The sequence below is a fragment of the Gopherus flavomarginatus genome, chromosome 6 (assembly GCF_025201925.1).
Source record: "Gopherus flavomarginatus isolate rGopFla2 chromosome 6, rGopFla2.mat.asm, whole genome shotgun sequence".
Classification (NCBI taxonomy): Eukaryota; Metazoa; Chordata; order Testudines; family Testudinidae; genus Gopherus; species Gopherus flavomarginatus.
Genome location: NC_066622.1, coordinates 65,310,207 through 65,596,908, shown reverse-complemented (window position 1 = coordinate 65,596,908; position 286,702 = coordinate 65,310,207). Strand labels below are relative to the sequence as shown.

Genomic DNA, 286,702 nt, shown 5'->3' with positions numbered 1-286,702 from the left:
GTCACAATCTCAATCCGCCTTTGTCAAGAAGCAGGGAGGTGGAATTGCTTTCTGCTGCTGCTGTAGTGTCAAATCCTGTTCATATGGAAGTCAATGGCAAGACTCCTGAATTCATTGCAGCAAGCCTTGGGCCTTGTCAACTGAATGACAACTTGTCTTTCAGAGGTGTTTCTCCTCCCCCCCACCCAAAAAGACAAAAGTTTTGCTATGACAAGTGCCAGTGTGAATAGCGCGTTGTTGTCAGGAGCACTCTCCTGCTGACAACGCAAACGCCGGTCTTTGAGGATGGAAGTTTTATGTCAGCAGGAGAGCTGACAAACAGCGGCTACACTGCACGACTTTTAGCAGCACCGCTGTAGCGACAAAAGCTGGGTAGTGTAGACATAGCCTTAATCCCTCATCTTTGTGGGCTCAGCACAGAGAATGTCATTTGTTTAAAGATCAGGAAGTGCCACTGACTTCATATCCTTGAGGAGAGGCAATCTTTTACTTCCTCAGTAATGTAACGGTCACACACCCTAACACAGAAGCTGTACACCCCAGCTCCCCAAGCTCCTCATCTATGTGCTTGTAACTAATCAAGCCAGTTAATCCAGATCAGCTTTGCTGCCTGAACCATAACTGTAGTGCAGTGGATTTCCCTGTGACTGTTGTTTGGGTGGGTGGATGGCAGGGAGAGAAGGGAATGTTTAGTGGCTGAAAAGTCAAGTTACTCTCTTCCTTCTAAGACTCTAGTGACATGAATGTGCTGTGGGGATGTCAAGGGATATCCTCCCCCCCAAGAGAGAGGTTGGAGAGCGAAGGTATTAAAATAAATTTGAATTATCACACCTATTACTTAGCAAAGCCACACTATAGCAATACAGACCTTGATGGCACTGTGCCCAGAGGTCAGTGAGCCTACAAAGTTACAGGCATTACTTTAGGCCATTCGTGGTTTCTTTTTGTTTTTTAATATTACTCACACCCATCAAAGGTAGAACAGGTGCAAGAAGAAAGTTACCCCATTCCTTCATGTCTGTGTACTCCTCAGGGATTCTGAATGATTTCCTGCCTCCTATGAGATCACTGTTTGTGTCCAGGGAAGTAAAGAAATAATATTGCCTCCTCCATACACCTTATATGATAAAATGATGAGAGAGTGTCATAAACAGATAGTTAAGGGTTAATGCCTCTTTTACCTGTAAAGGGTTAAGAAGCTCAGTAAACCTGGCTGAAACCTGACCAGAGGACCAATAAGGGGACAAGATACTTTCAAATCTTGGTGGAGGGAAGTCTTTTGTGCGCTTTGTTTTGGGGGTTGTTCGCGCTTGGGACTAAGAGGGACCAGACGTCAATCCAGGCTCTCCAAATCTTTCTGAATCAGTCTCTCATTTTCAAACTTGTAAGTAACAGCCAGGCAAGGCAAGTTAGTCTTATTTTTGTTTTCTCAACTTGTAAATGTTCCTTTTGCTGTGAGGATTTTACCTCTGTTTGATGTAACTTTGAACCTAAGGCTAGAGGGGGTTCCCTCTGGGCTATATGAATCTGATTACCCTGTAAAGTATTTTCCATCCTGATTTTACAGAGATGATTTTTACCTTTCTTTCTTTAATTAAAAGCTTTCTTTTTAAGAACCGGATTGATTTTTCCTTGTTTTAAGATCCAAGCAGATTAGATCTGGACTCATCAGGAATTGGTGGGGGAAAGGAGGGGGGGATGGTTAAATTCTCCTTGTGTTAAGATCCAAGGGGTTGGATCGGTGTTCACCAGGAACTTGGTGAAAAAGCCTCTCAAGGCTGCCCAGGGAGGGGAAGGTTTTGGGGGGACAGGAAGTGATCCAGACACTGAAATTTCTGGATGGTGGCAGTGTTACCAGATCTAAGCTAGTAATTAAGCTTAGAAGTGTCCATGCAGGTCCCCACATCTGTACCCTAAAGTTCAGAGTGGGGGAGGAACCTTGACAGAGGGATTTAAGAGCGCAATCATGCCCAGAGCTGGTGATAGCCAGGCTGTAAGGTGAGTGGAAGAAACAGGGAGAATAAGATCAAGGAATTCCAACAGGTTTGCTTAAATCCTATAAATCTTACGTAGAGAGGGAAAAACAGATAAGTAAACTTTCATTTAATTAACATTTCCCTACTACGAAGGTGAGGCATTCTTGAGAAAGATTCTGCTGCTCCATGTATCACCACAGGTTAACAGGTACATCCAACTTCCATGATCCAGCAATATCACCATGTACATCATCCAGCAATGCTCCTACAGAACTCATTAAGAGGCAATAATCATCCTCCGCACAGTCGCACACAGTAAGCCTCCCAGGGACTTTTTCTGTTAGTGAGCAAGTAAATGTCTCAACACCCCAGGCAATCTGCTTAATTACAAGTGTAATAGTCAAAGGGTGATCATAGCAACCATAACTGCCTAGGACCCAGTCAGCATCAACACTTAATGATCACAGCATGAAATCGAGAACCAAGTGAACTGTCAAAAGTATTTTTTAAAACAAATATTGTAATGCCTAAGTGCATTAATGGAAAAGAGAAAAAACAGAGCACATTCTGTACTTTAGCAACTGTAAGACCCACATGTGGCATGCTATGGTAAAGATACAGCAGAGATTGAAATGATCAGAGAAGGCGACTATGTCACTGAGAAGCACTGCATATTTACTAATGCAATTGTAAAATCAGGGATTAATTAACATGGAACATAAAGTTAAAGTGACTTGAATGAATTATTTGAGATGAAGGGTGAAGGGAAAAAAAACCTGAGTTCCCTCTTTTTCACCCTATCTTGTAACACTGCTCTACAGCCAAAATGCTTCTGAAATAAATGTAGTCCAACTTTACTAATTCTGGGTCACTGAGAACGAAAATGATGCTTAAAGTTGTTGATTGGCTCTAGTTTTTAAGATATGCTATTGGGTCAGTATATATGACCCTTGACTTGGGAATGGTGGAGGATAAGTGAGTTATAAAGGGAGGGGATCTCAATTTAAACCAGAAATGACTAGAATACATCTTTGACTGGATCTATGAATAAATCTATGACTGGGTTTGGACAGTACTTGCTTTTTAGGCAAAACAATGAATGATGCAATCTGAAGCTGGTATTGTGTCATACATGATATGAATTGCATCATGTTATTCCTAGAAGTCATGGATGATGCAATCATGACGAAGCTTACATCACTCTGCTGAAAAAAAAAATTGCCCTATATCAGCTCTAGAAATCATACAGTGTCGTGCTCTCTTATTTGTCAGTGTTTGATTTTGCAAAGGGACACATTTCTGTTTAGCCAAAGTGAGCAGAGATGCCTCGTACTTGTGTGAACAGTGCAGATAACTTCTGCTATGTTTGTGGTGAAGTGACTTTTGCATCACAAAAGCGCAGTATAACCACTGTGATTAAGAAAGTCTATCACTTTTATTTTGGCTGCAAAATTGGAGATCAGGACAAGAGGTGGGCCCCACACATAGGCTGCAACACTTGTGCAACAAATCTTCGCCAGTGGTTGAACAGGAAAAGGAAATCTATGCCTTTTGCAGTGCCAATGATTTGGAGAGAGCCAACAGATCATACCAGCAATTGTTACTTCTGCATGGTGCCTCCAGTTGGGAAAGGTGTGTCAAAGAAGAAAAAGTGGACTGTGCATTATCCAAACATTCCATCAGTATACGCCCAGTACCCCACGGAGAAGGACTGCCAGTTCCTGATGCACCAGAATCATTCTCACTTGAGTCAGACGAGGAAGAGGAAGAGGATGAAACTTCTGGTCCTGAACCATCAATGTCACAGGACCCACATTTTCTGCCATCCTCCTCCTCTGAACCACACCTCATAACACAAGGTGAACTGAATGACCTTGTCAGGGATTTGGAACTACCCAAGAGTAAGGCAGAGCTGTTGGGCTCCAGACTACAGCAGTGGAATCTCCTGGCAGGCTATCAGGGCAAATGGAGCCCAGCAATGCTTGCAGACTATTGCTGGACAGTGACAAGAGATGCTCCATTTAATGAATACAAGAGACAAACCAAGAAGCGCCGAGTAGACACTGAATAGGACTAAATTATGTACATAATAGTTTTTTGCCTTTTGTTTCTTGCCTTTTGTTTCATAATAAATTTTATTTATATAACCCTTTTGCTGATTTTTAAAGTGTTACATAAACAGGACAGGTGAAATGTTATCATGTATAGCAACCATAAACACATGAAAAGACCTAGGTTTACAATTTATGATTAAAATTCTACTATCTACACAATACACATAGGCATAAAATGTAAAAACTTAAATATCTTAGAAACAGTAGCCAATCAGTTGTTTTAATTGTCATATTTGAATTCAGCACATCAAAATACGTAATAAATATCACATTTTATCTCTGAAGCAGACGACTTCTCAAAAATTGTAGACCAGTGTAATAAGAGGCTATTCATTGTCGTTCATATCAGATCATTTAGAACAAAATACTTGTCTCTCCACCTGAGGCCTGGTCTACACTACGATTTTAGGTGGAATTTAGCAGTGTTACCTCGATTTAACCCTGCACCCATCCCCACGAAAATGCCCTTTTTTCCCTGACTTAAAGGGCTCTTAAAATTGATTTCTTTACTCCACCTCCGACAAGGGGATTAGCGCTGAAATTGGCCTTGCCAGGTCAAATTTGGGGTAGTGTGGACGCAATTTGATAGTATTAGCCTCCGGGAGCTATCCCAGAGTGCTCCATTGTGACCGCTCTGGACAGTGCTCTCAACTCAGATGCACTGGCCAGGTAGACAGGAAATGTCCCGCAAACTTTTGAATTTCATTTCCTGTTTGGCCAGTGTTGCGAGCTGATCAGCACAGGTGACCATGCAGAGCTCATCAGCAGAGGTGACCATGGAGTCCCAGAATCGCAAAAGAGCTCCAACATGGACCGAACGGGAGGTACGGGATCTGATCGCTGTATGGGGAGATGAATCTGTGCCAGCTGAACTCCGTTCCAGTAAATGAAATGCCAAAACATTTGAAAGTCTCCAAGGGCATGAAGGACAGAGGCTATAACAAGGACTTGTGGCAATGCTGCATGAAAATTAAGCTCAGGCAAGCCTATCAAAAAACCAGAGAAGCAAATGGCTGCTCCAGGTCACAGCCCCAAACATGCAGCTTCTATGATGAGCTGCACGCCATTCTGGGGAGTGCAGCCACCAGTACCCCAACCCTGTGCTTTGACTCCGTCAATGGAGTAGGATGCAACATGGAAGTGGGTTCTGGGGACGAGGAAGATAGCTCACAGCAAGGAAGCAGAGAAACCGGTTTCCCCAAACAGCCAGGATCTGTTTCTCACCCTGGACGTGGAGCCAGTACCCCTCAAACCCACCCAAAGCGGGCTCCCGGACCCTGAAGGCGGAGAAGGGACCTCTGGTGAGTTTACCTTTGTAAGTATTATACATAGTTTAAAAGCGTGTTTAATGATTGATTTGCCTTGGCATTCGCGGCCAGTACAGCTACTGGAAAAGTCTGTTAACATGTCTCTGGAGGATTTGCGCTCCATCCCCATACATCTCCATAAAGCTCTCCTGGATGTACTCCCAAAGCCTTTGCAAAAGGCTTCTGGGAGGACAGTCTTATTCCATTCTCCATGGTAGAACACTTTACCACGCCAGGCCAGTAGCACATATGTGGGAATCATTGCAGAACAAAGCATTGCAGCATATGGTCCTGGTGTTTGCTGGCATTCAAACATCCGTTCTTTATCTCTCTGTGTTATCCACAGGAGAGTGGTATCATTCATGGTCACCTGGTTAAAATAGGGCGGTTTTATTAAGCGGACATTCAGAGGTGCCCGTTCCTGCTGGGCTGTTTGCCTGTGGCTGAACAGAAATGTTCCCTGCTGTTAGCCATGTGGTGGGGGAAGGGGTGAAGCCATCAAAATGCGACCTTGTAACAAAAGCACATATGTTATGTAATGTTAACAACAAGGTTTACGGTGAAAGAGTGTACCCATTGTTCTATAAAATGTCTTCTTAACTACCACTCTCCCTTTTTTCCCCTCCACCAGCTGCATATGTTTCTCCTTCCCAGAGGCTAGTGAAGATTAGAAGGTGAAAAAAATGCACTCAGGATGAAATGTTCTCTGAGCTCATGCAGTCCTTCCACACTGACAAAGCACAGCAGAATGTGTGGAGGCAGACAATGTCAGAGTGCAGGATAACACAATATGAACATGAGAGGTGGCGGGCTAAAGAGATTAAGCGGTAGGCTGAAGATGACAGGTGGCATCAGCTTGCTGACAGAAGGCAGCAGTCAATCTCAGGCTGCTGGAGCATCGAACTCATATGCTCCAGCGTATGGTTGAGCTGCAGGAAAGGCAGGAACACAAACCACCATTACAGCCTCTGTGTACCCAACCACCATCCTCCCCAAGTTCCATAGCCTCCTCACCCAGATGCCCAAGAATGTGTTGGGGGGGGGGGTCTCCGGCCACCCAGCCACTCCACCCCAGAGGATTGCCCAACCAACAGAAGGCTGGCATTCAATAAGTTTTAAAGTACAGTATGGCCTTGCCCTTCCCTCCTCCCCCACCCCTCCTGGGCTACCTTGGCAGTTATCCCCCTACTTGTGTGATGAATAAATAAAGAATACATGAATGTGAAGCAACAATGACTATTGCCTCTGCAAGAGGTGATTGAAGGGGGGAGGGGAGGAGGGTGAGCTTACAGGGAAGTAGAGTGAACCAAGTGGGGTTGGGGGTTCATCAAGGAGAAACAAACAGAACTTTCACACTGTAGGCTGGCCAGTCATGAAACTGGTTTTCAAAACTCCTCAGCTGCACACCATGCCTTCCTATACTCTTCTAACTGCCGTGGTGTCTGGCTGCATGTAATCAGTGGCCAGGTGATTTGCCTCAACTCCCACCCCACCATAACCGTCTCCCACTTATGCTCACAGATATTGTGGAGCACACAGCAAGCAGTAATAACAATGGGAATATTGGTTTCGCTGAGGTCTGTCTACATAAGAACGGCCGTACCAGGTCAGACCAAAGGTCCATCAAGCCCAGTATCTGTCTACCAACAGTGGCTAATGCCAGGTGCCCCAGAGGGAATGAAGCTAACAGGCAATAATCAAGTGATCTCTCTCCTGCCATCCATCTCCATCCTCTGATGAACAGAGGCTAGGGACACCATTCTTTACCCTTTCTTGCTAATAGCCATTTATGGACTTAGCCACCATGAATTTATCCAGTTCCCTTTTAAATATTGTTATAGTCCCAGCCTTCACAACCTCCTCAGGTAAGAAGTTCCACAAGTTGACTATGCTCTGTGTGAAGAACTTTCTTTTATTTGTTTTAAACCTGCTACCTAATAATTTCATTTGGTGACGCCTAGTTCTTGTATTATGGGAATAAGTAAATAACTTTTCCTTATCCACTTTCTCCACATCACTCATGATTTTATATACTTCTATCATATCCCCCCTTAGTCTCCTCTTTTCCAAGCTGAAGAGGCCTAGCCTCTAATCTTTCCTCACATGGGACCCTCTCCAAACCCCTAATCATTTTGCCCTTTTCTGAACCTTTTCTAGTGCTAGAATATCTTTTTTGAGGTGAGACCACATATGTACACAGTATTTGAGATGTGGGCGTACCATGGATTTATATAAGGGCAATAATATATTCTCAGTCTTATTCTCTATCCCCTTTTTAATGATTTCTAACATCCTGTTTGCTTTTTTGACTGCCTCTGCGCACTGTGTGGACATCTTCAGAGAACTATCCACGATGACGCCTGTTGATCTCTGATTACTCTCGCCCCTCGCTCCACCGAAATGGTCACAAGGTGCCTGTTATCTACCAGGTAATGAGCGCTGGGATAGGGCGGAGGCTCGATCACTAGATGTCCTCGGGAGGGGTGACAAGTGCCCCGAAGGTAGCAATGGGGATTACGCAAACAATGAGTCGTGGGGTTAAAATTGAGGGTTTATTGAATGGGTCACAGGTGCGGATAAGGAGCAACTTAATACTAGTTACAACTTGGGCCTACAATACAATACTAGAACAAATAATAAAAATACTGCAATTACAAACAGAAGCTGACCCTGGTACCGCTCTAGGTCCCAGTAGTTATTTAGGTCCTTCCAAGGGTTAGTAAAGGTGCTATTGGTGCTATTATTAAGCATAAATGCAATTACTTGTCTAAGTAAAAAAAATGCAGTAAGACAGTTAAAGATTGCCGTGAGACTCCGGCCAATCCCCCTTGCATTCAAGGTTTCCTGGTTAGTGGGTTTCCCCTCGCAGGAGCCTTGGGGCGGCTAGAATCGGCTTTCGTCTCCGGCTTACAACAGACGATTACAGGCTCAGTTAGTTAGCAGAATTAGCAGCTAGGCATACTTGCACACACAAACCACAAAAGTTTCATCACCACCGGCAAACGGGTAGGCTTCTGAGAACACGAAGCCGAGGGAGACCTCGAGTTGATCAGGCTCGGTTACGGGTACAGGTTTCTGCATTTCTCCCTGCCCACCGCTTGCACAGTGGGCAATTTATAAGGGTAATGACGTGTTCAGCTTTTTGGCCAGGTTTCTCCTAATTAGGAGATTTACAGATGTCTCGTTACCACCCTCATGGGGGGAGGGGGCAGGGGCTGTCAGGAACTGGCTGACCACAAAATTTGCCTAGCCCCAACGGTTACTTTCGGGGAAATGCTTCTTGTTTGAGAGTACGTGTATGCTCGTTTCCTGAACATGGAGGCCAGGGCAAACACTGCCTAGGGTTGTGACACTAACATGGGCACTAACATGCCCCCGTGCCCTGGGCTCCATGTGAACGTTATGCCTATACCTTAGATTCATCGTCCGACTCGCCATCCCCTTCTACAAGAGGGCGTGTCGGGGGAAGAGGCAATTTAGGCTGACCTGATAACACGATGGATGCAGGCTTTCAAGCAGGCACAGCCAAGGCAGAGCAGGATACACCCGACCAGGAGGGAGATAAGGAGAGATTGGAAATAAGCCTTGTAGGCTCCGAGACCCAACCAATCGAGCCAGGACCAAAATCGGAAGGTCTCCCTGGACTCACGCATGGCGGTTCCTAAAGCCCTGAGGTTGTTAATTACTTCCGTTAAATTTCCAGATACAGAAGAAACAGAGACACAACACTTATCCTTAAACTGTGGGTACATGGATATGAGGGTCTCACAAAAGTCCCGTGATTGCAGCAAAAATTGTATTGTTAATCGGTTCTGAAAAGAATAATCTGATAATTCCGTAAGCTGCTGATTGACTAAATTAAAACCTTTTGCGGTGGTATTTGCCAGCGTTTCAATAGCCAGTGATTGAAATAATACTTGCTCACGTAATAACATATATCCAACAGGGTTAAACGAGACCACTGAAGATACTACAGAGGACAGCGCACCCTTTGCCTTCTCCCACCAACCCCAGGAACGTTGAACCCGTCCGGCTGAGTTGGGATGCCAGGTCTCAACATAAATACCACCCCCTTTTAACAGGATAGAGCCAATGGTACATACGCCTCTAGGGCTAGGGGGGAGCGCCGTATAGGCTGCCTCGCCACACAGCCAGAAGTGAGCGGGTCTGGGGGACCAGGGGGAAAAGGCAGAGTCCTGGCATGCCGAGCCTCCCTTAAAAACTAACTTCTTAATGTGGCTGTGGGATAAATATGTGTGTTTGAGGGGCTGATAGAATCTTTTGCCGCTATAAGTGATGTCGCCGGACCTAATTTTCCGGCCGTGACTACCGCATAAAACGGGAGGTGGGGACGTACGATTGAAAATAGGGCTGCTGGCCGTCTCATTTCCGTCTACAAGCTGCCACTGGGAACAATTGGGGTAGGACCCAACCCAAATGGTTTCTGTTCGATTATTTCCCAAAAAGGCCCAACAATGGGATGCCATGGGCCTTTCTCCAGGTGACAAGGAGAGTGGGCCCATACGACGTACCCTAGTTTCATTAAAAATAGAAAAAACAAGGGGGGAAATGGGGTCGAAAAGATCGTTTGTGCAACCTGTCCATTGTACGGTGGGGAGCCACTGAGCAAAGGGGGAGGAGCAATTAAGGGGACCATTAATGCTACTAAAATTAAACACTAACGGCAATAAATCAAACAAAGGCCTATTTACAGACAGCTTATTGGAACATGCAAGGCAGTTATCAGGGGTCAGTGAGGATAAGTCGACGTTTCCTCCCAGAACTTCCTGGATCCAATAGGCTGCAAACATAAGCTGATGGGTATTTTCGCCCACGGGATACGGATGTCTCAGGTTCAGCAGATCTGGGCCCTTCTGGTTGTCGTCCCGGCTTCCCGCCGCTATGGCGAGCTGCAAGACAAAGCAGAAGGCGGCCTTATTGGCCCCCGTTAGTTCGCTCCTGATTCGGAACGTTTGCTTATCCAGTTATGGTGGACCAAGGTGTGATTGCCTTGGACATCTGCAACTGTATAGGTATTGGGATATTTGCCCGCAGTTACAATTCGTGTGGCATAGAGTTCTCGATGACCCGAGGCCTGTGGCTCGGCCACCCAGACAAGTTGGTCAGAGTGATATACGGGAGTCCAGGGGCCTCTAGGCCTGGGGCTGATTTCAGGCCAACGAGAATAGTTTGCGTTGAGGGAGATAAGGACCTGTGGTAATAGCGTACTCCAACCCTTATAGTCAACGTTGGGATTGACTGAACGTATCATGGTTTTCAGAACTCCGATTTTCCGCTCTACAACGCCATTACTTTCGGGGTGATATTTTAAGTGAATATGGAGGGAGGCCCCCCATCCCAACACCAATGCTTCGAAACGCTTGCTGGTAAAAGGGGGTCCCCCATCTGCTTGAACTTCGGAGGACACTCCCCATGTAACAGGAACCCAAAAAGCGCCCTTTCGGCCTTGGTACGTTCAGGGTGCTTAGGTTGACCCTTATTAACAGGGTTCTCAGCTGGAAGGGCTGAGATGGGGCTCTTGGGAGCTTGTGGCATCCGAAGATGGGACATGGCCTCATATAAAGTAATAGGAGGTTGCCCAACCCAACCCTGTAGCAACAGGGTTCCCCCTGTGTCAATCGGTGGGGCACCATCTATGGCTAAGTCCACTGCATCCCTGTTGACCGGGATCTGGGTGGGGTCCCCAACATAAATGAGCGGCGTGTTGGATTGGGCTTGCTGCGGATTCAAGTTCAAGGGCACCGTCTGTGGTCCCACATTACGATGGATGCCCCGACAATAGCCCATATGATCTCATGGGGCGTGTTTATGCTGCCGGGAGGTATATACATGCCCTTAAAACTGCCCTTCATGGCTAAAGAGGCTGCGGCTTGTGTAGTAAGTGGCCAGACCCCGTTTCTTAAGAGGTTATGGCCTGAAAATCCTCCCAACCAGGTGGACGTTTTGGCCAAGAGACTAGCCTCCTCCCTGTCCACTATCTCTGCCTCGTGATCCAGGGCCAGACGGCCCAGCCAAACAAGGGCGGCCTCGCTCTCCCCACGCCTAGTGTTCACCATAAACTCCTTCAATTCTGCTTTAGTGCGGGTACGCTATCGGTGGTAGTAGTAATTTGGCCTGTATTAGAGTCCACCTTGCTTTTTGTGATAGCGACAGGCATTCCTCTATCCGCATCTCCTTCTCAGGCGCAGGTGGGGCTGAGGGGAGAGCGGGATAGATCGAAGAGGGGACCGGGGCTTCGTAGGGGGGTGGGTTTCCGACAGCCTGACTCCCGTCCTCCTCCTCCTTGTCACCCATATCGCTTTCTGCGCTATCGGTGCCGTTCGCGGTGGCCTGTTTAGCGGCAAACATAGTGCTTCCATGAAGGACCGCACAGAGGTCCAGCGCTTTGTTTAGTGCGCTGAACAAGACCGTGGACACGTCTTCCAACTTATACTCGTCCGGTCTAAGTTTCTTCGACAGCTTGGTCTAATTCCTCCATTAATTGGGTTAGCAACCCGTGTGCTGGGTCACCCGGCTGTACCCGGGGCGGGGGTATGAGTTTAGAAACAGTGGCCCCGGATTTTTTAACGATACGGCTACACTCCTTCCAAATGCCGGACGGTGTCTCAGTCCGACTAGTATCCGCGACCCCCGTGCACTGGGGCTGCAGGGAACTATCGGCCGGGTGACATTTAAACGTGGGATGGCAATGGAGGAGACACCCTACGGCAGTCAAGGTTAACGAGGTCGTATAGCTTTTTGACCCTGACCCTTACTCTATAACGCAAACCCAATCTAGGGTGGGCCTCTCAGATTGTCTGCTGGCCACTTGGTGAAATTGTAGGTGTTGAAATTGCTCGAGCTCAGACTGTTCACGGTCCCCACTACGCCACGGGCACTGGCCCTCTCAAAGGCATCCTGTTCGTGATGCCATGTTGATCTCTAATTACTCTCGCCCCTTGCTCCACCGAAATGGTCACAAGGTGCCTGTTATCTACCAGGTAATGAGCGCTGGGATAGGGCGGAGGCTCGATCACTGGATGTCCTCAGGAGGGGTGACAAGTGCCCCGAAGGTAGCAATGGGGATAACGCAAACAATGAGTCGTGGGGTTAAAATTGAGGGTTTATTGAATGGGTCACAGGTGTGGATAAGGAGCAACTTGATACTAGTTACAACTTGGGCCTACAATACAATACTAGAACAAATAATAAAAATACTGCAATTACAAACAGAAGCTGACCCTGGTACCGCTCTAGGTCCCAGTAGTTATTTAGGTCCTTCCAAGGGTTAGTAAAGGTGCTATTGGTGCTATTATTAAGCATAAATGCAATTACTCGTCTAAGTAAAAAAAATGCAGTAAGACAGTTAAAGATTGCCGTGAGACTCCGGCCAATCCCCCTTGCGTTCAAGGTTTCCTGGTTAGTGGGTTTCCCCTCGCAGGAGCCTTGGGGCGGCTAGAATCGGCTTTCGTCTCCGGCTTACAAGAGATGATTACAGGCTCAGTTAGCAGAATTAGCAGCTAGGCATACTTACACACACAAACCACAAAAGTTTCATCATCACTGGCAAACGGGCAGGCTTCTGAGAACACGGAGCCGAGGGAGACCTCGAGTTGATCAGGCTCGGTTACGGGTACAGGTTTCTGCGTTTCTCCCTGCCCACCGCTTGCACGGTGGGCAATTTATAAGGGTAATGACATGTTCAGCTTTTTGGCCAGGTTTCTCCTAATTAGGAGATTTACAGATGTCTCGTTACCACCCTCATGGGGGGGGGTGGCTGTCAGGAAATGGCTGACCACAAAATTTGCCTAGCCCCAACGGTTACTTTCGGGGAAATGATTCTTGTTTGAGAGTACGTGTATGCTCGTTTCCTGAACATGGAGGCCAGGGCAAACACTGCCTAGGGCTGTGACACTAACATGGGCACTAACAACGCCAAGATCTTTTTCCTGACTTGTTGTAGCTAAATTAGCCCCCATCATATTGTATGTATAGTTGGGGTTATTTTTTCCAATGTGCATTACTTTACATTTATGCACATTAAATTTCATTTGCCATTTTGTTGCCCAATCATTTAGCTTTGTGAGATCTTTTTGAAGTTCTTCACAATCTGCTTTGGTCTTAACTATCTTGAGTAGTTTAGTATCATCTGCAAACTTTGCCACCTCACTGTTTACCCCTTTCTCCAGATCATTTATGAGTCAGTAAACTGCACCAGCGTGCTTTTAAATGTCCAAATGCACATTCTACCACCATTCTGCACTTGCTCAGCCTATAGTTGAACAGCTTCTGACTACTGTCCAGGCTGCATGTGTATGGCTTCATGAGCCATGGCATTAAAGGGTAGGCTGGGTCCCCAAGGATAACTATAGGCATTTCAACATCCCCAACAGTTATTTTCTGGTATGGGAAGAAAGTCCCTTCCTGCAGCTTTTGAAACAGACCAGAGTTCCTTAAGATGCAAGCGTTATGTACCTTTCCCAGCCATCCCACACTGATGTTGGTGAAACGTCTCATGTGATCCACCAGTGCTTGCAGCACTATTGAAAAGTACTCCTTTCAGTTTATGTACTCACTGGCTTGGTGCACCGATGCCAAGATAGGGATATGGTTTCCATCTATCACCCCACCACAGTTAGGGAATCCCATTACAGCAAAGCCATCCACTATGGCCTGTACATTTCCCAGAGTCACTACCCTTGATATCAGCAGCTCTTTGATTGCATTGGCTACTTGGATTACAGCAGCCCCCACGGTAGATTTTCCCACTCCAAACTGATGCCCAACTGACTGGCAGCTGTCTGGCGTTGCAAGCTTCCACAGGGCTATCACCACTCGCTTCTCAACTGTGAGGACTGCTCTCATCTTGGTATTCTGGTGCTTCAGGGCAGGGGAAAGCATGTCACAAAGTTCCATGAAAATGCCTTTACGCATGTGAAAGTTTCGCAGCCACTGGGAATCGTCCCAGACCCGCAACACTATGCGGTCCCACCACTCTGTGCTTGTTTCCCGGGCCCAGAATCAGCGTTCCAGGGTATGAGCCTGCCCCATTAACACCAGGATGTGCACATTGCTGGAGCCTGTACTTTATGAGAAGGCTATGTCCTCATCACTCTCGTCACCATGCTGCTGTTGCCTCCTTGCCTGGTTTCGCTTCTGCAGGTTCTGGTTCTGCATATACTGCAGGATAATGCACATGGTGTTTACAGTGCTCATAATTGCTGCAGTGATTTGAGCGGGCTCCCATGTTCCTGGTGCTCTGGCATCTGCGCTGAAAAAAGGCACGAAACGATTGTCTGCCGTTGCTCTGACGGAAGGAGGGGAGACTGACGACATGGCTTACAGGGAATTAAAATCAACAAAGGGGGTGGCTTTGCATCAAGGAGAAACACAAACAACTGTCACACAGAATGGCCCCCTGAAGGATTGAACTCAAAACCCTGGGTTTAGCAGGCCACTGATTTCACGGAGGGAGGGTGGAGCAAATGAATACAAAACGAATCTGGTCTATTTCTTGTTTTGATCCACTCCATCTATCTGATACATCTTAGGCTGGCAGCAGATGGTGCAGTACAACTGCTAGCCATAGTCATCTCCTGGCTGCTTGCCAGAAGACAGTGCAGTACGACTAGGGAATGACCTGGCTGAGTCACTCCCATGTCTGCCCAGGTGCCTCTGGCCGACCTCACCGAGGTCGGCTAAAAGAGCACCCAAGAGTACGACGACGATGCACTGTCTGCTGCCAAAAGGCAATGAGCTGCTGCTGTGTAGCAATGCAGTCCCCCATCGGCCAGCACCCAGAAGACATACGGTGACGGTGAGCTGAGTGGGCTCCATGCTTGCTGTGGTATGGCATCTGCATAGGTGACCCAGGAAAAAAGGCACGAAACGATTGTCTGCTGTTGATTTCATGGAGGGAGGGAGAGGGGGGCCTGATGACATGTACCCAGAACCACCCGCAACATTATTTTTGCCCCATCAGGCACTGGGATCTCAACCAGAATTCCAATGGGCAGCTACTCACAGTGCAACACTCTGGAAGTCGCTGCTAGCCTCGGTACTGTGGACGCAGTCTGCCGAGTTAATGCACTTAGAGCATTTTGTATGGGGACACACACAATCGACTGTATAAAAAAGATTTCTAAAAAACCAACGTCTATAAATTCGACCTAATTTCGTAGCGTAGACATACCCTGAGTAAGGGGCATGAGGCTACGCTTAATACTAAAGGTTTTAGAGTACAGAGGGAACAGCAGTCGGGGGAGAGGTGATCTGAGAATTCACAGCCTCCTTGCTCCCAGCTTAGTGCACATTCTATTTAACCAAAGGGTATTTGGCAAGTCTCTCATCCACAGAACATCATCCAGCTTGGCAGTTTTGTGGGCCAAGGAGACCAACCCTGAAATGCAGAATGCACCACAAAATCCAGGCCATGTGAGAGGTGTGCCCTTACACACACAACTTCCTCCCTGGATCAGCAGGTAGGGACATCATCCTCTTCCTCTTTCAGATTACTCTTCAAGACCCATGATGCCAACAAGAAATGTCTGCCATCTTATACTGGCTAGGCTGTGGGACAATTCAATGCAACCAATGCTCATGAATTTATAGTTAAAGAAAGCCACAATTTGGAACTATCAGACTGAACAAAAATTCTCCCGTGGGAAGGGCACCAGACTGGGAATTGGGGACCTTGTTTCAATTCCTCAACCTACCCTGCTGTGTCATCTCCGATAAGTCACTTTGCCATTCTGTTCCTGATTCCTCTCTCACCACTTGTTTTGTCCTGTCCACGTGGAGTGTAAGCTGATTGGGGCAGGGTCTGTCTGTAAGTAAACTGTATAGCACAACAGGGACCTGATCTTGGTTGGGGCCTCTAGGCACTACTGTAATACAAGTAACAGCAAAAATGAATTTAGGTAATGTTATCTTATTACTGTTACACCTGTGCTATGCCCCCTCCCTCTTTCTATTGTCCACTAAGGCCATGCCTATACATACAGCGCTGCAGCAACCCAGTTGTACCGATACAACTGTGTGACTGCAGCGCGTCTGGTGAAGACTCTTTATGTTGAGGGGAGAACACTCTCTCATTGGCATAAAAAACCCCATCTCTGTGAGTGGCAGCAGCTATGTCGGTGGGAGAAGCTCTCCTGTCGCCATAGCGCTGTGCACGAGCACTTATGTCGGTGTAACTTATGTCACTCAGGGGAGTGGTTTATTCAAACCACCAAGTGACATAAGTTATGTCAACTACAAATAGCTATCTAGGCCGGGTAGTGGGTCTTCTTGTTTGATGTTACCATAGTACGCTAAGAACAGAGCATGGCAAACCCTTTGGTTTTCCCCCATGAAAAGCAGGTGGTTTAAACTAGAAGTACCTCGGTGGAAGTCACATTTGATTTCTCCCCCACCAATGTATTCTGTGGTTAAAAAGTGGGAAGGGATAGCTCAGTGGTTTGAGCATTGGCCTGCTAAACCCAGGATTGTGAGCTCAATCCTTGAGGGGGGCCATTTAGGGATCTGGGGCAAAAATCTGTCTGGGGAGTGGTCCTGCTTTGAGCAGGGGGTTGGACTAGATGACCTCCTGAAGTCCCTTCAAACCCTGATATTCTATGAAAAAGGATGCTACTCTGGGAGTTGGTCCTGGATTTCTGTCATTCTTCATAGATTAATTAATGGAAGGTCCAGAAATGTCAAGGACTAAGAGAAGAAAGATTAATAGACATCTGGTAAAGCACACCAGCAACTCAAGTCAGGCAGGAGGCTTGCTGTAGAGTCTGCAAGTGCTAACACACACAAGCACTGTTCACATCCTAGTTGTGAAAACAATTCATTAATTTCATTCCTTAGAAGGCTTTATTTCACAATGAAGCAAGATTCAAGACCACATTATGGCTGAGTAACCCTTAGCAAACATCCATCCTGTCATCACAAGACCCTTTGACCCCATAGAACAATCTCAACTAATGGAGAAAGTGACCCCACCCCAAAGAAATGTTCAAGTCAAGAACCCCTAAGGAATGCTGACAGCCACTATAAGCCCCAAATGCTCGATGATCACTACTTTTAACTCCTTCTGCAAGGATGATACCAGCTTTAGCTACTGGTCTCCAGTTACTTGGGAAAGCAAGTCTTCCTTTAAAAATTATCTGTGATATTAGGGAACCTTCTCAGCAGTTTGTTCACTGTCTTTGGAGAGAAGTTTCCCATCTGGCCCAGGGACTCCTGTTTAAGTCTTTCCTTGCGCTCCACCTGAAACACAAAGAATTAACCTCCTTTATTTGCTGAAGTGATTCAGACACATACCCCAACAATACTTGAGGTAATAGCTTTTATTGCACCAATTTCTGTTAGTGAGAGAGACAAACTTTCAAGCCACACAGAACTCTTCTTCAGATGTGAGAAAAGTACTCTGAGCATCACAGCTAAATGCAAAATGGAACAGACTATTTAGTGTACGTAGCTAGCATATAATGTAAGGGATCATTCAAGGTTGATTCAATGTTCAACACCCCCCACAATGCATCTTTTAAGATCCATGGATCCTGCACATGCCAATCACAACATGTGGTGTACCTCATCCAGTGTACTAAATGCTCCAGATAAGAACAATGTGGGTGAAACCAGACAATCACTACGCTCTCTAATGAAGTCACACAGGAAAATGATTAAAAAAAAAAAAAGCACCCCACCACCTGTGAGTGAACACCTTCCACAAAGCAATCACTCTATAGGTGACCTATCAGCCCTCACCCTCAAAGGAAGCACAACACTTTCAAAAGATAGCCTGGGAGCTTAAATTCATAATTGCTAGACACTAAAAATCAGCCTTAAGAGAGACACTGGATTTATGGTTTACAATAGTGGTTCTCAAACTTTAGCAACCTGAGGACCTCCGTTTTGATTTAAAAATTTTCAGGTACCCCCAAGTCCCCAGCTCAGCCCCAGACCCCGACCCTACTCCACTCCTTCCCCCAAGACCCCACCCCTGCCCCACCTCTTTCTATGCCCTCCCCATTCCCTTCCAGCATCTCCCGCATGCCAGGGAACAGTGTGCAGGAGGCACTGGGAGGGAGGAGAAAGTTGAGGGAGGGAGCGGGAAAAGTTAAACAGCAGGGGGCCTGCAGCCCCCCTGGAGTAGCCTCTCAGACCCCCATTTGAGAAACGCTGTTTTACAACAATCTGTAACCCACTAACCCCCCTTTTAATCCTACAACTGCAGAGGAGTTAATGGATCATTCTACCTTGAATGGTTCCTCAGAATATGTGCTAATTACTCATGCTAAACAATCTGTTCCATCTTGCCTTTAGCTGTGCTGCTGAGTACCTTTTCCACACCTGAAGAAGAGCTCTGTGTGGCTTGAAAGCTTCTCTCTCTCCCCAACACAAGCTGGTCAAATAAAAGATTACCTTACCCACCTTGTCTCTCATTTGAAATTATGAAGTTAAAGAGCATTGTCAACTTAAAAATACCCCAAACATCTTTCAATTTTTTAGTTTACTATTCTTATAAGTAACTTCCAGGTTTACTGAAACAGTACCAGTGTGGAGTTAAAGATATTGTTCTCTATTTTTCAATTTGTTTACTTTGTAATTTGACAGTGCTTTATATGTAGTCAGTTTCCTGTTTATGCGTGTCTTTCACACAGCAGAAAGACTTAAAGGCAAGAGTAGTACATGAAACTATTTTTAGGAGGGTTTTTTTTAATACTGACTAGTTTTCAAATGTAATGTGTTCCTTTAGTAAGAACAGCCTTACTGTGTCTGTGCTTTACTTTACTGCTTTTGGATCCTCCCCTTTCTCCAAATTTCTCAGTTTTCGCCTCCATGGGGTGCTCATCACCCTGTGAAGTACTTTTTGGCTTGTTCCCCATAACCACAAGGATGGCTCTACAAGACTTCTTAATTTTCATTACCATTTTCAATACCAGAAGGTTTGGATTTCCATTGCTCTCCAGTGACAGATTAAGACCACCTATCCTACCACTACACATATAAGTGAACGTTTCTGAAACCCAGGGTCAGATTGAGCAGGTACTGTCTGGTACACTGTACTAACACCAGTTGTCTATCAGCTCCGGTATTTCTGAAGTATCTGAACCTCTTTTTTAAAATAAATTTTCTAATCTTTATAGTTGAAAAAAGCCCCAAAACAACGTAACAAACCTTATAACCTTCCATCATAGTTTAACTGTGTCTGAAGACAGTTTGGGCGTAATGGTTTTAATAGACATAACTGCCTTATGCATCCCAGTAAGTTGTTTACTATGAAGACAGTCAAGCAGAAAAATCCAGCTATTCTGGCATTTGTGCGCAGAGCTTGGAGTCCAGTTCCACTGCATTCTCAATCTGCCCCTGTGTTGCACAGACATTCACCCATCTTTAGGAACCAACATTAACTCGCAAGTTTAAAAAGCAGATTGATCAGTCTGCAGCTCACTCTATTAGGGCTAATGGCAGGCCCAGAACTAATAGCACAGATTACTGTACATCACTTGCACCAAGAGTTTTACACCCCTCATTCAAAACTATCCCTTGGTGCAGAGGGGGAAAATGTTTTCTACATTTCCACTACTGCAGAGTCCATCGTTATCAGACTATAACTGTCATCAAAACCCCATTTTATATTTTACTTAATATCTGTTTAGTTTGAAAGTGCACCTGCTGTACTCATCAAAGGTTGGTAAACACGTAACTACTCACATCCAGATGCTCTCCGACACACAAGAAGCAATGCATATCTGATCTAATGTGGATCATCTCCCTCCCCCAGATCAGTACACTACAAATTAAATTGCATAGTGAGTGTCCTTGGCATTACTAAAAGAATAATTGAGGGCTTCCTCCCTCCCTGCCACTAATTTAAGACAACCAAAGAGACTTTAATTACATCTGTCTTTGCCACACAGTCATAGAATGTCTGGATTTCCTTGGCACAAGCTGCATCATTGAACTCATTCTGCTTCCAGCAAGCCATCAGTAATGACATCTCTGTAGTACACGTTGCCTCTGGAAGGAAGAGATACCTCAGTAAGAAAATCTCAGTTACTCAGGAACATTTCACATTAACAGCCTGTGTGTTGCATAACTCCCAGGAGACAGGGATAAAACAAGTAGGTGGAGAGAGGGGCAGAGGAAAAAAAAAAAAACACAGGAGAGAAGAAATCTCAGCATCACTTTGCTCACAGCAAGATGCTATGCACCCCTTTCAGTCCAAGGATCTGAGCCATTGCAGTTATCTGATATCCAATCAGTCTTAGTGATGTCTAGCATTTACACAGTGTTTTGTGCATAACATACTTTAGAGACACACATCAGGTTTCTGGATACCCCAGAAGCTGCCTGAAATTAGGGCCATGATTTGAGGAAGTAATAGTTTGGCCTTCAGCCTTTTGCTATCCATCCAAAGGGGGTTCTTACCAAGTTTCAAAGACACTTTTCTTATGCATATTTTATAAACACTGAGTGAGCACCCTATGGGTATTTAATGATCCAAGTGTGGAATTTGCTCCCTCTGACTGTTTGCACTGTGACCTGGCCTAGGACTAAGTGTTTCAATCAATCATTTGTTTTATGTAGGTCTCTCCATACGGCAGACTGGATGATGGGTGTGGGATGGGATGGCTATTATCATTTTTCCTTGCAGACCAGAAAGGCTGATGATACAGGCAACAAAAATGATTAGGGGGCTGGAGCAAACGACTTATGAGGAGAGGCTGAGGGAACTGGGATTGTTCAGTCTGCAGAAGAGACAAATGAGGGTGGATTTGATAGCTGCTTTCAACTATCTGAAAGGGGGTTCCAAAGAGGATGGATCTAGACTGTTCTCAATGGTACCAGGTAACAGGACAAGGAGTAATGGTTTCAAGTTGCAGTGGGGGAGGTTTAGGTTGGATATTAGGAAAAACTTTTTCACTAGGAGGGTGGTGAAGCACTGGAATGGGTTACCTAGGGAGGTGGTGGAATCTCCTTCCTTAGAGGTTTTTAAGGTCAGGCTTGACAAAGCCCTGGCTGGGATGATTTAGTTGGGAATTGGTCCTGCTTTGAGCAGGGGGTTGGACTAGATGACCTCCTGAGGTCCCTTCTAACCCTGATATTCTATTATTCTGTACGTAATGCACACAGCAGCTGGCACATAAGTAAATCCATTTGCTCATGACTGAATACCAGTGATATCGTAGAAGAAGTGGCAGATAAATTAAATTACTTATATTATGCTTCTCTTTACATAAGAGCATTTAAGAACATAAGATACTAGATCATTCTTATGGGCCCCTACATAAATCCTTCATATTAAGAATTCTCTCCCCAGAGACAGCTACACTGCACCAGCAGCAACCTCTTCAGTCCAAAGGGGGTTTCAGAAAGATTAAAAGTGATCAGCCACTGGAAGAAGGAGCATCACCACCCAAACTGCTGTTTCTCCACATTCTCATGCTGCCGACGCCTTCTTCAAAGCCAAACATTTTCAGTCACCTTACATTAAAAAATGCGGTTGTAGTAAATGTATCAACAACGCGCCTCTCTCTCTTGTGTGTGTGCAGGCACACATGCTTGGAGCAGCTCACAGACAACACTCCGTGCCCCCCCCATCCACAGATCTCAGGGCAGGAGGGAGCCCTGTGAGCACCTAATCCAGCCTGGCCCCAGGCTGTGAGACACAGGCCGGAGAAACGCCCCACAGGAGTTCCCGGGGCAGACGCCGGGTCTCCAGCTAACGGCTGCCAGGAGGGAGGTTTGCTTTGCCGGACACCTGGGCCCCGCCGGGCGGGCCGGCCCCGCACTCACCTCCCAGGCGCAGGCGGCGGTTCGCCACCTGGTTGGCCAGCACCAGCGGGCGGGTGGGGCGCACAGCGGGAGCCCGCCGCTTCCGCCCGGCTGCCAAGCGCCGGAACCAAGCCGGGTACACGGGCGCCGCCATGGCCCTCGCGACGGGCCGTAAAGTGACAGAGGCCCGGTCCCACGTGACCCCCGTTCCGACTCGCGAGAAGTGACAGACCCGGTTCCACGCCCATCCCAGCCACAGGGCAGCCGGGCCTCGCTCCGCCCCTCCTCAGCGCTCTGCAGCGCCCCCTGCCTGCGGCCGTGCCGCGTTCGCAGCGTGCGTCGCTGACCCCGCCACCCTCCGCAGCCCTGGTGTGTCCCCCACCTGCATCCCGCCTCTGTACCACCCCCTGCCTGCAGCCCTGCTGTGCCCTGCCACCTGCATCCCGCCTCTGTACCACCCCCCTGCAGCCCTGCCGTGCCCTGCCACCTGCATCCCGCCTCTGTACCCCCGCCCTGCCGTGCCCCCCACCTGCATCCCGCCTCTGTACCCCCGCCCTGCCGTGCCCCCCACCTGCATCCCGCCTCTGTACCACCCCCCTGCAGCCCTGCCGTGCCCTGCCACCTGCATCCCGCCTCTGTACCACCCCCCTGCAGCCCTGCCGTGCCCTGCCACCTGCATCCCGCCTCTGTACCCCCGCCCTGCCGTGCCCCGCCACCTGCATCCCGCCTCTGTACCCCCGCCCTGCAGCCCTGCCGTGCCCTGCCACCTGCATCCCGCCTCTGTACCCCCCGCCTGCAGCCCTGCCGTGCCCTGCCACCTGCATCCCGCCTCTGTACCCCCGCCCTGCCGTGCCCTGCCACCTGCATCCCGCCTCTGTACCCCCGCCCTGCCGTGCCCCGCCACCTGCATCCCGCCTCTGTACCACCCCCCTGCAGCCCTGCCGTGCCCTGCCACCTGCATCCCGCCTCTGTACCCCCCGCCTGCAGCCCTGCCGTGCCCTGCCACATGCATCCCGCCTCTGTACCACCCCTCTGCAGCCCTGCCGTGCCCCGCCACCTGCATCCCGCCTCTGTACCCCCGCCCTGCCGTGCCCCGCCACCTGCATCCCGCCTCTGTACCACCCCCCTGCAGCCCTGCCGTGCCCTGCCACCTGCATCCCGCCTCTGTACCCCCCGCCTGCAGCCCTGCCGTGCCCTGCCACATGCATCCCGCCTCTGTACCCCCCGCCTGCAGCCCTGCCGTGCCCTGCCACCTGCATCCCGCCTCTGTACCCCCGCCCTGCCGTGCCCTGCCACCTGCATCCCGCCTCTGTACCCCCGCCCTGCCGTGCCCCGCCACCTGCATCCCGCCTCTGTACCACCCCCCTGCAGCCCTGCCGTGCCCTGCCACCTGCATCCCGCCTCTGTACCCCCCGCCTGCAGCCCTGCCGTGCCCTGCCACATGCATCCCGCCTCTGTACCACCCCTCTGCAGCCCTGCCGTGCCCCGCCACCTGCATCCCGCCTCTGTACTCCCCGCCTGCAGCCCTGCCGTGCCCCCCCACCTGCATCCCGCCTCTGTACCACCCCCCTGCAGCCCAGCCGTGCCCCCCACCTGCATCCCGCCTCTGTACCCCCCGCCTGCAGCCCTGCTGTGTCCCGCCACCTGCATCCCGCCTCTGTACCAACCCCCTGCAGCCCTGCCGTGCCCCGCCACCGGCATCCCGCCTCTGTACCCCCTGCCTGCAGCCCTGCTGTGCCCCGCCACCTGCATCCCGCCTCTGTACCGCCCCCCTGCATCCCGCCTCTGTACCACCCCCCTGCATCCCGCCTCTGTACTCCCCGCCTGCAGCCCAGCCGTGCCCCCCACCTGCATATCCCACCCCCGAAGCACTGCCACCTGCATCCCGCCTCTGGACCGGCCCCCGGCAGCCCTGCCGTGCCCCGCCACCTGCATCCCGCGTCTGTACCAACCCCCGGCAGCCCTGCCGTGCCCCGCCACCTGCATCCCGCCTCTGTACTCCCCACCTGCATCCCGCCTCTGTACCCCCCGCCTGCAGCCCTGCTGTGCCCCCCACCTGCATATCCCACCCCCGAAGCACTGCCACCTGCATCCTGCTTCTGAACCCCCCCCCGGCAGCCCTGCCACCTGCATCCCGCTTCTGAACCCCCCCCGGCAGCCCTGCCGTGTCCCGCCACCTGCATCCCGCCTCTTTACCCCCCGCCTGCAGCCCTGCCATGCCCCGCCATGTGCATCCCACCTCTGTACCCCCTGCCGTGCCCCCCCCGCCTGCAGCCCTGCCGTATCCCACCACCTGCAACCCCGCCGTGCCCCGCCACGTGCATCCCGCCTCTGTACCCCCTGCCTGCAGCCCTGCCGTGCATCCCGCCTCTGTACCCCCCGCCTGCAGCCCTGCCGTGTCCCGCCACCTGCATCCCCGCCGTGCCCCGGCTCTGTACCCCCCGCCTGCAGCCCCGCCGTGCCTCGCCACGTGCATCCCGCCTCTGTACCCCCTGCCTGCAGCCCTGCCGTGTCCCGCCACGTGCATCCCGCCTCTGTACTCTCCGCCTGCAGCCCTGCCATGCCTCGCCACCTGCATCCCGCCTCTGTACTCCCTGCCTGCAGCCCTGCCGTGCCCCGCCACGTGCATCCTGCCTCTGTACCCCCGCCTGCAGCCCTGCCATGCCCCGCCACGTGCATCCCGCTTCTGTACCCACCCCGCAGCCCTGCCATGCCCCACCACCTGCATCCCGCCTCTGTACCCCCCGCCTGCAGCCCTGCTGTGTCCCGCCACCTGCATCCTGCCTCTGTACCCCCCTTCCTGAAGCCCTGCCGTGCCTCACCACCTGCATCCTGCCTCTGTACTCCCCGCCTGCAGCCCTGCTGTGTCCCGCCACCTGCATCCTGCCTCTGTACCCCCCGCCTGCAGCCCTGCTGTGTCCCGCCACCTGCATCCTGCCTCTATGCACCCCGCCTGCATATCCCACCCCCGCAGCACTGCCATGTGCATCCCTCCTTCGTGCCCCCTGCCTGCATCCTCCCACCCCCCCAGCTCTGTTGTGCCCTGCCTGCTACATGCATCCTGCCTCTGTGCCCCCACCTGCCCCCATGCCCGCAGCCCTGCCACGTGCATCCTGCCTCTGTGCCCCGCACCTCCATCCCCCATCCTGCCACAGTCCTGCCATGACCCGCCACATGTATCCTATCTCCGTGCCCCCTGCCCGCACTGACTACCCCTACTGTGCCCTGCCTCATGCATCCCTCCTCTGTACTTCCCGCCTGCCTCCCCCACAGCCCTGCCATGTCCAACCATGTGCATCCTGCATCCATGCCCCTCTCCTGCATAGACTCATAGACTTTAAGGTCAGAAGGGACCATTATGATCATCTAGTCTGATCTCCTGCACAAAGCAGGCCACAGAATCCTACTCATCCAGTTCTATAACAAAAGCCCCTAACCTATGTCTGAGTTATTGAAGTCTTCAAATTGTGGTTTGAAGACCTCCAGCTGCAGAAAATCCACCAGCAAGTGACCCATGCCCCACGCTGCAGAGGAAGGCGAAAAACCTCTAGGGCCCCTGCCAATCTGCCCCAGAGGAAAATTCCCTCCCGACCCCAAATATGGCGATCAGCTAAACTCTGAGCATGTGGGCAAGACTCAGCAGCCAGCACCCAGGAAAGAATTCTCTGCAGTAACTCAGATCCCATCCCATATAACATCCCATCACAGACCACTTGGCATACTTATCTGCTGATAATCAAAGATCAATTGCCAAAATTAATTACCAAAATTAGGCTATCCCATCACACCATCCCTTCCATAAACTTATCAAGCTTAGTCTTAAAGCCAGATATGTCTTTTGCCCCCACTACTCCCCTTGGAAGGTGTTATATCCTTGGGGGAAGCCAGTTTAGGAAGAAATCACTTGAGGCAGAGAGCAGATAGCTAACAAAACTAGAATTTATTTACAAACACAGAGCTCGCCTAACTGGCCGAAGCTGGGTGGGCTATCCCCTAATAATCCAACTCAGTTGCCATAGGAACAAAAACCATGACAGCCAAATACACAACATATTCCTCTCCCCCTAATAAGAACATCCCCTGAATAAAACACACACTAGACTAGAGAAGGAGGGTAGACTGCCTCCATTCCCGGCTAAACCCCTAGGGATTATTTTGCCCCATAACCGTGGGTTCGCCCTAGCTAAAGATCCAGCCAATGAGGAGGCCTTCTGTCTCTAGGTGGATTACAGCGAACTTCTGGTGTTGTTGCACCCGAAAGTACCATGGGCTCAGGGTCCGCAGCATGAACAGGTGAGGAGGTGGTATCAGCTCGTGCTGGGCAAAAGGGTATCTCAGCCATCAGCAGTAATGGAGGAGAACAGTCAGGAACAGGTGATTCACGATTCAGTGTCTCACCAGAAGAGGTGAAGTCAGACCACTCAACTGCAGATGTGTCCTGAGGACTGGCATGACCTGGCAACAGCTGATCTACATGTCGCCCCCAGGTAAGATTCTCTGCAGTCCGGACTGTGTAGGAAACAGGTCCTGTTTGAGTGATGATCGTGGCAGGGACCCATTTAGCTCTGGAAGTATAATTCCGAGCCAAAACTGGCTGTCCCAGGCTAAAGGTTCGGTCTTTTGCTCTGGGTGCCCGTCTGATGACTCGATATTGCTGCTGATGTTGCACAATTTGTCGGGGTTCAGAAGGTTTCAGCAGATGAAAGCAAGTGCGCGGCTGTCGTCCCATCATTAGAAAGGCCGGGGATGCCTGGGTCGTAGCATGGAGGTGTGTTTCTGTAGGAAAGTAAGAAGGTATCCAGACGCTTTTGAATGGAGTGTTGTCCCCTTGCTGATTTCAAAGCGTGTTTCATTGTCTGCACAAATCTTTCAGCTAATCCGTTGGTGGATGGATGATATGGTGCTGACGTGATGTGGTGTATCCCATTTGCCTTCATAAAATTTTGAAACTCCTGAGAGACGAACTGCGGTCCATTGTCGCTCACAAGTTGTTCTGGCAGACCGAAACGACTAAAGAGTCCCCGTAGTTTTTGGATAGTAATCTCTGCAGTAGTGGACTGCATTATAGAGACTTCTGGCCATTTAGTATGGGCATCTACTGCCACCAAGAACATGCTTCCTTCAAGGGGGCCAGCGAAGTCAATGTTAATATGTTGCCATGGGTTTTCAGGCCAGTCCCATGGGTGTCAGGGTGCCCACTGGGTGCATTCCTCACACCCTGACATGACATACAAGCTTTTGCCTTCTCTTCAATAGCACTGTCCAATCCAGGCCACCAAAAATAGCTTCATGCAATTTCCTTCATGCGCACTATTCCACAGTGACCGGAATGTAGCTGTTCTAACATCTGTGATCTCAGTGGCGGTGGAATAATGACACTTCTCCCCTACAACAAACAACCAGATTGGACCGATAACTCCGTCCTCCTGGACATGTAGGTAACAAGGTCGGGTGAGATCGGAGAGGTTTGTTGAGATTTTCCATGCATCACCAGATCCATAACTTGGGACAATACTAGGTCAACGCGAGTTGCCTTCTTTATCTGAGTAGCAGTGATGGGTGTATTCTCTACCTGTTCAAAGTAGAAGATTTCCTTTTGGGCATTTTCTTGATGTTTGACCAGCAAAGGCAACCTTGAGAGGCCATCTGCATTGCCGTGCAGAGTGGATTTCCGATATTTGATTTCATATGTGTGTGCTGAAAGTAACAATACCCAGCATTGCATACGACTAGCAGCTAATGGGGGAATGCCTGTGTAGGGTCCAAAAATTGACGTCAGAGGTCGATGGTCTGTGAGAAGAGTAAACTTTCGCCCAAACAGGTAGTGATGAAACTTCCGAATTCCAAAAACAATTCCTAATGCCTCACGTTCGATTTGGGCGTAGTTAGTTTCTGCTTTGCTTAGAGTGCGTGAAGCAAAAGCAATAGGTCTCTCTTCTCCCGAAAGCATAATGTGTGATATGACTGCTCCCACTCCATAAGGGCAGGCATTGCAGGCCAATTGTAGGGGTAAGGATGGCTCAAAGTGCGTTAGAACTTTAGAATTTAGCAATGCATCCTTAGCTTTGTTAAATGCAACATCACAGGCTTCAGTCCACTTCCAGGCCTTGTTCTGCCCCAGGAGCTCATGAAGTGGTTTTAGCAGTGTGGCTAACTGTGAGATGAACTTTCCATAATAGTTCTGTAGTCCTAGAAACGAGGGCAGCTGGCTTACATTTCGAGGTGGGGGAGCCTCCACAATAGCTTTAACTTTTGCAGGGGCCTTATGAAGACCTGCAGAATCAATGATGTGTCCCAAATATTCAACAGAGGGCTCGAAGAATTCACACTTGTCTTTGTGAACTCGTAGGCCATACTCTTCCAGTCTTTGTAGGGTAGCCTCTAAATTCTTTAAGTGATCCTCTTCATTCCTTCCAGTGACCAGGATATCATCCAGATAGCACTGAACTCCTGACAAGCCACACAAGATCTGGTCCATAGCCCTCTGGAACAGGGCTGGAGCAGACGTTATTCCGAAGGGTAGGCGACAGTATCGATAAAGCCCCTTATGAGTCACAATAGTCAACAGCTCTTGGGACTTTTCATTGACGTGCATCTGTAAATATGCTTGACTCAGATCAGTCTTACTGAACTTTTGTCCCCCAGCCAGGCCTGCGAAGAGGTCATCGATGCGGGGAAGCGGGTATTGCTCTGCACACAACACTGGGTTGACAGTGACTTTAAAATCACCGCAAATCCGGAGAGAGCCATCTTTCTTCACTATTGGAACGATAGGAGTGGCTCATGAGCTATGGGTAACTGGTATTAGGACTCCATTGGTGACCAGGCGCTCCAGGTCTGCTTCAACTTTTGGCCTGATGGCATATGGCACAGTTTGGGCTTTCAGATATTTTGGTGGACTGTCAGATTTAATGTTCAATGTCACAGTGATTCCCTTCATTCTTCCCAAATCATCTCCAAAAACAGCAGCATGTTTCCTTAGTATAGGGGTTAAACTGGTTTCTTCTTTAGTCATCCGGTGCACTTCTGCCCAGTTCAGCTGAATCTTCCTAAGCCAAGACCTACCCATTAAGGCTGGATAGTTACCTCTCACCACAAACAGTGGCAATTTAGCAGCCGGTCCATTGAGCTCCACCTTAACATCAATAGTGCCCAACATGGACACAGCTTCTCCCATATATGTCTTCAGAACAGTTTTTGTTGCCTTAAGCGGAAGATGCTTTAGCTTTTCTTTATACACAGTCTCGGAGACCAGCGAGACAGCTGCACCGCTGTCCAGTTCCATGCGTATAGGTTTGCCATCCAACAACGGGGTTACCCAGTATTCATGTGAGCCCACCGCCAAAGGCAAAACATGCAGTGGCACTTCCTCTCGCGATGAGGTGTCACCTTGATCATCCTGGGTCTGCTCTAGGGTATGCAGGGTTCCTCTTTTTGTCGGCCAGACGACAGGCCTCTTTTTCTTTTGTTTACAGGCACACTCAATGTGTCTCTTTTTGCCACAGTGTCGACACACCAGGTCCTTACACCAGCATTCTGATGCCTGGTGACCTGGCTTACCACAGCAGTAACATTCCTGACTCTGCACAGTTTTGTGGGTAGGTTCTTGTGACACTTTTTGCACCCTAAGGGATGCACCGATGTATTGCACCTCCCTTGTAGCCAGTTCCATGGAGACAGCAATATCAACAGCCTTCTGTAATGTAAGCTGAGCCTCTGTCAGTAGGCGCTTCTGTATAGCTTCACTGTACAGACCACACACTAACCTGTCATGCAGGGCATCATTTAACATCTCTTTAAATTCACAGTGTTCTGCTAGCTTTTTAAAAATTGCTACAAATTGTACAACTGTTTCATCTTCTTTTTGGTCTCTTTTGTGGAACCGATATCTTTCAACAATTACCAGTGATTTTGGGGAAAAATGGGACCCCAGGATTTCCACGATGTCACTGTAAGATTTAGTCTCAGGCTTAACAGGGTGTAGTAAGCTGCGTAGCAGGGAGTAGGTTTTAGCCCCTACAACACTTAAGAATATTGGCACCTTCTTCGCTTCTGTAATGTCATTTGCAATAACAAAAAGCTCAAAACGCTCAGTATACACAGGCCACTGCACTATATTCTCATCAAAAGGTTCCAGAGGCCCGGTCAGAGTAGCCATGATTTTTAGTTTCACCTTCACAGTCAGTGCAAACAAGCAGTTTTTTTGTTTGTTTGTTCTTTACCTTTGTAACCCTTCTGCCCCTCTGAGTTGGCAGCAACAAGGGCCGGGTTCAGTATCCAGGGGTTTCGTTTCAATAACCCAATGCCAAACCAGCTCGAGCCCCCACCCAGTGACCTGGGAAAATCTTACACACACCCCTAGGTGCCTCGAAGAGGCAATACTTCCCCTCTCGCAAGCATAGAGTCTCGGTGTAGTAGAAAAGGTTTAATTACATGAAATAAACAACAAGCATTAAACTGGGAAAACACCTTAACTAGAATTCATAGACCAAACTGTGAGCAAAGACCCATCCCAGGAAATTGGGCCATGTCCTTTTCCCTGGGCTCTTGAGTCCAGCAACCCCCAAATCACCCACAGTCCCAAAAGACCCACAATCCAAAAGTCTCTGTCCTGGGTCAGTGCAGCCCCAAAGTTCGAAAGTCTACCTGTAGACGTCCCTCCCCCCCAGCCTGGGTAGAAAGGGGCACCTTACGTGGTCCAGGGCCAACTGCCCTGCCTCTCCATGGGGTTCTGCTTCCGCCTTCTCCACGAACTGTTCCGCTTTACCAGCCGCTCCGCTCTGCTCCTCCAGCCGTCCTCACAAACTGCTCCGCTCCACCAGCTGTCCCGTGAGCTGCTTCAGCTGTCCCCACAAACTGCTCCACGCCACTTTGCCAGCTGCTCTGTTCCACAGTATAGCTTCAGGCTCCCCCACTAGTTAGCACAGTACTCAGTGCTCTCAGCTCAGTAATTCCAGCTCTTTAGTGATTTCAACTCTTAGTGATCTCAGCTCATAGTAGGGGAGCCCCAGGGCTAGTGCACCATTAGTCCAAAGTGAGTTCAGCTCAGTAACCTGTATCTAGATTCTTAAGGGAATAAAAAATCAACTCTGACATTCCACAGTGGAGAGATGAGTGGGTGGAAATGGTGCTTCTGGCTCCACAAGGAGACTACACTATCAGGCACAGATACCTGTCCCCAGCCTCTCTCCATTCACTGGGTTTTGGAACCCATGTCCCTTGTCTAGCAAGTACCACCCAACTGAGGTTGAGTCATTTCTGTCACAAAGCAGTCCCACAGCTCGGCGGTCTGGGATGGGGTAGGTGTGCCTATGCAAATACACTCTCTGAAATTCTCTCCCCCAGATGTCAGGGTAGAGCTCATCCTGACTCTTCTTACACCTTGACTGCTACTTCCTTCTGTTACTGGAGCAGCACTGGAATCCCATCCATCGTCGCCACTTGTTATATCTTTGGGGGCAGCTGGTTTAGGAAGAAATCACTTGAGGCAGAGAGCAGACAGCTAACAAAAATACCATTTATTTACAGACACAGAGCTCACCTAACCGGCCGAAGCTGGCTGGGCTATCCCCTAATAATCTAACTCAGTTGCCATAGGAACAAAAACCATGACAACCAAATACACAACAGAAGGCTGTTCCAGAACTTCACTCCTCTAATGGTTAGAAACCTTTGTCTTGCATCCCATAGTGCTTCTTTGCCCTGCCACATGCATCCCTCCTCTGTGCCCCCCGCCTGCATCCCCCAACCCCCGAAGCCCTGCTGTGCCCTGCCACTTGCATCCCCTGAAGCCTTGCCATGCCCTGCCACGTGCATCCCTTCTCCATGCCCCTACACTTGTATCCCCCACCCCTGCAACCCTGCCATGTCCTGCCAAGTGCATCCTGCCTCCATGCCCGCTGCCTGAATCCTCATAGAGCACCTCCCATCCCCATTTACATGCCCTTGGCCTGCATCCCCCATCTCCCATAGCTCTTCTGTGCCCTTCCACCCCATAAGTCCCTTCGTTTTCCTCGCCTGCACTCCCACCCCCTGCAGCCCTGCTGTGGCCTGCCACCCTGCAACCCTCCTCTTCATCCCTCCTTACCTGCCTTCCCCTCCCTTGCTGCCCTGTTGTGATCCCACCCTCTCCACCCCCATGTCAGATGGTAACAGAAAGCCCACTATGTGCCACACAGCAAGGTCACAGAAAACCTCCCCCCGCACCTGTACTGTTTCATGGAGACTGCATCAACTGGCATCATGCCTAGGGCTGCAACAATGCCACACCAAGTCTTCATGCATTGCAAAACCCCCTCATGTTCTATTGCTAATCCTGCTGCACAGCCACATCCCTTCAGACCCCACCAGGTCGCAGTACAGCTGCAGTGATGTCATGTCAAACTCACCATGTGTCCAGGCTGTGGCAGTGCCCTACAGAGCCACATTAACATCTCACCACATTTATGCTGCTTCCATGAGGAACTTGTAGTGCATGTATACAGAGGAGGTTGGAGTGCGTGAACCAGCCCTTGAGGCTATGATATTACACGTGCAGTTGTAAAGAACATGGCTGCAGCTGTCAGTAAACTCAATTGATCCTCTAGCTAACCACTAAAGTTACACCGAAAATGGACTCAGTCTAGGGCATGTCTGTCCCTCTCTCTCTTTCCCATCCCTCCTCCACAACCTTAAGTACACACAAGATAAGTAACTGCGTGGTGCATGTTTTGGGAGGCATGATAGTAGCTTTGGAAACTCACATCCCATCTCACCTAGGGCAGACCCAAAGTCTGGCTAAATAGAAGCATTTGTGCTTCAACTGGTGCAAAACAGTGCTCTTTCAAATGATTCAGTTGTCCAGTGCAAACAAGGCCTTAAAGATGCATTCCCATGATCCAGCCTATAGCACTGTGAACTTGTTTTGTGCTGCTGCTGGAGATCAGTGCTCACTTCCCCTCCTATTTTATCTAATCCCCTCTGCAGCTCAGACCTTTCCAATAAAATCCATTCCTGCAGCTTCCTGCTCACAGTTAGCAAAGCAGCAGGATCTCTTCTCCATGGCTTCCTGATGGGCTCACTGTATTTCTGAAGAGCCACTGAAGGCACTGCATCTGAGGGTGCTAAAGGAATTGGCAGATGTGATTGCTGAGCCCTTGGCCATTATCTTTGAAAATTCATGGTGATCCGGGGAGGTCCCGGATGACTGGAAAAAGGCTAATGTAGTGCCCATCTTTAAAAAAGGGAAGGAGGAGGACCTGGGGAACTACAGGCCAGTCAGCCTCACCTCAGTCTTTGGAAAAATTATAGAATATCAGGGTTGAAAGGGACCTCAGAATGTCATCTAGTCTAATCCCTTACTTAAAGCAGGACCACTCCCCAGGCAGATTTTTACCCCAGTTCCCTAAATGGCCCTCTTGAGGATTGAACTCACAACCCTAGGTTTAGCAGGCCAATGCTCAAACCACAGAGCTCTCCCCTTAGATCACTGGCCCATTTGTCTGGTTTTGGAGCACCTGCAATGGGTCATCAGGTTCTCTCCTAAAAATATAGTTCACACCGGCAGTATGTAGTGCCTTTGCTATGAGTTATTGAGGCCCCAGACAGATATACTAGGTTCTGCATCGGAGGAGGGACAATGTAGAGGTGGTAAATGGTAGAGCAGGCAGTGGAGATGGGGACATACAACTCTCAGATGTATCTCTGTCATACAGAGTTCATCATCAGCATTAGTCATCTCTCTTCACCCAAGAGCTTTCTTGGGGCAGTGTCAGAATTTCTCTCTATTATACCTGAGAGGATGGAGAAGGAATCAGTTTATTCTACAGAGAGGGGAACATATTTGCAGTTTTCTGAACCCTTCACCAGAGCTTGCCCTGAATATATTGAGGGAGGTTTTATTCGCCAGTGAAGACAGGCAAACTGCTTTGGATAAAATTCAAGCTATAAATAAATGCTCAGAGACTGAGTTATCTCTGAGATCTTGCTTCCCTTGCTATAGCTAGTCACCACAGTTAGGAACTGCTAGGATGTTCTTGATGTTTGTTCCTGGGGACAACTATCTCCGTAGCCATGGCAAAATAGCTCACTGAAGAGCTCATGCTTCTAGAACCTACTTCTTCCAGCAGGGTCAGATTAAACTGGTACTGGCAGCTGTGTCATTCCAGCCCAATTTTTATTTTAAAAAGAGAATTTAAGTTTAATAACTTTTCAGGTTATGAAGAAAACTTCCAAATAGGGTTGCCAATCCTCCAGGATTGTCTTGGAGTTTCCAGGAATTAAAGATTAATCTTTAATTAGAGATTATGTCACGTGATGAAACCTCCAGAAATAGTTAGTATATAGGTCTGTTTGTTAACCTGGGATAGAATTTTGGGTTTGACTTTTTGATACGCTCTTATACTAATACATGTAAACAAAGGACAAAGACTCTGTGATGTTGCTTCTGCCTAGTCAGATGGATTTGTTAGTACAATGGGAACAGATGAGAGCAGTTAAGTGTTACTTGAAAGCACACTTTAAGATTACCTCAACCCCTATCTCAAGGCAAAGTCAAGGAACCAGTGGGGGGGTGGGGGCAAAAGGGTTTGGGGGAGAAGGTATAAAATACTAAAAGACAAAGAAATGCCCGTCCCTGACCAGAGCACAACCTCACTTCTTACCCCTCCCCTGGGGTACAAAAGAGGTGGGGCGAAGACCCCAGACCCAAAATGGAACATTACCCTAAATTGTGAGGGGTGAGACTGTGGGTATGCATTGCAGGTATATTTGGGCCTGCTAAGAAGGAAGAGATGAGAATGGGGAAGAGGAATGGGATGCCAGAGCTGGGAAGGGGGACATGGGGTAAATGCTCTGCGGTGTCAGAGTTGAGAACGGAACACTGGGAAACAGACTCTGCCGGCGTGTAGAGCTATGGATATGCTTGTTTGGAACTAACCCCAATAAACATCGCATTGCCTGCACTTCGGACTTCTGGTCTTCTGCTTTCTGTCTGCATGACAAGAACCACGGGAAGAGGGTGAAGGGAAAGCCCTCTAACAAATACAACCAACCAAAACTGGCAACCTTACTTCCAGACTGACTCAATGCTTTGCTGTATAAATCACTTGGTAGCTAGAAGCCCTGACATAACACCGCTAAGAAGGGCAAACTGCCCCATTTGTCTCACTGCTGTGTTACCTAGGTCTAACGATTGCTAACTTGAGCTCCTGCTTTTTAACTTGGACAGGCAGCAGGAGTGGAAAGATAAATGAAACTGTTCCAGTGGTGTTTCTAGACTGGCTGGGAGCACTGGAAATCTTGTGAGAAGGTTGTAAGGTTTGTGCAGACTCAGAAGAGTCAGATGTTTTGAAGATGTTTAATGTATACACACAGGCTGAGATATACAAAGTATTCTAGATGATTTGGATGTCCATCCTTTAATAGGATTCTAAACCCCTTAGACATCTTTGCAAATGTCAGTCACAAGCTTTGGAGTGACTCTCTGAACTCCAAGGTGTTTGAGGTTCACTTGCTCATTTGCTGATGTTTTCCTGTCCTGTGGCCTCTTTTCCTCACCCATTGCAGTGACTGCCTGGCCTTGCATGGGAGAGCAGAGGAAGAGAAGACCTATTGGAACAGAGGGAATGATGGACTATAATACTCCCTGTAAATGGGCAGCTCTTATTCCAAACCCCATTAGCTAATGGTGACACATTCAAAATCTAATCTCAGTTTTAAACAATCTCAAGAAAAGTGTGGGGAGAAAGCTCCACAGAAAGAATTTTAACAGCTTCCTCAGTTACTCTGTCTGCATTATTCTCTCTTCTTGGCATGGAGCCTGGGATGAGCTGAGCATTGGCCTGAGGAATTCATGAGCAGATAGAAGTACATACATGACAGTGTCTGCGTGCACCATGGAGACATGCACAACAGAAGGGAACATTCAAGGGCCAGGGTGGCTCCAGGCTGTACACCACCGCAGTAATAACAGAATCACAAATGGAAGGGGTAGGAGAAATTCCTACTATTCAGATGGACTCAGACGGGGTCTGATCTATTTGGCAGCGTTTCTAAAGAACCACAGAACTGCATGTGCTACTGTAAATCCTGGCTGCACACCCAAGAACATGCAAAATTCAAACTGCATTTGCCATCTAATGACCACAAATGTGAATAGACATGGTTAGGAGCTGGATCCTGGTCTGCGTCTCAAACAGCATTGGGCTTCAAACGAGGCATGAGAAATTTCAGCTCAAAAGATAATTTTGTTTTCAAGAAATTATATGTGCCTGAGACAGGCTGAGGTTGCAAGAACCTCATCCATCACAACTACAGTGATGTTAGCAGCATGCTATAATAAATCCACCCTTCAGATGAGACCAAGTTGTCATCTACCTATTTAACAGGTGAGAAATTAGACTAAGGTTTCTTCTCTCTGTCTTGAGCATCCATCCATGAGGAAATTAAAAATCCCAGGGCACTTTCCAAATGGAGTAAGAGCTGCCTCATTTCCTCAACATTTTGAGCCCAGCATTTTGAATGTGGTGCAAACAAAGGCATGAAGACCACAAGACCTCTTGAGCTGCCCTGATCCAGCCTGCTTCAAGACCACGCAACACATTCTAAGACTTCAAAATCCATTTTGAACTGCCCTGATCCGTCTCAAGGAATCCAACTTGCTCCAACCTGTTTCTAGCTGTTCTACGCTTCCCCTTCCTGATCCATCATGAGATACCCCCAAGCTATCCCCATTTGTCTACAACTGCCCTATCTTTCCTCAATAAACTCAGTTTGTGTTCATCTGATCCAAGATGCTTAGAGCATCAATTCGGCCCAGCCCACAGCTACTCACATCTGCCCAAGCTATTCCATTTGATCCATATTGACACCTGGATAATGCCATGATAGAATAGAAATCTAATCTGAGCTGCCACTATCTAACCCAATCTTTTTCTAGCAATCCAAATTAGATCCCAGGCCTCTGTAATTCTTCCTGTACTACCCTGAGCCCCCCTGATTTGTTCTGAGCTGCTCCAGGCTATCACAATTGAACCTGATCCTAAACTGCTCAGAACTATTTCTATCCAGGCTTATATAATCAAAACTATTTTACACTCTCTAGCTGCCCTGAGCCACCTCAAGCCTAGCCACTCTCCAGTAGAGGCTTTTATACTGTTGTAGAGAAAAGTTTGTGGACAGAAATCTGAGTAACCATACAAATTAGTACACCAGTCACATCAGGGCTTTGGAAAAGAATTCCGCAGTCCTGCTCTTCTCACCCCCTTCCCTGAAGCCTGCAGTGCTTCAAGTGCCAGCTCTAAGACATCGTCTGAGTCATAGAAGGAGAAGTGCAGTTTGTTAAGGCATGAGACGTGCCTTGGCTCAGCTGGTCATATCACTAAAAGGGTTTTGTGTCTGATTAATTTCATCTGGTCAGTAGAGGTCTCCAAGCAAAATGAGAGGAGCTGCCTCCTTGTACACTTCTGATGAATACATTTTCTAAGGGGGCCTAGGGAGCTATCAATCATCCCAGTCAAAGCAGCCTTTAGGAATTAGAAGACAGTTTATCATTAGGGGAATGGCTCTGCCTTGGGACTAGTAAGTAGGTGGCAAGGGCAGGTGCCTTTTTTGCCTAATAGGGGACAGCTGGTTCAATCAGTGAAATCCTTATGGAATGGATTCCAATTCTATCTACCCAGGTCCTAATACCTTGGCAACTGTTTGCTCTCTCAGCAACTAATGTTTCCCAATCCAGTTAAGACTGCTCTCTGTCAGGGAGGGAGATGGGGCATCTGGACAGTGATTCTCCTGCTGTTTCACTTGGCAGACCACTTTGTGTGAGCTAGATCATCACACAGAAATATCTCACACATACCTCCATACCCCTGATGTCCTATTTAGTGGTGCTCAGAATGTTTCATTCTATTTATCCTTATGAAGGACTCCACAGTCCACTGATGACCCATCAATCAGTTTGAGAATGACTAATCTACTACTTAGTACTTCAAAGGGAGAAAGCCACCCACATTTGATCGGTCCTGGAAACAGATGTCACTGTGTCAGCCAATGGTATTTTTCAGCATGGTTATGTCCTTCCTAGAAATAGTGGCCTCTGTGAAGGATGGCAAAACTGATCACCAGCTAAACAGATAAAATACCCAACTTCCCCCTGGTATCGCTGTTTCTCCCATGAGACAAGAATTATTTTAGTCTTCCTTACACCATGAATTGTCTTGCAATTTCTTTAACCCTTGGATGGACACTGGCTTCTCCACAGAGCTCAAGATAAAGAGGCTTCAAGTAGCATTGACCTGTGCAGAGACATTGGGTAAAAATTTCAGAAAGCTTAGGTGACTTTGGGAACCTAAGTCCCATTTTCAAAGGCACCTAAGCCACTCAGAAGCCTAGGGTGTACTGACTTTCAATGAAACTGAGACGCTCAAGTCAGTTTTGAAAATGTGATGTGGGCACTTTTGAAAATATTACCTGTCAGCTACCATAGCTGCTGCCACTGCAAGAGAGAATACCGCAGAGTCAGAGTCAGTCTGACTCCTACCTTGAACCCCTACAGACCCCAGGTACTGTAGATAACCAGGGCTGGGAACACTGCAGAGGAATGATGCAAGGGGAGAAGCACTCTCCTGCTGCCATGACCTCATCTGGGTACTTTGCCCACTTGCGGTAGTGGAGGGGAACATTGGGATCTTTTAAAGTTCCCTTTGGCTAAGGTTCCCAGTGGCCTTTGAAAGCTTTGGATGCCAATTCATTCAAATGAGATTCAATATACTGTATATAATACAACATTTTATTTTGCCCTCAGGAAAAAAGACAAATCCTTAAAATCGCCCATCCTCACAGAACAAGCCTTAAGCAGATACAAAGGGGGGGAAATGAGAAAGTTCTCTCTAAAAGGTAGATCCTGAGATTATTGTTTAAGGTCACAAACAATAAGTATAACACCTCCCAGGCAGTGAATATAAAGCCAATGAATTAGAGTCATTCTAGCATTCAGATACACAGAAAACACTAGTTATAAATTATAACAGACACAATGCCTATAAATCAGATGATGTTTATAATAGACAAATCCTGTAGCTGCCTCTGCTGCTGTGAAGGGTCTTCTCACAGCACAACTGATGCAGGTGTGTGCACAAAGGGCAGAATGATTTGGGGATGTCATACAGAGGATGCACATGCCCCACATGGCTCCCCTGCATATTGGCAGACAGGAGGTTGGAAACAGGGCTCTGATGGGAGAATCACTGCTATTCAAGGTCTACCAGTCCTGCACTATGTGAAGATGACACTAAGCTGGGGGGAGAGGTAGATATACTAGAGGTAGGGATAGGGTCCAGGGTGACCTAGACAAATTGGAGGATTGGGCCAAAAGAAATCTGATGAGGTTCAACAAGGACAAGTGCAGAGTCCTGTACTTAGGAAGGAAGAATCCCATGAACCACTACAGGCTGGGGACCAACTGGCTAAGCAGCAGTTCTGCAGAAAAGAACCTGGGGATTACAGTGGACGAGAGGCTGGAATGAGTCAGCAGTGTGTCCTTGTTGCCAAGAAGGTCAACGGTATATTGGGCTGAATTAGTAGGAGCATTATCAGCAGATCAAGGGACGTAATTATTCCCCTATATTCAGCACTGGTGAGGTCACTCCTGGAGTATTGTATCCAGTTTTGGTCCCCCCACTACAGAAGGGATATGGACAAATTGGAGAGAGTCCAGCGGAGAGCAACAAAAATGATTAGGGGTCTGGGGCACATGACTTACGAGGAGAGGCTGAGGGAACAGGGCTTGTTTTGTCTGCAGAAGAGAAGAGTGAGGGGGGATTTGATAGCAGCCTTCAAATACCTGAAGGGGGTTCCAAAGAGGATGGAGCTCGGCTGTTCTCAGTGGTGGCAGATGACAGAACAAGAAGCAATGGTCTCAAGTTGCAGGGTGGGAAGTCTAGATTGGATTTTAGGAAAAACTATTTCACTGGGAGGGTGGTGAAACACTGGAATGGGTTATCTAGGGAGGTGGTGGAATCTCCATCCTTAGAGGTTTTTAAGGCCTGTCTTGACAAAGCCTTGGCTGGGATGATTTAGTTGGGGTTGGTCCTGCTTTTAGCAAGGGAGTTTTAGGGTGACCAGATGTCCTGATTTTATAGGGACAGTCCCGATATTTGGGGCTTTTTCTTATATAGGCGCCCATTACCTCCACACACTGTCTCAATTTTTCATACTTGCTATCTGGGCACCTTAGTTGGACTGTATGACCTCCCGAGGTCTCTTTCAACCCTAATCTTCTATGATTCTAAGGGGAGCTCCAGGGCTTGACAGTTATTAGCCTGTAGCAGAAATGACAACAGCTCTTCAGCCTGGGAAGAATTCCCCTCCTTCCATCTGCAGCATTTCTCCTGCAGCCAGCTATGTTACTCAGGCTAGGCACTGGAGGGAAGAGTTTAGGCACTACTTATTACACATGACAGATATATCTCAAACACACTGTTGATAATCCACACCCATATTAGACCAGAGATACTGTGGCAGTTACAGCCAGTGCAATCTCTCCTTTTACTACTATGGGTAGCTTGGAAGTAGATAAATGTACAAAGGACTTAGAGAGCTAAAAACAAGACTTGGGAGAATGCCACAGTGTAAGGGAGTAGAGAAGTGACATCATGTAAAGCAACAAGAAATATAGTTCCTTTCATCAATTTTTGCAAGTTCATCACTATGTGACTGCAATACAAAAGAGGTTGATTCTTACAGCACTGAAAATAAATGCAAAATACAGGGGAAAAAATCTATTGAAAGAAGCTCATTAAAGCTGCTTTTAAAGCAAAACAATTGCATTTAGAGAACTTTGAAGAAGAGTCAGGGAAACGTTTATGATAATTTTGCATACACATAAGGAAACACTCGATTACTAGTTCTATTAAAGAAATACAAGCTACGTTACTCAGTGCTTATGGTATATGGCCCACATGTAGTGACATGCTAGCAACCATAGCTACCATCATGTGCTGAGGGATATGGCAGTCAGTTATGAGAAGGTGAGTAACCGTTTTTTCTTCGAGTGATTGCTCATATCGATTTCAATTAGGTGACTCCCAAGCCTTACCTAGGTGGTGGGGCCGGAGTGATGGCATCGCTGATTGGAGCACTGCTCTGCCAAAAGCTGCAGCATCTTTGGCGTGGTGGACAATGGTGTAATGAGAGATGAATGTATGTATTGAGGACCAAGTTGCTGCCCTGCAGATGTCTTGAATTGGTACCTGGGCCAGGAAAGCCGCTGATGAGGCCTGAGCTCTCATGGAGTGTGCCGTAAATGCTGGGGCTGGTATTTTGGCCAGCTTGTGGCACGTGCAGGTGCATGACATGATCCAGGAAGATATACTTTGAGATGAGACCGGGAATCCTTTCATCTGTTCTGCCACTGCTACAAACAACTGGTTCAACTTTTTGAATGGCTTAGTGCACTCGAAGTAAAAGCCTAGTGCTCACCAAACATCCAGGGAGTGCAGCCTCTGCTCACGGCTACTGGCATGATGCTTAGGATAAAAAACAGGTAGGAAAAGGTCCTGACTAGTGTGGAAGTGTGACACAATCTTAGGAAGAAAGGCTGGATGAGATCTGAGTTGCACCTTATCCCTGTGGAAAACCATATAAGGTGGGTCTGAGATAAGCGCCTTTAACTCAGACCCCTCCTTGCTGATGTAACGGTGACCAGGAAGGCTACCTTCCACGACAGATGGAGAAGGGAGCAAGTTGCCCACGGTTCAAATAGGGGCCCCTATTAGCCTGGAGAGGACTAGGATATGGTCCCACATGGAGACAGCTGTCTGATCTGGGGATGTAGACATTCCAAACCCTTGAGGAGTCAGTGAACCATGGATTGGCGAAGACAGAGCGCCTAGACACTCCCTGGTGGAAAGCCAAGATAGCAACAAAGTGTACCTTTATGGAGTATGCTGCCAGGCCTTGCTGTTTCAGGTGCAGAAGATACTCTAAGATGAGAGGTACTGGTGCCTGAAGAGGGGGTGCATGACACTGGTCACACCAAAAAGTAAATCTTTTCCACTTTGCCAGATATGTGGCTCTAGTGGAGGGCTTCCTGCTGCCGAGTAGGACCTCCCTTACCTGTTCTGAGCACAGAAGTTCCATGGGGTTCAGCCATCAAGCTTCGAAGCTGTGAGGTGGAGGGACTGCAGGTCGGGAAGATGAAGACAACTGTGGTCCTGAGTGATCAGGTTGGGAAGGAGTGGCAATATGATTGGGGCGACCACTGACAGTTCCAGGAGTGTTGTCGAGGCCACGCTGGTGCCACCAGAATGATCTCTGTCCCATCCCTGCGGACTTTGAGTGGGACTTGTGCATGAGAGGGAATGGGGGTAAGGCATACAGCAGGCCTCCCCAGGGTAGCAGAATGCATCTGTGTTTGAGCCTTAGCTGTGTCTCTGGAAAGAGCAGAACATTGGGCACTTTCAGTTGCTCCGGGTGGCGAACAGATTGACCTGGGGAAACTTCCACCTTTGGAAGATGGAGTATATGACATCCGGCCGGATGGACCACTCATGATTGTGGAAGGATCTGCTGAGGTGGTCCGCCAGTGCATTCTGAACTCCTGGTAAATAGGATGCTTCCAGGTGAATGGTGCGGGCTATGCAGAACTCCCACAACCAGAGAGCTTCCCAACATAGGGGAGAGGACTAGCCTCCATGCTGCTTGTTGATGTAAAACTTGGCCATGGTATTGTCCATCACAACTGCTATGCACTGACCTTGTAGTCGGGCCTGAAAGGTCAGGCATGCTAGTCACACTGCCCTCAGCTCCTTGATATTGATATGGAGGGAGAGCTTGTCCTGCAAACAAAAGCTCCACTTTTGGAAGTCTCTCAAATGGATGCCCCATCCCAAAACCAATGCATTGGTTACCAGGGACAAGGAGGGCTGGTGACTGTTGAAGAGGACTCCTTTGCATACTGTCCGAGAGTCGAGCCACCATTGAAGGGATTCAAGCACCTGCCCCAGCACCGTGACCACTGAATTCAGGCTGTCGCATCCCAGGCAATAGGCCGAAGCGAGCCATGTCTGTAGAGGCCTGAGCCTCAGTCTGGCATGCCGAGTCACGTAAGTGCAGGCTTCCATGTGACTGAGGAGACTCAGGCATCCCCTTGCTGTGGTGGTCGGGTATTGCCTGAGTCCTTGAATGATGTCCATCATGGCTTGGAATCGGGACGCTGGCAAAAGTGCTCTTGCCTGAACCAAGACCAACACCACCCCAGTGAATTCTATTCTTTGGGTTGGAGCCAAAGTTGACCTGTTCAAGTTGAGGAGGAGACCCAGTCTCTTGAATGTGGATCTGACTAATTGGACTTGATACTCCACCTGCCCCCTGGTGCGGCCCCTGAACAGCCAGTCGATGAGGTAAGGGTATACCTGCACTTGCTTCTGATGGAGAAAAGTGACCATGACCGACATGCACTTGGTGAACATACGGGGAGGCTGTTAAGAGGCCGAATGGAAGGAATATAAATTGATAATGTTTGTGGTTGACCATGAGCCATAGGAATGGCCTGTGTGCAGGCTGAATAGCTATATGGAAGTACGTGTCTTCCATGTTGAGGGCAGTGTACCAGTCTCCCGGATCCAGAGAGGGAATAATTGTGCCCAGGGAGACCATGAGAAACTTCAACTTTACCATGAATTTCTTGAGTTCTCGCAGATCCAGAAAGGGTCCGAGACCTCTCTTGGCTTTTGGGCTTAGGAAGTATCGGGAATAGAATCCCTTGCCCCATAGCTCCTGAGGAACCTCCTCCACCTCTCCCATGTCGAGGAGCACCCGCACCTCCTGGATAAGGAGTTGTTCGTGAGAAGGGTCCCTGAAGAGGGATGGGGAAGGAGGTGGGAGGGAGGGTAGGAGCAGAATTGGAGAGAATATCCCACTTCTACCACACAGAGAACCCAGAAGTCCAAAGTTATTTGGGACTAAGCATGGTGGAAGTGGGACAGACAATTCAAGAAAGGCGGGGAAGGATCTGGGAGTGAGGCTGGTGTGCCATCCTGAGGCACACCTTCAAAAGGTCTGCTTTGAGCCCGACGATGGTTTAGTTGGGCCCTGGCCCTGCCCGGGCTGTGTAGGAAGGCTTGTGCCTGCCATTCCTGCCCCTTCTCCTATAAAAGTCCTGCCCTGGCCAAGGAGGATAGGAGTGCTGCTGCTGCTAAGGCTTGAAATGTTTATTTTGGGTTTCTGGGATGTGCATACCCAAGAATTCAAGGTAGCCCTAGTTTCAGCCTCGAGTCAGTCTGCTCCGCAAACAGACCTGCTTCATCAAAAGGCAGGTCCTGCATGGTCTGTTGAACTTTGGGCAGGAGTCCCAAGGCCTGCAACCATGAGCTACGCTTCATGGCAATACCGGAGGATAAGGTGTGTGCCACTGAGTCCGCAGAGTCCAGTGAGGCCTGTAAAGAGGTCCATGCCACTGCCTTGCCTTCCTCTACTATAGTGCCAAACTCCTTCCTGGACTCTGTTGGCACCAGCTCCTTAACTTGAGCATCAATTCTAGGAGTTGAAGCTGTATCTGCTCAGAATTGCCTGCTGGTTGGCAATCGTGAGTTTCAACCCCCTCGTGAAATACACTTTGCACCCACATAAATCTAGGCACTTGGCGTTCTTGGACTTAGGCGCTGGGGCTTGTCCCTAGCTCTCCTTTTCATTTACTGCAGCCACCACCAATGAGCAAGTCTGCGGGTGTGTGAAGAGGTATTCGTACCCCTTAGATGGGACAAATTACTTCCTCTCCACACCCTTCACAGTGGGAGGGATGGAGGCTGGGGTCTGTCAAATGGTCTTATCATTGGCCTCTATAGTTTTGATGAGGGGGAGAGCAACCCTTGACTGGGCTTCTGGGGCCAGGATATCGACCATCAGGTCCTCCAACTCCACCACCTCCTTGGCCTGCAAGCCCGTATTTCGCGCCACGCTGCATAAGAACATAAGAACATAAGAACGGCTGTACCGACTCAGACCAAAGGTCCATCTAGCCCAGTATCTGTCTACCAACAGTGGCCAATGCCAGGTGCCCCAGAGGGAGTGAACCTAACAGGCAATGATCAAGTGATCTCTCTCCTGCCATCCATCTCCATCCTCTGATGAACAGAGGCTAGGGACACCATTTTTTACCCTTCCTGGCTAATAGCCATTTATGGACTTAGCCACCATGAATTTATCCAGTTCCCTTTTAAACATTGTTATAGTCCCAGCCTTCACAACATCCTCAGGTAAGGAGTTCCACAAGTTGACTGTGCGCTGTGTGAAGAAGAACTGCCTTTTATTTGTTTTAAACCTGCTATCTATTAATTTCATTTGGTGACCCATAGTTCTTGTATTATGGGAATAAGTAAATAACTTTTCCTTATCCTCTTTCTCCACATCACTCATGATTTTATATACCTCTATCATATCCCCCGTTAGTCTCCTCTTTTCCAAGCTGAAGAGGTCTAGCCTCTTTAATCTTTCCTCGTATGGGACCCTCTCCAAACCCCTAATCATTTTAGTTGCCCTTTTCTGAACCTTTTCTAGTGCTAAAATATCTTTTTTGAGGTGAGGAGACCACATCTGTACACAGTATTCGAGATGTGGGCGTACCACAGATTTATATAAGGGCAATAATATATTCTCAGTCTTATTCTCTATCCCCTTTTTAATGATTCCTAACATCTTGTTTGCTTTTTTGACCGCCTCTGCACACTGCGTGGACATCTTCAGAGAACTATCCACCATGACGCCAAGATCTTTTTCCTGACTCGTTGTAGCTAAATTAGCCCCCATCATATTGTATGTATAGTTGGGGTTATTTTTTCCAATGTGCATTACTTTACATTTATCCACATTAAATGTCATTTGCCATTTTGTTGCCCAATCACTTAGTTTTGAGAGATCTTTTTTTTGCTTCTTTTCTGCAAAGAAGGTCTTAGTGGGCATGGCTGTTTATGGGGGGTGGTCCAGAGATGAGGGTGCCTGCAACTGCCTTGTCCAGGGAGGATGACAAGGAGACTAATGGGGGAACAGTATCCTCCTGACCCTCCTGGCCTCCAGTCCTGCCTCTCTCTCGGAGCCAACCACACCTAGATCAGGCTCAGGAACTGAGGTTGGTTCCAGGGGAGGTAGTGCAATCGGTACTTCCGCAGCACCCCTAGGGATGGTGCGACTGGCTGATGCCTCCAGCACCCATGGTTCAGAGGTACACTGAATGGGAACCTTTGGATTGGGTGCCCTGGGCCTAGTGGCATGACCACAGGTTCCAAAAACTGCGCTAATTCCTGCCACTGTGCAAGCCATGGCCCTGTCCTCACCTCAAGCCTTCCACAGCCTGACCAGTGCTGGCCCCACTCTGAGTATCTAGACCCTGTCTCTGAGTCCAAAGACGGGGACCAGGACCACAATGGCCAGAGCAGTGCTGGACTGGGAAGCAGTGCCACGAGGGTGGGGAGCTGTGTCGCGATCTGGAGCGGTACCAAGATCAGGATCTGTGCAGGAATGTTGACCAGTGCCAGGATGACCAGTGCCGGGAGCAGGACCTGCTGTACAACGGGGATTGGCGTCGTGATCAGGAGCGCTGCTGCGAGTCTGACCGGTGCTGCAAGTGCGACCAGTGCCACGAGTCTGACTGGTGCCGCGATTGCGAGCAAAGCCGGGACTCTGAGCAGTGCCACAATCCCCCCAGTTGTGCTGAGGGACAGAGCATCGCTGGTTTGCCTGGAGACGGTGCCACATATTGCAGTACCGGAGTCTTGGCTTGAAGGACCGGGGACCACGGTGCCGTCATAGCGATGAGGTCCCTCGCATCCTCAAAGGTGTCCAGGGGGGATGGCAATTCCACCTTCTCAATCACATGGCTTGGGGAATCCAAGGGCACCTGACTCAAGTTGTGGGGCTCAAGTTGATGGTGCTGTCTCCAAAGTCTTTGGCCCGAGGTGCTCCTCTCTGGGATATGCCCCATTGGCTGGCTCCAAAGGGGTGGGGTCTCTGAGTCGGAGATCCACTCGTCCCCTGCTTTTGGTACCGCTTCTGTGTCGGGAAATGGGACCGGCGCTGGGTCATCCTGCTGGTTTCAGCACCAGGGAGAGGCACTGCCGCGAGTCTTTCCCAGAGTCCTTCCGCGGTGCTGCTTCTACCACTGCCACTGGAGTGCTGTGCAACAATGAGCTCGGTGCTGGGTTTTGCCATGCCAATGCAGGTTGCGGTTTAAGTGCTGCCTCCATAAGGAGCTGCTTGAGGTGAAAGTATTTCTCCTTTTTTGTACTGGGGTGAAATCTTGCATTTGTCCGCTTCATGTGCTTCCCCAGACACTTTAAGCAAGTGTCATGGGAGGTCATCCGTTGGCATGGGCTTATTGCAGAAATTGGAGGGACTTAGGCATATCCTGAGTCCCAACTGGGAACGCGGTTGGGGTGAAGGGGAAGACCTCCCCACTCCCAACAGCTATCTGCTGTAACCAAAACCACTGACACTAAACTTAACAAGGCTAGGAATAACTGTGAACTAAACTAAACTGAAAGGCAGGGAAAACTACGAGAACTTGCTAAGCAAGTCACCACCATTCCAATGACCATCACTGGTGGTAAGAAGGAACTGAGGAGGCGCTGGGTTGGCAGGGTCATATATTGAGCGCCATGAAGGCACCACTCCAGAGGGCTCCACAGCTGACCCGATGGGTGCTGCTAGGGGAAAAAACTTTCCGACGACTGTGCACATGGCATGCACAAACCTAATTAGAGTCAATATGAGTAGTCGCTTGAAGAACCATGCCTGCTCCTTCCCAGCCTCTGAAACTGTGTTACACCCAAAGAGAACCATGTACACTCCGAGGAAGGCTACTTGAGAAGTCTCCCACTTATTCAGCTCAGGGCAGAAAAGGACAAGCTTTGCACCCAAATGCCAGTGAGCAGATGTGACACTGGAAACAGAAAGTGCTTGGTAAGGCACTACAGGTTAAATGCATTTGGCCATGCAGAAAGCTACAGGCACTGGAAAAGAATATAAAAACAGATAACTCTCTTTCTCCCAAGTGCTTGAAAGAACAGAAGGAATCAAGGTTACAGAGGGGATTCAGCACCTGACAGAAATTTGATACATATTTATTATTTGTACTGTGACCGTGCCTAGAGGCCCCAATATGGGATAAGTGCCCCATTTTACTGGGCAATATACTTTGTTATTGCACCTTTCATCCAAACTCTTTACAAATGAAGTCATTTAGTCTTGCAGCTCAGCTGGGAAGTAGGTACATTACTCCCATTTTTGCAAGTAGAGAAAATGAGGCAAAAAGGTTAAGTGACTTGTCCAAGGTTTCACAGTAGCAGCCATGTTAGTCTGTATCCACAAAAAGAACAGGAGTACTTGTGGCACCTTGGAGACTAACAAATTTATTTGAGCATAAGCTTTTGTGGGCTACAGCCCACTTCATCAGATGCATAGAATGGAACATATTGTAAGAAGATATATATACACATAGAGAGAACATGAAAAGGTGGAAGTTGCCATACCAACTCTAAGAGGCTAATTAATTAAGATGAGCTATTATCAGCAGAGAAAAAAAAAACCTTTCATCCATTTTCTGCTCAGATCTGTTTATTTTAGTGTATTTTTAAAAGAATTGCCAAGGGCGCCCATAGCAGATTGGTCGGATTTTCATCACATCCCCTATACATCTGAATAAATATATACAAATAATGGCAGTGTCCGTACCATGACATTTCAACCCACTTTTTCTCAATAGAAAAACAGTTTTAAAACTCCCACTTTCAACTCGAAACTGCTTATACAGGTATGTAGATCCTCAGTCATAAGCACCTTTACACACAGTAGACATCTGAAAAACAGTGTATTTAGCCTCTCTTTATAGACTGTCATGATCTGTGAACTTGGATTGGAAAGGTTACCTTTCCTTCTCCCTTTCCCCTGTCCAGTTTTAAACATTTAAAAAAATAATACTTTAAAATATTTTAAAAATATTTATTTCTCCAAACTGGGTGGGATAAGGGACAGAAAGGACACTTGGGAACAAAAGAGATTGTGCTGGGAACCCTGGGGGAAGCTGAGGTATTCCAGAGAAAGGGAGCATTAGAATAGAGGTCAGGTAGGAACTTGAGAGCAGTTTAAGAACCTGTGACCTATCTCCTTTCCCCATTTTGTGACTCTTCTGCCTCTTCCCTTCTCCATCCCCTATATGCCTTCCTCACACACCTAGAAAAGAGCAGCAAGAATGATTCAAGGTCTGGAAAACCTGGATTACAGTGAAAATCTTTAGCAGCTCAGTCTATTTAGTTTATCCAAGAGAAGGTTAAAAGGTGACTTGATCAGTCTACAAGTCCTACACAGGAAAGACAGGTAAATGACTCTTCAATGTAACAGAAAAAGGTATAATGACATCCAAAGGTCAGAAGCTGAGGCTAGATAAATTCAGACTAGACATAATGCACACATTTTTATCAGTCAGGTTAGTGAACCACTGAAACAACTTGCCTAGGGATGTGGTAGATTCTCCATCAATTGAAGTCTTTAAAATCAAATACATTACGGGTTTAATGCAGAAGTTACCATATGAAGTTCCATGGTCTATGTTGTGCAGAAGGTAAGACTGGATAGTCGTGGTAGTCTCTTGGTCTTAAAGTCTATTAATCTAGCCAGCGTCACACACTCTCATTACCACGCCACACCCCTCCATGCACTACTACATACCCTCTGCCTCCATACCTAGAACCTTAGGTAATCAGTCAGCCTCATTTTTCAGCTGCTTTACACCATCAGAACAGCAGCCATGGATGAGGGCCAAAATACAACCACATGCATTCTACCTGTCTTAAGATTTTCAAAGGTGCCTGTTACCATGTTATTTAATCATAGATATAACTGATGTGCTTACCAAGTATACAAATACTTAATTAGAGAGCTAATATACTTAGGTACATAAATTTCCTAAGCCTTGGTCATATTCAAAATTTAGACTTCTTATATATACTGCAAACCACCTAACACCCTTACAAAAATATGAACTGACGATGGCAATACTAAACTAATATTATGGTGTGTATTGCAGTAGTTTGTAGGAGCTCGTCATGGACCATGACCCCATTGTGCTTGGCACTACACAAAAACGTAACAAAAAAGACTATCAATGCCTCACACATCTTACAATCTAAGCAATATATTGGTTTTTCAAAATGTAAAATGTCCATCGTCATATTTTGCAAATTTCTTAAATACTTGTTATAAAAAATCCTTGGTCCAAAACCAGTATCTTACAACATTAGGGGCCTCGTCTCACAAACTTAGCATGATTAAGGCTTTAGTTTGAAGTAGACTAGGAATGGAAGATCAGAGGCTGGTGTCCATACAAGGGCATACTTAACATTATTTTAATATTGTGCAGACAGATATTTCCACTCTACTGGGCTCTGTGAGTGTATAAATGAATGCTTTTTAAGATTTGTGTCAGAATTATATTGTGATGCTGGCAGACCAGGTGCCAGCTCGTGCCAAGGCCCCAGACCTCTCTGAACACTGACAAATGCATAGCTGGGAACCAGTCTGGTTCACCAATGTGTTAACATCTATTTTAACAATGCTAAGTTGATAAAAATGTATTTAGACCTTATGAATAGCTCTTAGGATGTGGCCTGTATTAGTCTTACTTATGTAACCCATGTTATAGAGCAATAGCAAATGTTTGCATTGTACACCTCTAATTGTATAACTCACCAAACAGCAAAGAATCATGAATTAAAGTATTCGTCATGTATAAAAGGCCCATTGAAAGCAAATGAGCCATTGTGAAGCATCAAAGGACAGAGACCTTGTTGATTGCACTCCTTATCCCCATTCCCCCTCCCCTCAGGAAGGGGAGACCATCAGATAAACTCATCCCATCAGCTTGGATTCTGTGGTCAAGGGAATAAAAATCCCCGACAAGGAAAAACTTGGTTCTTTTTGCTCGTTGGTTTCTAAAGGGGCAAGAATTGCTAAGTGTAAGCAAAAGACCCACAGCTGTTTTGCCTCAGTTAGCCCCAAAGTACATATAGAGTCCGCTTATGATAGAAGTTTCTCTCATCTTTTGAAACTCAAGAATGATACTCACTTGTGTGTTACCTGCTTTAATCTTGTAAATAATTTATTTCTTAGTTAATAAATTTTAGTTAGTTTATTACAGGATTGGCTATAGGCGCTGTCTGGTTTGAAATTGGAGATACAATTGACCTGGGGTACAAGTAACTGGTCGTTTGGCACTGGGAGTAACCTGAATATTACTGGGATTTTTGGTGTAAGTGACCATCTATCACATAGTCAAACTGCCTGGGTGGCAAGATAGACCTGAATGCCTAAAGGGACTGTCTGTGACTCCATGGTAAGACTGTTACAGTGCTTTAGGAGTTCATACTTGTCACTGGGTTAATGAAATCTAATTATAGAACATGCAAGCAGTTTGGGGCTTTTGCCCTGCTTTTTGATAGTCTGTCCTGAGGTTGGCACTCATGCTTGTGAGCCACTCCAGATAGCCTGATATTCATATTTAATCTTAATAAGGTTTCCACATTTTTAATGGTTGTTGTTCAGTCATGCACTGGATGTTGTGTGTGGGTGGGTGGAGTTGGAATTGCAACTTTAACTGTAATTTACCCAGGTAATAATTTTTCTTTTTTGTGATAAATTACTTCAAGGCTTAAAAGCCACTTCATAGTGACAATAGCTGAGAATGTAAGGTCTGAGGCCTTTTTCTCCAGCCACATTAGGATCATGAGCCAAGAAACAGAAAGTCACATCCTCACATTCCATCTAAATTATATTAAAATAATATATCAGACTTGTGATAGGGTGCAGGACAAGAATTGCTGACTCAGCCCTCTGTCATGCCAGCTCCCACTAAGGGAAGTAAATTGGAGCTGGCTAGAGAAAAACCTGCGCCTAATTGGTGAATGAGAGACAGCTGCCAGCATTCCCTCTAATTTTTTTACGTCCATGTGCAGAATGAATTTTATGTGCACCAATATGGAGGTGATGTGTGATAGGGGTGGGGCCAAGGGGTTCAGAGTGTAGGAGGGGGCTCAGGGCTAGGGCAGATAATTGGAGTGCAGTGGGTGAGGGCTCTGGGGTGGAGCCAGGGATGAGGGATTTTGGGTGCAGGCTTTCCCGGGGCTGCAGGAGGGAGAGAGGACTCCCCTCAATCCTCTCTCGCCACAGAAACTCTGGGCCAGAGGAGAGGTGCCTCTCCCAGGCCGCGGCAGTTCCAGTGGGCCTGCGCTGGGCCAACCCAGGGCATACGTGCTGTATATAAAGATGTACTTTATGGTTATTGCCCTTCCATCTATGGCCATGACAAACTCCTGTCCTATGCCAGGTCTTGGTATCTCATGGATGAGTTAGAACAGACAAGGCAGGGATGAGTGGGGACAGGAGAGAGACTGCTGTGCTGCATGTCAGGGGAGACAATCAAGATACTCATTCTACCCTTGGCCGGGAGCAGTTAAAGGACCCGTGGAACTTTTCCAAATCATTGATACTGGGCATCTCACTCCTCCCAGCGAGAGTGCACTGGTGTACTACAACCCCTGTCCTTCTGCCCCCACTTTACATAGAGCAGTCCCACCTATGGAGATAGACTGCTTGGAAAGGGGACTTACCCCACAAATTCATTTCCTTATCTGATCAACTTTAAATTTGGGAGAGAAATCCTAACTCAGATCTACCCTCTGTACTTTGAGGCAGGCCGTGGATTCTACTGAGTGACCCAGAGTAGGCTTGAAACAGACACGCCTCCCTCGCTGCAGCAGTTCTGGCAGGCCTGGGCTAGGGGAGGGGCTCCTCTCCCTGACCACGGCAGCTCCAGCAGGCCTTGGCTGAGCCAGGCCAGAGGAGGGGCGCCTCTCCCTGCCTGTGAGGCCCTTTATATCTTGTGTGTGGCCGCACAGCTTACAGGAAACTTAGCTGCTCGCCCAGTTAGCCTGGGGCTCGATAAAAGACTAGGCAGAAGGAAGCTAGGGCAGGGGAAGTGGAAGCAGAGCGATAGCTCTTCCCTCCTGGGTACAGACACTAGAACCCAGTGTATGGTGAAACATGGTGGGAGCACAACCTGTAACTAAACAGCAGCAGTGGTTACTGAAGCCCAGGGTCTCCGAGTGACTTTGTCAGCACAGCAGGGACAGGAGCCAAGAGGGCTCTGCAGTAATCTTGCTACAGCGCTGTTATAAATGTGCAGCTGTTTTAACAGTATCCACCATCACTGGATAAAGAAACAGATCTTAAGATGTTTAAACAAAACTTTGACTGCATTCTGTCTGGCAAGGAATCACTTCTCAACAGTGTGCATGTGAAATCTAGACTTTGTTCTACCTTTTATAGCCCCTATTTCTCTAGTATTTGTATGGTTTCCATCTGATTCTTTAATTGTTTGTCTGTTGCCTAACTAATTTTGCAAGATTTAAATAAATTAAAATGGGGTCTGATGGGTTAAAGAATTGCTTTGTAATGGGCTAGGATGGGTGAAAAATACTGTTTTGTAGGACTTTAGTTTACAATGACTGGTTAAGGTAGAGCTAAACAGGTCTCAAGTTTCACTATATAAAGTGGGGTCCAAAAGGAGAACCAATTTCAGGAAACACTCCAAGATCAGAGCATCCACACCTCAACACCCTGCCAACTATATTACGCAGAAGCTGGAGTCCCCAGATGACCAGATCCTAACTGGCCCTCAGGAAAAGTTCATCTGCCTTATTGGGAGTGGTGAGCATTGTCTGCTTAATTTGTGCATTGTTTTGATGATTGTTAATAAATAGAGGTTAAGGATATTACTGTGTAAGGCTCTTTGGGTATAGGGTCCTGCAAACCTGCACGTTATGTCCTGAGCCTAGGATGCGTAAAGGCTGGTGCCTTCTACCCCGAGCCCAGGACAGGAAGGGATAGGGTGCCTGAATTAACAGGGTAAGGGTAAAGGTGGGAGCCTTAGAGTGTGCAGGTAACAAGGATGAGAAAGCAGGCCTCCTGGATGACAAAACACCCAAGTACTCTTTCCAAGACAGAATTGTTAGTAACTACATCTGATTCCATATTTGCGCCTGTACACAGCCCTATTGAAGTCAATGGAGCTCTGCCAAAGTGAGTTTGCTCACATGGATACTGTTGCAGGACTGCAAGCTATGAGTTCATTCTTCTCACCCTCGCTCCCATGACAAGCTAAACCACATGCACACTCTCAGATATAAAACAGACTTCATCTTGAGTCACATCTGACATTCTAAAAATGTCTATTTTTACAGTTGTGAGCACAAGAACTAATTTAGTACTGGCGGCTGTTTTTTTGCCTCATTTTATTATTTGGATACTTCACTTAAGGCACATACAAAATTAAAATGGGGGAGAAGGGGAATCACCATTTGACACACGAGAGTAAAGAAATTATATGACGCCTAAAGGAGAGCTCTGCAACAGGAATTTAGTAAGCCTGGTCACATCAAAGTATGTAACTGAATCTACAAAAGCAAATTAGTCAACTAATTTCTTGACCAAACACTGCCAATACATTTACATGTGTCGGTAATTATGATTTCCTGCAATGCACAGTTTGTAATACTTTGGATAGTGTATCTGCCACTGTCTTCCTTCTCCCCATACCTACCTCTCTGCCTCCATACCCCAAAACCTTGCTGCACAGGGATGCAAGAGGAATCTCAGAGAATGGGGCTGACGCTGTGCAGTGGTTGCAGATCCCACTGAATAGAGCTGACATCCATCCCAAAATCTGCCTCAAAGCCTAGGAAGCAGAACCACACAAGGTCTACTACAAGTGGGGCTTCCATTGTAACAGAAGGCAGAACTGGATTTTCTCCCTGAAAACAATTATATATATGAGTGAGTGAGAAATCACAGAAGATAAGATCAGGGATAGTAAAGCAGAAGCAGGGGTAAATTAGAACCAAAGACATAACATGAGAGGCTATTACTAAAGGATGAAAAGCATGCAAGATAAGCAGCAAATGGATGGCCAAAAAGACTGTGTTTGGATCCCTCACTTAAAATAGGAGAGGACAAAAAGAAATTCTTCAGTAAAAAAAATATACTAACAGAAGATTTAACGCAGTACTAGTTAACAGGAAAGGGAAAAGCCAGAGGGCAGAATTACTTAATACATTCAATAAGCAGGGCCCAGGGAAACTCTCAACCCTGGTAACTGACAGAAGCGGTACTAGAACTGGCTATTATTTTTGAGATCTTATGGAGGACAGGCAAGGCCCTGCTGAATTATTGGAAGAATTAGGCAAGCAGTGGATTTGTAGGCACCTAAGGGAAAAAAAAGGTGAAAAATGGTAGGCAACATGAATTCATTAAACAAATCATGCTAAGTTTGTGTGTGTGACTGGATAACAAGTTTAGTTGCTAAATAAAAAGGAGAATAGAACATATCTCCATTTAAGTATGGCATCTGATATGGTTCCATGTGACAGTCCCTTAAAAACAGATTAGATGGAATTTACATAAAATGACTGAACCGGATGAAAAAAACTGAACACAAATGATCAATGATTCAATGTCAAGTTAGGAGAAGATGTTGTCTGATGTTCCTCAGAAGTCTGTTCTGGGTCCAGCACTATTAATACTTTCATTAGGGACTTGGAAGATGGCAACCAGAGCAAGTGAAAAATTCTGATTATATGAAACTGGGATGGAGTGTAGGTAGTTAGGAGAATGAAATTAAAATACTTTATCGATAAACTGAAAAAAAAAGCTAAAATCAATAAAATGAGAGAACTACAGAGAAACACATCTATGAAGGATTAATCAACTGCACAAAAACAGAGCAAAGATACACTGCATATAGGCACGAGACAGCATCTAGTCTAAACTAAACTAAACAAGTCAACAATACAATGCTGTTATAAAAGAGGTTGTATTAATAGCAGTAATAAATGTAAAACATTATTCCACTTTCATGCGCGCTGATTATGGCTGTGGTTCAATTCTAAATACTTTTTAAAAAAGACAAACAAGAGTGTTCAGAAGAAAGTGACATGAAGACTAAATGATTTTGAAAACGGGACCTTTGAGAGGCCACTCACCTAATTAGTGGAGTTGTGCAGGCGTGGGAGAGGGCAGTGGGGTGAGAAGAGGGGGTGGGAGGAATTTGGGATGTGCAGGGCTGCGGCAGCCAGAGAAAGAGGCAACTTTCCCCAGCAGCAGGGCTGTGGCTGCCAGGAGAGAGAGCTCTCCTTCCCAGCCTCAGCTCTGTAGCTGCTGTGGCTGGAGAGAGAGGACATATCCATCACATTAGAAAGGTAAGACTACTGATATTAAAATATGAGTTGTGTGTTTTTATTTGTAGAATAAAAAAATGTTTTTATATAGCACTTTTATCCAAAGCGCTTTACAATAGTTAGCTAATTGGCACAAACAATATTTGAAAAGATCATTAAGTGGTCCACCAAGACCCTCAGCAATTTTCAAGTGATCCGTGGAAAAAAAAAGTTTGAGAACCACAGGGTTAGAAGGATGGTGTAAGATCAGTTGTCATTAGTTCATGGAACACAGGATAAGTAGTGAATTGGACTCACACAGCATGTAAATCACACGTGCTCATGCCCACACAGTGTGGGGGTATAAATTGCACAGTTCTTTCCATATCCTGATCATTATGAGATTTACAGGAGCAAGAAATACCACATCTGAAATTATGTTTTTGCCAAGACCACTAAGATTGTCATCATTCAACAGAAGTGAACTCTATTTGATGGAGGGGAGGGCAGGGAAAGGAAAAAAGCTTCCTGAAATTTACTATGTTTGAGGCATATTCACTTGAAGAGGGAATGCTTTATCACTGAAGTTTCATAAGGCATAACCCTCTTCCCAGATATTAATCTATCATAATTGCCTCACTGGAAAAATTAACTGTTCATAAAAGCTGGTCATTTACCAGTATCCCTGATTTAAAAAAAAAACCCATCTTAATGGGAGGGATAAGTGCCTAGCAAAATAAAAAGCCTTTACAAAAATAACACTGAATATGTGGAATTAAATTCCTGAAATGAAACAAGCTTAGGACACCTCAGTTCAGCCTCAACAGGCCTATGTTCCAAGTCATTTGGCACAAAGTGTAATACTTTTTTGCTCAGGAAATTACACTGAAAGCACAAAGAGACTGAATTCTTCTCTGACCCAGAGGATGGTGTCTCCAGAACAGGGATGGGAACCCACTGCTGAAGTGGAGTGTGTTGTGTGGGGTGAACTCAAGCCTGATCAGAGACTGACTGTCCTCAGACCCCATGAAAGTTAAGGTCTCCAAAGTCAGAATGAGATACAAGATGAGCAATTCCTCTTGCATTCCAAGACAGAGTCTTCGGAGACAGGTAAAAGTCCCTACCCTCCCAGCCTCCTGTGTAACAGTGAACTAGGTGCTCATGACGATGGTCATTGCTGTCTGGTCCTTTTCAGGAAGATTTCATGCATATAATCCCAAAATCTTCCCTGATGAGACTCATTATGGTGAATCATGGTGGTGAGGGCCTCACCCTGATCAAGACTCTGCCAATAATCCTGTAGCCACATCTCCTTCCAGCTGAAACATAGAAGAGGGAAAACACAAGAAGCCATTAGAAAGTGAGGGAATCTGAAGCGGAACCAACATTAAGACTGAATTCCTCTCTCACCTAAGAGGGGACTATGAAGGACAGAGCATGGGGAAGCTCATTATTAAATATTGCAATTATTGAGTCACTGTGCTCTCCCTCAATCAGGGATTCTCAAACTTTCTGTTGGTGACCCCTTTCACACAGCAAGCCTCTGAGTGCAATGCCACCTTATAAATTAAAAACACAAACTATTTTAAGTGCTAAATGTGCCACACATTTTTATTTAAATTGTTATAAGCAGAAAAGTTTTTTTTTTAAAACTAGTTACTGTTTAATACTGGGGTGAGGGAATGAAGAAACGTTGTCAAAGCAGACTCAGTGCCCCATTGCCACCCTTACTTCTGTGCTGCTGCTGGCAGCAGGCGCTGCCTTCAGAGCTCAGTGGCTGGAGAATGGCAGCTGCTGGCTGGGCACCCAGCTCTGAAGGCAGCATAGCCACCAGCAGCAGTGCAGAACTGCAGAAGTAAGGGTGGCAATGCTACACTATGCCACCCTTACTTCTGCGTCACATTTGATCTTTGCACTTGGAGACATGGTTATGGGGGGCAGGGACTAAAGCAAATTTCGGGGTGGCTATAGCTCCTGCAAGCCACCCCTCTTAGAACCGCCATGCCTGTGTGTGTGTCTGTTCAATTATAAATTCCTTTTTTTTCCCCCTCCAACTCAGTGTTCTGATTGGTCTGTGGTTTAATGCAGCTCTTCAGCTGCTGAACAATCAAGCCCTCTAATGTCTCAAGACAACAAATCTGTGCACATGATACTACAATCCCCAAGAATCCCAATTCCTTAAAGTGTTGGTGATAAAAAAATATATATACTTTGTTTAGGAAAAACAATCACTACATTATACGTTTATAATACTTCTGAAGTAAATACAGTACACTGTAACAGAAAAGTGTGTAATTTTCTAAAATGCTAGCTTTAAATTATATATTGTATAGCAATTGTTCTGTTTCATGCAGGTCTTTGAGAACCCCATGTAATAACCACATGACCCCGTTTGAGAACCCCAGCTCTAAATGTATTCAAAGAAACCTGATGGAAATTTACGTAGCAGAAACTACGACACCTTAGCACTGGCTTTGGAACTTGCTTAGATTTTGTGTTTGTGAATTTAGTGCTAGGGTAAGATAGAACATCAACAGCTTTGAAGAATGAAGTCCTCTAATAAAATAAACCCTTTCAAAGAATCCTAACCTGGAACGACCACATCTAGGAGTGTCAAAGTAGCTCTCCATGGCCCATATAGCGATAACTGGAGATGGAGTGAGACCACAACTCTTATCATAGTAAACACTAAACAGCTTTTGGTCATAAGAAGCCTAGGCTGTATTTGAATCAGTAATCAAGAGAGGAAAGGCTTTGAATCCCATCAATCCCTCGAGCCTTCCAGTTACTCAGCTTTTTTTTGGGGGGGGGGGGGCGGGGGGGAGGGCAGAGGAAGGATATACTAAGCTTCTCAAACTTTGGCCACGTCCAGACTAGGGTATTAAAATCGATTTTAGATACGCAACTTCAGCTACGTGAATAACGTAGCTGAAGTCAAATTTCTAAAATGGAGGTACTCACCCGTCCAGACGGCGCGGCATCGATGTCCGCAGCTCTCCGTGTCGATTCCGGAACTCCGTTCGGGTTGATGGAGTTCCGGAATCGATGTAAGTGCGCTCGGGGATTGATACATCACGTCCAGACTAGACGTGATATATCGATCCCCGAGCAATCGATTTTAACCCGCCGATGCCGCGGGTTAGTCTGGACGTGGGCTTTGTCATAGCATGCTCTACATCTTAACAGAAAGTGTGCGTATGGCAGCTCCCTTCCCATTCACAGTAATGTGGAGCACCTCCTCTCCCATTCATATTGTGAGAGTACGCCAAAGCTTCATGTAAGTAGTCACTGAGGTCATTCCACGACTAGCTAAACCTGGCAGGCTCGTGATGATCCCTAACATTCAGTCTCTCATGGAATATGTTCCCTCCTCAGCCAAGCAAGACTATCACAGATTCTGGCCACAAAAACTGAGTGGGATGCCATTTCAAACCTGTCCATATCAGCCACACAGTACTTATTGCTCATCCATGGTGCCAAGCTCATTTGTACCCCCCCCCCCGATGATGAGTACAGCACTTCTGGCACCAATTCTACTAATCACAGGATGAATAAACCTTCAAGCCTGTGTTGCCCAGAAGCAATTCTCATATATATAGTATAAGAGTCCCAAAGGAAGTGTACAGTGTGGTCAGAGAAATGTTCTTTGTGAGCACTGAAATGTGTATGTATATTCTAGACCAATACAATTAGTTTTCCCATTATCAGTAATGCCACTTGAAGCGGAAGGTTTCTGTAGTAAGAGGAGGCCCTAAGATGTAAACCTTGGTATCAGAGGCCTGGTATGAGGCCTAAGGGCTGAACTAAAGTAATGGTCAAGACTTTGCTAACATAAAGCAAAGTGAACCTGTGAGCCAGAGGCAGGCCCTGCTCACAGAAGCTGGCAAGGAAAGGGCTGATGCTACAAGAAGATACGTACCTAAAAGGTACTGAACACTAGAGATCAGAACATTCACATACTTGCACATTCCACACAGATAACAAGGAACAGGCCGACCCATCCCAATGACAGGGGCAAAAGGGTAATATGATGGATAGAGTTGTTTTGATCGAACCAATCTGTACAAGGTGAGAGGCGGCACCTTACTACGTAGAGGGGTTGTACCTTACTGCGTAAAGGGGTTGCACCTCAATACGTCAGGAGTGATGTGTAATTTGTTTGTACCTGTGTATAAGAATGCATCCCTGGGGCGATGTCTTTGTCCGGCCGAGGGGGCAGTGGAAAGTCCCACCACTAACTGAGCCGAGTCCATTGACCGTGGGCACATATTAGTAGTATGCCTTTTACTAGAGTACCAATCTAGGGGAACTATCATTGTGTCCAATACGGCAATAAACCTGGCCGACGTGCCTTCGTACCTTACTAGACTCTGTGGTCACTGGGGGTTCTCTCACGGTCTGCTGCGTCAGCTATCTGCGCAGAGCTGGGGCAGCACACAGAGGGAACACACGCACGCAGCCGAGTGATATCACCAAGGAGAGAGCAGAGCACCATACCGGTAGCATCCGACAACAGTTTCTTCAGAGTATTTCTGGGATCCCTACAGATCTTACCTTTCAGAACTGATCTATAAGCACAGGATTGGGGACAGAGAAGCTTGCTCTTGCAGTTAAACTGCCTCAAATCTCATTAGGAGAAAGCAGCATTCAGATGTGCTGTGAGCCCTCTTCAATCAGTCCAGGTTAGATGTCTTTTGTGGAACTGAATGTGTGTGTGAAATAGAGAACAATAATTTGAAATATTTCCTCCAACCCCTGAGAAGTGGTGGAGGGATAATGGAAAAGGAAGCGTTCTGGGCCGGAATTTTGGGGAAATGAGGTTGGAAGTTAATCAGGTATCAGAGTTAATGTTTCATCCTCTTTCAAAAATGATCCATGGATCATTTTGGTTTATGATTAGGATTAAAGTATATAATTTATATACTTTTCATGGGTAACATCATTTTATCACCAAACAGTGCTAGTAACAGTTCTTCAAGGTCCAAACTGAAGCTGAGACTCAATGAATATCTCATGGGCTTCCTACAGGAATTACAGCCTTGATAAGGACAATCTGGCATTTTTCTTTTTACATCACCATTAACAGTTTTTGAGTGGGGAACATAATAAATTTCACTCTGACCTTCAACTAAAAAGTTTGTGCCCCAGCATGAAGGAACTAGCACTGAACTGTACACATATACGATCTGGAGGATGGCATGGACTGCACTCTCAGCAAGTTTGCAGATGACACTAAACTGGGAGGAGTGGTAGACACGTTGGAGGGTAGGGATAGGATACAGAGGGACCTAGACAAATTAAGAGGATCGGGCCAAAAGAAATCTGATGAGGTTCAACAATGGTAAGCGCAGAGTTCTGCACTTAAGACAGAAGAATCCCATTCACTGTTACAGATTAGGGACCGAATGGCTAGGCAGCAATTCTGCAGAAAAGGACCTAGGGATTAGAGTGGACGAGAAGCTGGATATGAGTCTGCAGTGTGCCCTTGTTTCCAAGAAGGCCAACAACATTTTGGGCAGTATGAGTAGGAGCATTGCCAGCAGATCGAGGAACGTGATCATTCCCCTCTATTCGACACTGGCAGGCTTTGAATGCTGTATATATAGTTAGTAAACAGCTATGTGGACCCAACTGTGCTTTTGTGGTTCCTACTTATTACATATGTAATAAGCAAAAGACAACATACCCTATTTTGTGCCTGTCAGTATGTGTATCAGCCAAAATGATTTTGCTGGCTTGTGACACTGTAGTCAGATTACGAAGCCTCCTAAGACTGTAATTATTAAATTACACAACCATGGAACTAAACTGAAGTTTGGCACAAGACAGTGGCAATTCTGAGTTTCTGTCACTCCATTGATAGCTCTTTACCATTCTTCTCTATTTTGGTGGCAGAGATGGTTAAAGCCCAAATTCTCATCTGTAATCCTGCTGTCACCTCATGGAAGCTGGACTGTATAGCATACAGATATCTTTCTACAGCCAGATGACCAGGAAGCATAGAAGTATTGTGTTGTGTGATCTTACCATTTTCCTCTTGTCTGATGGCCTAGATAGAAGTTATCTGTAAATAATGGGTGAGGGGTCTATTGTTGGTCAGTGAGACACTAAGGGTATGTCTACACTACGAAATTAGGTTGATTTTATAGAAGTTGATTTTATACAGTCTATTGCGTATGTCCACACTAAGCGCATTAAGTTGGCGGAGTGCATCCTCACTACCGTGGCTAGCATCGACTTACAGAGCAGTGCACTGTGGGTAGCTATCCCAAAGTTCCCGCAGTCTCTGCTGCCCATCGGAATACTGGGTTAAGCTCCTAATGCCTGATGGGGCAAAAACTTTGTTGCGGGTGGTTTTGGGTACACGTCATCTCTCCCCCCCGTGAAAGCAACGGCCGACAATCATTTCATGCCTTTTTTCCCGGAGTACCGTCTTCCGGACCCGCTCAGTCCGCTGCCTGCCTGGATGATCAGAACCCCAGGCAGGCAGCAGGCTGACAGACAAAGCCCCAGATCGGCAGCAGGCTGAGCCGCTCAGCCCGCTGCCGGTCTGGGGCTCTGTCTGCTGCCGGTCTGGGGCTCTGTCCGTTGGCTCCTGCCAGCCAGAGTCCTGCTCAGCCGGCAGACCTCGGTGAGGTTGATTAGGGGTGCCTGGACAGACACAGCTATCCTCCTCTTAGTGCGCCGAATGGGAGTGACTCCAGGTCATTCTCTTCTTTAAGTTTCGTCTCATGGAGATTCAGTCCTGCCTGGAATATCATGAGAGCTGGAGGCTTCTGACTCAGGCTGCTCTCCCAGCCGGCATCACCGTGCGGTCACACTTACCCCAGCTTGCCCCTTGCTCCCATGGCTCATGAACCCTAGACAACAGTAAGGAGCAGTTCAGCTTGTGGAATGTCAAATCCAGAACAAAGGATTGCACTCTATGGGCCATGTTAAGATTATTTCTAGATAGCATTTAGTCCCTATAAAAGGCTTCATGAAAATTTTCCCCCACCCCTAACAAAAATGTTAATTTATCAGAGCAGCTGAAAGGGCAAGGAACCTGGGACTATAACTTGGAGAGAGCTTCCATATTATTTAACTCATAATTGATATAATTCAAAGTAAAATTTCACAGCACGGTCTGTTCTAAGACTAAAAATACAGGAGAGGAGTCAGAAAAAGGAACAGTGACCTGTTGCTGCCCGGTTTCAAACCAGGGACATTTCACGTGTGAGGTGAACATGATCACCACTACACTACGGGGCTTTTTTTTTGCCACAGACTTTGCTGAATGCACAGGAATGTTTTCTCTAGCTACAGAAGCTACCTAATGCAATGTCTATATCTATGGCCTTCCTGCTCACAACCACATACCCCGCCCAAGTCTGACACAATGCAGGGTGCATGTGACACAGCAACCTGGCTTGGGCAGGATTGCTAGTGAGGCATGATACTTTTGCCGTTAAGCAAACACAGCAATTCTTTCCTGGCCTTTACCACTGAATGCCTTAATGCATTATGCTGTGCCCTATCAGTGCGGGAGGAGTGCATGAGCTTGGAAAACATGTCATTGTGAGTGCGGGTTTTTTTGCCTTCTAATCTTCAATAACCTCAGGGATGGAGATGATAGGGGAAGTGTAGAAACAATCTGAGGGGACTGCATGGTCACCTGTGCTGCTGAGTTTGCCATGCTGGCCAAACAGGAAATGAAATTCAAAAGTTCCTGGGGCTTTTCCTGTGTACCTGGCTAGTGCATCTGAGTTTAAAGTGCTGTCCCAAGCGGTCACAATGGAGCACTCTGGGATAGCTCGTGGAAGCCAATACCGTCGAATTGCGGCCACACTACCCCAAATTCGACCCAGCAATGTCCATTTCAGCGCTAATCCCCTCGTCGGGGAGGAGTACAGAAATCGATTTTAAGAACCCTTTAAGTCAATAAAAATGGCTTTGTCGTGTGGATGGGTGCAGGGTTAAATTGATCTAACGCTGCTAAATTCGACCTAAACTCTTAGCCCTGGTCCGCACTACGAGACCTGTGTGTAAGAGACCTACAACTTGGAATATGGGGCTACAGTATACACACCCACTCACACTTATGATCCCCCAACAGAACCATACATTACCCTAACTTGCATCCAGAAAATCTGGCACTCTCACCATGCCTATTCAGTAGCAACTGTTACTTGCCTAAATTAAATCTCTTCTGCCACCTGCTGCTCAAGATGTCACCCTAACAAACAAGAAAAAAAGACCACCACCAAGGAAAGTAGTGAGTACTCATTCTATCTTCCACAGCTTCTCTTGGCAGCTGTTTATAATGGGGGAGTGAATCTTTCTACTAATAAAAAGCATTCCAAAAGCCCCTCAAAACAACCAACAGAAGATAAAATTGTTTTAAAGCTTTTGGGGGCTCCTTTACTCAGGAGTTTGCTTTTGCAATTGGTCCATACATGGATCACTTGTGGTATTCTGAAAACAATAATGAAAAGGATATTAAATTTAAAATGAGATTTTTTTTGTGTGCAATAACCTTCATAAGGAATTATTATGACCTCAAGGTGAAATTTTGGGGGAGGGGAGACAGGACAGGGAGAAAGACAGTTGTTAACATTTAATTTGGCCACTTTTAGTAGTATTCAAATGTAGACAAACAGGTTCTTTTGAACAGTTAAGAAATTTCAAACACTTCTTTTCAAACACGTCTGTTAGTCTATAAGGTGCCACAGGATTCTTTGCTGCTTAAACACTTCTTTGACACTTGGATAATTTAAATGCTTCTTTTTAAAATGTCAGACTTGCCTAAGACAACAAATACCTCTGACATGTTAAGAAACTATTTTATAAACAAGATTATAGAGTTCTTCCTAGGGAGTGAGGAGTCTGATATGTGAATCAATCATTCTGTTTTGTTACATTAACAGTTTATACAGTGGAACTGGCAACAGCACATGGAAATTTTCAGCAGCAGGTCATGGTTCAAGTACAACCAATGTCTGCAGTGGCTGAAAGGTTTTACTATATGATGGCTGATAGTTCACATCAAATGGATTGGGTAGACTCAGACCATTTCCTAAGGGGCAGGTGTCTACAACACAAATATCATCATGACAAATGCCTATCTGACCTCTATTAGCCATCTTAGCAGAGATACAAAGGACTAAATGGACTGTGAAAATTTAAATGTTTCTCAAGACTAGAAGTGGTTGCTTCAGAACAGAACTGAGGTACATCGCTGGTAAAGTGGAGAGAAGCTTACACTGCCTCTGCCCATCCTGAATCTGGCCTGTGGACAGAAGACTCCAGCCGTTAGAACTGTCAGTCCAGTATCTTTCATCAGCATTGTGCAAAAGCAGGGACAGAGCCCACTCATCCTATTCTGAGAGTCAATCCCTTCTGAACAATTGAGACTAAGAACTGAGGTTCTAAATAGATATTAAAGATCTTATTGTACTTTATGTAAGAGCAGGAATTTGTCCCAATGTCAAACACAATTTAGGATGGGATTTTTTCCAAAGTGCTCAGAGTTGGCATAACTGCTCCAACTGAAGTAAGGGGGAATTTTATTAGTGTCTTCAATAGGAACAGAGTTAGGCCAACACAGAGTACATTTGGAAATCACTCTCTTAATGCAATAATAATCTTTTGTACCAAGTTACATAACATATTTCATCCAAGGACCTCAAAGTGCTTTGGAAAAGTGGGTAGGTACTGTTATCGTCATTTTACAGATAGCTTGATGTGCAGAAAGGTTAAATGACTTTACTGAGGTCACAGCGCTTTTCAGTGGCAGAGTCAGGAACAGAATCCAGCTCTCTCAATCTCTTGCGAGCAAAATTTTTGGCATGGGGGCCACATCAGGTTTCATAAATTGTATGGAAGGCCGGTTAGGGGAGGGGGTCATGACCCAGCCCTCATCTCCTATCTGCCCCCGGGACCGCTGTCCCATCCAACCCCCCCCCCCCCCCCCGAGACCCCTGCCCCATCCAACCACCCTTTCTTCCTGTCCCCTGACTGCCCCTTTCCGCCCCATCCAACCCCCTCTCTTTCCTGACTGCCCCCCCAGGACCTCTGCCCCCATTCAAACCTGTTTCCCCCCCAATTCCTATTGACACCCCTGCTCCTGACCACCACCCAAACTCCCCTTCCCTCTATCCAACCCCACCACCCCCCGCCTCCTTACTGCACTGCCTGGAGTACTGGTGGCTGGCGGAGCTACAGCCACACCGCCCGGCTGGAGACAGGCCACGCCACCGCCACCACGCAGCTCAGAGCACCGGGTCAGGGCGGGCTCTGCAACTGCACTGCCCCAGGAGCTCACAGCCCCACTGCCCAGTCCACTGCACTGGCGGCGCAGCGAGCTGAGGCTGCGGGGGAGGACAGACAGCAGGGGAGGAGCTGGGGCTAGCCTCCGGGGCCAGGAGCTCGGGGGCCAAGCAGGATAGTCCCACGGGCCTGATGTGGCCCACAGACCATAGTTTGCCCACCCGTGCTTTAACCACTAACCAATGCTCTCTACAAATTCCGTCCACCCCCTTTTAACCACATGGCTGTACACAGCATACATGACTCCTGCTCTCACTTAAGGGCTGTCATACATTTCAGCGCTGCTCTACATATGTAGTTTCAGAAGCATTCTGGAATCCTTCAGGATGAAAAGTATTATTCAAACCTGTATTAACTGGGCTTTTGCAAAATGATTTTGTAAAAACAACATTCATACAATACCTGTCTCCTGCAAAGAGATCCTCAATGTTTCCAAAGCCAGGGGCTGGCATAGGGCATCCCATGTGTGTGAACTGAGCTATGTGGGGTTCAGGAGCTGGCACTTTCCCATGAGATTTCTTATGATCCCGTTCACTAGCGACTCGGATGTTCTCCCTGTCACAGACGAAACACTCAAAGCCATTCAGGTAATTGGGCAAAGTCATGTCATTCACTCCCCACTCACGCCTCTCCATGTTCTCCAGCAGAAACTGGTTTGTAATGCCTCCTGGCTTCTTATACTCTAGGTATTTCAAATACTCCTCTCCATTCCTGTCCAGGAAGTCAAGGAACTGTGCAAGCTCTTGGGGACTTTGGAAATCATCCACGAGGATGATGGAGTGGTCATCAGGCATCCAGTCCCGCACAGATGGGGAGCCTCGGTATACAGGGATGGCACCCAAATGCATTGGACGCCACAGCTTCTCGGTCATGTAGTCATTGCATATAGCATTCTCCATGGCAAGATGAAACTTGTACCTGGAGATAAAGGTCATGAATTCAGAATCCTCTGTTGTGGCTGTAGAAGTGTCCCTCAGCCTCTCACTGGGAAGCTCTCGGTTATTCAGGCATTTACCATAGGAGTCTACCTAAAATAGTAATAATCATCTTTACAAAAGAAATTTCTCTATTTTAAACTTATTCTCAGTGGAGAGTTCCCTTCTCTCTTATTTTCAGTGCACAGATTCCTTCTGACCATTTCCTAAGAATCCGAGCTTGGCCTCTCACGCCAACATCTTCCTTCTCAACAAGTGGAGTCAGCCAAAAAATTCTAACACATCTAATATTCATTGGGGAATGTTTACATTTCAAACCTCCTTCCTCTTCCAAGCACTCAATTCCTTTCCCAACAGGTTAAGAGGAATTTCCCAAGTCAATTGCAGCTCCTTGTATCCAGCAGCAGAATTGTGCTCTAGATGTTTAATCATAGCTAACAGACATCCCTCCCTCACCAACTCCTCTTTTACATTGCTCACTACATAAACACATTGACAGGTTTCAGAGGGGTAGCCGTTAATCTGTATCAGCAAAAACAACGAGGAGTCCTTGTAGCACCTTAGAGACTAACAAATTTATTTGGGCATAAGCTTTCATGGGCTATAACCCACTTCATCAGACGCATGGAGAGGAAAATACAGTAGGCAGGTATAAATACACAGCACATGAAAAGCATTAGAGGGAAAATTATTTTTTGTAGTGACCAGTCACTCTCAGTCTTTATTCAGGCCTAATTTGATGGTGTCAAGTTGGCAAATTAATTCCAGTTCTGCAGTTTCTTGTTGAAGTCTGTTTTTGAAGGTTTTTTTGTTGAAGAATTGCCACTTTTAAGTCTGTTATTGAGTGTCCAGGGAGACTGAAGTGCTCTCCTTCTGGTTTTTGAATGTCACAGTTCTTGAAGTCTGATTTGTGTCCATTTATTTGTTTGCATATAGACTGTCTGGTTTGTCCAATGTACATAGCAGAGGGGTATTGCTGGCACATGAGGTCATATTGGTAGATGTGCTGGGTCACTACAAAAAATAAATTTTCCTCTGTTGATATTCACCCCTTCTCGTCAACTGTTGGAAATGGCCCACACGCACCCTAATTGAATTGACCTCCTTAGCACTGACCGCCCACTTGGTAAGGCAACTGCCATCTTTTCATGTGCTGCGTATTTATACCTGCCTACTGTATTTTCCACTCCATGCATCTGATGAAGTAGGTTATAGCACACGAAAGCTTATGCCCAAGTAAATGTGTTAGTCTCTAAGGTGCCACAAGGACTTGTTTTTGCTGATACAGACTAACATGGCTACCCCTCCGAAACCTGTCACTATGTTTATGTAGTGGGGCAATGCAGAACAGGAGTGGGGGGGAGAGTGAGGCTCATTTTTTCTGTGATTTTTTCTTAAAATAATACTGACACAGCACTTCACAAATACTGTACAGACATCAGTTAATCCATATCAGTCTGTAACCCACTAACCCCCCTTTTTTATCCTATGACTGCAGGGGTGTTAATGAGGCACTCCACCTTTAAGATCCCTTAGAATATGTGCAAACTACATATGCTAAACCATCTGTTCCACCTTGTATTTAGCTGTGCCTGTGACACTAATACCTTTCCCACACTTGAAGAGCTCTGTGTAGCTCAGATAGGTTGTCTATCTCATCAACAGAACTTGGTCCAAAAGTTGGTCTCTGATCTCCTGTGACTGGCAGAGTTACAACACTGCATACAGCCTCAAAAACTGAGTTAACAGCAGGTCTTTGGTCTACGATACAAGATGTAACCCTGTCCCAACAGAGTTGTTAGTAATTCTATAACTGAACAAGTGCTGAACGTTATTTCTCCTTGTTTACAAGTACAGCTAAACTGTATTCAACTAACATGATTGCTAGCAAGAGGTTCAAACATTATTTAATCTCCTAGGGCAGCCCTGATTTTGACAATAAGACAAATAGTTATACCCTCAGGCTAGTCCTCAGTGTGCTTCCCTTCCCATTACAACCCAATTGCCTCATCAGGATGAGGCCAGATATGGGATGCTCAAAGCCCCCTAGGCTAGACCCGTTTTCATCAGCCTGATGGTCTAGATTGATCCCCCTCTTGTCAACCAGGTTACTAACTCACCCTTACTCAGTCCCCACAGCCATAGTTATCAGCCCCTCTTGGGTCTCCAGTGCTTGACCTGTCACGAAAGAGGTGCTGGAGCTAAAGCAATTTTTACACATTCGTAACTTGTGCAGCAAGCTCAGAGGTGCCAGGGCTATGAACGGCCAAGCCTAGAGATATCGGGGCTCAAATTAAGCATAGCGTGTCTGCCGCACTGCTCTCCCTGCCTTCCCCCAGGAGCCCGAGCAGTTACCTGGATGTGCTTCATGAGCTCCCGCACGTATCTGTCCCTGTCGGAGGGGACATCGCAGTGGGACTGCATGTACAGCACCGGGGCATAGCCCTGCTTTCGCCACCGCTCCTTCTCCGCCAGCGGCAGGGCGGCCCGGCGCAGGTAGGCCAGGCTGGGCAGCCACTGCAGGGTCAGCGGATAGTCCGACTCCCTCCGGAAGGTGGCGGTGTAGTTGAAGAGGCCGATGCCGGGCCGGTGGGAGAGCAGGTAGTTGTTCATGGGGGACTCCTCGTGGAACAGCGCCCAGGTCTGGTGGGGCAGGCGCGGCAGCGGGGCCTCGTAGGCCCGGAAGTCGGTCCCGTAGAAGATAAGGGCCTTGGTGCGCTGGTGCCGCGCCACGCGCCGGCGCCGGGTCACCAGGCAGGAGTGGCGCGCGCAGTCGATGCGCTCCGTGTCCCCCGGTAAGTGCGGGAAGAGGCCCGGGCTCCACCACAGCAGGATGGGCAGCTCCCGGTTGCGGCGGGTGTCGCCGTTCCCAGGGCCCCGGTACGAGGCCGCTACCACGGCCCCGAACTCCACCGGGGGCAGGCCCGTGCTGGGCTGGAAAGGGGAGCGGCCGAGGGGTTCGGGCGGCTCCTCCGCGGGCTCCCACTCTCCAGCTGCGAGCGGCCCGGCCCCCGCGGCCAGCACCGCCAGCGCCAAGCTCGCTGCAAGGCAGCGGGGCCGGGACACCCGGCCTTGCCCGCTGCCCGGAACGCCCATTGCCGGCAGCTCCGCGCGGGCACCGCCTAGCCCCGTCCCGGTCCCTCCGCAAGTCCCTCCCGCTCCAGCCCCGCCCTGTGCTGTGGCAAGAGTTGCCAACTGTCCAATCACACACACCCAAACACCCTTGCCCCGCCCCCCCAGTGCCCCGCCCCCCTTTCAGCGCTAGCTCTTCCTGCACCTTCTCTCATTTTCACCAGGCTGGAACAAGTGGTTGGGGTACAAGCGGGGGTGCAAGTTCAGGGAGGGGGTTGGAGTCCTAGTCCAAGAGAGGGCTCAGGACTCGGGCAAGGAGTTGGGGTGCCGGCTCCAGGCAGGTGGCGCTCACCTGGGGTGGCTCCTGGTCAGCGATGCAGCAGGGCAAAGGCAGGCTCCCGTGCCTGCCCTGGCCCCACACCGCTCCCAAAAGCAGAGGGCCCCCGTCCACTACTGCTACCTACAGGCACCGCCCCCACAGCTCCCATTGGCCACAGTTCCTGACCAAGAGGAGCTGCGGAGCTGGGGCTCAAGGTGGGGGCAGTACACAGAGACTCCCTGCCTCCCCTGCCCCAGGGATGTGTGGGCTGCTTCCAGGAGCACTGTGGGGTCAGGGTAGGCAGGGAGCCTTACTTAGCCCCGCTGGACTTTTAGCAGCCTAAAACCTCCCAGTTTGGCTTCTGTAGCCTGTGGGAGATGGAGACTCTCAGCAAAACTGGAAGGGTTGGCAACCTTAGCTATGGTGCCTGCTTGGGCATTAGGGGCAGCCCCACCTTGGTGCCCATCCCTCCCTCCCTCCTATCCATGCACAGCTTGTCAGTGCTGCATTCAGCAGGTCAGTTGAGCCATCGCTCCCTGAACAGCCTGCCACCCACACTGCCCTGGCACACCAGAGCTGAGGGATGGTCCCTAGCCCCCACACAGCCCCCACAGGATAAGCCCAGCTGGGCCATGAGAAGCTGGATGTAGGCTTCCCCCCCAAATACAGCAGGAGAGATGGGATCCCCCTATAGCCCAGCACAGGCAACATACTGGTGCCATTCACTCAGCAGCCAGGGACAAATTGCCCATGCCAGTGCCATGACACTAGAAAGCCAGCTAGCCCCAACCCAGCCTGCATGCTCAATGGATCTCATGCCAGGCAGTGATAGCAGGGCTCACGCCAGCAAGGAAAAAGCAGTAGTCTGGCCAAGGCCATCCATCGTCAAGATCTCTAGCCTACAGGCACACAGCACTGTAGTGTTCACATAGTGTGTGGCTAGTGTAGTCCCTGTATCACTCACATCCATCCCCATCTGGAAAAAGAGTATAGCAGAAATTGAGGTGGTTCATGACAAAACCAACTGGAGTCAAAGAGACTCTTGCATGAACGTACAGGGTTGGTCCTAGGCTATAAAAGAGACACTATGCGCAAGGTAATCTCCTTTAGATACAAGCGTTTGAGATACACCAAGCTCTTCTTCAGGTGTGGGGAAGGAAATCTGAGCCCTGGTCTATACTATAAATTTATGTCAGTATAAGTATGTCACTCAGTGGTATGGAAAATCCACACCCTTGAGTAGCTCACCTGCTAAACCTAACTCCTGGTTTAGATAGCATGTCCCGTCAACATAACGATCACCTCTCAGGGAGGCAGAGTACTCATACCCACAGGAGCAGCTCTTCCACTGGCATAGGTAGCATCCTCACCAAGCACTATTGTGGGCAATAAGGGTTAGATGGTTATGCAAAAGGGACCATTAAGGGTTAGCAGGCAAGTGTGTGGTACAAATTGTTGTAATGAGTCATGAAACCAGTGTTTCAAATGTTGGCTCATGGGGTAACTCCCACAAAGATATCTGCAAAAATGTTATAATTTGTCATATATGTTAATCTTCTTTACATGTTTGTATCACCTTTGTGTTATGAGTTACAGATATGTATGTCTGTTTTTCAAACTTGTGCTAAGCTTCTGGGTGACACCCCAGACAGTTTGGCATCAGCACTGCCTAGCCTGATTCATGTTCCATTAAGGACCATCAGCTATACAACTGACCCATTGAGAGAAGGCAGATACACCTTATGATTCAGCAAGGCATGCAGGGACATATCTATGGCCAGAACTCTAAGACTTCCAAGCCATGTGCAGGGCAGCTTGTGTTTGAAACAAAGGAAGCACAGGCAGCATGGCAAGAGACTATAAAAGGCTGCAGCATCTTCTCCATTTGGTCTTCAATCCTGCTTCTGAACTTTGGAGGAACTGTGCTTGAAACTGAAGCTCTGAACAAAGGACTAAACAACCCATCCAAGCTGGGATATTTGTACTCCAGAGACTAGATTGTTTTAAATCAGCAGTAATCCCATCAAGCCTGACACAAGCCTGAACTAAGAACTTTGCAATTGTTGTATGTATTTGATTCAATTTCACCAATTTTAACTCTCATCTATATTTCTTTTTATGAAGAAACCTTTTTAGATTCTAAAGGATTGGCAACAGCCTGATTTGTGGGTAAGATCTGACTGGTATATTGACCTGAGTCTGGGGCTTGGTCCTTTGGGATAAGGAGAACCTTTTTTCTTTTATTGGGGTATTCATTTTTGTAATCATTCATCCCCATAAGGAGTGGCGCTGGTGGTGATACTAGGAAACTGGAGTGCCTGCGGGAATTGCTTGTATGACTTCGCGTTAGCCAGTGGAGTGAAACCCAAGTCCTCTCTGTTTGTCTGGTTTGGTGTGTCTTAGCAGTGAAGGAACCCCAGCCTTGGGCTGTGACTTCCCTGCTCTAAGCAATTTGTCCTAAATTGGTACTCTCAGTAGCATCTCAGCAAGGGCCGCTTTGTTACACAGGGTTTCATAGACCAGGATGCCATGAGAAGCTTCTTTCAAACAACAAAAGCTATATATGGGCCAAGCTCCAAAGGCCCACCCCTTTACGTTCCCAGGATGGCTCCACCCTCAAGAACAATGCAGCCATTAAACAATGCTGGAAGGAGCACTTTGAGAGCCTACTAAACTGTGAATCCACAGTCTCTGAAGACATCATCAAGTTTATTCCACAACGTTCAGCAATGGAACACCTTGCTGATCCTTCATCTTCTGAGGAAGTTTGGCATGCCATCATCCAGACAAAAAAAATCACAAGACACCAGGCCCAGACAGCATCCTCAATGAGGTTTTTAAAGCTGGTGGAACAGTGCTTCAGCACAAACTTTGCAGGTCTAGATTTTGTTGAGGAGTTGGCAAAGAAATTCCACCTGACTTTAAGAATGCCAATATTGTTACAATATTCAAGAAAGGTGACAAATCTGTGTGTGGGAACTACAGGAGAGATCCTTGCCCAAATCCTATTAAACCATCTCTTCCCGCTTGCCAAAGAACTCCTCCCTGAGTGGCTTTAGGCCGTTCTGAGGCACAACCGACATGATCTTCGTGGCATGACAGATTCAGAAGTGCAGAGAGCAACACTAGGAACAGTTCATGACATTCATTGACCTAACCAAAGCCTTTGACTCTATCAATCTTGACGCCCTATGAAAGGTGCTGTCTAGGTTTGGCTATCCACTGAAATTCATTTCCATCGATGGGATGACCACCACCACTCTGTGCAACGGCTCAGAAACCAAAACCATTCATCATTCACATTGATGTCAAGCAGGGCTGTGTCATTGCTCCAACACTCTTCTCCATTTACCTTGCCATGATCCTGATTCTCATCCATGACTGCCTTCCTGACAGAATCAGGATCGAGTATCGTATGGATGGCCAACTCCTCAATCTGCGACGTCTCCAAACAAAATCTAAGATCATGAGAACTGGCATCAGTGACCTTCAGTATGCAGATGACGGAGTCATTCTTGCACACACAGAGGCCAACTTGCAAAGCACCCTAAATCTTTTTGCAGATGCCTATCATAGCCTGGGTCTCTCTCTCAACATCGGGAAAATCAAAGTACTTCACCAGCCCTCACCTGCACAAACTACTCTTTGTACTCCACAAATCACCATCAGTGGAGAACCCCTGGAAAATATGGACCATTTCCCATACGTAGGCAGCCACGTCTCCCAAACAGCCAGCACTGACACAGAAATCGAATACAGGATCCACTGTGCCAGCACAGCCTTTGGAAGACTACTCAAATGAGTCTTCAATGATAGGGATTTGCAAATGGGCACCAAGATCTTGGTTTACAAGGCAGTTGTCATCCCCATCCTTCTTTATGGGTGTGAGACCTAGGTAACCTACAGAAGACGTTCCAAGCAGCTGGAGTGGTTCCAGTAGTGCTGCTTCAGGAGGATTCTCAGGATCAGCTGGGAAGACAGACACAATAACATCAGCATTCTCTCTGCAGCCAACATCAGCAGTGTAGAAGCACAGGTCATGAAACACCAACTTTGCTGCGCTGGCCACTATGTACATGTGCCTGACACTCGCCTCCCGAAGCAAATAATCTTCTCAGTTAAGTCAGGGAAGAAGAACTCTCGGAGAGCAGTGGAAGCACTTTGAAGACATATGGAAAGTACACCTTAAATAGGGAGGCATCAACCCAACAAATTGGGAGGACTTAGCATGGAACAGAACACAGTGGCACCACACCATACACCAAGCCAGAGTTCACTTTGAGGAGAACAGATGTGCTGATGAGACAGAGAAGCCACAAAAGAGGAAAGAGAGGGCACAACACTCCAGCCAATAACTATGTCTCCTCTAAGATTACACCTGCCATTTCTGCAGGAAAATCTGCAGGGCACGAATTGGGCTCCTCAGCCACCTAAAAACCCATCAATGAACCTGCCTTGGCAGACATAATCCTCACATCAAGGGATAGCCAAAGGTTTTTAGTATCTAACAGCACTATGAATTTGAATTCCCATTCTTACCTTTCGAAGGCATTGTGCAGAGTTCCTTTGAGGACAAATATTGAAAGATCAGATATGAAGTGATCACTTTGTGAAAAGTGTTTGCCTACAGGTAATACGTTTTGTCTTTTATCATTTTTGTGAGTTTATTATCTTACCTACTTTGTCTCTGAAAATAGATGGACTGTTTAGAAAGGAGACTAATAAAATGAGGGGATATGTCCAAGGGTAAAATAAAAAGACTGGTACAGAGAACAGCCAATCAGATCCTCTTTTTTTGATCTCTGATAGTACAAGAACAATTTAATAGCTTATTACAAAAATCTGTAACCCACAAACCTCTTTTTCTCCCCCTTCCCTTTCCCCCCATGACAGAAGAGGTGTTAACAGGCCATTTCAGCTTGAATGGTACCTTGACATGTGTTAACTACTTATGCTAAACAATCTGTTCCACCTTGTATTTAGCCGTGACATACATTTCCCAGACCTGAGGAAGAGCACTATGTAGCTCAAAAGTTTGTCTCTCTCACCACCAGAAGTTGGTCCAATGAAAGATATTACCTCACCCACCTTGTCTCTCTAATTTAAAGGCAACACATTTTTGACCAATTTAAAAAAAACCCACAATACCTTATCATTGAGGCCAGAAGTTTAGTGGGATTCACTAAAGATTAGATGTTTTTATTGTTAACATCCACACTTACATAGGAGCAGCTGAAATTGTATAAAGGGTGTAATGCTCATTTTTCAGGGTATACATCAACCCCTGTCTCAGGATAAGAAACTTCATCTGCTAGCAGTGGATTCCATAATTGTTTCGTACACTTTCTTCTGAAGCAGCTGGTACTGACTGCTGTTAGAAGATAATGGATTAGAGCAGTGACACTCAGACTGAGGCTCGCAAGCCGTAATCGGCTCTTTAATGTGTCTCCTGCAGCTCTTTGCAGCACATGATATAAAACACGGATATAATTATCCAGTCTAAGTTATTAACCAATCAGGATGCTTTTACTATGTTATTAACATACTATAGTTGATAAAATAATACTTGGTCATTTTTCTGTGAGAAAAATTTATATATATAAAATACAAACTAAATATTTCCCCTATCCTACTGTTTAAATATGAATATATAGTACTATAATAAATGAAACAATGAATTCACACACCTGTGGCTCTTCTGGGTAATGTAGATCACTAATTTGGCTCCTGAACCACTGAGATCTGAGTATCACTGGGCTAGAGGGTCTGACACAGAGGAAAACAAATTGTTACATTATAACAAAGAAAACAAACAATGCTACTATGGTCAGAGGTCCACAACTTTCTCAAATGCTTTGCTAAAGTTGAGATTGGTTTGATAGAGTATTACGGTATGGCTACACTTGCAGCTGTGCAACGCTGGGAGTTAAACCTGCCTTCATACAGCTGAGCAGGGAAAGTGCTGCAGTCTGTCCACACTGACAGCTGCCAGTGCACTCGTGTCCACATCTGTGGCACTTGCAGCGGCATTAGGAGCAGAGCATTATGGGCAGCTATCCCACAGAGCACCTCTTCCCATTCTGGTGCTGTGGGTTGTGGGAAGGGGGTGGGGGGCGAGGCATTCTGGGTCCTGTCCCGACTCCCCGTGATGCATCGCTTCGCATCCCAGAAATCTCTGTGTTTCCATCCACATTTGGCATCATCTTTCAATGCCATCTTTCAACGGTTTCTGTGTTCCGTTTCAGTCTGTGGGAAATGGAGTCCGAACTGCTGAGGAGTATGCTGACAAGTCTTGCCAGCACGTCACGTTTGGCAGTTGAGCTATTCTTTAAGATCCAAAGTGACAGTGAAGAGTCTGACGATGATATTGAGTCATGTACGACACAAAATTGCTTATGGCATTCACGGACATGTTCAGCACCGTGGAACCCCGCTTTTGGGCTCGGGAAACAAGCACTGAGTGGTGGGATCACATCATCATGCAAGTCTGGGATGATGAGCAGTGGCTGCAGAACTTTCGGATGAGAAAAGCTACTTTCATGGGACTGTGTGAGGAGCTCGCCCCACCCTGCGGCGCAAGAACACGAGATTGAGAACTGCCCTGCCGGTGGAGAAGCGGATGGCTATGGCAATCTGGAAGCTGGCAACTCCAGACAGCTACCGATCAGTCGCGAACCAATTTGGAGTGGGAAATTTGACCGTTGGAATCATGTTGATGCAAGTTTGCAGAGCCATTAATCGCATCCTGCTCAGAAGAATAGTTTTTCTGGGTAACGTGCAGGACATTGTGGCTGCCTTTGAACAAATGGGTTTCCCTAACTGTGGAGGTGTGATAGATGGGATGCATATTCCTATTCTGGCTCCACCCCACCTAGCATCTGAGTACATTAATCGGAAGGGGTTTTTCTCTATGGTTCTCCAGGCGCTTGTGGATCATCGTGGGCGTTTTATTGACATTAACGCAGGCTGTCCCGGAAAGGTGCATGATGCACGCATCTTTCGGCACACTGGCTTGTTCAGTAAGCTGCAGGCCGAGACTTTTTTCCCAGAGCGGAAGATCACAGTAGGGGAAGTTGAAATGCCCATTGTGAACCTTGGAGACCCAGCTTACCCGTTAATGCCGTGGCTCATGAAACCCTACACAGGGAGCCTTGACAGCAGCAAAGAACCATTCAACTACAGGCTGAGTGTGCTTTTGGCCGTTTAAAGGGCTGCTGGCGATCTCTGTATGGGAAGCTGGACTTGGCCGAACACAGCATCTCTGCGGTTATAGCCATGTGCTATACCTCCATAATATTTGTGAAGGGAAGGGTGAAAGCTTCAGTCAGGCATGGACCTCCAAGATTCAACACCTGGAGGCTGAATTTGCACAGCCAGAGAGCAGGGCTATTAGAGGGGCCCAGTGCAGGGATGCAAGGATTAGGGATGCCTTGAGGGAGCAATTTGAGGCTGAAAACCAGCAGTAATATCTGGTGCCCTGCACAGGAGTGAAGTGCAGTGGTTACAATGTTAGTAGGAATCTGTGTTTGCTAAGCTGATTTGCAGTGCCTGTTTCTTTCCTGGGCTAAGGTATCTTTTACTTTATGTAATAATAAAGAAATGTTTTCAAAGCCAAAGAATCCATTTATTTAAAAAAGAATTCATGTACTGAAAAGAAACAACTTCTTGGGAATCAGAAAGGGCAAGGGGGTGGGGTGGGGAACAGTACAATCACAGATTTGCGTATGTCCTGTCTGCTGTGCTGTGCAATGAGTGCTGACTTCAGGATGGCTATACTGCATGGTGATGGGGGTTGAGTGCAGAGGGTAAGGGTCGTAGTTTTCAGGGCTGGGTGGTGAAGATACAGGTGTTGGAAGCAGCTGGTGGTGGTAAGAACCCGGATGCTGGGGAAAAGTGGGTTGGAGGTGACATGGGGGCACAAGAGAAAGAGTTTTGGGACAAGGCCTGCAAGGGGGGATGGGCGCGGTACTGTTCCGCCTGCATGGCTACAAGTGGCTGGATAAAGTCCACTTGGTGCTCCATGATGCTTATTAGCCAAGCTGTGCTTTGCTGCCTGTGCTCCGCCGCCGGTGCACTGCGTTTTCCTGGCAGATCCTACTTTCGCTCTCCCTCCACTCCTGTGCTTTTTGATTCTCTTTAAGAGATCGATGCATCATTTTTTGCAGCATCTCTTCTTTGCTTTTTCGCTGCCTCTTCCTGAGTCTTTGCAGTCTCTCAGCTGGTGATAACATGGACTGCTTAGATCTCAAGACTGCATCTGTAAAGGTAAAATGCAACACTTAATAGAGGCAGCATTGTTTATACCATACAGAGTAATGATTCCCCCCCACTCAAGGATGGCGCACGCAGTCTACACAATAGCATAATTTTCCCATCCCAAAGAGTGCACATAACCCACGGGAGCCCCAAAATGGTGAGTAAGGGGGATTGATTGTTTCATGGCTGTAGTGCCCTCTGGGTTTCATTTCACAGCTGTACTGTCGTCTGGCTTTCTTTGCCTTGGGGAGAGCCAACAGCTGCAGGGAGCACCTACACTGAACACTGTCCCAACATTTTCCATAGGAGTTCGTCCTGGAAGATATTGCACTGCTGAGGGTGACCTGGGAAGCAAGGGAGGATCTTCTACTGCAATGCAGCTTCTGCTCTGGCCCATATGCATATTGCCTGTGTGCAGCAATGGTCCCCCTGCCCCTTGCAGCACAGTGGCATGGACACGTTAACCTGACTGGGACAAGGACCACAGTGGCTCTCCCAAGAAACCTGCGCAAGTGCATTGCCCACGTTCTAGAGACTTTTAAAGAGATTACCGAGGCCCATTACCATGATGTGAGACCACATCAATGCACTATTCCACATCTAGGCATGAATGCAGCCTAACCCTCCTCTCCCAAAGAGCCTGCACCGAAAAAATTCCTTCCCGAAAAAAAAAAAATCCACTTACCGGGAACCTGCTCTTCTCTTTGTTTTCCACCAAGTACCAGCCACTGCAACTGGCTACCTTCCTCCTGGCTCGAGAAGAGCTCCTGGCTGCATGCCTCCAGGGATTCCGGGGTGTCTCCCACCGCCCCAGCACCCTCACTCCTGCTTTCATCATCATCATCCTCGCCGCGCTCTGAAGTGTCCATGGTGGTGCTCAGAGTAGAGGTGGGGTCACGCCCAAGTATCGCGTCCAGCTCTTTGTAGAATTGGCAGGTCACGGGGGCAGCACCAGAGCGGTTGTTTGCCTGTGGGCTTTGCGGTAGGCATTCTGCAGCTCCTTCACTTTAATCCTGCACTGCAGTGCATCCCGGTCATGGCCCCTTTCCATCATGGCCCTTGATATCTGCCCGAAGGTATAATTCCTGCAGCTGGGACTGGACAGTTTCCTCCCCCCAAACACTGATGAGGTTCAGCAACTCACCATTGCGCCACACTGAAGCTCGCTTGGTGCGTGGAGACATGGTCACCTGGAAAGATTTGCTGATAGCACTCCACGCCTGGCTGAGCAAACAGGAAGGGGATTTTTAAAATTCCCGGGGAATATAAAGGGCGGGTCTGACTGTTGGTCACCTGAGGCCAAGGCAGTAGAGTTCGAACTGATGACCAGAGTGGGTAGAACAGGCATTGTGGGATACTGCCGAATACTTCTGGATGCCAATCAGAACGCATTTGGCGGTCACACTGGTGCTGCACCGCACTAATGTTTATTTCTCTTGGGGAGGTGGAGTACCCAGCAGCACTGTAGCCGTGGAGATACAGCGCTGTATGTACCTTTCCAGTGTGGACGAGGAGTGAGGTACAGCGCTGTGGGCGGCTTTATTGCGCTGTAACTCACAAGTTTAGCCAAGGCCTTAGTAGCCAGGACATTTTACAGAAGGGATGTACCAACAGTAGATTTAAAAGTTAGAGCAAGTGCCCATGGCAAAGGAATTTCTAACAATGGTAGGAAGACTTACTACATAAGAAGTTATTAGAGAGACAAGGTGGATGAAGTAATGTCTTTTATTAGACCACCTTCTGTTGGTGAGAAAGAGAAGTTGGTCCAATAAGAGATACTACCTCATGCACCTAGTCTCTCTAATCCCTGGGACCGACATGGCAACTACACTGCATATGTAATAGGTTAGGAAGAAGAAAACTATATGGTCTTTTCTTAAGTCACTCATGTCCTTACACAAAGAAGTGACAAGGAATAAAAAGAAAGGAAGGGAACAAAGGAAGGAGAAACTCATGAACAGGGAGATTATAGGGCTTGCCTACACACAAACTGGAACCAAACAAGTCTGGTTTAATTCACACTATTAGTTATTTTGGTGCAGTCCTATCTGTGAGACACAGAGTATGACTGCCCGATTTTGATTTAGCTTAAGTGAGTACAAAAAATGGACAAATTGAAATGAAGTAATTATTCCAAAACAAATGTCCACCCTCAGACTTGCACCAAAATAGTATGAATTAAAAACAGATGTTATTTTGGTTCCAGCGTGTGGGTTGACAATTGATAATTAGGGCAATCAAACTGGAAGGACTAGGCGAAGACAGAGCAGAAATTACAACTCTGAATCCTAAGGCCCATTTTCAGATGTGCTAAGGCAATGATTCTCAAAGCAGTCTGCTGAGCTGTTTCTAAATACACCTCTACCCTGATATAACATGAATTCAGATATAACGCAGTAAAGCAGTGCTCCGGGGGGTGGGGCTGTGCACTCTGGCAGATCAAAGCAAGTTCGATTTAACACGGTTTCACCTATAATGTGGTAAAATTTTTTGGCTTCTGAGGACAGCATTATTTTGGGGCAGAGGTGTAATGGTCAAATATTTCAGTTGTCAAGGAGCTTGGGGAAAAACCACTATCTAAAATCCTCTTTCTGCCCATTATGCAGCTGCTACATCCCATTCATTGTTACAGACTAGGGACCGAATGGCTAGGCAGCAGTTCTGCAGAAAAGGACCTAGGGGTTACAGTGGACGAGAAGTTGGATATGAGTCAACAGCGTGCCCCTTGTTGCCAAGAAGGCTAATGGCATTTTGGGCTGTATAAGTAGGTGCATTGCCAGCAGATTGAGGGATGTGATCATTCCCCTCTATTCAACATTGGTGAGGCCTTATCTGGAGTACTGTGTCTACTTTTGGGCCCCACACTACAAGAAGGATGTGGAAAAATTGGAAAGAGTCCAGCGGAGGGCAACAAAAATGACGAGGGGGCTGGAGCACATGACTTATGAGGAGAGGCTGAGGGAACTGGGATTGTTTAGTCTGCAGAAGAGAAGAATGAGGGGGGATTTGATAGCTGCTTTCAACTACCTGAAAAGGGGTTCCAAAGAGGATAGATCTAGACTGTTCTCAGTGTTAGTAGAGGGCAGAACAAGGAGTAATGGTCTCAAGTTGCAGTGGGGGAAGTTTAGGCTGGATATTAGGAAAAACTTTTTCACTTGGAGAGTGGTGAAGCACTGGAATGGGTTACCTAGGGAGCTGGTGGAATCTCCTTCTTTAGAGGTTTTTAAGGTCAGGCTTGACAAAACCCTGGCTGGGATGATTTAGTTGGGAATTGGTCCTGCTTTAAGCAGGGGGTTGGACTAGATGACCTCTTGAGGTCATTTCTAACCCTTATATTCTATGATTCTATGTGTGCCTGAAGTTTCTTTGGTGTCAATTCAACAGTGATGAAATTTACCAAGTGTGGTAGGGCAGCAAACACACAGGAGGACAAATCCAAACTAACAATTAAAGCAGTGGGAAGCTACAGCCGGGGAGAGATTTGGTACTAATAAACAGAGTTCTAAGATTATGAAGAGGAAGCAAAACAGCAAAGATATAGAATTGGTAGAAGCAACTGAGCAGCGGTACTCATGAAAGCAAATGCATTTTCAGCCTCTTGCCATGCTACTTTCCTAATATTACTTTGTGACCATACACTCTAGGTGTTGCAGAGAGAGGGGAATGTGTCTACAAGATCTTTATCTTCTGACATGATCCACAAAATGGGAAAAAACATACAATTATTGCTTTAGGTGACAAAGATTAAAAAAAATTTCACCCTGTATGGTTTATGTTTCCATACAGCTTCTTTCTTATACCAACTTGAAATTATATCAGATGTCATAGGATCAGATTGACACAACTTGTCTGCTTTTTAACCAACACAACTGAGTTAGAAAGGGAGGATCAGATTCAAAGGAAGGCTGAAAAAAGAAACTTTAGACTGCAGGGGTGTATGAGCTCATGTCAAACTGCCTTTTATTATTTCATATTTGTATTACCATTGGCTAGGAGCCCCAGTCATGGCCCAAGGCCCCACTGTGCTAAGTGCTGTAGAGACGGAATAAGATGACTGTCCCTTCCCCAAAGATCACCTTGCCTTTAAAGAAAGAGTAGATACACTGATCAGAACACTTGCAGTGATGAGAAATCCAATGTCATAGTTTAGGATGTAAACTTAACACCCGCACAAGACAAGAAAAATGGTCTTTTACACCTACAGCAGAGAACAACAGGCTAAAAACACTGTGGGTTCTTTTTTGCCTTCCTTTGAAGCAGAAGTTCGGTGCAGCAAATCTTATGTGCTTATGCCATTTCCTTCTCAGGAACCCATCCACTCATTGCACGGATATGCAAAAATCCCAGCTAAGTACATTCAAGATGGTAGATGTTGGTTCAGCAAGGCAACTTCCATAAACATTGAAAGGGGTAATCTCACAACATTCCTGCAGACACAATTTATTCCAGATAATTAATGCACAAAGCCCATCACTTATCTCAAAGTATCAGTTCAGCAGTGATTTTGGACATAACAAATATAGGAACATGCCCTCTGTAACAGACTGGAATCTCTCCAGAAAATAATGATGGGTATTTAGCAATGATTGGCTTGTGTTTTCATATACAGATTGAAGAAAATATTATTTTCATCAGTGTTAAATGTACAATATCTATGTTTTAGGCTACAGTTCAAGTGTATAGAGGAGACAATGAGATTCAAATTAAAGTGCAATGCACAGATTACAAGTTTAGCCTAGACTTGCAAGAATGCTGTTGCCAACTGCTGTGTTTAATTTGAACTTTATTTTTGGATTCAAAGAAAATTAGTAATTCTCTTGCCATGTTAATGATGGGGTACTCTGAGAAAAATGGGGTCCTTGAGATTCTAATTGTAGCTAATAATACTGTCTCAAAATATCAACTAGAATGGTTATGGAAATAGACCAAAAAGCAATCGTAATTTAACCCAAGCCATCTCAGCAGAAAGGGAATGTTCTCAGCAAAATAAAGGTTCAGAAGGGGTGGAAAGTTAAACACATCCAAACAGGAAATATTAAAAATACAGAACTTGATTGGCAGCAGGTTGGATTGTGATTACTCACCTAGACCCCAGTCTCTCCCCTTTCTCCCTCTCCACCCCCAAGTACAGGGTTTGGAAAAATAATAAGCAGTGTTTATTTACTAACAATGACATAAAATACATCTTAATATTTTTTTTATTTCTTTACAAATTAAAAGATGCATTGGAAAAAACAAGAGTGAAGAAAATGAAAGGTTCACTTATGAGCTTATTTCCCTCTCTTATATTAATGCTAGAAATTAGTATTGTGGAAGTCTGTGGTTGCCGAGCATTGTATTCCTAGGAAGCTCTCTTCTGTGGTTTAAAAAAAAACCTCTACATTTTTGGTTGGAGGCAGTGTATGGGGTAAAAAAATGTCAGCCACATATATATGAAAAAATGCTGAAGAATTGTCTACTGCATCGTAAAGGAGTTTCTTCATTACCGTTTTCATTCCCCTGTGTGTGCAGTGATACCAGAGAAGACAAAACTAGCGGCAGTAGAAGAAAAACAGATTTACACACTCTGTAAATGGGACTAAAACCACAGAGCCAAGTTTTTTGTTTTAAAACAAAACAGGTCTTCTGCACAAGGACCTTATTTTGAAAAGCCAAGTCCAGCTAAAACATGTCCTCTAACTGCATCCAATCTGTTCACCCATTATTCTGCATATTCTCCCATTTCTCCCTCCCATCTTCAGTGCTGCTGCCCCCTCACTAAATCCTGGGTGTTGTAAGAGCTCTGTCGGTGTTAAAGTAAATTACCCCCCTTTCAAAAATTAATGAGCAAGCCCTTAGAATTTTGAATCTGATTTAGACTCATCACTCCCCTTTGCAGGAGTCCTCTCTTCCATCTTTACAGAGTGGAGAGGCAGAGTGGCCAGCCACAAAGTGGATAGGCTAATCTGTCTGAGGTATCTTAGGTTAACAAACAAGGCTTATAAAAAGTTTTCTATGCAGATGGATCAGTAGGTAGAACAGGGGTTATAAACATACAGCGTTGAAAATATTCTTTCCACTATGGCACCTTCCCAACAACTGAGGTCAAGTATTTGGTATTACCTTATGCAGCGCATCTTAAACTCTATTCTTGTTCCTTTGCATCCCCTTCCTTGCACTCTGGGGTACAAAGCAGCCTCAAGTTTACACCAGTAGAATTCAGATCCTTGCTTATTTGCTGTGATTCAGCCTAGTCTGAACAGAAAATGGCCATCTTGTCATCCAGATCCTGTTCCCTACAGCCCCATGTCACCTTGCTAAAAATATTTCCTATTTAAACTGAAACAGGGAGGGGGCAGGTACGATCACCATGAATAGAACAGTGTAGGTAGGCTCTAGTAAAACAAGTGAGTGACAAAAGGCCATAGAACATGGAAGGGGTAAGACGATGCTACACAGAGAAATAAGATAGGGGAGGTTGCTCTTCCAGAGGAAGGGAAGGTGATTGCAGGGGTGCCATTCATGCCAACAGAAGGCACTGATTCTACCCCTCTCCCATTCAGCAGCTGTTGATTGTTGCTCACTCACTTTTAAAAATTATTTATTCTACTACAGTTCTGCAGAGCAACTCTTACTATAATAAAGATGTAGAGATATGGGAAGGATTTGTCCTGCTAGCCCCTGGCTCACAGCTCAGCTGATAAGTTGTCTGGTTTTTTTTTTTAAATGAAGACTCCTGAGTCCAGAGGGCCACAAGCTGCAGTTTGTGCTCTGCATGTTGTATTTTCCCCTAAACTAGGAAAGAGATGTAAAAAAAATGCTTAAGTGCTCCAACTCCCACCATCTGGCTGGATGGCCTGCCTCCTGTCCTCCCCCTCCTGGCTCCTCTTCTCTTGGAGCATGCACGCACACACAAACACACAGCAACGACTAGTAGTTCTGAAGAGTTATCGCTTTTTCACCCAATGCTGAATCATGTACAGTGAACCGAGAAACTACATTCATTACAACAGGATTAGCGAGCATAGGGGAGTAGATTCCTGCCAAGTACAGGAAACAATTTAGAGACAGGTATAAGACCTGTTTCAAAGGCCTTTTCTCTGCCCTCACCAGGAAATTTTGCATCTCTCTCAAATGGGGCTGGGAGAGGTTGAAAGGATCTCTGCTTATGCAATGTGTATTAAAAATTATGGAATTGTACAGGTTTCTATGTTGTCCTTCTTGAGGGAGCTGGGCCCATGGATCAGGTGGTTAGTGGAGACTGAAATGTCACTGCTGGAGTCCAGCACCACTCCCTCCTCTAGCTCAGTAGCTGCCGAATCTCCTTGTGCATATGACAGAGGAAGTCCACATATGAAGCCCCACCACTCATGCTCTTGTCCTCCACCAGAAAGTGTTTGAATAGCATCTCCAATTTATCTTCTTGCTTCACAATTATTAGCTATAAGCAAACAAAGATTTGTGAGTAAGCATCAGCTAGTGATTTTGGTACATAAGAAAAAACATTTAAGTGACATAAGAAGGCTGAGCAACTAAGAACTCCAGAACAAGAAATCACTGAAGTCACCTACTCAGAACATCTTAATTTCTGTGTCTAAGGTTAAACCTCAAGCAAGCTTAGAAGTATTAGAGTCTCCAGGGTTGCCTGTACATTAAAGGGGTTCTAGAAATTCCAGTTTTGGCTAGGTGACCAGTAAAGCAGAGGAATTCCACTCTTAATCAGAGGTCCAGTGAACAGAGCACAGGACTGGAAGTTCACGAGACCAGAGTTCCATTTCCAGGTCGGCTACTTTAAGAACTCACTTAATTTTTGGTCTTCAGTTCCCCATCTGAACATGGGGACAGTGATGTTTAGTCACTTCACACAGTATTTTGGGATCTCTGGATGAAATGGACTATATAATCATAATACAAAAGTTATACCCAAGTGACTAAATATCCAAAATACAGGAGGACAGTAATATTAAAAAAACCCTCTTTTCTGTGGTCATGGAATGTTAAGCCAGTCAGTTGTCCAGACAGAGAGCCCCGATGCTCAGCCTAACACAACACCAAGCAACAACAGGGGTGCAGCATTAGCAAACTATGTGCATATGGTCAGATGTGGTGCTGAGGGCAGAGCACCTCCAGCCACCTGACAAGTGCATCACTAGCCGAATGTACAATGGCTGTGTGCTCCTAACAGTTGGCTTCCTAATACTGTATTTCTTGTTTCAGAAAGCCTTTTAAAGGTTTGCTGGGGGAAGAGCAGTAATACATAGAGCCCTGCAAATCTGTGGATATCCACATCCACGGATGCGGTTATCTGCGGACCATGTTTGTGGCTCATAGATGGACGCAGATCCAAATTTTATACCTAGAGCCCTGTGACTCAGCGGATATCCACGGACCATATTTGCAGATTGCATGCGGATAAAAAAATTTGTATCCACGCAGGGCTCTAGTAATACAATATGTTTTGTCTCCACTAGAGCCAGAGCAGAAACAAACAGGGAAAGGTTATAAATCCCCTTTTAAAATGAATTATTTAATTTTCCCCTTATGGCTTGCGTGGAGTAATCAGGACCTTCTGCCGCCTCTCATGAGTTCTTATGCCCTTACAACAGCACTGTGAGACCCAATGGCTACTTCCATGTCTTACTTTCTATTACAAAAGCTAAACTGAGCACCTAGTTGTTTTTACAACAGTACGGTATATAGATTTTAGCAGACCCAAGACTGGAAATCAAACATTCGTAAAGGCTCAGGCAGTCTCTCTGATGGGGAGAGGCTGTTTAAACTTGCTTTTTCATTTCCCCTCCAAGCTTATCTGTACTGGGCATAAATAAACCTTTTATCTTAAAAACAGGTCAGGATTTCTAGGACTTGCTCCTAATTCGTTTCCTTAAGACTTTGAAAGCAGCTCAGCTGCCTCTGGGCTCTGAGTTCCACAGCTGAGCTGGAAGTAGAAGTGATGTCCTCTTTTTGATACATCACTGCTATCACTGCTCCAGCAGCAGGACTTCACAGGAAAATCATTGGTTCGCCTCCATGTAACTGACGGGTAGCTTATACCATCAGTACCAAATACGGCCTAGTTACTTCCATGGGAACTGCAATAATTTACTCCATCTGCCCCATGAGGCATAATGGTTTTGGAGATGAGGTCCCAGACATGTTCATTTGAGAGTTCCTGTATGGCTAGATCACCACCAAAGCGGTCCAGGCTACTAGTGTCCAGTGCCATATATAGAGAGACCATAAAATCCACAGATATCGGCAGATTTTTGTAGATTGCAGCTTGGATTCGGATACAAATTTTTTATCTGCACAGGGCTCTACAGCACACACTCACCCAAAGGAGCAGCTGTCACCCAGCCCTCAGGGTCCAGCTCGGCTCTCTGAATCACACAGCAGCGGCAATAGTCCACTGGGCATTCTGGAAGTTGTAGTCCAGAAGGAGGAAGTAAGCTACAACTCCCAGAAGTAAGTTCTGTGCTCCTGCGCAGTGAGCCAAGCGCAGCATGTTAGAGCTGCTGCAGCTGCATAGTGGTGTCCGAGTCCTGCACTGGAAGGGTGGTGCTGCACATAAGCGCTCAAGATTGTAGCTTTCCTGACCACAGCAGGGAAGGAGGTATGATGGGGCGGAGAAGGTGGTGGGAAATCTCTATGAAGAAGTGGGGGGCAGCTGAGGGTTTGGCACAGCCCTGCATCACTCTTGTGCAGTCACCTGTGGAGCTGTTCGTAGAGCCTTTCAAATCCATGGACCTCCACGGACAATTTATGCTGATCATGGATCGGATATGGATGCCAATTTTTGTATCCGCGCAGGGCTCTACATATTTGACTACTATTTGGGACACTAGAAGAAAGTAGAGCCCCAGCCTAACGTTAATAGTAAATGCAGTGAGCCAGAAATGCAAAGTAAGGTTCCTGCAAAACAATAGCTGTTGTGCTACACAACCTCAATGCCAACAGCATGATGATACAGACATGTTAATAATTTCAAGTAACAGAAGACTGAGAACGGGTTTGATATTACAGATTATGAGAGTAGGTCTGGTGTCACCTGCTCAGGAAAGGCAGTGGAAGGAAATTAAAGAGCCACAACTAGGAGCCAAGTTCTTTACCTTCATGTAGCGGGATCTTTGTGCCTGAAACATGTCAATGATGGATCGCACTCTCTTAGAGAAGGGGTTTTCCAAGACTGGCAAGGTACTCTGGAATGCAAAAGACCAGATCCCCATTACACACACAGAATTACAGTAGTGTCAATAACCAATTCTGCTGCTTTCCTCATAACACACAGGTAAAAGTCCAGGCTTTCAGACCAGTCTCGCTACTTGCTAGCCAGGAATAGGTGAAGTCATTGGAAAGACTATTTTTAAAACGAGATTGTTGAACAGAGGATAGAAATACAGAACTATTACCCCATTTGCCTGGCACATACTGGCAGTGCTTTCTTCACTGAATGGCTTGGTCAGACAAGCTATAAGAGTAACTTGCCCAGCTAGGCAAGTGGCTAGAAATCAGACTGAAGGAACTCCAAGTGAATAGTTTAGGTACAGCTAGCCTCTTAACTGTCCTTAACGTCACCAGCTAGGTAAAACAACAGAATAACACGTTAGCCAGACGGAAGGTCCTGGGTTTAAAGACAGTGAAATGGGCTTGAGGTCTCACCTAGAACACAGCATATGACTATATTAGTGGCCACCATGCTCCAGGCATGGATGTGTTCCTCCTCTGAGTCCAGATCAACCTCTATTTATTTGTGCTAAAAGGGAGCTCTAATCACCTCAGAGGCACTGTCCCCCCCAGACTCCAGAGGTCTCTGTACAGTCCAGGGAAGGACTGGGCAAGCTACTTATTGTTCCTCCTCTGGCCCAAACTTACCAGTAAAAGCTAATACATCCCCCGGCAGTAGAACTTCACTGCTAGGGAGCCAAGGGCCAAAAAGGGGGCACAAGTTATATACAGATGGCCCTGGCCTGTCACAGCCTCCTAGGATCTGCCAGACTGGAGGGTGTGGGGACAGGCCCTGCTGTTAGTAAGCCCTTCCCACACTCCTCAAGGGATGCGGTGGGAGAATCTCTGCAAAAGACTCTTAAGATTTCTAAATAAAAAACATTTCTTTCAGTCTCATGCATGTGGCAACAAGGGGACAATGTGGCCCCATGCTGGGCTTTAGCCAGCTTTCCCAAACTTGCTTTCGTGAACAGGGATATAAGTAGAGGGTTCTGAAGCTGATGTTCATGCCAGCTAAATCAAATGCATAAAACGTTCCTATGAGTTACAATGAAAGTGCTCAATGAAATTTTAGGATGACGACCTTCTGAGCTGGATGCTCATTGCTCCAATTATTGGGAGTCATGCACACATCCTCCTTCGAACCTGCTCCCCCCCATCCAGCTCACCAGAGTGCTGCTGATGTAGTTGAAGGATGACACTCCAAAGAGGTTCTGGATCAGGCCCTGCTGTACATTCACTCCTACCCACACGAAGATGTTCAGTCCATTCTCTAGCAGGTACATGTCGCCCTTAGAGAGTCGCTCTTCAGAGTTGCGGATTGCCGCTGGCAAGGTGTCGCTGTCAACATCTACTTTGGTCTGTTCAAATATTAAATGAATTGAGCCCCTCGTTAGACATTCTTACTTAGTAATGTTTAGCTAGGAATTACAAATGTTACAGAGCAAGGACTACATAGATGCCCCTAAGTCTTGTGAGCCACACCAATTCCTGCCCTAAGTTTCTCTGACTCATCAGGTACCTGCTCATACATTTCCTTCTTCTAAAAAAAAAAAAAAAAAGACATCAAATCATGTACCAATCTGCAGTGCTGCACCAATTGGGAATGAATTGCACTATTAGCTATAACATCTTTCCTACTGAGTATGGTGTGAAACAGACTAGAGACTATTTACTGCTAACAAGAACAGATGGGCCTCATGGCCCTAGCAGCAATACTCTGCAATCCCAATACTGACCCCTGGGGTAGGAGTGCATTCTGCAGCTAGTGTTACTCCAGGGGTCTTCCCATTTAATTAAGGAGCAGCATCAGAAAAATCCCAATCCGTTCTCCTAGGTTGGAAGGACTGTGGTTGTCATGTAGGATAACAAGGATGCAGCAAGAGGACTTTCCAGGCTGCAAAAGAGCACACAGGACCCCGCTTACCCATTCCCACCAAGTAGGAGGAGGATTAAAAACCTTGTCAAATCCAGTGTGTGAGGTAAACATACATACAATTTATGGTATTAAAGAGGCACCTGCTGGATGGCACATCTCAACTACTGTCCCATAGTGCTCTTACATCTCACAAGGAAAAGTTACTCTTCTGGGGCAGGGGGGGGAGGAGAAGGGGAGGTGGAGTCTCTGGAATGAAGACTACTTGTGGCATGTAACAAGGCTTGAATATAGTCGGAACAGAAGCACTTACCAGAGGCAAAAGCCTGGGGTAAAAGAAAACATTTGTTTCTGCTACATCCATGGAGCTGACTAACTGGCGGATGTAGGCGCGGTCATCAGTGGTGACTTCTGCCCCAGGCTGCAGGACATCACTCTTCAACACACAGTTCAAGTACACAGGAAGCAACTTCATGCATTCAGGGAGGATCAGCTACAAATGGCAAGATGGGGAATAAAGAGACAGAAGTTAATCAGCCATCTCATTGAATGAGACAGTAGGTAATTTCAATGACCACCAAAAAAAAAAGAGAGAGGGGGAAACTTAGAAAGGAAATCGCAATGGATCACAGTAACAATTTCTTAGAATTCTAGAGCCTAATAGTTTTCACACTGTGTAGTTCATTCAGACAGGAAAACGCTTTGGATCATTATGGCATTGTTAGTTCTTTAAGATGTCTGATGCTGAGATTCAGACACCCACTCTGTGGTTTTCTTACTTCATAATAGTGCTTGCGAAATACTGTAGTAGCAGAGACATACAAAGGAAGCTTGCCCAACACTGGAATAAATCTGAAGAGGTTCCACCCAAAACATTTAAAAGACCCATGATTAAACTTTAACATACTGAAGTGTTATGCCACTGAAAGAAACCTAGTATCTAAGGAATGGGATTCCCTGCTATGGAGGCCTCTATTTAAGAGGTCAAGTATCATGTAAGGTACCGGCTGCTAAGAATCACGGGGCTCGAGATATTATACGTTTCTCCTGAGGTGGTGGTGACTGGTGTGCCTCAATGTCAGGAAAGTCTACCTGAGAAGTCGCTCTGAAAAGAGCTTCTCTTCCAAGCTATCTGGTTATATTTCTGCCCCCAGCTGCTAAGTAAAGCACTCCACCCAGATTAAATGGGATGGGAGGAGTTCTCGCCTCAAGTTGAACCTCCAAAAGCTGCCATCCAAACCGAACCACAAGCAATCACCTGGCCAGCAGAAGAGGGGCTAGCACAGTTTTTTCGGTAACATGCTAGAATCTGTGCGCACTGGTTGATCAGCGTGTCTCGCACTGTCTTGACTGGATTATTCAGAACCCCACGATATGCTGCACAAGAAGGCATGAAAAAGATAAAAATCAGCAGAGATGTTAAATCAGTATTAATGACAACATTTCACTTATAAAGTGGTCTAAAATCTTTACTGTAGCCATGCGTAGAAACCTAGAGCAACCTCAGATGGTTTACATTATAGGATTAGTTATACTTCATTTTTTAACTTCGTGGGAAAAAAAGTCTACACATTCCTACCAGAAACCCAAACATCTCCCCACACACACCTTTAAGGCCCTGCAGCACAGCCAGCCACACTTCTGGGCAAGGACAACTGGTGAGACTCCTTGTAGAGCCTGGCAATGCCATTCCCTAAGGGGACAGCAGGGGTCACTGTGGAATGCAAGTGATCCTCTCTTCCTCTTGGAAAGGAGAGCACAGACGTCTTCTGCAGCACCCCGGACCCTATTTAATTTGTATACTTTTAATACATACTGGTTTGGCACTATGAGGATGTTCATCGGTTTAACTACTGTGACCTGGGTGTGGGAGCAACTTTGTGTTTTTCCACGCCTGGAGCAGAGGAACTCAGGAACATTAAAGGGGGAAAAGCACTTTGGTTCCAGGAGTGGACATATGCAGGTGGCAATAGCTACACACATACACATGCCTCCTTCTGTTCAGCCGGTCCACCGATCAGTATTGGCATCTGACTCAACAGGCAGCAAGGCTGTGCCTTCTGTCTGCCCTCAGTCCAGACAAAGAGTACTATAATCACAGCTGTCTGTGGGAAGGAAAAGACTGTAGGAGCACAAGGATTTGAAAATTCCAACGACCATCTGGCCAAGTCTTTCGTGCAAGAAGATAAAAACAAGTGCCACTAGCTGTGAAAGAGAACTATAAAGTAATAGTAAGACTAGCACTCTCTTCAAGACAGTCTCTTACCAAACTTAGCCAAGAAGTTGATGAGTGTGTCTGTCTCGCAATTCCGGTAGAGGTCAGCAAGTTGCGTGCAACAGTTCAGGGAGAGGTTGTGAATGCGGAGTCGTCGCTGTCCTGCACAGTTTGTGTACAATAGAGCACACTATAAAAGAGACGTACAGAATGACAGAACAGTTATATAGAACAGTCCTGCTACAGTAAGCAAATCAGCACATCCCATTTTGTTAACATCCGACCCTTTGATCTGGAGTATAACCTCAGGTTAGCTACCTGAGTCTGAGAAAGGGGAGGTGATATAAAGTTTGGCCTGCTGTACCCCAGAACTAACTGTCCATCATTCCTTTTGTTGAAGAGCTAGTGGTTTTTCAACCAACCACTGTGCCTCTTCCTTCCTATATAAAAGCCTTCATATGGTGCATTAGAAGGCACTTAACACTATCAAGTCCCTCCCATGTGTGAACTTCCACTATTCCAAACAAGGCCTGGATAGCTGGACAGACAATTAAGATGATAGTGTTTTAGTTTTAAAGGATTTACAATCAAAGCCTAGAGCATATAGACAAAGAATAGGGGATAGGAGGCAATAAACAGAAAGAGACTGAGCTTCTTTATAGTTCCACATACTGGGGGAAATCTCTCTGTAGGGAAGACTGGCTTAGAGAATCTTGGAAAATATATTGCCTGGAGGGCTTTGAAGAGGAGTTAGAATGGGAGAAAGACCCAAGGGAAACAGCTAGCTGTGTGGCTTGGGCAGAGAGGCAAGGAACTGCTTGCGAAAGTTTCACCATGAGCCAATGAGGGAGGATGGAAGATTTGTTCTTTCAAAAGGCCATCAGCACTGAAACTGGAGGGCACCTCAGTCAAGTAAGGAACCTAGCAGAACCCCTCAGCAATGCAGACATATAGCCCAGCGTACGAACAGCTGAGAAAGTGATTTTAATTCCAAGAGGGAACCTTATAGCAAGTTACACAGGTGGATGCTGTCACTCCAAAGATCAATGGTCCTGTATCTCCATCTGGAGAAGGTTTAGTAGCATACCAGCACATTTTTTAGTTTGAAAGTTCTCACCCACTCTGTTCCCTGCTGACTGTCTTCTGCCTCACCTGAAGAAGCGCCCCACTATCTTCACTCAGTTTATCATCATGTCTGAATTCCACTGTGATGGTTTTATCACAGTCCAGACCCGCCAGCTCCACATCTGTCGTGTTGCTCATGTAGAAAGCTCCAAAGAAGTCCGTTGCTCGAATACCTGAAAGGAAAAAAAGGACACTCAAAGGTGAACAAGCCACATTTTATAGTGAAGTAGTCTAGCAGGCAGCATTTGGGAAGGTGCGGCAACCTTGTCTATCAGGGACACTAAGTTACCTTGAGATCTCTTGCCTCAGCTTTTCATTCAGTTTTGCCATAATCCCATGGACTTTAGAGCTTTACAAGGGCAGAATCCACAGCCTAACCTCGGTATGTTCCAGGCTTGTGTGTTTATGACCCTTCCCACTCCCTGCATGTTTACTGGCCAATTTATTAAGTCTAGGCAATGCAAATACCCACCTGTGCTTGTGCGCACCCTCATCACAGCATCAAATCCCACTTCCTTTTGGACATCTTTGCGCAAGTCATTCAGGAACCGCTCTTGGTCTGTCTCCAGCTAGAACACAAAGCTCCAAGTCAGGGCTGACACACCAAAAAAATCTGAATTGCCCTATAGGCCTCAATGCACATAGACCAAAGGTATCTCAAATCCTCCCTTCCCTTTCCCCTCCCCACAAAGAGCCTTCTCACAGCTCTCAACATCCCATTCCCCCAAACACTCTAGGAGCCACTTCTTTCAAAGCTTTCTAGTGAGTAAAAAAATATCAAACTAGGATTTTAAAAATCCTAGTCTATATACATATTATTTCAAAATGTGGGTAAGGAACCCCACTCCATACAAACTGCTGGTGACCACTGCACCAATGACTGCTAGTGAGAGGGATTCAGACAACCTTTACCACAGAACACCACTGGGAATATCTACACTAGGTGAGAGGAGCAGAACTCTGACTAAGAGTTTCTGCAATCCGCTGTGATGGAAACAGAAATCTCTGGCCACTCTACACCACATATAGAGGGTTACAGTCAGTTTCTGAAATGCTGAATCCCTGATATTATGTAATATGAGATTTTCAGGACACGGCAGATTGAGGCCCAACTACAGACAAGTTTCATGATGTGAAGCCTGAGACATTGTATACAACACTCATTTCAGAGCACAACACTTGATCCAGCTCATCTTGACAAAAGAAGCCATTAAGTGTCTATTTGGAGACTTGCCAAAACCCTTTGCAGTTTCCCTCTTCCTTGAGAGCTGCCTGAATATGAACTTGTTCCCTATACCTCCTGTGCAGTTTGCCTTCCAGATTCTCCCCATCTCTCCCACAAACATTATATCCATTTGGAATGAACATCTATTATGAATGAAGCCTAATTTAGCCTTCTAAGTAAGCCTTAGACGTACATTTTCACAATGCAGAAATTTCACCGCTCATCTTAACTGCAGAGCATTCTGATGTTTTAACTTAAAAGCAAAACTTTCTCCATCTGGTAATTTAAGGAAGATACCTGAACTAGCACAAGTTGGAATGCTAAGTGTCTCTGTGCAGCCAGCACTGCTGGGAGATTCTGCCCTGTAGGCAATACATTGGGATGACTGTTACAGGGCTGATAACGTTCTTCACTTTTTATTAGTCTTTTCTTATTGTTAAGAAACTATAGAGCACAGGTTCATTTTTTCCCTTGGTACAAATAAGTCAGAAATATAAAGCAAACAAAAACCATGTAAGTTATAATCTTGAATTTCAAGTACAAACCAAAATCCTCACTAATAGCCCATATCTCATGAAAGAAGATAGGCACCTAAGTGATGGGTTTTTTTCACCTGTATAGAACAGGTGCTAGCCTGACCCAAGAAAGCACTTACCTGAAAATAGGCGTACTTATAAATGGTGCCACCTGTCTGGTAAGGAACCACCCCCAGTGTCGCCACATCCAAATACTGGTTTGGAAAAAGGAATAGATCTACACAGCAGCCCTGGGCCACACAGTCCTTGGCCAAGTTGCTGTAGAAGCTTGTCTGAGGCTGAAACAAAGTCTAGGGAGGACAGATGGAGTACAGAGATTGAAAGAGAGTGGGAAAAAAAGGGAACATGAGACCAATGTAACTGCTACAGACAACATATATATTTCTTCAGTGCATTAAGGTATGCAAGGCACCTTCCCACCTAGGATTAAATAGGTACTAGGTGTAAAGCTTCTACAATGATGGTGCAGAACTTTTTAGTTATACAATTATTCTCTCCCCTCCTTGGGTTCTGGATTCTAATACTACCCACTCTTGTCCCTGACACAGAAGCGTTTTCTGTCCTTATAGTTAACACATACTCAGTTCCATATGGCAACCCAAAGGGAATAGCCATTAAATAGAAGATTTTCAGTTAGCTACTACAGAGACTTTACATCTCTTCTTGATTCCTTCTAGGTTACCCCAGAGCAATAGAAATTCTCTTCTAAGCAGCACATCAAATTGTTACCTTTTCCTTATCTGTGTTGATGAGCTTCCTGTCATCTCTGTTCTTCAGCTTCCCTGGGGCCTCTGCAATGGGCAGTGAGGTGTGAAAGATGAAGAGCTTGCCAGCACACTCTGCTGCCTACAGGGGAGGGGAAGAAATTGCTTATGTGAGAAAGAGCTGATGAAGGACAGTGGATTTCTCAAGCAGAATATCTCTGGGACTACATTAAATGCCTATATTATCACTGATTCCTCTATACTAGTTAGGTATTTAATCCTTCACTGATGTGACCAAATAGCTGATGAGCCTACCTGTATGAGATTAATAGCTCCCATGTTTTGTGGGTGAAACAGAAGTACAGTTATAGGGAATGCAGTGGATTTTGGAAACAGCTTCCTCAGCTTATTATTTTTAAACACTATCCCATGCCTGAGATTTTTTTTAATGGTTAAACTGCCAGCAGGTAAATCCCACAGTCCTTAGATACCTCATGAGTGGGATATTGAATGGCTTGTCTTTGCTTTTCCTCTCAGTGTAAGTGAGTATGGATAACAATTCTCATGAACAGGTACCAGCAGTGTTTTCTAGGAAATTCTCACATGATTAGCCAATGGATCAACACATACAGGTTTGAGCTGGGCCAGGTATTGGAATGGGAAATCTTTAGAAATGGTCTAGGAGCTTTGCAAAAGTGATGTTGGCAAATCAGTGGTGGTGTCCTCTCTGAATCAGAACTAAAGCAACTGTGAGAGCAATCTTTCAGAGGAGACATAAAACCAAGGTCCTAAACCATTTCCAAGTCCCCATGGCACTTTTTGTAATAATGTGCATATCACTCCCAGGGGCCTGACCAAAATTTCATCTCAGGAAATTATTCTAAACTACAGTTACAGTCCATGCCGTTTCAGTTGCATAGGGTAGTCTTCACTTTCTATCCTAAACAATTAATTGAGCAGGTTAGAGCTGCTAACTTGAACCACACAGGTGGCTGCATTTCAATAATGGGTTAAGCATTCCCTACTGATTGCATACACACCTGAGGGAAACAACAACTGTGTTTATGAACAGCTCTTGGATTCTCTAAACAGAGGTGCTTCTGCTATAAAAACAGAACCTTTAACAGCATGAACCAACTCCCCACAACAGCATGTCAACAAACCTTCAGTGCCTCCATTCCTGCCTGAATCACTGGGGCAAAGACAGTTTCTGTTTCTCTTGTGTCCGCAAACATTTCTGGGATCTGGTCCAGCAAACTGCCAGGAAAGAAGAAAAAGGAGAACACCAAAGGGATTCAAAGCTCACCTTCTAAATCCATAGCAGGTGACCTTTGGGACTGAGGTGCATTGTAAATAGTGATTATTAAACATGACTAATCCTTCTCTAACCTGCATGCCATTAAGTTTCTTAAACTGATCTTTAGTCATCTCTCTGTCCACTTCCTCTGCCTGCATTTGTCTCCTCAGTGCACGTTCTAAGGCCTCAACTAATGCTTCTTCTAATAACTTCCTCTGAAGTTATGATCTGAGCTTCCTATTCTTTGACCCTCAGGAACATCACAGGCAAGACAGTGAGCAAACTCCAGTTTTTAACTTAAAAGTTCTACGGCCTTCTGTTCATTCCCCTTCAGTTGCTTCACTGCGCTGCATTCTAAATTTCAGGGTAATAAGAATAAGTCCCAGTCTCACTCAGTCCAGCCAAACATCCCTTGTCAAACACTCAAAGTTTAATATGCTTATTAGTTTTATGTAGGCCAATCACTCATTTTTCCCCACAGAATCTATTTAGTCAGCAGTCACCTCAACTCTCAGCTACTAAGTAGTAACCTCAGATAAACTGACTTTGTGAACTCCGTTATGATCTCCTGCTCTCAGTGACAGTCTGACAGATTCTTCTCTAAAGAAGCCTCTCTCTTAAGGTCCCATTTTGCAGCCGCCTGTCAGTTCTGTCACAGTTCTAGTGGAGACAGCTCAGACAACTCCGACAATGAAGTGAAGTACAGCTCTATTCCAAGGTGTGCATCAGTTGCTAGTATATCATGTGCTGGTTATTGTCTTTTAGCATTTTCTAAAACTGACGCACATAAAACTTTGTAGAGACTATTAGAGTTGTAGCATCCTGGCGACATAAGGATACCCCAAATCACAGTGCACCTCCTTGTTCTTTGCCAGCTCCATTGTGGGCATACTTAACATTAAGTCATACCTAAACACTATTAAATGTATGATTCAAATACTATAGCCAAGCATTGTACAACTGGGCATTATCAGAGTCGGATCGTATTTCAACACAGTATGGGTCCCTTTGATAAGCCATTTACTGCACCTTTCTACCCCATTCTCCGTTACCTGACAATAACTGTCCTGGACTCATTCACGTTCACCAGGAAGCCATCAAGCAGCGGCACAAACATATCAGCTACATCCGACACAACCATCATTTGCGGTTGTGCCAATGAGCTCTTCACATTATAGAAGTGCAACACTTTGTTGTAAGTGACGAAGCCCACCCGAATGGCTGACTCTTCCATGTTGCCTTCCCTGTAAAATAAAGACACTTATTGCATCCCTGAAAGCACAACCGCTGCAATATGCTGAATCAAACAGAACAAAGCAGGACCAGAGAATGGGTAACTGTACCATCATTCCTAGTGGACAGGTAACCACAACTGGTACTAAGTGGCTCCTTTGTTGGGCACAGACTGAATGAGCCATGAAGGTGGCCACCCTCAACGTCATCCCTTCAGGACAGGGCTGAGTCATGCTGCTGGACCAGCGTATGGAGGCTTGCAGTGCTACTTGCCAGGCTCATGCATACTGTCAACTTTCACTTTTCACCAGCAGTAAAAGCATTCTAAACGGAGTGTCCCCTCTGCAAAGGCACAGAGCGGTGGCAGCTTTGCCGCAGTTGTTGGCTGCGACAGTACAGAACAAAGGAGCTAGTTACCTGGGCAGGTAATCCAGGAGTGACTTCAATTCTTCACAGATCAGCCTCACCAAGCCACTCTTTACAGCATTGTAAGACACATCAATCATGAAAATGAAAGCAGGTGGATTGGGAAACTTGTTATTCTGTGAGAAGAGGGAAAGAAAAACATTACACCATGCTTAAGAAGAGATCATACAAAGGCTCTGCTACCCAGACAAAGTAATGCTGTCAAAACCCCGGTGACTTCTATTTAGTAATCAGTCAAGAAGAGAAACTAAGATACTGGCATTTAATTTGCTTCTCCACTCCCACCCAATTAATTTAAGTATGTCTGAATCCTAGTGTCTAACACATCATAATCATGCATGGAAGAGCTCTAATGTCAAACCCTAGATGGAATGTAGCATCGCTGAGCGACTGAGCAGGAAGAACAGGCTTGGTATAAAGGAAGTTCCTGTTTACATGGACCAGGCCTGATAGTGCAGGCAGCAGGCAGGCAAGATTTCCCAGAACTCTCATGCTCTAGAAGACTTTCGAAGCTAGTGTCTTGCATGGGGAATGAAGACCTTCCTCCCACAGAGCTGGGAGTCCTTATTTCTCAAGAGCACTGATTCTGCTTTGAAGAGGCTGGTTCCAATCAGCACTTCCTTTCTTTGCATACAGTCAGAATGGAAAGTAGAGCATAGGACAGACGGACCACTGAAGCAACAGGGTAGCGAGTGCCTCACTACTGGCATTCATGGAATCTTAAGCTATTAGAAGAGAATGGAGACACACAGATTCCTTCCCGGGAGGAAGAGGAGAAGGAGAAGGAGAGAAAGGACTTTAATGGGTGGCAGAACTGGAGGCAAGATGTGAAGAATCAGAGAGGAATATGGAAGAGTGTGGGGAAGGCCGCCTACCCCACAATCCCAGCTGGCTGTTTTGCCTGCAGTGTGGAGAGGTGTTTGAAGGCTCTGTTGCCAGCTCTCAGTAAAATCAAAAATATGGTCACAGTCAGTAAAAAGCTGCCACGTTTAGAAAACTATTTTCCTACCCTTTCCAGCAAACAGATGAGTATTTTTAATATAGACCTCTAATACTTTGTCTGTCCCCAAAAAAGTATCTGAAAAATTAAGATACTGTTTAAACAGACTAATGTGTAGAATCTGAAGCAGGTGAGTTTTCCAGACTATTCTAGTGTTTCAAATTTGTGATCAGATTTACCGGCCTTGCGTCTTTGAAACCTTCTTTACCAAGCTTGATTACTGCCAGTAACTGCTGTAGGGGACTGCTCTATCCCATTAGTTCCCATCTTCGCCTGCTCAATTCCCAATGACTATCAGGCAACAAACTTGTCTTCTCTAGCAGATGGCAGGCAAGGTGCAGCTAACACTGTGGACAGATAACTTGTACTTTCCTAGATACGGTTTTAGTTACTGGTAATAATTACTGATATTATGGGATGTGCAATCTGACTGGAAAGCAAGTATGTAAAATCTGACCTGATTAAGATGTATAAGGAGATGCCATCAATGGGCTTTACCAGCTAGAAAGTCAATCCAGCTGATTCAGCCTCCACTCAGTTTCTCAGAGGACATGGGATTTATTTAACATCACAGCAATGCACTAACTGTACATTATTGTACCTTACAGTAGCTGACTGTTGCCAAAAACTCATAGGAGCCCAATGATAATTCAGGTCGATCATAGAAATCCACTCTCTTGCCAGTATGATCCAAATGCTGGAAGTAGTGAGGCGGCACTAGGGACAAAGACATCAAATTTTACAGACACGTACTTTGTCTACAACAGTTAATACTTTGACTATCAATAGACAGCAAACCTGGTGACAGCTGCAGTGGGTGTTCCACTACACCAAAGGAAAGCTGGTTAGTGCTTTGCACTAGTGTGCATGTGACCATGACTGGGGAATCTTTACTGGCAGTCTAGAAGCAGCATTAACAGACTCAAGAGCTGTGCTCAGTCAGAAATGTCACTACAAAAAAGCACCTTGTACCAAAATCTGGGTTACTTCAGAGGATTTCCCCCAAATACAAGATTGAGTTAAGTGGTAAAAGGGGTGCTTCAAAAAGGATTTTGAGATAAGTTAGAGGTTCACCATGTGCATCTCCATAAGAAAGGAGATAGCCCCAACATGCTGCACATACAGCCTCAGAGGGCAGAGTCTGCTACAGCGATGCTACTAGCACGGGAAGGGCAGTTGTTATGGTGGGCCGGAGCCATTATGGGCAAAGCACTGCTTGTGAAGCAGTCTGCCACTAAAGTGTGCCACTAAAGACTGCAATATACATGCAGGGCTAATTTAGATGCAACCTAAAAAGTTCAGATGCACATGTCTGTGCCCAAATGCACTTTGGAAATACTTGAGCAGGTACCTGATGTGTGTTTGCTGGGGTAGATGAGAAGAGAGGAGGTCTTCTCCTAACAGACACTAGCTGCAAAATTGTGGGAAGCACTCTTTTCTTAAGGTTCATAGGTAAGATACTCCCCTGTACTATTCCTACAGTGACCAGGACAGTGTGCAGGACAGAGATACTTAGCCAAATGGCTGCAGATAATGGAATTTCTTTTTTCTATTTTTATTTTAAAACTATACTGAGTATTTTGAGAATTTTAATGTAGGACATGACTGACAAAAATAACAAAATTACAAAGACTGCCTAAGCAACCTTACTCTGCCCCTTTGAGAATAAGCATGACCACTATTTCTCAAATAATAAGACATGTAATTTGTTTTACAACCTTAAATACATGTGTAGCATCTTGTAGTTCTGTGCACTACGCTGTGCATGCTAGAGTCCATGGAAGTCACTTATATGAGAAGTACACAGTAATTATACTATTTAACCTGGAGTATATTGTGTATCAAGTTAGAGTAACAGTGAAGACTAAATAGCCAATAGACCATTGCCATTTACAGCTGTTAATTGTCTCACCACTGAATGGCACCTACACAGGCTGCAATGTTGGTTGAAAAGCTACAGTACATGCTGCTGACTAAATTGTTGAGAAAAGAACATTAATCTATTTAAATGAAAGTCATAAGAACGTAAGAACTGTCATACTGGGTCAGACCAAAGGTCCATCTAGCCCAGTATCCTGTCTTACAACAGTGGCCAATGCGAGGTGCCTCAGAGGGAATGAACAGAATAGGTGATCATCAAGTGATCCATCCCGTTGCCCATTTTCAGCTTCTGGCACACAGAGGCTAGGGACGCCATCTCTGTCAATCCTGGCTAAGAACCACTGATGGACCTATCCTCCATGAACTTATCCAGTTCTTTTTTGAAACCTGTTATAGTCTTGGCCTTCACAACATCCTCTGGCAAAGAGTTCCACACTTTGACTGTCAAAAGCATTCTGAACAATGGAAACAGAGTAAGTAAACAAATTAACAAATGTAAGATACTACGTGTGTTCAGTGATGAGAAATGTACATTCTAGTTTGAGAAATAGTATGTGATCATTTAGCTAGACAGGCAAACACACAAGGGGTACGTTCAATTTACTTGTGCAATCTTAACTTTAGCATTTCAGACTTGAGCACTTAACTGTGTGCCTCAATGTACTTTTTATGGAATGTTTTGAAGAATAAAGAATTGCAGCGCAGAAGCCAACAAACTGTGCTCTACTCTGCTCTAGGGTTTTCTATGCCATGAAGATACCGCTAATGAAATCATTTATTTGCACATCCTTGAAACATCTTTCAGAGTCTAGAAATAAGCCTTACCCTCAGTGACGCAGCTGCAGAAGCAACACTGGAATCTCCTTCCACCCTCAATGAACTGCATAAAAGGACACATGTAGGCCTTGCACCGATTGCACCGTATAGGACCAGGTTCTCCATGGTCTACCAAATAGGGAGGGGCCTAAGGAGCAAAAGACAGGTCACACAGTAGTGGGAGGGGAAGTGTATATAGGAATCAAAGAGCTTGAAACTTCCTCCCGGTATACTAATGCAGGTCTTAGCATTTTAATAGCACTGGAGTCCAAGAGTTTGGAATACATTTAATAAATGCCTTATTGTCTCAAGCTCCTAGTGCAGGAGCTCTTCAGTGGGCTGCAGTTGTTAACAGTCAGAAGAGTGCAGTGAATACCAGAAGTGGAGAAAGATTAAGTGCAGGAAGAATTTCCTTAGATGCTTTTGTGCAGTTGTGGGAATTCTTTTTGTATACTCAAATTAGCTGGCTTGTAAGTGTTTGGACTTTGGATCAGTGCTATTTAAAGATAACTTCTTTCCCTACCCCCTAAGTGCACGTGCTGATATCTAACAGCCTGCCCTCTGCACTTTACCCCAGTGCCCATAGCAGTAACATGACAAGCCTCTTTCTACACCAGCCTAGTAACAGTAAGATCAACTATTTGAGACTCTCTCAAATGCCATATTCCCATTCTCTCACAGAAAGTAACTCTAGGGAACCCACTGCCAGATACAGAAAGGCTTACAACTGCTAGAATTAATTCCACTCCCAAAGGTGTAAATATCAGCCACTTGACTTTATGAAGCACACTTAACCTCTGAATTCTTTGCGAGAGACTGGGGGAAAATTCTGATCGTACATCAAGCAACCGAATTTGAATTTAGCTGCTCAAGGACAAGAAAACATGGATGTCTCAATTTTCAGGCTGCAGTCTCATTATCTCAATTAACTTAAACTAAATTATTGTTGCTGCTGTGATTGTTTAACATATTTCTCTGCATTCTGCTTTGTACTACTGGGCCAAGCGTACTCATTTTTCATGAGACTAATATATACTCAGCTTTTTCCCACCTTGAATACAAAATTAAAGTATCAGAGGGGTAGCCGTGATAGTCTGGATCTGTAAAAGCAGCAAAGAGTCTTGTGGCACCTTATAGACTAACAGACGTTTTGGAGCATGAGCTTTTGTGGGTGAATAACCGCTTTGTCGGATGCATGTACTGCAAATTTCCAGGGACAGGTATATATAGGCAAGCAAGAAGCAGGCTAGAGATAACGAGGTTAGTTCAATCAGGGAGGATGAGGCTCTCTTCTAGCAGCTGAGGTGGGAAAACCAAGAGAGGAGAAACTGGTTTTGTAGTTGGCAAGCCATTCACAGTCTTTGTTTAAACCTGAGCTGATCAGCAAATTTGCAGATGAACTGAAGCTCAGCAGTTTCTCTTTTAAGTCTGGTCCTGAAGTTTTTTCACTGCAGGATGGCCACCTTAAGATCTGCTATTGCGTGGCCAGGGAGGTTGAAGTGTTCTCCTACAGGTTTTTGTATATTGTCATTCCTAATATCTGATTTGTGTCCGTTTATCTTTTTCCGTAGAGACTGACCAGTTTGGCCAATGTACATAGCAGAGGGGCATTGCTGGCATATGATGGCGCATATTACATTGGGGGACGTGCAGGTGAATGAACCGGTGATGGTGTGGCTTATCTGGTTAGGTCATGTAATGGTGTCGCTGGTGTAGATATGTGGGCAGAGTTGGCATCGAGGTTTGTTGCATGGATTGGTTCCTGAATTAGAGTTATTATGGTACAGTGTGCAGTTACTGGTGAGAATATGCTTCAGGTTGACAGGTTGTCTGTGGGCGAGGACTGGTCTGCCACCCAAGGTCTGTGAAAGTGTGGGATCATTGTCCAGGATGGGTTGTAGATCCCTGATGATGTGTTGGAGGGGTTTTAGCTGGGGCTGTATGTGATGGCCAGTGAGTCCTGTTGGTCTCTTTCTTGGGTTTGTCTTGCAATAGGAGGCTTCTGGGTACACATCTGGCTCTGTTGATCTGTTTCCTTATTTCCTCATGCGGGTATTGTTGTTTTGAGAATGCTTGATGGAGATTTTGTAGGTGTTGGTCTCTATCTGAGGGGTTACAGCAGATACGGTTGTAACTCAGTGCTTGGCTGTAGACAATGGATCGTGTGGTGTGCCCAGGATGGAAGCTGGAGGCATGAAGGTAGGCATAGCGGTCGGTAGGTTTTCGGTATAGAGTGGTGTTAATGTGACCATCACTTATTTGCACCATGGTGTCTAGGAAGTGGACCTTCTGTGCAGATTAGTCCAGGCTGTGGTTGATGGTGGGGAGGAAGCTGTTGAAATCATGGTGGAATTTTTCCAGGGTCTCCTTCCTATGGGTCCAGATGATGAAGATGTCATCAGTGTAGCATAGGTAGAGAAGGGGCGTGAGTGGACGAGAGCTGAGGAAGCGTTCCAGGTCAGCCATAAAAATGTTGGCATATTGTGGGGCCATGTGGGTGCCCATAGCGGTGCCACTGATCTGGAGATATATATTGTCATCAAATTTGAAACCCAAGAAAGAAACCAACAGGACTCCACTGGCCATCAGATCATCACATACAGTCCCCAGCTAAAACCCCTCCAAAGCATCATCAGGGATCTACAACCCATCCTGGACAATGATCCCACACTTTCACAGACCTTGGGTGGCAGACCAGTCCTCGCCCACAGACAACCTGCCAACCTGAAGCATATTCTCACCAGTAACTGCACACTGTACCATAGTAACTCTAGCTCAGGAACCAATCCATGCAACAAACCTCGATGCCAACTCTGCCCACATATCTATACCAGTGACATCATTACAGGACCTAACCAGATCAGCCACACCATCACCGGTTCATTCATCTGCACGTCCCCCAATGTAATATGCGCCATCATATGCCAGCAATGCCCCTCTGCTATGTACATTGGCCAAACTGGTCAGTCTCTACGGAAAAAGATAAACGGACACAAATCAGATATTAGGAACGACAATATACAAAAACCTGTAGGAGAACACTTCAACCTCCCTGGCCACGCAATAGCAGATCTTAAGGTGGCCATCCTGCAGCGAAAAAACTTCAGGACCAGACTTCAAAGAGAAACTGCTGAGCTTCAGTTCATCTGCAAATTTGACACCATCAGCTCAGGTTTAAACAAAGACTGTGAATGGCTTGCCAACTACAAAACCAGTTTCTCCTCCCTTGGTTTTCACACCTCAACTGCTAGAAGAGAGCCTCATCCTCCCTGATTGAACTAACCTCGTTATCTCTAGCCTGCTTCTTGCTTGCTTTCATATATATATATATATATATATATATATATATATATATCTGTCTGTCTGTCTCTGGAAATTTCCACCACATGCATCCGAAGAAGTGGGTATTCACCCACAAAAGCTCATGCTCCAAAACGTCTGTTAATCTATAAGGTGCCACACGACTCTTTGCTGCTTTTATTAAGTTAAAATATTACTGCCACCACCAATCTGAGAGTCCTCACAGAGATAATTTCAAGTAAAGAGCTAAATCAGTATACATCAGGGATGATGTCCATCTGGTTTGAAACCTAGGTTTGATCATGCTGAATAGCACTAGTTTAGCCCTCCCCTACTGCTGTCTGCTGCTGCATGCTCACGCTGACTATGCCCACAAATCTTGTGTTCCTGATTTCTCTTCAAGCCAGTAGAGAATTTCTTGATGGGGCTGGAAAGCAACTACATTTGGGCCATTCACTCATATCTGCATCAAATCCTGAAGCGTGCATCGCTGCAGATGGGTGCATGAGCTTATTTTGGTGGAAAGCGGAACCCTGTCATTTGTAGTACTTAGTGGCCAATGAAAACAGTATTTCATAGCAATGTATCCCAAAAGGCAGGTGGTTTAGTGGTTAAAAGTCTACGGCTTGGTCTATACTTTAAATTTAGATTGATGTAGCTACATTGCTCAGCAGTGTGAAAAATGCATACTCCTGAGCACAGGCACCAACTCCGTGGGAGTTCCAGGGCTGGAGCACCCACGGAAAAATAGTGGGTGCTCAGCACCCACCAGCTGCAGCTGTTTGGCAGCACTGCGAGGGGTTTGAGGGAGGGCAGAAAGCAGCGAGCAGGCGGCCCTGGGGAAGGGGATGGAGTGAGGGCAGGGTCTTGGGACACAGCAAGGGTGGAGCACCCCCGGGGAACAACAGAAGTCAGTACCTATGCCCCTCAGTGCCAGGGCTATGCTGACCTCATCCCCACTGTAGACACAGATAGGTAGATAGAAAAATGCTGAACTCCCGTTCAGGGAGGTGGGATATCTAGTGACAGAAAAAACCCATTACCCTGGCAGTATGCATCTATACTATGGCACTATAGCAGCATAGCTACAGCATTGGAGATGTACAGCTGCAGCGCCCACAGCGTAGACAAGTCTTCTTAAACATGTATGTGCACCATCATGGTTTATGGATTTAGTAGTATTTAAGTGTAATCTTAAAGACAACCTCCAATGTACAGCTCTCTGCTTTTCCTCCTCATTCATTCATTATCTGCGTCAAGTGGTCTAGGAACATCGATAGTTTGTATATTGTAATAGCAGGCAAATTGTATCACACCACTGTGTGAACCCAAAACACTGAAGCCATGTGAAAAGTGGTTGCTATTGCCTTGTGAATCTGACATCCACATGTTCAACAGCAACTTCAACACAGATGTGATTTTTCTGTATCTGAGGCTTTAGAGAGAGACACATTTTCACCCCTTACAATGTGCCAACTTATTCCAAAGGGTATGTTTTCTGACATAAGGGCCAGGATTGTCCTTCACTGCCTTGAGGTCCTGCATAGTGCTTTTCAGCTTTTCAAAACCTCAAACAGTATGATTCCATCCTAGAAAAGTTAGGGACTCCAGTTACAGTGCGTCTGTGGGCAATTCTATTTCCTAATGCACCCATAAATCTGCATATCTTGACCTCTATGAATGTCCTTAATTCAAGCTGTATTCTGATAATTTTTGATCACTGCTTTCGATGCTCATATGCGAAGAAAACATTCTTAAATTACAGACATTGATAAGCATCCTATCTTTTTACAGCCAAGCCAGAGTAGGCAGTGTAGCAACTTTCAGAGATGAGCAAACTTAGCCGCAGTGGGACAGTTTGATTTGATTAAGAGAACACTTGCAAGCTACAGGCTGCATTCATAGTTCAAAGTGCATCTCACAACTGGGAGTATCCACTGCTTGACTTTCTGGCCTTTAAATTATGCAACTATAGCTGACATCATCTCTCCTCTCACTAATCACGGATCACGGCCTCTTGGACTGGTGGTTGAACTCTGCCCATTCCCTTCCCTCCTCATTCCCTCAAACAGCTCAGTTCTACTGCTTTACCCAGCCCATTCTCCTCTCCCTATCCACAAGCAACTCAGTTGTCCAGGCTATACTTCCATTCACACCCTCCAACCACCCTCCCTTCTGACAATCCAACACTGCTTGTGCCTGATATCACTCAGCCCACCCCCTGCTTCCTCTGGTGGCCTTGTCCAGCAGCCAAGAAATCCAATGTTTTCTTTGCCCACACAACACTTCGACCTGTCTCAGGCTTCTGGGCAATCAGATTTTTCTCAGCCACCTGTACTACCAGAAGAAAAGCACACTCCACAGGGCTAAGGAGTGCATTGAGTGCTGTAAAACAAACAACATACATCTGCACACCATACACTACTCATTTCTCGAGGCTGCAAAGTCCAACAGTTATTTTCTGAAGCCTCAAATGCTGTCAAAACACAGGTCCCATCTGGTGAGCAGGTGCTGGATTTTAAACATTCTAGATTTGTCTGAAAGCCTTGTTTTTAACAATACCTGTTCTCCTCCTGCATACCTTGTACATATAACTTTAGCTCCATTTACAAGGTCTTATTTCTCTCAACAAGTATGGGATACTCAGCTGAGCACTCATTTGTTAGCAGGGCCCCTTCACAAGGGAGCCAGCCCTTATTCACAGTCTAGAAGTTTCCAGTGCTGGGGGCTGAGTGAAGTCACTAAAGAAGCTTTTTGCCCTTGGCCACATTTTACTGGACATCACAAATCAACACATTTATTCAAAGCAAGCATACATCAAGGTTTGGAGAATGAGTACTGGGATGTACTTAATACTTCACTTCCACAGAATCACTGCTTCAAACCCCCACCCGCCCGTCTCTGAAATGAGGCCACATCTAATTATTCCCTTGTAGTTCCTTTTACCCACTAGGTGCCACACTATAGAAATTAACTTTGGGGAAATTCAGATTATCAAGTCAGAAAACAGATTTCCAAGACCTACAGATTAGTCTTAAAATGACAAAAAAAAAAAATTGCAACAAAACAGGTTAAGAACTCCATATATCCCATCACACTACTCAATGGATTCTAGTGCGAGCTGAACACAGCAAGGCATTTGATGGATGTACCACTCAATTTAGACATCCAGCCTGCAAGGAAATGGTAAATTCACTGTTAGGAACAGCAATGTTAAGACAAGTAATGCAGGCCTGTAACTACAATGTTTATTCATCGCAATTACCTTTAAATTGTTCCACAAGCTTTAAGCCTCTTAATAGCCTTGTAAGGTAGGCAAGGATTAGTCATGTTTTACAGATGCAAAGTGAAAGCAGCAGAGGAGTAACAGACTAAATCAGGCAGAGACATGGACAGACATCAGGCACTCCTGGCACTCAGTGCTGTGCTCCACACACCGCCACATACGCACACATGCATGTCACAAACAGCTAACTCAGTACTACTTGATACGCAATCTTATTTGATTCCACAGCTTCATCTGCTAGAAAAGATTTCTCTTCAGTGACTTGGAACCATTTTAAGTAGCTATGGGAGAACAAGCCAGGCAGGCTGGGGAAGGGGTGGGAAGGGAAGTGGGAGCCAGACGAGTGAGCGGTGCTGCCAGTGAACAGTTCAGCCACACAGCAATTGCCTTGTTTGGCAAGAGGTGTGGAGAGGGTTAAGAAGAAACTAGCTGGACTCTGCTGATAAAGTGGGGATTCTAAAGTACTTAATTTACTTGAGGGCATTCTGCGACAAAAAATTAAAAATTCTGCAAATTTTATTTGTCAAATAGATATGGAGACTCAGTGGGAGGGTCTGGGTATAAGGGGGTCTGGATGCATGGGGGTTGGGAGGATGGGGCAGCGGCTCCCTGTACAGTGATCCCGTCCCCCTGCAGCTCAGGAGCGATGGGTGCAGGAAACACGTGGTGGGGGAGGGAAGAGAAGGAAGGGGGGCAGTTTGCAGAGCTTCCTACAGCCAGGGGAGAAATTTAGGAGTGGGTCTGACAGTCCTGGATGCTGTGCAGGGGAAGAGGAAGTCCTGCCTTCCCCATCTCAGCCAGGACTAGCAGCTGAGCCCAGCACAGGGTAGGAGGCAGCGGCCAGGTCTTCCCCAATCCCACCCCCTGCACCATAGTGATTTACCCCTCTGCCAGCTGCCTTGGGCACCCGAAACATACTGCTGGGGAGGGTCGTATGAACGGACTTGTGGCTTCCCTTTCCTTCCCAGTCAGAAAGTCATTTTTCTGCAGGGAAGCAAAGAAATCTGTGTGGGACATAAATTCTGCCATGCACAGTGATGCAGAATTCCCCCAGGAGTAAATAACATTGCAGTGGTCAAATTCTTCAGTTCTTTCATAGAACATAGCATAGCCCACTCATGCCTAACAATTACTTGACACTGTACATATGTTGAGAACTGATGCTTGCTTAATCTTCACCCTCTAAACTCTCCTTCCACAAAAATTTAAATTATCTAGCTCCCACAGACAGACATCTACTAAAGAAATGAGCTGCCAGGAGTTCAGAGTCTCTTAACTGCAGGTCCAGGATGTTGCTCTCACCTCATCTGTGGGTAGCGTAGCCAGTGGTTTTATGACAGCAGCTAGGGGAACTTGGGATTGTTTGGCCATATCTGAGGTGCAAGGAATATTGTAAGATGTGCATCTTATGTAGCGAGGGCTTGCGTTACCTGGAGGGAAGAACAGAGATAAACACAGAGCTTTAATAAAGGTTATATTTCTATATTAACATAAGTATCAAGGGCAACATGTCAAGTCATAATGCAGACTTTCCGGCTCTAAGGGTTGTAGAGATTCCATTTTTAATGCAAACAGCCTCTATGTCTGGCAGCACAGAAAAAGTGACATAACTGCAGAATTGGATTCTATAGCTTACAAGGGAATTTATATACTTTTGAAAATGTGGGAGTGATAGCTGTCCTTGTAATCAGATATAATGCAGGCAGATATAGGGAAAATTTTCCCCTCCTCACCCAATCCCCAGATCAAGCAATGCCTCTCATTCATGAGATGAAACACCATAATTAAGGCTAAGATTTTGTCATGGTTATTTTTAGTAAAAGTCATGGTCAGGTCATGAGCAATAAACAAAAATTCACGGAAGCCGTGACTTGTCTGTGACTTCTGCTGTGGTTTTATGGTTTCCCTACCTCAGTGGTGGCTACGAGCTGTGGGGTTCTCCCTCTGCCCATGGCAGCTGGGAGCTGCAGGGTGACCATTTTTCCCAAATAGAAAATGGGACACCCCAGTTGCTCGCCCGAGGCGTTCCCCTCTCCTCATGCGAGGTTGTCTCCTGTCGCTGGAACCCTGAGGAGGGCCCCCTCAGGAGTCTGTCACCTGTCGTTGAACTATACAGGGGGCCCTGTTGCTTGTTGCTACTATCGCTAGAACCCACTGGGCCCCACAGTCTGTCAGCTCCAGAGTGAGGCTGAAGCAGAGAATGTCATGGACGTCTCTGGAAGTCATGGATTCTGTGACTTCCATGATCTCCATGACATAAACATAGCCTTAACCATAGTGCATTTCTATTCCTAAAGCTCTGTGTTCCCACAGATCCAGTGGATATAGTGTATTTAGAATTTCAGAAAGCCTTTGACAAGATCCCTCATCAAAGGCTATTAGGCAAAATAAGCAGACATGGGATAAGAGGGAAGGTTCTCTCATGGATTGGTAACTGGTTAAAAGATAGGAAACAAAGGATAGGAACAAATGGTCAGTTTTCAGAATGGAGAGAGGTAAATAGTGGTGTCCACCAGGGATCTGTACTTGGCCCAGTCCTATTTAACATATTCTAAACGATCTGGAAAAAGGGGTAAACAGAAAGGTGGCAAAATTTGCAGAAGATACAAAACTACTCAAGATAATTAAGTCCCAGGCAGACTGCGAAGAACTATAAAAGGATCTCACAAAACTGGGTGACTGGGCAACAAAATGGCAGATGAAATTTAATGTTGATAAATGCAAAGTAAGAGCAACATGGAATCAGCCATAGAATCATAGATTATTAGGGTTGGAAGGGACCTCAAGAGATCATCTAGTCCAACCCCCAAAGGGCCCTCCTCAAGGATTGAACTCACAACCCTGGGTTTAGCAGGCCAATGCTCAAACCACTGAGCTATCCCTCCCCTAATGCACATTGGAAAACATAATCCCAACTATACATATAAAATGATGGGGTCTAAATTAGCTGTTACCACTCAAGAAAGATCTTGGAGTCATTGTGGATAGTTCTCTGAAATCACCCACTCAAAGTGCAGCAGCAGTCAAAAAAGCAAACAGAATGTTGGGAATCATCAAGAAAGGGCTAGATAATAAGACATAAAATATATTGCCTCTATATAATCCATGGTACACCCACACCTTGAATACTGCATGCAGATGTGGTTGCCTCATCTCAAAAAAGATATATTGGAATTGGAAAAGGTTCAGAAAAGGGCAACAAAAATGATTAGGGGTATAGAATGGCTTCCGTTTTAGGAGAGATTAATAAGACTGGGATTTTTCAGCTTGGAAAAGAGGCGACTAAGGGGGGGATATGATAGAGATCTATAAAATCATGAGTGGTATAGAGAAAGTAAATAAGGACATGTTATTTACTCCTCCTCATAGTACAAAAACAAGGGGCCACTAAATGAAATTAATAGGTAACAGGTTTAAAACAAACACAAGAAAGTATTTTTTCATGCAAGGTACTATCAACCTCTGGAACTCATCGCCAGAGAGTGTTGTAAAGGCCAATATTATAATGGGGTTCATAAGGGACTAGATAGATTCATGGAAGATAGGTCCATCAATGGCTATTAGCCAGGATGGGCAGGAATGGTGTCCCTAGTCTCTGTTTGCCAGAAGCTGTAACTGGGTGACAGCGCATGGATCACTTGATGATAACCTGTCTGTTCATTCCCTTTTGGAGGCACCTGCCATTGGCCACTGTCAGGACAGGATACTGGGCTTGATGGACCTTTGGTCTGACCCAGCATGGCCATTCTTATGTTCATAAAACTGCTAATGCACCTCAGTCCTGATGTGTAACACCCCTGCTACTCCAGTATAAGTGCACTTCTCAGTTGTACCCATGAAACAGTCCTCCTTTGAGTGCTCCCACATTTCTATTCCAACATATCAGAAGTATAGCCGTGTTAGTCTGGATCTGCAAAAAGCAACAAAGAGTCTGTAGCACCTTACTGACTAACAGACGTATTGGAGCATGAGCTTTCGTGGGTATTCACCCACAGGACTCTTTGTTGCTATTCCAACACAGGCTTTTGCATGCCCCAAGTACAACTGCCAGATTTTTTTCCCTTTCTAGTACCGATCAGGTTGGCTTCAGTGCCCTTTGGTGCTATGTGCTCATAGCGCTGATATAAAAGGCGTCACGCCCCTTTAGTTGCTCCTTACTGCCTATGATGGTTGCTGGAACTTCCCTCATTGCTCAGGTAATTTCTCCCAATGTTTTTTTCTTCTCTTATCTAGTGCACATAGTTATTGTAGTTTACTTTGTGAGTTTTGGACACCTCCATACTTGGTTGGAGAGACTTGTCCACGCTTTGGTACCAGCGCATGTCTCTGCAACCAGGCCTCAAGCCCTTTGCTTCCTGCGGCAAGTCGATATCCTTAAGTGACCTGTACTCAAGCTGCCTCAAGTGCTTAGTGGAAGATCAGAAAGACTGTTGCCAGATATGCAGGGACATTAGACCCCCATCAAGAAAAGACCAGGAGGCAAGGCTGAAGGTCTTCCTCATGGACGCATCCCTAAGACTAGCATTGGAGCCGCACTCAGACTTGGCACCAAGAACCTCAGCTTTGGGGTCAAGTGCTCTTCTCACCAGTTGAGAGTCCTGGCACTGATTCTCCTCCCCGGCACCTCAGAAGCAGCACTGTAAGCACCAGGAGAAGAGTTGCTCCCCAGTGCTGAAAGGAAGCAGGTGCCTAATACACCTGTGCTGAGCCGCTCTCCCTCTCCGGCACCGCAGCACCCACCTCCACCAGTCTCAATACCACCACAAGCGCCGCTAATTCCAGTACAGGAAGTGCCATCCTCCAGCAGACATTGTACCAGTCAGTTTGTGGTACTATGAACCCTAGAGGCATTTGCGGCTGCTAGAGACCTGCTTACTCTCCTGGTCCCAGAGATTCAGGACTGCACCGCTGGTACTGACAAGCGGCAGAGAGCCATCCTCCAGCTTTCACGAGACACCACTAGGAGAGCCTCGGCTCAGATTTCTCCCCGACACCGTTTGCCAGCACTGAAAGGGTCAGCACTGCCTTTGTCTTCCCCATTAGAGTCTAAATTGGGGTTCTACTCATCCCATTGTCAGGACTGCCCGCACTACTTCCCACACTATTCCTATCCTGCTGTGGTCTCAGGTGCTATGGTGCCCCCAAACACTTGGCCTCCAAGATCGTGGGGACCGGCACTCACGCAATGGCCTTTTTGGAACCCATGGGGGCTCCTCCCAGGCCAGGGCACCGTTATGAGGCGTTTTTATTCTGTGACCTTGGAAAGTAGGGCATCTCCAGTACCGCACCACGAGACCCCAAACGCAGGCTCCGGTGCCAAGCCCAGTGCCAAACCTCAAGAGGAGGTCCCACAGATCTTGGAAAGGCAGAGGCCCCTCAACCAGCCTTAGCCTCTTCTTTCTATTCCCCAGAAGAGGCAGTGGTGGTTATCGTGTGCCCCCACCTCAAGATGACCACAAGGTCCACCAGGATTTCTTAAAGCAGGTGGCCTCGAACTTTGGTCTCTCCAAGCTGATATGGTCAAAGAGACGACACTCTGTTTATTGGACATTTTGTTAGCAGCGGGTACCTCAAGAGAGGCTCTACCCCTTAACAAGGCGATCATGGACCCAGGTAGAGCACTTTGGCAGACCCTGGCTCTCGAACTATGGCCAAAAGGACAGAGCACAAATACTTCATATCAGCCAAAGGGTATGAATTTCTGTTTTCACACCCTCCTTCAGGGTCTCTAGTGGTGGCAGCCATTAATGTGAGAGCCTGTCAAGGTCAAGCAGGGCTCACGTCCAAGACAAAGGATCCCAAAAGCTGGACTCGTTTGGCTGAAATGTCTATTCGACGGGTGAGCTACAGCTTTGAATAGCGAACCAGCAAGCACTGCTAGGTTGCTACGATTTTAATATGTGGGAGATGCAAATATTTAAGGACATGCTCCCCTAAGAGGGCAGAAAGGCATTCTCTTCACTAGTGGAAGAAGAGAAGAGAGTAGCTAAGGCTTCCCTGCAGGCAGCCTTAGATACCACCAATTCTGCGTCCAGATCGATGGCCACAGCCATTATAATGCATAGAAGCTCATGGTTATAGTCTTCGGGGTTTCCTCAGAAGGTATAGCAAACCCCCAGGACCTCCCATTCGAAGGGCCCTTGCTCTTTTCATAGCAAACTGACACCAAACTCCACGGACTTAAGGACTCTAAGGCGACCCTAAAATTTGAGTCTGTATTCGCCGGTAGCGTCCAGAAAATACTACAGTGCCCCACGGACTGGATGCTATTTTGCGCAGCCTGCCTTGCAAGATCAGCGGAGAAGGAAGAACAAAGGGTACAGGAGTAGGCCCCCTCCCCCAACCACCTCCTCAGGCCAGCAATCTTCCCCTGCCACTTGGGCAGCTCAAAGCACTCATTTTGATGAGATGCTTGAGGAAGACATCTCAGTCCCCTCAGTTTTTGATCCAGTTACCCTTTTGTTTTCTAATCGACTCTCCCACTTCCTCAATGCCTGGACCCATATTATCTCGGACTGTTGCGGTCTAAGCACAATAGAATTAGGTTATACCCTCCAATTTTTATCCACCTTGCCCTCTCTTCAGGGACCCTTCTCACAAGCAACTGTTGGAACAAGAAGTCCAATCCCTCCTTTGGGTGGGAGCTTGGAAGAGGTTCTGTACCATCTAAGAGAAAAGGGGTTTTATTGCTGTTACTTGCTAATTCTGAAAGCCAAGGGGAGCACTCAGACCAATCCTAGACCTGCATCATCTCAACCACTATCTCAAGAGCTAGAAGTTCCACATGGCCAGTGCAGTAACTGAGATTCTTTGAGCTGTCTCTCCTTGTGGGCGCGCCACTTGAGGTGCAGGGCGCACAATCACCTATAGTCGGAGAATTTCAACAGCAGTACCTGGTTAGGCTGCACATGCGCTCTCCTTGTCTCATGCCTGTGTTGGCAGTTGCTTAGTGGCGTGTTGCTTCCCTCCTCTCTCAGTTCCTTCTCTACCACAGAGTATTGATAACTTCGAAGCAGAGGGAAGGAGATCGAGTAATGGAGCACCCACAGAAGGACACATCTCGAAGAACTTCATTCACTGCATAAGGTGAGTAACCCTCTCTTCTTCAAGAGATGTCCCTGTGGGTGCTCCACTTTAGATGACTATATAGCAGTGGGCCGTGGTGGCAGGAGGGATTTGGAGTTAGTTCTGAACAGACATGCCCCAACTGCATGTCAGATTCTGAGACTTGATCAATAACGTAGTGTTGTATGAGTGTGTGAGGTGATGTCCAAGTAGCTGCTCTGAATATGTCGGTAATAGGCATGTCGTTCAGGATGGCTATTGATGTGGCTACAGATCTTGTGGAGTGTGTTCTGACCCATGAGGGAGGTTGTAGGTCATATTGCCAGTAACAGAGCTGGATGCAATCTGAAATCCATCTGGAAAGTCTCTGATTAGATATGGGTTTGCCTTTGGAACATTCAGTAGCGTAGAGGAAAAGTTTAGAAGCTTTCCTGAACAATTTGGTCCATTCATGATAAAAGGCTATCGCTCTCCTAAGGTCCAGAGTGTGGAAAATCACCTAATCTATCCTTGTGAGGTTTAGGGAAGAACATGGGAAGACAGATAGGTTGATTGATATGGAAGAAGGAAAGGACTTTAAGCAAAAATTTAGGGTGAGCTCTGAGAGTGACCTTATTCTTGAGAAAAAACATATTTGAGGGGCCTGCCATAAGAGACCCTATTTCTCCCACACATCTCATGTACACGATGGCAACTAGAAAGGCCACTTCTATGGAAAAGTGTAGTAGAGAACATATAGCCAAAGGTTCAAATAGGGCAGTTGTGAGGGATCAAAGCACTAAGGTGAGGTCCCACAGGGGTGTTGGCACTCTGGGATCTGGGTAGAGGTTACGCAATCCCCAGAGAAATCTTTTGGTAATTGGGTGACCAAAGGCTGAAACACCGTCCACTTTGTCACAGAATGTTGTAATGGCAGCCAGATGTACTTGTACTGAACTCATTAAAAAGCCAGATTTCTTAAAGTAAAACATGTAGTCCAGGACCAATATGGTAGAGGTAATGGCATCAATTTGTTTGTTTAAGCACCTTGTGTGGAATCTCTCATTTATGGAGGTACATAACTCGTGTAATGGGTTGTCTTCTGTTTAGCAAGATGTCTTCAACATCCTCAGAACAAGTTATCTCCTCGCCTTGGAACCACTGAGGAGCCAGGCTCTGAGATGGAGTGACTCCAAGTTTGGATGCAGAGTCTGACCCGCTTCCTTAGAAAGGAGATTTGGAAGAAGCAGGAGAAGACATGGGGACTTGACGACACCTGTTGCAGTATGGGTACCAGGTTTGCCTGGGCCATGCAGGTACTATCTGAATGACTTTGGCTTGATCGATCCTGATCTTATGCAAGACCCTGGACAGCAATGGGGTGGGAGGAATGGCATACAAGAAGGATGTATCCCATAGGATGAAAAATGCACTGCCTCTGGGTCCTGGCTCCAGACCCACTCTGTAGCAAAAATTTGGGTATTTGCTGTTCTGTTTTGTGGCGAACAGGCAAAACCATAGTTGAAAAATGCTCTGGATCACACAGGTGTTGATTTCCCACTAATGATCATTCAAGAACCTTCGACTTAATGCGTCAGCTGTGACCTTCTGAGACCCCAGCAGGTAGGTGGCTGATATGGTGATGCTGTGTTGGATGCACCATGTCCAGACCTTTATGGCCTCCGTACATAGGGAGTGTGACCTCAGTTCCTCCCTGCCTGCTTATGTGGAACATGCAGGCCACATTGTCCATCACGATCTGCAGGTTTCTGTTTTTGATCAGAGACATGAAATGTGGACAGGCATTGCAAACTGCGAGCAGTTCAAGTACACTGATGTGGAGTGTTGATTTGGAAGGAGACCATCTTACCTATACTGTGAGGTTGCCAAAGTGAGCACCCCATCCCAGTAGAGGCATCCGTTGTGATCATCATTTCGGGAGGAAACTAAGAAAGAGACACCTATGCAGATGTTGCGTGGGTGAGTCCACCATTGTAGCGAGTCCTCGACCTTTACTGGCATGTTCAGAAGTTTGTTCAAACTGCATTTGTGTGGGGCGTACACGGTCTTGAGCCAACCCTGCAGCCTGCTGTGTTTCACTATATATGTGGTCGTCACCATGTGACCTTGTATTTGGAGACTGGTTCTGGTAGATATCTGTGGGCTGTGCACCAAGGTATTGATGAGGTTCATTAGAGCAGTGAATCTCTGAGGAGGTAATGATGCTGTTGCTTCTAGAGAATTTAGATGGGCTCTGATTAAGTCCAGTTTCTGAACTGGCGTTAGGTGTGGACTGTTGGACATTTATTAGTAGACAGACTTGTGAAGAGCGACATTGTCTGTTGCATGACTGTGATGGCTTCTTCCCTAGGGTGAATCTTGACTGGACAATCGTCTAAGTAGGGGGTATATTGTGATCCCGTGCTTGCAAAGGTCAGTCACTGCCACAGCAATGACTTTGGAAAACACCCAGGAGGCAGTTGAAACGCGAAAGGGCAGTACCATATATTGGAAGTAGTTCTGCCCCAGTATGAATTGAAGAAATTTCCTTAGCACTGGACGTATAGCAAGGTGAAAATATGCATCTTTAAGGTCGAGGGCCACAAATCAATCCCCTTGTTCCAGTTCTGGAATGACTGTAGATAATGTAACCATCTTGAATTGTGTGTTCTGATGAATTTGTTTAGCTTCCTGAGATCAAGGATGGGTGACACCATGCTCCAGTCTTTTGGTTAAAAAAATGGGAACACAGAAGTCCTTCCCTCGGATGTACCGAAACTGGCTTCAGCACTCGCAGGTGTAGGAGATATTCTACTTCCAGTCTCAGGAGGGGCTTGTGAGGGGTCTCTGAAGAGGGATGGGGAAGGAGGATGGGTGGGAAGGCTGGAGGGGAACTGCACGGCATAACCAATTTTGATGATTTCCAGTCCCCATCTGTTGTAAGTGATAGTTTGCCAAGTTAGATAGAACGATATTAGACAATTGGTAAAAGGATGGTTGGTTGGAAGTGGTGTTGGCAGCAAGAGTTGGAGGAGGTTTGTCAAGCCCTGGACCAAACCTTAAAATCTGCTGTTCAGATGTTGATTGTTGGGATGTGATGGGTTGGGAAGAGTTTGATCTGCATTTGGTCGGTCTCTGCCTATGTCTCTGGTTATCATATTGTCTCGGTTGCTGTGTGTGCGGGGCCTGTCTGGGATGCTGTGATGTAGAATACCTGCCTTGTTGTTTATGTTTTGTTGCAGGTATATAAATACTAAGATCTGAGAGTTGCCCTCAAATCTTTCAATGAGTGGAGCGACTTGTCAGTCTTACCAGCAAATAGTTTTGGACCCTTGAAGGAAAGGCATACTTCAGAGCCCCCTACCAGGGAGCAAAAACACGTGGTATTTTCTGTTCCGACAAATGTGAACAAATCCACCTGGGGTGTCCCCAACCTCTGGAAGATCACCCTGACCACCTCTGGATGGAGCAACCACTCGTGGAAAGACGAGAAGGTTCTGCTGAGGTGATCTGCTAACACATTCCTGGCCCCAGGCAGAAGTGCGGATACCAGATGGATGGCATGCCACACACAAGTCCCAAAAGCGGAGAGTTTCTTGATAAAGAGCCAATGACCTGGCTCAGTCCTGCCTGTTAATGTAATATATTGCAGTACTGTCTGTCAGGACCTGCACCACCCTGCCTTTCAGGTAGGGCAGGAACGTCTGGCAGGCTGGGCGAACCGCTTCCAGCTCCCTGAGATTTATATGATGGTTCCTGAAAATGTGCCTCTAGAAGGAAGATTCTGGCTCGAGTGGAGTCAAGAGCCGCCCCTATGAACTCTATTCATTGCACTGGCCATAAGGTCGAATTCTTTTAGCTTACCAACAGGCCCAGGTCACGGCAGGTGGAATGTACCAGATCAAGGCTCCACTGCAACAGTTCCCGAGATCTGTCCTTGATGAACCATGGGGGTGGGTATACAAAGCCACTGCCTGATCCGGGGAGGACAACTACTGGGTCACCGGGGGAGGCCCCAGGAAACCATTCCTCGTGGGGAAAGAGGGTTTTGGGGTGGGCGTTTGCTCCTCTCCCCTGGCTTCCGAGTAAGCCTTGTGCACTGAGAGGCGCTGCAAGTTGCTGCTCTGAGATGGTGGCCGAGGAGTGGATTGATGGAGACATCGGCATCACAAGCATGCCCCACGCGTCCCAGTAGGGCCATTGTGCCAGTCACTGGCCTTGCTGCCACGACAGCATCATGAAGGTGAACGCAGCCTCAGTTGCCCAATTGCACTGATGCTGTCGCAGTGAAGGGCTGAATTCCCTTTCCGTACTGGAGAAATCACCTTCCGGTGACCACAGAGAGGACGCAGAAGCTTGCATCTGGTGGCTAACCATTGCTGCGGGAGACCGGTGCCTCGAGTAGGTGGATCAGGGACAGGGGGATCAGTACCACAACACAGACTGCTCCCATGGTCTGGAAGACTGAGATCTACACTAAGGAGACAGCCAGTGGGAGGATGATCGGTGTTGGTGGTACGATGACCGGTGCCTTCCTCAGGGCAACCCGCGTTGAGAGGGCGGAGACCGCGACTGCAATGCCAGTGATCTAGGAAGTCCTGTAGAAGACGGAGACCTGGGACGTAGAGATGGAAAACGCTTTCTCGATTCCAGAGACCAGCGTCTTTTGCTGACCCTCCCAAGGGGTCTTTACCGCAGACTTGCCCTTGCCTTGACCTATGACAAACATGGTACTGGCAACACTGGTGGAGGCCTCTGCTCTCTGGGCACTGGGAAAGCCTGTGAAGGCATCAGCCCTGTCACCAGTGTGGGTCTCCTACCGCTTTCTGGAGTCAGTGGCGGATCCCTTGGGGAGCGAGGGGGAGCCCCATGGGGGGAGAAAGGGGGGAGATCCCCATGCGGCTCCAGTGTAGGCTATTGGCTCAAACTGAGAGAAAAGTTGTTACAGATGCAACACTTACAGATGCTTCACATATGCGATTCTCCCAAGCCCTTGAGGCAACTGCTATGGGGGGTCACTAACAGACATAGGCCTGTTGCAGTCAGAGCAGGGCTTAAAACCTGGAGACTGGGGCACGCCCTGCTTGGGACAAAGTGCCCCCTGGGACACTCTCTCTAACTACACTACTTACTAACTGCTGCAAACAAACTATTTACAAGGCCCTAAGGGTCGAAGACTGGAGTAAAAGAATTGCTAATCCTTGCTATGCAAGGGAAAGGCACTCTGACTACCACCATGATCGGTAAGAAGGAACTGGGAGGGCGTAAGGCCAGCGGCACCTAATATACTGATGCATTAGTGCAGCACTCAAGAAGGCACCACAGCCGACCCTATGGATATCACTAAGACAAAAATCTCCAACGGCCGCACACATGGGCACGTGCATACCTAGAATGGAATTGACATGAGCAAGCACTTGAAGAAAAAAACTTTTTTCCTGGCTTTTTAACACACTTTTGCCTTTCCCAAGGAAGTGTCAATTGTTTTTTACTTGTTGATTAGTTCTAGGTGGACAAAACATCTAATGGAGCCCAAGTTAGGGCTCTACTCATTTCACTTGTGACCTGAAACAGAATTTGAACTCAGGCCTCTATTGGTAAAAAGCTAGTGCATTGGCCTGTGCATCACAAAGGGAACATTCCTCAGACTTCTCCATTAAGAATGTCTGACAATAATGTAATTGGATCTCTGGTAATGTGCTTTTTTGGAGGGAGAACTTACAGAGGGAGTGAACAGTATTTTACCTTGATCTTTCACCAGAAAATTGGTAGTAACGAGGGGTGGGACCTGCCCTCTAACTCCAGTGATGAATGGCTCTGATCCACGGTTATTTCTGTCGTCTTCAATTACTTGGATCTAGAATGAAAGCAGCATGTTAGCCACAGCAGGCTCCATTTCATGAAGACACGGGTGGGGGAACACAGAATCTGGAGTTACAAAGCAGTCAGGCAGGGACTAGGACAGCCATTTACTAGCTCTAAGAACTGAGAAGCCTAGACCTAGTTTAAGCTTTACCAAGCAGTCAGCCCCTATTGTTTACAAATTGGGAATAAGACAAGAGATGGGTTTATTTCAACAACAACATATACATACATTTTAACCCCCCTTCCCAGTTTTCTGTTTTAATTATTTTGAAGATTGGAATGTTTTACATTTGAAGATCTGATCTGGACTCACTTAAAGCAAAATTTGGGCCAAGAAAATAATTTCTAATAGTAGTCTGCTCTTTACTGCTCTCCAGTATACTCTGTTGCAACTACAGTCACAGCCAGAGCTCTCCAGCAGCTTTGTTTTAGATTCCAAATATCTTTCAGCTTGCACTTCCTTTTTTGCCTGCCTTCTCTTTCTGAGCTGTTAAGTTCCCAGTATTTTCACAAAGTGAAGCTGTTCCACTGTATATCTGATTAGACTCTGACCTAAAGTATTATGAAAACTCAGAAGGAATTTGATCACTTCTACATATTGCTCACTCTAGTTCATACTTTGAGCTTTTGGGACTGAGGCCAGGCTGCAACTCAGATCATTCAAGCTGAGCTGGACAGGATGGTAATAGTGTTAAATCCACTAGTTACCGTGATAAACTTGTTTAAAAGAATACGTCTAATTAGAGATAATGCATTATGAAGTTCAATAGCACTTTTGCATTAAAAGTATCCACTGAACTCTGCCACAGAACGGGAGATTTATAGAAAGATTTAGCCCCTGCAACTACCTTTTCACTACCAATGCCAAGTCGAGTTTAAGCATTAATCTAGCACTGATCCTACTAAATGATCCATTCCCCTCAAATTATATCCCTCAATTCGCAACCTATTTTAACATGCAGAGTGTTATACAGCAGAGTTCTTGTTACCCTTATACAGTACATGTTTTAAATTATGCAAGTGGAATGCTCAACCACAGAATCAGACAGTGATCATTCCAGGAAAAATCTCTTCTCAAAACTCTACAGACTCACTGAAGTTGGTGTCATCACTGATTAGATACGAGTCATGTGACCAACTTTAGCCAATCACCAGTAAAGCAAAAATGATATTGGGGTAATAGAAAAATCTAATCCACCATTTTCCTCCAATCCAAAAGGCAGATACTTTTCATTTTAAAAAGATTCTTGAGGCACATTTCTAATTGTAAAATTTAACATTTTAATTTTTAACAGTGGCGTAGGATCACAGATAATGAAAGAATGTTTATAGCTCCCCATGCCTCAGAGGAAGTATGCTAAGGGATTCAGACGAGGAATTGATATAAAAACAAAAACGGTTACTTCAAAAGTGAGACAATGCATCAAACACTGCCCAGTGTTGGCACCTCAAGAATAAACAGTAAATAAAGTCAACTTACATAGGTAGAAAAGACTGCCAATAAGGAACAAACTGTGTGTACTTGTAATGCATATGGTATGCAGAAAGAATATGTGCATACTGCATTTTTCATGTTATAAATGTCCCCACTGGAATCTGATGTAGGTAGGTATTTTGCTTTTAAAGGTCAGACAACATGGAGGGGAGACATTCTTCATAATCTGCTTCCAAAGTGCTGTCCACTTTCTATTGCCCCTTATTCATGACATAGGAAGTGATTTAATAACCAGTCCCCATGTGGTGTTTATTTTATTCATTTTGATGAGGTAAGCAGAAAGGGGTGGGAAAGAAGGATAAAAGATTAACACTGAAGGGTTAGTAAGGTGAAGCTTATGCGGCAAACATGCACAGGTGGTCACCAACGCACAGATGACAGAAGACAGACACTGCACTTACTGGGCTAGGAATTGCATCTGGGTCTATTCTGTGCCTGGGTTTCTGCTGGGGTGGCAGCTCACTGAGTTGCTTTTTTTTTTTTTTTTTTTTTTTTTTTTTTAAGTAACAGAGTGCCACAAAAAGAAAAACAAAGAAAGAGTAATAAAACAAAAAGTAACAGTGTTACTTCTCCCTGCCAAAATTTATAGCACTGGAGTTAGATATATACATTTGTACAATCATGCAACAAGAGGAAAAGAACACATCTGCTTCCTTACTACACATTAATCCCAGAATCTGTCTTGCCATTGAACAGTTCTTGGGTTCTGAGCATTATGTTGGCAGAGAAAATGGCTCACATGCTTGTTTCGTTAGAAATTGGGGATTTACGCTTTGAGAACATGCTGCAATGGAGGCACTTGATGCAAGTTTCTTGAGATTTAATTTAGTGAAAGAGGAGAAAAGCAAGCAAAGGTATAAAAATGCCCCCATTCCTTCCAAAAAGTAAGTCCTGAAACACGCACAAACATCAAATCAAAAACCAGGAAAGCCTAGGACTTCAATACTGTTAGCTAGATCAGGTGGTAACATGAAGCCAGATTAAAAAGGCAGGTGTAAAATTAAACTAGGTGACTAAAACCATTGCCCTGAAAAAGTTTGTCAGCATCAGAAGCAATTGTGGTCTTTGGAAACATCAACTCAGCAGAATCAGGAGGAGTGGAGGATAAGCCTAAGAGGCTAGTGGTAGGAATTATGAGGGACTGCCATTTCACATTGTTGCTTGTTCTTCAACAAAAAACTTCAAAAACAGACTCCCAATGAAAAACTGCAGAACTGGAATTAATTTGCAAACTGGACACATTAGGCCTGAATAAAGACTGGGAGTGGGTGGGTCACTACAAAACCTAAATTCCCCCTGCTGATCTTCTCACCTTCTTGTCAACTGTTTGAAATGAGCCACCTTGATTACATTGGCCTCCTTAGCACTACAAAAGTGATTTCCACCCCTTCTTGTCAACTGTTGAGAACAGGCCACTTCCGCTTTAATTGAATGGTTCGTTTAGCACTGACCCCCCACTTGGTAAGGCAACTCCCATCTTTTCATATGCAGTGTATTTATACCTCCCTACTGTATTTTCCACTCCATGCATCTGATGAAGTGAGTTATAGCCCACGAAAGCTTATGCCCAAACAAATTTGTTAGTTTCTAAGGTGCAACAAGGACTCCTTGTTTTTTCTGATACAGACTAACACAGCTACCACTCTGAAACCACTCCCTTGCCTGCTTTTTGAAACCTCCCCTCTGTAGAGGGTTAAAATTTGAGAAATAGCTCATCCTTCTAGTGTCTCATGATTCTGCACAGAATGTTCTTGCCAACAGAGTTAACTAGCTGCTTTGAAGTTACATCCAGAAGAACAGGAAAGATGTCACACTTTGGCCCATACCTTAAATAAGCAAAATATCAGCAGAGCTGGACTAACTGCTATGGTGTTATGTATTCAATCAGTTCCTGTCATGATTGCGTAACAGTACACTTATAATGAATGGCCCACCATACTACAAACAAGTTCTTCGGGCCTCCTCAAATTGAACTATCATTGGTTTCTAAATCAATTGTTTATATCCCTCTTAGAAGCTGGGTAATCTCAGTGTCAGATAGAATTAATGCAGTTTTGGGACCTACGTCAGTCAGTCAACTGTTTCGGACTGAGAAATGGGAGGTTTTCAAAATTTAGGTGACAATTCCCACAGGACATTTGATCATTTTTAAGGCAGGTCACGCGTTGTGCCTAAACCTGCAGACGTAGGCCCTTTCAAAGATCCACTAACAGAAACAACAGCACACAATGATCAAATTCTGTTCAGAGAGAGTGACAATATGTACTACTTTGATAAATCAGTGTTCACTTGAAACAACCCAAAAGCAGAAGTATGGGGAGTAAAAAGCTTGTAGTCTAAACAGAGTCATCAAGAGAGGGGATGAAGGTTGCTTCTGAGGAATTCTCCCCTTCCCACATACTAACATGGAACAAAGCAGCACCCTGAAAATTAGTGCTATAAATTCAGGATTTCCAATGCCATAGGGATAATGAGCTGTAGCAAAACTGTAGTTATATAGCAGCTTCCATCCAAGGTCCCAATATTCTTTACAAACAGTCTCAATGACTGTCTGAGGCAGGTAAATATCCCATTTTTTGCAAGTAAAGAAACAAAGGGAGAGAGGGGCTCAGTAATGTGTTCAAGACCACACGGAATCAGTGATGGAGTTGGGAATAGAACTCAGATGTCCTACACCCAGTTCCATGCCCTAATCACTAGACAATACTGTTTCCGGTAAACCAGAGGTTACATTCTCAGAACCTCTCCATTCACGGGCAGAAGTATTAAGAACAAAGTCAACAGATAGAGTGTTGGGACCTGTTTTTGGCATCCATCAGTTTGATTTATAAGATGATGTTTTATGGGGAAGTTCATGTTGGTGAGAACTGAATTAACTTACAGGGCTAGGAATGGAATCCGGATCCAAGCGTTTTGGTGGGGGAGGTGGTGCAGGTTGACTCCCGTAATTTGGTGTTCCTGGATAAGCGCTGCCATAGTTTGGTTGTGGGCCCCTAACCTGTCCAAAGGAACCTGCAAAAGAGACAACAGAATGAAAGCATATCTAATTGTTCTGTATTTGTACAGCGCCTTGCACAACGAGGTCCTGGGTCCATGACTAGGACTCCCTGGAGCTACTTTAATACGAATAATACTAAACACTTCCTTTCTTAATCAGTTTTTCTAGTTATCTTAATCCAAAAATGGACATACCTGCCCTTCACGTAATTAGGATGGAAGAGATTTATCAAAATTCTTCAGTTGTAATCTGTCTCTCTAGCAGAGTAGTCCAGATTTAATAGTGATTTACATAATCCATTTTTGGAACCTGTTTCAGAAATGGGAAGAACTGGTCCTTTACCTACTCCCTTAATGGGTTAGATCTGCATTAAAGCCTCTATGAAAACACAGGCTACGCTGCAGATCTGGCTAATATAAACTATGACCAAAGCAGTCCAGTACCCCACACTGCACCAACAAAATAAAGAAATACTGACAGAAACGTGTCAGACAGTTTTTGTGTTGCCTGAGATTAGCACAGATTAAAACTCTGCTATTCTGATTTGTTTAGTTTTTAAATTGCATGCATTTCTTTCACTTTGCTTTACACTTTCTTAATGGAAATGCCTGGGGTGGTACATGGTTATATCGGCTGCAAAAGACACAGAAGGCAATATATAGGTAGATAGCTATGTACCTGCTACTATTCTCTTACAAAACTGATAGTTCTGACCAGCAGTGTTCTTAAACACTTGGGCCACATCTACGCTACCACTTACGTTGGCAAAATTTATGTCCCTCAGGAATCTGGAAAAAAAACTACTCGCCCTGAACGACATGCTTCACCAGCGTAAGTGGTAGTGTGCACAGCGCTATGTCAGTGGGCGAACTTCACCAGCTGACATAGCTACCGCCACTCTTTGGGGGTGGTTTTATTATGTTGATGGGAGAGCTCTCTCACGCCGGCATAGAGTGGCTACACGAGCGATCTTACAGTGGCGCAGCTGCATCAGTACAGCTGTGCCTGCTGTTAAGCTCACTAGTGTAGACACAGCCTAAGTGACATGGACAATAATTCACCTAGCCGATTGTAAAATGCTGCAGGGAACTTCTTCCTGATCCTTGCAGCTAGCTATCAACATTAAGGGTCACAATCATTCAGAAGAAAATGTAATAGATATTAATGAAGTAATTCTCACCACCACCCCTGCAATGAAGAAGTGTACTTGAAAGGGAGAAACAAATTCAAAGGGATGAAGTAACCTGATCACAGAGACAGCTTCAGTCAGGGTTAGAACTCAGGTGCATCTCGCTCTAAACCCCATGATCAGCAACCATACCACTCTACAATACAGTGATCAACAGCAGGCAACATAACAGGAGGAGAAATGTAGATCTTGTGTTTAAAATATTTCTTTTCATAAGTTCTAAATTTACTGCTCTTTAGTTCACCAAGACAGACAAATCAAGGCATAAGGAGATGGAAGAAGGAAGTGATAGAAGGTGGGAGAGTAGAAATCCATTTTCAACATGTTACCAACCTTTCTATAAACATGCAGGGTGTGGACATTTTAATCCCCAAGCACCAATATTTAATTTTTGTAAATTCCCTACTTCTGAATATAGGAGAAAGCAATGTCAACTTTACCAACCAAAGCACAATATATTTAATTTGAATTGGAAAAGCTCCTTAGGGCAGGAGACCATATTTTATTCTTGTAAAGAACAATGCAAACACATGGTGCTAAACAGTAATCAATAATTTTGTACCAATGCAAGCCAGAATAATTTTTTTCTAATTCAGTTTAACTTAGCACCTACATTGACCGAGAAGCATGGAGTAAACACTAAATCTCCATTAGGGATACATCCACCAGGGTGATCTCAGGACTCTCCTCTAAACTCTGAGCAAGCTACAGGGAACATTTTAGTGAAAAAAATGCAGCCAAGAGACCAGCAGACACAAATCAAGAACCAGATTTCAGGTCTTGCACCTAAAATTCAGACAATGAATTCACACTCTTCAGCAGTGCAGAAAGATCATAAAATCATAAGATTAGGGTTGGAAGAGACCTCAGGTCATCCAGTCTAACCCCCTGCTCAGAGCAGGACCAAACCCAACTACATTATCCCAGCCAGGGCGTTCTCAAGCAGGACCTTAAAGGCCTCCCAAGGATGGAGATTCCACCACCTCCCTAGGTAACCCATTCCACTGCTTCACCACCCCCCTGGTGAAATAGTGTTTCCTAATATCCAACCTAGACCTCCCCCACTGCAACTTGAGACCACTGGCTCCTGTTCTGTCATCTGCCACCACTGAGAACAGCCGAGCTCCATCCTCTTTGTAACCCTCTCTTCAGGGGGTTGAATGTGACTATCAGATCCCCCCTCACTCTTCTGCAGACTAAACAAGCCCAGTTCCCTTAGCCTCTCCACATAAATCATGTGCCCCAGCCCCCTAATCATTTTTGTTGCCCTCCGCTGGACTATCTCCAGTTTGTCCACATCCCTTCTGTAGTGGGGGGCCCAAAACTGGATGCAATATTCCAGATGGGGCCTCACCAGTGCCAAACAGAGGGGGATAATCACTTCCTTTGATCTGCTGGCAACGCTCCTACTAATGCAGCCCAATATGTCATTAGCCTTCTTAGCAACAAGGGCACACTGTTGACTCACATCCAGCTTCTTGTCCCAGGTCCTTTTCTGTACAACTGCTGCTTAGCCAGTCGGTCCTTAGCCTATAGCAGTACATGGGATTCTTCAGTCCTAAGTGTAAGATTCTGCACTGTCCTTGCTGAATCTCATCAGATTTCTTTTGGACCAATCCTTCAAATTGTCTAGGTCACTCTGGACCCTATCCCTACCCTTCATCATCTCTACCTCTGCCCCCAGCTTAGTGTCATCCACGAACTTGCTGAGAGTGCAATCCATCCCATCATCCAGATCATTAATGAAGATATTGAACAGAACCAGCCCCAGGATAGACGACAGGGGCACTCTCCTTGATACCGGCTGCCAACTAGACATTGAGTCATTGATCACTACCCATTGAGCCCGATTAGCCAGCTTTCTATCCACCTTATAGTCCATTCATCCAATCCATACTTTAACTTGCTGGCAAGAATACTGTGGGAAACCATATCAAAAGCTTTGCTAAAGTCAAGATATATCACATTCACTGCTTTCCCCATATCCACAGAGCCAGTTATCTCATCGTAGAAGGCAATCAGGTTGGTCAGGCATGACTTGCCCTTGGTGAATCCATGTTGACTGTTCCTGATCACCTTCCTCTCCTCCAAGTGCTTCAGAATGGATTCTTTGAGGACCTGCGCCATGATTTTTCCAGGAACTGAGGTGAGGCTAACTGATCTGTAGTTCCCCAGATTCCCCTTTCTAAAGATGGGCACGTTTGCCTTTCTCCAATCGTGCAGGACATCCCCAGGTTGCCATGAGTTTTCAAAGATAATGGCCAGTGGCTCTGCAATCATATCAGCCAATTCCCTCAGCACCCTCGGATTCATTAAGCTGGACCCATGGACTTGTGCACGCCCAGCTTTTCTAAACAGTCCTTAATCTGGTCTTTCACCACTGAGGGCTGCTCACTTCCGCCCTATGCTGTGCTGCCCAGTGCAGCAGTCTGAGAGCTGACCTTGTCTGTGAAGATCGAGGCAAAAAAAGCAGTGATTACTTCCAGCTTTTTCCACATCACCTGTCACAAGGTTTCCTCCTGCATTCAGTAAGGGTCCCACACTTTCCCTGATCATATTCTTCTTGCTTACATACCTGTAGAATCCCTTCTTGTTACCCTTCACATCCCTTGCTAGCTGCAACTCCAATTGTGCTTTGGCCTTCCTGATTATACCCCTGCATGCTCAAGCAATACAGTAACTCCTCACTCAACACTGTAGTTATGTTTCTGAAAAATGCAACTTTAAGTGAAACAATGTTAAACAAATCCAAATTTCCCCTAAGATTTAATGTAAATACAGGGGGTTAGGTTCCAAGGAAATATTTTTGGGGCAGACAAAAGACATTATATACTGCACAGTACTGTACTGTGGTGGGGAGGTGCCCCGGCTTACCCCCTAAGGCTCAGTGCTGGGGGTGCAGGATCTGGAATGGAGTTAGGGTGTGGGAGGGCGCTCAGGGTTGGGTGCAGGAGGAGGCTCAGGGCTGGGGCAGGCAGAAGGTGCAGAGCACTTACCTGGGGCAGCTCCTGTTTGGTGCAGGAGGTGCGCAGGTGGCTCTGGGAGCCATGATTCTGGGAGCTGCCGCCCCCTCCCTCCCCAGGCCAGGCAGGGCCACTGGAACGCAGGGGCTTTAGGGGCCGCAGGGCCCTGGGCTAAGGGGGCCCCAGGGCCCTGGCCTGCAGCTCTAAAGCCCCTTTCGGAATGCGGCCCTGCGAGCACGGGCCGGAGGACTCAGGAGGAGCAGGGGCAGCCATGCAACCAGCGACCGGAGAGAAGTGGCACTTTCTGGCTTTGAAGGGGAAAGCGTCGCTTCTCTCTGGCTGCCCTGTAGCCCCTAAAGCCCCTGTGTTCTGGTTGGCCCTGCCTGCTGGGGGGGAGAGGAGGGCAACTTTCCTGCTCGCTCCCTCCCTTCCTAGAAAGTCCTAAGCACCGACATACAGCTGTTTGGCGGCAGGCGAAGTGCTGGGAGGGACGGAGGAAGGGAGGGGGAGGAAGCAGAGAAGAGGAACTTGTGCAATGCTCCCTTGTAAAGTCAGCCAAACAACGTTATAAGGGAGCATGGCACAACTTTATATGAGTATGTTCCCTAATGGAGCAGTGACGTAACTTTGAAACAACGTTAAGCGGGAGGATAGTAAGTGAGGAGTTACTGTATTTTTATATTCCTCCCTAGTCATCTGTCTAAGTTTCCACTTCCTGTAAGTTTCCTTTTTGTCTGGAAGCTCACCGAAGATCCTGCCTTGTACATACCTAATGCATTTGGAAGAAAGACATTCTCTTCCTTCAAGAAGACAGTAATTCCTCTGCAAATTAGTAACTAATACCACTGATTCACTCAGATTGCACATTACCTTATATCAAGTATAGAAGGAGCAACGGAATGACTTACCATTCTGCTGCATTTGGTATCCGGACTGGGAAGGATGTGTGGGAAGAGGTGGTCCCTGGAGGCCAGTCATTGCAGGCCCTGACATGGATGGATGAGGTGGTGGTGAGGACACATGATTAGGCTGGGATGTTGGTAATCCAGTTAGAGCCTGTCCAGATAACTGTGAGCCTTGCATTGCTGAAGGTCTTGGGGCCCCAGTGGCAGAAGGGTAACTGGAAGGTCCAATCCCTGTGGAGCAGGGAGGTGGGAGAAAACCAGGGGCTTGAGGGCGGTGCTGGGCTGACAGTGGTGGACCAGAAAAAGCAGGTTGCGCCAGGGAAAGACCCTGAGACAGGCTGGTAGGAGGCAATCCATGGGTCATGGTAACTGGAGGGGGGCCTTGGCTTGAAGAGTAAGATGTGTAGAGACCAGATCCTGTCACAGTAAAGTTTCCTGAGGCTGGAGGAACTGATGTTGGGGGACCTGACGAGCAGAAAAGTTATTGAAATTATTTGCTTTCACAAAGACAAAAAACACCTGAATTAAGAGAGCACAAACAAAATCTATGCCCTCTAACCTACCTGATCTCTACCTCAAACTACACTCTGCTCCTAAATCCAGACAAAACCCCTCAGTGAAAGCCCTTCTGAAACTAGGATCGGAAAGGCTGAGGAAAATGAAGTTCCTAAAGAGTTCCTGAATCATGATCACACCTCCCTGCACCTCCCAATGATCTTTGATTCTAGGAACATTTGTAATTCATTTCATGCTGTTTAACACTGTGAGTCTTTTCATTAATGTGAAGGCCCTTATGCAGTGGGTAAAGCCAGACTGAAAAGCTATAGTGAACTTTATCTCCTACCATTGATCCTTCTCCTTGTAAGGCTTTGTCTACATAACGGGCCTTGCAGTGGCACAGCTGTACTGCTGTAAAGTCTCCTATGTAGCCGCTCTTTGCCAGCAGGAGAGAGCTCTCCTACCAGCAAATTAAACCACTCCTAACAAGAGGTGTTAGCTATGTCAGCAGGAGAGGCTCTCCTGCTGACGTAGCACTGTCCACTTTCGTTGGGGAAACTTATGTCGGTCAGAGGGTATTTTTTTCAGAGCCCTGGCCAACAAAATTTTTACAGACAAAAGTGCTAGTGTAGACAAAGCCTAACAATGAAAGACAGACTGGAAATTTGCATTAAGGATATCATCTTTCTCCTGTATACCAAAATATGTTACTATCTAGAGGTAATTACACAATACTATTTATATAGTGGGAAATTTGAGAAAGATATTTCCCTAAGTGTAGAATTTGTATACTTTAATTCCACTTGTTTTTCTCCTAAAAATAGGAAGTGTGATTACGCTATAGTACAGAATAGGCTTAGCAAAATTAATTGTGTTAACTAAAACAATTCAAGTGCAATAAAAATGTTTATACACAGAGAAGACCTAGTTTCACTGCAATCTCCAACCTTCTGTATACAGGCAGTATCTTCCCAACTATAGTAGCAGGAATGACAACAGAAAAAAGGATGCCCAGGTTCAGCATTTTCTTCTGCAGAAGTCTTCTGATGTTAATTTAGTTTACAAAGCCCCATGAAACTCTTCGGTGCAGAACAATACAGTCTTTCATCCACTTACTGTTCACACAGATTCAAAGCTCTGTCCCTTTGGTAGCTCCAATAGGCTTCCTTCCCCCTACTCCCTCTTTTTTTAGACCAGGCTCCTGCCCACGTCAAAGTACGTAGAATCTGTAACAACTGGCTGAGAAAATGGTCTCTTTCTGTAGTTCACATTCAGCTAGTGTAGCTGAACAGTAGAACCAGCTACACTTTTCTTCCTTGGTTCCTGCAATCTATTCCCAGGATCACCACATGTAACAGGCTCAGTGCTAAGCTTTCTCAAGTAACTTTCTATCACTATAAGATCTACCTGTATACTACCATGACACTCAATGTCCAGAAAACACCATCTCTTACTGGAAGAGGGTCACTGCCATACAAAAATGGCTCCACTACTAAAATACGAACACAGACAGAAAATAATTAACTCACCATAGCCCAGTCCAGCTGGAGGAGGAGCCGAGGTTGAACTGCCTATCTGCATTCCTGCCATGTGATTGGTCAGTTGCTGTGCACTGGTTGGGGCAGGGCCATATTGCTGGAAGGTAGCTGGCTGGCTAATAGGTGCGGGTGCAGTGCCTGGTATGAATGGCTGAGATGCAGAGGGCCTGTGAGGGGAAAGGAAGGAATTACAAACGTTATTAAGAGTGCCCTGTTATGTGAGGCATTATGGTTTTCCATGCTTTACAAACTGTTCGAGTGTTCCAACACACACCTTCTTGCTTTCAAGTTCTCACAAAACCTGAGAATTAAGCCGTAGATGACACCTGAAATACAATTAGTTTCTGCACTTCCTTTAATATTCTGTAACAATTCTGCTATTAAAAATCCAGTGTTACTTACAATATAAATATTCTTATAGATTTACCTTACCAAACACCATGCTTTTGTTTTTTTCCCATGTTAGGCATAGCACCGTCCTAAAAGTATTGCTGCATTGTAGTGGCATAGTAGCAGTGCTCTGCATTGCCAACTGGGACACCAGCCTTGAACGTCTCCATCTCACCCTCTCAGTTAGTTTGAGGCTGGAAGAGCTGTCAAGCCAGGGTGGATCAGCCATTTTGGAGGGCAAGTGGGAAAAGGAAGTGCTTAGTGTCAATCAATGGAGATTATTATAGCCAATTAAAATAAATGTTGTCTCACTCCAAAAAGGATCCATGCCCAGACATCCTCTAAAACCTACTGGCATGACAGAGAATGGATGGAGAACCCTTTGAGTTCCAAAGAGACACAAAGAAGCCAGAACAGATATTTAAAAAGTTACTGCCACAAGGATGCAGACAGTGAAGTTTAAAAAGAAGGATGATGAGCTCGAGCTAAGACAAAAATTAATGCTACTGTAAGAATATAAACATACAGAAGCTGAACAGACTATTAGTGTCTTAAAACGCCTGATGGTATATGACTGCTACAACCTAAGGCAGGCCTGCACAACATGCAGCCCGCGGAGGCTCACTGTGCCGCCCGTGGCAGGGATTCAAAGGCCTCTGGGCTGCCCCTAGCGGTGGGGAGCCCAGAGGCCTTTAAATCCCAGTCGTGGTCGGGATTCAAAGGGCTCTGGGCTGCCCGCAGAGATTCCTGGCCACGGCCGAGATTTAAAGGGCTAAGGGCTCCCCATCGCTACGGGCAGCCCAGAGCCCTTTGAATCCCGGCGGCAGCTGAGATTTAAAGGGCTCAGTGCTCTCCACGGCTGCAGGCAGCCCAGAGCCCTTTCAATCCTGGTCGCAGCTCCAGCGGATGGGCCGTGGCTGGGATTTAAAGGTCTCGGGCTCCCCTCAGCTGCAGGAGCTCTGGGCCCTTTAAATGCATGCCCCAGCCCCACAAAGCTCTGGGTTCCCCCAGCTGCTGGAGTCCCGGCCCTTTAATTTGCCCCTGACAGCTCCCAGCCACCTCTTCAGCTGGGAGCCCCTGGTTGATTTAAAATCGAGTATCACCTCCCCACTCCCAACCTTCCTTTTTGGCCCACAGCTGTTTTGGTGGGGCGGTGCTGGGGAAGGAGGGTTTGTTTCTGCAGGGCTGGGCAGTGCTGAGGCAGGATGTTTCTGCGGGGCCGGGAGGTCCTGGTGGGGGGGTGTTCCGCGAGGCCGGGGGTTTTCGGCCCTCAGCAGTTTTCTTTGGAGTAATGTGGCCCTCGCCGCTTTACGAGCTGTGCAGGCCTGACCTAAGGTTTTTGAGGGGAAGTTTTTGAACAGATTAACAGTAAGTACTGACAACCACTGTGTCCACTGTATTATAGTGTATTTCTACAACTCAGGTCTTTTTAGAAGGTTTCCAGAGGCAAAGATTGAGACTGTGTAGCAAATTCTCCCTACTGTGAAATGTTACATGTACTTATTGCATGATCATAGGAAGAGTCTGCCCATATTATCAATACTTAAAATCTACCCTAGGAAAAAAATAACTAACTTTAGGTCCCGCACAAAGCAGTGTATTCCCCTTCCACGCAGGAAGGATTTAAAGACAATACAAACAGGTTATAAAAGCCAATGATAAACAGTTTTAATGTGGCAGAAATGATTGCTTAATACCAACCGTCGATCACCATCGACTGGTCAATTCTGGGGACTCTCCCAGTCAATCGCGATCTCTGGCAGTGCAGCTGGGCTGACACTCGGCCCTACACCACTCCCAGAAGCGGCTTGCATGCCCCTGCACGCTGTGTGTGTGTGGAGAGGGTGTGTGTGGAGGTGTGTGCACTGTTCCTGCCTGCAAGCACTGCTCCCATAGCTCTCATTGCCAGGGAACTGTGGCCAATGGGAGCTGAGGGGGCAGTGTCAGCAGAGAGGGGCATCACGCGGAGCACCGTGTCTCCCATCCACTCCCCAGGAGCATGTTGTCCCCTTCTGGGAGTGGTGTGGGGCCAGGGCAGGCAGGGACTCTGCCTTATCCTTGCTGCGTCACCGATTGGGAGCCACTCACAATAAGTGACGCCCAGTGGGAGGCTACCCCCTAGCTCCCTCCCGGAACCAGGACCCCATATCATCCTTCTGTACCCTGAACCCCCTCCTGCACCATACCAGGACCCCATACCATCCTCCTGCACCCCAGCCCTGAACCCCGTCCCAGAGCCAACACACTGCCCCAGCCCAGACCCTCCTCCTGCACCCAAATTCCCTCCCAGAGCTTAGACCCTTCTCCCACTCCTGCACTGCAATCCCCTCCTTTCGGCTCAGCCCCCCTCCCCCATTGCCCCAACCCAGAGACCATACGCCCTCCCGACCCCCAACCCTACCCCAGTGAAAGTGAGTGAGGGTGGGGGAGAGCGAGCAACAGGTGTGTGTGTGGTGGGAAATGGAGTGAGCAGGGCCTTGGGGAAGGGGCAGGGTAGATCCTGCATTGCCCTTAAATTCAAAAAGTGATTTGGGGCATAAAAAGGCTGGATACCACTGGCTTAATACAATAAAATGGGGGGGGGGGGGGGAAGAGAGTTACTCCATAAGCTCATTGATTCATATCTGGATGATTCAAAGTTTGGACTCCTTCCTACTCACCTGTATTTTAAGCACGTGAAATTATTTAAATATGGTCTGCACTCAGGTGTCAATGTTCTCACGTAAAAACCCCAAAGACAACAGCGCTGCTCTCATGAGCAACCCTGACATAGCTAACAAGAGCAGAACGTTTCAGGAAGTAACATTACAGTTTCAAGCTCATGAGATATTATTATTCTAAAGGAATAAAAAAAAGGGAGGGGGGGCAGCTTCTAGCCTGATTTTCAAAGTGGTTGAGAAACTCCCTGGCCACACTGATGCCAAAGAAACTGGGTGTGCTCAGAATCTCTGGGAAGTCTGCTCATTGAGTTTCATTGATGTTTTGATTGTATTCCTTTCCCTTTTACATTGTTTCACAAGTGGCAGTGAGATGGAAAAAGAAAAAACGTGAAGCCAGTTCAAAACCTCTTTGCTACCAAAAGCACAAGTTAAGAGACCCTAAGTATTCCCCTCCCACCTTTTTTGGGGGGGCTTGGGGAAGTAGTGAGGGAAAGGTGTGGGGGAGGGGAGGAAAGTAATATTGTGCTCCTGTAGCTTGATAGATTTAAGGTCTCCAAAGCCTTTCCTATGACTTGCTCTTCTCGTAAGTACCTTTGCATCTGGACTGCTGAAGTTGCAACCCCGTTCTGCACATCTCCTTGCCCAAACTGACTATACACTGGCTGGCCAGCAGGAACAGATGCACCAGAGGTTGGTGGGGGTGCTCCAGACGTAGGGGGAGCTCTTAATGTACCTAGGAATACACAGAGAGAAATATTAATTGCATGGATTACCTTACAGAAATCTACCAGCACTGACCAGGTACCCACAAAACTATGAGAAACAAGACTCCACATGCAAGAGGAGATTAATGATTTGTGAACTAAGGTGGTATCTACACTGACCTTTCACCACTGCTGAAGCATCAGTGCAGCTCCATTTACAGCAACAGTGAAACCGCTAGCATGAACAGGATGCCAGCACTTTTGGCCACAGTGTTGTCTACTTCCACTCAGAAGAGGTCTCAATGATATTCGGTTAAGTCTCAGAAGTGGAAGTTCACTAGTGGTAGCACTGACCAAAGAGTCAGCTAAAGACAAGGCCCATATGTCCATCATCCTTTCAGTAACAGTGGTGTGACCCCCTTTATGCTAGTTGCTAAATTATTTTCAAAACTAAGGAATGGAAATGGTCAGGTGGGACCTTATGTCAACATTGGGTCACTTTTCCCGTACACACTGACATATGAAAAGCATTTGCTGAAACCATTTACAAAATTGTTTCCTGGAACTATATTTTTTGTAATATAACTGGGAACAACATGTCTAAATTGAAGTATTTGGAAACTGAATAGTGGTTAACAGACTTAGTCTCGCATGTGTTAGATCAAACTGTTTCAGTTGCAGTGTGGACATAATTGTGCAGCGAAACGAAATCTGTTTTCCCTATCAGTCCCCCAGCACATAGGGCGATGCCAAAGAAGTGTTTGCAGTGTCTACTTCCAAAACAAAATGCACAAGCACAGGTTTGGTATGATCACATTGGCAAACACACTAATGGATACTTAGCACAATCAAGACAACTAGTCACAAAAAAATATGTATTTGTATTATTATACATATGACTAGAAGCGGATGACTTAAAACATAAAATTGCTATATCAGATCAGACCACTAGTAGTATCCTGACAGCGGCCAGTACCAGATATTTCATAGTATGCTGCTAGTATCCCCATAATGGAGTTATGAAATAAAGTGCCATAGGGGAAGCTATTTTTCAATCCCAGGAAGTTGTTTTTTGCACACAATCAAGAGGGGCGTATACTCATACATTTTATTTTGCCTATATAAGCATGGTCTTATTTTAATTTACTATGCACCTGGCTTCACAGATAGCTTGGAATAAGTTCTATGAGCTAATTATGACTTATGTGAACAAGTTTTTTCCTTTATAAGTTTTAAATGAGTTGCCAAAATCTCACTGAATGCCCTATTTGCCTTGCCTCACAATACCAAGAACAAAGGGACATTTAAATTTACTTTCTATACTATTTGTTTTTTATACACCTCCAATAAGTCACATCTCATTTGTCTCCTCTCTAAACTAAACAGTCCTAACACTTTTTATCTTTTCTTCCCATACAGTAGTCCCTCCAGGCCTCTAATCGTTTGAGTTGCTCATTTGAGCCCCTTCTATTTCTGCTATATCTTTTTTTGTGATGGGTGACTACTGGCACTTAATTTCATTTAAGAAACTTTAAGACATTTTTGGGGTCTCCTTCCCATAAGGGAACAGTCTCCTTGCAAAACTGTTAGCAACTGTGGGATACAACCTTACCTTGGGTCTATTCCATGCATCTGAAAAGCATATCTAAACTGATTCCTAGAAGGAGATAGTGGGACTGCTCTAACGTTAGCATAGTTTAAAATGCATGAACACATGAAATGAAATTTTCAAAGGTGATTTAACTTTGTTGACAAAACTCAGTCTCTTGCAAATACATCAATGCTAGTTATGAATGTATTTCTTTAATTGTTTCCTTGCAATTGCCCCAAGAAATCACTGGAAAATATTTACTTTAAAATTGCTCTTGGTCAATATTATCTGTATTAGTGTCACCGCTAAAGCCCCTCTGTCCACCTTTATCCTCAGCTAAAGACATTACCTTTTTGCAACACAGACCCCATTGGGACATTTCATTTACCATCTACACTCTCCTGCGACCAAAGATACTTTGACAAAAATCTCAATCTCTCTTTATAGTGAAATTGTTTAAGTGAGTTAGCCCCATTTTTGACCTCATAGTGCCCTAAACTAACAGGATAGACAATCAAACACAGCTGTAGTTCAGTCTAAATCAGGCAATCATCAGGAATTTCTACTAAGGCTCTTTCTTTATACCCTGTGTGTGTTTCTGTAAGGCTGCCAGGAAGTAGAACAGTGAGGATATCACCAACCTGCAACCGAGTACCAAAGTGCATATTCACCACTTCCTTGAAACAAAATGCTCAGATCAAATGTGAATGGAACAGATTTCACAAAGACACTTAGCAGAGAAACTATTTTTTGCTGTATGGACAGCAGGACGCCAACATCACAAATACTCCCACACAGAAGACACCATTTACCTATGAAGTTAGGTGCAAGAGTAGGAGTGTCAGAGTTGAGAGAAACAGGAGAGCCTTTCGAAGGGAACCCCAAGGAAGAAAAGTAACCTGGAAAGACAAAACACACCAGCAAGTAAAGCCTGAGAGACAGTACTCAGAAGCTGACAATGCCAGCTGAAGTCAGTTTGCTTTAGAGCAGAGAAACTCATGGAGATGTAGCATGGCTCTATTTGTTATACCCCACAAATCCTGAAATATTGCCTATACTCTGCTACTCCATATTACTATGCTATTGTCTAGAAAACGTACTACCAATGGGCAACACCTAACCATTGTAGATAGTGCAGGCTTAAATAGTATTGAGCCTGGACAACATCAAGTATTCCAGCAGCAACATGGCATTCAGAGAACTCTGTAGGATTGCTTTTCCCAGGAAAAACCTTGTCAGAAAAGCAACCATCTCCTACAAAACATTCATACAAGCTCAGCCCATGGTAGGTTTATTCCACATTTCACTAACAAGAACTAGCTACTGCTCAGTCAATAATGTAACATCATGTCTTTATCCCACTTACAATGAAAACTAGTGGCATAACACCTCTTCTACTCTGCTACCAACTGGGACTATCACTGCAATAAAAGTCAGATCAGAAAATGGGATTTCTCCTCTAAAAGCATGGCATAGCAGCCACCTTTTTAGATCCTTTGCTACTGTTTTTTAAATTTAGTCCCAACTGCAACTCTGAAGTTACATGGTGCTAAATTTCTGCCAGCCCCTTACGATTCTGGACTGGCCTATGGCCTCTACATCATGCAAAGCAAATGAATCCTACCACCACTATGTGAGATACACCTTTGTATGTGGTAGGGAGGAGAAGAGATGGCCAGACAGCTGGCCGAAAAAAGGAAGAATGAGAGAAGGAAGTTGGCCAGCTCCAGATGGTGATGCAAGCAGCAGAGCAAGGGAGAGGTTGCTGGGAAAACCACCCTACCTCTTGAATCCTTTTAAAGTTGCCTGCATTTAAAGTAATATATATGGCTGCGCGTTTATCAGGTCCCTGATAATACAATACCAAGTTAAACAAAATTGATAAAGTACTTAACCCTCAGCTGAAGTTTCAGGAACATATGTCAGTGTCGGTAGTTTCATGTCCCTCAGACTAAGGATCCGTTCATCTAATTTAAATTCACTATAACTTCATCTGTCCTTCCCTGATGCTGTGTTGCTTGTCTCCCGCCATTATGTCATGTCTGGCACTCATAGGAACAAATGTCCACTTCTGGATGTTATGTTAATACTCAGAGCATCCTACATTTCTTCTCTCCTCCTCCCTAGTCATATACAAGCTTTTTAAAAGAGCTAGTCAATTTCACACCAGTGAGAAGTCCTGGACTGATAGATTAAAGGCTTTGGTCCCTGGAACTATCTGCAAAGTGGTACAGTACACACAACCAGGTAATTCAAGCATCCTTCACACCATTCTACTAATATGCTTCCACTATAACCTGAGAGAACCACCTCTAGGTAGTACATGGAAAGTAAGCCCCATGCTCCATTTAATCACTGGTCTGAGCTGTATTGTAAAATGGTATTCTGGGATTTGGGCCTCTGTCCGCTGGGAACAGGTGATACCAAACTCATTGCACTTTGACCAACAGCCATCAGATATTGACATCTTTCAGTCACTATTGACCTGAGCTGGTTTTGTTCTGGTGATCTAGAGGCAAAAAGGTTCATATTCCATTGCCACCAATTTACTGAGGCATTTAGTATCTCAGATTTTTGCAAATAATATTTCAGCTACATCTGTAATTGAGCAGTGTTTTATTGCTAGTGCAATCAAAACAGAACTCAGCGGAAAGGGGTAAAAATAAAAACAGCCACTGGTCTTGAAAAAAGAAGTACTTTCATGCCTTACAATCACTGCAGTATCAGACAGGAAGCCACTTGGCAGTTTCATTTCATAGACATCAAAAAGAGTGAACAGAGAATATGTTATCTTTCCCCCCCAGGACTAACTTCCAGACACTGATTACATTAAAAGTTTCCATAGTGGTCCCTAACAAAAATTCAACTACTGCCATCTTAGAAGAAGTGATTTCAGTCATGCACACAATGTGTTACACTATTAAAAGGTGAATGGCTGAAGGCTGTCAGTGGCTGATATATTAAGTACCTATGACCAGGGTGACAGAATTTTAGCCCTAGGAGTCCAACTCTTTACAAACATTAAAAGATAATATTTTCAAATTGTTTTATGAAAAGCAAATTACAAACATGAAAATTAAACTTCAGTTTCTTTCCTTCTATCATACTATATAGCAGAGTTGCTCTTTAGTTGCTTACCGGCTGACACTGAATTATTTTGTTACAACAGCATTTGTTTTGAAGATGGGGAAAAACATTAGACCTGTCTTGCAAACAGATGCAAAATAAAAGCAGATCTAATTTTGATTATCATTAACAGTATCTGTTTAAATTGGTAACATTTATTTATTAATTACACATGTGGCGACAGTATTATCAGTCATTTCACCAACACTACCACAGACTGCATGCCCATATCTTTCGGGAACGAGAGTGAGCCACAGGTTTTTTCTGCAGATGAATATGGAGCTGCCTCAGTCACATGGCCTGTTATCAGCCTATTACTGCTCACAATCCAAGCTCAGCATGGAAACTGTCCTATGCATTCTTGCTCCTGGACCTCATGAATGGGGAAGTATAGAGAACAAGCTGCCATTGGACCGTCTCAACATTTAATTTGTGGGCTACTAAAAAAGGTTAATACTAATGAGCTGGTCAAATGGCTTCTATGCAACCAAATGATGAGCAACACTGAGGCTGCACCACAAGAAAACCCACTTTTTACCTTGACTTCTGAAGAGTTAGCATACAGTATTGTTCATATTAAAGAGAAGTTGTACCATACAATATTCATTTAGCTAACAGTAGGCCATCAGCTCTGGAAAAGCATTCCCAATACACTCAAACTCACAGGCTATTAAGTTCCTAAGTCTTGATTAAGAGTACCTTGTGGAGGGGCTGGCTGCTGATATCCTGGCAGCGGACCATTGTAAACGCCATACTGAGAATGATGAACTCCAGACATTTGCTGCCCTCCATAACCAGACTGTTGGTATCCCTGATATCCAGGCTGAGGCTGCCCATAAGGAAGCCCTGCGTGAGCTTGCTGGTTTACACTCATTGTGTTCACATCCCCAAGCTAGTCTCACCTGCAAGGAAAAAAGAACACAATTAGAAAACAATAGTCCAAAAAGCATCCCTTGCTATGAAAGCAGCTGAGCGGGAACTGGCCTGCTAATAACCGTGAGATGCTAGAGAAGGAAATGCATTAGTAAGTGTCTCACTTGCCTTCAGGGTGGATAAAAAATCAATGATTTTTTTTTATTTAAATTGGATTTTTTTGATAAAATGCTTTTTGAGGAAAAACCTATCTAAAGATAGTGCTTCAAAATGCCTCAAACAATACTTAGCATTTCTGTAGCACTGCAGAATTATTAAACCTCACATCACCTATAAAAAGAGACAGGTATCCCCCCATTTCAGACAGAGAAACTAAAGGAATACAGGTGTCATGCCCAAGATTAACTAATCACTAGCAGAAATGGAATCAGTAATCAACAGTTCCTGACTCCCAGCACCTGTGCTCAGTCTGTTAGGTCTTGCTTCCTTGACATAAAATGGATGTACACTAATTACCTCAGAGTACAAAGGATTCAGAATCCAGAATAGGGTCAAGATGACATTTTAAAATAAACTGGACAGTAATTTAAATCCTAATTATCTCTATAATGAAATAAGTAAATAACATTTAAAATGACAAATGCTCAAAGGAGACCTGAGACTGAAGTCGAATGAACCTCAAGCTAGGAGAGCTGCATGAACAGAGTTACATGAACGCCAGAGCAGGAATAGCAGGGAATGACCGGAACAAGAGCACAGAGCTATGATGGAGTTGCGAGAGGGAACTTGCAGAATGGAGGGACTCCTCATTCCTCGCTTTCATGCACATTAAAAATTCACTAACTTTCTCTTAATACAATATAAAGTAGGCAGCACTTCAATACTCTGGTGACAGACACAATACAGAAATCACAGCCAGACATGCTGGTGAGAACTTGATCCAGAGAGAGCTTGTGGACCACTTCGTGCTTGGTTCACAGACAACAGAGGACCCCACTGTTATTTTACATTAATATACTGGTTGAGTTACCTTCTTAGATATACCATATTTGCTACAGGATCTTGTTTACCACCTTACAGTTAAGGTTGCAATAACTTAGTAGTATGCTGTTGTAAAAAATAGAAGTGCCTGAAAGCCAGAAAATTCAAAGATAAGATCACAGTTACATAAAAATTGTGGAAAGTAGATTTGGATATACCAAAGAGCTTTAGCTCTGCCCCTCCTATCCTTGCCACCCCATGCCCTATCTGTGTGAGGAAGTACCACATGTGGCTATGGCTACATTAAGAAAAGAGATATTTAAACACGTTTTAGCTAACATGTTAAAAATTAGACAGATGATGCAGATGTAATTTTAACATGAGTCAGTTGGTTGAGGTAAACTCTAATGGGGAATGTAGGGATTACCTCAACCAGCTAACATGTTGTAACAGCAACTGTTTTGATTACTCTAGGATTTTGACATGTGTTAGCCAACGTGTTTAAATACCTATTATCCTAGTGAAGACAAGGCCTATGACAGCTATCACAGCTTTCTAACATGTTAAATCCAGACTCCCTAAACTCAACTAGAAAGCCAAGCAACTGGGGAGATCTTAGCAGCCATATGCAAAAATGTTTCCTGAGAAGTAACTGTAGTTCTGAGTACTGCATCTGTATAGATACAAATTCTTAAAGATCCATACAAACCATATGCAAAGGAGAACGGGATATTACACCTGCAGTCAAGCCATGACCACAGTATAGTTAGCCTGATCACAATGCTGTAGTAAATTTTAATGTATTTGTGGCTGCTAGGAGTCCACCACTGAATGTTAAAGGGATAAAACATTCCCATTTTAATGCCTGATATGATAAAAACACTAGGTAGCTATTTAAATAGGAAGTTGGCATAGGAGTTGGAAGGTATTTGGTTTGTATATGAAGTATAAATAATAGTACTATCGTCATGCACCTTTCATTGAAGAAACTCAGTTCTCACTGTAACATTATATAAATCGTTCCCTCTCCTCACAAAGATAATCCACAAAGGCAAAAAATTAGCATGTGCTTTATTATCCTTCATGTTTGAAGGCAGCCTATAAGTTTTTAGGGAAAAAACTGCACTTTTATTTTGTATATTGGAAATCTGCATTAGCAACTTCTGTATCAAAAACACTTAAACATGGCTAATCACTTTACTACTTGCTACTAGCTACACAGAATTCCATTACGCAGCTTTGATGCTAATGTGCTAACACCGTCACATCTAAACAGTGGTCATTACTGACAATCACTAGGTTACTTCAGTTTCTTGTAAGACACCCCAATAAATGAGAAGTGGGCTGTAGCCCACGAAAGCTTATCCTCAAATAAATTTGTTACTCTCTAAGATGCCACAAGTACTCCTGTTCTTTTTGCAGATACAGACTAACACGGCTGCTACTCTGAAACCAGTTAAGCAGATTCCACTATAATAAGTTTGTGCACATTAATCTCTTCCATCCCAAACCAGTAGTTTATACAGCACTGAAATGGCAAAGGCTATAGGATGCAGGGGCAGAAGACAACCAACGTGCACAATATACAATCATGTTGCTGTGTAACAGCAGATGAAGGAGAAATGTAGAGTGGCTTGGTGGGCAAATCCCTCTCTCTTACAATTAATCATTGATTTTTTAACATCTGCACAGAGCAGACTGAAATTCAGTTTAAGTTCTTGTCTAAGAAAAATCTACATAGTAAACTGCATGAAACAGTTTTCATCAACGAGTCCCTTACACTGGTTATTGAAAATGGTTTACGTATTAGTTGAGAGGAGACAAAACTATTGTCAGTTCCCTTTCAGAACTGAAAATGGACTTATTCCAACCAGTCTTGATCATCTTTCTGAAAGGGACGGAGGGAAAGGAAATAGCAGAAACAAAAGCCCTTCTTTCAGTAAGGTTCTGGCCCCATTTCTATCGCTCCCATTTTCAACAGGGACAAGACCTCTACTTCCAGCAGTTTCTTGTGAGAGGGATCCCGGAAGAGGAAAAGGGAAGCAGAGGCTGTCTTCTGACATGGCCTTGAACTGAAGGGAGTATCCCCACTCAATCTTCAAGACCCAGCGATCCAAAGAAATTGCTTCCCATGTCTGAAAAACCAGGACCACCGTGTTCTCCAAATGGAAGAAGAGTGAGGATCTGGATCTTCAGTGACTGATTCCGAGCATCTCTTGAACATTCTCAGGCATGCTTTGGTGTAGCAGTACTTGTTGCTGAAAGAGCCACCATGAAAAATCTCTCTGCTTCCTCCAAAAAGGTCAGAAAGGATTCTTAGACTGTATAGGAATCAGGACTACAGAGGATTATGCCTTCTGGTCAACCATATCAAATTTGACTCCTTGTTTTCAGGGCTGGGTTGACACTTAAGCATTACATATAACACTTGCAATCAAGATCAGGCAGGCTTGGGCTAGAAAGATAGAAAAACCAATTTAGATACCTCTCTCAGGACCAAATATATAGAATCAAGCTTCCTAGAAACCTGAAGCAGCCTGGCAGAAGGATTTCAGACTTCTCTGGCCAGTTTAAGCAAGTCCTCTGAAAAGACAAAACTACGGCCTCCTTCAGCTCCAAGTTGTCAAATAAATATGGGACTTCCTGGTCAAAGCCATTAGTATAATGGCCAGAGCTACAGTCTACTTCCAGAGCTATGTTCTGGAAAATCTTGGTGTCAACTGGAGGAGAAAATGAAGCAGTTGAGAGCTTCTTCAAGGGATGAGGTAGAATGGGCACTTCCTAGGACTGTCCTACTAGCTCCTCAGTAAGTATCTGACAGCACATCATATAACTACTGATCCAGAAAAAGATCAAGCAGTCCATGCAAGAGCATTCACTTTCTTTGGAGGAAATGATTTGTGTGTCTTGTATTCACCTCTAGTTGTAAAAACTGCTAAAGCAGGTATAAGATAATAAGGCCAAAGTATCTCAAGGCAGACCATAACCAGAATGTTCTCCCTCTGGATATGATTTAAAGTCTAAGGTGGCATCAGAAGATCCAAAAATGCTCATGCATGCCTGAACTAAACCACACTTGAGGCAGAGGCATGGCAGAGTGAAGGAACTGGTTTTCCTCAGATCAGAGAAGTCCATGGCATGAATTTTTATCTCATAGAAACAGTGAAATTCACAGATTTGATAACAGCATAAGTCTGCTTCAGAACTGATGTTTCCATGGTGCCAACTGCTCATCTGCAGAAAAGAAAACTTTTCTGGAGAAAATCTTGAGAGAAGCGATCTGATGGATCCTGAAATTCAAGGCTTAACACCCAAGAAGGTTCCAGGTCAGTCCACAGTCCCCTCCACTAGAGCCTTGAGAGGGGGTCAGCTTCTATATATGTCTGGTCAGAGATCTGACCAGCCCAGATCCACCTGAGGAACCAACTGCATCTTTGTGGCAGTATCTTTTTTTCTTATTGGATAGCTTATTGGAATTGCTGGAATTACAGATGGTGTTTTCTCCGTCCAAAGATTCTGACCCTAAACCAATGGAACTCGTTACTTGTTCCTTTAGAGCAGGAGTTGGCAACCTTTCAGAAGTGGTGTGCCGAGTCTTTATTTATTCACTCTAATTTAAGGTTTCACATGCCAGTAATACATTTTAACGTTTTTAGAAGGTCTCTTTCCGTAAGTCTACAATATATAATGAAACTATTGTTGTATGTAAAATAAATAAGGTTTTTAAAACATTTAAGAAGCTTCATTTAAAATTAAATTAAAATGCAGAGCCCCCTGGATCGGTGGTCAGGACCCGGGCAGTGTGAGTGCCACTGAAAATCAGCTCGCGCGCCACCTTTGGCATGTGTGCCATAGGTTGCCTACCCCTGAACTAGAGCTCAACTAATAAATTCTCTCCTGGACTACAACAAAAACAGAGCTGGACAGAATCTCCTTTCCAGGTAAAGATACTTATCTTGTGACTTTGAAAGCTCAGGTGCAGATGAGCCACCAGTGTTTCAAGCACTATGTCAATTACTTATACACCTCTACCCCAATATAACATGGTCTTTGGGAACCAAAAAAATCTTACCGCGTTATAGGTGAAACCGCATTATATCGAACTTGCTTTGGCCTCGAGCATTTCCATTATTAATTGTCAGCAAACATGCTCCCATCCGACCCCCACCTACATCTCGCCCCCTTACTGACCCCTCAGAACCCCCAGCCCATCCAACCCCCCTGCACACCCCCTGCCCCAACCACCCCTCCCAAGACCCCACCCCCATCAAAGCCCCCCTGCTCCTTGTCCCCTGACCATCCCCTCCAGAGACCCCCCGGTCCCTAATCACCCTCAGGACTCCCACGCCCTATCCAACGCCCCCATTTCCCATCCCTTGACTGCCCTGCCCCCAGAACCTCCACCAAACCATCCAACCGCAGCCCCCGGTCCCTTGTCCCCTGACCGCCCCCCCCCCCCCCCGCAAGACCCTCTGCCCCTTATCCAACCCGTCAACCACAGCTCGGCACTCTTAACACACCGCTCAGAGCAGCGTGTCGGAGCCAGACACACTGATCTGTCCCCCAGAGTGCTGCTTTACTGCATTATATCCAAATTCGTGTTATATCAGAATAGAGGTGTACTCTGAGCAAGTTTGGCTGAGATAATGCTTAAAACAACAGCAGCAGCAGCAAGAAGTCCATCTACACTAGGGCTCCCAATGTGGCTATCACTAGGGAAGCTGGACTACTGACTGGCGTTAGCAAGAATGGGATGTTTTTCAAATTTTTCCTAGTGGAGACAAGATTTCTGGAGTTGTGCACACTTTGGAAAACTTGTAATAATTTTTCTGTGCCAATGCTGAAAAATATTTACAAAGCATTCTTGATGCAGATACACCCTATGGCAACACCAAGTCACAGCAACTTCTTCCCTGACTCAGAAACCAGTTTCAAGGAAGTGAAAGACAGGCGCAACTTAGCAACACAATGCAACCAGATTCCAAGCCCCATTTAAGAGGAAGATTCTCTTCATTCCACACCATCTCCTTCTTAGAGACCACCTTAGTTTTGGGTCACACTTGCATCATCTCTCTTCTCCCTGCTTTTCCAAAATTAGTCTAAAACAAACAGCAAGTAAAGCCTATTCCCAGATCCGGACAGCTTTAGGCTGGGTATCACTTAAGAATTGCCAGGTCCCTGCGTGGGTCAATTGTCTCTCCCAACCCTAAAAAGCCCGGCAGCTGAACGGTGCAATACAAGTGCTGCAACAAGAGTCGGGAGGATTACAGGAGATTAAGTGTTTCCGCCTGGGCTGTAACCTTTGCGGCCGGTGAGACATTTGACAGTGAGCCTGTAAAAACAAGGGCAGCAGCCCGGGCTGATGGGGCCCGGCCCCCGCATCCGCTTGGGGAGCGGGCGGCGCCCCTTTACTCAGCGCCAGCGGGGCCTGCGGCCCAGCGGCGCGTCGCAAGGCAAACACCGACCGGCCGGTGCGAGCTCAAGGAAGGGCGAGGGGCGAGGAAGCGGCTTGGCAAGCGGGGCCCGACGTGAGCCACTGTCGGGGCGCGGCGCCTGTCAGCCCTCGGCACAGCCCCGCCAGGCGCTCACGGGGGCCGCCAGGGCGCGGGGAGCCAGGCCCGAGCGCCCCCCACAGACAGGCCGCCCCCAGCTGGCCCCGCGGGAAGGGCCCCCGACCCCGTGCCGGGCTTTGCCCGGAGCCCCAGGCCCGCCCCACTCACTGGCTGCTCCTGCTCGTCCCTCCCGGCGCCGCTGCCCCGGCTGCTCTCCGCTGCCAGGCCCCGCTTCCGGTTCCCGGCCTTGTCGCTCCCCCCGGAAGTGCCCCCTCCCTAGCCTGCTCTCTGCCACGTCCTCACTCGCAGCCAACCCCCGGCGGCCGCGACGCCCAACCTCGCAGGACCCGAATGTTGCGCAGGCGCCATGGGGCCGGGAGAGGCCGCGGGGCTTCCGGGTCCCACTCCCTGACATTGACGTCACAGGGCTTACACGCCTCTGCGTCTGCTGGCTCCTGGGGGAACGCCCGTGTCAATGACGTCACGGGAGCGAAACTCAGCGACGCCTGGGGAGGGACGGGGGACCCACGGGTGTCACAAGCTGCTCGCTCATTGGACCACATCCATGATGTCACTTGCCCAGTGAGGGTCACTCACCAGTTGGGCCACAAGAAGCACGTCATTAGCCACGCATCTAGTTGTCTGCAAGTCGCTCATCCATTGCAACACAAGCTCAATGAGTTCACGAGTCCCAGAGTCAACAGCCTCACTCGCCCAATGGGCCAGAAACCACCCTCTCACTGAATTGCCCATGAACTAACTTGGTGGGGTCACCAGCTGGTTAATAGGCCACACCACCAGTCAACAAGCCCAATAGAGTTATCAGCCTCTTATCCTATGGGCCACAGAAGTCCAAATGGGGCTATGGTGGCCACAAGCTGCTAGCCCAATGGGGCCAAGGGCAGCTGGGAGCCGCTCACCCAACGAAGTGACAGCAGTCATCATCTCAGAGTGGCTGTGATGGTCATGAAAACTGTCACAGCAGCCATTTTTATAGGCTCGATATGAAAGTTTTTGAGTTTTTGTTGCACTGCTACACAACAGTTCTTTGGTAAGGTGTAGTCCATTATATGATCAAACACGACATGGTATTGCAGCAAAACATCATTGTGCAACAAAAGGGTGTGCTGATTTTTAGGCAGTATAATGTGTTGGTGGCACATTAAAATACCACAGAAAACCACATGCCAATTTCACATCAAAATGTAATTGCATTGCAAATAAGAGTAATTACATGGCAGCACAACTTGACGTTGCAGCACACAGCAACACAGTATGGAAAAATCACAGCAAAAGGTGACATAAAGTGATAGTCTTAGCAAAATCTCTTCAAAATGCCAAAATGTCATCGTACAGAACTGTAAAATAAATACTATTTATTATATGTTGAGAGCTAACAATGTGCTCAGTACTGTCCAAAATACAGATGAGACAAGGTCCCTGTCCCAAGGATCTTGCAGAATTAAAAAGTTCCTGCCGGAGGACTGGGGGAGATTCACATGGTACTAGAGAGAGACATAGGCAGTCTCAGACCTGTCCTTCCTTTCATTCCTCCCCGATTCTTCACGTCTCTCTAATACTGCTGACAGTTTGGGAAAGCTGCACACATGCACATTTTCTGCTTACTCGACTCCATCAGTCAATCCAAATATCAGCACTCTCCACTCCACCTGAAACCTATGGCCAGAGGGAGGATTTCAGCATGTGTTAAAACAAGGATACCATCTGCACTTGGGTCCTTATTCTGATTTATAGGTGCAAACACTTGTGGGGAGGGGAGGGAGAAACTGAGGCAACATACTGTCCTCCACACACACTTTTTAATATCATAGTGATGTCCCTTTCAGAGCAGCCACAGGTCCCTTGCATTCTCATAGCTATGCATAGCTGTAAAGTAAAGGAGAGGGAGAGACTGGAAAAAGGCAACAGAAGGCTCTAGGAAGCAGATGAGAGAGTAAGAGGCAGCTATAATAAAAATGGGGAAAAAATCCCTGTTAGGAGTTGAGAGTGCTCTGACCTTGCCATAGCAGACTCCATAAGTGCTTGTAGCTGCACCAATGGTTCAGTAATCCCTTTAGAGAAAAAATCCCCATTGGACTGCTAACTCTTGTGTGCTTAGCAACCTCTGTATACTGAAAAACTGCCATATGGATGCTGCATTTCCTGTGTTTTCAGAACCCCCCCAGGCTCCCTTGTAAGCTTATTCTGGGGCTATCCGGGGGCCCACTTGATCCACGGTGGAGGTCAGAGTAGCCTCAGGGTTGTTCTTATTTATCATTGGTCTGCCCATGGCCCTCTAGGGACTCTGGGAGTTGGTCTACATTGCAATTAAAAATTCACAGCTGGCCCGTGCCAGCTGATTTGGGCTCACAGGGCTTGGGCTAAGAGGCTGTTTAGTTGCAATGTAGATGTTTGGGCTCTGCAGCCTGGGCTCTAGGACCCTGCAAGGGGGAAGGCCAAGCCCTAACACCTGCACCACAGTTAAACAGCCCAAGTCAGCTTGCATTGGCCAGCCATGGGTGTCATATCCCCACAATGGGGGCTGCGAGGGAAGGTGTTGCAGAGCCATTCCAACAGCTTCATGCCAATCAGGAACCCCTTCACATCGAAGGTATTCCCCAGGAGCCACAGAGAGAATTAGAACCCCATCTATGTGGATAATTATATATAGTGTAGTCACACCATTTAAGAGCAGGAGTAGTAGGAGTGGCTGGCTGTGGAGGGAATGCACTGGCTGTGGGGGAAAGCACAATAAGAGGAGATCCTGCCAGGGTTCACAGATATAAGGAGAAAGCGTTTCTCCAAAAGTGATCACATTCAAATTCCCTGAGCCAAGTGCTGCAACTGAGCCTGTTGTGAGGGAGTTTGATCGAGTGTCATATCTCTTCCTGTAACTGTCATTTATATGACTCCTGAGTGCTATGTGAACCCAGGAGTTCTTGTGGAAGTGAGAGGTAGAAATATCCATTTTAACTGAAATGATTAAATGAAATCCCTCCAGCTTTACGGGCGTGAGACAAAGCTCTAGAAACGGACAGGAGGTGAGCTATTTTCAGCCACACGTCGGTGAGAGATCCATGGTACATGGGGGGGGGGGGCAGAGAGGGTGAGATTGACGTGACATGTGTGAGGGACAACTCTGGCCCCTTACCAAAAGCAGAATCAAATACCTAATCATAGGCAGCACAGCAGCTGAGAGTGCAGAAGAGCAGGGAGGCTGGGCTCATCGGTTTGAAGTCTCCTCTTGTGTGTCTGAGCTTGAGAGAGAAAGTGAGGAGAGGGCTTTTCGGGGGACTCCAGAGGAGGTGGATGCCATTTGTGGAGATGGAATGGGGAGTCGCCACCCCGTAAGAGCTGGGGTTTTGCTTTGAAGAGTGGAAGAGGTTATCAGAGAAGGAAAGAAACCAAAAGTGCTGAAGTCATGGGAGCCGAAGAGGAGGTGCTGGTCACGCTGTCTGGAGGGGCCCCCTGGGGCTTCAGGCTGCAGGGGGGCTCTGAGCAGAAAAGACCTCTTCAGGTGTCAAAGGTAGGACTGGAGGATGTTAACTGTCCAGAGCAAGGCTATGCAGTTGATCCCAGATATGATAGGAGAGTCAGGCATCTTCCACTATCATTAAGGAATGCTCTATTAACCTAGTGGATCTGAAAGGAGATCTTGGGTGGGATGGTCTGGCAGTGCCCAGGGAAGAGAGAGGGTTCTGAAATGTGTGTTACTGAGCTAGAAATAGACAGGCTACTGGCAGGCGAGGATCTCCTTTCTTCCACTGATGCCCATCACTGCTCCCATCACAAGCAGAACCTTGATAATCCAGACACTTTATAATCTGCACAATTCTCTTCACTTGTAAGCAAAGATATAACAGCAGCAACAATGCAGGAGTGAGAACTCATATTACTGAGGCTTCATGGCTTGTCTAATACATCCAGTGGCATATTATGAAGTGTGAAAATCATTAAAACTATTTGACAGTGGTCAAATGAAAGGAACAAAAGCCATTTTGTGATGCAGTGTTCATGCTTTTTCTTTAGCTATATTTGTCCACTAAATTGAAGAATTCTACTATCACAATGGATCTCACAGAAATGAGTGCAAATTACTGTGAGTCTCCTGTATTGTCAAAAGATGTATAATTGCTTTCTAAGCTGAATGTGAGCAGCAGCTATTGGTTCAGGTTCCAAGAAACTGAGGGTAGGAGAGGGGAGGATAAAACAGGAATCAAGACAAACCTTGAACTGCGTTCTTTCTGATCTGCAGTTCTCTTTTCAAAGTTATCACTGAGGAGTGTTGAAGTATGACAGCTAGAAAAAAAATCCCTCTGCTTTATTAATTCACAACTGCTGCAAGGGCAGGAAGGTGCTGTAACCAACCTGTCCCTGTGGAAGAGCATTACAGAAGTGAGATTCTGTAGACATTCTGTAGAAGTTCAGCCAAATGACATAGAATAGCTTAGCTTGGTCCCCAGCTATAGGTCTCTAAAATAGGGAAAGATGATGATCACCAAAGAGAGAACTTCTTCACAAACTCAGTGTGCTGTGGAGAAACAAAGCCAGCGCCTGTGGGCCTACCTATCCAGAGGTTCTGTGAGAATAGGATTTTTGGCATCCCCATAAACTATGCAGTTGGGGGTTATTTCTGTTGCCAGTTTTGCATGGCACTTGGGAAGGGGCTATCAATGCATCTGGGCCTGTCATAGATTCATAGATTCTAGGGTCAGAAGGGACCAATGTGATCATCTAGTCCGACCCCCTGCACAAAGCAGGCCACAGAACCCTACCCATCCACTTCTATAACAAACCCCTAACCTATGTCTGAGTTATTGAAGTCTTCAAATTGTGGTTTGAAGACCTCACGCTGCAGAGAATTTTCCAGAAAGTGACCTGGGCCCCATGCTGCAGAGGAAGGTGAAAACCACCCAGAGCTTCTGCCAATCTGCCCTGGAGGAAAATTCCTTCCTGACCCCAAATATGGAGATCAGCTAAACCCTGAGCATGTGGGCAAGACTCACCAGCCAGACACCCAGGAAAGAATTCTCTGTAGTAACTCAGATCCCACCCCATCTAACTTCCCATCACCGGCCATTGGGCATATTTACCACTAATAGTCAAAGATCAATTAATTGCCAAAATTAGGCTGTCTCATCATGACATCCCCTCCATAAACTTATCAAGCTTAGTCTTGAAGCCAGATATGTCTCTTGCCCACCCTACTCCCCTTGGAAGGCTGTTCCAGAACTTCACTCCTCTGATGGTTAGAAACCTTCATCTAATTTCAAGTCCAAACTTCCTGATAGCCAGTTTATATCCATTTGTTCTTGTGTCCACATTGGTACTGAGCTTAAATAATTCCTCTCCCTCCACGGTATTTATCCCTCTGATATATTTATAGAGAACAATCATATTTCTCCTCAGCCTTCTTTTGGTTAGGCTAAACAAGCTGAGCTCTTTGAGTCTCCTTTCATATGACAGGTTTTCCATTCCTTGGATCATCCTAGTAGCCCTTCTCTGTACCTGTTCCAGTTTGAATTCATCCTTCTTAAACATGAGAGACCAGAACTGCACACAATATTCCAGATGAGGTCTCACTAGTGCCTTGTATAACGGTACTAACACCTCCTTATCTTTGCTGGAAATACCTCGCCTGATGCATCCCAAAACCGCATTAGCTTTTTTCACGGCCCTATCACATTGGTGGCTCATAGTCATCTTGTGATCAACCTATATGCCGAGATCCTTCTCCTCCTATGTTACTTCCAACTGATGAGTCCCCAGCTTATAACAACATGGTTTTACAAAAGGTAGATCATTCTAAACCAACCTGATCCCTTCTTTTGTTGTAAACTGTTCTTTCCAACATGTCGTCACTGAGTTTGCCTCAACTGAATAAAGAAACAGGTTAAAAATGGGATTTGAAGCTGCTTCTCCATACAGAAACCAAGTCATCTTACAAGGAGAATACATAGCTTGAGAAGGTGTTTCAAACCTCGTGGCTACATGAAGGGCTCAGCTGTGAGCCCCACTCCAGGCAGCACAAAGGGGGAGAGAACTGCTGGATCCCCATGGTGGGCCTAGCTGATGCAGAACTGGCATAGCTGGCTTCTATGCCACCCCATCTTCCACAGCCTCTGTTTAAGGGACATGCTCAGAGTGAGCTGCACTCCGGCAATCAGCCCCTGGGGGCCATAGGCGGTCTGATGTAATTTAAAGCAGCCCTGCTCTAAACTACACTAAGGGGCACACCAGGTTGGTCTCAGGATCAGGGAGATGCACATGGATTCCTCTACTTAAATGTGCCCAGGATCCAGTGACCATAGTACTATCAATAGGTCTGAAGCACCAATATTAAACTGTGGCTGGACCAGCTTTAGGGTTGACTTGTACCCTAGGTTAACTGGCAGATATCTACACCTAGCAGCTCACAACCGAGCACAGAGACACTTAGTGACTATTTTGGTCCACATAGGCAATCAGCTGTAATGTCTGTATGGTAAAGTCATATGTAAGGTATGGCCCTGGCATGGAGGAAGGGCAACATCACAACTCTCAGACTTGGCAGGAATGAAGAGCGAGTTAAAGGAAACTTAAGAACTCAATAATGCCTGGGAAACCCACAGTCGAAAAGGGTAAATGGTTTAACATACAGCTGGGAAAGCTGCACCAAAAGTCAATCCAGTAATAAATAAGCTAACGGGGCAACAGATTTTATTAACGAGCTAGACAGGTGGATGCCCTAACACACTGTGGCACAAAAATAATGTTGCTGGCAGCATAGCAGATAGAGGCCAGAAGCTCTGGCCTTTGCATGCCCAATACAACTAGGCTGCACCGTGGAAAGGGCTCAGCTGCCCTTACCAGCTTTCAGAGTGCTCCTGAACTTGTTTTATGGCTTTTCTGTAGTTAGGCAGGTGCTGCGGCCACCACTCGGAAGGTATTTAGGAAGCAGTGGTTGTGGAACTCAGTTCATGGTGTAGCTACAGAAAGCTCAGTCAGCCATGCAGGGTGTGTGGTTGCACAGGCATCTTGAGCATGAGAGAGCTGCAAGCTAGGCACCCAACAGGAGGGTAACACTGGGTAGGATCAGCCCTGCTGCTGACCTTGAGGAACAGAATGGCTTTGCAGGAGACTCCTGGATTAGCTCCCATCCTCCCAGGTGAGGTGAAGAGTTAGGATTGTCAGGCCCAGGGCAGAAGGTGAACTGTACACGGAGAACCAGATCCTCAGCTGGTGCAAATCTGCTTAACCAATTTACATCAATTGATGGTCTGGCTCTCGATTCCCTGGGCATCACCAGTGTTCAGGATTAAGGGCAAGGAAATTGCACAAACATGGACACATAGTCTGAAAATGGAATAAAAAGACTAGAGCCATGGCTGGACGAGCATATGCAAAATCAGAGAGAGCTTGTTCCATGCTCTTTGTGTTAGTTTTGCTGTGAAGTCAGGACCAGTTCTTAAATCATACAAATGTGTATTAAGTCTCATGATACACTGCTCAGTAAATCCCACTAATTCATCTAGTTAGCGCCTCACAATTTGCCCCCCCAGGTCTCTTTTTCAAACTCTTCCCTTTTAAATCCTGTTCCCCTCTCTGTAGGATCCATGCTGACTGTTACTTCTTAGTTTTTGCCCGCTGTCTAAGAACTGTCCCAGCTTTGTGCTGAAGCTGTCTCAGATGGCTCCATCCTTTATAGCCTGTCCACTCACAGCCAGACAGAGGCTCCTATCCCCTTGGAGGCCAGAAGCCCCTTTAGTGGATGGCTGTCAGTGATTGCAGTGGAAGCCCCCAAAGGCTGATCTGATTTCCTCCATGCATTCATACCTAATGCTGCCAGCCAAAATGTCATGAGGCACCTGAAGGTTCCTGCCAGCTCTGTATACCAGGAGCCATCCTGAGTACTAGAGATGGATATTGCCTTTGCCTTACCACCCACATCTGGTAAAGAGTTTTTGATGAGTTCCTCACTACCACTGTGGACTGCGCTACAGATCCACACAGTGTGTGCTCCAATCAAAGCAACCATGTCCCTTCTCAACAGGTTCTTTATTTAGGTGCTCCACTTGGGCCAATTGCACTCTGCATTTTGTTAGCCTTATGGTATACACAAGAGGACTGTGCTTTTGCAAGGTGATTTTACTATGCCTGTGTTCATCTCCTGGGATTACACCTTCATATTCTACTAGTATGATTGGTAGAGATGTTTTCTTCTCAGCCCTCATTGTCTCTCAGACTAAAAGTATTGTGGTGGTAAACTGTGATCCAATCCGCTGTCTGCACTGCTGATGGATGCCACCTCAAAGCAATTTTGTTTGCAAGGATTTTTATTTTAAGCTTGCATTTACCTATTTGCTGCAGAATGCTTTTACTATGTGGCACCAGCACTTGGTGCCATATCTGCAGACTAGTTTTTCCTCTCACTGTCGTTCCTGGTATTATATTAAAAACTAGGGCAACAAGCTAGTAGTTGAGTAGTAGAGTTCTCATGGCATTTTTGGGAAATGCAGGTTTTGTCTGGGTCCTTAGGCTGGCTTTGGGCACACAGGCATGATTTTACTGTGTTTGGTGTAATCCACCCTGTGCTCTTCTGCCTTTCCCTGCACTGCACCAGCCTGTGCTAATTATAACATGTTGTGTTAATTTAATGCTGGCAAAACATAACATATTGACAGGTCTGGAGACTGAGGTTACCAGTTTATCCCCAGAATACGTGTGGCATGTGGCAATGTGATGTCCCTCACAATGCTTTATCACCATGCCCCCAGAGGAATCACCCAGAGAGTAATTCAAGCTTAATGACCATTCCAGCTTTGGCCCCTCTGCTGCCAGCAAGAAGAATCATAAGTGACAATTGTGGTGCCTGTTTCTGCAGTCCTCAGGCCCTTGGCTGAAAGCACCAGACACTTTCCACGTAGGTCACCAATTAAAGGCCAACAACTTTTGGCTCCTCTTGTCATGGGCCTTGTTACTCCAGTTTTACACCACAGTAACTCCAATGCGTTCAGTGCAGTTATACTGCCATAAAAACTGTAGTAACACAAGGAGCAATCAGGCCCCCGAGCTGCATTCCTACCAGCAACTGACAGGTGAAAGGCTGTTATATGAAACTGCTACCAATCCCTCTAGCCATCGAGTTCCTCCAGCTTTCGTCTTCCTGCTGTAAATGTGGCACTGACTCAGAGTGGTCCTGTTTCCCACACTTCTTGCCCATAGGTTGGGCCTTTTCCCCACCCCTTCTCATGGCATTCTAGATCTCTCATATTCCTGTGCTCACTTTGCTCTGTCCATCTCAGGTTCAAGTTTCCCTCACCCTCTCTTTCCACAGCAGCAAAGTCCCACTCCCTATGAAGAGGCATTTGTCTGGGGTTAGATCTGTTTCTCTGAGCAATAGTCCTCTGAGGGCTTGATCCTGCCTCCACTGATGTCAATTGGGAGCAGAATCTGGCCTGCAAGTGGATCTTGGGGATGTCACACATGATTTGGTTTCTGCTCTATGAATCGTTTGTACCCCAAAAGCTGGGGCTCACAGCTTGCTGACATATGCATCTGACTCCAGCCTTCATACAAAAACCTGATATCTTGCTGCTTCATTCTGTTTCAGGTCAAGTACTTATCTAATGCCTTCAGTAGCTATTCTAGTGTAATTGGCATTATTGCTTGGCAACATTGCTATATCTCACTCAGTTCTCATCTTCTCTCCCCAGTAAAGTAATCGAAAATCTTTATCTTCATAGCTTTCTCTCGATCTTCTGTGGTCAACTCTGTGTACAAATCTGTTTCCAGCCTTGAGCTGAACTTTTGGCTTAGAAGACTGGAGTTTCTGGTAATCTCAGCCATCCATGCTGTCTGCTCAGTGGTCTATGTCTGCTGCTTTCTGTCTGAATGGACTGTCAGATTAAATAAAAATAATGGGACTGATTCTCCTACAGTGATGCCAACCAGTAGAAGTCAGGTGTATGTGAGATCAAAGTCAGGCTGCGTATATCACAAAAATTCCCTTGCCCATGTCGCTAATAAGGCCTTCCATTACTGACATGGAAATAACTTCACAAACATAGTTCACTTTTCACCACTCATGCTCCTTGTTTTATTTTTTGCTACCCCTCATCTTGGCTACTGAAAGCAGGTTTGTCATGGTATAATTCTCCACTCTGAACCTTAGCGTCCAAAAGATGGGGTACCAGCATGAATTCCTCTAGGCTCAATTACCAGCTTAGTACTTGTAGCGCTGCCACCAACCAGGAATTCCAGTGCCTGGTACACTCTGGTCCCCCCACAACCTTGCCCAGGGACTCCCAAGACCCAGACCCTCTGGATCTTAACACAAGGAAAGTAAACCCTTTCCCTCACCGTTGCCTCTCCCAGGCTTCCCCTCCCTGGGTTACCCTGGAAGATCACTGTGATTCAAACTCCTTGAATCTTAAAACAGAGAGGAAAATTCACCTTCCTCCCTCCTTCTCTCTCCCCCTCCCAGACTTTCCCTGAGAGAGAAAGTAATCCTAACACAGACAGAAATTAACCTTTCTCTCTCCCCTTCCCTCCTTTCTCCTCACCAATTCCCTGGTGGATCCAGACCCAGTCCCCTGGGGTCTCACCAGAATGAAAAAAAACAATCAGGTTCTTAAACAAGAAACTTTTAATTAAAGAGAGAAAAACAGTAAAAATTATCTTTGTAAATTTAAGATGGAATAGGTACAGGGTCTTTCAGCTATAGACCCTGGGAATACCCTCCCAGCCTAAGTATTCAAGTACAAATTAAAATCTTTTCAGCAAAATACAAATTTGAACTCCTTCCAGCCAAATTCACATTTGCAAATAAAGAAAACAAACATAAGCCTAACTCGCCTTATCTACCTAGTACTCACTATTCTGGACATATAAGAACCTGTATCAGGGAGATTGGAGAGAAACCTGGTTGCACGTCTGGTCCCTCTGAGCCCCCAGAGTGAACAACCACCAAATTCTAACAGCACACACACAAACTTCCCTCCCTCAAGATTTGAAAGTATCCTGTCCCCTGATTGGTCCTCTGGTCAGGTGACAGCCAGGCTCACTGATCTTGTTAACCCTTTACAGGCAAAAGAGAGATGAAGTACTTCTGTTCTATTAACTATTACTTATCTGTTTATGACAAGGTTGATAAGTTTCACACCCTGGTTTGCCTGCTCTAACATAACCCTATTTGTGTTTCCAGTGCTGTAGGGGAATACATCAATTTAAACCAATGTATATTCACTGAAATTTAGCACAACCACCTTGTGGCAGGGCCCACTCGCTCCTGCCTCTGCTCAAGTCCACAAACTGCTTAGAGACCCCTGTGCTGGTAAAATATCTGGTGCAGTTTATTTACAATGTTGGCTCCCATCACCTTTGTACAATATATAGCTATATTCCTACAGTCTTAGGCAGCCCTCAGCATAGGGTGACCAAATGGCAACTGTGAAAAAATAGGACAGGGGGTGGGGGGTAATAGGCACCTATATTAAAAAAAGTCCCCAAAAACGGGACTATCCCTTTAAAAACGGGACATCTGGTCACCCTACCCCAGCAGGTCCTGAGGTTGTAAGGTGCCTGGTTTTCAACAAGAAAGTGTCCAGATTTACTGATTGGACACCACAGGTGCCAGCTTGCTCTTTTTCCTGGGACTGCTCAACCCCTGCCCCAGGTCCCACCCCCACTCCACTCCTTCCCCCAAGCCCCGCCCCACCCCATCTCTCCCCACCTTTGCTCTGCGCCTTCCCGCTCAGTTCTGCCCCCTCCCATGAGTGCGCCTTATCCTCACTCCTCCCTCTCCCCCCACCCCCAGCGCCTCCTGCACACCATGGAACAGCTGATCATGGCAGGCAGAAAGGCTGGGAGGAGTTGAATGGTGGGGCCACCTGCAGGCAGGAGATGCTGGGTGGGAGGCTACTGGTGGTGCTAAGCACCTGCTAATTTTTTCCATCAGTGCTCCAGCCCTGGAGCACCCATGGAGTCAGTGCCTATGTCAGACACCCAAAGTCCAGTCAACACGGGCCAGGGGAAGGCGCCATGTTATGAACCACACCAGCCTCTAGTCAGCCAGGGCTGCCTCTTACCTGTGTTGGGCGGCTGAAGCTCCCAGCCCGGCTCCACAGGTGAGTCCCTTCCAACCCAGGCGTGGGTGGGGGTAGGGGGGGAAAGTGGCAAGCGATGGGGACCAGGGTGAAGAGAAGCAAATGGAGTTGGGGCTTTGGGAAAGAGGCAAGGCGTGGTGGAGCCTTGGAGGAAGAGGCAGGGCAGGGCCTCGGAAGGCAGGGCGAGGCCAGGTAGATTCTGGCACTCCTGCTGGAGTAGGGTGACCATACATCCAGTTTTGGCTGTGACGGTTCCTTTTTTAAGCCCTGTCCCGATTTTTTTTTTTTGGCAAAAGTGGACATTTGTCCTATTATTTCTTGCTAACTTGGTCAGTTGTTAAGAGCAATTGGGACAAATGCCCACTTTTGTCAAAAAAGTGGGGTGTGGAGGAACATGCTGGGGATGGGGAACAGTGATGCCAACCTCATGCAGGAGGCAGGCAGGGCTTGAGTGAGCAGCAACACCAGCCCTGTGCGAGGAGGGAGGGGGCAAGGCTCAGGTGTGTGGCTCGGGCCAGGAAAGGGGCTCAGGCAACTGGCTCAGGCCAGCCTTGCCTGGGGCGTGGGTGGTAGGGGGGGCTCACGCTAGCCCCACACAGTGTCCCATTTTCCCTTTGAGAAATATGGTCATTCTATGCTAGAGTATCCAGTTTTTAAATATTACGAAGTTGACAACCCTACTTTCTCCCTCTTACTGCCTGCTTCCCCCCTCTTACTGCCTTCCTGTGCCTTTTTGCTCTGCCTAATGGCTTAATTAGCTTTCCTGCTCTCCTCCACCTACTGCTTAGGCACACCTCTTTTTAACCCGGGCTGTGCAGTGTTGGATTGGAGCTGGCTCAGCAGCTGTTGCCCAGGTGCTGTCACACATCTGAAAAGGTTTCACATCATAGCCAGTTCCATAAATCAGCCTCTCCCCTTCAACTGTAAAACTTTCACTCTTAAAATGAAATACAAAGCTAAATAAATAAAATGTTAAGATTGTTGGACAGCATCCTTTGTCCAGCACTGTGCAGTGTTCATTACATGTAAAACGCATAGGTATGTGCCCAACACAGTGCCTGCCAGCTGACTGGTCACTAGAGACAAGTATTAGCTCAGTCTCTAGAGACCACGCTATGCATATACCACTGGGCAAATGTTCAGGGGCTGTATAGGATGCAAGCCAGGATTGACTGTTGTCCTCCAGCCCTCCACTATGTGGAAAGGAAGCAAGACGGAAGACCAGCCTGGGTCTCCCCACATCTCCTGCTTCTCTCCAGTTACTGGTGGCTGCTGGAGAGATGGGCAGGAGTTTAGGGACGATAACCCCCCCATCCCTTTCCACATTGGGTCCCACATATGAGAGAAAGCAGTCACTACAAGAACTGCCCTTTGGTAGGAGAAGCCATAACATTTGCTTCTGAAAGGCACTGCAAACTGCTTGTAATTGTCCACAGCACAATCCCTTTCCTAAGGGAGGGTGGTGCAAAGCAGGGAGCTTGGGTGAAAGGCTTCGAGAATGGCCCTTGGCTGGGATCAGACTAGACATGAAGCTGCTGTGTTTTAATCAGGACATCTCCATTATTAGTGCTCCAGCTTGTGTCACTCCACACATACCACTATCTAAATATAGTTCACACTGAAGGACAGATGCTGCCAATCCACATCTGACTCGCTCCTACCTCCCACTTGCATTCTGTTCCGAAAGCTCTGCCCAAATCCCCAGAGACACATCCAGCAGTCACTTGGTCCTTTCATCCCCCTAGGGCTGTAACAGGAAAGTTTTCTTGACTCTCCTCCCTACCCTACCTCCATGCTCAATCCCTTCTCCCCTCCTGTCTTCCTCACTTATTTTTCCTTTCTTCCTGTTTGTCAGAATATTAGGATTGTGGAAGGGACCTCAGAAAGTCATCTAGTTCAACCCGCTGCTCAAAGCAGAACCAAGCCCCAGATTTTTACTCTAGTTCCCCAAATGGCTCCTTCAAGGATTGAACTCACAACTCTACGCTTAGCGGGCCAATACTCAAACCACTGAGCTATCCCCCTATGTAAGCACATGTGTTATTCCACAGAAGCAAATGAGTTGATAGCAGCCTTCAACTACCTGAAGGGGGGTTCCAAAGAGGATGGAGCTCACCTGCTCTCAGTGGTAGCAGATGAGAGAACAAGGAGCAATGGTCTCAAGTTGCAGTGGGGGAGGTCTAGGTTGGATATTAGGAAACACTATTTCACTAGGAGGGTGGTGAAACACTGGAATGGGTTACCTAGGGAGGTGGTGGAATCTCCATCCTTAAGGGTTTTTAAGGCCCGGATTGACAAAGCCCTGCCTGGGATGATTTAGTTGGTGTTGGTCCTGCTTTGAGCAAGGGACTGGACTAGATGACCTTCTGAAGTCTCTTCCAGCCCTAATATTCTATGATTTCTATGAAATGGAGACTGAGAGGAACCACTCCCCTCTGGGTTCCTCTAGGTGTCATCTGGTTTTGGAATCTCCTCACCGTGGTAGCTGCTGGTACCAGAGGGGGCTGAATTAGCCCTTTGGAGGGTGATCTCAGTTCTAACAAAAATGTGAGGTGAATAGGGCAGGGAGACCAGCAGGCCAGGAAGATACATGATGCTCACAGAACTGGCGGGAGGGGAAGATTCTTTGGGGTTTGTTTTTCTCCAAAAGGAGGAACCATGGTGCCAAGCATAGTGGCACCCCAGAGAAGCACCCACACCAAAGGTCCTCAGCACTGAGGCCACCATCCTGGGTCCCCTCCTCAGAGCTCAACAAAGCAGCTTCTGAAATTGACAAGAAAGGGCTTGCCAGGGGCTCACACCTCACAATGCCAGTGCAGGGTGCAGAGAGCTTCCCTCAGGTTCCTTTTAAATTCCACTTTTCCTGTCATTTCCCATCTCATTGGTACAGCTGCTGTCCAACACCTTTCTCCCCTAGCCAGGACCATAGGCAAACACTCCTTCCAGTTACTGGTGTTGTGGTTCCTGGCTGGCCAGCAGAGAGTGTTATTTTGACAAGGTGAGTAGGTCCTGTAGCCGGCATGGCAGGCTGTCCAGCACGCCTGGGCTGTGATGTCTACTGACCTTCCACTGAGCAAGGTGAGCAGGCTGTGACTTGGCCAGTCTGTGATCAACATGTTTGTGCCATTCCCCGTCCAGAGGTGGATGTCACTGGCATAGTGCACCACACTGGCATGGCTGCCAAATAGCCCCATCCTTTCTGCAGGATGTGCATATTTCCTCCTCTCCTCATAATAGCCTCTGCTGTCTTCAGCCCTGGGCTGTGCTCACACAGAACTCCCAGCAGAATCCAGCTGCTCTGTGAATACACTGTTCCTAGCTCTGCTCCGAGAGGGGATTGATACACCCATGTGCAGCTGGATCCAGGAGCACTGACAGCTGGGAAGCCTTTCATCCTATTTTTAGGCTCTGTATTTCTCCACCTGTAATGGGAATTGGCTTCTTTTTTCAAGGAGGAGGGAGGATGGGAAGGAGCTGGAGCCCCCTTGCTGGCCTACACGGGCTAGCACTGAAATACCTGTCTCTTCTGGTTTTCTGTGCACGCCTGTGCGCAACCCAGGCCATAGTCTCCAGGATCCTGTGCTGGTGGCTGAGTGGAAAGTCCCTCCCAAACACAGCTAAAGTCTATTATTGAATCATGCCCCTCAGCCTGCTCCATGCAGATCTCGCTGTCCATACTGCCTCCCCCAAGTCCAAACCTGACTAAACTGAGAGCATGAAATGCACCCAAATCCACACTCACCCCACCTGGGTGTGCATCCAGCATCCATGCTCACCCACCCTGGCCAGCACACGAATACTCCAGTGAGGGGGGACCCTGTAGGATCCTAGATAGGCTGACAGATCAATTCATTGGTTCTGCCTGTCTCCATCCCATCCAACTGGCACAAACTGGCATGTAGGAGCACAATGGGATGGGAAGAGCAATCTCTTTGATACTGCTGACAGAGCTTACCCTTATGCGCTCTCTCCAACATCAGAAACAACACAATCTGAGTGCCAATAGGGTGACCAGATGTCCCGATTTTATAGGGACAGACCCCGATTCTTGGGTCTTTTTCTTATACAGGCTCCTATTACCCCCCACTGCCTACCCTGATTTTTCACATTTGCTGTCTGGTCACCCTAGGTGCCAAGCATGGAGCCTCTTGGTCCTCGAGCAATGGGTGGCATTTCTCGAAATGCCCATGGGACTTCCTTGCATCTGTGTCCTGTCTCTGATGTATCTTGTGTCTCAGCTGGGAGGTGTGGAGTTTTTTTATTGTCTCTCTGTCTGTCTGGCTAAGAGCTGCCCGGGAGCAGGAGGGGGCAGGAGGTGAGGCTCTGATAAGAGCAGAGTTGTTCTCTCTCCAGGCAGGGTTTATTATGGGCCCTCACATTCTCATTCCAGGCTGTGGAGGAGGAGGAGGTGAACAGCCAGAGTGAGGAGAGACTGGAGGCTGAACTGATGGATGTGTCAGCTTGGATGAGCCAGCCCCTAGTTTAAGCCTGCAGGCAAAGCACAGGGCTGAGACTCTGAGGCTGTGGCAAGATAAAGACAAACAACTCACAGCACAAACCATCTTCTCACTCCCAGGCTGGGGTGGATGCAGCCTCCCAACTGAATTGGTCCCTGTGATCAAGGGGGGCACAGACCACCTGCAGCAGCATCCTCCACGCCAACACCACAGCCTGAATCCCGGCCCGGTGTGGAGGGGAGGTCCTGGTGGTGTTGGAGAGCTGTTCAGCACTCCTCGCACCGCAGTGGCTCCCGTTCTGTGGGACTGGGCCCAGCTTCTCGCTCTGGGCGTTGCAACCTGGAACACGAACCTCAGGTCTGGTGCTCTTGGGTCATGATTTCTATGGTGCAGCTAAAGCCAGGAACCCACACTAAAGCTGCTGCCCCTCCTAACCCTCTGCTTTGCTGATGGGACAGCTTGGGGATGGGTGCTGCTGCTGTGGGTGGTCAGTGCCCCCTCTCGACCACAGGCCCACTCCAACTCTGACTGGCACATGGGAGTCCTTGGAATGCGCCTACCAGAGCTGCAGATGGTCTAAGTCTGCATATCAGCCAGTCTCCAAGCCCTCCAGTGGAACCCTCTTCTCTGGGCCCCTACAACTGCCTCCTCCCCAAATGGGAACTCAGCACCTTGTGCAACCCCTTCACATTTCTTAAGGAGTGTGGCTACTGTCAATCTTAGGGAGTCTGGCTGACGAGCAGTGACACTCTAGGAGAGGTGGGAGAATGCATCTTTTCAGTGGAGATGGGGGTGACGTTAAATGTCCCAGGCCTGTGGCTCACTGTGGGGTTCTCCCCCACCACAAAGGTGCACTAGATCTGATATAAAATGTTCTGCATGGACTTTGTTTCTCGTTCCCCACCACTGCAGGACCTGGAGAAATCCATGGGAAACATTTGCAAATTCAGCCATTGGCTGTTAGGTTAAAAATCACTGGCCTGAGTCCCCACTGCCCTGCATCTTGTTTTATCATTCACACCTGTGCTAAGGGCGTGCAACGTGGCCAGTGCTATCAGACCAGAATTCTCCTCTCATGCCTACTAGTAATAGTGATTTGGACCCTCTTGGCACAGCTGTGTATGTGTATTGCTTGCACAAGCAGCCTGGGGGAATGGACCAACTGAGACACAAATAAAGCTGTTTTCATTTCAGTTTTTTGTTTCAATTTCATGGGAAAATGCTGTGAGAGAGAGAGGTTTTATAAAAGCTTTTGGGGCCTGATTCTCATTTACACTTAGGGTGACCAGATGTCCCGATTTTATAGGGACAGTCCCGATTTTTGGGTCTTTTTCTTGTAAAGGCTCCTATTACCCCCCACACCCCGCCCCGATTTTTCACATTTGCTGTCTGGTCACCCTATTTACACTGAGGCCCCTTGACACCACTCTGGCAGCATAAAGTAACTTTAAAATGGGCATTGTTGTAATTTACTACAACTGCAGGGCCACTTTCCACTGTCACTGTGTTGTACGTGGGCCCTAGTGTAAATGAGAATCAGTCCCTTTATGTTTTGGGCCAAACGACCTGGCAGTTCCCATTTAACCACACATCCCTGCCTTTAAAGAATGGGCCGCTTTTTCATCTACAATGCAAGTGAAGCTTCACCGTGTTAAATGAAGAGGTGATAATCCAAATAATGAAACATCAAGTGGCACAGGGAAAGCATGTGCTCAATGATCAGGACTCTGACTTCCACTGCCCAGAGCTGGCCGTCTCAAAGGCTTGTACTCAGCGTCTGGAGTAAGGTGTTGTGCTTGTGTCTGCCTAGCACCACTTGCCAGATGGCATGTAGAGCGACTTACAGCCTCTCGCTCATCCTCTTGGCTGAGGGGCGGTGACACATAGCCACGAGCCTCTGTGACTTTATAACTGACACTGCCCACTAATCCACAAGCAACATGCTGCCTAGTAACAGTTAAAGCGTTGGAGAAGGCTTGCTAGAGGTAGGAGCGACACAGGAAGGAACGCCGTCGCCACCACAGCCACAGGAGAAACCTTTCACTCTGTGGCACAGCAGCCCCCAAGGGAGGGAAGCTTCTGGGCCAAATTCAGCAGTGATGTAAAAGAGATGGTAAACTATCCACTGGGTGTAAGAGAGCCTTAGGCAGCCAGTTCATCCCTGCTCTCATTCTGCTGCAGCCAAGGGATCAGACACCAGCCTCAGTTACATCAGTGTAGATCCAGAGTAGCTCCAATGCCTGCTAAGTGGTTATTCCAGATTTACATTAGCATAACAAGGCAGCATCTGGCCCAAGGCAGATCTCAGTGGATGTAAGTGATAAAGTAACGTAACTAGCCCAGGCGTGGCCCTCAGGGCCCAACATTAGGTGGGGTTGGAGCCTTCCCCTGGAAGCACTTTGCTTCTCACAATGTGGGACCCTCTGTGACCAGCACAAGGGGTGTAAGTTACATGCTTAGGAGGCAGAAGCTGGGGCATGGAGCAGGAAATGCAACCAGCAAGAGCACAGGACGCCATGCTCCATTCTACTTTAATTCATGCCTGCACTACCCCCAACACTGCTGGGAGCAATTCAAACCTGGCAGAAGCAGGAGCAGCTCCCACTGATTTCAATGGGTGCTATGTCCCCTTGCCCCAGGAGCTGTGTTTGGTCCCACAGAATTCTAGATGGCTGGGAGCTGCACTCATTTTGCATGACCACTGAATGCTATCTCAGCACAGGTGACACCTGCTAGCAACACCTGCTTGCTAATCAGCTGGCTCCTAGGGCATGGTTCTCCCCTCTCAGAGTTTGGCTGCAGAGGAGTTACTCCTGACTCATGCTAGTGAAAAGGAAGTGAAAAACAGGCCCCCAATGTGTAACTTATTCCACCATGGTACCGCCATTAAGTTTGGTCCTACCACATGGACATTTCCCTTGGGGCATATCGCATAGTGGCGTAATGGGCAGAGAACAGGGTGTCTTATGGTGCAGAGATTTCAGGGACATTTCTGTGAGACTCTCTGCCACCCAAGCATCATGACATAGGCATCCCTGGCTAGGAATGGAGCTCTCTGAAGGTATTGTGACCCACCATCCAATCCATGCTAATAACTATTTGATGCTCTGTGCCTGTCCTATCTGCATTACAAGCGCCCCTCACAGGGGTTCTCACAAGAAATTTTTTGGTGGCCTCAGAGTGGCCTATTTTTCCTAATATACTTAATTAACATTAGGAAAAACAAATAAATATGCACATATACATGTCCAAATCATTGTAATTTATTTATGTAGGGGTTTCTTGCAGACTCAGTAATAAAAATAAAATACAGTTGTCACTATTCTTTACTGAACCTAAACAGAATAGAAACAAAATAAGATGCTTTGCACATTCTTGTCTAGTTTTTTGTTGTTTCTTTTACTTTTTTGGCTGCTTTTGTTTTTAGATTTGCTAGCTAGTATGGCTGCTGCTGTGAAAACTAATATATGTATATTTGTATGTATCACTTTTCACAGCAGACTTACTAGCTAGCTGGGAGACAGTGAAAAGTGATATTAACAAGCATACAAATATCGCTTTTCACAGCAGACTTACACAGCCCCAGAAAACCATGGATGGAGAGACAGGTAGGGAGGCAGTGAAGGCCAGGGGCAGTGTGGGGGATGAGCCCAGGGCTAGAGCCCAAAGCCCCCTGACTGGGCGATGGAGCCTGAAGCCCTGAGTCTGGAGCCTGGGGCCTGCCACCCCAGGGCTGAAGCTGGAAGCCCAAGCCCCACTACCCCGGGAAGGTCGGGAACTCATACCAGCTGCCTGCTCCTCTGGCATTTGTGGCTGCAAAGGAGGGCAGGGCTGGCTGCCACGGGGGAGGGGCCCCTGCTTCCCCCTCATCACTATCCAGGAGGCTGTGGCTGCAAGAAAGGCCGCTGGTGGCTGGTCGCATGCGGCCATGGTGGTCACATTTGAGAAACACTGCCCTACCATGCAGGTGTCATTTCTTCTGACCCTATCCCAAGGGTCTAGAGGTGAGAAAGGGAAAAGCCACCTATGCATAGTGCACGTTCTATTTGCAAGACCACCGGAGAGATGGCTTCAGCCATCCCAGCTGGGAAAGCTGAGACATAGCTGGATTAATGGCTAATTGGGAAAGTGCCCCTGCTCGCTCCCCACAAGAACAGACACCCTTTGAAACCAGGGGGTGAGGAATGAGAGGCAGGGAAAGGAGCATCCAGGTGTTAATTCACACTAAGAGATTGGAATCTGGCTAATGAAGAGCTCAGCTCTGCACCTAGCAGATTGGAAGGACCCTTCCTGGACACAGAGATTCATGAGAGTTGACTGAGGTCAGCCAGGATTAGAATCCACGACCCTCCTAGGAGCCCCTAGTGCTTTGCTATGAGTGAGCAGCACTCCTGCCCTCACGTGGCTTATCTGAGGACAGTTTACAGAGCAATGAATAAGTCAGTTGCTGAAAGTCAACTGAGTTAGACAGTCTCCTTCCCTCCCTCCCCACCTCCCTCTGCTTTCCCTCTTCCAGATCCGCAAGAGAAGCAAAGCCTGCCGAGGAGGCCTGTGGGAAAACGACGAGCTGGTGTCCATCAATGGGGAGCTATGCACTGGCCTTTCCCACGCCAGCGCCATGCACATCATCGACTCCTCCAGCGACACGCTCCACATTTGTGTGAAAAGGTAACAGTCGAGTGCGGGCTCCAGGCAGGGAGCGACCCGCAGGGATACAGCCCCCCTGCAGCGCTTCACTCTGCACAGCAGCTGTCACACAGTTGGATGCGGGGAACACTTTCGCTAACACAAGGCAGAGCAGTCTTGTCCTAGTACACTGGGGCATGAAAACAAGTCAGAAAAACAGGCCTATGGAGGACTTCGCATTCAACAAATGTATGACCTCCTAGGGCTTCCTGGTTGTCTCTGTGCCGTGTTCCACAGCCAATTAGACTGCACAGCAACAATGGGGAACAGAACTCAGGTCCTCCTGCTCCTATTGCTTTAGCTAAGAGAATCATTGTTAGCAATACAGGGAATATGACTCATAGATGAGCAATTATGATTCCATTCTGCAGCAGGCAGTGTTTCACACAAGACAGTTCATCACACTCATTATTAACATTAGTGACATTGCTTCACTTTAAATAAATGAGTATTCTGTACAACTGGGTTTGATTACACATGGGTCAATTACATTAACGGAAAAATGGCACGGTGCATTAATGACAGCATTTCATAGTACGGCCAATAATGGGATGGAAACAGAGGCATAAAGAAGTCAGAAGCATACTTCCAGACATGTCCCCCCCTCTGGCCTGTTAGAGGTCCGGCTGGCTAACGTCCTGATCCAGCAAAGCACTGAAACAGAGGACTAACTTCAAGCACATGAGTAGGCCCATAGACCTCAGTGGAACTATTCCTGAGAAGTTAAACAAGTGCTTTAGGGTTTGCTGGATTAGGGTCCAATCCAAGTCGGGAGTAAATCCTGTAGATTAGAGATAGAAAAGCCCTGGGAGGTCCCAACTCCTCCCTCTCCCTGAGAGTGCAGAATTCACCCCTATTGTACCCCAGACTGGACAAAGCACTAGTGAATGTCCCTGTGAGGAGACTTCCACAGCGATAAAGAGCCACACTGGCTGATGGTCTCTGCAGAGTGGGGCCTGAGCGTGACTGTGCTCAGACAGGGAAGAAAAGGGCAGGATGTCCCCACCCACAAGGAATCAGTACCAGGTCTCCATGTAGCACAGGGGAGGGAAAACTATGGCCCGCGGGCCGGATCTGGCCAATATGGGCTTTCAATCTGGCCGGCGGGATTGCCAGCCCCGTGACACAGCTGGCACCACGTCCCTGTGGCCCTGGAGGAGGCGGGGGGCAGGAGGCTCCGTGCGCTGCCTTTGCCTGCAGGCACCACCCCGCGCAGCTCCCATTGGCCAGGAACGGGGAACAGCGGCCAATGGGATCTTCGGGGGTGATACTCATGGGCGAGGGCAGCGTGCAACTGCTGGACATTCTGGCCATTTCCGGGAGTGGTGCGGGGCCAGGGCAGGCAGGGAGCCTGCCTTAGCGCCGCTGCGCACCACTGCCACTCCGGAACTGCTTGAGGTAAGCAGCGCCGGGCTGGACCCCGCACCCCATACCCATCCTGCAGTTCGCACCCCAACCCCCTGCCTTGAGACCCCTAACCCTCTGATGCACCCCTCCTGCACCCCAACCCCCTGCCATGAGCCCCCAACCTCCTCTCCTAAGACCCCTGCCACACCCCACACCCCTCCTGCACCCCAACCCCCTGCCCTGAGCCCCCTCCTGCACCCCACACCCCTCCTGCACCCCAGCCCCCTACCCTGAGCCCCTTCCTGCACACTGCACCCCAGCCTCCTGCCCCAGCCACACATTCATGGCCCTGCATACAATTTTCCCACCTAAAAAAAGGTTGTCCACCCCTGGTCTAGCTGAAGTGAGCCAGTGCACTGAGACATTCTGCTGTGTTCTCCTGTGGTTCTGGGCTCTTACCAGTGATTAAGTGTGGCAAGAGAGGCCTGCAGAAGGTGTCCAGAATAGTACGGGCCTTATGTCACCACACCAGAGCCCACCTGCAGGCAGCAGGTGCTGGGACAAATTCCACTGGGACAAAATCAGCACACTTTGAATTAGCCAAGTGACACAGGCAGTCTCCCCACTGTGTAAATCAGCTGTCCAGAGGCCAGCATTAGACAGCTTGGAGATAACATAACTAGCTGGCCTTACTCTTTAGTGGGGCTTGCCAAATGCTACTGCCTATTACATCTCTGCTCCTTGAACCATATTTATATTCTCATGCAGCACAACACTCATGTCCTTCCCGACAGGAGAGTCAGTGTGCTGATTCCAGTGAGTGCATGTGTGCAAGTGAGAGATGGGGCCCAACAGCCAGGACTCCGGGGTACTGTTCCTAGCTCTGACTCCCACAACAATGAATAATGCTAAGTTACTTTTAAAAAAGCAGAAGGGGGAAGAAGGGATTGACACAGGCATCTTTTTATTTTAGGGATTAAGGGACGCTGATAGCAAGAGGGAAGAGTTGGTGCGGGAGGCCATATGAGGGAGGGGATGGTGGCCTGAGCAGCTATGAGTGGGAGCGGAGATGATCCTAATAACCAACAGTGGGAAGGGGTGTGAGAATGAGACACCTTTCTGTCAAGATATGCATGCGGCCCACACCACTGCAGTGTTTGAGAAGCCCCAAACTAGCCCATTTCCAACAGAACCAAATTCCAAGTCTGTCCTGCCCCCTCAGCAGTTCACATTTTCATTCAGAGCTCTCTCTTGCATGATTTGCACCCCAGGTGCCCCCCAGGTAAGCAGCTGTAGCAGTGGGAATTACCTTGTGAGTTAGCCAGACGGCACTCACTCACTCACTCACTCATGCCCGTCACCCCAATCTAGAGTGCATCATATGGTGCTGCAGGCCCTGGGTGCCGGAGTTCCTGGAGTACCCCAGGCTGGTTAGCTCTATGGTGCTACTGCTCTAGTCTAAGGGCTGGTCTACACTATGGGGGGAAATCGATCTTAGATACGCAACTTCAGCTACGCGAATAACGTAGCTGAAGTCGAATATCTAAGATCGGATTACTCACCCATCCTCACCGCGCGGGATCGATGTCCGCGGCTCCCCCTGTCGATTCCGCAACTCCGTTGGGGTTGGTGGAGTTCCGGAATCTATATAAGTGCACTCGGGGATCGATATATTGCATCTAGATGAGACGTGATATATCGATCCCCGAGCAATCGATTTTAACCCTCCGATAGGGCAGGTAGTCTGGACGTAGCCTAATTATCGCTTCTTCCCTTCCCCATAGTCCAAATGGAACACAACCCCCTTGCCCACTGCTCTCACATTTTATCCCCTTCCATGTCATTGAGAGGAAGCCAAGTGGTACAATTTTCAAAAGCATCTAAGACTCAGATTTTTAACGGTATGTAGGTGTTGTTGCATTCAGCATTGCAACAGCTAACTGACTGAGAAGTCTAAGACTCATCTTCAAAGGGATTTAGGCACTTAGGAGCCAAAATCCCATTGACGGTCAATTGGATTTAGCCTCCTAAGTGCTCCAATCCCTTTTGAAAAAAGGATGTAGGTGCTTGTCATTTACATTTTTTTACTATCCAGCTAAGCACCAAATTATCTTTCATGAACCCTTAAATTTAAAAAAAAAACAAGGACTCCTCGGTTTTTTTGCTAATACAGACTAACATGGCTACCACTCCGAAACCTTACATTTAAAAGAGACCCACCTGCTCCAAGCACTTGCAGTACAAGCACACACCCAGCCCCCGCCTCCCTCATAAGGCTCACGGTGAAAGTTTCCCTCGCCGCCATATGAGCTTTTCTTTCTCAAGCATTTATTTGTTTGAAAGATGAAGCATAAACGCTTCTGAACCACCTTTTCCCAGACCATGTGTCAAACAGCCAAGTCCTGACTCAGTGCGTACATGACTGTGCAGGCGCAGCTACACATACAGTGGGGTGCAGCGTACCAACACTGTACAGCCAGCTAGCACAGGTATACACAGCAGTGGAGACAGTGAGGCACAGTTTAGGTGAGTAGAATGCCCTACACACCTGAATACCCAGTGATGTACCCTACATGGCTCTCTACTTGCCCAAGCCATGCCTCCCACATCTAATGCTGCTATTTATAGCAGTGTAGTATTCTGCTACCTCCCTGCTGCCAGAGGCTTGCACTGCAGCATGTAGCTATATACCACAGTGTGGATACAGCCTGCCTTTTGCCGCAGGGTGTAGCTACATGTGTAGTGCCTGTACAGTAACTTCTCACTTAAAGTTGTCCTGGTTAATGTTGTTTTATTGTTACGTTGCTGATCAATTAGGGAACATGCTAGTTTAAAGTTGTGCAATGCTCCCTTCTAATGTCGTTTGGCAGTGGCCTGCTTTGTCCACTGCTTGCAGGGACAGCAGCCTGTTAAAGCTAGCTAGTGGGGGCTTGGAACCAGGGTGGACCGGCAGCCCCCCATCAGCTCCCCACTCCCCTAAGTTCCCTGTGCAGCAGCTGCCCAGCAGGCTACCAATTGCAGGCAGTTTAGCTGTCCCTTCCCCCACTGCCATGTGCTGCTTCTGCCCTCTTGCCTTGGAGCTGCTCCCAGGAGCCTTCTGCTTGCTGTTCAGGGGAGGGGGGAAAAGGGAAGCTAATGTCAGGGTGTCCCCCCCTACTTCTCTCCCTCTCCCAGCTTACCCCTTTTCCATGTAGAGCAAGGTGGGGACAGGACAGGGTTCAGGACAGAGAGAGCTTGCTGATTGCAGCTGTTGTCTCAATTTCCTGATTTTTTTTAAAGGCAATGTACTCAGAGTGGGGTCCTCATACTTAAAGGGGCAATGCACTTCTCTCTCTCTCTCCCACACACAGGATGTGTGTGTCTGTCTCTGTCTGCCATGCTATCTCCCCTCCCTCCATTTGTGCTGCCTTGTAGAGTGTGAGGCTAAATTAACAGCAATGGGTTAATCCTTGAGGGCTCAGCGGAATGATAGCTCATCATTTAGCAGTAAGGCATTCCCTGGGAAATATCCCACCCTCTGACTTCACCACCTCAACCAAGCTTCACAATCATCATTGCTGTGTACAATATTAAATTGTTTGTTTAAAACTTAGACTGTGTGTGTGTGTGTGTAATATAGTTTTTTGTCGAGTGAAAAAAATTTCCCTGGAATCTAGCCCCACCCCCCATTTACATTAATTCTTATGGGGAAATTGGATTCGCTTAACATCATTTTGCTTAAAGTTGCATTTTTCACGAACATAACTACAACGTTAAGTGAGGAGTTACTGTACCGTGCATGCCACTGTAAGTGTAAACACAGCCTAGTGGGAGTTCTGACACAGCAGGTTCTGAGTAATAAGAATGGCAGAATTCAGCCGCAGTGTGAACTCAAGGGGCCAAATCATGGAGTCCCGACTAAGCCTTTTGCAAGTAAAATTACCACTGAGTTTTTGCCTGTCCAGAACCATCAGGACTGAGCCTGTGGGATATACAGTCAGAAATCAGAGTACAGGGCTCAGTTACAGCTCTCACCAGCCAAGCTGGGATGGACAGGGGAGGAGGAGTTGCCTTGCCCCTGCTGTGGGGCCTGGAGACAATATGCCTTTGAGAAGCATAGCAGCCCCCAAGGTCTGGGGGAGGGGAAGACGGGGTGCCACTTGCTATTCCTGTGTCGCAGGTATAGCCAACACCCTTTCCAGCACAGCCAAGCTAGGAAGCAGAGAAATGTCAGTGATTAATTGGCCCTGATGTAGCCATCTGAGTTGCAACTGCAAATGGTGGGTTTGAATTTGGCCTGTATCATCCAGATAGGTGAGACATTTATGGCCCCTGTCCCTCCCCTATGCTGAGTGCCATCCCCCTGCATCCTAGGAGTTCCTCCACTGACTGAAATTCACTGAGCCACTCCTCCTTCTCTCCACAGGATGGCTGGCAGAGACCGGTCTGGCACGCGGCCCCTGCACTCACTTTCCCCTGGGCAGCCTCGAGTACTCTCCGCACCCTCCCCAGTCAGCCCAGAGCCAGCTGGTCCCCCAACCATCACCCCACCTGAGCCACAGCGCAGGCGGCAGCAGCAGCTGGGGAGCCTGACCTCGCCCCCCGACAGCGAGGCGTACTATGGTGAGACGGACAGTGACGCTGACAACATTGCCCAGGAGAAGCACCGGCGGGCCCGCAAGAAGAGCCCTCGCTCTCCACCTGGAGGCTCCAACAACAAGCCAGGCGAGCCACAGGATGAGGTGTCTCTGTCTGAGCTGAGTGGCTATGACAGCACCCCAGAGGCAGCAGTGCAGGCCGGAGAGGGAGGAGAGAACATGAGTGGTGTGGCCGAGAGAGAGATTGTGAAGCAGCCCAGCAGCCTCACGGACACCCCTTTCTCAGAGAGTGAGGTGCTGCTGCAGCCGTCCCCAGCAGAGAGCAGAGAGCTCTCCCCAGAGGCCATGCTCCTGCCCCATGCCACCAGGACCATCCGAGCAGAGCGCCACCTCATCCCCATGGTGGGGCCAGTAGAACACCCAGTCGATGAAGATTTAACCACCACCTATGCAGAGAAAGCCAAACTAGCTAGTAAGTGCCCTCAGACCCACCTCTCTACTCCTCTGCTGCAACCTGCCTGTGCTAACTCCCCTTCCCAGGCCAAAAGGCCTTCACCCAGCACTTAACCCAGCTTCTCTCGTGTGGCAGGACGCTGGGCCAGGCCAGCCCTGCAGGGGTCTGAGCTGGCGGCTTAGGTCACTCAGAGTTTCCTCTGGCAGGCGCTCAGGGAAGATGTTCAGAGTCTAGAATTCAAGCACAAAAAGTGGCAGGACTCCACCCATCCCCACCCTGATTTCTGTTGGAAACAGGAGGGAGATGGCTGGTACTGGAACTGTCCAGGCTCAAGTTCACTGCTACAGGCCAATGGGAGCTGCTGGAAGTGGCACAGGCTGAGAGATGTGCTTGCCGCCCTTCCTGCAGCCCCCATTGGCCTGGAGTGGCGAACCGCGGCCAGTGGGAGCCGTGATCAGCCGAATCTGTGGACATGACAGGTAAACAAACCAGCCTGGCCCACCAGAGGCTTTCCCTGCACAAGCAGCGGAACAAGTTTGAGAACCACTGGACTAGAGGACTACGTCTGCACTGCAAACTAAGCCTGACTCTGACTCATATTTGAGCCCACACCCCGTTCCGTCCAGGCACAAATCAGAGTGAATCAAGTCACCAAGCACTCAGGAACTGGAATCTAGGACCCTGCTAGGGGGTGGGTCAGAGCCTGAGTCCTGATATGAGTTGGGCCCAAGCCCTGTTGGTTTACGGTGTAGACACAGCTCAGACCACAGACCCTAGTCAGAAGGTCTGTGCAGTGCAGTGTGGGCACATTAGTACAGCTGTGAAACCCAGGCCCAGCAATTGGAAACCCAGGTTTAAAATGCAATGTGGATGCTCAAGCACAGGCTTCGATGTCCCCAAGCCTGAGTCCCACAGACCTGAGTTTACAATGCAGTGTAGATATACCCAAAGTGACCTAACAGGACCTTTCTAGCTCTTATTTCTGTGGTTCTGTAATTCTGTGTCCACTCAGCCTCCACCTGCTTTGTAGATTAACCTGAGCAATTCTTAGGATTCATGGAAATCAGGGCTGGAAGAGATGTCTGAAGTAACCAAATCTAATCCTCTTGGGCTGGCTACTCCATCCTCCTTTATTGTTTTTGAACATTTCCATAAGTAACACCTCTGTGATCTCCTTTGATGACTGTTCCACTAATTGCTCTTACCAGGAGGGTGTTTTTCCTTCTATCTAATCTAAACCTGCCTTTATTTATCATTAGCTTAAGGCCATTATTCCTTGAATTACATTCTTGGCCAGCTTTCCCTGCCTATTCCCCTCACCTATCATTTCCTCTCAAGAACTTGTAGCAAGATGTTATGGGGAAGGAGAAAGCTGAGTCCCACCTCTCTTAGTCGTGGACATCTTACCTGCATCCTGCTATCACAGAATCATAGATTAGAGTTGGAAGAGACCTCCGGTCATCTAGTCCAACCCCCTGCTCAAAGCAGGACCAATACCAACTAAATCATCCCAGTTGGGGCTTTGTCAAGCCGAGCCTTAAAAACCTCTAAGGATGGAGATTCCACCACCTCCCTAGGTAACCCATTCCAGTGCTTCGTCATCCTCTTAGTGAAATAGTGTTTCCTAATATCCAGCCTAGACTTCCCCCACTGCAACTTGAGACCAATGCTCTTTGTTCTGTCCTCTGCCACCACTGAGAACAGCCAAGCTCCATCCTCTTTGGAACCCCCCTTTAGGTAGCTGAAGGCTGCTATCAAATCCCCCCTCACTCTTCTCTTCTTCAGACTAAATAAACCCAGTTCCCTCAGCCTCTCCTCTTAAGTCATGTGCCCCAGACCCCTAATCATTTTCGTTGCCCTCTGCTGGACTCGCTCCAATTTGTCCACATCCTTTCTGTAGTGGAGGGGACCACATTTGGATGCAATACTCCAGGTGTGGCCTCACCGAGGCCAAATAGAGGGGAATAATCACTTCCCTCGATCTGCTGGAAAAGCTCCTACTAATATAGCCCAGTATGCCGTTGGCTTTCTTGGCAACAAGGGCACACTGCTGACTCAAATCCAGCTTCTCGTCCACTGTAATCCCCAGGTCCTTTTCTGCAGAACTGCCGCTTAGCCAGTTGGTCCCCAGCCTGTAGTGGTTAATGGGATTCTTCCTTCCTATGTGCAGGACTCTACACTTGTCTTTGTTGAACCTCATCAGATTTCTTTTGGCCCAATTCACCAATTTGTCTAGGTCATTCTGGACCCTATCCCTACTCTCCAGTGTATGTACCTCTCCCCCCAGCTTAGTGTCATCTGCGAACTTGCTGAGGGTGCAATTCATCCCATCATCCAGATCATTAGTAAAGATGTTAAACAAAACTGGCCCCAGGACTGACCCCTAGGGTACTCCGCTTGATACCAGCCGCCAACTAGACATTGAGCCATTGATCACTGCCTGACAATCTAGCCAGCTTTTAATCCACCCTATAGTCCATTCATCCAATCCATACTTCTTTAACTTGCTGGCAAGAATACTGTGGGAGATCATAACAAAAGCTTTGCTAAAGTCAAGATATATCACATCCATTGCTTTCCCCATATCCACAGAGCCAATTATCTCATCATAGAAGGCAGTCAGGTTGGTCAGGCATGACTTGCCCTTGGTGAATCCATGTTGACTGTTCTTGATCACCTTCCTTTCCTCCAAGTGCTTCAAAATGGATTCCTTGAGGCTGACAGGTCTGTAGTTCCCTGGGTTGTCTTCCCTTTTTTAAATGTGGGAACTATATTTGCCTTTTTCCAATTGTCTGGGACCTCCCCCGATTACCACGAATTTTCAAAGATAATGGCCAGTGGCTCTGCAGTCACATCAGCCAACTCCCTCAGCACTCTTGGATGCATTAGATCTGGACCCATGGACTTGTGCATGTCCAGCTTTCTTAAATAGTCCTTAACCTGTTCTTTCACCACTGAGGGCTGCTCACCCCCTCCCAATACTCTGTTGCCCAGTGCAGCAGTCTGGGAGCTGACCTTGTCTGTGAAGACTGAGGCAAAAAAAGCTTTGAGTACTTCAGCTTTTTCCACATCATCTGTCACTAGGTTGTCTCCTCCATTCAGTAAGGGTCTGACACTTTCCCTGACCTTCTTGTTGCTAACATACCTGTAGAAACTCTTCTTGTTACCGTGCATGTCCCTTGCTAGCTGCAATTCCAGTCGTACCTTGGCCTTCCTGATTACACCCCTGCATGCTCGAGCAATATTTGTATACACTTCCCTAATTATCTGTCCAAGTTTCCACTTCTTGTAAGCTTCCTTTTTGAGTTTAAGATCACTGAAGATTTCACTGTTAAGCCAAGCTGGTCACCTGCTGTATTTGCTATTCTTTCTGCGCATTGGGATGGTTTGTTCCTGCACCCTCAATAAGGCTTCTTTAAAATACAGCCAGCTCTCCTGGTCTCATTCCCCCCTCATATTACCCTCCCAGGGGATCCTTCCCATCAGTTCCCTAATGGAGTCAAAGTCTTCTTTTCTGAAGTCCAGGGTCCGTATTTTGTTACCCTCCTTTCTTCCATTTGTCAGGATCCTGAACTCAACCATCTCATGGTCACTGCTGTCTAGGTTGCTACCCACATCTACTTCCCCTACCAATTCTTCCCTGTTTGTAAGTAGCAGGTCAAAAGGAGCATGGCCCGTAGTCGGTTCCTCCAGCACTTGCACCAGAAAGTTGTGCCCAACACTCTCCAAAAACTTCCTGGATTGTCTGTGCATTGCTGTATTGCTCTCCCAGCAGATGTCAGGGTGATTGAAGTCCTGCATTAGAACCAGGGCCCATGATCTGGAAACTTCAGTTAGTTGTCCAAAGAAAGCCTTGTCTACCTCATCCTTCTGTTCTGGTGGTCTATAGCACATGCCCACCACGACATCACCCTTGTTGCTCTCACCTCTAAACTTAACCCAAAGACTCTCAACAGGCTTTTCTCCAGTTTCATACTGGAGCTCTGAGCAATCATACTGCTCTCTTACATACAATGCAACTCCTCCACCTTTCATAGAATCGTAGACTTTAAGGTCAGAAGGGACCATGATGATCATCTAGTCTGAACTCCTGCACAATGCAGGCCACAGAATCTCACCCACCCACTCCTGTATCAAACCTGTGCCTGAGCCATTGAAGTCCTCAAATCATGGTTTAAAGACTTCAAGGTCAGAGAATCTTCCAGCAAGTGACCCGTGCCCCACGCTGCAGAGGAAGGGGAAAAACCCCCAGGGCCTTTGCCAATCTGCCCTGAAGGAAAATTCCTTCCCAATGCCAAATATGGAGATCACTTAAACCCTGAGCATGTGGGCAAGACTCACCAGCCAGACAGCAGGAAAGAATTATCTGTAGTAACTCAGATCCCAACCCATCTAACATCCCATCACAAGCCAATGGGCATATTTACTGCTAGTAGTCAAAAACCAATTAATTGCCAAAATTAGGCTATCCCATCATACCATTCCCTCCATAAACTTATCAAACCTAGTCTTAAAGCCAGATATGTCTTTTGTCCCCACTGCTCCCCTTGGAAGGCTGTTCCAGAACTTCACTCCTCTGATGGTTAGAAACCTTCATCTAATTTCAAGACTAAACTTCCTGATATCCATTTGTTCTTGTGTCCACATTGGTACTGAGCTTAAATAATTCCTCTCCTTCCATTGTATTTATCCCTCTGATATATTTATAGAGAACAATCATATCTTCCCTCAGCCTTCCTTTGGTTAGGCTAAACAAGCCAAGCTTTGAGTCTCCTTTCATAAGACAGGTTTTCCATTCCTTGGATCATCCTAGTAGCCCTTCTCTGAACCTATTCCAGTTTGAATTCATCCTTCTTAAACATGAGAGTCCAGAACTGCACACAGTATTCCAGTTGAGGTCTTACCAGTGCCTTGTATAATGGTGCTAACATCTCCTTATCTCTACTGGAAATACCGCGCCTGATGCATCTCAAGACTGCATTAGCCTTTTTCACAGCCATATCACATTAGCGGCTCATAATCATCCTGTGATGAACCAATACTCTGAGATCCTTCTCCTTCTCTGTTACTTCCAGCTGATGCCTCCCCAGCTTATAACAATAGTTCTTGTTATTAATCCCTAAATGCTTGACCTTGCACTTTTCACTATTAAATTTCATCCTATTACTATTCCTCCAGTTTACAAGGTCATCCAGATCTTCCTGTATGATATCCTGGTCCTTCTCTGTATTGGCAATACCGCCCAGCTTTGTGTCATCTGCAAACTTTATTAGTACATTCCCACTTTTTGTGCCAAGGTCAGTAATAAAAAGATTAAATAAGATTGGTCCCAAAACCAATCCTTGAGGAACTCCACTAGTAACCTCCCTCCAGCCTGACAATTAACCTTTCAGTATGACCTGTTGTAGTCTCCCCTTTAACCAGTGCCTTATCCACCTTTCAATTTTCATATTGATCCCCATCTTTTCCAATTTAACTAATAATTCCCCATGTGGAACCGTATCAAATGCCTTACTAAAATCGAGGTAAATTAGATCCACTGCATTTTCTTCATCTAAAAAATCTGTTATCTTCTCAAAGAAGGAGATCAGGTTGGTTTGGCACGATCTACCTTTTGTAAAACCATGTTGTATTTTGTCCCAATTACCATTGACCTCAATGTCCTTGACTACTTTTTCCTTCAAATTTTTTTCCAAGACCTTTCATACTACAGATGTCAAATTGACAGGCCTGTAGTTGCGTGGATCACTTTTTTCCCCTTTCTTAAAGATAGGAACTAAATTAGCAATTCTCCAGTCGTACGGTACAACCCCTGAGTTTACAGATTCATTAAAAACTTCTTGCTAATTGTCTTGCTGTTCAAGTTTGGCTTCTACCTCGGATGTGGTAATATCTACCTCCATATCCTCATTCCTATTTGTCATCCTACCATTATCTCTAAGCTCCTCATTAAGCTCATTAAAGACTGAGGCAAAGTATTTGTTTAGATATTGGGCCATGCCTAGATTATCCTTAACCTCCACTCCATCCTCAGTGTTTAGCGGTCCCACTTCTTCTTTCTTTGTTTTCTTCTTATTTATATGGCTATAGAACCTTTTACTATTGGTTTTAATTCCCTTTGCAAGGTCCAACTCTACATAGCTTTTGGCTTTTCTCATTTTATCCCTACATGTTCTGACCTCAATAAGGTAGCTTTCCTTGCTGATCACTCCCATTTTCTATTCCTTGTAGGCTTTCTGCTTTTGCTTAATCACCTCTCTGAGATGCTTGCTCATCCAACTTGGTCTACAACTCCTGCCTGTGAATTTTTTTCCCCTTTCTTGGGATGCAGGCTTCTGATAGTTTCTGCAACTTTGACTTGAAGTAATTCCAGGCTTCCTCCACCTTTAGATCCCCAAGTTCTTCAGTCCAATCCACTTCCCTAATTCCCTTAATTCTTTGAAGTTAGCCTTTTTGAAATAAAAAACCTTAGTCCCAGATCTATTTTTGTTTATCCTTCCATTTAGTTTAAACTGTATTAGCTCATGATCACTCGAACCAAGGTTGTCCCCTACAACCATTTCTTCTATGAGGTCCTCACTACTCACCAAAACCAAATCTAAAATGGCATCCCCTCTTGTTAGTTCAGCAACTACTTGGTGAAGGAATCCATCAGCTATCGCATATAGGAAAACCTGAGCCCTATTATTATTACTAGCACTTGTCCTCCAGTCTATATCTGGGAGGTTAAAATCTCCCATGATCACACAATTCCCATTAGTATTTACTTCATTAAAAACATTAAAAAGGTCTTTATCCATATCCAAATCAGATCTCGGTGGTCTGTAGCACACCCCAAGCACTATCTCAGGGGAGGCTCTAGTAGCTTTATTCCCCAATGTGATTTTTGCCCAGACAGACTCTGTCTTATCCATTCCATCCCTTCTCATTTCTTTACCGTCTACTTCATCATTGATATATAATGCTACTGCACCACCTTTGCCTTTATTTCTGTCTTTCCTAAACAGCACATACCCTTCAATACCTGTACTCCAGTCATGACTACTATTCCACCATGTTTCTGTTATCCCTATAATATCCAGTTTAACTTCCTTAACTGGTAACTCTAGTTCCTCCATTTTGTTACCTAGGCTCCTCGCATTAGTGTACAAACATCTTAATTCTTGCTGTTTGGCTTCACTGACATTCTTTACCCGATTTGGCCCAGACATTCTACTGCCAGTGTCACCTATTAGACTGGTATCTACACTACCCTTCCTCCGTATGTCCATTCTCTACTCATTCTTTCTTGCTTTATTTTCTTCCCTCTCAATGTTAAAATCTGGCGTGGAGATTACTGAACATCTCCCAACCATCTCCCCCCAATTCCTAGTTTAAAGCTCTCTTAATCAGTTGAGCCAGCCTCCATCCTAGAAGTCTATTTTCCTCCCTTCTCAGGTGAAGTCCATCTGAGAGAACAGTCCTCTGTCCATGAATGCCTCCCAGTGGCCATACATCCCAAAGCCCTCCTTATAGCACCACTGCCTGAGTCATCTGTTGATTGTCATAATCTTGTCACACCTTTGTTGCCCTTTTCTAGGAACAGGCAGAATCCCACTGAAGATCACCTGAGCCTCTATTTCCTTAAGTGTCTTCCTCAGCTTGGCATAGTGTCCCTTGATACGTTCCAGTGAGAATCTAGCCGTATCATTCGTTCCCACATAAAGGACAATCAGCGGATTCTTTCCCGCTCCCCTCAGGATCCTCTTCAGCCTCAAGTCCACATCCTGTATCTTAGCACCTGGCAGAAAGCACACCCTTCTGTTCTCTGGATCAGCTCTGGTTACAGGCCTGTCTATTCTTCTCAGTAAGGAGTCCTCAGTCATGTAGACCTGCCTTTTCCTGGTGACAGTGCAATTCTCTGGTCTATCCCCTGTTCCCTCTGGCTCCAAGACCTCTTGATTTCTATTCACCCTTGCAATCCTCTGCAACCCATCCTGTATCCTCCTGGGGCTCATATTTGGTGTTGTCTCCATTGACTCTTCGCCTCTTCCTATAGGACTAGCTGCTCTTATCTTCTTCCTTGCCCTCTCACCTTCAGCGACCACCTGCTGTGCCCCTTCTTCATTTTCCAACTCTGCAAACCTGTTCCTGAGCTCTATTTCTCCTTCACTGGCCCATCTTTTCCTCTGCCTGGTTCTCTTAGTCACATGCTTCCACCATCCACTTTCCTCACCCAGCAGTCTCCCCTCAGAGTTCTTTGGTCCTGCTTCCATCTGCAAGTCTGAGCTTTTCCCTTCAGCCTCATCATGTCTTTGCTCCATCATCTGCTGGAACCCCCTTCTAAACTTGACCGGAGTTTCCACCTGCATCTCCAATCCTCGGATCTTTTCTTCCATCAGCTCTATCTGGTGGCACTTCATGCAGACGAAACTCTTTTCAGGTACCCCCTCCAGGATCACGTACATGCTGCAGCTTCCACATCCAGTCATCTTCGTTGTGTCTTCCACTGTTTGGGTCACTACAACTGCTGCTTCTTTATCTGTCATAGGCTTCCCACCTAAATTCTGTAAATCTGGGAAACACAAACCAACCCAAAACACCACCACCCACAGCAAAACAAACCCCTCCTGTACCTGTCCTTCCTGAACAGTTTATGCCCATCCATGACAGTGCTTCAGTCATGTGACCTGCCCCACCAAGTTTCTGTTATTCCAATCACATCATAGTTCCTTGATTGTGCCAGGACTTGCAGTTCTTCCTGCTTGTTTCCCAGGCTTCTTGCGTTCGTGTACACGCACCTAAGATAACTAGCTGATTGCCCTACTTTCTCAATATGAATCAGGAGGCTTCCAGTCATGTACCATACTCCTTGTGTTTCCTGCTACCCAAGCAGTATTTTAACTCCTTACATGATGACAGGGCAAGATCCATCTTTTCTTTAGAGTTGTGACCTATGCAGCTCTATCAATATGTTGTACAATAGTATCTGTCATCCAAGGACCACAAACTGCTGTACAATCAATTAATTCACATTACAGCCCCACTGTGAGGTAGGTCATTCATATTATCCCTATATTACAGATATGGGAACTGATGCACAGAGAAATTAAAACACTTGCCTGTGGTCACACAGCAAATTGGGAATAATGTCCAGGAGTCCTGACTCCCAGTACCCTGCTGTAACCACTAGACTTGCCTCCTGCTATTAGCAGATATTTCCAATCATAGAATGTCAGGGTTGGAAGGGACCTCAGGGGGTCATCTAGTCCAACCCCCTGCTTGAAGCTGGACTAATCCCCAGACAGATTTTTGCCCCAGATTCCTAAGTGGCCCTCCTTAAAGATTGAACTCATGACTCTGAGTTTAGCAGGCTATTGCTCAAACCACTGAGCTATCCCTCCCACCTGGGTGGAGATAGGACATGAGTAAAGGAAGGCTCCGGGTTACTACACAGAAATTCTTTCCTACGTACCTGGCTGCTGGTCTCGCCCACAGGCTCAGGATCTAACTGATCGCCATATTTAAGGTTGGGAAGGAATTTTCTCCTGGCAGATACCCTAGGGTTTTTTGCCTTCCTCTGCAGCATGGGGGCCAATTCACTTGCTGGTTTGAATTAGAGGAGGGATGGGCAAACTTTTTGGCCCGAGGGCCACATCTGGGTGTGAAAATTGTATGGCGGGCCATGAATGCTCATGAAATTGGCATTGGGGTGTAGGAGGGGGTGAGAGCTCTGGCTGGGGGTGTGGGCCCTGCAGTGGAGCCAGAAATGAGGAGTTCAGGGTGTGGGAGGGGGCTCCAGGCTGGGGAAGAAGTTTCGGGTATGTGTGTGTGAGGGCTCTGCTGAGGGTGCAGGCTCTGGGGTGGGGCTGCGAATGAGGAGTTTGGGGTGCAGGAGGGTGCTCGGGGTTGGGATTGAGGGGTTTGGAGGGAAGGAGGGGATCAGGGCTGGGGCAGAGGGTTGGGGCATGGGAGGGACTCAGGGGTGCAGGCTCTGGTTGGCGCTTACCTCATGCAGCTCCCAGAAGCAGCAGCATGTCCTCCCTCCTGCTCCTACACGAAGGCACAGCCAGGCATGGAGCTCCCTGGCTTACCCTAAATGTAGCAGCTGGTGGGGGAACATGCTGCTGCTCCTGGGAGCCATGCAGAGCTGCAGCACACATGCATGGAGTGGCCCCCGAGCCCACTCCCCGGCTGGAGCGCAGGAACAGGGCAAGCCCCAGACCCTGCTCCCCAGCGGGAGCTCGAGGGCTGGATTAAATTGGCTGGCGGACCAGATGTGGCCTGCGGGCCATAGTGTGCCCACTCCTGAACTAGAGTGAATGGTGAATTCTCCAACTTGACGTCTTTAAATTGTGATTAGAGGATTTCATTAACTCAACTAAAGGTGAGGGGTCTGTTATAGGAGTGGGTGGGTGAAGTTCTGTGGCCTGTGACATGCAGGAGATCAGAGTAGATGATCGCAATGGTCCCTTCTGACCTATGAGTCTTGTTGTAAGGCCACTGCTACAGCTGTTTTCCTCTCTTTCTCGGAGAGAATACCACCCTGTCTCCTTGCCCAAAGGAGCTTTGTAGACTTCTTCCAAAGCTAAGCTCCTTCCTCATGGCAGCGCACTGAGCTATTGCTCTGCCCCATGTCACAAGGCAGACTCAATCCGGCAGGTGCTATCTTAAATCAGACCCAGCTTGGCAGTACCGATGATGCAAGGCCAGGCCTTGGCTGGTTCTGTTTGTTCCACAGCCTGTTGAGAATTCACCCCCGCTTAGGACAGCAGTGAAAAGAGCAATTTCCACCTCCTCTAGGCTGAAGCTATTTTTTCCCCTTTGAATAATATACAAATATGAGGTGAATGCTGAGAAAGGCATGTCCAGCTGCTCTCTGCCACCTGATAGTCCTAGCACAGGATGAGCAATCGCTTTACATCAGGGCTTATTTCCAAGGACAGAGTCAGCACAGAAGGCTCCCAGGAAAGCCACATATTTAAATCAAAGCATTTCTTATGGCAGAATAATCTCCCATGGCTGGAGGTGACGTAAGGATGTTGCTAGCTAGACGGAGGGGTTCCTAGCACCATTGCAGGCTGAGCTAGTACTTTCCTGTCCCGATATACTCCCTTTTGGGTGAGGCTTCTCTCAGCAGGATCCCTGGTGGAAGAGTTCTCAGTAGCGACTCGCAGGCTGATGGCACTCCATGGCGGTTCACATGGCCTTTTACTAGACTGCGACTCTCTGCTGCTTGAGAGGATGGAGACAAACTTTTCTGCCCCGATGAGGCCGTAGCACAATGGTCTGGTCAGTGACAAACCAAGGAATAACAGAAAAGAATGGGGGGTGGGGTGGTAAAGGCTATGGCGAGGAGAGCTAGAGAAACTACTGCACCTAAATACTCACATTCTGCACTTCATGGCTTTGACTGAACTCTGGGCTATGTTGGCTGCCATGGGAGCCCAGCTGAAGGGACACTAGGGTCATGCAAGGGGCATGCAGTGCATCATACTGCTGGGGACTCAAGCCAGCCAGAGCAGCCCCAAAGGGATGTGGTGCTGGTTTGGAAAGGGGTGTTACTATAGTGCTTGGGCCTGGATTCAGCACAGCCTCTGCTGGCTCTAGTGGCACCTATGCACAATTTAAAACTGCCCTCCCGTTAAGAAGCCCTTTAGTTCCTCTTGAGCAAACACCACCTGCCCTTTCCTAGTGAAGGATCCCCCCAATCCATGCCCACAGAGATGGTGTGTGTGGGGGTGCCCTCTGGAGTCTCCTGAACCAGAGGGGTGAATCAAGATTGCGGTTCAAAACCAGCTGTTTTTTAAAAAGTGAACTTGATTCTGCACAGGGAATGGATGACTCAGTGGATCAGTAATGGGAGCACAGTGCTGGATTTTTAGGCTGTGAAACCATTAAAGACCATTTAGACTGTCCAATCAAATCCCTGCTTTTTGCAGAATACCACCCTATGGCATTCCCACTAACACTATATCTAACCTGCCTTTGAATCTTGGTGGTCATGATCCTCCGCCACCTCCCAGGGAATCTGTTCCACGGCTCACTTGCTCTTGCAGGGAAGAACTCCATCTACCTCACCAGAGTGCTTCCATCTTTAGCCTCAGGCCACGGATCCCTGCCCTGCCACCTTTAATGTGTGAATAACCAACCCCCTTTTTCCACTGAGACTCTAATTCAGAAGGTCCTTCTGAATCTTCTCTTTTCTAGTCTACTTCTCCAGCTCTCTTGTCTCTCCTTCGAAGCTGTAGCAGTTTTGTTGCCCTTCTTTGTATTTTCCCTAATTTTTCCATCTCATTCTTAAACTGCAGAGATATCCAATGATGCAAGAATTCCAGGTATAGTTGCAACAGGGCTATTTAGAGTGACCCCATTATGTTCATAAGAACATAAAAATGGCCCTACTGGGTCAAACCAAAGGTCTTCTAGCCCAGTATCCTGTCTTCCAACAGTGGCCAGTGCCAGGTGCCCCAGAGGGAATGAACAGAACAGGTAATCATCAAGTGATCCACCCCCTGTCACTCATTTCCAGCTTCTGGCAAACAGAGGCTAGGGAGACCATTTCTGCCCATCCTGGCTAATAGCCATTGATTTTGATCTACCCTCCATGAATTTATCTAGTTCTTTTTTGAACCCTGTTATGGTCTTGGCCTTCATCCTCTGGCAAGGAATTCCACAGGTTGACTGTGCATTGTGTGAAGAAATACTTCCTTTTATTTGTTTTAAACCTGCTGCCTATTAATTTTATTTGGTGACCCCTAGTTCATGTGTTATGAGAAATAGTAAACAACTCTTTATTATCTACTTTCTCTACATCAGTCACATCTCCCCTTAGCAGTCTCTTTTCCAAGCTGAAAAGTCCCAGTCTTCTTAATCTCTCCTCAAACAGAAGTCGTTTCATACCCCTAATAATTTTTGTTGCCCTTTTCTGAACCTTTTCCAAATCCAATATATCTTTTTTGAGATGGGGTGACCACATATGCATACAGTATTCAAGATGTGAGCGTACCATGGATTCCCTAGATGAATAGGTGAAACCCCTATCCAAGAACAGGGGACTAGAAGAATCCTTTTCCACAAGTGCAAGAATAACACTGGCATTTCCTGTAAGAGTGTTATACTGTGAAGGGCTCATATTAAGGTCGCTATCTCCTATCTGCCTGGGGCTTTCACAGACTCAGATTTGTGGATGTGCTGTTTATTTCCTTTCCCTAGCGCACGCTTAACACTTTACATCCTTGGCCACTCCACTCATCTCATTGCATGCAAACCACTGCAGGTCACTTACAGGTCAATTCACCACTCCAACCCTCACATGTTTACTACCCCTCCAATTTGGTAGTGTTAGCAAATTTGATCACTGTTGAATTTAAACCTTCCTCTAGACCGTTGGGGGCACTATTAAATAATAGAGATCCAGTGCTCACCCATATGATGCTCCATTTGGAGGTCTTAAATGAGTAATCTTTGCTCTCTGCTTGTCATCCAATTTCTAATCCAGACTCTCGTAATTTCCATCTGGTTGGTATTTATCCAGTGTATACAGTCATTGGTCTGATTCACCGTTGCCTTTAACCTTGTGGTTACTTTTATACCTGTGCAAAGTGAATGTAAAATGGACAACCATTTTCAGAGATGGTATTGTTTTACACTCCCTCAGCAAAGGTGTAAACCACAGCTGAAGGAGTTTCACCCATTAACACCAGTGGAGACTTGACCCCTAGCTGTAGGGCAGTGGAGAATCAGGCTGTGTTTGGTTCAGTCATAGAGACCCCCTTGGGACTGTCACCTGATGTGCTGAAACTACCTCTGAGCCCGTTTTCCCTGTCAGTTTGGGTCTCCAGAACTCTGTCTTGTTGAGCCAGACATGCTACCCTGCTGCAACACAGACACGGGGTCTGAATCACACCCCCAAAGCTGCAGACTTAATTGAAAACAGCTCAGCAAGTACTCCTGTCTCCAGTACCCAGACATGCAGCTCCCAATGGGATCCAAACCCCAAATAAATCTGTTTTACTCTGTATAAAGCTTATACAGGGTAAACTCATAAATTGTCCACCCTCTATAACACTGATCGAGAGATATACACAGCTGTTTGCTCCCCCAGGTATTAATCACTTACTCTGGATTAATTAATAAACAAAAGTGATTTTATTAAGTATAAAAAGTAGGATTTAAGTGGTTTCAAGTAATAACAGATGGAACAAAGTAACAGGTTTCAGAGTGGTAGCCGTGTTAGTCTGTACCAGCAAAAAGAATGAGGAGTACTTGTGGCACCTTAGAGATTAACAAATTTATTTGGCATAAGCTTTCGTGGGCTAAAACCCACTTCATTGGATGCATGGAATGGAAAATACAGTAGGAAGATATATATAAACAGAGAACATGAAAAAATGGGTGTTGCCATACCAACTATAACAAGGCTAATCCATTAAGGTGGGCTATTATCAGCAGGAGAAAAAAAACTTTTGTAGTGATAATATTTCCAGCAGTTAATAAGAAGCTGTGAGTAACAGTAGGGGAAAAATTAGCACGAGGAAATAGTTTTACTTTATGTAATGACCCATCCACTCCCAGTCTTTATTCAAGCCTAATTTAATGGTGTCCAGTTTGCAAATTAATTCCAATTCTGCAGTTCCTTGTTGGATCTGTTTTTGAGTTTTTGTGTTGGAGTATTGCGATTTTGAGGTCTGTAATTGAGTGACCAGGGAGGCTGAAGTGTTCATCAACTGGTTTTTGAATGTTATAATTCTTGACATCTGATTTGTGTCCATTTATTCTTTTGTTTAGAGACTGTGTGGTTTGGCCAATGTACATGGCAGAGGGACATTGCTGGTACACAATGGCATATATCACATTGGTAGATGTGCAGGTGAACGGGCCTCTGACAGTGTGGCTGATGTGATTAGGTCCTAAGATGGTGTCCCCTGAATAGATATGTGGACAGAGTTGTCAACATGCTTTGTTACAAGGATAGGTTCCTGGGTTACTGTAGGCCAGTCCTCGCTTATGGACAGCTCCCAACCTGAAGCAAATACTCACCAGCAACCACACACCACACAACAAAAACACTACGCTTATTACAGTTACATCATATTCACACTTATAAACATATTTCCATAAAACATAAGCTGTGCAATGTCACAAAGGCCTGTTATGTGGTGAGAAGCACAGGCAATAGAGAGAGTAAGGTTGGGCAATGGATGCATTGCAGTGGTAGCAGAGTCAGGGGATCAAGGGGGACTAAGAAGCAAGAGAGGTCTATAGGGAGCAGAGAATGGGAACAGGATAACAGCTGCTTGCACTAGCAGTTTATAAGGTTCCATGGCTCTCCAAAGCTGTCTGATAGGCAGAACTGGGTGAAATTTTTCAACTAAAAATATTTTGATAAAAAAATGCAGATTCAGTGACAGCAAAATGTCAATTTTGCCAAATTGTTCATTTTAGAGCAAAAAAAATCGAAAAAACCCCCAAAACATTCATATTTTCTAAATAAATGTTTTGACAATTTTTCAATTGAAAATGACTTTCTGTTTTGAAATTTCCTTTTTTAAAAAATATAGTTACATCATTAAAAATGCTGAAAATGGAAAAAAATCAACTTTCTGATCCACTGAAAAATTTGAAAAATGTTTTCAATTAAATTAGTGTTTTTTCTGTTTTTTCAGAATTGCTAGCAAACTGAAAAATGTGTTATTCACCCAGCTCTAATTGTAGGTCCATATGGTGTCCCTAGACCACAGGAAACCTCTGCACCATACTATTCTGTTCTGAAATCCCTTTTTCATCAGGTTTGGTTCCTCTCAGTCATCTCATCAGAACAGTTTTTTTTATTTTCAGCAACAGTATAGATGGACTCAGATGTGGAACAGGTTCAGACTTTCCCACCCTTCCTCACAGAGGTGCCAACCCCAGGCAGAAGACAGATAAACCAGATCAGGACTCTTGTCCCAGCTTGTTATCTTATGGTAGGAATTTAAGTCAGTGCAGAAGTGCTTCAAAATATCTCATTTTAAACTTATCTGCTGGACTATTTTTAGCCCCTGGAACTCGAGTCTTTCTAAATATGGTGTGGAGGAAGAAGTGGGGTGTTAGGGGAGAGTGGGAGAATTTCCTCCTCTGCTTGACATGGGCCCAGCTGCCTAAGTGGATGCACCAGAATTACAGCATACTGCGCTGGAAAAGGAAACTGTATTATTTTAAGCCATCATTCTGATGTACAGGCCACACCAGTCAGGGTAAGGTGATGCTTATAAATAAATACCTTATACAGTGGAGACTGTGTAAAATTCCCTCTGGATGCAGTGAGGGTGAGCCTAATAAAGGTGCTATCTGACTGCTGCTGGAGTGTAGGCAGTGTGGGTCATGACAAATATTGACCGTCTGATCAGCACTTTGAACTCTGAATCTTTTGCACCATGGTCTGTGCTTTGCTACTTGACCCCCCAGCTTTGGCAGCCGTGACTCTTAGATGATCACAGTTATATGGTCACTAATAAAACTGAGAAGTGCTGCTACTCACTAGGGGTTTGGAAGACCAAAGGGCACAGTTTGGGGGTAGAAGGTGGTAACCAGATATGGTTCCAATCTCTGTCCTGTGGATCTCATCTGAGTTCTGTTCCCTGCCATGTGGAGCAATGATGAGCAGTGACCTTCAGCCCATGTTGGGCAGTGTGCAGATGGCCACTGCTAAGAGAAAACCAACCACCTCCCTGTTTTAATCATGGTGGAAGTGCTCAACCTCACTAGGGCCCATGCTCCCAAGGGGATTGTTCCTGTTCCCTTTGGCAAATCATGATCCCTACCTACCACCTGTAAGCAAGAAACCATCACTGTTTTCACCTTGTCTCTCCATGTTTTAGAAGGAGGCTATTGAGAAGATGTCAATGAGATGATTACAGCTATGTGTGGCTTTCTATCAGTTGGAGTCTAGACTTGAGGATGGCACAGAGAGTGCACTTATAGAATCATAGATTATTAGGGTTGGAAGGGACCTCACCTAGTCCAAACCCCTGCTCAAAGCAGGACCAATCCCCAAATGGTCCCCTCAAGGACTGAACTCACAACCCTGGGTTTAATAGGCCAATGCTCAAACCACTGAGTTATCTATGTCTGGGCTGATTATCATTTTCTGACACTGGGCAGAGGTTATGTGTCTAGTGGAGGGACTTTGTCTCTGGAACTCAGTTACTCACATGCTGACTGATCTTATGCTTACGAAGTCAATGGCAGAACTTTCACTGACTTCACTGCTTCAGGATCAAGCCCATGGTGCTTGCAGCACTCAGCTGTGGTGGTTTTCAGGGCATTATTGCTAAGTGAATGTAATTAATTTAGCAAGTCCCCTGATTGGGACACGTATCAAAGGGGGGATGTGGTTAGCTGATGGCTGAAGGATGGCATGGTGGAGATGAGTGTGATTAAATTGACTTGTTGCCAATTACTGGCAACATTCTATGATCTATTTGTAACTATGTAATGTGCTCAGGTCTTAAGTTGACAGGAACAATAATTACCTTAAAATAAACACATACATACACCTCTGAGTCCTTCTCCTCACAGTGAATAATTTCTTGGCTCCAGGGTCTCCAAGGCCCAGTTGAAAGCAATCCCACTGCAAATGGAAAATAGGAATCCCAATCAATGACTCATGTTGTCTCATCAGGGCTGAAAGGGATGTGGAAAGGGAAACTTACAGGGAGATAATAAGGAGGTATAGGAACAAAGTCAAAGAGAGGGTCCAAACTGAAGTACTGTTAGCAAAGGCCATAAACAGGAACCAGCAGAAGGTTTATGTAAATCCACTGGAAGTATGAGGATGATGCAGGAAGGGAGGGCTGCTGCTCAACAGGGAAGGGGAGCAGCTAACAGATGGCAAAGAGAAAGCTGATATGCTGACAGTTACTTTGCTTTAGTCTTCTTTAAAACAGATTATAGTAACAGGAGAATAAGTAAGGCCAGGTCCTCCCTTATTGTAATCAGCATAGTTCCATGGAAATAGATGGAGTTACGCTGACTTACATCAGCACAGGATCTGGCCCTTAATAAACAAGGAGTGGAAGCATTCACAAGACAGGATCGGGGCGAGCAGATTACAAATAACTTGTTACACTGAGTATATTGAAAAGAGCAGGGCTTGGTCACATTCACCCTCAAGGTTTAACCTGAGGAACTAGTGGAAGATGTGTCAGACATTATTTCTGAGAGCTCCTGGAGGACCAGAGAGATCTCCGAGGAAGAGAGCAAACATAGTGCCTATATTTAAGAAAGAGGCATGGAGATACAGAGAATTACAGAGCAGTATGTTTAGCTCCAACAAAGTACTGAGGCAGTCAGTTTGAAAGCACCAGCAGAAAATAAGGTGATAAATAATGAACAACATAGATTTATCACAACCAAAGAGATCAGACAGCCATGTGACAAGATAACAGGCTTAGTCGCTGGAGGAAATGCAGTGCACACAGTACACGCTGACTTTAGTAAGATACTTGATATGGTTCCACATGACATTCCCATAAGGCAATGAAAGCCATGTGGATTAGGTGGAACCACTGTATGATGCTACACAATTGACTAAGAATAGAATAGAGAGAATAGTTATTAATGGTTCATGATGTCTCACTGGGAGGAGGTTTTGACTGGGGTTCTGCCAGTGTCCATTCTGGGTCCAGCAGTACTACTTCTGCCTTGTCTCCCTTGTGGCCAGCAAACACTAATCTATATCAATCACATGCTGCCTTCTCCACCTCCACGTTATGTGACTGCAGAAGACAGGAGGATTTAAAACAAACAGACAGAGCTTTAAGTCAGCATTTCCCTTCTTCTCTCAGCATGTCTTGTCCTATGTGGGTCTCTCTATGGTGGAGCTGGAGTTGTAATTTACAACTCACATAGACATACCCATGCTAGCTCTGATCAAGCTAACAAGCTAAAAGTAGCAGGTTAGCCATGTTTGCAGAGGCAGCAGGACAGGCTAGCCACCCTGAGTAAGTACCTAGGGTTTCAGAAGGGATTGTACTTGGGGAGGTTGGCTCCTCATGCAGCCTACACAGTGGCAGCTATGCTGCTATTTTTAGCGCAGTAGCTCAATCAGAGCCAGCGCAGGTACATCTACCCATGCTGGAAATTACACCTCCAACTCCAGTGTGGATATTTCAATTTCCTCAGGGCAGGGACTAGTTTTATTTGTTTCTTTTGCAGTCCTGACCTCACTGTGGTTAACAAATAACACTCACTCAAGAACACTAATACTCATTTTAATGAATGGCTTGGAGGATGGAGTGGAGATTATGGTGCATTTAGCAATATGCAGCTGAAATAAAGAAAGGAAGGAGTTGCACAGTTGGTTCTCCAGAGGATGGGCTATCTAAATGTAGTAGGAGCTTGATAGATGGGAGAAATGGGCTAAAGTCAATCAAATAACAAAGACAAATGCAAAGAAATTCAGGACTAATAAAATGCACAGATACAGACAGTGAGTATAGCTGGCTATGGTACAATAGAGTAATTGCTGAGGGTTACAATGAATGACACCCAGAATATGAGAGAGACAAGGTGGGTGAGGTAATATCTTTAACTGGACCAACTTCTGTTGGTGAAAGAGACAAGCTTTTGAGCTACATAGAGCTCTTCTTCAGACCTTCGGCTTTGTGTAGCTTGAAAGCTTGTCTCTTTCACCAACAGAAGTTGGTCTAATGAGAGATATTCATAGAATCATAGAATAGGGTTAGAGGAGACCTCAGGAGATCATCTAGTCCAACCCTCTGCTCAAAGCAGGACCAAGACCAACTAAATCATCCCAGCCAGGGCTTTGTCAAGCAGGGTCTTAAAAACCTCTAAGGATGGAGATTCCAGCACCTCCCTAGGGAACCCATTCCAGTGCTTCACCATCCTCCTAGTGAAATAGTGTTTCCTAATATCCAACCTAAACTTCCCCCACTGCAACTTGAGACCATTGCCCCTTGTTCTGTCATCTGCCACCAGTAAGAACAGCCTAGCTCCATCCTCTCTGGAACCCCCCTTCAGGTAGTTGAAGGCTGCTGTCAAATCCCCCCTCACTCTTCTTTTCTGCAGACTAAATAAGTCCAGTTCCCTCAGCCTCTCCTCATAAGTCATGTGCCCCAGCCCTCTAATCATTTTGTCGCCCTCAGGTGGACTCTCTCTTTCTGTAGTGGGGGGCCCAAAACTGGACACAATACTCCAGATGAGGCCTCACCAATGCGGACTAGAAGGGAATAATCACTTCCCTCAATCTGCTGACAGCCCAGTATGCCATTAGCCTTCTTGGCAACAAGGGCACACTGTTGATTCATATCCAGCTTCTCATCCACTGTAACCCCTAGGTCCTTTTCTGCAGAACTGCCTCTTAGTCGGTCAGTCCCTCGTCTGTAGCAGTGCATGGGATTCCTCCGTCCTAAGTGCAGGACTCTGCACTATTCTTGTTGAACCGCATCAGATTTCTTTTGGCCCAATCCTCTAATTTGTCTAGGTCACTCTGGACTCTATCCCTACCCTCCAGCATATCTACTTCTTCCCCCAGCTTAGTGTCATCTGCGAACTTGCTGAGGGTGCAATTAATCCCATCATCCAGATAATTAATGAAGATTTTGAACAAAACCAGCCCCAAGACTGACCCCAGGGGCACTCCGCTTGATAACGGCTGCCAACTAGACTTCGAGCCATTGATCGCTACCCTCACCCACCCTGTCTCTCTAATATCTTGGGGCCATGGCTCTAACAACACTGCAAACAATGAGAATATAAAAAATGCAAAAGCCAGACTCACTGGTATGCCCTGGCTGCTTTGTGCTGCTCCAGTGAGCCAAAGCAGCTATGAACTTTGCAAGAAGAAAGTTTCCCCAGTTGTAGCCTTGTCCCAGAATGCTACACAGGTGACACTAAGAACGAGGTGTTAGAGAGGCAACACTGGCTACACATGCAGTTTTCGTGAGTACATCTGCCTGGGGAACACTTTGCCATCCAACCCATCCAGATGAGCACTTTCTGATGGAAGGGAACTTGCCTGAGGGAACAGCCTCTCCCTCGGATTGTTCAGGGCTCCAGGAGGAAACAGCAAGTCTCACATGACTTTGCAAAAAGTGGAGATGCCTTCGCTCCTCTCTCCTTGGTAAAACTCTTAACTATTACTGCAGCAGAAGGTCAGTCATGTTTCAAGTCTTCATAGCCAAGAGTTTCCAAAGTAAGTAGTAATTTGGGCTATACTTTAAAGAAGCCTGATTTGCAGAAAGAGTTGAGCACCTTGTCCCTGAAAATCAAGGCTCTTTAAACTGGTGTCTCAAATTGGGCTCCCAAAAATCACTAGTCACTTTTGAAAATCTTGGCTCCTGAGAGTATTAAGGACCAGATTCAGCAAAATACTTAAATATAGATTGAATTTTAAACATGTGCTTAAGTACGACTTCAGTAGGAGTAAGTGCTTTTCTGAATAGAGATGGACCTAAGCACAAACATAAAGTTAAGCATGTATTTAAATGCTGAATGGGAGCTTACATCAGTAAACCACCTTTCAGAGGTGATGGTTGTATTCCAATTCCTAGGAATGAGGAAAGGGCTTTTTTTGTCCCAAGAGTTATGCCATTAATTTAAAGAAAATAATATATTAATTATTTATAAACCTATTGTTTGCAACTCCCACACTAGCTGTGGGGTGATAAGCTGGCTCTGAATAGGGAAATGCCTTGGAGTCCAGTGGAACCTATTCAAGAACTTATTTTGAAAGGACCTCAAATCTAAAGAACATGAAGTTTCCATAGCCTCTAATGCAGGGGTCCCCAACGTGGTGCCTGCGGGCACCATCTTAATGCGCCCACGTCCTGGCCCCCGGGAGAGCACCCGCTGAAATGCCACAGCAGCATTTTGGTGGGGACGCCTCTCGATGACGAAGCTTGTCGCGGACAAGTGATGTCATCGAGAGGTGTCACTCCCAAATTTCAGCAGCGACGCCTCTCGATGATGCCGATTGCCGTCGACAAGTGACATCATCGAGAGGTGTAGCTGCCGAAATTCGGCGGCATTTTGGCGGGTGCTCTACCGCAGCAGTGGACCTTTGGCTGGCGCCTGCCAGCCAAAAAGGTTGGGGACCACTCCTCTAATGACTGACTGAGTTATCTGCAACATCGGCTATGGAAGAATGACCTTCTGGAACAGAAATACCTGGAAAAATAGAATTCCAGGTGACACCATTTGAAAGAGCGGCATTCCATAATTATTTAATCACATAGGAATATATTCCCATTTATGATCTTAGCAGTTGCATTCCTTCTTTTATGGAGATTGCTTCATAATGCTTCTTAGGGCTTGGGTCTTTATTAATAAAAGCTCCCACTAAGCCTAATTGTTGTGTAGCAGACAAATGAGCCCTCAGTATTAGGTATGTGAGTGGCTCAGCTAATTTGTGTATTCACTTGTTTTTGTTCTTAAGTCCTGATCCTGCAATAATTTCTGTATACGCTTAACTTTCCTACAATAAGTAGTTCCACTGATTTCATGGTAGTAAAGATAAGCCTGTGCATGAGTTTTTCTAGGATCAGTGCCTAATTGCATAAATTACTCCTTATGGATTATTTTTACAGAATGTAATAGGGACAAATCAGCATTCTATAGATATTAACTAAAAGGTTTCTATAGAAATTACCCTCAATACCTATAGAATTTAGTGGAATTATATCCTTCCTGTAGAATTTTTAAACTGCTTGTTTGAATTTTTAAACTGCTTGTTATTAGAGAGTGATATTCCTGCTATAGACACCCATGGGTTGTTTTAAAATAATTTTAAAAGGTTACCATGTTCTACTAGATTCTATAGGACTTTTCCCTAAGGTATCTTATTCCTGAATGTATAAACGTTCATAATGGAAGATGATTAAACTCTTTTGTTTTCTCACACTCTGAGAGCCCATACATGCGAGAGCAGATCTGTTCTTCAGGGATATTACCTGCTGAACTCCCATTTACTGCAGTAAGGCAGTGACTATTGGATTTCAGGGGCACCGTCAGACCTTCACTGGCCGGTCTCTGCTCTAATACGCTCACCCTAGAGAGGAGTTGCCTGACTCATGGGGCACTGTGTTTCTAAATCGCTGATTGCTGCGAAGGGAGGATCACCTGGTAAGGCCACTTTTAAAAAGTTGGGAGGGTAACTGAGAGTGACTTTATTGCTCACAGTTAAGATGAGCTGTTGGTACAAACTCAGCTAGACACAGTGTAAAGAGGTGCTGTGCAAGCCTCCACCACAGAGGTTTGAAAACAAACTCCAGCTCTGCCCCACAAATCACTCCCTGCCCCACCATCACTACTCATTCCCAGGTCCTCACATCATTCTAACACAATTCTGTCTCGCCTTCCCACTTCTCTCTCCAGTGCTGGGCGTCCACACAGCTCTGCCAATACATCCCAGTCTACGCATCCAGTGCCGGTCTTCTAGTACCATTCCTCAGCCCTTCATATGGATGTGTCAGCACACCTTAGCCCTTAGGTAACATCCTCTGCAGTCCAGTTCTGGGTCTCCCATACGCAACTCAACCATGAATGTACAGGCACTCAGTAACCTTGACACACCTCTATCAATGTAGCCCTGAGTCCCTGTCCTGGATTGGGTCTCCTAGGGTATAGAATAAAAGTGATACACACAGGAAGAGAGAATCTCTCCCCCAATAGCTCTTCCTCCTTGTCTTGATTTGAGAACTGCATGGTTCCTAAATGTTTGTGCTGAATGGACCCCCTCCTTTTGTGTGCATTTCTCCTGCACCTCCCATTGGGACAGGAGACAGCAGCAACCCAAGAGTATGGAAAGAAATGAGTACTTTAGCTCTAAATGCTTCACAACGAGGGGCTGGAAACACTGTTCATTCTCTGACGCTTGCACTGCACAAGATTGCTGGTAGCCAGCATATTTTCTTATTTTTAAACCCAGGCTACACAGGGAGGAAAGAGGAGGGGGAGAGTGTTTAAGTGACAGGTGACAATGTCCATCACACTGCCCGGTGATGAAGCACAGAGGATAAAAATAGAGATCATGACCTCATGGCTTTTGGTAGAGATGCCTAAGAGACAAAAGAGAGGCTTTAAAAGGCTTGTGGAGCTGATAGCAAAGGGCTTGGACGCTTGAGAGTTTTGGTTCTGCTCCAGCCGGGAGCTGCTCTGCCTCTCTCTCTATGGAGAGCTGTGAGTTAAATGGACTTTGTGACATGCCCAAGTCTCCAGGCCTGGACGCTGCTTTCAAGAGCTTGGATCAGCCCTATGCAGGTACAGACTTCCTTTCTTCCTCTACTCTCCTAGCCAAACTTTAACACGCTGCCAGAAGAGCATTTCCCTCTCCCATTTGTCTCAAATTGCTGTTGGCCTTTGTGACTTGAATACTTTGAACATTGTGCTGGGGGTGGGGAAGGGAATTAAAGTGCAAGGAATAAAGTGCTTTCTGTTGGTGAGCTGGGGAGTAGGAACTGGGGGATGGGCAGGAAGCCAGGGTGTCAGGAAGGGGCTTAGCAATCATCTGTGAAGCTCCAAGGAACCTCAAAGCACAGGGAGTCTAGTTCTAATGAACACCAAGGAGGCTGGAATCTTGGAACAATGCAAGATGCTAGGGGCAAACTTGTGACTGGTAGGGAGCTGCATCTGGATATCGTTACTGAGGCAGGGCCCAGTGTTGGTGAAATCACACCCTAACTGCCTTTAAGCCTCCCCTAGTAGGGGCTTGCAAGCCCCAAACTCCAGAGCTAAGACCCTTCATGATGCTCTGCTGCCACCTGTGCCTGCACAGCCCTTAGCATTTGAAGGCACCGCTCCTTAGCCACGGCTTGCCAATGCCAGAAGTCTCCCCCCTCACAGACCACAGGGCGAATGTCTCTGGACAATGAGGCTGGCTTCACCTCTGGGGCACTGCTTTTAGCCTCAACAGGTTTGGAACCAGAACTTGAGCCAGGCAGGGTTCCTCTGACGGGGTGAGTGACTGAGACTAGCCAGTGGGGGTCTGCTCTGTGTGGGAAATCTCACTGCTCTCCTTTACTGTGCGCTTGAGATGGACTCATTTCCTGAGAGAAAACTGAGTTGTGACTGTAGCCCTGTGGCCCCACTCCCCTACAGCTGACTCCAGAAGGGAAAAACCAGGGGAGCACCAAGACGCAGTGAAAGGATGTGAACTACGAGCCTTGAGTCAATGATGCTGAACTGACCCACTCTGTAAGAGTGGGGGGAGGGGTTCCTAGCTCAGCACATGCCAGTGCAAAAGGGGCATCCATTCTTTTGCTGTTAGCACATTGGCATTTTTGCTCATTATTTCCAGTCTTCTAGGTGAGAAAGTTGCTGACCTTTTCCTTGTTGGATCTCTGTCTGGAGCTGCCTCGCTGTAGCTAACCTGGAGCCATGATGTTTGTTATGAAATGGCTCCAGGCAAAGCCTGGTGAGGGGACTTTCATTGAATTTATTGAAAGCTTCCTAGCATCACAACCTCTCTGACATTCCAGAGCCTGTTTTAAAAGCCTGGGGTGGGAGTGGATGATGTTCCTGAATGGGGTGACCGGGAGCCGCAGGGACTAAATGACTCATGCTACATCTTTGTGACCTTTGCAGATGGGCTGCTTGAGGGTGGGAATGGGGGGAGGGAAACTACGGCCCCAGGGGTGATACAGAGGGCCCAAGAGGACTCATTGGTATCATGGTTAGGTAGCTCTGTGCCCACTGCTGCCCCTCCCCATTGTGGGCTAACTTGGCCACAGCTGTTCTTCCCTGTTGCAACAATGCCCTGGGGTAAAGTGGCCCAAGGTGAGATCTGTGAGGCTGCGCAGTTCACGTCCTGGGGAGAACTAGCAACTTTCCTCAGCAGGACATTGGTGCTCTCTCCTATCCCCCTCACTAGATCCAGTGGGGGTCACCTTAGCAGGACTGCGTGTTGTGTCTCTGCCGCAGGAATGCTGGGGCTCAAAGGACAGGGGAAGGCACTGTGCAGTGGAAGCTTACTGAGAGCATCTTTGTCCTCTCTCCTGGTGCTGCTCGAAGCACAGAGGCTGCTGTTAAAGGGATGCAGGGCAGATGAGAAGCAGGAAAAGATCTTTTCCTCCCAGTGGAAAGGGTCAGGAGCAAGAAAAAAGAATGAGAAATCACTAGGAAATTATTTTTTCTTTCAGGTTTCTGTTGGTTTCAGAGTCCAAGTCTCTAGTTGTGCCTATGAACTTTCTCACAGCTGCCCTTGGGTTCACCCTTGACCCTTTCAGAGCTCCCCCCTCATTTTGCACACTGGGCAGAGAACACACTGTCCCATCCCATGGGCTTTGCTGGTCAGCAGGCTGGCAGAGATGGTGGAAAATGATTAGCCTGTGTTTTTCGGCCAAGACCCTGACAGGTGTTGGCTTTTCCAGCAGTTAAGGCCACAGGAGAGCCTGTGCAAAAGAATTCTTTCTGGCCTGGCTGACCAGTTCTGAAGGGCAGGAAGCTGGGATTCCTGCTCAAGTGAATAGTGACTCTGTCCCGGCTGGGCACAGGCAAGAGGTTATGGGAGAGCGTGAAACATTGCTCTCACGGCTGCAGGTTTTGTACTGTCCTTATCGCACCTTTCAGGGGGCAGTGAAGGTGTGCACACAGTATTGCCATAGCACTCGGCACTGACACTGTCCAGCCCAGTTCACAGGCAGCTCACATGGGGCTAGGGAGGGGGAAGCAAGACGCTTTCCTGCCCTTGCACATCTGGATGGGCCTGCTCACCCTAGTGGTTGCTGCATTCTGGGGAGCACTGGGACTGCTTGTTCCCGCTTGTCCCAGGAAGCAGGGCTCTGAAAAGGGAGGGACATGTCTCTGGCCAGCCCTCCCAGTAGGGCTTCCCAGGGGTGATCACAAGCTGCTCCACCCTGGTGCAAATTGCAAAGTGCAAGTTGAAATGTCCTGATGAGTAACAGGAACAATTTTCTGCGGACACAAATCCATAACACAAACTCCCAGGACATTCAGTCAGACCCTTGGCCATCTCTGTTGAGAGAAAGCACTGGATCTGAGCAGGTAACAGGGACTGAGCCATCTCTGACCCCTGCCCCAGGCTGGCTGTCCGGAAGGTGAGGGTCCCTGGCAGTAGGTGGGGAAGCCCATCCCACGATGTGTGCATGGAAAAAGAGAGGGCTGCAATTTTCATTATGTTCAAGTCATTTTTCCCTAACCTTCTGGTCAGGGGTGAGGTGGGAGTGACTCTCATTGTATGGACACCAGAAACACTCAGTCCAGTTGTTGCCAAAGCTTTGTAAGCCCAGTCCTCTATGGAGCCCTGAACTTGCCTCCTTTTGTCCCTTGCAGAGCTGCACCGCAGTGAGAGCACACAGGAGAAGAATGTGAAAGAAGCCAAAACCAAATGTAGGACAATTGCGTCCCTACTGACGGATGCGCCGAACCCCCACTCCAAGGGCGTGCTGATGTTCAAGAAGCGCAGGCAGAGAGCTAAGAAGTACACTCTGGTCAGCTTTGGGAGCGTCGACGAGGACCGCTGTTATGAGGAGGAGGATGGTGTCTTCCCAACCAGTGAGTCAGAATTTGATGAGGAAGGCTTCTCAGATGCCCGAAGCTTAACCAACCACTCGGACTGGGACAACACTTACCTGGACATTGAAAAGCCCAAGCTGGAGTCTGAGCAGCAGCAGGGGCGGACGCAGCAGGGTCTGAGTGAAGCCTCCGGCAGAGGAGCACGGTTATTTGAGCAGCAGAGGGAGAGGGCTTGTCAGTATATGGTGGAGAAAGCCCCAGCTCAGAAGCCAGAGAGCCATCAGCCATCGCCAGGTGTCGTGCCAACGCAGAGTGTGATGAATGGAGAAGTGCCTACTCCACAGAAGGCCAGCACGGCCCCACTGAGTATCCATGTGGAAGCAGTGCAGTTATCCAGCAAGCTGCCGTCATCTACCTCTGCTCAGGTCCAGTCTCCACTGGGCAGCATTGGAGGAGGTGCTCAGCCATCTCCAGGCACAGAGGGCCTCTTCAACAGATCCGCACGGCCCTTCACTCCTGGCTTTTCAGGGCAGCGTCCTGTGACTTCTTCTGTCATCTTCAGGCCTTTGGCTCCCAAGAAAAGTGGTGGCAGTCTGGGAGGACAGAGCACCGCTGCTCCACCTTTCTCACCAGGAACTCCTGTGCCACCTTCCACTGCACCAGTGATGGCACACAATGGTCCAGCAAGCTCCTCAACATCTCTGTATATTCCAGTACCAGGCAGGCCAACACCACCAGGGGTACCACAGCTAGCCACAGGCAGAAGTTCTCCTGAGACTAAGACACTCGCAAACCCAGCCATGACCTCCACAGCTTCCATAGTTCTAACCGCTCCAGTGGGGGCTACAGCAACACCTCAACCACGAGGGACATCTTCTTCCTCCTTGTATATCAGCCCAGCGCTGCAGCAACCCAGCGTGGTGAGCAGCTCTCTGCTACCAAGCCAGCCATATCCTGTTGTCTCCCCAGCTACTCCACGACCTGCTTCTGAGCCCTTAACATCCAGGGAGCAGCGGATTGCAGTGCCAGCCCCCCGAACTGGCATCTTGCAGGAGGCTCGCCGGCGGGGCAGCAAGAAGCCCATGTTCAATACCATAGAAGAGAAGAAGAAAAATTCACCCAACCCTGAGCTTCTGTCTCTGGTGCAGAACCTGGATGAGAAACCCAAAGGCGACCACCCAGGGGTGGGCTTTGAGTCTGGGCCTGAGGAGGACTTCCTCAGCCTAGGAGCTGAGGCCTGCAACTTCATGCAGTCTTCAGGCCGCAAGTTCAAGGCCCCTCCCCCAGTGGCTCCTAAGCCTCAGCAGCAAGGTGCCTCTGCCGGACTAGTAAATGGTGCCCGTGACATGCCACAGCTGAAGGGAAAAGGGGCAGAGCTTTTCGCCAAGCGACAGAGCCGCATGGACAAGTTTGTGGTAGAGGCAGCACCGAAGCCAGGCTCCAAGCCCAGGGCCCCCTCACCCACTCCTTCTCTACCATCATCATGGAAGTATTCATCCAACATCCGTGCCCCACCCCCAATAGCTTACAACCCCTTGCATTCCCCCTTCTACCCCCTGGCAGCAAGCAAGTCTCAGGCTAGCAAAGCAGAGAGCAAAGTGAAAAAGGCACCCAGCCAGAAATCGGGGATCAAGGCCATTGATTTCATGCGCCACCAACCCTACCAGCTAAAGTCAGCCATGTTCTGTTTTGGGGAGCCCCCAAGCACTGACACACAGAACCCTCCACCCCAGCCAGCCCAACAGTCCAGCTTGTCTTTCACCCCAGCCAAGCAGGTGCCTGTGAAAACAGCCAGGACCTACGAGATCCGGCGGTTCTCCACACCTGCTCCCATGCCCACTTTGAGCAGCCTGGCACCCACAGTCCTCACTCCCCGCTCCGCCACCACACTGGATGAGCCAGTGTGGAAGACGGACATGACTTCCTCTGCACCCTCCACCCCTGCCCCTTTTCAGGCCGGTCCCAGCCAGGCCCCAAAGCTGTACCAAAGCTCCCCAGAGCTCAGTCAGGTGGGCCAAGGGACTCCCCCACACCCAGCCTCCTCCTCCGGGTTCCAGGTAGCTAGACCCAGGTTCTCAGCAGCTAAAACTGGGATGCAGGCGCATGTGTGGAGGCCAGGCTCTGGGCACCAGTGAACCAGTAGCTGTCTCCTCTACCCCTTCCCCCATGGGCACGACTGGGTGTGCAACCAAGATAGTTTCCTTGGGTTTTCTTTAAAGTGAGCTCAATAAATTGAGGTGTGTGAAGCAAGAGGCAGAAAGGAGGGGGGACTCCCTTCACGGTCCCCCATCCCCCTTTGTTTTCAGCCTGGCAGCATCAATATGAGCTTTCCCAGCTGTAGCTAGAGTCAGAGGACGCAGGAGGAAAGCAGAGACAGGGCGATAGTCTCCAGCCTGCTTCTGCCCACATCTACATGGCAATGAAACCCAAATGGGGGAATGGGAGGGGCAGACTGTCATGCTAAGGGATGGGTAGCACTTTTCATCTCCAATGGGCTTTAGAAACAGGACTCTGTTAACCCTTTCAGTGCCCTAGTAAGGCAGTTGCCGTCCCATCACTGCAGACAACAAGGCACGGTGTGCAGAAGGATCCCACCCAGGCTCACAAGGGAAGTGAGTGGCGGAGACATGACTATAACCCAGGGTTGACCCCACCCCAATGAAGTGAGAAATGAGACAGTGTTTCCCAGGCCTGCCTTTGCAGGGGAGCAGCAGGTGCTTTAGGGGACACTGGGACAGTAAGGGGGTGTGGGCATCTACTCAGAGTCACAGAACCTCTGCTCGCCCTGCTCAGGACAGCCATGGAGTGCTCATACTCTTCCAGCAGCCAGGGCTGTGTTTGAGATGCCAGCGGAGTCCCACCCTGGGAATTCCAGCTTCCTGGAGCCCTTCACCCAAGGAGGTGATCCCAGCTGGCTCCAAGCAGCAGAGAGTAGCTTGGAGGGCTGAAAGGTCGATGTGGGCCTGTAGTAAGTCTGGAGGAATGTGAGAGGGAAGGAGGGGTTTCCTGGGAAGCCAGAAGAGCAAAGTGAGGCCCAGCTACTGACTGTGTAGTTCAGATGCTGTATATGGGAGAGATGGTTCTGTGGGAGAGTGCTGTGCAGGGCTAGCTTGTGATGGAGTTGGAGCTGACTTTTTGGGTCAGTCTCCTCTCTGGCAGGCGTTTTGGCTGCTGGAGTGGAGGCGATGAGCAATGTGAAGTTCCCTTGAGGACTCTTTGCTCAGCTGAGGAGGTCGGCCCCTCACATGGGCTGACCCAGCCCAGCTGGAGGCAATGGGGAGAAGAGTAGAGTAACCCAGTTAGAGCTTCCCCAGAGGGTTTGATAGTTATAGAATAGCCTAAAATCCCCTGGAAAGTATCAGCCACTCACCTCCTCCACTGGCACTGACAGTAGGTGGTTAGTCATTCCTTTCATAACTTGGTTTAGGGCAGGATGGCCTCAGACACCTGAGCTGTGCATAGACTCTTCCCTACACCAAGGACATGTGACAAGGGAGCACTTCCCTCCCCCGGCAGCCATGCAGGATATCAGCAAGGGCCATGGGTGAGTGGGTGCATGCTGAGCTCTGGGCTGCACATTTCCTGCATTCTGCCTTCCTTCTCTTCAACCTTGCCCCCTCCCTCTTGTTTCAGCTGCTTTCCTAGCCTGATCCTGCAGACAGGAGAAAGCATGCACGCTGCTGATGCCAAAGGAGTGGGAGTGGGGCCACCACCACTGAATTCACAACCCTCTCCGCCTTCCCCCCACCCCACCTGATGACCTCCAAGGAGTGAGACTCTGAGACTAGGGCCATGACTGCACTACAGTGGCCCAGCTACAGCGCTGTAATCATGCCACTGTAACCTCATTGGATAGATGCAGACTACCACAGCGGAACGGGGTTTTTCATTGCAGTAGGAGCCTCCCCAAGCAACGGTAGCTAGGTTGACAGAAGCATTCTTCCATCTTTACCAGAGGTTAGGCTGCCATAGCTATGGTGCTCAGGAGTCTAGATTTTTCACACCGCTGAGTGCCTCAGCTATGTTAACATATGTGTTAAGTGTAGACCAGGCCTAAGCTATGAACCCCTAGCCCAGGCTGTGAGCTGTCTCCAAGTCAGCAGGCATGGTCCTTCCTTTGAATTCTGATTCAAGATTAAAGGAGACTGATCTAAAGCTTTGGGTCAGCAAAACCGGGTTCAGTTCAGGCAGAGACGTGAACTCAGAAGAGAGCACAGAACAGCCCTGTTTCCACTGTCTGACCAAACTGGGTCTGAAAACAGTTTGGCTGGAACAGCACTTAAACCAAACCCAAACTTGCTTTCTACACATGGTCTCAAGCCCAGTGTCATCAGGCCCTATGACATAGGTCCCTTTTCAATGAGAGACTAGAGCTCCTGCATGCCCCATTGGTACATGGTTCTAGAGCTTTCTGGTACCTCGTCCCAATGGTCTGCTGGGACAGAGAGAGTCGGGGAACCTAACACAATGAGAGGCAGCTCTATCATTGGGATAGATGGAACAAAATCAAAGTAAAATAAACATATTCTCATGCCAGCTCCATTCACATTCGACCCAGTCCAGCTGGGCCACTGTGTCCCGGACCCAGAGCTTGTAGTGCATGTTCCACTGGGAGCTCTGAGGCAGAAACAACAGGACTGGAGACAGTGGCAGTCTCTCCAGGCTTCACTCACCAGCCCAGCAGCCACCAGCAGAGCTGAGGGGAACTTCCCAAAGGGCCCTTCATCAATGAGAAATGGTGCAGCTCAGGTGATTTGCACCAGAGTCAGAGCCCCCCATATTAGCCTTGGCTGGGTGTGAGCAGCCATGCTGTGAGGCCCTACCTGAGTTAGTGTCCTCACTAGTACTGCACTCTCCCATGTGTGTTGTTAGGACTTAAAGGGTCATAGCTCATGGCTTTCTGTACGGCAGTAACCTGAGCTCCTGTGTGATTGTTTCCCAGAGCATTTGAGGAGAACTTGTCTCTCCTTCTGGGCACACAGGAGGAATTGGGGGAAGGTGCTGGAGGACTATCAGCGCTCAGATGGTTTGGTCCACACTGCAAAGTGGGTGGGTTACCAGCCCAAGTGAAAGCCTGACCTGGGCTTTAGTTTATAGACCCATGATGAGTTAATTAGCCCCGGTGGGAAGCACCATTAAACTCAGATAACAGCTAGAGTTTTGTGTGTGGACAGGCATGAGGTTGGGGCTGTGAAAAGCTTGAGTTAACTCCCTAGTGAAGACAGACCCTTAGAAAATAAAGAGGTTGCTCTAATACCACTGGCTGTCAGAGAATTACCCAGAGGAGACTGGGCGTGTTCTCAGGGAGTGACTGTGTTGGGAGCTCCAGTTCAGCACACAAGAGTCTCAGGAAGAACGAGTATCTGAAACTGGGATTAATGGTGATTTAATCTGACCTAGTTTGAGTCCTAATATGGAGAAATGTACTAACGTGAGAGTAAGAGGTCAGAACAGGGAGGGTGGGGGTGGTGCATTGGATATGGGATTTCACCCCTAGAAACCTGGAGTCAAATCCGTATCCAGAACCAAGTTAGAGGAGTCTCAGATGGCTCTCAGCCTAGCGTTTTGCTGACATCAGTTCACGTCACATCCTGACCCCACCGTTGTCCACCTGTGTTCAGGCAAGGACCAGGATTGGAGCAGCAGGGGAAGCTGCAGGCCAGGACTGAGGGCTACAATAGACATGAGGTGTGAGTCACGATTGAGATGCATGCATCAGCTGAGCTGTACCTGGGACTGGGAAGAAGTCTACACAGTACCCGCCTGCACCATTGCTGGCTTCTGCCACTATTGCCAGCATCTATGCAGGAGAGACCCAGAGGTGTCACAGGACAGAATACAAGAGGTGCATTTTTAGCATGAGGTGGGATTCAGTGCAACTAAAGTGAGCCTCCTCCCAGGACTGCAGCTGGGAACTTACTGCTGTTATTTCACTACCTCACACCAGAGCAGGGAAAAAACTCCCCCAACTAGAACAGGAAGTGGGGAGGAGTGGTTCATGGCTCCATCCCATAACTACTCTGGAGAAGCCAGTTACCCCTCTCATGACCACTTGCCGAAAGTGGGGCAGCTCACTGTCACATGGGAGGCCCTCTGAAGGGCCAGGCACCAGCCTCCCTGTGACAAGCTCTGCTAAGGAGAATGAGCCAACCTAGATCCACCTGGAGATGGTTAATGGGATGAGTAACTGGGTGGTAGTTAATTACTACCCGAACACTGTGGCCTGCAAGGGTTAGGAGTGCCCCATTCACAAATTAATGACCACCCAGCTAATTATCCCATTAACCAGCCCTAGGCGGATCTGGGTTGGCTCATTCTCCGCAGTGGAGTTTTTCGCAGGAGGCTGGTGCCTGACCCCTTAGAGGCCAGCTCCTGTGACTTCTGCCTGCAGCCTACCTTAATTGTAAAATTCACCAGCTGTTTAGGCAGAAAGTTTGTGTAAAGTTCTAGCTCACCACCATGTTGCAGAGACAGGCCCAACCCTCACTGAGCATTTGGACACTTAGTGAGGGGTCCATTTTATAGATCCCCATGGTTTTCCCTTCTCTCTTTGGCATGTTTGTAGGTTACAAAATTACAGGGATTGCAAGATAGGAAAGGTATTTAGGTCTCCCTAGATTCAGAATAGAAGAGCCCACTGTGGCATCCACCAGCAGAGGTAGTACTAGCCCATTGGGGGCCCTAAGCAGGAATATTTGTGCCCCCCCAACACATAATAAAAAGGGATTAGGGGCCCTCCTTGAGCTGCTCCAGGCCCTATGCAATTGCTTAGTGTACTTATGCCTAGTGCTGGTGGCTCTGAGTAGAAGCTTTGAGCTAATGGGCTGGCTGAGGTGGAGATGTCGCATATGAGTCTGGTATGAAGAAGCAGCTGCCTTTGGCCACAGCAGCTGCTCCCCACTCCCCTCCCCTGAGTCTTGATGATAGAGGAGCAGGAATAAGACTAGGGAACAGCTGTGTGTGCCCGTGGGAAAGTGAGGATAAGCTGAGGACAGGCTTCCAAAGGAGGGCACAGGGGCTCCTGCCTACAGATAACTAGGGCCCTACCAAATTCATGGTCCATTTTGGTCAATTTCATGGTCATAGGATTTAAAAAATTGTAAATTTCATGATGTCAATTATTTAAATCTGAAATTTCAAGGTGGTGTAATTTCAGGGGTCCTGACCCAAAAAGGAGTGGTGGTGGTGGTGGTGATGGGTTGCACTGTTGCTACTCTTACTTCTGCGTTGCTGCTGGCAGTGTCACTTCCTTCAGAGCTGGGCAGCTGGAAAGTGGCAGCTGCTGTCCAGAAATCCAGCTCTGAAGGCAGAGCTGCCACCAGCAGCAGCACGGAAATAAGGGTGGCATGGTGTGGTATTGCCACCCTTCCTTCTGTGCTGCTGCCTGCAGAGCTTGACCCTCAGTCAGCAGCTGCCATTCTCCGGCTTCCCAGCTTTGAAGGCTGCAGAAGTAAGGGTGGCAATACCGCAATCCCCCTAAAATAACCTTATGACACCCTCCCGTGCAACTCCCTTTTGGGCAGGACCCCCATTTGAGAAACATTGGTCTCCCCAGTGAAATCTGTATAGTATAGGGTTAAAGCACACAAAAAAAACAGATTTCATGGGGGGAGAGCAGATTTCGTGGGCCGTGACACATTTTTCACAGCCATGAATTTGGTAGGGCCCTAAAGATAACCCATCACCTGCAGAAGAGCAGGTCTGTTCTCCAGTCGGATTCAGCGTCCCCTCTCTCTCCGCAGCAGGAGTATTTGGGACTAGATACCTGGAGGACATTGCCATCCCCTCCCCAAACCTCTTTTCAGGGGCCTATGGGGTTTGTAGCTGCTCTTGATGGATAACAACTGAGATGTTGTTAGCTGTGCCCTGAAGGTAAGCAGTGTCATCTCCCTTTCACTTCCACACACCCCTGGCCTAGGCACCACTGCACTAAGGACACCTGTAGGAACACCCCTCTTTTGTTTTCCCATTTGTTTATCACACACTAGTCAGGTACAACCAAGGATTGTTCCCTAGCTACATTTTGCTCCCCTCCTTCTGCAGGGTCTAGCAGTTCCCCTGTGCTCCTGTGAAGAAATTTGTCAGTGCTCAGAGAGGGGGATGGACCTGAGGGGTAGTGACCGTGGAAGGAGAACCAGGTTTGGTTTCTATATGTATGGAAATAGTTTTCTTTTGTGTTTTTGATTTACAGTCACTTTACACTTGTTTGTGCAGAGGAATAAACTTCTGATATGCACTTTACCCATTGCCTTTGTCACTTGATTTGTTCAAATACTAGAGCTGCCAAATCACGCCCACCTTCCCTGCATATTCCATTTGATCTCACTATACATAAAAACCACACAATGAAGATGAAATTATATTTTTTATTCCCTTTGATTTATAAAAGTCAAAGAGGTGCCCATTTAACACTCCAAGCAGCACATTTAAAACCGATGAAAGGAAATGTTATGGTTACAGAACCCGCAATTAACCTGTGGAAACCATTGCCACAAGATATTGTTGAGGCCAAGAGATTAGCAGGAATCAAGAAAAGGACTGGAGATGTACATAGATAATGAGAACATCCAGTTATAACAGGATTTAATACCTACATACATTTTAAAATAACAAAAATAACCTTGCTACTTCAGGGTTTTAAAACCAACCACTCACTGCCTGATGGAGGTTGGGAAGAAACTTCCCCACAGGGCAGTGTCAAAGTGTGGGCTGTACTTTAGGAGGAGTTGGAATCAGTCCTACCTGTATCTACTTATCTGCCAGCCAGGTAATGGGGTTAGGTCAGGGAGCCAGGCTTCATGTGATGGGAGCCTGGAACTGGGGCTTCTTGGGAACCTGGTCCCCCAGAGAGTGGAGAGAGACACCAGAGACTAAGACAAGGATAGGGAGCCCCAGAGTGGGTCTGGCAGTGAGATCTGGGGAGAGCATGTGCTGAGGCCTAATGTTCTGATATGAGGCTAAAGAAGAGAGAGAAATCTTCAGGGAGGCATCTGCAGGAGCTCCAGGGAGGAGCAGGGGAGAAGTTATCATTAGCAGCCCGAGGGAAAGGCCTGGATGGAGCTACCTGCAGGGGCAAAACCCTTAAGTGGGACTGCTGAGCCACAGAAAGCAAGGAGATGCTAACTTTGGTCTAATGGACCACATCTCAGAAGGAGATTGCTCTTCAATAGTGTAGCCAATTATTTTAGTTTGGTATCCATTTATTGTGGGATGTTATGATTAATCAATATTATATTACACATATTCACTGTATGTTAATTAGAATTGATTTGTAGGATTATAAAAGTATAATATTAGTCAGTGTTTAGAGGAACTATTTAATAGACATGAGTAAGGCAAGCTGAAACACAAAAGCCAGTAGGCCAAGACCTGCAAGACTCTAGCTTAGATATTTTAGGCCTTGGAGACAAGAAATGGCTGAGAAATAACCCAAAAGATGATGGGAAAGAGGTACTAATGGGTAACATTGTGAAAGTATAGCAGGGAAGATTAAAATTAAATCATAAAATGCTATAACAACAAATATTGTCTCTAACACTCGCCCTAACCGCAGACAAAGGTGGTACGTCAATGTTGACAAGAACCTACCCAGCCTATAGAATTTGGGGTCCCTTGTGTTTCCAGGCGACATAAACTAATAAGAAAGTGAGGGCTGACTCTTTTATTTACATGCACAGAATGTGGGTATAGAAAGACTCACAGTATAAAAAGGGGTGCCCAAATCAGGGAAATTGGGCTTCCTGTGGGAACCTCCAGCAGGAACCACTCCTATATTATATTGATGGTTAATCCGTGAGAGGGCCAACAGACTCTAGCACCATCTAGGAGGATGTGAGTATGTCTGTAGGTATAACTAGTTCACCATATGTATCTATAGGAATTGTATATGCTGTAATATTTATAGCTTTTTTGGTAACTTTAATAAAATTACTAAAAGATAGATGCTCTTGTAATTGTATGTGTTATTTGCCTATAGTTTTACGTGTTCCTATGAACTCTAAATCTAGAACAAGAAGAGGTAGCTCTGATAAACTTGAGACTGTAGCCACCAGAGCAGAACCCACTTAGATATGATTAGCATTAAATAGAATAAAAGGATACAATAGTGCCAGTTATGGAGGTTTGTTTTCCTGGACAAAGAGAGAAACAGAGGCTGAGGCCGGGACTAATGCTGGATGAGGAAAGATGTTGTTACAGGGAAATTATTCCAGAAGTGCCCATTCTGGGATTTTGTGCATCTTCCTCCAACAGATCTGGTGGTGGCTACAGTCAGAGAGCAGATACTGGGCTTGATGGCCTTTGGGTCTGCCCTGGCAATTCCTGTGTCCTTTCTGGCTGAGCTCTTGGTCCATGCTGCTCCCCATAGTACAGTTGTGGGATACATTCTTTTCTCCTGTTCCAATATTAAAGGTGACTTGAAAGAGAGTTTTTTAAATGAGGCTTGTGTACTTGTGTGTGTGGGTGTCAAGTCTTTAACGAAGGCTTTCTTCATTCACAAAGCTTACATAGGCATTCGAGTTAGATGGATATTAGTGCTCAGCTTTCTCTCTCTTGGCTCTTTTGATATCACCCTTTTGCTAATTCTCCGCTTAAATAGGATGTGAATTTCTAGTGTTCAAGGCTGATTTTTTTTTAAATATGCCTCTTTCAGCCTCTTCTTAAATCAACCATAAAGAAGCAATCATAAATCATAAATCAACTTTGCAGATCACTTTTCAAGCAACTTCTGAGGGGGTTTTCACAAGCATTTTAGCAAGTTACTGAGTATCTCCCTCATCCTATTGTCCCATAGAGTGGAGATGCACAGACAGAAAATAGCAGAGGTGAACTCAGGTGTGTAGGGCGTCCACCAGTTTCCAGCATTTATTCTGGTCTTGTGATGGTGTGTTCAGGCTTCTGAATGTCATGTTGATGGATTTAGCTCCTTTCTCTATTGTTCTGTGTAATGTTTCGCTAGGTTGCCCTCCTCTCTCCAGGGGGTGTCCATATTATCATTTTCTGTGTCAGTTGCATTGGTGGTATCCTTATGTCCTAATGATGTTCATTGTTGTTGTCGTCTTATTATATTTGATGCTTTAGGTTGGTTTGCTCTACTTAGAACTGGGTCGGCAACCTTTCAGAAGTGGTGTGCTGAGTCTTCATTTATTCACTCTGATTTAAGGTTTCATGTGCCAGTAATACATTTTAATGTTTTTAGAAGGTCTCTTTCTATAAGTCTATAATATATAACTGAGCTATTGTTGTATGTAAAGTAAATAAGGTTTTTAAAATGTTTAAGAAGCTTCATTTAAAATTAAATTAAAATGCAGAGCTCCCCAGGCTGCTGGCCAGGACCCGGGCAGTGTGAATGCCACTGAAAATCAGCTCGCGCACCGCCTTCGGCACGCGTGCCATAGGTTGCCTACCCCAACTTAGAATTTCTGATACCGCAAAACCTCTTTCCAATGGACTCTTAGGCCTGGTCTATACTACAACTTTAGGTCAAATTTAGCAGTATTACCTCGATTTAACCCTGGACCCGTCCACACAACAAAGCCCTTTTTTTCAACTTAAAGGGCTCTTAAAATCGATTTCTTTACTCCACCTCTGACGAGGGGATTAGCACTGAAAACAGCCTTGCCGGGTTGAATTTGGGGTAGTGTGGACACAATTCAACTGTATTGGCCTCCGGGAGCTATCCCAGAGTGCTCCATTGTAACCACTCCGGACAGCGCTCTCAACTCAGATGCACCGGCCAGGTAGACAGGAAAAGGCCCGCGAACTTTTGAATTTCATTTTCTGTTTGGCCAGCATTGTGAGCTGATCAGCACAGGTGACCATGCAGAGCTCATCAGCAGAGGTGACCATGGAGTCTCAGAATCACAAAAGACCTCCAGCATGGACCGAACAGGAGGTACGGGATCTGATTGCTGTATGGGGAGATGAATCCGTGCTAGCTGAACTCCGTTCCAGTAAATGAAATGCCAAAACATTTGAAAAAAGTCTCCAAGGGCATGAAGGACAGGGGCTATAACAGGAACTCGTGGCAGTGCCGCATGAAAATTAAGGAGCTCAGGTAAGCCTACCAAAAAAACAGAGAGGCAAACGGCAGCTCCAGGTCACAGCCCCAAACATGCCGCTTCTATGATGAGCTGCATGCCATTCTAGGGGGTGCAGCCACCAGTACCCCAACCCTGTGTTTTGACTCCATCAATGGAGTAGGACGTAACATGGAAGTGGGTTTGGGGGATGAGGAAGATGATGATGAGGAGGCTGAAGATAGCTCACAGCAAGGAAGAAGAGAAACCGGTTTCCCCAACAGCCAGGATCTGTTTCTCACCCTGGACCTGGAGCCAGTAACCTCTGAACGCACCCAAGGCTGCCTCCCGGACCTACCAGGTGGAGAAGAGACCTCTGGTGAGTGTATCTTTGTAAATATTAGACATGGTTTAAAAGCAAGCATGTTTAATGATTAATTTGCCCTGGCATTCGCAGCTAGTACAGCTACTGGAAAAGTCTGTTAACATGTCTGGGGATGGAGTGGAAATCCTCAAGGGACATATCCATAAAGCTCTCCTGGATGTACTCCCAAAGCCTTTGCAAAAGGTTTCTGGGGAGGGCAGCCTTATTCCGTCCTCCATAGTAGGACACTTTACCATGCCAGGCCAGCAGCACATAGTCAGGAATCATTGCAGAACAAAGCATTGCAGCGTATGGTCCTGTCCCAGTGTTTGCTGGCATTCAAACAACATCCATTCTTTATCTCTCTGTGTTATCCTCAGAAGAGTGATATCATTCATGGTCACCTGGTTGAAATAGGGTGGTTTTATTAAGCGGAAATTCAGAGGTGCCCGTTCCTTCTGGGCTTTTTGCCTGTGGATGAACGGAAATGTTCCCGCTGTTAGCCACACAGTGCGGGGAGGGGTGAAGCCATCAAAATGCAACCTTGTAATGAAAGCACATGTGCTATGTAATGTTAACAGCAAGGTTTACAGTGAAAGAGTGTACCCATTGTTCTATAAAATGTATCTTTTTAACTACCACTTTCCCTTTTTTTCCTACACCAGCTGCATATGTTTCTCCTTCCCAGAGGCTAGCGAAGATCAGAAGGTGAAAAAAATGCACTTGGGATGAAATGTTCTCTGAGCTCATGCAGTCCTCCCACACTGACAGAGCACAGCAGAATGCGTGGAGGCAGACAATGTCAGAATGCTGGAAAGGACAATATGAACGTGAGGAGAGGCTGCCGACTAAAGAGAGTAAGTGGCGGGCTGAAGATGACAGGTGGCATCAGCTTGCTGACAGAAAGCAGGAGTCAATGCTCAGGCTGCTGGAGCATCAAATTCATATGCTCCAGTGTATGGTTGAGTTGCAGGAAAGGCAGGAGGAGTACAGACTGCTGCTACAGCCCCTATGTAACCAACTGCCCTCCTCCCCAAGTTCTATAGCCTTCTCACCCAGACGCCCAAGAACACGGTGGGGGGGGGCCCTCTGGCCACCCAGCCACTCCACCCCAGAGGATTGCCCAAGCAACAGAAGGCTGACATACAATAAGTTTTAAAGATTTTAAGTTTTAATGTGCAGTGTGGCCTTGTCCTTCCCTCCTCCCACACCCCACCCAGTGCTTCCCTCCTCTCCCTCCCCTTCCCTACCTTGGCAGTTATCCCTCTATTTGTGTGATGAATTAATAAAGAATGCATGAATGTGAAGCAACAATGACTTTATTGCCTCTGCAAGCAGTGATTGAGCAGGGAGGGGAGGGTGGTTAGCTTACAGGGAAGTAGAGTGAACCAAGTGGGGGTGGGGGTTCATCAAGGAGAAACAAAGAGAACTTTCAAACCATAGCCTGGCCAGTCATGAAACTGGTTTTCAAAGCTTCTCTGATGTGCACCATGCCCTCCTGTACTCTTCTAACGCCCTGGTGTCTGGCTGCGCATAATCAGTGGCCAGGCAATTTGCCTCAACCTCCCACCCCACCATAAACGTCTCCCCCTTATACTCACAGATATTGTGGAGCACACAGCAAGCAGTAATAACAATGGGAATATTGGTTTCACTGAGGTCTGTCCATGTCAGTAAACTGTGCCAGCGCGCTTTTAAACGTCCAAAGGCACATTCTACCACCATTCTGCACTTGCTTAGCCTATTGTTGAACAGCTCCTGACTACTGTCCAGGTTGCCTGTGTACAGCTTCATGAGCCATGGCATTAAGGGGTAGGCTGCGTCCCCAAGCAAAACTATGGGCATTTCAACATCCCCAGTTGTTATTTTCTGGTCTGGGAAGAAAGTCCCTTGCTGCAGCTTTTGAAACAGACCAGAGTTCCCTAAGATGCAAGCGTCATGTATCCTTTCCAGCCATCCCATGTTGATATTGGTGAAACATCCCTTGTGATCCACCAGTGATTGCAGCACCATTGAAAAGTACCCCTTTTGGTTTATGAACTCTCTGGCTTGGTGTTCTGGGGCCAAGATAGGGATATGGGTTCCATCTATCGCCCCACCACAGTTATTCATAGACTCATAGATTCATAGACTTAAGGTCAGAAGGGACCATTATGGTCATTTAGTCTGACCTCCTGCACAATGCAGGCCACAGAATCTCACCCACCCACTCCTGGAACAAACCCCTAACCCATTTCTGAGTTACTGAAGTCCTCAAATCGTGGTTTAAAGACCTCAAGGTGCAGAGACTCCTCCAGCAAGTGACCCATGCCCCATGCTGCAGAGAAAGGCGAAAAAACTCCAGGGCCTCTGCCAATCTTCCCTGGAGGAAAATTCCTTCCCGACCCCAAATATGGCAATCAGTTAAACCCTGAGCATGTGGGCAAGACTCACCAGCCAGCACCCAGGAAAGAATTCTCTGTAGTAACTCAGACCCCACCCCATCTAACATCCCATCACAGACCATTTGGTATATTTACCTGCTAATAATCAAAGATGAATTAATTGCAAAATTAGGCTATCCCATCTTACTATCCTCTCCATAAACTTATCAAGCTTAGTCTTGAAGCCAGATAAGTCTTTCGCCCCCACTACTCCCCTTGGAAGGCTGTTCCAGAACTTCACTCCTCTAATGGTTAGAAACCTTCATCTAATTTCAAGTCTAAACTTCCTAGTGTCCAGTTTATATCCATTTGTTCTTGTGTTCACATTGGTACTAAGCTTAAATAATTCTTCTCCCTCCCTGATATTTATCCCTCTGATATATTTATAGAAAGCAATCATATCTCCCCTCAGCCTTCTTTTGGTTAGGCTAAACAAGCCAAGCTCTTTCAGTCTCCTTTCATAAGACAGGTTTTCCATTCCTCAGATCATCCTAGTAGCCCTTCTTTGTACCTGTTCCAGTTTGAATTCATCCTTCTTAAACATGGGAGACCAGAACTGCACACAGTATTCCAGATGAGGTCTCTCCAGTGCCTTGTATAACGGTACTAACACCTTATCTTTACTGGAAAAACCTCGCCTGATGCATCCTAAAACTGCATTAGCTTTTTTAACAGCCATATCACATTGGCGGCTCATAGTTATTCTGTGATCAACCAATACTCCAAGGTCCTTCTCCTCCTCTGTTACTTCCAACTGATGTGTCCCCAGATTATAACCAAAATTCTTGTTATTAATCCCTAAATGCAAGACCTTTCACTATTAAATTTCATCCTATTACTATTACTCCAGTTTACAAGGTCATCCAGATCTTCCTGTATGATATCCCGGTCCTTTTCTGTGTTAGCAATATCTCCCAGCTTTGTATCATCCACAAACTTTATTAGCACATTCCCACTTTTTGTGCCAAGGTCAGTAATAAAAAGATTAAATAAGATTGGTCCCAAAACTTCCTTCCAGCCTGACAATTCACCTTTCAGTATGACCCGCTGTAGTCTCCCCTTTAACCAGTTCCTTATCCCCCTTTCAATTTTCATACTGATCCCCATCTTTTCCAATTTAACTAATAATTCCCCATGTGGAACCGTATCAAATGCCTTACTGAAACTGAGGTAAATTAGATCCACTGCATTTCCTTTGTCTAAAAAATCTGTTACCTTCTCAAAGAAGGAGGTCAGGTTGGTTTGGCACGATCTACCTTTTGTAAAACCATGTTGTATTTTGTCCCAATTGCCATTGACCTCAATGTCCTTAAATACTTTCTCCTTCAAATTTTTTTCCAAGACCTCACATACTACAGATGTCAAACTAACAAGCCTATAGTTACTTGGATCACGTGTTTTCCCTTTCTTAAAAATAAGAACTATGTTAGCAATTCTCCATTCGTACAGTCCAACCCCTGAGTTTACTGATTCATTAAAAATTCTTGCTAATAGTCTTGCAATTTCATATGCCAGTTCCTTTAATATTCTTGGATGAAGATTATCTAGGTTCTCCGATTTTGTCTCATTAAGCTGTTCGAGTTTGGCTTCTACCTCGGGATGTGGTAATATCTACCTCCATATCCTCATTCCTATTTGTCATCTTACCATTATCCCTAAGCTTCTCATGAGCCTCATTAAAGACTGAGGCAAAGTATTTGTTTAGATATTGGGCCATGCCTAGATTATCCTTAACCTCCACTCCATCCTCAGTGTTTGGCAGTCCAACTTCTTCTTTCTTTGTTTTCTTCTTATTTATATGGCTATAGAACCTTTTACTATTGGTTTTAATTCCCTTTGCAAGGTCCAACTCTACATGGCTTTTGGCCTTTCTCATTTTATCCCTACATGTTCTGACCTCAATAAGGTAGCTTTCCTTGCTAATCCTTCCCATTTTCCACTCCTTGTAGGCTTTCTGCTTTTGCTTAATCACCTCTCTGAGATGCTTGCTCATCCAGCTTGGTCTACAATGTCTGCCTATGAATTTTTTCCCCTTTCTTGGGATGCAGGCTTCTGATAGTTTCTGCAACTTTGACTTGAAGTAATTTCAGGCCTCCTCTGCCTTTAGATCCATAAGTTCTTCAGTCCAATCCACTTCCCTAACTAATTTCCTTAATTCTTTAAAGTTAACCCTTTTGAAATAAAAAACCCTAGTCCCAGATCTGTTTTTGTTTATCCTTGCATCTAGTTTAAACTGAATTAGCTCATGATCACTCAAACCCAGGTAGTTCCCTAAAACCATTTCTTCTATGAGGTCCTCACTACTCACCAAAACCAAATCTAAAATGGCATCCCCTCTTGTTAGTTCAGCAACTACTTGGTGAAGGAATCCATCAGCTATCACATCCAGAAAAATCTGAGCCCAATTATTATTACTAGCACTTGTCCTCCAGTCTATATCTGGGAAGTTAAAGTCTCCCATGATCACACAATTCCCATTAGTGTTTACTTCATTACAAACATTAAAAAAGTCTCTATCCATATCCAAATCAGATCCCAGCGGTCTGTAGCACACCCCAAGCACTATCTCAGGGGAGGCTCTAGTAGCTTTCTTCCCCAATGTGATTTTTGCCCAGACAGACTCTGTCTTATCCATTCCATCCCTTCTTATTTCTTTACAGTCTACCTCATCATTGATACACAATGCTACTCCACCACCTTTGCCTTTATTTCTGTCTTTCCTAAACAGCACATACCCTTCAATACCTGTACTCCAGTCATGACTACTATTCTACCATGTTTCTGTTATCCCTATAATATCCGGTTTCATTTCCTGCACCAGTAACTCTAGTTCCTCCATTCTGTTACCTAGGCTCCTTGCATTAGTGTACAAACATCTTAATTTTTGCTGTTTGGCTTCACTGACATTCTTTACCCGATTAGGCGCAGACATTCTACCACCAGTATCACCTATTAGACTGGTATCTACATTACCCTTCCTCTTTATGTCCATTCTCCTGCCCACAGCTGTATCCTTTCTTACTTTGTTTTCTTCCCTCTCAATGTTAAATTCCGGTGTAGAGATTATCTGGACATCTCCCAACCATCTCCCCCAAATTCCTAGTTTAAAACTCTCTTAATCAGTTGTGCCAGCCTCCATCCTAGAAGTCTATTTCCCTCCTTACTCAGTTGAAGTCCACTCTGAGAGAACAGTCTTCTGTCCATGAATGCTTGCCAGTGGCCATACATCCCAAAGCCCTCCTTATAGCACCACTGTCTGAGCCATCTGTTGATTGACATAATCTTGTCACATCTTTGTTTCCCTTCTCTAGGAACAGGCAGAATCCCACTGAAGATCAACTGAGCCTCGATTTCGTTAAGCGTCTTCCCCAGCCTGGCATAGTCTCCCTCGATACGTTCCAGTGAGAATCTAGCCATATCATTTGTTCCCACGTGAAGGACAACCAGCGGATTCTTCCCCACTCCCCTTAGAATCCTTTTCAGCCTCAGGTCCACAACCCGTATCTTAGCACCCGGCAGACAGCACACCCTTCTGTTCTCTGAATCAGCTCTGGTTACAGGCCTGTCTATTCTTCTCAGTAAGGAGTCTCCAATCACGTAGACCTGCCTTTTTCTGGTGACAGTGCGATTCTCCGGTCTATCCCCTGTGGCTGCAAGTCCTCTTGATTTCTATTGTCCCTTGCAATCCTCCGCAGCCCATCTTGTATCCTCCTGGGGCTCATATTTGGTGTTGTCTCCATTGACTCTTCGCCTCTTCCTATAGGACTAGCTGCTCTTCTCTTCTTCCTTGCCCTCTCACCTTCAGCGACCACCTGCTGTGCCCCTTCTTCATTTTCCAACTCTGCAAACCTGTTCCTGAGCTCTATTTCTCCTTCACTGGCCTGTCTTTTCCTCTACCTGGTTCTCTTAGTCACAATCTTCCACCGTCCACTTTCCTCACCCAGCAGTCTCCCCTTAGAATTCTTTGGTCCTGCTTCCATCTGCAGGTCTGAGCTTTTCCCTTCATCTTCTTCATGTCTTTGCTCCATCATCCGCTCAAACCCCCTTCTAAACTCAACCAGAGTTTCCACTTGCATCTCTAGTCCTCGGATCTTTTCTTCCATCTGCTCTATCAGGTGGCACTTCACACAGACAAAACTCTTTTCAGTTACCGCCTCCAGGATCATGTACATGCCACAGCTTCCACATCCAGGCATCCTCACTTTGTATTTCACTGCTGCCTCTGTATTGGTCATAGCCTTCCCACCTAAAACCTGTTAGTGCAGGAAACACAAACCAAAGCAAACCACCACCACCTACAGCATAACAAACTCCCAATAGGCACCAGAACACCGGCAGAACACCACCCACACCCTTCACTAGCCTGGCAATTCCTCTGCCTAGGTCTCAGTCTCCCCAGCAAACTCCCCTTGTAAACTGCCCCGAAACTCCCCTGTTTACAGCTCTGTTTGCTGGCTCCTATGCTGTTGCAGCCAATTAGGAGCCAGTTAGGGAATCCCATTGCAGCAAAGCCATCGACTATGACCTGCACATTTCGCAGAGTCACTACCCTTGATATCAGCAGATCTTTTATTGGATGGGCTACTTGGATCACAGCAGCCCGCACAGTAGATTTACCCACTCCAAATTGATGCCCGACTGACCGGTAGCTGTCTGGCGTTGCAAGCTTCCACAGGGCTATCGCCACTCTCTTCTCAACTGTAAGGGCTGCTCTCATCTTGGTATTCTGGTGCTTCAGGGCAGGGGAAAGCAAGTCACAAAGTTCCATGAAAGTGTCCTTACTCATGCAAAAATTTCACAGGCACTGGAAATTGTCCGAGACCTGCAACACTATGCGGTCCCACTAGTCTGTGCTTGTTTCCCGGGCCCAGAATCAGCGTTCCACGGCATGAACCTGCCCCATTAACACCATGATGTGCACATTGCCGGTGCCCGTACTTTGTGAGAAGTCCATGTCCCTGTCTATGTCCTCATCACTCTCGTCACCGCGCTGCCGTTGCCTCCTCGCCTGGTTTCGCTTTGGCAGATTCTGGTTCTGCATATATTGCAGGATGATGCACGTAGTATTTACAGTGCTCATAATTGCCATGGTGATCTGAGCGGGCTCCATGTTCCCAGTGCTATGGCATCTGCACTGAAAAAAGGCACGAAACGATTGTCTGCCATTGCTCTGATGGAGGGAGAGGCAACTGACGACATGGCTTACAGGGAATTAAAATCAACAAAGGGGGTGGCTTTGCATCAAGGAGAAACACAAACAACTATCACGCAGAATCACCCCCTTAAGGATTGAACTAAAACCCCTGGGTTTAGCAGGCCATTGATTTCACGGAGGGAGTGAGGAGCAAATGAATACAAAACAAATCGGGTTTATTTCTTGTTTTGATCCACTCCGTCTATCTTTTACATCTTAGGCTGGCAGCAGATGGGGCAGTACGATTGCTAGCCATCGTCATCTCCTGGCTGCTCGGCAGAAGATGGTACAGTACGATTGCTAGCCATTGTCATCTCCCAGGTGCTTGGCAGAAGATGGGAATGACCTGGCTGAGTCACTCCCATGTCTGCCCAGGTGCCCCTGACCGACCTCACCGAGGTCAGCTAAAAGAGCACCCAGGAGTACAATAAGGATGGATACCAGTCATAATGCACCGTCTGCTGCCAAAAGGCAATTAGATGCTGCTGTGTAGCAATGCAGTCCCACGTCTGCCAGCACCCAGGAGACGTACAATAACAGTGAGCTGAGCGGGCTCCATGCTTGCCATGGTATGGCATCTGCACAGGTAACCCAGGAAAAAAGGCGTGAAACGATTGTTGTTGCTTTCATGGAGGGAGGGGGGGCCTGACGACATGTACCCAGAACCACCCGCAACACTGTTTTTGCCCCATCAGGCATTGGAATCTCAACCCAGAATTCCAATGGGCAGCAGAGACTGTGGGAATTGTGCGATAGCTACCCACAGCTACCCATAGTGCAATGCTCTGGACGTCGACCCTAGCCTCGGTACTGTGGATGCAGTCCACTGACTTAATGCACTTAGAGCATTTTGTGTGGGGACACACACAATCGCCTGTATAAAAACGATTTCTAAAAAGACGACTTCTATAAATTCAACCTAATTTCATAGTGTAGACATATCCTTAGGCTCTTTCACGGGTATTTACTTTGGAATGAATTGATCTTATCAATTTCTGTGGTAGATTTCTGTGACTCTGCTCCATAAAGGAGGACAGACATGATGTTGGTATTAACAATTTATATTTGTGTCAGTGCCAATTATACTGTAATGCCTCCATAGAAATCCCAAAAGGAAAGGTAATATTGAAATGTCTGGCTTATTTAATATAAGGGGAAAAGGCAAGTTCCCAAAACACTGGCCTCCCTTTGCACCACCATGCATGAGCTTCCAAATCTCTGCTTCTGGCATGCTCTGTTGTGTTACTTCTTGCTTCCCAATGCCACTCCATTTCATGTCAGGGCCTGGAGTCGTCTTAACAGAACGAACATTAGGCCCTTAGGGTTATTACTAGTGATACTATGGTAGCTCCAAGGCCCCCCCAGCTGGGGCTGGGCCCCATTGTGCTAGGTGCATCAGAGAGAGACAAGCCATGCACTGGGAGGGAGGAGCGGGAGTTACAACTAAAGATCAGACAAAGGGGATCAGATACAACATACACGCAAATGAACCCATCAATCGGTTAGTAGTGGCAGCAGCTATGGAAGCCAAGAACATATTTTTCTCAGCAGCAGTTAGGGTGCAGCCTCCAAACTAGAGGCTGAACTCACTCCTGGCATAAGGAGGTGTAGCTCTAATCTCATTAGTTCAGAACATGTTTGTCTCTTCCTGAATCACACTCCTTTCCCCAGGCCCTTCGCTCCCACCCCCTGGGTATTCACACAGGGTGGTCTACACTGCAATTAGATATCCAAGGCTAGCCCATGCCAAATGACTCAGGCTCCTGGGGCTGGGGCTAAGAGGCTGTTTAAATGCAGTGTAGAAGTTCAGGTTCAAGGTCTAAGACCCTGCAAGATGGCACAGTCCCAGAGCCTGGGCTACAACCCAAGCCTGAACGTCTATATGGCAATTAAACAGCCCCTTAGCCCCAGCCCCTCGCGCCCAAGTCAGCTGGCACAGGCCAGCTGTAGGTGTCTAATTGCAGCGTAGCCATACCCACAAGGGCCACACACAGTCTGGCTGCTGCCTCTCAGATTATGGAGACATGTCAATAGTGTGGAGTCCAAGGGGCCTAGTTAGTATATTTCTAACTGACTTGTAAGAGGGAGGGTCCAAGGAATGAGTGCAGCTTGCAGATGGCTCTAGAAGCTTGAGTCTTTTGTCCTGGCACATGTACAGCCCTTGCTGGAGTCAAAGTTCTGCATATGTGCTGACTGCAAGATGGGGCTATGACTTGTTTTGCTTAATAAAGCTTAGTGAGGAAGATTATGAGCAACTCCAGATGGCTTTAAACACACTGGAAGCCAGTTGCTATGTCCATGGCTCTGATTAAATTTGCTGTTAACCTTCTCAAATGAGGGTCACAGCAGATCAGGACCCAGACAGACTTTACAAGACTGGGGGGTGGAGGGCAGGACCAAGGTAATGAGCCTAAAGCAAAGTCAGGGGATTACTAATGGCTAAGAAGGTAGATGAAGAGGAACCTGAACTCCAGTGTACTGCCTAAAAGGGAAATTGAAGACCAGAATGTTTTCTAAGGTGCTTGATGGGAGCATATACCTAAAGCAGCCTAGATCAAAGGAAGGACAATGTAGTATGTCATAATATAACTTACGATGCAGTAAAGTATGGTGTTCTTTTCTGTGGTGTGTGATAAACCACAGGAAATATCGAGCTATAATTTAAATAGCCACTAGATGTTGCCACTGTTCTTCTCAACTGCAGCTAGAGAGCTCGCATTCATCTGTTGCGGTGTTAAGTCTGGAGGATTTAAAATCTTATGGCAGATTTATCAAATCCTCCCCTCATAATCTGTTGCCCGCTGGAGTTCACAGATCACATGTGACAATTACTATGAGCCACATATAGGCAGGGCGGGCTGGTCTCATCCCTGAGTTCTGGCAGCAGATGGTTTGTTACCACTTGAAGAGGGCTCCTGGAATGCCTGCTCACTGGCATGTTGGCCCCTGGGAATAAGGCCTCGTGGAGAGTTCTTCCCCCTTCATTAAGCAACTCACTAGAGTTCAGTGGCCCTGGCTTCAGTACATTACAAGTTCACAGTGTCTCTCCAGGGGATAGGAGCCCAGCCTGCCTGTAGCAGGGCCTGTCTGCTCTAGCAAGGTCACCTGCTTCTCCAGAAATGGTTTTGGGAGGTAGCGAGGTTTTGGTTTGCGGTGCACAGTAAGGTCAGGGCAAAATATTTTTGAAAATAAAGTGGTCAGGAGGGCCCCGAAGTTCCATGCAGGCTGCTCTGTAATCCATTCCAACAAGTGCTATAAATGCACATCAGCTGATCCTTTGCAAGGAGGTGTTCTAACCATGCAGGACTCAAGGCTCCCCTCACGCTCACGTGTGCTGTGCCTGCTAACTTCAGTGAGAGCTCCCTGCGCAGATAAAAGGGGTGAATTCAGACCAAACTCTCACTACAACTCAGAACCCAAGGAAGCAGAAAGTCCAAGGCACGTGGACTAGCCAAGGGGATTTCTGGGGATTTCTTGAGTTTCTCCCTTCAAACAGTTGTCACTAGCATGATGCAGGAGGGACAGTGGCAAAACCTCTTTCCTTACTACCTGTTGTCCAGGCTGACTTCATTGTGGTAGTGGATGCAAAGGTGTCAACCTTTGTAAACTATTTTCAGGAGAAAGAGCATTTTATCCTATGGTGGTACCAGTGGGTTAATGGGCCATAGATGGTATGACAGGCTGGACCCCCTTCTGGGGTGCCATCTGATGTCCTGAGATCTCACTGAGCCTGCTCAGTCCACCAGCCTGAGCTCCCTCACCCTGTCCTGCCGCACACACACAGGTAGAGAGACATCCAGCTGTAGAATCACGCAGATTCTGCAATCAGCTCTGTGTGGGAAGACTCAGTTCGGGGATTGCCCAGCACTCAAGTGTGCACACCCTCTGAAGTGTAAACCCAGAATGATATTGTCTTGCACTGTATAGAAATCTATTCAGCGTAAACTCATGAAATTGACTCCCTCCCTCAATGTAGAGGAAGATATGCACAGCTTTTTGCCCCCTCTCCCCCAGTTATGAATTACACAAACTGGTGTAACCCTTCTGCCCCTCTAGTTGGCAGCAACAAGGGCCGGGTTCAGTATCCAGGGGTTCCGTTTCAGTAACACAATGCATAACCGGCTCGAGCCCCCACCCAGTGACCTGGGACACTCACATACCACACCCCCCTGGGCGCCTCTAGGAGGCAATACTTCCCCTCTCGCAAGCACGGAGTCTGAGTGTAGCAAAATCTGTTTTTAATAAAGGAAGGAATCAATGCGGCATCCCATTGGAGAAACACCACAAACAGGGTTATAACACAAACCATAAACAAAAACCCACCTCCAAGTACGTTTGGCACTGTCCTTTTTCCGCTTAGGGTTTTAAGTCCGCTTAGGGTTTTAAGTCCAATCACCCCAAAGTCCAACAACCCAAAAGTCTCTGGTCAATGCCACCCCAGAGTTCGAGAGTCTATCTGTAGAGGTCCCTCCCCCCAGCCTGGGTAGAAAGGGGCACCTTACGTGGTCCAGGGCCAACTGTCCTGCCTCTCCGTGGGTTCTGCTTCCGCCTTCTCCACGAACTGCTCCGCTTTACCAGCTGCTCCACTCTGCTCCTCCAGCCGTCCTCAGGAACTGCTCCGCTCCACCAGCTGCTCTGCTCCATGAGCTGCTCTGCAAAACTGCTCGGCTCTGCTCACTCTGTGGGCCGCTCCACCTGTCCCACAGCTACTCCGCTCTGCCAGCCGCTCTGCTGCCACCAGCTGTCCCGTGATCCGCTCCAGCCATCCCCGCAACTGCTCCACTCCGCCAGCTGCTCTGTTCCACAGCATATCTTCAGGCTCCCCCACTAGTTAGCACAATGCTCAGTACTCTCAGCTCAGTCATTTCAGCTTTTTTGTGATTTCAACTCTTAGTGATCTCAGCTCTTAGTGGGGGAGCCCCAGCGCTAGTGCACCATTAGCCCAAAGTGCATTCAGCTCAGCAACCTGTATTTAGATTCTTGAGGGAATAAAAAAAATCAACTCTGACATTCCACAGTGGAGAGAGGAGGGGGTGCAACTGGTGCTTCTGGCTCCACAAGGAGACTGCACCACCAGGCACAGATACCTGTCCCCAGCCTCTCTACTTCACTGGGTTTTGGAACCCATGTCCCTTGTCTAGCAAGTACCACCCAACTGAGGGTGAGTCATTTGTCACCAAGCAGTCCCACCGCTCAGCAGTCTGGGATAGGGTAGGCGTGCCTATGCAAATACACTCTCTGACATTCTTTCCACCAGATGTCAGGGTAGAGCTTATCCTGACTCTGCTTACACTGGTTCTAGAATAAACAGAAAACAAGTTTATTAACTTCAAAAGGTAGGTTTTAAGTGCTTATAATGGATAGCAAACAGATCAAAGCAGATTACTGAGCAAATAAAACAAAACATGCAATTTAAGCTTATTACACTAAATTAACTGGTTAATATTAGCAAATTCTCCCCCTAAATGTTGTTTTGTGCAGGTTGCAGAGTTTCGTGAAGCTGCCCTTGGTGGCCCCCTCATCCAGGGCAGGTGGAGGGTACACTGCAGTTCCCCACAGCTGCCCACACAGCTCACATCATGGCCAGGCTGTGGCTCTAAGGCCCCCTGCCCCCAGCTAGAGCCAGCTCAGGGAGAGCCATGCGGACAGCTCTGGGGAGCTGTGGAGACTGGGTCCCTGCATCTGACCTGGGCGGGAACACGGGAAGGGGGCTGCTTTTGACCCCTGCCACCCCGACTGGGTGGAGGGAGGTGGGCTGCCCAGTCCTGCTCCCACCCCAGCTTCCAGCTTGGCTGGTGAGGGGTCTGGAGGGGGAGAGGAGGGTCAGGTGTGGGGTCTCAAGGTGGCAGGCCTTGGGGGGGCATTTTGGGGAAGGCTCTGGCGACCCTGGTCCCAGAGTTTCCTGTCACCCTCAGGAGCGTCCCCACTTCTCTCACTGCCCAGGCCTCTCCTTTATCTCTCCCAGAGGCTTATTGAGTCACATGACCCATCTTCCCCCCTCTCTCCCCTCAAGAAGAGCTGGCTGTGTCAAAGGGAGGGCTTTAAAGTGGCATATCCCTTATTCTCAGAGCCTGGCTTGCAGCACTCAGCTAATGGAGTCCCAAATGACCTCTGGGGTTTGCATTCTGCTCACGGACACCCTACACTTTGGTTAGTCGTTTGCAGCTGTGTCAGACTGGGAGTGTTTTACCCCTACTTTGCACTGCTGTGAACAACTGCGCAAGGTGCAAGGCAAAGGGGAAATCAACTCAGGCTAAGGCGCGTCCTTGGCACTCTTTTGCCATGTCCTAACTCTCCAAGATACAGCCCCCTGCACAGCCACCTCTCTGCTGCATCCCCAGTTTGTTCCCCATAAGGGAGGCTTGTTCTCAGCTGAATCCAACCAAGTTCTTCCATAACTGGATTGCTCAGTTGCTATGACTTGTCTCTCTCCTGTTCAGAGATCTCCCTGGTCTATGGGGCCAGCACAAAGAGGCCCATGACACACTAAAACAACTCCCTGCCCCTCTCCCCACATTCATGAGGACACTTCACCCCCATCCCCACATAGCTCCCAGCATCTGTGCCCTTGTAAACCCCAAAGTCCTTCCCATTGCATCCATGTAATTCCCCTGGCTGAGAGGTCACCAGGGAGTTAGCGATGAGGAGAGGTGCAGGAGGGTGATGTGGGGTGGGGAGACAATAGAGGGGATACACAAGCATGATGAGGAGGGTCAAGTAGGCATAGAGGTTACTGACCAGTCACAGGGTCATGGGGATTGGGGACAAATGTGGGCATGAGGAGAAGGGAACCAGGGAGTTGAATAGGCATTGGGAAAGCAGGGGATTGGCTGGGCATGGGGAGAGGGGAATCCAGGAAATACACATGCATAGTGGGAGGGGTAGGGGTGTTACATGGGTTACAGGAGGGGAAGGGGGAAGTTAGGTGCACATGCATTAATGGGTGTAGAAGGGAGTCTCACTGCTGGCACGCACCCATTGACAGCTGCCCCAGCCCTGCAGTGGCCTGTCCAAGTCACTTCAAAAATCTCTCTTTCCAAGGAATCAATGTCCCACACAATGTTAGTCCTAGCTGGACTGGGGAGGACAGGACTTCCTCTTTTCCTGCACAGCATCCGGGACTGTCAGATCTATCCCCAGATTTCTCCCCAACGGGTAGGAACTTCTGCAAACTGCCCCACTCCCCATGCTTTCTGCACCCATCACTCCTCAGCTGCAAGGGGAGGGATCTCTGTACAGGGAGCTGCTCCCCCATGTGCCCAACCTCCGTGCATCCAGACCCCCTCACACCCAGAGTATGAGCTCTGAGCTTCACCCCCCCACACACCCAGAACCCCCACCACACCTAGCCCCACTCACGCCGCACCTGGACCACCTCAACGAGTCCCATCTTCTGCTCCTCCACGGCTCCTCTTCTGCCCCACTCTTCTGTCAGAGCAGTGCTCCAGGACTTCTCCCTGGGATCTCTCACCCAAGAAAGACACAATAAAAGTAAATTCTGCTTCTCCCCTAGGCTTGAACTTTTAATCCGTTCTGGGTCCTCCTCAGTGCTCTGTCTGCAGAACGCTGACTCTCACAGTTTACCTCCTGTCAACTGGCCCCTAATCTGGAGCCTCCCACTCTTCTCTCAGGGTTTTAAGTCATCTTTTACTCCTAAGGGCATTCTGCACCAAAAAATTAAAAATTCTGTGCAAAAAAATGTAAAATTTTTGTGCCAAAATTCTGCAAATTTTATATGTCAAATAAATATGAAGGCTACAGCATGGCATTGGGGAGCACAGGCCATTGGCTGCACAGAGGTAGGAGATCACTGTACAGCTTCCCCCCGGGACACAGACTCAACGGTGAGGTTGCACCTAACCCTGACACAGCGCAAGGACTGGACCTGCCCCAGAAAATGTCCCAGGGCCCTGCCTTTCCATGTCAGGTGCACCAAGTGTGGGCAGGCAGGCTCAGCAAGGCAGGATCCAAGTGTGGAGGGGTTTAGTATGGGGGGATCCAGGTGTGGATTGAGAGGATTCTGTGTGGAGCAATCTGGGTGCGGGCAGCTCAGTGAGGGATCCAGGTGCCAGGGGATCTGTATGCACAGGAGCTTGTTGGGGGGTTGTGGGTGCAATTGTAATGGGACTCTGCAGGGGAGTCCAGGTGAAGGTGGTTGGGGTGAGCGGGGGGAGGAGTCTGGGTGTGGAGGGAATAAAGTTTGGCAGGGGAGTCTGGGTGTGGGAAGTTCAGTGGAGTGGTCCAGGTGTGGGAGGGATAGAGCTCAGCAGGTGTTCTGGATGTGAGGAGCTCAGTGGAGGGTCCAGATGTTGGGGGAAGTGGGGCTTGTCAGGGGGGTTCTGGATGCTGAGGGGTTAGGCTCAGAGCTCATACTCTGGGTGTGAGGGGGTCTGGATGCATGCAGGGCCAGCTCCAGCGTTTTGGCAGCAATTCTACCGCTGCTGCATCATTCTTCAGCGGCAATTCAGCGGCAGGTCTTTTCCTCCAAAAGGGAGAGAGGTACCTGCCGCCGAAGAGCTGGAACTGCCACCCCTCTCCGTTGGCTGCCCCAAGCACTTGCTTGCTGCGCTGGTGCCTGGAGCTGGCCCTGGATGCATGGGGGTTGGGCAGATGGGGCAGCAGCTCCCTGTACAGAGATCACTCCCCCTGCAGCTGAGGAGTGATGCAGGGGAAAAGGAAGTACCATCCCCTCCAGCCCAGCCAGGACTAGCAGCTGAGCCCAGCACAGGGTAGGAGCCACCAGCCGGGTCTTCCCCAATCCGATACCCTGCACCACAGTGATTTACCTCTCTGCTGGCTGCCCTGGGCACCCGAAACATACTGCTGGGGAGGGTCATATGACCAATCGTGTGGCTTCCCTTTCCTTCTCCATCAGAAAGTCATTTTTCCGCAGGGAAGCAAAGAAATCTGTGTGGGACATAAATTCTGTGCATGCACAGTGATGCAGAATTTCCCCAGGAGTAATCTTTATTCCCTGGTATTAGAGGGCTTCACATCACTCTCCCAAGTGTTGGAAGGGGAATCCAGCCCCATATCCTACACTGACTTATAGTCCAGGGATCTTAGAATGAGCAGCCAGTGTCTGCTCCAGTGTCTGCTCCATCAGCCACCTTGCTGCTGCCTCCCTGGGCCACTTCCTACCATTAGCCTTTCTTCAAGCCTTTTCTCCCCACTTTCCATAGCTTTTCCCCCTAGACCTGGTTCCTACTTGTGTATGAAGGTCAGCCATAGGAGCTGGTTTCAATCCTGCATCTTCCAGTTATCTTTTCTTCCCTCTGAAGGTAAGAAGTATGCACTCCCCTCTGAGCATCCCCCTCACTCTGCCAGACCCTTCCTCTTTCCCTCAGGTCTCTTTAGTGCAAAAAGGCAATTACAAAGTTTATCTCTCTCCCCCCAATACTTTCCCCCATTTTTGTTCATGGCGAAGCAGACTTGACTGGATGGTCTATAACTGCTGCCAACTATAATCCCTAAATACCTAGCTGTTTATATTCTGTCATTCTGCCTTGGGTCTTTCAGGTAAATTAACACCTTTCTAATCCTACCCTATTTACCCAATATTTTTACTAAATAACATAATGTAATGTGTTATCATAAGCCATTCTCATTCTTCAGAAAGTTTTTCCCTTTCATTATCAAAGCCCTTACATACCCACAAAAGGCGATCAACTGTTTCTTCTACCTTACAGTGCACACACAGTACATCTCGGTGTTTGTTTATTCAGAAGAGATTTTCATTTAAACCACAATGGCCAGTTAGCATTCTAAACAAAAATCACTTTGTTTTTCCTATCCAGGCTTTGAAGTATGTCATTATCTCCAACTCTGGGGCACAGTTCCAAAAATCTTCTTCCTCCTTTTTCATTGATCCAAATATTTTCCCATTCCTCTTTTCAATTCTCCTGTCCTAGGCTTTTGAATTCCTGTTTGCTCCAGGGTATTTCTATGTCAATCCTTCCATTTCTTACAGCACTTTTAGCTGCTTTGTTCACCACTTCATTCCCTGTTATTTCAATATGGGCTGGAGTTCAGGCTAATGCTACTTTAACCCCCATCTGTACTAACTATGTTATTAGACCCCCATCCATTGTCTGCATCCCATCACTTCTTCTCCACAGTCTGCCTGCAACCCAGGAACCACAGCATCCTCTTCATGGCCCAGCCCTCCGGTTGTGTAACTATCCATGTCCCCCTTTCTGGAGGAAGTTTAGCTCCTCAATAGGCCTGCCACTTCCCCAGTGGTAACTGCAGTCACTTGTCCTGCCACTTGCCCAGTTGTAAGAAGGATTGCAGGGAACCCAGGCCTGCTCACTACTCTAGGTCCCAGCCCGGGATCCTGTGGATTGAAGACACTTATTGCATTCCTTTACTTCTACTAGAACTGCATTTCCCTGGGCCTCTTCCCCATGACCACAGCACCCTCCATGTGGCGGGGAGGGATAGCTCAGTGGTTTGAGCATTGGCCTGCTAAACCCACAGTTGTGAGTTCAATCCTTGAGGAGGCCATTTATGGATCTGGGACAAAAATCTGTTTTGGGATTAGTCCTGCTTTAAGCAGGGGGTTGGACTAGATGACCTCCTGAGGTCCCTTCCAACCCTTGATATTCTATGATTCTATCTCAGCAGCCCATCTGGAGTACCTTCTCTTCTCCCCAGATTCTGCCTGCACTGCTCTGTCCAAGGTGTTATAGGGTTGTAGCCTACTCTGGACATAGCTCTACTTCCTCAAGCTCCAGGCAGCTACTGCCTCTGCTCTGCCCTGTGGCTTCTTAGATGGGCCTGCTGGGCCCTGATTGGCTGCTTATCACAGCCCCTCTCCTATTGGCTGCTTCTCATGTAGCCTCCCTAGGGCTCTCTTAACACTGTACTAGCCAGTGTGGGGCAGACATCTCATCACAGTCCAATGGGTTGGATTAACACAAAGAGAAAGAATAAACTGGAGATTAAAAATTTACCACTAGGAAAGAACCAGAAGATCAGGACAAGAGTGAAGAAGAAGGTTCCAAGCTCCTAAAGGATCTGCTGAGAACAAGGTAATTGATAGTGAGTCCAAAAAACTACTGGTGCTGGGCACGCATCACAGATCCAATTTAATGTGAGCATTATTGCTATTAGTTTGCTACTGTCATAACAGCTACAAAATCAGATTGCTTTTAGACATATTAATTCCTAATTGTGGTATACAATATGCAACCCCAACTCTTCCTGGTTTTTTCTTTTTTGGACCCATCTATATCTATTCAACAAAAATGACTACTTTTCATCTATAGTGTGATATACTTTATTTTTTATACCAATTGTTTCCTTTTTACCCTTAAGTTTACAAAATATATCAAAATCCACCTTTGGCCATATCATAACCTAGTCCCAGATTTGGACCTTAGCGTCCAAAATATGGGGGTTAGCATGAAAACCTCCAAGCTTAGTTACCAGCTTGGACCTGGTAAAGCTGCCACCACCCAAAAAATTAGAGTGTTTTGGGGCACTCTGGTCCCCCCAAACCTTCCCTGGGGACCCCAAGACCCAAATCCCTTGAGTCTCACAACAAAAGGAAATAAACCTTTTCCCTTCCCCCTTCCAGGTGTTCCTGGAGAGATACACAGAAACAAGCTCCGTGAATCTAAACAGAGGGATTCCACCCTCCCCGTTTCCAGCCTTGGAAAACAGAAGTACCGAGAGCTAATCTCTCTTCCCCCCTCACCCAGAGGGAATGCAAAGTCAGGCTAGTAAATCTAACACACACAGATTTCCCCCTGACCTCTTCCTCCCACCAATTCCCTGGTGAGCACAGACTCAATTCCCTGGAGTTCCCCACTAAAGAAAAACTCCAACAGGTCTTAAAAAGAAAGCTTTATGTAAAAAGAAAGAAAAATACATAAAAATGGTCTCTCTGTATTAACGTGACAAATACAGGGTCACTTGCTTAAAAGAAATATGAATAAACAGCCTTATTAAAAAAGAATACACTTCAAAGCACTCCAGCAACTATACCCATGTAAATACAAAAGAAAAACAATAGAAACCTTACTGCCTTACTATATTTGTACTTACAACCTGGAAACAGAAGATTAGAAAGCAGGAAACAGAAATCCTCCCATAGCTGAGAGAGAGAGACAGGCAGAAGACCAAAGAACAAAGGACTCACACACAAACTTCCCTCCACCCAGATCTGAAAAAGTCTGGTTTCCTGATTGGCCCTCTGGTCAGGTGTTTCAGGTACTTCTTTCCAGGTGTAAGAGACATTAATCCTTAGCTATCTGTTTATGACAGGCCATGTGGCTTTCCAGCCATATATAATTTTCCCATAACTGCCATGTGTAACTTTTCCTTGTCCTCCATCTTCTGCTCCACATTTCCTCTCTTTATAGCACCACCCAGATGGCTGCAACTTTAATTAGGTCTGGCCTACCCTCCAGGTGCAACAAGGTGTGTTATTTGGCCCCTCTGGCTCACATTGACCCTGTCACCACCTGTCTGGAGTGTGAAATGAGGGGTCTGTGCATGCACTAGGGGTGTGAATAGGGGGATGGTATGTAGGCATGGAATGATGGAAGTAATGCAGGGAGGTGACAAAGGTGTAGAGTAGGCAAAGTGATGTGGATGCTGGGAGAAGAGAGGCAGTGACAGGTGAATGTGACATGGACTTGGGGGGACAGGGGGCATGCAATGGGGGAGCTGTGTGGGTGTTGGTGGCAAAGGGAAAGGGACTCGGGCACTGAGGAAAAGTGGAACAGGGAGTGACTTGACCAGGGGGAAGCAACATGGAGCCGGAGGTGCAAAGACAGGGAGGGAAGTGAATGTGGCAGTGACAGGGGCGTGTTGAATGGAAGGAGGTACAAGAGCACACCGAGTGTTGGGATATACAATAGGGGAATAGAGTGGGAGTTATTGTGAGGAGGCCAGGGGTAGCAGAGTGGCAGGAGTTGTGAGGGTGCAGGAGAAAGACATTGACTCACTGGGAGGAAGGGGAATGGGGAGTTCCACAGGCATGGCGCCTGCTTGGTTTCTGACCTGGGACAGAGGGAGCAGCTGAAGGAGTGCTGAAGTGCACTCTTTTCCTTTTCCTCCTCTCCCTTATGCTGGTGCTATCTGAGACCCCTTTGCTTGGTGCCATCTACTATTAATAACCACTGGATGCCTGCTTGAGCAGCCTCCAGGAGTCAAATTCACAGCACGCTGCATCAGCACTTTGTGCTGTGCAGGTCCTGGCTGAGAACGGGTGCCCTAGATCAGCAGGGACTGAGAGCAGAGGGACACGGAGAAAGCAGCCCACCACCATCTCACTGCTGCGGGGCAGGGGCAGAAGGGTTGTATGTTTGTCTGAACCTGGAACAGTGAGCAGAGGTGAGTCCCCCTTGCTGCAGAATAGATCCAGAGGACAGGCAGTGCTTGCAAAGGAGCTAGAGATTAGGGACCAGCCTCAAACTGCAGTGAGAACCAGAAAACTAACTTTGAAATGTTTGCAGAAGGGAACAGCAGGTTTGGTGGGAAGTAATTGTGCTGAGGATAGAGCAATCCTGAGGGCAATGTCCTCTTGCAGACTTGGTCCTGTGCCTGGCATGGCTGGAGGAAGGGGAACCAAAATCCTGCCAGCCTCTCTCTTTGTCTGGGGTCACTGAATGCTGCCTGGTCTTGACATAGTGCTAGGATCACTGAATGCTGCAAGGTCTCTATCGTGCCTGGAATCATGCAAAGCTGCAGGCTGTCCCCTCTCCCCAGAATGCTGCAAGTTCCCCTGGCCCTCACTCTGCCTGGGATCAATGACGGATTACAGACCAGTGCAGGCTCCCCCTTCTCCCTCTCTGGGATCAGTGTATCTTAGGGCACAGCCCCCTAATGGGGACATCCCTCCCCACGTGTTGCAGGGAGTTCACAATTCAGGCAGGGAAAAGTTTTCCCTCCATTTTTTCCACACTTCTGACCTATCAATTGTATCCCCTAGAGAATCCCAGCCCTCATCATGAGTCCTGGCAGCATTGTCCCATCCTGTCAAACAGTACCCTCCCTCTTTTATATAGCCAAACAGATGGCCAGCTGCTCAGAGGAGAAGGCATACAGCGTGCTTTATTGGTGCACCTGCTGACACTTGATTTGGGATATACCACGTCTGGCACTTTTACAATGTGAACTTCATAGAGATCATACCAAGCCCAACAGAAAATAAACTGTGGAAATCAAGAAGAAAATCTGGCCCAGTAGAATGCATGCTGAACTGACTGGACCTGATCTGGTCTGGCTGAAATAAAAATGGAGACATACTGAACAATATCTGGAGAACAGAATGTCTCGTTTGCAACTGAGACCTTGCACAGATTGATAGGGTCATTTTTTAAAAAGCAGCTCAATTTAGTGCCTACAGTTCTGTACCCATAATTAAAGGTGCAAAATGGTAGGGACCAATTATGGGATTTAGATGTCTAGCTACTGATTGGTCCTGAAATTTGAAGTTGAAGTCAATGGAGCTATTCCAATTTACACTAGCTGAGGATTTGGCCCCTAAATGGTGTTGTTTGCATAACTGTGAGGGCAAAATTGGAGGCTGGATTGTGGCCCTGTTAAAACTGTGCTCCTTAACTTCAGTGCTGGATTGTGAGAGAAAGTCTGGAATGGATCTGCAGAACACTGCTGCTTTCCTCTCGCAGCCTTGCAATGCAGACCTCTCAACCTACACAGCGACATAGGTGAGAGACAAGGTGTGGAATTAAAGCCCTCAATGAAGGGATGTGTGAAAAGCTAAATAAATAGGACACAAATGCCCTTGACTTCAAAGGATTTGGAGGTTTTTCTCGAAATGGCTCCTGATGGTTACTTGCTTCCGTCATAAGAAGGGCCCAACGGGGTCGTACCAATGGTCCATCAAACCCAGTATCCTCATCCTCACAGTGACCACTGCCAGATGGTTCTGGTAATTGCAGATTTAGGAACACCTGGAGCACGGGTTGCATCCCTGACCATCTTGGCTAATAGCCATGGATGGAGCTATCGTTCAGCCCTTCAGGAGTAAACCATCTATAGTTATAAGGCTCTTTCTGCTCAGTTTTTGAGGGGCTGTTCCAATGTTGATAGGATTAGCCCATGTCACACAGTCCAAGCTTGTAGGACATGCAAATGCCCCAAAGTATCTCCTGGGCAGACTATATCATTACAGTCAGATGATGATGTATTACAATCTAATGATATTTGCATAGCGGTGTTAAGTTGTGATGAAATTACCTTACATACAGCAGGACATTCTAGCACAGACTCACAGTAGAATGAGAGAGTTGCAGCCTGGTGTCCATGAGCACTGTGAAACTGTGATGTTGCATGATGGTGGTGTGGTGTGGCAATGTTGTGTTGTAACATGGTGATGTCAACTTTACAGGGTGTTGACATGTGTCATGACATTAAGCCACCATAAAGCTCACATCAGCACTTCCTGATGAGAGAATTTTGTCCTGGAGGATTAAGTTAGCTGGAAGCTACTCTGTAGATGAGGGATGGGTAGGGTTGCCATCTGTCCAGGTTTTACCCGGACTGCCTGATTTTTGGCTTCTGTGTCCAGGTGCCACTTAGGGTTGCCAGGTGCCCGGTTTTCAACTGGAAAGTCCAGTCGAAAAGGAGACCTGGCAACCCTAAATAGCACCCAAACCAAAAGTCCTGTTACTCCAGGGCAGGGGGAGGTGCTGGGTCATTAACCCACATCGGTCCCTGCTCAGCCTGGGCAGCCTCCTACCTGCAGGCAGGCTCCTTGAGATGATCCAGTGAACAATGGTGGGGGCAGAGGAGAAAGTGACGGGGGCAGAGCCTTGGGAGGAAGAGACAGAGCAGAAGTCAGGTCTTGGCGGGTAGGGCAGAGAAGGGACCAGGGCCTAGGGGAAGAGGTGGGGCAGAGCTTCCGGGGAAGATGTGGACATGGGGTGGGACCTTAGGGAAAGAGCTGGAGCAGGGGCATGGCTTTGGGGGTAGAGGCGGAGCTGGGGTGTGGCCTTGGGGGTAGAGGTTAAGAAAGGGCAGGGCCTTGGGGGAAGAGGTAGGGTAGGGGGCAAAGTGTGGGGCTTTGGGGGTCTGGTTACCAGTTAGAAAGGTGGCAATCCTAAGGATGGGGGGAATTCAGGTGAGAAACAAAGGGCTATGTACCGTATTATAAAGGAGAGGCAGGAAACTAGTTTCCATTCTCTCACTACAGTTTTCAAGTGTTTCACTCTCCAAACTCCTTGTTTCTCTAAGTTGAAGCAGAGAATCCTTTGTGGTAATGCCCCTTGCAGGAACTCCAGCTCCTATCAAGACGAAAAAGTCCACTAAACTCATTGGGAAACTAACTCGTGAAGGTAAGAAGTATGCACACAACTCCCAGAAATCCCTGGTGGTACATGGCTCACTGTACATTGGAGTGGGCAAACTTTTGGGGCCAAGGGCCACATCTGGGTATGGAAATTGTATGGCAACCCATGAATGCTCTGAAATTGGGATTGGGGTGTGGGAGGGGGTGAGGGCTCCGGTGTGGGGCCAGAAATGAGGCGTTCAGGGTGTGAGAGGGGGCTCCAGGCTGGGGCAGGAGGTTGGGGGGTGTATGGGGGGCAGTGAGGGCTCTGGCTGGGGGTGCAGGCTCTGGGATGGGGCTAGGGATGAGGGGTTTGGGGTGCAGGAGGGGTTTGAAGGGAGGGAGGGGGATCAGGGCTGGGGCAGGGGGGCAGAAGGGGGGTAGAGGTGCAGTCTCCAGGAGGCGCTTACCTCAAGCAGCTCCCAAAAGCAGCAGCATGTCCCCACTCTGGCTCCTACATAGAGGCACAGCCCAGGCGACTCTGTGTGCTGCCCTATCTGCAGACGCTGCCCCATCTGCAAGCACCATCCCATCCACAGGCACCGCCCCTGCAACTCCCATTGTCTGCGGTTCCCAGCTGGCTGCCCCGATGCATAGGAGCCAGATGGGACACATGCCACTGCTTTCAGCAAATGCCTGACCCCACTTCCCGGCTGGAGTGCCAGAGCAGGGCAAGCCCCCAACCCCACTCTCTGGCAGGAGCTTGAGGGCCGGATTAAAATATCTGATGGGTCAGACACTGCCTGCAGGCCATAGTTTGCCCACCCCTGGTCTACATATAGCTACACAGACCAGGGTATGTGAGTGGAGCTGGGTGAAACATTTTGACTAAAATCTTGTGAATTTGTGTTGGTGTCACCGAATTGTTAGACTTAAAAAAATAGTTAAATCACTTTATTTCAACATTTTTGAAAAATGTTTTGGATTTTGATTAAAAATGGCTTTTTCTTTAGAAATGTCCTTCAATTTTAAAAATAATATAAAATGTTTTTAAAATGCTTGATATCAAAATGAAATGTTTCATTTTGGTTCAAACAATGTTTTGTTCAACCCGAAATGAATTTCTTTGTCCAATTTGACAAAAATTTGGAAAAATTTCAGTTTTGTATTGACCCCAAATTTGATTTTTTTGGATTTGCCAGAGAACCAGTCAGTTAGTTATTCACACAGCTCTGTAGGGGAGCCCATCTCCAAGACACTGGGGTGCATGAATGTGCTGGGCTGGCTAGTGCTATTACACCTGTGGGCAGATGGAGTCACCCCACTCAGTGATTATCAATTCCAAACTATTCCCATTGTTTGTTGTGTCCCATGGTCAGGGCAGGCTCCAGGGGTTTTGCCACCCCAAGCAGCCCCTCCACCGAATTGCCGCCGAATACTTGAAAGTGCCACCCCGCTCCGGAGTGGCTGCCCCAAGCATCTGCTTGATAAGCTGGTGCCTGGAGCCAGCCCCGCCCATGGTTTCCAGCGCACGTACTGGTGGCCTCTATTTGGTGCCATGCAGGACTGAATTAGTTATTTGGAGAAGGAGCCAGGTTGGCAGGCAATGGGAAAGGAAAGGTCCTGGAAGCATTAAATACATTTAGAGAAGTCAGGAGGAGAGTCTATAATGTACCTATCCATTCTCTGGCAGTAACATCCAAACACGAGGCGCAGTATACATACTGCCAATCGGCAAGGTCTTTCAGATAACATCACATACCACCATATGTGGTTGGCTAGTGTTGGCTCACAGGGATTTAGTTTTCTAACATTCCCCACACAGGAGTGGTATAAACACAGTGGGCCAAACTTTGTCCTTGGTTACACAGGTGTAAATCCATTGATTACAGGGGGATTACTCCAGATTTACACCAGTATAACTGAGAGCAGAATTTGGCCCTGAATATATATGTCACTGCTCCAGTCCCATTAACTAGCTACGCACCAGCATGGATCTGTCTATCATTACCTCCATCCCTAATTTATTTTCCTTCTTAAACAGCAACCCCTTGATTGTCACTCACTAGTCAATGGACCAAGTTCTCCCAGTGAGATTGCAACTGACAGGAGAATTCAGTCCTATGTGTACTTCCACTGCAGTGCTAGGGACACATTTCCTTCAGCAGCGGATGTTTGTATTGGAGGGGGTGGTTTGTACACCGCTGTGATACCCCTTTTACTCTCACTTTAAATGTAGAGATGAGGAGATTTCCAGAGGTGCCGCAAAGCAGTAAAAAGCTAAATGTTATTCCCTTCCCAAATCACCAAGAGGGAACTCAGGAATCTGCTCTGCTCAGGACAGTGGGAATAGGGGCACCTTTATGTAGGTTTTTAGGTTTCCCCCCAAGCCAACCAGAATTGCTAAAACCTTGTCTTCACATCAACAGGCAAATATAACTCCAATATTCTATAGAAAGTCTCTTCCCACTGGGAATAATGCTGTGTGGAACTGGCTAGCTAAAGAGAGGGTTCCTCCAGAGATTTTGCCCATCTGACCAGCTGGGCTGGGGAGGAGAGGGAAACAGTCTCTGCCAACAAGAAGGGCTGTTGTTTCAAACAGGTCAATGCTCACTAGGGAACTTTTAATGTGTAGTAACAGGGTTCACATGGCCACTTAGTAGACCCTAACATTATTCTTGCACGTTTATTGCACTGGAAATATCAGGCCATTTGAATTCCCTGTTTTTGCTGGCATACTCATTGGAGGCTCAGTGGTGCTTGTGGTATCATAAGAGACTGGCAGTAAATGAGAGGGGAAGAGGTTTGTAATCAGAGGGTAGATCCTTGTTTCCAGCTGAGCTGTGTGTAATGTAGGACCTAGCATGAAGAGAAAAGGTAGCTATATGCCACCATTATGGCCCTGCCACCCATTCACCATGTTCCAGGAGGTTACTTTTGGCAGACATATATTTAACTCAAAGCTCTAACACACACTTGAGAGAGAAGTTCGCTCTGTGAAAGATTTGGGATCTATGCCACTTCAACCGAAGACTGAGAAAATCCCCCTCCCCTGCACTCTGGTTCGCTCATGAGTTTTCTAGCAAAAACAGGGGAGGCAAATCTTGCTCTTCCTGGTGTTTTTAGGGTAAAAAACAAGCAGCAGCAACAAGAAGATCATACAGAAGCAGAAAAGGGCACAGACCCCCAGGAACGGCGCCAGGATTTTTGGCACCCTAGGCGGGGGTCCTTTCGCACTCCCGGTCTTTAGGGCACTTCGACGGCGGGTCCCGGAGCGAGTGAAGGACCCTCCACAGAATTGCTGCAGAAGACCCAGAGCGCGGAAGGACCCGCCGCCGCCGAATTGCCGCAGCGGGTGACAAAATGCCGCCCTCCCAAATCCTGGTCCCTAGGCAACTGCCTAGGTAGCCTAAATGGAAGTGCCGGCCCTGCAGACACCCTTCCCCACTTTATAGATTCCCTTTAAGATTCCACCACAGAATTTCAGGAAATGGAAGGAAACATTTCTTCAGTGGCTTTGATGAGGTTTCTGGTGGCCTCACCAGATTTGTGGCTTGAGGGACTGTTAGTCAGGATGATCTCAATGCTAAATAGGTCAGAGGGTCACTCCATTACAACGAATCTCTGTAATTAACTTCAGGGGGGTGTTCTCCATGCACACAGCCAAATTAAACTGCAGCCATTTGCGTGGCTGCCAATAGGGCTTAATCCAATGGTCGCAAATGTTGTCTTTGCTTGTTGCTTGCCAGTGCTGCTAGGCGAGTGATTTCCAGATGAGCTGACCATAGAGCAGTGGAGTGTAGAAAGGTGACCAGACAGGCCACTGGGGCAGTGTAGGATAGCAATGGGAGGACTGCTTGCACTGATTCATGTACCTCAGAAATGGGATGTGTCCATGCTAATACTGCCCTGATGTAATTCCCACCCATGCAGATGCACTTGGGATGGGAACTAGGGTAAATTCCATTCATGGATATCCAGGGGATTGTGTGTATAGAATAATATTTCCATCAGTGGAACCTTTCTAATGCAGACGAGGCCCTGCTGCTCTGGAGGGCCTGGTGTCTGGGAATAAGGAGGGGGCACCCTGGGACAGAGAGCTTTCTAAGATGCATCTTCTGGTATCTTTTCCAGTCATGCCACAAGAAGGGTCCAAGCTGAACTTGGGGAAGAAGATCAGCATCCCCAGGGATGTGATGCTAGAAGAGCTCTCACTCCTCACCAATAAAGGATCCAAGATGTTCAAACTACGCCAGCTGAGGGTAGAGAAATTCATTTATGAGAATCACCCCGACATCTTCACTGACAGTTCCGTGGTAGGTCAGAGCATGCAACCACAAGCCGGTTCCTATACACATGGCAATGCGAGGGAAAATTGCACATCTCCACTCTCATCACAGGCTAAGGGGATATACCTTGGGTGGGGGAGAGGCCAAGACTGTGAATGAATATACAGACTGAACTTCCTTTTCGCACCAGCATTGGGTTCCTTCAGGGCACTTTTAGGATCCATTAATGGAGCAGTGTTAGGAAAGCTGAATGCTAGGAGAACACTGAGGATCATATGGTTGTGTTGATGTGCCAAAGCTAGAAAAGTGCATGATTATTTACCTGTTATTATAATAACAAAATTTCCCTTCTTGCACTGGGGGCAAATGATTCATTCAGATCTGAGGTCAGCTCACCTGGGCTCTCTTCCATTTTTACTGTAGGATGTGGTATTTTCCCTTCTTGGTGTAGGCCTCAGTTCAGTTTTGAGAGATGATCCATGAAGTAAAATTGAGATAGAGGCCTCTAGCTGTTGATATTGCACTTACTTTGGTTTGTTTGCTGGGAACCCATTAGTAGAACTGTAAAGGAAAGAATGTTTTATTTTTGCTAGTGTCCTGTGCTGGCCTTTACAGTGGATAAAGTCAGGCTTATGCATTTTTTCCTCCCTCTCCCACCTCGGAAAAATTAATTCTGCTTGTTGCTTAACATTAGAATCAGGGTTGGTCTTCCCTGTTTTTGTTGGAAAAGCAATTAGAGGATTGGAGTGGGAGCTTTCTCAGCCCTCATACAAAATAACATTGATATTGAACTTTTCAGAGAGAACTTTTCTCTCAGGCGGTTGCCAGCAGTTTGAGTTAAACAAACAGAAGAGATCTCATAATTTTAAATACTGTGACTCATCATCTTCTCTCCTCTTCTGTCTGCTATTTAAGATTCCATCTCTTGGCATGCCATCATCCCACTTGTCCTCCCATCCAGGGGAATTCAAGACTTCCTATTTCTAATAAAAGAATCAAGCTGAAAATTTTTTCCACAAAAGAAAAGCTCTGAGGACTCTCTCATGATTAAAGCAGCAAATAAGGGATTTTTTTCCCCTTTGCAGTTCACCTTTAACTTTGGGAAGCCAGGTGTGAAGAAGCCATAAGACAGGCTGGATTGGAGGAGGAAAATCAGGGGTGGCTCTAGGCACCAGCACACCAAGCGTGTGCCTGGGGCAGCAAACTACAGGGGGTGGCCTGTCGGTTGCCTTGAGGGAGGCAGTCAGGCTGCCTTTGGTAGCATGCCTGCGGGAGCTCCGCTGGTCCTGTGGCTTCGGTGGCAGGTATGCCAAAGGCGCAGGACCAGGGGACCTCCTGCAGGTGCACCACCGAATCCGCGTTACCAGCAGACCTCCTGTAGGCACGCCACCAAAAGCCTCCTGACTGCCATGCTTGGGACGGCAAAACACAGAGCCTCCCCTGAGGAAAATCCATCAAAATAAAAAAGGGTAGTACTGAGGAGTGGTCTTACTGAAAGCCCAGGGCTGATATTCAGGATATGTGGATTGTATTTCTGGTCCTGTGTCCCCTTGGGCAAGTCTTCATCTCTGATTGTTCATCTGTATAGTTACAGCTATCCTGACCTCCCTCCCAGAACATTGTGCCATTAGTATCAGTGCTTTGAAGTTCTTGGATGGAAGGTGCTGGGGAAGTATGCGGTATTGTTATAAATAGTCAGCAGTGCAGGAAAGATGTTGAGGAAGAGGGTGAAAAGGACACAGTTAAACCGATAGCCTTAAACAGGTTACAGCTGCTTCCAAACCCCTTCTCCACCTGGGGAGCTGAGGAACCTATGGCTCACTTAAGGTTGGAGCAGGGATTGCAGACATGGGAAAAGCTCAGAAATCTTCAAAATACCTGAGGCCCAAGTTCATGTGTCAGCTTCTGAGGCTGTAGTGAGGATCCAGAAACTACATCTTTTATGTGAGTTCAGAAGGTTGTGAGGGTTTATGGGAGAGCTGACTTTGGGGGCATATGAGGCCAAGGCCAGATTTTCAACAGTTGAGATGTCCAATTTGAGAAATGCAAAGTGAATGAATTGTGGCACTTCAAGCAGCTCAAGTTGGGCACCAAGAAACTGAGGCACTGAAAAGTGGAAGGTATTTTTGGAAATGTGGGTCTCTGAACTTGGCGTTGCCAGGGACTGGGAGAAATGATTCTATCCCAGAGTTGGGAGGAATTTACATTGTTTTTTATTCAGTAAATAGTAAGCTTCGCTCCATAGTGCTCCAGCAATGGATCCCAACCACCTTCTGGACAGACACCCATGTTTTCCCATGGTGAGAAAGGAATCTGGCCAGGATACTCATTCACTATCATACAATGTCTTCCTGAAGAGGGTGAAATATTTCAGAGTAACACTGGAAGATGCTTTGCCTTGGGGAAGGGTATTTGGGGTTTAAAAAAGTCCTTAGCAAACCTGGAATTTCCTGCATGGCCTTGCCGTGGTGAACTATGAGGGTAGCAGGTGGATGAAGCATCTCCAAACAGGAGTTGCTGTTTCCTATTTTAAAATCTTATGTGCCTCCTTTTCAGATCTGCTTTTTTCAAAACAGGAACAAATTGCAATTGTCCATTGTCTTTGGCCTGCAGGGTTCAGTCTGCCCTACTAGCTCCCACCAGGACTAGACTGACAGGATCAGGAACATAACTTACCATCTGATGGTACTCAGTGAACTATGTGAAATGGGTCAGTTGCACTCAGTACATTGCCTTTATTAGTATGTATTTATTGTATTGTGGTAGTATCTAGGAGCCCCAGTCTTAGACCAGAATCCTATGGTGCTAGGTGCTGTACAAATACTTAGTCTTGCCTTGAGTGCAGGGGACTTGACTAGATGCCCTCTTGAGGTCCCTTCCAATTCTATGATTCTCCGAAACACAGAAGAAAAAGATAATCCCTGCCCCAAGGAGTTTACAAGTTAAGTATAAGACAGAGAGGGAGCACAAGGAAACAATGAGACAGTATTGGCCAAAGTGATAGGCAGTGATCTCAGCACACCAGCACCCTATCCCTTGTCAAGTTTTTTGTAGGTCTCACAGCAAAGGAGAATTTTGAGCAGGGATTTGGAGGACAACAATGAGGTAGGTTTGACAATGTTTACAGGGAACACCTACCTCCCAAGTGTGTGGGGCAACAAGGGAGAATGCACAAAAGGTGTTTGAAAATCTGGCAAGTGGGCAATAGAGGTTGGCATCATGGACTGATCAGAAGTGAGCGTCAACAGCTCTATGGCAAATGAGAGATGATAGGCAGGGTGAGGATTTGTCATGAAGGACCTGGAAAAAGTGAAGTACAGCAACTTATATTTGCTGCAATGGAGAAGGAGGAGACAGCACAAGAATGCAAGGAAAGGATTGATGTGCTCAGAGTGACAGGCTAGGAAAGTGATCGTAGCAGCAGAATCATGAACAGATATGAGCGGGGCAAGATTGTATTCGTCAGGGCCACAAAGAAGGATGGTGCTGTAGCTGAGACGAGATGATGAGACCCTGGCTGAGAGTTTCAGCTGTGTGGATGGACAGGAAAGGTCACATCTTGGAGATGTGATGCATAAAGAATCAGCAAGATTTAGAGCTAACCTGGAGGTGAGGACCTAGAGAGGAGCCCCAGCAGAAGCTGATGCCCAGGTTATGGGCATTAGTGTCCAGCAGGATGGTAATGGTGTCTACAGTATTGGAGAAAGGAGGCTGTGGAGAGAGCTTTGGGGAGGGAGAGATTAGGAGCTCTGTTTTAGCCATGTTGAGCTTGGATGGATCTTTAAGAGTTGGCACGGAGTCAGGCTGAAATTTCATCTGGAAAAGAAGGAGATAAGTTTGGAGTGAATAAATGCCCTCATCACAAAAACTATCACCAAAGCTGGCCCTAATTAGCACCTCTGCTGGCAGCCTGAGCAAAGAGACCAGACAGAGGCCAACTGGGCCACAAAGACTGAACTATCTTCCTCCTGGAGCTGGTTTCTCGGGAGCAGGGAAGCAATGTAAGGGCAGCTGCTAGTGCCATCTCTATGCTGTGGACTGATTCTTATCTCCAGGGCTGTCAATACAGCGCCTGTCACTTGCACCAAATTCAGAATCTTTTTCTGACCCTACGATTCCCTGTTCCTTGCCATCCCTTCCTTCCTTCATCTCCATTGCATGGAAGGACACAGAAAGAGAACCGCTAACAGGGGGAAATAAGGGAGGGAGCTTGGGGTTTTGTTTAGCAGAGGAGTAAAGCATTTCTACTGCTACTTTAAACTTCTCTCCTCTTACAATTCATGTTAGTGTCCCCTAGATCCTAGAATAAAAGAATTATGGAAGTGGAGAAGTCCAAAACAGAGTAGATGGTTGTATGTGGTAGCAAATAAAATGAGTGTGGTAAGTTCTCAGCCAAGCCAGGAAGGTAGAGCTAATGCAACTCCGCCTATCTGGTAGCATGTATTTAAAAGCAGTCTTTAGGGCTGAATGGGCAATGACAAGAAATCTCTGAGAGCTGAGGCCAGGGTGGTCTTTTCAGATCAGGGGGAGGGCCCAGTTGTGAAGCACAATGCGGGGAGCAGGGACTGAGGCACTGGATCATCAGTCTGGTTTCTGTTGTGCCTCCAAAAGAGAGCAAACAGTTGGGGCAGGAAGGGAAATGCTGGAACCCGGAGTAGAGGGCGGGCCTGGGTTCCCCCCCAAACCTCCCAACTCCTGTTCAGACACAGGAGAAGTTGATCCAGACTGTGGGGAAGATCACTGAGGTGAGCAAATCTGCCAATAAGCACAGGACCCACCAAGGTAGAGGAGGAACTTTGTCACAACTGGTGTTAGAAGTGGGATATTTGATGTGCACAGAGTGGCAGAAGGAGGGTGATTTAAAAAAAAATAGGAAGAGGGTTTATTATTTTTTTTAACCACAATGGATGACTTAGTGTGGGCATTGATACTAGCTACAGCGGCCCAGCAGGAGGCTACCCGTGTCCAGGCAGCTGCCCAACAGGAGGCAGTGTGGCTGCAGCAAGAGATTAATCGCCTGCTGATGGACCAGGCTTCTCAAGACCGAGCTATGTTGCGGGAACTGGTAAATCAGGTAAAGACCCTTACAGAGCTGAACTGTGGCCATGATGGGATGCAGATCATACGGGCCAGCCGTTGGCTGCAGAAAATGATGCGGGAGGATGATGTAGAGGCATATCTTCTGGCCTTTGAGAGGACAGCCCTACGGGAGGCCTGGCCTCGAGATCAGTGGTCTGGCATCCTTGCCCCATTCCTGTGTGGGGAGGCCCAGAAGGCTTACTATGATCTGCTTGAAGAGGCTGCAGTAGACTACTCCCAGCTGAAAGCAGAGATCCTGGCCAGACCTGGGGTAACAACCGCAGTGCGGGCCCAGCGGTATCACAAGTGGCGGTACCAGGAATAAAAAACCCCACGGTCCCAATTGTATGACCTCATCCATCTCCCATGAAAGTGGTTGCGAATGGAGTCCTGGAGTCCGGAAGAGATACTAGAGGTTCTGGTCATCGATCGATACATAAGGGGACTTCCGCCAGACCTTCGTGCCTGGGTAAGCCAGAACGAACCCTCCACCTATGATGAGGTTGTTGCACTGGTAGAGAGACGAAGGACAGCGAGGGAGCTGACCCGACCAGTTAAGGAAGAGGCACCCTGGATTAAACTAGCAGCACCAAGCCCTAGAGAATGGGTTACTGGGCAATCAGGAGATCACAGGTGGAAAAAGAGAAGGTCTGAAGGCCCACCAGAAGCCACAAAGAGTCGGAGCACTGAGGGAGAAGAGGATCGTGATATTAGACTGCCCAAACCAGAGACCGGGGAATGCCTAGGGCCCCATACAGATGTTATGCCTGCGGGGAGGGGGGACATATAGCTGCACAGTGTCCCGGTGCGGAGGAGCCTATGCAGTGTAACCTGGGGAAATGGACAGAGCCATGCTCCCTAATCCACCTTGTGGGGGTCTCACTAACCCCACATATGTACACGAGACCAGTAAAACTAAATGGGTTAGAGACCATGGCACTGGTTGATTCGGGGAATGCTATCACGCTTGTCTCGGGGAAGCTCATGAAGTGTAGTCAGCTGCTACGGGCTAAGCGTACAGGGATAACATGAGTCCATGGGACAGTTGGTTATTACCCCACCATCCCAGTAAAAATTGAGATTCAGGGGAACACTACTGAGGTAGCAGCAGGTGTAGTCCCTAAACTCCCATACTCGGTGCTCATAGGGAGGGACTTCCCAGGGTTTGGAGACTTACTGCCAGTAGAAGGATTGGAGAAAGAGGGGAACCCTGAAGTTAGTGAGGCATCCACAGTAGACTGTCAACCCCCAGTCTTCTCTGAAATATCCCCAGATTTATTTTCCATACCCAGACAGGGCAGAAAGTCGAAAAGGGAAAGGAGGGCAGCTAAGGCCTTGGGAACCCGAATATTGACTCAAAGCCAGAGGGTTGCTCTCGTAGGTAGGCGGACCTGAGCAGCTGAAAAGGAGGCCACCCAGGAGGGAGAAGCACCTGAGTCTGACCCCAACCCTAACGCTTCTGATCCAGTAGAGGCAACAGAGACAGAGCCCCTAGATCTTGGGCAGATTAGCCCCGGGAGAGGAAATTTTGGATGAGACCAGGCTGAAGATCCAAGGTACGACAACATTAGGAAGGAGGTGACTGAAATAGATGGGGTCCCCGTGGAAGGGAAAACCCAGGAACCAGGACCCTACTTCATAATAAAGAAGAATCTCTTATACCGGGTTGCACCAGTACAGGGGCAGAAGGTACAGCAGATCCTAGTACCTCAAAAACACCAGAACACTGTATTAAGTCTTGCTCATGGTCATCTTTTTGGGAGGCATTTGGGGGTAGAGAAGACCCTGGCATGAATCCTACAATGGTTCTTCTGGCCCAGAGTACATGAAGAAGTGTGGAGGTACTGTGCGTCCTGCCCAGAGTGTCAGCTGCACAGTCTCTGTCCCCACCTGAGGGCACCTTTAGTATCCCTTCCCATCATAGAGGTCTCCTTTGAGCGAATAGCCATGGACCTAGTGAGACCCCTGGAGAAGATGGCTCGGGGCCACCAATATATACTTGTTGTTTTGGACTATGCTACTCGCTACCCAGAAGCTGTTCCCCTGCGGAACACAGCCTCTAAAACGATAGCCAAAGAGCTGGTGGGGATCTTTGCCTGAGTGGGGCTACCAAAGGAGATATTAACAGACCAAGGAACCCCATTTATGTCAAAGCTAATGAAGGACCTCTGTACACTGCTTCATATACATACCCTGTGAACTTCAGTCTACCATCCGCAGACTGATGGGTTGGTAGAAAGGTTTAACCGAACCCTCAAGGCTATGATACAGAAGGTGGTAGGTCGGGACGGGAAGGATTGGGACACCCTACTACCCTATCTTATGTTCGCTATCCAGGAGGTACCTCAGGCCTCAACTGGTATTTCCCCCTTCGAGTTATTACATGGGCATCACCCCCATGGCATACTAGATATTGCCAAAGAGATCTGGGAAGATGAACCCAATGAGGGGAGAAATATAATAGAACATGTAATACAGATGAGAGATCCGATAGCCCGGGTCACCCCTATTGTACAGGAACATTTGGAAAAGGCACAAGAGGCCCAGAGAACCCAATACAATCGCCAGGCAAAAGTCTGACAGTTCCAACCAGGGGATCGGGTGATGATGTTGGTACCCACGGCAGAAAGCAAGCTTCTGGCCCAATGGCAGGGGCCCTATGAGGTGGTTGAACCCGTGGGGGAAGTAATCTACAAGGTATGGCAGCCAGGACGCTGAAAACAAGAACAGATTTATCACATCAACCTTCTGAAACCCTGGCATGCACAAGAGGCATGCATAACTGTCCAAAAAAGACCTAACCCAGGAAAACAAGCCTTCCAAACAGGTGAGAGTGTCTCCCGATTTAACACCAGACCAGAAGAATGAAGTGTCTGAGATGATCTTCTGGAACCAAGATGTGTTCTCGACAAAACCGGGTTGAACAACAGAGGCATATCACCACATCATCACGAACCCTGGGGCCAGAATAATAATGAGGCCCTATTGGGTACCAGCGGCCAAAAGGGAGGAAATAAAAGCAGAAGTAAAAAAAATGCTGGAGTTGGGGATCATCGAAGAATCCCACAGTCAGTGGTCCAGCCCAATTGTGCTGGTGCCCAAACCTGACGGCACCACAAGGTTTTGCAACAACTTCCGGCAACTAAACGAAGTATCCCTGTTCGATGCATACCCCATACCTTGCATAGATGAGCTAGTGGACCATCTGGGTTATGCCCGGTACTTAACTACCCTAGACTTGACAAAGGGGTACTGGCAGATTCCCCTTGCAGAAGACGCAAAGGAAAAGACTGCGTTCTCTACACCAGAGGGTCTTTTCCAATATACTGTCCTCCCTTTTGGACTACATGGGGCCCCAGCTACTTTCCAGCACCTCATGGACAAGCTATTACGCCCGCATACCAGTTATGCTGTTGCCTACTTGTACGATGTGGTCATTCATATCCCAGACTGGGAAACCCACCTAGAGAAGGTGGAGGCAGTCCTTGATACTTTCAGGCAAGCTGGCCTTACAGCAAATCCTGCCAAGTGCGCTGTGGGGTTTACGGAGGCCAAATATCTTGGCTACATTGTGGGAAAAGGTCTGGTAAAACCCCAAGTGAACAAGTTGGAAGCCATCCAAAATTGGCCCCGACCACATCGCAAGAAACAAGTCCAGGCATTCCTAGGTGTAGTGGGGTATTACCGACTATTTATCCCCCACTTTGCCACAAGGGCAAGCCCCCTGGCAGACCTAGTAAAAGCCTGTGGACCTGATCTGGTAAGATGATCTGACACAGCAGAGGAAGCATTCACAGACCTAAGGACTGCCCTCTGCAGTAACACTGTACTGATAGCCCCTGATTTCACCAAGGAATTTATCTTGCAGACAAATGCATCCGAAGTAGGGTTGGGGGCCGTTCTATCACAGATGGTTGGGGAGGAGGAACACCCGATCCTCTACCTCAGTAGGAAACTCCTTCCGAGGGAACAAAAATATGCAGTGGTGGAGAGAGAGTGCCTTGCCGTAAAATGGGCCATGGAAGCATTGCACTACTACTTGCTCAGGCGCAGATTTGTCCTCGTGACCGACCATGCCCCTCTTCAATGGATGCAGCAAAACAAGAAGAAGAACACAAGGGTGACTAGGTGGTTCTTATCCCTCCAACCTTTCCAGTTCCGTGTGCAACACAGAGCAGGGAGCCATCACGGTAATGCTGATGGCTTGTCTCGTGTGCACTGTCTGGCATCCCAAGCTGCCCAACCCCTTGGTGTTGAGCAGGGGGGGAAGGATATGTGACAGATCCAAACCAGTAGGGTACAGGAGTCTGGTAGAGGGCAAATATACTGGTCACTGGATGAGTAGTTTTCTGTTCCGAGTGACCAGAGCAGGGGCTGCACTAGAGTAATCAGGAACCTGCTAGAACCAATTAAGGGAGACAGGCTGATTAGAACACCTGCAGCCAATCAAACCAGGCTAATCAGGGCACCCTTGGTTTAAAAAGGAGCTCACTCCAGTCAGGCAAGGGGGAGCTAGAGGAGAGGAAGTGTGTGTGAGGAGCTGGGAGCAAAAAGTGCAAGGAGCTGAGAGTGAGAGGGTGTGCTGCTGGAGGACTAAGAAGTACAGGCGTTATCAGATACCAGGAGGAAGGTCCTGTGGTGAGGATAAAAAAGGTGTTTGGAGGAGGCCCTGGGGAAGTAGCCCAGGGAGTTGTAGCTGTCATGCAGCTGTTACAGGAGGCACTATAGACAGCTGCAATCCACAGGGCCCTGGGCTGGAACCCAGAGTAGAGGGAGGGCCCGGGTTCCCCCCAAACCTCCCCACTCCTGATCAGACACAGGAGAAGCTGACCGAGACTGTGGGGAAGATCACTGAGGTGAGCAAATCTGCCAATAAGCGCAGGACCCACCAAGGTAAAGGAGGAACTTTGTCACAGTATATAAAGAAAGGAGGATGGAGATAAATAGAGATAAGAGTACTTGTTAAACAGCAACAATATCTTTATATCTTGAAGGCCTGCTCTGCACTGAGCATCAAAGCCTTTGAGCAGAGGTTGGGGAATGACCATCATTGGAGATACTAAAATCTGAGACTTGATACCCATCTGTCAGAAATATTCATCTCAGTACAGGTGCATGTTCTGGGATGAAACTGGTCAAGGAAAGTTAGCCCTGCCCTGATGGAGCAGGGTTGAATTAGAAGATCTGCTAGACATCTCTTCCACCCCAAACGAGTCTATGAATGACTGTGGAGACTGATAACCCTCTTGCTCCAGGAGAGGTGACATATACAGGGGGGGATGGTGGGGATGAAACCACAGTCTCCCCTCAGCAGCTTTGGGGTCTGCTACAAGATGGCTTTTTATATGAAGTGGGTCCAGCTCCCCTGTGTCAGGACTGGTGCAGCCCAGATTGAGCTGATTAATAGGCCAGGGTGGCATCTGGGGCTAATAAATGAGAGGAGGACTGTGAGAATGGAGGAGGGCCTTGGAGGAGTTCTTTGGGGAAAGCTGAAAGCAGGAGAGCAGTGGAGGGGCTAAACCTGCTGAGCTGAAGAGCCAATGCCAGCAGGCTGAAAAGAGTTGAGGCCAGGGGCATAGCTATATTTGAGTTGCAAGGTGTAATTTCCAGCTCAGGGAGCTCTGATCAAGCTAGTGCACTAAAAATAGCATGTAGCCACAGTGGCACAAATGGTGGGAGGAGCTATCCCCCTGAGTGCCTACCTATCTCAGACAGAGTGTACTTGCCACACTAGCCCCCCATGCAGCTGGGGCTACACTCTGTCAGTGAATTAACTCAGTTATAGCTAGCACAGGCATGTCTCTGTGAGCTGGGAATTATCTGTCAGAATGACGTAGGAGAGTGTCTGGCAAAACACAAGAGGCCAGAGTGGGTAACCTCAGCCACCCTTCTCTGGCCCTGGTGGCCAAGATAATCTGTGTCTCCAGCAGTGCAACACACAAACCATTATTCACAGCACTGCCCTCGGGAACAACCCTTTTGTAACCAGCCAGCTTCTACAAGCTACCCGACCCACACAAATCCACCCTCCTCTCCAGCCCTGCAATATTACACTGGTGTGTGTAATCCATGCCATGTGAACAGCTCTATAACAACAAAACTAGGGGAAAAAGCCAGTGATACTCAGTTGGTTGCTTGGCTGATTGTGTTTCCTGTGGCCACCTATGATTTTGTTCCTCTTCTGCAAGGCTCAGGACAAGGCTGGAGTCCATATTCCCCACCCACAGGACCAGGCTGCCTCCCATGGGAGAGTGCAGTTATTTTAATAAATTAGCATGAGATACCTGACTATCTGGGACTATCACCCCCCTCTCTCCTCATACAAGCACATGGCAAAACTCAGCCTTGGTGTAAGGGGTGCAGCTCCAATGGAGGATTAGCGGACACTTCCCTGCACTCTCTCTCTCTCAGAAAAAGTGTGTGCTTGCTCACTTACTCCCTCTTGCTGTTCCATGCCTGTCTGTTTGAACTTTAAATCCCCCTGGCCCAGAATAAAGGAACATACAGCTGGCTGCTCCAGTAACTTCAGAAGTGTTATTAACAACACAGACATCAAGTATTTGGGAACCTCTTCATCAGGGAGGTGGAAATAGAAACACATTTGGTGCTCCCAATCATTCCTTTTAGGGCACAGCAAGGCACCATCACAGAGCTCACAGTGTCCCTTGCCAGGCACTCCCTCTGTGACATCAGGGCCTTGAGATGCTCAGATGGGTGGATCATTTTTCACCAACTGTTTCTCCTGAGGCACATATAGCAGTGCTAGAGGATTAGGAATGGATCCTGGACAGGTGCTCAGCAGCTTACAGGATTAGACTCTTGGTCAGAAAAAGGTTTCACAGACATACAAGTTCTGGTTGTTTAAGAGAGGCACAGGCCACAAGATTCATAGAGTGATCAGACAGCAAGTGTGAAAAATCAGGACAGGGGTGGGGGGTAATAGGAACCTATATAAGAAAAAGACCCTCAAATCAGGACTGTCCCTATAAAATCAGGACATCCAGTCACCTTAGCCTCTCTAGGGTCCAAGCACAAGCAGCAGTTGCTTTCTGATTAGAATATTTTGTAATGAATTCAGGGCTGCTGGATGGACAGCCCTGGAGACTGAAGGCCTCCATCCCACAGTCCAGTGCCGAGCAGGCAGACGCAGAACAAACTTCCCTCCACCTCCTAGGGCAGTCCGTGTTACCCGTTCGCTCCTTTGCCTCTCTGCCATAACTGCCAACAAGGGGGCCAATTAATACTGATCCTGGCGGTGCTTTTTGTGATGTGGACTTGAACTGGGCTCACTAAACTCCTTTCATGCTGGTCCCCTAGCATATAGCTACACTGCAGCCTTCCAGCCCAGGCAGACAGACATGTGTTAGCTCCACGTTAGCTAACATGCTAAATGTAGCAGTGCAGACAACGCGGCATGAGCTAGCCACTCAAGTGCAGACCCAGGGGCCTGAGCTGGCTGGGAGTCAGGCAGGTAGCCAATGCTGCGATGTCCACATTGCTATGTTACTATACTTGCTCAAGCAGAGCTAGCCAGCTCTGTCTACCTGGACTGGGAGGCATGTTCAAGCTGCAGTGTAGATGCACCCCAAATGGCCTCCAGGTGGTAGCAGCTTTTGGTTTACATTCAAGCTGGTAACCTACAGGTGAAAGGTTAGCCACCCAGCCCCTGAGACAGCCTATTGGTAGTCACATTTCCCTTTAAACACCTTTACCTCTGGCATCTAACAAGCAACAGAGACACAGCTTCCCCCTCCCAACTTTAACCAGGTACAGTCTCCTGTCTGGGACTCTCCTTCAGGAGCTGCTGTCTGTTATAGAAAACATTAGGCTGAGACTAGCTTTCTTCACCTGTTGCACAAGGAGGGATGAATGACACAAGATGTACCAGGACACCAGGCCCACTCTGGATGCAGGAACTAGAAGGGTTCTGCAAGAACAATTCTCTTTTCTATATGACCTTTCCCATGAGCAGGTCTCCTTCTGGAGTAGCTGGCCCACCAGCAGTTTTGGTGGAAAGGAGAGAGAACTTTTTAAGTGATAGATGCAGTGCCATGTGTTAGCGCTTTGAGACGACCTCCCCCCAACATCCCAAAACACCCCTTTATTTCAGTCTGCCTTTATACAGCTGTGCAGTTCTCCATGTACACCTCTACCCCGATATAACGCTGTCCTCTGCAGCCAAAAAATCTTACTGCATTATAGGTGAAACCGCATTATATCGAACTTGATTTGATCTGCCGGAGTACGCAGCCCTGCTCCCCCAGAGCGCTGCTTTACTGCATTATATCCGAATTCGTGTTATATCGGGTAGCGTTATATTGGGGTAGAGGTGTATCTCCAAACAGACAGTCTCACCATCCTCTGTGTACAGCCCCAGGTAGAAGAGATGAAACCTCCATGATCACAGTTCTCTCTATCCCCAGTGTTTTCTGATATTCAGGGGAACCTAATCCTCCCTGTTCCTAAAATGGAAAGCCCATTCATGTGGGGATAGGAGAGATGTTCCCAAAGGGTGCCAGTGGCACCAGCTTCATTTGTTTAGCTTGCTGATGGCTGGATGCCTGGGCTGCAGCTTGGATGACCTGCTGTAAAGCTCTGGACAATGTCACTGAGGCATGGAGTGGAGGGTTGATAATGCCACACTGAGCCTTGTGGGGTTTTCACTTCTTCTCATCTATTTTTAGCTGAATGAACAGCTGGCCTTGAAAGCCTGTTACAGCCTGGAAAGCTTCTCTTTGCTAAACTGCACTAGGTATAAGAGACATGAAGAATCCGTAAGCCTTTAAAGAATCATGGGATTCACATTGCCAATTGGCTGCATCAGGGGAATTTATGCAGGCAGTATAGCATGATGAATGCATCTTTGGTTCATCTTCATCTGACTTGCTCCATTATTGCTTCATGTGCCTATAACCTACCCCCAAATCCAAGTGCAAAGAACATATGTGATACATGTACATGGGTAGTATTACATGTTTTATATGCGATACCTGTGTCTGTGTACAGACTGTAATATTCCAAAGGAGCCACTTTCTTTTAGCTCATATGTGTCAAGATATAATCCCACATATATTCAATATGTAAAACATTGAATGTACATGGTACTGCCATATATGTCACTTAAATTTTTATTCCACATAGGTATTTGCTTAAATCACACTGAGGGAATATGGGGTACTGCCATGTCTGGCACCACACCCTTCCCCTTCTGGGGGTTCCACCCCACAATGGGCCATGTGCCCTCTTCCCGAAAATAAGTCAAAGGGCATTAAATGTGCTTGGCGCTTTGCAAAATCAAGCCAATATTAGGTGGAACAGAACCTGCTTTTAGGTTATATGAGACTATGTTTGCTAGCCCTTGCTAGGGAGGGCAGAGGACCTCAACAGCAAAGCCAGCTTTTTCTTTTAGACAAATGCAAGTTTCTTCCTCACCATGCTGGCTGGCTAGAGCTGGTTTGCTAATATCCACTAGGTTTATAATAAAAACTTTCATTCCCTTACTTTTCTCTTGCATATGCAGTGGGTCTCATGGAAGCCTTGAGTGTTCTCACAAGCTGCCATGCCTCCAGGTTTTCACAGCCTTCACAGAATCATAGACATGTAGGACTGGAAGGGGACCTTGCTCTTCCTTGTGGCTCATCTGGGGAATCTGCTCTGCCACTTTGTCAGATGCCCCTTCCTGTGGTTACTCAGTCCATCATTCCACTCACTCACTCCATGGCAGCACTTTCCACTTCATAGCTTAGCCCTCCAACTAAGTCACATTAATGTTCTCCCCCTCTTCTGGGGTATCACAAGTCCTTTGAGGCAAACTGTCTCAGGCACTCCATTCCCCAGTGCCTGGTCTCTGCCACTCACAGTGGCTAGGAGGGGAACCTGGGCCCATCCTCTACATGGGGTTCCAGTCTGAGGACCTTCAACCTAGCAGCTCGGGGCTTTTACTCTCCCAGCCCTTATTGCTCCTTCCCTGGACTGCTTCCTAGACTCTCTTTGCAGCTTCCTGCTCTTCCTACTTGTATCAGGGAATGCCACTGCAGGTTTCCTCCCGCAGCCTCCAACTTCCTTTCTTTATAGAGTCTGTCCAGCTCCTGCCCCCAACCAGACTTCATCAGCAGTTAGGCCCTAGCACTTCCTAGGTTTCCTCCAGGTGCAGCCTAAGGTTAATTGGCCTCATTTACCCTTCTGGCCTTGTGTGGGGTGGCCACTCCATCACAGACTTCGAGAAGTCATCAAATCCAGCCCTCTGCACTGAAGCAGGACCAAGTAAACCTAGACCATCCCTAACTGGTGTCTTAAACACCTCCAGTGATGGTGATTCCACAACCTCCCTTGGAAGCCTATTCCAGTATTTAACTATCCTTATTGTTAGAAAGTTTTTCCTAATGTCTAAGCTAAATGTCCCTTGCTGCAGATTAAGCACATTGCTTCTTATCCTACATTCAGTCCATATGGTGAACAATTTGATCACTGTCCCCTTTATAACCACTCATCATATTTGAAGACTGTTATCAGTTCCCCTTTCAGTCTTATTTTCTCAAGACTAAGCCTGCCCAGTTTTTTAAGCCTTTTCTCAGACATCAGGTTTCCTAAACCTTTGATCATTTTTGTTGCTCTCCTCTGGAGTCTCTCCAGTTTGTCCACATCTTTCCTAAAGTGTGGCACTCAGCATTGGACACAGCACTCTGCCTGAGGCCTCACCAGTGCTGAGTAGAGCGGGACAATTACCTCCTGTGTCTTACATGCAACACTCCTGTTAATATACCCCAGAATGATATTAGCCTTTTTTTGCAACTGCTTCACATTATTGATTGATATTCAATTTGTGATCCACTATAATCCCGAGATCCCTTTCAGCAGTATCACCACCTACAGTTTTCATTTTGTAGCTGTGTATTTGATATTTCCTTCCTAAGTGAAATACTTTGCACTTGTCTTTATTGATTTTCATCCTATTTATTTCAACCAATTCTCTAATTTTTCAAGATTGTGTTGAATTCTAATCCCGTCCTCCAAAGTGCTGCAACCCCTCCCAGCTTGGTGTCATCTGCAAATTTTATCCACTACATTATCCAAGTCATTAATAAAAATATTGACTAGTACCAGAGCCAGGACTGACCCCTGTGGGGCACCACTAGTTACACACTCCCAGTTTAACAATGAACCATTGCTAACTACTCTTTGAGTATAGTCTTTCAATCAGTATTGCACTCACCCTAGAGCCATTTCATCTAGTCTGCACTGACAGTCATGTGGGACTGTCAAAAGCCTTACTAAAATGAAAATATATCACACCCATTGCTTCCTGCTCTTCACTAGGCTAGTCACCCTGTTAAAGACGAGCCATATAAAGCTGCCTGTAAAGAAGAACCAATGCACCGGTGGCCAAAGGAGCAGTTTCACGTTGTCACAAGTCCTGGTACCAGCATACTTAGTGGGCTATAGACTCAGCTCTCATTTACCTTACCTTGCCATGCTAGTACATTCCTGCCATGAAGCACTCCCTACTATTCCAGCCCCGTCCACCTCAGCTTAGTCAGTGCACCTCATTTCTGACCTATATCTCCTTGTGACAGTTTATGCCCCTAGGGGCAGGGCAGCATGGCCTAGCTGCCAGCATCTATAGTGCCGCCCTCAAGTGGAGGGCAGCATGGTCTAGCAGGCAGCATCTATAGGCCCCACGCTCAGGGCAGCGTGGCCTAGCAGTCAGCGTATATGAGAGTGGGGCACTCCCCAAGGGGTATGGTGGCCTCAGTGGGGGGCCCAGGCCTTCTCAACTCCAACAGGCCCAACCCAGGGCCCTAACAGTGGCATAGCAACTTGCCACTGACTCAGTGGGGGGGATCCTACTGAAAAACACTGAGGTTTCCCGGGTGGGAGGTACCACTCCATCACCCTCCCTGGGTCACTTCCTACCAGTGTCTGCATTGGGGTGTCCCATGAGAGTTCAGACTCTCTGTGGTCAGCTAGGCCGATCATCTCCTGTGGCTCCACCAGTCACCGTTCAAGCAGGCCCAGGGAGGATCTGATTCCCGGTGCTGTGGCTGGCCCTCCACAGGAACTTCTCAGACAGGTCCTTCTCCTGCAGCCTTCAGCCCAGAATGAGCTGGCCTTCCTCCCTTTATACTGCTAGAGCATCTGGGCATACCTAATCCTGCTGGGGAGGCAGGACTTCCGCTGTCAATAATATGGGCTTAACCCTGTCTGGGCTACTGCGGGGTAAGCAGACCCTGTCACACTCCTCCTGTTATTCCAGTCCTGCCACAGTCCCAGCTCTACTGGTGCACTTCACTCCTGACCCTGCAGTTCTAGTTCAGAGTACCTGCACAGATCTGCTAATGTGCCTCATCCCTCCCCTCCAGCATCCCCTGCTCTTCCACACCCTGGCCTCTAAAGTAGCCCTGCCAGTGCACCTCAAAAAATGACCTTCAGCATCCCCTGCTCTTCCATGCCTGCCCCTTTACTAGATACAGGGAAAGTTCCACGCTACATGTTGCAAGTGTTTTTGTAATTTGGACAGATGTCCAGTAGGAACTAGGAGGAGACCCATCAAGCTCCCTTTGAGCTCCACACCAAGGAAATATAAATGGAATATGCCCAGTAACAATAACTTCTGCCCTTTGTTCTCTCACTCCAGGATCACTTTCAGAAGTTCATCCCTGCTGTTGGAGGACATTATGGAGGAGAAGCTCATGGTTACTTGCACAGTGGTGGGCGGATGGTGGGTGGAGTAACTGCAGGGCAGTATGGAACTAGTAAACTGCACTATCCCCCTGCTCCTCCTCCTAAGCCTGGGAGCAAAGGTGGTGCTGGAGGCACTGAAGCTGATCTTGCCAGGGGCTCAGCCGGAAGTGGGGGAGGAGTGGATGGTGGAGGAAGTGATGCTGCTGGAAAAGGCAAGTATCTCTCACACACTAAAAGTGAGGATGGGGTAAATGTCAGAATTTGGCCTATTATCATTGTTAGGAATGGGTGTGGCTAAAAGAAAAGATGTGAGCTGAACCTTCCAAACCCAATTCCTTCTCAAAGTTTGGAAAAGTTGAATTGACTTTTGTCTCATGGTTTTGCTCACCTCTGCCTGGTATTGGGAAGACAAAGGAATATCAAAATTTTATCAGAATGTATCTGTCCTAGCTAAATCAAGGAAGTTGTGAAAAACCTGGTAAGAAACCTTGATCTGCCAAGGTTGGTACAGCATTTGCTTATATTACATATTGTCCATTATGAGGTTTTACACCTTCTTCAGAAACATCCATCATTGGCCACAGTTAGAGATGGGTGCTGGTCTCGTTGGATCATTGGTTGGATCTGGTATGTCACTTTCTACGTGCCTATATGTTTGCTTTGTTTTGGGATGGAAGACATTCAGCTAAATGCAGAGAAGTTTCAGATAAGCATCAGAACTGAACCATCAAATCTTTTGAGGGTCACTCATCACTAATTATTATTCTGCTGAAATAATCAAAATCTATTCAATATTTTTATTGATTCTTAATGATGTGTGTATAATACTTTCCGCCTACTTCAGTCCTTGGTTAATTTGATCCTCCAATTACTTTGGCCAGAAACCTCTGGAACTAAATCCCTTGTATTAAATCAACTCAGCATCCTTTCTTCATCAATTCCCATTAATCTCTTAGATGGCTTTGAAAATGTCAGCCTTAATTAATGAGGAAGAATCCACATTTGGAATTAGATCAGAACCAGCCTTAGCAGTTCCAGGTGGGCCTCCCTTCATTGCTGCAAACGTGCGATTCTTGTCTGTCATTGTCACATTACTGGCAGGGGCTCAGAGGGGATGTAGGCCAACCCTCTGGCTCTTGCTGCAGAAGTGGAGCCCCGTTATTTCTTTCTTTCACTCCTACTGTTCTGTTGCCTTCTAAACTGCTTTACTGACCCCAGGGTCTTCACAAGGAAAAGGGCCAAAGGCCCTGAAGCAGGAAGGCTTGGGGCTGTGGATTTGGCAAGGCCTAAAGTCTGGCTCTGAATGAGAGAGAAAATAAGTGAGCCCAAAGAAGATGGTGATGATGGGAAAAAAAGAATACAAAAGCTGTGCTATTCAGACTTTGCAGTTGACATTATAAACACTGCTGTTTTCGGTGCAAACTGCAGTAGACACCCTGATGGTGGGAGGAATAACACAATGCACTTCAGTCTGATCGGATCCAAATCAGAGGAAGGCACTGCTAAAAAAATAGTTCCTTGTATGTCTAAGGTGCCTGTCGTCTAAGAATCTTAAAGTGACCTACAAAGCACTGCTGAATTAACGCTGCTGGTAGGTAAGTGCCATTGTGCTCAGCTGAGTAAACTAAGGCACACAGAGTGAAAGTAACTTGTCTAAGGTCATCCACTAAGTTAATGGTTGAACTGGAACTAGAACCTAGAACTTGTGACTCCCAGGCCACCGATTTCACTCCTTGAACGTGCAGCTCTGTAGTCACTAGGATGTGAATTTGTACAGGGAGACCCCAACAGAAGTCTCTAGGCTATTGTTTAGCCATTCTTAGCAGTTTAGAAAAATAATAATGTCTGAAGCAGGCAGCCCAGTGACAATGCAGCCCACAAAAGTGTAATTGGATGGTCTGTTCATGTCACTGGTGCACCCCGATAAAAACATCAACTTATAAAAAGTACTGACGCATGCAGAGGGATGTGGTCAAATCAGACATGTTCAAGAAGAGGTTAGTTGGGACGTTGTTAGAAGGAACAACACTTAGTTGCAAAGATCCTGAAGTTCAAGGGCGTTAGTGTCTGGGATTTGGGTTTGGCCCTTTATAGAGAGAGGAACTAGGTGCAGAGTTTGGCTGTAGGACCAAACTCCCCCGTATTTGGTGGTGTTTGGCCCAGAGTTTGTTTGGGCCTCATGTAATGCTGATGGAATTTACACACCCACATCCCAAATAAGGGAGGAAGGGGTTAATTCAGGGAGTAGGCAGCATTTCTGCTTTTACAAAGGCTTCCCTCTCAGATAGGAAAGGGCTGGCTGGTAGACAGATAGACCTTCCTGGGAAAAGAGCCTGAACATCCAGCTGGGGCTTTGGGGAATGTGACACTCTTTCTGCCTGCCCTGAAAGAGTCTGCCTGGACCTGGGGCAGGTTGAAGCAAGCCATCCCTGTGCTCTTACTGAGGTTTATGTTTGGGCTACAGGCTGTTTATTATAAATGTCTCTTTATCAAGATTAACCTGACAGGGGCCTGATGTAGCTTCTTAAAGGTGTCGGACTGGCTGGGCAGCAGCTACCCCAAGCTGGAACATCCACATTCTGGGTGAAATCCTGGCCCCATTCCAGTAAATGGCAAAACTCCTATTGATTCAGTGAGGCCAGGATTTCACCCTCCATCTCTAGTCATCAGTCTGAATGACGTAGGAGAGTGTCCAGCAAAACGCAAGGGGCCAGAGTGGGTAACCTCAGCCACCCTTCTCTGGCCCTGATGGCCAAGACAATGTGTGTCTCCAGCAGTGCAACACACAAACCATTGTTCACAACACAGCCCTCGGGAACAACCCTTTTGTAACCAGCCAACTTTCACATGCTACCTAATCCGCACAAATCCGCCCTCCTCTCCAGCCCTGCAGTAGTACGCTGGTATGCATAATCCATGCCATGTGAACAGCTATATAACAACAAAACTAGAGGGAAAAGCCAGTGATACTCAGTTGGTTGCTTGGCTGATTGTGTCTCCTGTGGCCACCTATTTTGCTCTCTTGCCAGGCTCACAAAAAGGCTGGAGTCCATCTTCCATGTCATGTCTTTTGCAGTGGGAGAAGCCCACTCTTGTGCATGATACAAGGCTATGCCGTGGGCCTCACTGCTGTAAAAAAATCAACTTCCCAGCATGTGCTCTGATGAAGCTCCATAGAAAAGTGGCTCTCAAAATGTGGTCCACGAAACATGATTGTGAATGGGAAAGGAAGTGGTCCATGAGATAATATCTCTTAAGTTTGAGAACTCCTGCCATGGACTTTAGCTTTTAATTTGTGACTTGCAGGGTCAGCTGATAAAATTCAGTTGCTTTTAAGTTTGATGCCTATGACATGGAAAATGCATTTGTTCTGTGCAAATCTCACTTGATCAAAATGTTCTTCTCTTCTCTGTTTGTGTTCAGGTGAAAAGTCAGGAGGTGGGAAAAAAGTCTCTGTCTTTAAGACCTATATCTCTCCATGGGAGCGAGCTATGGGCATAAGCCCTCAGGAGAAAAGTCAATTCACCATTGACTTGTTGTCGTATGGTCCCAAAGCTGAACTCCCCCATTACAAATCTTTTAACAGGTGAGGCCACTTGGAGGTGTAATGCAGGGTACATGAGCCATAGAACAATGTTGGATGCGGCCACTTCACCCTTAACAATGTCAATGGGTTTTTCACACATGCCATGTTGCAGCCTCTTGTGGGGCTAATTGCTGGAAGCCTACAAAGGGGAGAGAAGTTTTAGGACTAGAGACAACAAATGGGGATTCTTCTTTAGAAGGCTTTGTTCTGGAAGCAGAGGTCCTTAGTTCTTTTCCACCTTCCCCAGAATACATTACACATGGTTTAGCTGGCAACAGCAGTGTCTCTAGTCATGTCTGCAGCCATGGATTTATTACCATAATGACCTGTAGAGCCCTGGAAAAATGGCTCTTAAAGACTTGGGGCCCAAGTATCCACAGTACTGCAGTTGAGAACCAGGCACTTATTGCTCCTTCTTATGAGCAAAGAGTGTCTTACAGATATTTCTAGCACAGCAGCAGCTTTCCAGTGCATTTCTAGATTTTAATCACACCCATCCGCATCCATGTTGCTGAAAGAGGCAGTATGTGTTGACTAATCTTCAGTTACAGAATGAAACAAAGGCTCAAGGGGGATTAGAACCCAGCGCTCACCTGACTCCACATCTTTGCTAGAGCTGCTGTGCCATTACACCTGGGGGAATTCTGCACCACTGCACAATGCAGAATTTTACAGAAATTAACGTTGTGTGTGCAGAATTTCTTTTCCTCCACAGAAATAGGCTGCAGTGCTGCTAGCTGCCACTAGTGACTGCTGGACCTGGCAGAGCCCAGCTCACACATAGAAAACACTGCTGTGGCGAGGGGGAGGGGGAGGGAGCTAGAGGGTTCCTGGCAGCTGCAGTTCCCAGCATGTCCTGGAGGAAGGAGAGGGAGGCGTGGAGGAAACTCCATGCAAGCCTGGGACCGAGCATCAGGCTGTTTCTCCCTCTGGATCCCTTGGATCTGGGAGGGTTGGAGGGGTAGGTGTCTGGGCAAGGGGGGAGGCCTGCAGCTGGGCTCTGGGAGGGGAGGGGGCGCATGTCTGGGCAAGGGGGGGTCCCCATGGCTGGGCTCTGGGGAGGAAAAGGGTGGGGGTATCTGGGCCGGGGCGAGCCTCGCAGCTGGGCTTGGGTGGGGGGAGAAGGGGGCAGAGAAACAGGAACTAGGTTGTCATAGGGGTTTCCTTAACTCTCTACTTCTGCAGGAATTTTCATAAATGTCTGTATTGTTTCAGACATACTTGCTGACTGGTATTTTGAAATAAATTACCAAAATAATTGAAACTGGCATGATTATGTAGTGTTATTTTAACAACATTTGCAGAATTTTAAAATACTGTGTGCAGAATTTTTTTTTTTTTGGTGCAGAATTTTTAAATTTTTGGCGCAGAATACCCCAGAAGTACACCATGAAGCCTCCTTTTTATAAGTTTATGGAGCCACTAGCAGCTGTGGCAGAGGTTGGCCTGGTGTAGAACAGTACGGGGAAAAGTATAGGAAAAGAACTATCAAGCACCTTGTTTAATACTGAAGGCACTGGAGAGGTATATGTGTATGGTACAATTAGTTTTTGATGTTTGGTAGATTTTGTGGGAGAGCGACTCCTGCAGCTGGTGACTCTTTTCTTCTCTACTGGAGCCTTCAACTCTTCACTGATAAACATTAGAAATGACAATAACGTTTTTCTTTTCTAAATCATATTGTTTATAAATGCGCTGCTTGCTGACTCCATTTGTCACCTTGTCCCAGGACTGCCATGCCTTATGGTGGGTATGAGAAGGCACGCAAGCTGATGACCTTCCAGATGCCTGAGTTTGATGTTGGTCCTTTAGTGCCAGAACCCATCATTGTCTATAATCAAGAAATCAACACAAGACGCTCCTTCAACAGGACCCCAATCCCCTGGCAGGCATCAGGAGAACCCACGGAGTACAACATCGAGATCAAAGTGCCGATGGACGGTGAAACAGAAGAGCTATAAATCCCATTCTCTTCTTTCCTTCCTTTCTTTGCTCTCAACCCCTCACACTTGCAAGTATATTGTGGGGAGCTGAGAAATATGCTGGCAGTCCCAGGGATCCTTCCTCCACTTTGTCCTTAGGACAGACAAGTTCCCAGTAGGTTCTAAGCTGATCTTTGCTGTGGTGTTCATCCATGTCAGAAGCAGACAGAAGGAAAGCACTGTAAAAGAGCAAGAGTGAGTGAGCAAGAGAGATGGCTTGTCTTTGTACCCACCAAGGCGAGAAAAGACAAAATTATGGCCTATGTTTAATGTCACTGCATGTTGCCTGGCTGCTCCATATTGAACCTGTCTTGTCACTTGTTAACAATCAATAAAGCACCTAAAGGAAATAAAGCAGTCTTTGTTTGTTTGTTTTTGTGTCAGGTCTGAAAAAAATGGCTGCTCAGGCTGTATTGGAAACAGTCATAACAAGATTAGGACAATATTAGTCTGGGGGTTGCCAACATACACCAACACCACAGGCACCAATGAGGGAGGAGTGCACATGGATGCCCTTTGCACCAGCTAACCACATATAATGGGGTTAGACATGGAGACTACACAAAAGCTGCACCTAGTGCAGAATGTGACTGCTCACCAGCTTAGCAGCATTAGCTTCAAAGAGCATGTTATATCAACTCTGGGGACTTCCGTGCTTCTGATCACAATGCAACGGACTGTGCAGATCTACACATCTTGCATGGTCTGGTCTTGGCTATCCAAGAGACTGCCTCATTCTCACCATCTACCACCATAGCATCTGAGGTGTTTTGGTGACAGTCTCAGGAGCTGAACGTTTGGGAGCTGGAGACAGGGCAGTCTCTGTGGAGCGCCTTAGGCTGTGGAACTCATTTGTTCACCTCCTGGTCCACTAGAGCTTGTAACCGTTGATCTTCAGGACACAGTGAAAATCCCATCTGCTTTGTAGGCAACTGTCTGAAGGGGATGGTTGCAGGGGAGCTCCTGGTGTATAATTTAGTGCTGAGTGAGGAGCTCCCACTGCTGGTCACCAAGTTCTTTTGAGTGCTCTGGGCTTTGGTAAGTAAAAATTAAATAGCTACACATCACACTAGGACCTGCTAATCTATTATTTAACTAGTGTGTAGCGCAGAGTGCTTCTCAGAACTAGTAAACTGTACACATACCAGTAACAACACTTAGCCCAAATACAGATATTTTCACCAGTCGAACTCAAGGTTTCTCACAGGGCTGGGTAAACATACTTAGCCTTATTTTATAGTTGGGGAAGTTGAAATAGAGAAAGGTGAAGAAACTTACCCAAGGTCATGCAATGAGTCAGTGACAAAGCTGGGATGAGAAGACAGGTTTCCTCACTACTAATCCTATGCTTTGTCTGCTGGATCACAGTGCCTCCACATGGCAACCGCTACTGGTCATACACCTCTGCCAGTTGACCTTGGTCCTCAACTACAACAATCCTACTATGCTAGTCCTGAGACTCCACTCTGCTGTGCCACTGCACGTTAATCACGAGCTGCCACATCCTCTGCTCTTCTGTTCCTGTACTGCTACTCAGATTGCACCCCTGAAGTCAGAACTGCAGTTCCTTCAGCCTTTCCAGTATTTGAACCCTCTAAGCAAAGACTGCCAAATGGTAGGCCATTTTAAAAGGGACAGTCCTGTATTTAAGCCCTTCTGCAGGTGTCCCAACTTTTTCTTTAAAACAGGCAAATTGTTCTGTATTTTCTATCTCCCCCACATCAGTACTGGTGGATCCTGCTGCTGGCCAGATCCCTGCTCACCAGCCACCTGCCCACCAGCAGTGAGTGGTGGGGGGGTCCAGTGACTGACAATAGGGATGGGTGTGCAAGGCTGGTGGCAGGACGAAGATGCAGAGCGTAGGGCCAGCCATTCCCTCTGCTGGTCCATCAGCCCAGCCCCTGCTGCATGCTAGCTCTCAGCCACCAGGGCCCTGGCCCCCCATCCCATTTCTGGATGGCACTTGGGAAAGCCCAAGACCCTCCAGCCCAGCGTGCTAGCCAGGAGGAGCCAAGCCCTGCATGTTCCAAAGTCCCACACAGCACTGGTACAGGGAAGCCTCTCCACCCTGCAGCTAAACTCTGGAGTGGCAGGGGGGGAGGAGGGGAGGGGAGAGGAGCAGTTTCCAGCCTGTTCACTCCCTATACCTACAGGCTCCACAGCAGCTACCAGGGCAGGGGCTGAGCACCCTCTTCACTCTCTGTCCCCCGTCACTACCCTGGGTCCTGCCCCAGTGAGCATGGGACTGCTCCACCCCCTAGGCACCCTCTTCTCCTGTACCACCTCTCTGGCCAGGTTCGCTGCAATCCCTGCAGCCAGGTTCCCTGGGCCCTGGTGCACCATGTACCCTTAGTGGGGTGGTCAGTTTTGGTTGTATTCCGGGAGGTTCCATCACATGACAATCTTAAATTAAAGATTAATCTTTAATTCCTGAAGACTTCAGGGCAATCTTGGAGGGTTGACAATGTTAATCCTTAGGGCTTAACCCCTTCCTGCCTGTGCTGCAGCTGGGTTATGTCAGTGGCCAGCAGCAGCCTGGAGGTGTTAGCTGCCTTTCAACACTATGCAGGTAGGAAGGGACAAGCTACTTCCAGCACCAGGATGTGGGGGGCGGGGGGGTAGGAGTAGGGGGAGAAGAGATGAGCTTTGCAAAGACATGGGCCAATTCATCCCCAGGGCGGCTCCAGGCACCAGCGCAGCAAGTGTGTGCCTGGGATGGCAAGCCACGGGAGGTTGCATACAGGTCACCGTTAGGGCGGCAGTCAGGCAGCCTTTGGCGGCATGACTGTGGGAGGCCCACCATTCCCGCGGCTTCGGTGGCAATTCAGCGGCAGGTACAAAGGCGCGAGACCGGCAGATCACCCGCAGAAACGCCGCCGAATCCGCGTGACCAGTGGACAGCCCACAGGCGTGACACCAAAGGCCACCTGACTGCCGTGCTTGGGGCAGCAAAAAACATAGAGCTGCCCCTGGTCATCCCCATTCCCCGGCAGCTGGAAGCAGCTCCCATGCCTTCCCTTCTCTCCTGCACTGCTGCTGGCCACATTCTTCCTGCAGCTCATCATAGAAATGGGAAGTTTGGGGCTCTGACCCAGAGCGGCCCTTTGCCTTTCTGGTTCTTTGGTAGGCTTACCTGATATTCCAGGCAGGACTGACTCTCCATTAGACAAAACGTAAAGAAGGAAATGACCTGGAGTCACTCCCGTTTATGTCCAGGCGCCCCAGATCGACCTCACCGAGGTCAGCCAGGAGCACTCATGTCTGCTCAGGCACTCCCGACCGACCTCACCGAGGCTGGCCAGGAGCACCCATGTCTTCCCAGGAGCCCCCGACTGACCTCACCGAGGCCGGCCAGGAGGAACCAGGAGACAGCAGCAGAAAACCCCAAAATGTTAGTTCCTGGAGAAGATGTAACCCCCCTCCATTGATGCTTCACCAACTGCAATGGCCCCTTAACTTCATGGCCATAAACGAGTTCAAAGAGTGAAAACCCCAAACTAGGATGAGGTACAGCCCTGTAGGCAAAAAGCAACTGCTGCAACACTAGGGTCCAATCATTGGAGTGCTTATTCACAAATTTACGTATCATGGCCCCCAAAGTTCCATTAAACTTCTCCACTAGGCCATTCATTTGATGGTGGTAAGGGGTGGCAACCAAGTGGTTCACCCCATGAGCTTCCCAAAGACGTTTCATGGTCCCTGTCAGGAAGTTAGTAAGGATCTGTAAGGATGTCGGAGGGCCAACTTATCCTGGCAAAAATTTCTGCCAATGCTTGGCTCATGCTTTTAGCCCTGGTGTTACTTAGAGCTACTGCTTCTGGTCATTGAGTGGCAAAATCCATTAAGGTCAGTACAGATTTCCTCTGGGTATCTTCTTAGGGAAAGGACCCAGAATATCCACAGCTACACACTGAAATGGAACCTCAATTATGGGGAGTGGCTGGAGAGGGGCCTTGACCTGGTCTTGGGGCTTTCCCACCCTCTGGCACACCTCACAAGACCAGACATAGGTAGAAATGTCCTTGCCCATTCCCTCCCAGTCGAATGACTTTCCCAGATGGTCTTTTGTCCTATTCACCCAGCATGGCCACTAGGGTGATCGTGGACTAAGCTCAAGAGCTTTTCCCTATTCTTAGTTGGGACTACCAACTGTCTCTGAGGATGCCAGTCCTCCTTGTGCCCACTCCTTGTATAAGAGTCCTCCTACAACAAACCTGGATCTATTAGAAGAGCTGAGAGGTGGTGGGTTGCTCCATGCCACCATCCAAGCTCCCTTGAGGCTTTCATCCACTTCCTGCTCTGCCTGAAACTGCTTTCTTGATGCTAGATACATTAGTTCCTCGCTGGATTGTGGACTTGGGCTTGGTTCCACTGGAAGCGATACAGGGGATAGGGTGTCTTCGTCAACTATGAACTGCTCTCCACTGGTGCACTAGGTTGTATTTCAAGCTCCGGATGAGCATCTTGCACCGGTTTAGCTGCTGCTGCTGCAGGCGCAGGCTCTGTGGCGCCCCTTGGTGCTGGCTCCCTTGACTCTAGTGGGGTTGCAAGCATGGGCTCTTGTGCTGACTGCTCTACCAGTTCCGATCCTTGGGTTGGTTATGGTTGGGTCCCAGGAACTGGATCTACAACCACTGCAATAGACTCTGGTCTGGGGTCTAGTTCCACCACCTCTGGCTGGGTCCCCAGACCTGTGGTATCCGGGGACACAGACTAGGTCCTTGTAGGAGGCTCAGGAATGGAGTTAGGTGTGGAGGCCTGTTTAGCCTGGCTGCAGGTGACCATCTCCACCCTTTTTGTTTGCCTCACATGGATGGCTAAGTCTTCTCCCAGCAGCATGAGAATGAGATAATCGTCATAGACTGCAAAGGTCCGTATTCCTGACCAGCCCTTGTACTGGACAGGCAACTTGTCTGTAGGCAAGTTAAAAGAGCTGGCCTTAAAGGGTAGCACTGTCACTTGGGCCTCTGGGTTGATGAATATGGGGTCCGCCAGGGATTGGTGGATAGCTGACACCTGTGCTCCAATGTCTTTCCACACAGTAATCTTCCTCTCACCCATACTCACAGTTTCCCTTCACCCTGGGGGTCTTTGTGAGGTATCTGGGCCTGAAGGCTCTTGGTGGGACCCCAGGGTGATGAGTTGCAGTTGACTGGTGCTCTTGGGGCAGTTGGCCTTCACATGCCCCAGCTCATAACATTTAAAGCATCACCCTGATGACTGTGGGCTGGGGCGAGTTGCGTGGTTGGAGAGTAGGTGGTAGGACGAGAGGGCATCTGGGGTCTCCCTGGCTCTGTGGAGGGTTCCTCCTTGTGAGATGGGGCCTTGGGCTGACTCTGATGGTGGGGTGTCGTCTCAGGTTGCCCCTTCTGGTATCCCCACCAACTGCTACTAGCTTTCTTCTTCTCTGCCATCTCCACCCATTTGGCTCCAACTTGATTACAGTTTTGGGATGTACCTTTCTGTTTCCTCAGGAAGCCCTCTAAGAACTGCTCCATACGTATTAGGAGAGACAGATCTTCCAGAGACTTAACATTTGCTACTGATATCCAGGCATCCCAATTTTTTTTACAATGTGGTCGGCGTGTCGGGAAAATGCCACATTTGGTTTCCACCTTAGGGCTCTGAACCACCAACAGGCATGCTCAGATGTTAGTCCCATCCTAATTCTGACCTTTTCTTTAAAAAGTTTGTACTCGTTCATGTGTTCTTTAGGCATTTCAGCTGCCACCTCTGCTAAGGGTCCACTGAATTGTGGCCTCAGCGCCATCATATACTGATCTGTAGAGATGTTGTATCCAACGCAGGCCCTTCCAAAATTTTCTGAGGTGTCTGTATCATTGCCTACCTTGTAAGTGGGGAATTTCTTGGAACGGGGAGCGGTACCTGGAGGAGGACTGTTAAGGCTACTTGACTGACCCAGCTTAGCCCTTTCTAAGTGGCAGCTCTGTCATGGCTTCTAAGCACTTCGCTGCCATTTCCACCTCCAAGCGCTTCACCTCTCTTCTTTTCTCCGCCTCCAAGTGCTTCTCCTCTGCTTCCAAGCGCTTCTCCTCTGCGTCTGCCTCCAAGCGCTTCTTCTGTGGGAAGAAATTCCTGTCTTCCGCAGTTAGAACTTGGTCTAGGTTAAGGGCATCCCTCCATCTTGGCACCTGGATCTCGGGTTGGGGAGGACTGACCATTCCCTCTGGGGAAATCTCTGGCCCCAAATCCACTCCCTGCATTTCTGATATGGAGCTGGATGTCTGGGCTTGATCTGGGTCTGTCTTCTCTGTGGTGTGCTGCTTTGGGAAGACTGGTTGCTCTAGGGTTTTGGTGCCCAATCACAACCTCATGCACAGGGCTGCCCTACTCTAGCCTAGCTATTTTGTTGCCATGAAGCTAGAAAAAAAATAAACTGCTTGTTGGACTCCCTGGTTCTGCAGGCTGAATCCTTTGTGTGTCTGTTCCCCCTCAGGCAGCAAAGAAAAGAAAAAAAAAACACAACTCCCTGGCTTTGCAGGTTGCCAAAAGGAAAAATGTGTTGTTTTAAAATCCTGAGGTCTGTGCCTCTCATTCAAAATGATCCCACCGCTCTGCCACCATGTCAAGGCTGATTCCCCACTCTGACACTTTGAGTGCAGAAGGTGGGGGCCCACAAGGATTCTAAAAATTAATACTGGCCACTCCAGGCTTGTATTAAACTCCTAAGGTTACAGCTTTTCTCTGACCTTGGATTGGTAGATGATGCCACCACTCAAGTGCAGAACCCCTTTGAGAGCCAAGGAAGGCACACTTTGGAATTTCTTCCTGTGGGGTACCCTCAAGTCCTTTCATCCCCTCTCTGGGGAAGAGCTGAAAAAGAAAGAAAGAACAAAAAAAAAGAAATCAGCTGTTGCCACCAGCTAATTAAACAGCATGCACAAACCTCTTAAGACAGAAAAATTCAATTCCATTCTTAAAAAATGGTAAATTTTATTAATAAAATAAAGGAAAGAAAATACATCTGGGAATACATTTGGCTATTGCTAGATTTTAAAAGAGCAAACTACAAGGATTAATCACCAAGAATAGCTTTCTTGAGGTCCAGTTTAAAGGTTACAAGGAAAACAAATGCACCTGGGGCTAGCACAGAGGAAGCCACAAGCCATAACAAAATAAAAGGGATAAACCTAATTGTGTCTTCCTAGACATTTCCTGATCTACTTACATATCTGGGGTTTTAGGTGAGTAGTTTCTAGGTATGATACTCATGACTTTTTCATACCTGGCCCAAGCTTCTTACAGGATAGCTGCTGCCCTGTCCACCTTTTCCCGGTAGAACAATAACAGACGGACAAAAGGAGAGGTTTTTTTTCAATGTTAAAAAGTTCTAGCCTTCCCACTGGCTCTTTCTGCCAGGTGCCCAATCACTCCCTTTTACCTATGCATAGCAGTGAGACTTTTTAACCCTTTACAGGTAGAGCAATTAGGGAACAGCTACTAAGAGGGATTTTATAGCTACCGGCTGGCTGGGTGTCCATAAAAGGGAGCTTCCCCCCTGCCTTTTTCATTTATCACAACTTCAAACATTTTAATGGAAATTTATCAGTTTTCAGTAAAAACTAGAAACTTGAAATATTTTGGTTTGCAAAGTTTTGTTGGAAATTTTTAAAAGAAATAAGCTTTCTGTGAACATTTTCATTTTAAAAGGCCATTTTTAATTGAAAAAATATTTTGAAAAATTTTAACCAGCTCTGCTTGTGGGAATGTAAGGGTGAGGCTGTGCCAAGAAAACCCATCAGAAAAGGCCCACTGCATAAAAAAGTTATGGGAGAAGTTTTGTCAGGTTGACACTGGCCCTTAGGAGGAAACTGAGCCATTGCACCTGTTACTGGTCAGCTTTAAAGGCACTTGGGCCTAAGGAGACATGTGATCCTTATTACCTGCTCCCTGGTAACAGGGAGCCTGGGAAACCTAGGATTGCTAGAATTCCCTGGAAGGAGAGGGAGGGAAGCAGGAGCAACTGGTGCCAGTAGAAGGAACTGGAGAATTAAAGGGGGACAATAAAGCCCTGGGAGCTGTAGCCCAGGGTGAGCTGAGGAATTGTGTTTTTGTTGATCTGACTGAAGTTTGGACAATAAAATTACATAAAAGAGACTGTGGTTGTGTCAGTAAGTCCTTAGCAAGCTGGAGAGGAGCTGCGACAGGGCAAAACCATGGTTCTGTTGCATTACACTGATGATTCAGAGATGTTGGACCTCTTCTGATCCAGAATACATTAGGCAAAGTATATTTAAAAAGTGGAATGGGGTGCAATAAGTGTAGGGTCAGTGTTGAGATGCTTTATGCACAATCCTACTGGGGTCATTACCAGCTGAGGAAAGGGGTGCACTGAGGAATTCTTTGCCTGCACTCAGAGGCACACTGTGGATAACACCACCCTGCACATAAGGGCAAATAAGGAGTCTATGGACCTCCCATATCTATTAAGGGTGATGATGAGGTGCCAGCCATGGGCAGCAATCTCCTTACATGAGAATCATTGTAGGGAAACCAAGGCCATGTCCTCAAAGAGGAGGAGAGACAAAGGGATAAAAAAAAATCATCTTTCTTCTGGCAAGCCTGTGGACAGCCCACAAGCTCCTATGCAAGGACTTCATCTGGACAAGTTACACTGCTTGCAGATGCTATACAAATTCAATTACACTGAATATTAACACAGTGCTTTAGTCAAATTGCACAGTGCCTGTCTCAAATGAGTAATTGCTTCAATATTCTATTATAAACACCAGCCATATTTCAGTGTGCCTGAAGCTAGTTTGGACTGAGCACTGCCTTGTAACTACTCTCCCTAAATGTTTCTCTTTGTTATTTTGAGTCCCTCAGACAACCTTGGGGCTTTCTTTCCCCACTCCTGTCTTCTAACCTGGTTGACTTGGTTCAGAAAAGACTGAAAATGAGTTATAATGAATGTATGTTTTATATATGTGTTAACTTAGCACTGATAAAAGAGGTTGCATTAAAAACACCAGAGACTAATGCCTTTTATATTTATCCACATAAAAAAGGACAGACTAACCAGTGACAATGCAGCTTGTTGGACGCACATAGACTTCCAACGCATCTTAATTCTATCTGGAGCAGCCCTCTTTAGTTCAACACTCCAGGTATTAGCTGTATTTGGTCTTCTCTGACAAGAGCACCAGTTAAGGTAGTGATTTTGGGGATGTGGAAATTTGCCTTGTAGTACACTATCTTGTGCTTGATTCCATCATTTTTCACATGTAAAGCAGGGCTCAGTACTTGGTTTAGATAGGGACTCCTAAGTGCTGCAGGATTTCATTAGTATATTATCAACCTAGACTGGGGACCAAATCTGATTTCAGATGCCACTGATTTTGTTGGGAGCAGTATTGCCAATTCCAAGCACTGGAAAAAAAAAATCAGGAATCTGCCACTGCCTCAAAAAATCATGCGTATGGCTTCAAAAACCATGAGACTTCTTAAGAAGAATACATTTTGGGTTATTATTATTTTCCACCTGGTTTCTGAGCCTTTCATTTTCCAGTTTTTCTTCCACAATCAAGAGGGCCATTAATTTACTTTTTAAAAAAGTAAAAGCTGAGTGTCTTGTAGAGACCCATGTCTCCAGAAGCTGGGGCTTGAAGAAAAACACCAAATATCATAAGACTTATGATAAAATCATTGAGAGCTAAAATCATCAACACTGTGAGAGAAGGATCAGTCTTTAAGTAAACAAACAGAGCACTGCATCCCAATCAGCACACAGCTGTGGCCCATGTGACAGCCTCAGGGTCATACAGGCATTGTATATATTGTGTGGCTGCAGTCCACATAACACACAGAGAGCTGCATATGCAGCCACAATGGTAAATACGTTGAGAACCACTGGTTTAGAGCTAGGGTGATCATACATCCCATTTTGGCTGGGACAGTTCCTTCTTAAAGCCCTGTCCCACCATCCTGACTTTTGTTTTTTCCCAAAAGCGGGCATTTGTCCTGCGTATTCTTACCAACTGACAAATGCTCACGTTTGTCAAAAAAAGCGGGGTGCAGAGGAACATGCAGGAGCCAAGCAGTGATACCAGCTCAGTGCCAGAAAGGGAGGCAGGGGGCAGCCAGGGCTCAAGTGAGCTGCAATGCCAGCCAGAGTTTCGCGAGGGGCGGGCAGGCAGGGCTGGTGTGAGCAGCGACGCCAGACCTGTGACGGGGGCGGGGCACTCGGGTGAGCGGCTTGGGCCAGTTCTGCACTGGGCTGGAGGGGGAAGTTCTGACTAACCCCATGCAGGGGAGGGGGAGCACGCGCTTGCCCTCAGTGGGGGAAGGGGGCTCATATGAGCAGCTCAGGCCAGCCCCCGGGGGGAAGAGAGGCCATACTGAACAAAACAAAATGGAGGGGGCGTGAATAAATTCCAGACTGGAACTTGCCTTGGCAGGGGGCGAAAGGGAGGAGCCCTGCATGGGCTGGGAAGCATCATTTCTGAGGGAAGGAGTGCTGCATCACACACTGGGGAGCCTGGTCTCTGGGGGAGCGAGGCGCTAGCCCTGCCTGACAAACGGGGTAGCCCGGCACTGCAGACCGGGGGCACTTTAGAAATCCAGGGTTCCCGACCCCTGCAACATTGACCAGCAGGCTGGCACTGATGAAGTTGTGAAGCTCCCACTCCCGGAGGCGTGTGATGCTGCGAACCCCTGGCTGTCTGTAAAGCCAAAGGCAGTTCCTGGCCCTAGTGTCTCTGAGGGAGCTGTCAGGGTGCGCGGCCAACAGCGAAGCGCCCAAGGATGCTGGGCCGGGGAAGCCCCGCGCTCAGAGTACAAACGAAAAGACATCCCCGCTCGCGCGCAACATGGTGGTCCCCACGCCCCATGGCTTTCACTTCTGCAGCCCCGCCCCCGCGCCTCCTTTAGGCCCCGCCCACTGCGCGCTCTGCTCGCCGCCATATTGTGGCTCTACGCATTTGCTTTTCCTTTAGATCCTCCCCTTTTCGGATGCCTTTTCTCGCGAGAGGCGGGTGCTCGAGCGCCCTCTCCCCCTCCCCTTTTCGGAGCAGGTTCTCGCGGAAGCGATGGAGTTTATGGGGTAGTCTCGCGAGATCCGGTTGCCTTGGCTCCCCGTAGCTATAGCAGCGAGGGGGGTGGGACGAAGGGCGCGAGGATGTTGCAGGCTCTGGTGGGACGCGTCTCTGGCGGGTGAGTAGTTACGGCAAGTGCTAACTTCCATGAGACCGCGCGGGGTGGGGAGCCTCCCTTCGCCTGGGCGCCCCGACGCACCGTGGGAGAGGAGCCTGGCGGACCTGACCCCCCTGTTAGAGGGGAGCCCGTACACCCAGTTACAGGGTGCTGGGCCCGTTCCTCCCCATCCCAGCCCCGGGGAAAACAGCGACCCCCTGCCCCTATCCCCGGGGAGAACTGCCCCAGAGCAACGAGCCTGTCCTGGGTGGGAGCCCCCAGGAACAGTTGCCGTCCCAGCAGTGCCGTATCCTAGGGCCCCTCGAGAGAGAGAGTGGGGAGAAAGAGGCAAGAGGCGCCGGGAGGGGGTTCTTGGGGAGCTGGTGGGCTCGGCCGTGGCGGTACCCTAGGCGGTGAGTGTGTGAGAGGTGTCTAGCGCCCACGGACCACGCAGGGCAAGAGGTCGGTGGGTGCTAGTGCAGTGGGACACTACGGGAGAATCAGTAATATGGGGTGCAAGGGGTGTCAGTAACAGGTGAGGGTTAAGGGCAGTTAGTCTGTAAGCAGGACTGAGAGATGAAGCCGGGAAATGAGTGCTGGCACTGGGGTGTTGCAGCCCGCTGCTGTACAGCAGTTCTTATTCAATGCTCAGGAGCAAAATAATCCCATGTTTTACACATTCACAAAAACATGGGTTTTTCTTTTTGTTTTTATTGAGCAGTAAAGATGCTCAGAATCTGACTTTTACAAGTGAGGGGAAAGCCACTAATAAACTGTCAAGCTCTTTAAATCAGTTTCAGCATGACATGGAACCCATTTGCGGGAGTAAATTCAGCCCCTGAATAAGTAGGTGGAAATCAATGGGAGTTGTGTTTATACCAAGGCTGAAATGTTGCATGGCTCTAACCTGCATTCAGATTGCAGGTGAGAAGAGTTATGTGTATGTTTAAGTTACGAATTTGGTGAGCTGCTGGGAGTCAGTAACAAACAAACTTAAAAAAAAAAAAGTCCAGAAGCTAAGAACATCTGCTAGCAGGAGGGAATTTTGATGTTAGCATCACTGCTGTTAAATTTCATTGGTTAGCAATTAATTTTTGATAAACAAAAGAAACAAAACTGCTGAATAAGTTCTGGATTGAAAGAAACTAGTTAAAAACTAGAGGCTTGTTTCCTCCTTTTGCATTGAACCAAGGAATGAAAAAAATGGCTTCTCTGAAGGGGAGAAAGCTGTCTGGCTTTGTGGGGTATGATTTTGTTTGAATCTGTTTTTTCTGTGAGAAGATTATGGCTGTTTTCTGATCTTTGGGGATTAGAGTCCTAAAAATAAACCAAAACAATGCACCTCATGCGCTCAAAAAGTTACACACATGGATTTCTGCTGCCTTTGTGAATGAAGAGAGAAGCTTTTATGGGTATTAAAGGGGTAGAAGTGGGTGCTTGTGTATGTAAATTTTCAGGTAGTTTTTGGTATTACAGAGCAAACTAAGGTGCAGTAATTATGAAGAGGTATACAAATTAAATGGAAAATATACAAAAAGTTTCATTATATTATCTCTGGGGCAATTTGAAAGAAATAAGTATTTTTAGAATAATTCTGGAAACAAGTGTCTTTAAACATACATTACTGTTCATTCTCAGAAAAGGAACTAAGACTGAAAGATTCCTTGCTGCTATAGATTGGATATGGAATAGCACTTTAATATCATTTGAAAATGATAAATGCAGAATTAACAATGACTGTTTTTCTCTCTAGAAGGAAAATAAATTGTGGAAGTACTGAAAATTAAATTGGTGAAATAATGCGTAACTTGAACAAGAAAGTTTTAAAATATAATTGACAAAGAACACAACATGAGCTAAAATAATTTGGAACTGGTCCATGAAGAGCAGCTCTCATTTAGGAGGTTAAACTAGTAATGGATAAGATCTCCCGATTGGACTCTCCAAGAATTCTGCTGCAGTACCTAAATTTTGTGTTGCATATTCATTTGTATTGAATTAAATATTTGTCCTCCAGCTCTGTTCACCTCTAGGTGGTGCCTGTCAGGCAGGTTTGGGTCACACTGCTCACTGAATCCTCCTCCCTCCCCTCTCCGTCAAACTTGCTTGCAGTTACAGTCTTAGTAGAGAGTTCTGTAATTTTGTTTTGTTTACTCTAGTGACCAGATGAAGGAGAATCTAGCTCAATACCCTGTAGCCAGTACAGGCAAAAACGTGTTATGCCCTCCCTCCTTCTGTTTTGGGTTATGTAATGATGTTAGTCCATTTTGGAGCTAGAGCCACAAGTTCATTAAGATGGATAATAGAAATTTAAATCTTCTTTTATCCAACCCTCATGCTATTGAACATTAAACCTACTTACATGAGTTTTAATACAGAATACCCTGAATGGAGAAGGTGTTTAGTTCAAGCTGGTAAGAGCTAAAAACCTCACTATTACACTTTCAGGCACTAGTTAACTCTCAGTTTCCCATGTTGCACTTATTTTTTGTTTTATTACAGTAGCTCCATGTGATCAGGTGCCTGGGATGGGCCACACCGAGAATGCCACACTCAGGATGCACTGCAAGAAACACAGCAGACATCCCCAAAAACTTATGGTTTATTTTATGTTAGAGTCACCAAACCAATATCAAAAGAGCTTCTGTAGTATCAGACTGGTTAAAAAGAAGCCAAACACAATCCCCATTAGGCATTCCAGCCCTTGGCACCAATGGAGGCAAACAGGTCTAATATAGTGATTTGAAAAAAAAGGAGAGAGTTATTGAATGGTTAGGAATCATACATACACAAATGATTTTTCAGTGTTCATAAAGCAGATTTGTAGCAGTAATGTTATATCTGCTGACTTGCAAAAGTTTTCTTGGAATTATCCCAACAGGACACAATTCAAAGGCAGCTTAGATGTAAAGTCTGGTAGTCTTTCCAGGCATTTTCCCTTTGCTTTCCTATCAGAAAGTCATTTTTCTGCAGAGAAGCAAAGAAATCTGTGTGGGACATAAATTCTGCACATGTGCAGAGATGCAGAATTCCTCCAGGAGTAAAGGGAGCACTCTGCTAAACAAAAGAGAAAACTTCAACAAGAACTAAAAGAAACAGAAAGCCCTTGCATAGGAGTAGTTTGCAGTTGATAAAGGGATCTGAAAATACTTCCAGCACCCATGAAGAAATCACTGCAATAATTGGAAGGAGAAATATCTGCAGGCTGAGCAGCAGTTGGTGGGACTGCAAGCTCTGAAATGTCCATGTCAGATACATGACTCACTCCTCAGAGACCCAAATAATTTAATGAACAAGCAGTACAAAGATTTAACAGAAGAAATTCTTTGTTGTAACTGGGGGCGAATAGGACATTTTCAGAATGATTATGAGAATTCTTCTAACCCAGAGGTGGGCAAACTACGGCCCTGGGGCCATACCTGGCCCTCCAGATGTTTTAATCTGGCCTTCGAGCTCCCGCCTGGAAGTGGAGTCTGGGGCTTGCCCCACTCCGGCGCACCAGGCAGTGGTCACGGTCTTGCCCCACTCCACACGGCTCCTGGAAGCAGTGGCATGTCCCCACTCCAGCTCCTATGTTGTGTGGTGTGTAGTTGCTGGTGAGTATTTGCTTCCAGTTGCTTCAGATTGGGGGACCATCTGTAAGCGAGGACTGGCCTGTCTCCCAAGGTCTATGAGAGTGAGGGATCATCCTTCAGGATAGGTTGTAGATTCTGGATGATGCGCTGGAGAGGTTTTAGTCTGAGGCTGTAGGTGACAGCTAGTGACAGTCTGTTACTTTCTTTGTTGCGCCTGTCTTATGGTAGGTGACTTCTGGGTACCTTTCTAGCTCTATCAGTCTGTTTCTTTACTTCACCAGGTGGGTACTGTAGTTTTAAGAGTGCTTGATAGAGATCCTGTAGGTGTTTCTGTCTGAGAGATTGGACCATATGCAGTTGTATCTTAGAGTTTGGCTAGAGACAATGGATCGTGTGATGTAGTCTGGATGAAAGCTGGAGGCGTGTAGGTAAGTATAGCTGTCAGTAGGTTTACGGTATAGGGTGGTGGTTGTGACCATCACTTATTTGCACTGTAGTGTCCAAGTTTAGGTTGGATATTAGGAAAAACTTTTCACTAGGAGGGTTGTGAAGCACTAGAATGGGTTACCTAGGGAGGTGGTGGAATCTCCTTCCTTAGAGGTTTTTAAGGTCACGCTTGACAAAGCCCTTGCTGGGATGTTTTAGTTGGGAATTGGTCCTGCTTTGAGCAGGGGGTTGGACTAGGTGACCTCCTGAGGTTCCTTCCATCCCTGATATTCTATGAATGTAGCACAAGTAGTGATGGGGCGCTAGGGGACGAGAGCTGGGGAAGCATTGTTCTAAGTTAGCCATAAAAATGTTGGCATACTGTGGGGCCATGCGGGTACCCAGAGCAGTCCCGCTGACTTGAAGGTATAAATTGTCCCCAAATCTGAAATAGTTGTAGGTGAGGATAAAGTCACAAAGTTCAGCCACCAGGTTTGCTGTGACATTATTGGGGATACTTTTCCTGATGGCTTGTAGTCCATCTTGTGTGGAATGTTGGTGTAGAGAGCTTCTACATCCATAGTGGCTAGGATGGTGTTTTCTGGAAGATCACCAATGGATTATCGTTTCCCCAGGAACATAAGAACGGCCGTACCGGGTCAGACCAAAGGTCCATCTGGCCCAGTATCTGTCTACCGACGGTGGCCAATGCCAGGTGCCCCAAAGGGAGTGAAGCTAACAGGCAGTGATCAAGTGATCTCTCTCCTGCCGTCCATCTCCATCCTCTGATGAACAGAGGCTAGGGACACCATTCTTTACCCTTCCTGGCTAATAGCCATTTATGGACTTAGCCACTATGAATTTATCCAGTTCCCTTTTAAACATTGTTATAGTCCCAGCCTTCACAAACCTCCTCAGGTAAGGAGTTCCACAAGTGACTGTGCTCTGTGTGAAGAAGAACTTCCTTTTATTTGTTTTAAACCTGCTACCTGTCAATTTCATTTGGCGACCCCTAGTTCTTGTATTATGGGAATAAGTAAATAACTTTTCCTTATCCACTTTCTCCACATCATTCATGATTTTATTTACCTCTATCATATCCCCCTTAGTCTCCTCTTTTACAGGCTGAAGAGGCCTAGCCTCTTTAATCTTTCCTCAAATGGGACCCTCTCCAAATCCCTAATCATTTTAGTTGCCCTTTTCTGAACCTTGTCTAGTGCTAGAATATCTTTTTTGAGGTGAGGAGATCACATCTGTACACAGTATTCAAGATGTGGGCGTACCATGGATTTATATAAGGGCAATAATATATTCTCAGTCTTATTCTCTGTCCCCTTTTTAATGATTCCTAACATCCTGTTTGCTGTTTTGACCGCCTCTGCGCACTGCGTGGACATCTTCAGAGAACTATCCACAATGACTCCGAGATCTTTTTCCTGACCCGTTGTAGCTAAATTAGCCCCCATCATATTGTACGTATAGTTCGGGTTATTTTTTCCAATGTGCATTACTTTACATTTATCCACATTAAATTTCATTTGCCATTTTGTTGCCCAATCACTTAATTTTGTGAGATCTTTTTGAAGTTCTTCACAATCTGCTTTGGTCTTAACTATCTTGAGTAGTTTAGTATATCTGCAAACTTTGCCACTTCACTGTTTACTCCTTTCTCCACATCATTTATGAATAAATTGAATAGAATTGGTCCTAGGACTGATCCTTGGGGAACACCACTAGTTACCCCTCTCCATTCTGAGAATTTACCATTAATTCCTACCCTTTGTTCCCTGTCTTTTAACCAGTTCTCAGTCCATGAAAGGACCTTCCCTTTTATCCCATGACAGC

At 47.0% G+C, this 286,702-nt stretch overlaps 5 protein-coding genes and 2 long non-coding RNA genes across 13 annotated transcripts; 2 read left to right on the top strand and 5 right to left on the bottom strand.

Annotated features, from left to right (window-relative positions):
* Positions 1–4,092: 4,092 nt before the first annotated feature.
* On the bottom strand, positions 4,093–15,405 carry LOC127054320 (uncharacterized). Its single transcript, XR_007775210.1, has 2 exons — positions 13,974–15,405; positions 4,093–6,326 (listed from the first exon to the last, which is right to left on the bottom strand). It is a non-coding gene; the product is annotated as an uncharacterized LOC127054320 (long non-coding RNA).
* A 1,828-nt stretch (positions 15,406–17,233) lies between these two features.
* Positions 17,234–22,360, bottom strand: CHCHD1 (coiled-coil-helix-coiled-coil-helix domain containing 1). The gene is made up of 3 exons (XM_050960382.1): positions 22,189–22,360; positions 20,291–20,409; positions 17,234–17,652 (listed from the first exon to the last, which is right to left on the bottom strand). Exons 1-3 carry the CDS (start codon positions 22,319–22,321, stop codon positions 17,539–17,541), a joined length of 366 nt encoding a protein of 121 aa, XP_050816339.1. The 5' UTR covers positions 22,322–22,360; the 3' UTR covers positions 17,234–17,538.
* A 34,096-nt stretch (positions 22,361–56,456) lies between these two features.
* FUT11 (fucosyltransferase 11) lies at positions 56,457–70,770 on the bottom strand. 2 transcript variants are annotated; one of them, XM_050960200.1, is made up of 4 exons: positions 69,998–70,770; positions 67,110–67,735; positions 63,225–63,259; positions 57,556–57,718 (listed from the first exon to the last, which is right to left on the bottom strand). In XM_050960200.1, exons 1-4 carry the CDS (start codon positions 70,736–70,738, stop codon positions 57,651–57,653), a joined length of 1,470 nt encoding a protein of 489 aa, XP_050816157.1. In that variant the 5' UTR covers positions 70,739–70,770; the 3' UTR covers positions 57,556–57,650. The 2 variants fall into 2 exon arrangements, with proteins under 2 accessions (XP_050816156.1, XP_050816157.1); XM_050960199.1 differs by lacking the exon at positions 63,225–63,259 and having other exon boundaries at positions 56,457–57,718.
* A 12,943-nt stretch (positions 70,771–83,713) lies between these two features.
* On the bottom strand, positions 83,714–151,181 carry SEC24C (SEC24 homolog C, COPII coat complex component). Of its 5 annotated transcripts, XM_050960029.1 has the most exons (25): positions 150,953–151,174; positions 144,078–144,280; positions 141,065–141,151; positions 138,549–138,690; positions 134,899–135,074; positions 132,875–133,336; positions 127,698–127,828; positions 125,218–125,286; positions 123,202–123,313; positions 111,715–111,842; positions 103,836–103,974; positions 101,731–101,846; positions 100,121–100,245; positions 99,523–99,714; positions 98,337–98,430; positions 97,199–97,315; positions 96,589–96,759; positions 95,181–95,277; positions 94,736–94,881; positions 93,635–93,773; positions 92,627–92,745; positions 91,682–91,861; positions 90,662–90,853; positions 89,378–89,467; positions 83,714–86,709 (listed from the first exon to the last, which is right to left on the bottom strand). In XM_050960029.1, exons 2-25 carry the CDS (start codon positions 144,250–144,252, stop codon positions 86,569–86,571), a joined length of 3,540 nt encoding a protein of 1,179 aa, XP_050815986.1. In that variant the 5' UTR covers positions 144,253–144,280; positions 150,953–151,174; the 3' UTR covers positions 83,714–86,568. The 5 variants fall into 5 exon arrangements, with proteins under 5 accessions (XP_050815986.1, XP_050815987.1, XP_050815988.1 ...); XM_050960030.1 differs by lacking the exon at positions 125,218–125,286 and having other exon boundaries at positions 150,953–151,172; XM_050960031.1 differs by lacking the exon at positions 141,065–141,151 and having other exon boundaries at positions 150,953–151,172.
* A 2,789-nt stretch (positions 151,182–153,970) lies between these two features.
* SYNPO2L (synaptopodin 2 like) lies at positions 153,971–214,087 on the top strand. The gene is made up of 4 exons (XM_050960057.1): positions 153,971–154,310; positions 171,844–171,995; positions 177,766–178,409; positions 205,665–214,087. Exons 1-4 carry the CDS (start codon positions 154,206–154,208, stop codon positions 207,980–207,982), a joined length of 3,219 nt encoding a protein of 1,072 aa, XP_050816014.1. The 5' UTR covers positions 153,971–154,205; the 3' UTR covers positions 207,983–214,087.
* Positions 214,088–239,006: 24,919 nt separating this feature from the next.
* MYOZ1 (myozenin 1) lies at positions 239,007–270,076 on the top strand. 2 transcript variants are annotated; one of them, XM_050960287.1, is made up of 6 exons: positions 239,007–239,189; positions 242,055–242,155; positions 246,223–246,404; positions 264,091–264,349; positions 267,561–267,723; positions 269,453–270,076. In XM_050960287.1, the coding sequence occupies exons 2-6, from the start codon at positions 242,080–242,082 to the stop codon at positions 269,682–269,684; spliced, it is 912 nt and encodes a 303-aa protein (XP_050816244.1). In that variant the 5' UTR covers positions 239,007–239,189; positions 242,055–242,079; the 3' UTR covers positions 269,685–270,076. The 2 variants fall into 2 exon arrangements, with proteins under 2 accessions (XP_050816244.1, XP_050816243.1); XM_050960286.1 differs by having other exon boundaries at positions 242,014–242,155.
* Positions 270,077–271,794: 1,718 nt separating this feature from the next.
* Positions 271,795–280,663, bottom strand: LOC127054325 (uncharacterized). The gene is made up of 3 exons (XR_007775217.1): positions 280,565–280,663; positions 276,416–276,539; positions 271,795–274,076 (listed from the first exon to the last, which is right to left on the bottom strand). It is a non-coding gene; the product is annotated as an uncharacterized LOC127054325 (long non-coding RNA).
* Between the last annotated feature and the right edge of the window lie 6,039 nt (positions 280,664–286,702).

What these genes read in the sequence shown, in the direction of transcription:
- SYNPO2L (XM_050960057.1), top strand. Translation starts at nt 154,206, where the DNA reads ATGGGAGCCGAAGAGGAGGTGCTGGTCACGCTGTCTGGAGGGGCCCCC. An exon ending in GACCTCTTCAGGTGTCAAAG is followed by an intron (nt 154,311 to 171,843) that starts GTAGGACTGGAG and finishes TCCCTCTTCCAG; the next exon opens with ATCCGCAAGAGAAGCAAAGC. An exon ending in CTCCACATTTGTGTGAAAAG is followed by an intron (nt 171,996 to 177,765) that starts GTAACAGTCGAG and finishes TTCTCTCCACAG; the next exon opens with GATGGCTGGCAGAGACCGGT.
- FUT11 (XM_050960199.1), bottom strand. Translation starts at nt 70,738, where the DNA reads ATGGGCGTTCCGGGCAGCGGGCAAGGCCGGGTGTCCCGGCCCCGCTGC. An exon ending in AGCTCATGAAGCACATCCAG is followed by an intron (nt 67,736 to 69,997) that starts GTAACTGCTCGG and finishes TTACTATTTTAG; the next exon opens with GTAGACTCCTATGGTAAATG. An exon ending in GATCTCTTTGCAGGAGACAG is followed by an intron (nt 57,719 to 67,109) that starts GTATTGTATGAA and finishes TCTATGTTTCAG; the next exon opens with CTGGAAGGAGATGTGGCTAC.
- SEC24C (XM_050960029.1), bottom strand. Translation starts at nt 144,252, where the DNA reads ATGAGTGTAAACCAGCAAGCTCACGCAGGGCTTCCTTATGGGCAGCCT. An exon ending in CTACGCTACCCACAGATGAG is followed by an intron (nt 103,975 to 111,714) that starts GTGAGAGCAACA and finishes TTTGCTCCTTAG; the next exon opens with GCCCCTCCCTATTTGGTAGA. An exon ending in TCCAGGACAGTTATTGTCAG is followed by an intron (nt 98,431 to 99,522) that starts GTAACGGAGAAT and finishes CTTTCCTGGCAG; the next exon opens with TTTGCTGGACCAGATCCCAG.
- CHCHD1 (XM_050960382.1), bottom strand. Translation starts at nt 22,321, where the DNA reads ATGGCGGCGCCCGTGTACCCGGCTTGGTTCCGGCGCTTGGCAGCCGGG. An exon ending in CCGCCGCCTGCGCCTGGGAG is followed by an intron (nt 20,410 to 22,188) that starts GTGAGTGCGGGG and finishes TCTTCCTTCCAG; the next exon opens with AGGCAACGTGTACTACAGAG. An exon ending in ACTGTGTGGCAAAGACAGAT is followed by an intron (nt 17,653 to 20,290) that starts GTAATTAAAGTC and finishes TTTGTGTTTCAG; the next exon opens with GTGGAGCGCAAGGAAAGACT.
- MYOZ1 (XM_050960287.1), top strand. Translation starts at nt 242,080, where the DNA reads ATGCCCCTTGCAGGAACTCCAGCTCCTATCAAGACGAAAAAGTCCACT. An exon ending in TGGGAAACTAACTCGTGAAG is followed by an intron (nt 242,156 to 246,222) that starts GTAAGAAGTATG and finishes TATCTTTTCCAG; the next exon opens with TCATGCCACAAGAAGGGTCC. An exon ending in CATTACAAATCTTTTAACAG is followed by an intron (nt 267,724 to 269,452) that starts GTGAGGCCACTT and finishes ACCTTGTCCCAG; the next exon opens with GACTGCCATGCCTTATGGTG.